Here is a 288,358-nt window from a genome sequence, read left to right on the forward strand (position 1 = left end):
CGATTCATGACTCTATAGTGACACCGCGTGTCCCATCACTAATTAATTAATAACTCGCTACTTATACGACATAATTCATCCAAATCATTAGGCTTCTGGTCCGAGATGATGAATGCACATGCACAATTTGGATCAGATTCAACCACGCCTTCGTGAGATATCGCGTGCATCTAACAGACAGACAAAGAGACAGACAGACAAATACCTATCAACATACTTACCGATCTAAAGACCGATAAGTAATGACTGTGACAAGTCGCGAATGATAAATCGGAAGCCAAGGCCTGAATTTGATCAGAAATTTATCCATAGAATTTCATCCTTGGCAGGACATGCTTGGCAAAAGATAAATAGTTGATAAACTTTTCAATGTAAAATTGCAATCAAATCGAAAAACGTTTGAAATAATTTTATAGCGCGATGTGTCTCAAATGCCGAATCTATAATTCAAATTTGCCAAAACTTGAATGTTGAATTTACAGTGATATCAAACATATTTTTACTAATCAGATCAAAAGATCTCAAGGTTAAAGCCATGCAAAAATATTCTATCGATTCAAAATTGTCGAATGTGTATTGCTATCTGAAGACGAAAAAATACTGTAAATTTTTCTCCTTTCACCACTCTTTTGAAATGTTGTGCTTTATATCAAAAGGAATATCTAACTAACCTAATTCTTCCATCACTGCATGTCTTTGCCACTTTTATTTGACACAAAAAGTCACCATCGGCGCCATTGCAAAGTTCAATATCTATAAAATGAATATAATTCCATATCAGTGTCCAATAATGACTAGTTATCATTTTAACAATTTACAGCTTCTCGTGAGATAATTTTCTTCAAGTCCATGCATCTGGAAACAACTGTCTGACTAATCTCGACATGGACTGGTAACCGAACGGAAGGCCGTGGTTTGCTAAATGAGGGGTTCTATTAGAGATCTTACTGTGGCCAGAATCAACACTTCTTGAACGGTCTAGAGTTTCACAAAGACATCGGTATCCGATATCTTATTTCAAAGAATTCCGTCTTCCGGTGGCTTGGATTTTATTCGGTTTTTGAGTTTGTTCCTCAAATACCTTAACCAAATGATTAATTTCAATAACAAAATATTTGTGGGCAACCACAGGTCTGGGGTTCTTGTTTAACATTAAAGCATTAAATTTAGCTGTTTATCAAGAAAGGACGTTTGATTGGCTGTGCAAGTAGTACATGTAGTACTACGCAAAATTTAGTCGCTTTATCTCGAACCACGTACTTGACGGACATTGCTGACATCTGGTTAATCCCATACTCGTCATGGACTGGTAACAGGACAAGAGGCCATGGTTCGCCATGTGATTTGAGCGTCTTATCGGCTTTCCTCCCCCCAGAATAAATATGTAAATCCTATCTTATTCTGATTTGAGACAAATAATTGCATTCTAATCTAACAGTACCTGCTCTTTCGATATTACATTCAAACCTCCAATATTCTTCTCCATTTTGAAAAGGTATCGCGACGTTGTAAAAGAGGTCTGTAATGCAGCAATGTTCTCTAAATACTGATAATTGTAAATAAAATCAGCTGATTGTCAATGGCAATTAACATTGTAATGTCATACCGAATAGTTTTCGCCGTATCCAGGGTTTTCCCAGTAGAAAAATTTGTTCAGTTTAGCACAGTGGTTCTTAAACTTTTTGAAAAGTCATGCAAGACGGTCCCCTTTCAATTTTTCTGATGACTCGCGGTCCGACCACTAAAGAAATGAAACAAATAACAACGCGGTATATCAAGCATTCATCTATTGAATGGCATTAAAACAGTTCAATGAGATGAGCGCGCCTACTTGGCTTCTTTGATATGATATATCGGCAAACACGCAATATCGGGCCGATATATCGGTTGAGCTCTAATCCTGGGGGTGTGGGACAATGAAGATTCATGCCTCCAGCCTCAACGTGAATCGACATACCAAAGGATACAAGCGTTAGAAAAGGGGTTGAATATCGGGATCCCAACCCCAGTTGGAATAGCTAAAAACACTCAAAAACGTTCCTTCATTAGATACAAATATACGCTAAATTGTTTGTTTGGTGAGCCGCACGGAATGTATCAGCATGACAGAGTTGGGACCACTCTGGTCTACCTTATCAAAAAACTCCCGACTTCGCTGACCACTAGATCGTTGAAATGCGATCGTGGAACCGCCACATAGTGTAAATAGTTCATTGGTCCGATTGTTAGAAAGGAAAGAATTTTTTTTTGAAACAAAAATGCAGCAACAAGGAGAATACTACAATGAAAAAAATAAAAAAATAAAGAAAAAGCCTCATAGGGCCATTTCGTGTCCCCAAAAAAGTTCCAGTGTTTATATTTAATAAAGAAGGTCAATATGATACTTGAAGACGAAAAATAAGCGAACATTTTAAAGTTTGAGTTTTCTGGTGAACTCGAAATATTTAATAAACACCGATAAACTATAAAAAATTCTGCTTTAAAATTTCTGTGGTGCCCCTCTTTGCTCGGTGCCCCAAGCACGTGCTTATATTGTTTAAAGGCTAATCCGGCACTGGATGGGATATTTTATAAATTATAGGCCTGAAACACCAATGATCGGCAATGTTTTCACGATAAAAACGGGAGATAGATGCTAGAATATATATTTAATCGGATATAACTACAACACGGGTCGGCAGACTGCGGCCAATGATGAACGTCCCACGGTTGTTTGCAATTATACGTCAATTTAATTTTGATTTTCAAAATCCAAGAATGTCTGGGAAACAGAGAGAAGTTTAAGACGAGGGTCGAACATTCCAAAGTGCTTGGACGGCAAAATATTTTTCTTTCTTGCGCATTTCAAAACCAGTTTGTTTGATATTCCAAGTCAGCATCGTAGTTTATTTGGGATTCAATGTTAAACGACATTACGAAACATTTCAATACAAATACGAAATTCGATCCCGAAACCCGGGACTGCGCCATCGCTCGTCTGTGCACCAGTGCAAAACGTGTAATGTGAACGTTCGAAAGCACATATCGCTGTGAAGAGTTCATCTAAAATGCATTACTTTTAAAATACATTTTGTACTGGCTTGTCACATTGTCAACTGGAGTGGACGACGTACCGCTGGGCAACCAAGTTGCCATTTAATTTTAGGGGCTTTGGCCATGACACAGAAACAACATCATCCTTTTCATTGATAATGAGTAGATAAAGACAATGTACTGTCCGATAATACATAAAAAAGGCCACATACACGTCTCATTGTGGAAAGCTTGTAACACATCAGCAATAGAAGGTTCAAATGCGCCATATTTGAAGTTTAATGTGGTGGTTATGCCTAGGCGGAAAGAATGCGCCCGCACGCTACCGGAAATGTGTATATCTGGTCCGCAAGTAGGCTACATACATTCGTCGACCACTGCTTTACAGTTTGCAAGTAGCATTTGTACCAATGTGCCACCATGACCAAAGCCTACACATAATGTACCCTCGCCGACAGTTTTATCTTTTCAACTCGTCACCATTGCGATTTGTTTGAATAAATCTGAATGTTAAAACATAATTTTGAACTTCTCAACTCTTTCGACCAGCGAAAAATGTTCGCACATAGCAGCTGCGAATGGACGCATATCAGAGGAGCGTTAATCAAAGTATAGCAGTTATTAAATATAGCAAATGCGAGCTTAAAAAAGAACTGCAGAAGGTGTGAAAGTGTTGTAGTATAAAGCATCTCAGCTCCTTTCACAAATCACAATTCAATAGTTTTCTTCTCTGCAAGCTTCAAGCAGCAAAGAAAGGTAAAGAGCTCTACCATTCATTACGGATTTAATGGACCTCCTGTAGTATGTGCAACAAGATGGCGCACAACCTGAAATCACGTTGAGTATCAGGTTAGGGTTCAGGATGTGCGACATCTTGGTGCGCATACTTCAGGAGTACCAATTCAATTCTACTTAATACGTGTCATTCTAAACGTAGCAACGAATATATAAATGTGCATTAAGCATTTTTATCCAGATAATGATTGCTATCCTATTTATTGACCTTACCAAAATTAATTTTTTTTTGCTAAAATTAACTCACCTATATAAATTAAAGTGACATTTATTCTAGCTAGATGATTCATTTTGCACTCATAATTATTAGCCTATCCATATGCAATTATTTTCAGAAAACTCTACGTATTCAATTTTCCATATTTTCGCTCGACCTCAAAATATGGAACACGCATTTGCGAAAGAGAACGAGGAGGTTCTCGAATTCTTCAATGTTTCCGAAACGACTGGTTTGAAACCAGAACAAGTGAAGGAAAATCGAAAAAAATATGGGCCTAACGAACTTCCAGTCGAAGAAGGAAAAAGCTTGTGGGAACTTCTTGTAGAACAATTTGAAGATCTTCTCGTCCGAATCCTACTGTTGGCTGCAATTATTTCCTTTGTTCTTGCACTTTTTGAAGACGGAGAAGAAACCATCACTGCTTTTGTTGAACCATTCGTCATCTTGTTGATTCTCATCGCTAACGCCGTCGTTGGAATCTGGCAAGAGAGAAATGCGGAAAGTGCCATCGAAGCTTTGAAAGAATATGAACCAGAGATGGGCAAAGTTCTTCGACAAGATCGTGCATCAGTGCAAAGAATTCGAGCAAGTGAGATTGTTCCTGGCGACATCGTCGAAGTGGCAGTTGGAGACAAAGTTCCAGCTGACATTCGACTTATTGCTATCAAGTCCACAACACTTCGGGTCGATCAAGCAATCCTTACTGGTGAAAGCGTCAGCGTTATCAAACACACCGATGCCGTTCCTGATCTCCGAGCGGTCAATCAAGATAAGAAAAATATGCTATTCTCCGGAACCAACATCGCTGCTGGAAAGGCCGTAGGAATTGTAGTCGGCACTGGAAGCAACACCGAAATTGGCAAAATTAGAAATGAGATGGCTGAAACCGAAAATGAGAAGACTCCACTTCAACAAAAACTGGATGAATTCGGAAACCAGCTCTCAAAAATTATCACGATTATCTGCATCGCTGTCTGGGCAATCAACATTGGTCATTTCAACGATCCAATCCACGGTGGATCCGTCATAAAGGGAGCAGTCTACTATTTTAAAATTGCCGTCGCCTTAGCTGTTGCAGCAATCCCAGAAGGACTTCCAGCAGTAATCACAACTTGCTTGGCACTTGGAACTCGACGAATGGCAACCAAGAACGCAATCGTCCGTAGTCTGCCATCGGTAGAAACTTTGGGCTGTACGTCCGTCATCTGCTCCGATAAGACCGGTACCTTGACTACAAACCAAATGTCCGTCTGTCGCATGTTTGTTTTGAAAGCCCTTGAAGCGCAGCATGCAACCTTCAACCAATTCACAATCTCTGGATCAACCTACGAACCTGTTGGGGATGTCATGCTTGATGGAAAGAAAATCAATCCTGGAAGCTACGACTCACTCGTCGAACTCTCTACCATATGTGCACTGTGTAACGACTCATCTTTGGACTACAATGAAGGCAAAGGTATCTATGAAAAAGTCGGAGAAGCTACTGAAACTGCTCTCACCGTTCTTTGCGAAAAGATGAACGTATTCAACACCGACGTGTCTAGTCTAAGCAAAGCTCAACGAGCCAACGCTTGTTGCCAAACCATCAAAAACATGATGAAGAAGGTGTTCACTCTTGAATTCTCTAGAGATCGTAAATCTATGAGTGCATACTGCACACCAGCCAATCAGGAATCTCCAATAGGACCAAAGATGTTTGTCAAGGGAGCACCAGAAGGTATTTTAGATAGATGCACTTACGTTCGAGTAGGAAACCAAAAGATGATGATTACACCCGTCATTCGTGAACAAATCATGTCCGTTGTAAAAGAATACGGAACTGGAAAAGATACTCTTCGATGCATTGCTCTCGGAACCATTGATAATCCAGCATGTCCTTCAAGCATGGATTTGACGGAAGCTACCAAATTTGCCAACTACGAAACAGAAATCACATTTGTCGGAGTTGTGGGCATGCTTGACCCGCCTCGTACCGAAGTCTACCAAGCGATCCAAGAATGCAAAGCTGCAGGAATTCGAGTTATCGTCATCACTGGAGATAACAAAGCAACCGCTGAAGCCATTTGCCGCCGCATTGGTGTATTTGGTGAAGATGAATGTACTGAAGAATTGGCTTACACAGGACGCGAATTCGACGATTTGTCCAAAGACGAACAATTTAAAGCTTGCCTCCGCGCACGACTTTTTGCTCGCGTTGAACCATCACATAAAAGCAAAATTGTCGAATACCTTCAAGCTAATGGAGACGTTACTGCTATGACTGGTGACGGTGTCAACGACGCCCCAGCTCTTAAAAAAGCTGAAATAGGAATTGCAATGGGAAGCGGAACCGCAGTCGCTAAAACCGCCGCAGAAATGGTTCTTGCTGACGACAACTTTACTTCAATCGTAGCAGCTGTTGAAGAAGGACGTGCAATCTACAACAATATGAAACAATTCATCCGTTACCTAATTTCATCCAACATTGGCGAAGTTGTCTGCATTTTCCTAGCAGCCGCTCTCGGCGTTCCCGAAGCTCTTATTCCAGTTCAACTTCTCTGGGTCAACTTGGTCACTGATGGCCTTCCAGCCACTGCTCTCAGCTTCAACCCACCAGATTTAGACATCATGGACAAGAAGCCACGTTCCACTAAAGATACCCTTATCAATGGCTGGTTGTTGTGCAGATATTGTGTTATTGGTGTTTACGTCGGAGCTGCAACTGTAGGAGCATCCACATGGTGGTTCCTCTACTCCGAAACAGGTCCACAAATGTCTTGGTGGCAAGTCACTCACTATATGTCGTGCCACTCAAGCCCAGAATTGTTCGAAGGAATCACTTGCAAGATCTTTGAAGATCCTCATCCAATGACCATGGCTTTGTCCGTCCTCGTCATCATCGAATTGTGCAACGCTCTTAACTCCGTCTCTGAAAACCAATCGCTTCTCGTCATGCCACCTTGGCAAAACCTTTGGCTCATCGGTGCTATCCTTCTCTCACTATCTCTTCATTTCGTTATCCTTTACGTCGACCCTCTTCCAATGGTGTTCCAGATTTGCCCACTAAGCTTCGCAGAATGGATGATGGTTCTCAAGATCTCTCTTCCAGTCATTATCATCGACGAAGGACTAAAATACGTTGCTCGCAACTACGTTGAAGTTGAAAATAAGAAGAAAATTGAATAATCAAGCACCTTGTTTTCTGTTTAGTGGTAATTTAAGATATCATACAATTTTAATTTTGGGCAAAATTTAAGTTTAAAATGAGATAATTTATTTCAAATGCAGTTCAATTATCAAATTTACGCAATAAAATATTCTGTAATATAGTGTTTATCTTGTGGTCAATTTTCTAAAACAGCCAGGATGCAGAACATGTAGACCAACTCAGGTAGTCCAAATGCGCGGAACCGTATTCGATATGGCATATAATCACAAAAGATTTGTTAAACCGTAAATATATACTGGTTAAACAACAAATTACATTTTATTTTTATCTTTTATTTACCTTTATATATATTCACCATATCCGATAGAAATTACTACATGCTGTGTCTAGGTGTTCACAGTCATGTCGTCCTACACAAATTAGTTAGGCTATTAGCCTTCACCTAAGTTAAGCTACTTTGTATTATGGTCTTTTGACAAATTAAAATCAATCCGGAAGAATAGAACGCGAAGGTAATCACAGCTTGAACAGGGAAATGTCGTTCATATATTGTATGTATATGCGGTTGCATCTACGAGTTATATGCAAATTACGGTACATAAAACGAGCAGATTCAAGCAGATATATGGAAGGTCGCAATCTAGTAACATAATACCAGACAACAGCTGGTCGTTCATATAATTAGTGCGTTAAAAAGCTCAAAAAAACTCCGAGTGATCGAAACGGTATTAGCATTCAGGGGTAAGGCTTTACATGTTGATTACACAATATAAGGCATTAAAATACAAGTGTGCGTAGTTCATGATAACTATTACAATAGGTACGCAACAATCTATAATATCATAAAACTCGACAACATCTGATCGTTGATAACACATAACACGAGAAATGTTCTGTTCTTTGGCTATTGGCAATAAACTCTCCGCAAAGTAATCAAATTAACATTTGGTGGAAACTATTATTGCACAACTTGTAGTTTGTTTCAATAGTAGTAGGCTAAAGGTATTTTGTTGGATGAGGCTACTCTCTTTACCCGTACAGAAACTCGAAAACTGCTTTTGAATAAAATATGAGAAATGACTTGTATCAAGCGTAAATTAGATATAATAAAATATCATTATATTACCGTCATTCACTGGTGGTAAGCCTATTCATATTGTGTGCGCAACATAAGACATAAAACTGCCGGTGAGTGTAGTTCTTGACAAATGTACAATGGGTACCAATCTTTGATGTCATAATACCCCACAAAAGCTGATCGTTGATGACACGAGAAATTTGCTGGCTGAAAACCTCTCTTCAGAGAACTATTCTTTGGGTATTGGCAATAAAATGTCCACAAACTAATCAAATTAACGTTTGGTGGAAAATATAAGACATAAAACAGTCGGTGCGCGTGGTTCTTGATAAATGTATAATACCGTGTTTCATCGAAAATAAGACCTAGCCTGAAAATGAGACTTATCCCAAATTTTAAAAATGATTTTAATGTAAACCCTCCTTTAATAAAAGACCCAGTCGATAGCGCAATTTTTTTTTTAAATAAAAACGTGTTATTTATAAGTAAATGGATACCGGTTTTCATATTTCGTATATTTGAAAATCCTTCTGACAATACAAGTCATCCCTCCCAAATAAGCTCTAGTGTTATTTATCGGAAGAAAATAATTTCCCCTGTCTAATTTTGGGGGAAACGCGGTAACAATCTATGATGTTTCTCTGAACTACTATCTGGCTGTTGGCAATAACTATCATTGCACACCTTGCAGTTTGTTTAATTTAAAACGAATCGTCACAATATTTTGTAGGATGAGGTTACTGTTGTTACGCTTACAGAAACTAGAAAACCGACTTTGATTGACATATAGTAACTAATTAAGTGTAAAATAATAATTTTGAATCTAATGTTCAGAAAACTGAAATATTTCAGATCTTTCTTCTTATTGAAGCTTTAAACAAATTTTCCGCATTGGCAACATACAACCACTTTGGAGATATGCGTATCTGAAGAGTCATTATAGAATTACTAGATGAATATTTTAAATTTATGATTAAATCTGGAATAAATTTATTGTTTCACTTTTGGATTATGCCTTACATTTGAAAATGAGTTCTGTAACTTCCATTCTCGACAATGACGTTTTTTGTTATAAAGGACGTAAACAGCAAATACTGGTTTTGGGTGATCAAAAAAACGGAGTATAATATTTTTTCAATCACTGAAAGGTTCACCGTGTTCAATAAAACCACAAAGTTTACATTTATGTATTAACCAGTGAAATGTCCAATTTCGGCATAGCACAAAAATTTGAGAAACACTTCTTTAAGGCATCTAAATTTACGTGTTTTTTTATTTACCAGGATTGCAGTATATATATATAACCTATTTCAGCAGTACTACCGTGTTATTCTCATGTTTATGGCATTTCTGTTACAATAGTCTTTGCATGATAGGCGACACTTTCAGTTGAATCGTTTTTTTATTTATTTAACAAACTGATAGCTTAACAATAATTCCCTTATTAAAATCATTTCTTAACCACGTGCACCGGAAACTGTTTGCCTTATTATGCGCAAGTATAACATGTAAAGGCTAATTGATTGATGCTCATACCATGGCATTTTATTACATCGTCGTCGTTGTCAAAGACACATTACTCATGTTATCACAATCAGCTGTTGTGGGGATTTATCTTATGGCATCATAAATTGCAGCATATTGTGTGGGCATTCCATGCACCACAAGCAACTGACATTGTACGCATCGTTACGCACAAATAACATGTAAAGCAGTGGTTCTCAACCTTTTTGTCTTTGCGGACCCTTCTGGTGCTCTCAAACTGGTCTCAAAAGTTTTTTATTTGAAATCTAGTTTATAGCTTAAACAGCAACCTAATGTTCCATACAGATTTAACAAAGTCAAAATTAACACCAAACTAGTGGACATTTTCATTTATTTTGTCAAATCGAATACACTTAATGGAATTTCTGCTGTTGCATATCAGAAGCAAGTCTTGAAATACGTGGTCGTGTTTTTGATAACGATAGACGCATATCGTCTTCGACGTTTAGTTGGTTACGAGCCTTGGATTTGATATGAACGAGAGCAGAAAATCCACTTTTACAAAGGTAAGTGGAGGCAAATGGAACAATAACACGTAATGCTTCCATCGATACTTTTGGGTCCGACGGCAAAATAGCGCACCAAAACTGAGAAAGTGATTTGTGAGAAAGATGCTGAGGACAGCATAACATAAAACGCATTGCGGTTTTTCCTTGCCACCCTCTGACACTGAGGTAAACCCCATTTCAAGATAACTTTCCGAGTACTTTCTTGATTTAGCCATGCTGGTTAAGTTTTAGAATGCAACACAATATCCTTTGCTGGCTGTAGAACAACTAGCTACTTCGCTTCAAATGAGAACGTGACCAGTGACCACATACCCTTAAAATCACTGTAGCTGCGTTTTCGTATGTATCATTGTGATGTCATAACTCGTATTTGTCACAATAGGTCTACGGGAGATAAATCAAAATAGTTTTTGTAGGCTATTGTCACATTGTCATAGGCAGCAAATGTTCGAGCGTATTACAAATAAAAACGATATTAAACTGCAAATAATTTCCTAAAATCTAAATTAATGGATATGAATTGCATGGATATGAAATGAATTGGCGTTGCTTTTACATCACTTAAATGGCTGTATATGTATATATACGTGCTTATTATGAGTACTTATGACATTGGTTGTATATGTACATGACATGAATGGCTTCATATGTATATTAAGTTGGTAGTATAAGCATATGACATCGCATAAACAATTCTTATGCACATAGTGTTGACCATGTATAATCTGATATTGGCTTATTGTGCACATTACTTGAGTGATCGTATAAGTATATTGTGTGGGACATATGAAAACAATTGCATTGGCTGTGTATGTGTATTACTCGATTGACCGTATTTGTATATTAATTTGGCTGTGTATGTATATCACGTCACCAACCCCACTCAAATATTGCGGAAGAAGATAGCTCGTCCCGAGGATGGGGGTGAATGGTCCAGGTCCCATAAAATTTAGAATAACAACTTAATTCTGTCATCAGTTTTATTTATTTTGTTTTTATCAATCATTTTATCGTTTGTTATGTTGATTATGAATTAAACACCATAAAGGCGACTACCGTATTCTCGATACGCGGAGTCTTTCGTGTACTTCCTGACACCGAACGCATTGCTGAACACAGTATTTATGTCTGTGCGGGAAAGACCCCGTTTTCGTGCGTGAAGTTTCGTGCGCATTTAATGATTATTGTGCCTTTGTTTATTTTAAAATTACGATTTGATTATAATTAGACTGTTCGTTTTTGAATGTTGAAATATAATTATGAAAGTCTGGAGTTACATCGTGCGTTTGTTTACGAATGGTTAGTAAATTTTATAGTTTCGTTGTAGGAGACCCTTATTCGCAGTTGTCCTGTCTGTATGCCTGCCCTGTCAGTCTATATACAGATGTAGCGTCTAAACGGCTGGACCGATTCGAATGAAATTTCCTACATGGGTTATTCTGTCACCCACGTTACGTGTGTTTCATCGAAAGTGATGGTTTGTTTCCATGGTAGCAGGTAAAATATGCAATTTCTACCAATGTATCACTGTCTCGTCAAAAAATTGAAATTTCGATAATACCATACTTTCCACAGAAGAAAATACACTTTCAATCAGTACTCTGCCGTTGGGTCTGCAATTTTGCATGTATGGTTACCAAAGTGTAGGGGTGTGGGCCTCAGTCATCATAGGATCATGGAAGCCTATACCGTCTTGTTTTGTAGTTTTTTTTAATTCATTAACCTGTGTAAGGCGGTTATAACATGCAATTTTGCTCTCAATATTGAATGTAATGGTTATCAAACTTGTAACTTACTGAAAAAATATACCTCGCTATGCATTATGTCTTATTAAAAATGTTATAATTCATTACTTTCTAAATGCCTTTTACCATAGTTAACTTAATATAGTTCGCTCACGCCAAAGTGACTATATAGCGCTATAACTTCGTATTTTCAGAAACCGGGTGTGGTGTAAAGTAAAATTTGATCTAAATTAATCGCAAATAATGTTTCATTTTCCAACTTCGGGTACTCAGCCTTTTCCGGGAAAATTCGAAAAGTCAATTTAATTTAAAATAAAGAATGTTTCACTATTCCAAAAATGAAGATTGTTGCAATCGGAAAATCCTCTGTATGATGGCAGTCGGCACCAATAATAAAACGGGGCAATAACGCTGTCTTCGCGTTCTGAATATTCAAGCTGGGATTACGGATTTACGGTGTTTGATGTCTACCGCAAACGCGTTCGGGCTCTTTGCGAGAAAACGCAAGAATAATCACGCGAGACAGATTTCGTCGCGAGAGAATAACGCTCGTCCCTGATTTAATAAATTCGAAATACAAAAATTGACGCACAGCGCCGAAAAGGCGGAAACCGAGTTCGACTGATGCTTTACCGTTCGACTGTATGCTATACCGTCCATCCCTACCTACGAGTAATTGAATTCTAACGTTTGTGCTATAATCCTGGTATAAACCTTAAATAACTATCCAATAAATGCAATAACAGAACAGCAGAATCACTCTGCCCCTAATCCACTTTGATAACTTATGGTACGGACGCAGAGATGACTGGCAGATGCCACAACCCCCTACTTTATCCTAATGCCTCAGTATATCTTTTCATTTATTACAACCAACAAAACCATTCCAAATAAGCAAATAAAATTAAACGGAAATCCCCTTCTGTAAACTTCAAAATATAGCACACTGATGACGTAGTAACGCATCACTCATGCGTCCGTGGGCGAACTATATTCAGTAAACTATGCTTTTACCTCGGTTCAGAAAGTTGGATTGTTTGTTCAGAGTGTGAATATGAGTTAGATTTTCTGTGGGAAAATCCGTATATTCTCAATATTTAATCAATGTCGCAAATTTATATCAGTGAGTATTTTTATTATTCCCTCTGTTTTCGTAAATACAGAAGGTTACATAGTAACGGTAACTGGCGAATCATAATATAGTCTTTATTAAAACTGGCTTATCATGACAATGGTCATCGGATAATATCGAGCCTCCACTTGTAGACTATATTTACAGTTGTTTCTTAAAATACCAATGCTTTTTGTATCGTCTCTGTGATAAATGAATATCATTTTCAATTTACGTATATTGATATCCAAAGCATGATTATTATTTTTATTCTTTCCGTGCGCGTTCTCAAAAGCAACGAAAATTGATTTCGAACGCAGTTTTTCTTTTACTCCATCAAATTTATCAAACAAGAGTGATTTTCTACCATTGTCACTAACAATAATTCTAAATACCGTCAAATTAAGTCATGAATGTTGTTACCGCTTATTTTTGTATATTTCTTATTATAATAATTTTCTTCTCCCCAATTAAAACTTTGGTTTGTGGTATGAATTGTTCAAGCTGTTTTCAGCAATTGAGAATTTTTCCAAAAATCTGGACAGTACCTTCAGTACAGAATTCCAACGAATACTAGTATCATAATGAAGTTCAGTTACTGGGTAAATTCTTCTTGGCAGTTCTCTATTAAAAAGAGTAATCATAAAAACTTTTTGTTAATAACTTTTTCAATTGCTTCAATATAACAATCCTTGTCATTCATTATTTATGTCCAAGTAATTTCAGCATCATCATCATGGTACCTACAATATACGTCTTGTACAACACATTGTTGGTCATTGGTACCAATATGCTGCTGTGATCCGTGATGTCGAATGAATATTCTACGCAAGTATATTTTTCATATCAAGGTCTAGAAGCACCTATATGATAGTATTCAATTAGTATAGCTATTATTTGAAAAACTAGTTTGATAAAACTTCAAATTGAAAAAAATTCAAATGATCAAATATTTGTTTGTTTGATGACAGCCTTAGCAAAATTCAGTTTTATATCCAGCGAACCAAATCATCGCAATATGCCAATTTCATAGTTGTGATGTTCCTCCGTAGCACCAAGCGTTCGGACAGCGGCGTCGATATTAAAAAATAGGAAATAACATTAAAAAAACGGTTTCGTAGGCCCACTAGTCGAAGTAATAAACATGTATACTTTCATTATCTTACTACCGCTTGAAACGATTGTTCCCTATTCACAATCTTCATATTTCACAAAATTAAAAATTTAATTTATGGTGTGCTATTTTTATTTACAGTGCGGCACACGGAAAAGCTGAAATATAATTCGCGGCCATAGAACGCATTTGGGTTTCGCAACTCTATTCCAGTAACACGCTTTATGGCCTACCTATGCCCCGCGACACCATTTGCGTCACTAGCAGCTGTGAATGTGCAACATGTCGGTGACGCGTTAACTGAAATTTAACAGTTTTTGAATGTAGTAAATGATAGTTCATAATGAAGGACACCCTACGTGAGGTGTGAAAGTGATGTAGTATAAAAGATTCCTGCTTTCATTTCAAAATATCAGTCAAAGGTTTTCTTCTCTGCAAGCATCAAGCAGCAAAGAAAGGTAAGTTATACAACTGGTTTAGTTATTTTGTTTATTACGTACTATTGCAAATACAAGTAATTCGTTTGATCGAAAAAACGCTTATTACCTCACTAGCAATTGGGATTATATGCTACGCTAAACACGAAAGTCATTCTAATAATTCATGCATAGTCATGAATTTTATTTTGACATGAAGAATAGCATTCGCATTATGGCAATATACCTTCTTTTCAGAAAATCTGAACAGTTTAATCCTCCATATTTCCACCGAACTTCACGATGGAACACGCATTTGCGAAAGAGAACAAGGAGGTTCTCGAATTCTTCAACGTTTCCGAAACAACTGGTTTGAAACCAGAACAAGTCAGAGAAAATCGAAGGAAATATGGGCCCAACGAACTTCCAGTTGAAGAAGGAAAAAGCTTGTGGGAACTTCTTGTAGAACAATTTGAAGATCTTCTCGTCCGAATCCTACTGTTGGCGGCCATTATTTCCTTTGTTCTTGCTCTTTTTGAAGACGGAGAAGAAACTATCACTGCTTTTGTGGAACCATTTGTAATCCTGTTGATTCTCATCGCTAACGCCGTCGTTGGAATCTGGCAAGAGAGAAATGCAGAGAGCGCCATTGAGGCTCTAAAAGAATATGAACCAGAAATGGGCAAAGTTCTTCGACAAGATCGTGTATCAGTTCAAAGAATTCGAGCAAGTGAGATTGTTCCTGGTGACATTGTCGAAGTAGCTGTTGGGGACAAAGTTCCAGCTGACATCCGACTTATTGCAATCAAGTCCACAACCCTTCGAGTCGACCAAGCAATTCTTACTGGTGAAAGCGTCAGCATTATCAAACATACCGATGCCGTTCCCGATCTCCGTGCAGTTAACCAAGATAAGAAGAATATGCTTTTCTCCGGAACCAACATTGCTGCTGGGAAGGCCGTAGGAATTGTTGTCGGCACTGGAAGTAACACTGAAATTGGAAAAATTAGGAACGAGATGGCCGAAACTGAAAATGAAAAGACTCCACTCCAGCAAAAACTTGATGAATTCGGAAACCAACTCTCAAAAATAATTACTATCATCTGCATAGCTGTCTGGGCAATCAACATTGGTCATTTCAACGATCCAATTCACGGCGGATCCGTCATAAAAGGAGCAGTCTACTATTTTAAAATTGCCGTTGCCTTGGCCGTTGCAGCAATCCCAGAAGGACTTCCAGCAGTCATCACAACTTGCTTGGCACTTGGAACTCGACGAATGGCAACCAAGAACGCAATCGTCCGTAGTCTGCCATCGGTAGAAACGTTGGGATGCACGTCCGTCATCTGCTCCGATAAAACCGGTACCTTGACTACAAACCAAATGTCCGTCTGTCGCATGTTTGTCTTGAAAGCCCTTGGAGCGCAGCAAGCAACCTTCAACCAATTCACAATCTCTGGATCAACCTACGAGCCTATTGGGGATGTCATGCTTGATGGAAAGAAAATCAATCCTGGAAGCTACGACTCACTCGTTGAACTCTCTACCATATGTGCACTGTGTAACGACTCATCTTTGGATTACAATGAAAGCAAGGGTATCTACGAAAAAGTCGGAGAAGCCACTGAAACTGCTCTCACTGTACTTTGCGAAAAAATGAACGTATTCAACACCGACGTATCCAGCTTGAGCAAAGCTCAACGAGCCAACGCTTGCTGCCAAACCATCAAAAACATGATGAAGAAAGTGTTTACTCTTGAATTCTCTAGAGATCGTAAATCTATGAGTGCTTATTGCACACCTGCCAACCCGGAATCTCCAATTGGACCGAAAATGTTTGTCAAGGGAGCACCAGAAGGTATTTTGGATAGATGCACTTACGTTCGAGTAGGAAACCAAAAGATGATGATGACACCCGCCATTCGTGAACAAATCATGTCCGTTGTAAAAGAATACGGAACCGGAAAAGATACTCTTCGATGTATTGCACTAGGAACCATTGATAATCCAGCCAATCCTTCAAGTATGGATTTGACAGAGTCTACTAAATTTGCCAACTACGAAACAGAAATCACATTTGTCGGAGTTGTAGGCATGCTTGACCCACCTCGTACCGAAGTCTACCAAGCGATCCAAGAATGCAAAGCTGCAGGAATTCGAGTTATCGTCATCACTGGAGATAACAAAGCCACCGCTGAAGCTATTTGCCGCCGCATTGGAGTTTTTGGCGAGGAAGAATGTACTGAAGGATTGGCTTACACGGGACGCGAGTTTGATGATTTGTCTAAAGACGAACAATTTAAAGCTTGCCTCCGCGCACGACTTTTTGCTCGCGTTGAACCATCACATAAAAGCAAAATCGTCGAATACCTTCAAGCTAATGGAGACGTTACTGCTATGACTGGCGACGGTGTCAACGACGCCCCAGCTCTCAAGAAAGCTGAAATCGGAATTGCTATGGGAAGCGGAACTGCAGTCGCCAAAACCGCTGCAGAAATGGTTCTTGCTGACGACAACTTTACTTCAATCGTAGCAGCTGTTGAAGAAGGACGTGCAATCTACAACAATATGAAACAATTCATCCGGTATCTAATTTCATCTAACATTGGCGAAGTTGTCTGCATTTTCCTCGCCGCCGCTCTCGGCGTTCCTGAAGCTCTCATTCCAGTTCAACTTCTCTGGGTCAACTTGGTTACCGATGGTCTTCCAGCCACTGCTCTCAGCTTCAACCCACCAGATTTGGACATCATGGACAAGAAGCCACGATCCACTAAAGACACTCTTATCAACGGCTGGTTGTTGTGCAGATATTGTGTTATTGGTGTTTACGTCGGAGCTGCAACTGTAGGAGCATCCACATGGTGGTTCCTCTACTCCGAAACCGGTCCACAAATGTCTTGGTGGCAAGTAACTCACTATATGTCGTGCCATTCAAGCCCAGAATTGTTCGAAGGAATCACCTGCAAGATCTTTGAAGATCCTCATCCAATGACCATGGCTTTGTCCGTCCTCGTCATCATCGAATTGTGCAACGCTCTTAACTCCGTCTCTGAAAATCAATCGCTTCTCGTCATGCCACCATGGCAAAACCTTTGGCTCATCGGTGCTATCCTTCTCTCACTATCTCTTCATTTCGTTATCCTTTACGTCGACCCTCTCCCAATGGTTTTCCAGATTTGCCCACTAAGCTTCGCGGAATGGATGATGGTTCTCAAGATCTCTCTTCCAGTCATTATCATCGACGAAGGACTGAAATACATCGCTCGCAACTACGTTGAAGTAGAAAATAAGAAGAAAACTGAATAGTTTGATCACAGTTTTCCTGCATCGCTTCTATTTAATGATTTAGGAAAATGATAATTAGACAACGAATAACTTAATATATAAATAATATATTTCGAACACTTTCATTAGTTCATGGAATAAAACAATTTGCAACGAAAACGTTTATATTTCAATAACTCAGTTGTTCGTGTTAGTACTCGGTGTGTGGTAGGGAGCGGGGTTCCTATTTCATTCTAGAAACAAAGAGATATAATAGAAAGAGATATCGTCTGTGGCTGGCGAAACAAAATAGCAGAATGGTCAATTTGAAATGTATTTTCATTCGTGAGTGTTTTTTTAATTAAAACCTTGGACATCCGAAGTCAGAACTCATGTTAATATGGATGGACTTTGCTGGTTTTGGCTGCAACCATCTGTGTTGGCTGCAATGTGCGCACATATTTACAATGTTGTGTAACATAGTTTTGCTGACAGGTACCATGTTTGGTACTCTGCCTTGTACTAGTTCAAATAGTATGTGTAAAAGTGTTTTAAAGACTTCAAAGTTTTTCAAAATGGAAATCCACATGAATTCAATATTTTAAGACTAAAATTGTGATGTCTTACTATATACAGATTCATTTTTAGCTCCACGCTTTGTACTAGTAAATCTAAATTTTCCGGAAAGTTTTATGTTCCGATTGTTGCCTTCTACCTGTAGGCGCGATACAGATGGAATGGCAGTAGGCGTTGTTTCTTTATCAGATAGCTTGACATCAGATGGATCATCTCCCAGGTCTATCGTATCAAAGTTTCTTCCACTATATCGGTATTTTTCCGCGTCATCCAGATCGGATACCTTTGTTTAATGCAAGAAAAAGTACTGGAATTATTGAGTAGCTTAGAATACTCACACTATGAAAATTATTTTCGTTGTTCATGAGGCAAAAACGCCGTGGCAAAATAACTTTCAAAACTAGTTATCAAAATATGTTGTCTGTGCAATTGTCGTCTTCGAATATCGGATTTTACTTTTTATAACTGAATAGCCACACTGAGGGAAATATGTTCAAATCATTGCAGCTATAAATTTACTCACGTCAGCTTCATAGTGTATGCCATTTGAAGATTCTCCACTCGCTGTTTCAGCATTCATTGATTTTGGCTCATTTTCAATTACTTCAATATGAACTTGAGAGTTTTGTGGATCTTTTGGGGTAGAATTGCTAAATTGTGAAAATAAATTAAGGCAAGCTATATGATATTTTTGAGCTGTTACTTTTGTTATTCTATGAACCTGAAAACGCTAACTGCTATCAACATAAGAAAGACAGTATAAGTAGATGCCATCGTATCAACGTTAGATTAAAATTTGGAAAGTAGGCTAGCCTAAATCTAGATGCAGTAACAAAAAGCTGAGAAGACAAATAATAATAAAACGACATAAATGTTTACTACAGGTATATCTGAAATAATGATTTGTTTCAAACGTATATATTGGACATACCAACTTCGCACCAAATGACAATGAGCCTAATACATCAATGACACACATACACAGAATGGCACACCCACTTTGCACCAAATGACAATGAGCCAAATACATTATTGACTCACATACATAGAATGACATGCCCACTTTGCACCCGATGAAAATGAGCCAAATACATTAATGACAATGAACCAAATACAATAATGACACACATACATAGAATGGCACACCCACTTTGCACCGAATGACGATGAGCCAAATACATGGCACACACACATCAATGTCACACCCACTTTGCACCAAATGGCAATGAGCCAAATACATTTATTAGGGCATGATCATGTACATATGCAGACCAAACTGCAAACAAACTCGAATATTTTCTTAAGGCCATGCAAGGGGTAAACATTACAGAGTTCATACGTAATTATTTTAAAAAATTATTAATCAAATTTTAATTTGGTTCTCACCTCGATAAGTTATTTCCATGCTGTGTTCCCGAACAACAGCAGCAACATTTCGTCCATGTGACTTGTACACAGTCATTACATGACATTTCCGACGGGTGTGATGATTGCAATAACGGGACTTGACTGCTGCGAAAATAAATATATATGATAAAGTGTGGGCCGAATATATAGTAATACTGTGGATGGAGCAATATTTATGCGTACAAATCTTACGAGTGAAAAGCTGGTTTGAAGCGTAGCGATTGTGGGTTTAGTGAATAGAAATAGATAAGCGCTTTGAGTTGACGACTAATCCCTGTCAAATTTTGTCGAAACTAATATGACAAATTTGAAAATTTCAATTGATTCCCACCATGTTAGCTACGTTGCGTATTTCTCTGAGCATCAAATGCCTAATCACTCACAATGACCAATAAGCTAATGATGACGTAACAAGCTGAGACATTTTTAACCAGGCAGAATTTCAAGCTTATGTATAAAGGTGCTGACCCAAACGCGATTTCGAACAATACTCGACAAGGAAGGAAGAAATGGATTTGGCGTAGATTCACTTCCCTATCCATTCTCAAGATGTACATTTCGAAAAAGAGCGAAACATTGTTTAAACGTGCCTGTCTCTACTACATTATAAACTGACTGTCAGCAACATATAAGTTGATTTAATGTTACTAATGACTGTGTCAAGAACGGGAAGCACCGGATTTGACTACAAGTTTTGCGTTAGGAGAAATATAAAACTTGGGCTAAATGATTAGGGTAAATTTTGAAAATCCTATTCTTGACAAAATTAATTGTTCGCACATAAGGTTTTCTCGCAAAAGTTACCGATGTATATTTGAAGCCTGAAATGTACCGGGCTCTACTAGTCTTTATGCAACAGATCAACTTATAACTGGTACACTAAATAACCTATTCATACCTATGTTCTTTAGATCGCTTGCCATGGCGCAGGAGCGAACTTTTTTTGCTTTTAATCATTACCGAAAATACCAGTCTCTTATCCAGCGCTGCGTTTTTGTTACCAACGGCCTAACTGAGCTTCTCCTACTCGCGCACTTAATTACGACTGCCAAGCCCAATGTAGCATTTCGGAAACAAATTTGATATTATACCTTTTGCACAATAAATTTAAAAAAAAATTACCATCGATTTAACATTTCTGAAGTATATATCAATGTCTAGCAAATAACTTTAGTTAGAATGATACTACCTTTAGGAACTATATCTGGTAATGAAATGTAACCTAAAACTTCGTTCTTTTCGTAGTCGTATTTTCTTATTGAAGAAATCAAGAAAAATGTAAAATCAAGTACCTGAAAAATCTTAGTAATATTATCAACTAATTTTCAACGTATTCTGTCTATAATCTTGAAGTTGAAGTTACGACCCCACATTTAGGAAAGCATCGATTCGGCATGTGCGCCAGGCTTGAAAAACGGATCGTATCTAAACACCATGTTTGGTTGGGCACTATCAAAATTATAATTGTCTTATCATAATAGGACTTCGCACCTTGCTGCATTTATTTCCTAGACATTATTGCAATTGTTTCCGCTTTAAGGTTTTCAGTAATAGGTTTAATGTACACAATGTATTTTCAACTTATTATATTGTTCGAGGTATTGGTATGGCTACGTCAAGACATACAATCGCTTGAATTTTACCAGAACGACTGCAAGGATAACCAAGATCCATATTATGCACGAAATGCACCTCAGATGCATTTATTTCAAGCGAACTAACTATACACGTAGAAGCAAGAATATACTAACTCCAGTCCCGAAGCTCAATATACTGTTTCTCTACACATGAAGAAGCGCGACCACGAATAACAGAAATCAAATTTTTATAAAAAGAATAAAATGAAAAAACAATGAACAATCATTTAACGAGTAATGTATCTGAATAAATATACACAGCAAGTGTGAGTTTAGTTTTAAGTATTATTTGTATAGCTCGTTAGTTTTTGATGGCGCATTCGCAAAATTCAATCTGGGTCAAACTGCAACACAATTTTGTATACTACCGTTTATGTTCACTTACCAGACATCCACACGTGTAGAGATGTCAATCCTTAACTCTTCTCTGGCGTAAAAATATGTTTGTACTTTTACAATATAAATTAACCATCAACTGAGTTAACTTTGCAAGAAAATTTTCACTGATGAACTACGAAGAACACAACAGTAGAAGTGAAGCCATTACTAACAGCCACAGGGAAATGACTGTTAGGATACTGACTGCTGTTTCGTTGTGCTTCCGGGTATTAAAAGGTTAGCGTTTTAGTGTGCTGTAACGCAGAGACAGTGAGTTGTCATATAATATGGCTATTTATGAGCTAAGAGTATTTTTGAGTCATTTTCCATTGAGTGATGAATGCGTGAAAATGAATGGTTGGTGCGATGCAAAGTAGTACTGAAATATTTGCCGAGATGTTTAATTGACTATTATGGAAGAGTAGACTTTTAAACATTGTTGAGTTTAACCCCAGGTATTCAGGAATTGTAAAACCTTGCTCATTTGCATGCGAAGGTTCAACATTCTTTTTATATCTTGACCTAGTGTTTGGAACACAAGTTTGTATGCCTCGAGGTCAGGGGCGGATTAAGCCCCTTTGGTGCCCTAAGCACTGAAGACTTTGGTGCCCCCTCATGTGTAATTTAATTGTAAAAACAATAAACCACATAAGTGTATTATCCATTAAAACTAATCACAACCAACAGTAAATAAAACAACTTTTACGAACATTTTTAGTTTTTTTAACTGTTATATATAGCCGATATATATATATATCGGTCGTTTACTGTCGATATGATATATCGGCAAACACGCAATAACAAGCCGATATATCGGTTGAGCTCTAATCCTGAGGGAGTGTGACAATAAAGATTCATGCCTCCAGTCTCAACGTGAGTCAAAATACCAAAGTATACAAGTCACAACTATAGTTTGAAATTTTACCGGTACCTAGTAGTCTACCTCAGGGTGGTTCAAGGTTGCTAGGTTGAAGGACCACAAACACTTTTGAGGAGGTCGCTCGTTTAATGTCGCTTCAAATTATATTCTTTCGTGACAGATATTACTTGCAATCAAACCAGACACTGTGTGATGGGCAAGGAAATACGTTTCCACCGTGTTTTTCCTTATGTCACCTTTCTTGCGACACTCATTTTATTACGAATCGTTATATTGAGTAATTTAAAAACTTGCATCGTGAGCAAGCTTAGTGCCATCGTCAAATACCAACCAGGCGCGGCGTTAAGTCGGCTCTGCGTTTCGTCACTACTGTCACATGGCCGACGCTTAAAAACGGAGGAGTGTTTTTACTAAAATAAAGGCACAAAGCGTTAGAAAGAGGGTTTGAATCACGGAATCATCGCGCGGAATGTATTAGCATGACAGGGTTTGGACCACACTGGTCTACCTTATAAAAAAAACGACTTCGCCGACCACTAGATCGTTGAAATGCGATCGTGGAATCGCCACATAGTGTAAATAGTTCATTGGTTCAATTGTTGAAGAGGAAAGAAATTTTTTAAAACAAAAATGCAGCAACAAGGAGAATACTAGAAAGTAAAAACAACAACAATTTAAGAAAACGACTCATAGGCCCATTTCGTGTCCAAAAAAAGTTTCGGTGTTTATTTTTAATAAAGAAGGTTATTAGGTTAATATGATACTTGAAGACGAAAAATACGCGAACATTTTGAAGTTTGAGTCTTCTGCTGAACTCGTATTATTTCAATAAACACCGATAAACTATATATATAAAATTCTGCTCTAAAATTTCTGTGGTGCCCCTCTTTGCTTGGTGCCCTAAGCACGTGCTTATATTGTTACTTATCGATCTTAAGATCGGTAAGTATATTGATAGGTATTTGTCTGTATGTATGTCTGTCTGTCTGTCTGTCTGTCTGTGTGTCTGTGTGTGTGTCTGTTAGATGCACGCGATATCTCACGAAAGCGACATTGAATCTGCTCCAGATTTTGCATGTGCATTCATCTTATCTCGGACCAGAAGCCTATTGATTTTAGGCGAATTATGTCGTATAATTAGCGAGTTATCAATCAATTATTGATATAGTGATCTAGATTTTTGTAAAGCGAGAGAATTTTGAAACCGCCGAGTGTGTGTGTGCGATGCGCAGTGCGCAAGTTACAAGAGCGGATGAATCGAAACTGCAGTTTCTGTTTTGGGGGATCCCCTAACTATCGATCGATAAGTCTTCGGTTTCCAACCGATATTCTCGTTTGATGGTTAATCCGGCACTGCTCGAGGTATATACTTTTGCTATCGGGCGTAGGGTTTTGTTTTTTTATCAATTCTAAAAAAAACATCGTATTTTAAAACAAGGGCTTGTTTTAAATCAATTTTTTTTGGTATTTTTTATTGAAATACCCCCTGCATCGCCGCGAAACTACGCCAAATCGTTGCATTCTGGCAGTTGCACACGCAACCAGAATTATAATTTCAAAAATGTAAGTAAAATTTTTTATTTTGACTTTTACTTCTATTGCGTACAATCATCGCCACGTTTGTATCTCCACCAAAGTCATAAGATTTAACCGGAATGTTTAGCCGAGATATCAGAGAGATGTTTGAGTAAGAAAAATTGACATATTGACATTTTTCCCATAAAATGAAGGCATTATTATGGTTAATACTGTTCGGTTAATTTATGCTTAGCATACTTTGTTTTTAAGGTTGAAGTGATAGAGTTTTTCAAAGTTATACAAACAAATTTATTCAATCGCATTTTAATTTTCGCAAGGTGGTTTCATCGCAGCAGGGTCGTTCACGTAATGCCTTATCGGTTGCGTCTTACTGCGCCAACCACTGAACTACAGCTTGAGAAGGTGTGCATGAGCCTCTATCGATATTTGTGGCGTTTTGAAAGATTTATTGCAAATAAGAAGCGCTTGGCAAGTTTTTACATTCATTTATCTTCAACCTATTTAATACAAGAAAATCAAATAGTACAGCCATTTCGAACAAAACAGGCAAAAATAACTTGATTTAAAACAACTGTTTCAAAACATTTCTTTTTGAACAAATCCCTAATCGGGCGCAAACCATTTGGCAAAAATGAACGCTTGATTCCGTTGTCCAGTCTTGAGTTCCATGTGTGGAAGCACGCTAGTATGGGTAAAAGATAACAATTCATTCAGGCCTACCAGTCAAATACCCTCACGCGTAATCATAGGCTACCTCTAATAACAAAGTTAAACGCTGCAAGAAATTTTCGTAAGCTAATAAAGGTCCGAAATCCTAATTTTAGTGCAGCATCGTAGCCAATGTTGTTGTTGGTATTCTTTTTCCTCGTGTTGTCACAAAATCTACCTTTTCAAAATGCCTGCGTTTTGATTTTGCGAACGCGGTACTCAGACGCATTTGTGTATGAGCCGCAAAGCTGCCGGCACTGCAGCTAGTTATTGGACCTCCAAATATTTAACATTTGCTTTCTTTTTGAACACGAAATGTGCATATGGATGGTTTTGGTATTATGTTGTTGTTGGCGTTTTTTTTTCTTGTTGTTATGTCAGAGCGCTGCTGGACTGCTTTGAACTTTTCAATGATTCGAGATTGTATTTTTTGGTAGAATGCTTTTAATCTTTTTGAAAACTCTGAGGATTCGTTTTCTGGTTTTCCGTGACGTCATCAAAATTAAAAATTGCGCACTTTGTGGCGATTCCGCGTTCGTGATCTGGTGGGCAGGCAAAGTCGTGACGACTGCGGCACCAGTAATCTACTGTGACAATTTGCATTTCCGCACTACTTCGTTTTGTCTTTCGTGTATTTCCATATATTTGAGCATCTCTCTGTCTTGTTAAAAATTTTCTCTTTTTTCTTCTTCTTTTCGTTATTGTTGTTGTGAAAAATCGCTTTTCTCTTTAATTACTGGACATATTGCATGCGAATTTTCGGTTGTTAAAGATTTTTGATGTCGCTAGAGTGCTATTACTTTTATTTGTTCCATAATTTCCTATGAATCCTATGATATCTGATATTTCATCCAGAATTTTATTCATGAGAACACCGTTTTTATTTGGCAAAGCATGACGGCCTACTACTATTTTGCGGAACTCGTGTTACGGTGGGCAACCGGAGGTCTGATGTATTTTAATTCTAGTGGACGTGACGTAACATTTTTTAGTAGTCGTTCCATAGCTCCAGCGTCGTTCAGTATATAAAATATTTCATCTCGACGAGCATTGCTCTCTTGTTTTAACATGATGTGGCGTACCCTGGATCGTGTTGATGATGGTGGTGGGAGAGGAGCTTTCGGTAATGCTCTGTAATGAATTGCAGCAGAAAAATACATCTCATATCAGACAAGTTTCTTTCCGTCCACCACCACGGTATTTTGTATATCATGTTAATTTGAATTGTCGATTTTGCTGCACATTTAAAATACATACTGGTACCTTTTTGTATGACTAATACAGTGTTGCAATAACGAAATGATAGCTCTTTGCGTTTATTATTTGAAAATGTGATAACAAATTATTTTTCTGAATTTCCTTAACTTGTCGCTCCATGGAAAGTGCACACACGCTTGGCTGTGTGCTCGTTAAATTGGCAAACATTGAAGGCGTACCGGTATATTTTTATGATAGGCTGTCGTCCATCCGTCGATTTTGAACTGCGTGTCAGTGCGGGTAATCATTGGAAGAATCAATTGAATCTGTGCATATTTGAGTCTCATATTGCAAAATCCCCATTATTATCTAGAAAAAAAACTAGTACGACAAAAGTTATCAATGTCTTCGTCTACTCTATACTCTATCGATCTATCCAATAGACCTCAATCTAGCGATATAAATATATTTGGACATTTTCTATCAATAAAAATAATCTGTAGAACCGGATTTTGCTCGTTGTATGGACAAGTATAGCAAACATTTATTATCGGAAAGAGAAAAAAAAAGATTTGAAATGTATTTAAATAAACTAGTCATCTTTTTTAGTATATATGCTATTGAATTGTGAATACTTCATATCAATACAAGAATAATTTTTTCGTTGTAAGCGAAAACGTCATGGGTTTTAAAAATACACTAAATGTATTTTGTTTGGAATATTCCGCTTCGTTGCACTCATGTCATGACGTGTTGTTATCAAAATTATCCTACTGCTCTGCGTTCTTGCGGATGTAAGCAAATGCAGAAATGCGGAGATTGGCGAGGGGCATATTTCGGATTTTAAGGCTGTAGCTAGATTACGGCACCACAAGTATTGACTTACAGATTAGTGAAACTTTATTAATACTGTAATACCGGTAGATTACTGTATGTCAGTATGTACAAATAGCGCAAATTTTCATAAGGCTTAATTCACCAACACTCTGAACAAAGCTCTCGACAAGCATCAACTTTCAGACTTTGATTGATAATGTCTGAATGTAGAAAATGCGGCCGCCCATTAGTTTTATGGTATTCCTTTATCCAGGTACTATTACTGGGTCTAGTGTAGTTTCGTACCTCAAGTCCATGCTTCGAAAACGAATAACTGCTGAACTGGCTAACTAATCCCATACCTGACCTGGACTGGTAATCGGACGAGAGGCCGTGGTTCGCCATATGATTAAGCCGTCTTATAGGCTTTTCTCTTCCTCGGGATAAACATGTAAATCCTATCCTCCTACCTAACGTACTTCTAGTGGGCGTAGCATAACAGTTTTTTGACCTAACCACAACCTGACTACGCCATCCAAAAATTACGTCACAATCACGTCACAGAGCTTGCCAAATACACATACGATCGCCCGTAATGGCATCGACGCCGATGATAAAGAACTGACTAACGTCCGCGATCTCTCTCCTATCGGGATCGTTGCGACGAGAGAAATAGCTGTTCGATTTCGGGTTCTCGTCTGCGCGTCTTGGGTGACAGTTTGTATAGTTTGAAGGGCTCCATTACGTCACTGTGACGTCGTAGTGACGTAATTTTTGGATGGCGTAGTCAGGTGGGGGTAAGGATTGATACGTGAAAAAATTGTTATGCTACGCCCTCTAGAAGTACGTTAGGTACGTGAGACCTCTATTACTTTACGGGGGTCTCATGTCAGCATGTAGTTTCGTACCTAACATACTTCTAGAGGGCGTAGCATAACAATTTTTTCATGTGTCAATCCTAACCCCCATCTGACTGAGCCATTCAAAAATTACAGTATGTCACTACAACGCCACAGTGACGTAATAGAGCCCTTCAAACAGGTCTGGTCAGCTGGTACGGTATAGTTTAGTACCACATGTACTTCTACTGTTCTTGTTGGGAGGCGCAGTTCTTACCACTTCATGGCAGCTCCTGCCACGATCGAACCGCGGCAGCTCTTGCCATGGTTTTATAGCGCTATTCAGTAATCAGTATTAACGGTATATTCACAAATTAACGTTTCGGATTTTAATTGATCATACGGAATTATATCTACTCAAACCCTAACACCAAATCCATCAAAACTGTATCCATAAGAAAAACGTTCCAACTTACCCAATATTTGTCACCATAAGGGACAGCCCTGTCTTTACGGCCCACCTGCCGTGGTTACGGCAGCAAATTTTTACCTGCCATTGGTTTTCAATCTGCTGCCGCGGTAACGGCAGCTCATCAATGGTTTGTGGCAGCTGAAAAGTCAGTCGCCATAGGTTTGGCCTTACTGCCTTAGCGGCCATGGTATGGAAATACCGCCATGGTTTTGCGGCAGCTGCAGACGCCACAGAATACTTAAAACTGCACTTGGAAGAGAGGGAAACATTTTTCTTCGCGCTCTATTCAGTAAGTAGTCAGACCGCCGGTACGGTACTGCATTACTAGAATTACTCAATTACTGAATTAGGTATAGCAGTATTGTTTGTAATTGTATTTCATATTGCAGACCTTCTATGTTAATTCTGTGATCTGGTTATTGAACTGTTTTTTGATATTTTGTTAAAGTCATATATTTTTCTACTGCAGTTATCGGGTTATAGACATACATTGAAACTGACTTGGGCCAGTAGGCTATTTGTAATTTCAAATCAGGATTTTGATCTGCTCAAGCATGAAAATGCGTGGTGCGTTGTTAACTGCTGGGAGCTTTGCGCTCACTGGAGCGGTCGTTGCAAATGCATGGATACAAAAGAAACAATTCTTTCCAACTGTTGTATATTTAACAAAGTCTAGCCCTTGCATGGCGGTGAGTAAATCTAAATAACGAAAATATATGTTATGTTAACTTATATGCACTTTTTCAATGTTTGAATTTTTTTATCCAGGTTCTTTATATCCAGGCATTTGTGTTTGTTTTACTTTTGGGAAAACTAATGCGAAAAGTATTTTTTGGACAACTTCGTCCTGCAGAAACAGAGGTAGGTTAAGTAAATATACTCAACTCGTATAGCCTGCGAGTCAATTCATCTGTAATTGTTCATAAAACAAGGCAATATTTTGATAAGTTGTTATTAAAAATATGTCACTTTCATAAACATAACTATGATGATTAGTTTTGCATGTTGTTCATGGCTAATGGGGTGGATCGAAACAAAATTGTATCGATCGTCTTCATTATTGATGAAGTGTCTGTCGATTCAGTGTTCTCACATTAGACAAAAATATCTATCAATTCACATACATTTTCTCTACAGATTTCAAACTGAATGGAATATTCAAAAATATTTTAATTAGCTATATCTTCTTAACCAAGTTACATTTTGAATAATTTTCAAAAAATGTGCAGTGCTTAATTTTAGGATGGCGTAGTCAGATGGGGGTTGGGAATAAAATATGCAAAAATGCTCATGTCACACCCGCTAGAACAGTGGTTCTTAAACTTTTCTGAGCGCGACCCAAATATGAGATTTATGAATACTCGCGAGTCGCGACTCAATTCTTAACATAGCAAAATGTATTAAAGTTTTAGTACTCTCTGACTCAAATACAGATAACAATTCATTAGCAACAGTCTATTGCCACATTCCTTTATTATATCTTTTATACACGGCTGTATTTTACTGAGCGCAATGCGCAAGTCAGCACTAGAATTGAGGCGATTGCGAGTCTTAGATTTAATAACCGTCAGTGCTGAAAATCCTTGCTCGCATACATATGTGGTCGCGAAAGGTAGCAGAAAGTCATTGCTCTCTTGCAAGTTTTCACTAATCACATGTGCACACAGTGCTTCGTTTGCAGTCGATGGGGTTTCGAGCTGAAGCCACATTCTCTCTAGATCTTCAGCTGATGTTGGCAGGCGAGCCTTTTTTTGGCGCTGTTATTCTGCTTGAAAAAGATGACATTTTGCGCGGTCAACACAAGAACGAGCGACTTGTGCATGGTTACTGACACCATGAAACAAGACATGTGACTGGTAATCAATTGTGATGCAAGACAGTTTCTTTCTGTAAATGATATTTGAGATATTTCTTTTTTTTTATGCCAAAGTTAAGATAAATTGAGACATTGGACCAGATCAATTATTCGGCAACATCCTCTTGGATCGCCCTTGCATTCACGACCTTGGTGCGACCCATTTTTAGACCTTCTGCGACCTGTGTTCAGGTCATGACCCATACTTTAAGAACCACTGAACTAGAAGTATTTATGCTACTATACTAGATTGATAATTTAGTATAATTTTTATTATCATTCAAAATGAATAACTATGTTGCAGAGTTTTTCAAGTTTTTTTTCATACCAGACTGTATGTTTTATTTTCTCAGCATCTCATTGAGAGATCTTGGTACGCTGTAACAGACACATGTCTTGCGTTTACAATGTTTCGTGATGACTTCAGTCCAAGATTTGTTGCTTCATTCACTTTCTTACTTTTTTTAAAATGTTTTCATTGGTTAGCAGAAGATCGTGTCGATTATGTAAGTAGATAGAAAACTATTGTTTATTCCAAAATAAATTGCATTAGCAGAGTATTGAGTATTTGTACTCAAATAAACAAATAAAATTAAAACTTTGATATAGTCAAAAAAGATATATTATAAGAAATCAATTTTTATTTGGTCACTATTTTTCTTGGTGTATTCTTTGACAAAGTTTGTTTTGGGCTAAGCCATCATGGTTCCCGCTCAACCAAACTCCTTTAATAAGGTATTGAAAATTATTTTTGAGTAATTTATTTAAATAAATATTGAATTATGCATGCAACAGTAATACAGAAGTTTATTTATTTTAATACTGGTAATAATGTAATGCCTTTGTTTGGTTTACAGATGGAAAGAAGTCCTATCATAACACTCCTTTTTAAATTCAGAGTATTGTGTAAGTATAGCTCGTTTGTGCATATTTTTGTTCTATTTTGTGTCTATTTTAGTGTTAAAAAGGAAGTAGGAAAGGCTGTTAACATTGCCATATGGTACAGTCTCTCATGCAACATGCGGTTCAAATCTGAATTATGTGTAAAATAACAATGACTCTATTTCAATAACATTAAAATGCATAATATTTTTTTCTCTTACAGCTCTACTATCTTTGCTTTCAATACTCGATGCATATTTTGTCAATTCATCTTATGAAACCACATTAAGCAAAGGTGCTTCAGTTCAATTAGTTTTTGGCTTCGAGGTACGTGAAGTTGTGTAATAATCAAGATTTTTCATTTCCTTTTTTTATTACGATAGTGAATATCAAAATATTATAAAATAGAAATCAGGCATAGGAGTCTTTAAGCATAGGCATCTCCAGTCATCTATTAGAAAAGTGTGTTATGATTTTTACCAGCAGTTATTAGGTCAGAATTTCAATGTTTGAATAAAATGAAAATTTTCAGCAACTATCTTGAGAAACTCAATAGGCCTATTGAAATCTTGATTTTGAAATATTTCTTTTGTATTCATTCATCAACCATCGCTTTATTGAACAAAAAATGATTTTCTTTTTCAGTACGCCATTCTTTTAACGGTTTTACTCACAATAACTTTGAAATATATTCTTCATTCGATTGACTTGCAAAGTGAGAATCCCTGGGAAAATAAAGCCGTATATATGCTTTATGTTGAACTAGTAACAGGTAATATTTTTTGTAATTATGACAGTGTTTGCTGAGATCATCAATGTGTAAACAATATATATTTATCTCATGTCACAGGTGTTAATATTTGAAGATTCATTGATTTTCCTATGATTGCAATAGCAGTATCATCCATGATTCTTAATTTTAGAGCTGTATTTTTATTTCATTTACACCGTTTGAATAGTCATCTTTAATATGTATTATAATAATACTAATTAATTGAACAATATTAGTAAAACAGCACAAAAATACTTAGAAATATTTCTGTTTTTCCCCAACAAGAACGTTAAAATTCCTTTCTCAGGAGCTTTCTTTTTCAAAATAATTGAAAAAGGAAAATTGTGCAGCTTATCTCACTCTCTTATACCTCAAACAATTCCTGTTGATTTTTTAAATCTTTTTATTTTCATAAAATAAGTTTCAACACATAACTTGTTTTCAAGGTTTTCTTCGTGTCATATTGTACACATGCTTTACTGCAATCATGATCAAGATTCACACTTTCCCGTTGTTTGCAATACGACCCATGTATCTCACTATGAGGCAATTTAAGAAGGCGGTTTCGGATATCGTCTTGTCAAGAAGAGCCATCAGAAATATGAACACACTGTAAGTCTTGAGTCAAGACTCTTGACTCCCTGTTTAAATTTTTCAGTCCGAGATTTCAAAAACGAATCAAATATTTGAATCCATTCAAAATTAAATTTATGCAATATTTTGAATTCGAGATTTTGTGAATAATTTAGAATGGTTAAATTTGGGCTTTGTCCTTTGCTACTATTTAATAGTGTCATCTCTTGATTATGAATATGTCTTATTTATGTAATATAGGTACCCAGATGCAACTGCGGAAGATTTAGCAGAAGGTGACAGCACCTGTATTATTTGCAGAGAAGAAATGCAACCACCACAACCTGGCGCTCAACCCGGAAATCGGCGAAATACAGCAGGTTGTAGCTGACTACACCCTCACTAACTATAACTCAACTATTTTGTTCATATTCGAATACTTTGATATCCTAGAACATTGGTTCTTTAACTTTCATAAACCATCGCCTTCTTCCAAAGGCTGTCAACACGTGTGGCCCACCGCTTTTCAAAGATACCTAGTTTTGCTTTTAGTGTGTTTTCGTCAATTATTTTATACACCATGTTTAATAATAAAAAAGCCAACAAATGAAAGTAAAAGAATACATTTTTTGCATTGCCATATTCCATGCATTTTATATCATGGCATGCCTTGCTCCAAATTTTTTTTGCATCATATTTAGGAGAGAATACTTTGAAGTGTAGTATACATTTTCTATAACCTTAAGCTTTGCTTTTAGGCATCAACAAAAAACTACCATGCAGTCACATCTTCCACGCTGCTTGCCTACGATCTTGGTTTCAAAGACAACAAACATGCCCAACTTGCCGTCTTGATGTTTTAGTATCAGTGCCCACAACCACACCAGTAAGTAACAAGTTTTTTTTTTTTTTTTCATTTCATCGTATTCTGAATTAGATAAAAATAGACAAAGTGGAAAGATAAATTGGGTCGAATTCATTAGGAATGATTTGTCTGTGTAAGTGTTGTGAAAGAAAATATCTAATAACAAGTCTATTTTTTTTCATCCATTTCCTATACAATGGATCATAATTCGTTAAGAAAGCAAAAATGTTGCTACGCCAAGTAATACAAGATTCTGACAAGATTTTTGAAGTAAGAGAGACTCATCTCTATAGTGACCACTAAAATGCCAAGAGCTACTGAAAACATAAGATGTCGATACATTCAGTGAATGCCAATTGGCGCTAGACTCAAAATCAAGATCATTGTGAACACAGCTACGAGCTGGTGAATTTCACAATGTGGCAATGAACAATGGATGACTATATTATGGGGGAAACAATATTTCATGAAAAAATTACTAATGTATTGTTACATTGTAATCACATCACCTAATCCAAATTATTGAAATAATATGAGTTGAGAATGTAAAAAAATCAGCCATTGTTATAAGATAGTGGGATTGTTTGTCGTACTTTTGTTCGTTATAAAAAAACTGTAGGGATATTCACAGAGTTGAATTAGGGAACTGATACCAATATAAACAAATCTACATTGTCATGAAGCACTATCCTGTAATGTAACATTTTACTCAAGATTGCAACATATGTTATGAGTACGTAGATATTCAATAAGCCTACCATTGCACTATGATGCGACTGTGATTCCGAACCATTTGAAGAAGGTCCTTGTCTATTTCACTGACAGACGTTCATCACACTTTAAGAAAACATTTCTGTAATAACATTGATAGCATGTTTAACTATTTCATATTCTGTTATGAAAATGAATGTTCCCTTTGTACTAATCCTCGCCTATTGAAAGTTTCGACTCCTAAACTCTTATTTGTACTTGGTATTCATATGTTAAAAAAAACAGGTAGATACAGACGCTCCGGAGAGTAAACTTATGGAAGTAAAGTTCTATTAAAACCTCAACAACTCAAATATGCAAGCCTATGAATGACTGAAACAACTTATGAATATTGTTTTTTTCTTGCACTTAACTTTAATTGCTATTTATACATTTATAGGCACCACCACAGGCTGCTCCTCCACCCCAACCTGGTCATCCTAATGTTCCACCAGGAATGGTTCCACCTGTACCTGGTCAAAATCCCTGTGAGTTTCTTTTTTGCAAGTACTCAATAGTACCCAAAATTTGTTATTTTCCTCTGAGCGATGCCATTGTGTATCTTCGTAACAATGTCCAATCACCGATAGCATTACGGTGACGCAACAATTGAATTTTTAGGAGCTGCTCAGACAATTTTTTCACTTCTAAATTAGTCCTGAAAAAGTCTAATCTAAAATTAGCTGCCGGTACTTTCTTATGGTAACAGCTTGAATAGTTTGAAGCAATATTGTCAAAACATATAGGCATTTATATGTTTCAACTCGCTAAAACATTCTCAAAATAAGAATATAAAATTTTACAATGGTGAGTGAAGTACAGGAAAAATATCAATGGGGTCAAGGCTCGAAAACATAATTATTGCTGTTTTCTCGATGCTGGTCATATGTTTTTCAAGAAGAATTACTTCATCTTTATATGCAACTTTGATGAAAAACCCGGATAAAGAAAGGTCACATTAAGTATTTCTGTCATGAGTTGCATGAGGCAACCGCAACGAACTAATTTGAAATAAAAATCCAGCCATTGTCTTATTAAAATATGATCAACCCCGATCTTACTCTAATCTGGGATGTTTTCATTTTTCAGTCATGTTTCCACCCATGTTCCCACCACCAGGAATGTTTCACCATCCACCCCATCAACAACAACCTGTTCCCCCACCTGCTGCTGGTAATGCTCAGCAAGCACCTGGTTCTCCTTCAAGTACGTATAATATATGCTGTAATCAATGGTGGCAAGTTCTTTGAGATGACTGCATTTGTATACGCAATGATGACTTCATTTGTATACGACATAACATGCCGAAAAATTTATTTATATGAAAAATGATTTACAAGAAACTTCATGAGCATATTGGTTACGGATGCTTCTCTGGGCAGTGAGCAGCGACTTGTTTATTTATTTATTTATTTCGACCACCAAATGAGAAATTACAGTCAACATTGACGTAACATGATTAGAATATTCATCTATTTACATCAATTTTACCTCAAACCAATGTATATCATATGTTACGTTCCGATCTCCAGGCACTCAACCTTCCACAAGTTCATCAGTTCCACCACACCCCGCAACTAACATTCCTTCGCCGTTCATGTTTATGCCTCCACTACCTACGATGATGATGCCACCACCACCTATGCCTCCAGGAAACTATAGTGGGATGTCAGATGATCAGTTAAGGGCAATGGAGGGAATGGAAAGACGAGCTGTGGAAAATAGACTGGAATGCTTGAGAAATATTAATTCCTTGCTTGATGCAGCAATGCTCCAAATCACACAGTATGTCACTGTGGTGAGAGGACAAGGACAACAAGGGTATGCTTTTGAATTTTGGGACTTTATCAAGTAGGGTTATTCACATAGGTATCTATTTCATTTGGTATAATAACCAGGTCTCAGCATTTCAAAAACTTTTTTTGTTCATCTTCTATTCTTATCCTATTTTATGAGGGCTCGGACCTTACCCGAAGCGAACTTAATAATAAACAAAAGCATACAGCCCGTATAGACTTTTTATCAAGCAGTATACCATTCCAAAATAAATATGCATGGACCAATTCAACCAGTGAAAGTTCTAATGAAAAATCACTTTTCATTCAAGTATTAGCAGTACACAACAGCTGTCTAAATTTGTAAAATTCAAATAAAAAAATCTCAATTATCAAATCCAGAAAGCTGGAAATGAGTATATGTGGATGTATGATTATCCACTGGATATGTATAGTTAGTTCTTATTCTGTCATCTTTGCATTTATTTCATAGAAATACGCTCAAAGTTGATAAGAGAATATATATATATTGATATTTTAGGTTCCAAATACCGCCGTTCGATCCTAGTCAGCTACCGAAGCAAACCACCCCTGAGGCCATACCCCCAGAAGAAGTGGGATCCTCATCGCAATCTTTCTCAGCAAATATTACTTCAACTACTCAGCCACAAGCACAACCCACAGAGGAATCGGATAATATTCCTGGCACGAGTGGAATTTCAGAGATAATAAGTCAGCAGACAGATATAAAAGAACCATTACAAGTGGCCCACACAGCTAGTAAGTTCATACATATAATTGGGATATTTAAATAATTTGATCTATTCAATATTAATGGTATTTAAAAATAATTCTTAGGAATTCTGGGAATCAGTTAATTAAATTAAACTATATTTCACAAAACTTGAACCTACGTTGGAGATCATTTAGATTCTAGAATATTGATTAAAAAATGGAGTCTGAAACAGCACTTCAGACAGGAATATAACTACTATTCTTTCATGCTATCATTCTAAATGTAATCTAATTCACCGATTATTTGATCGACTCATATGTTGTTATTACCATTTGGTCATCATGCATCTGTTTTTGGGGACCGTACATTTTAACCCATGCGTATATCCACGGGTTCAATCTATATGCGGGTGCTAAAACCCATGGGTTAGGGTTAGTATGGGTTTAACTATCCGTGAAACAAAAAAAATTCCATAGGTGCAATAGCATACAGGTGCAATTGTCATGGGTTCAAATGTAATGGAACCATCTGTTTTCAATACAAAATATCAGATTTTAGATTATGCCTGCCATTGCCCATTACCTTTAAGCAACCAGTTCAATCTGTCTAGTTTTTAAGTCCCCAGCGAGTTATAGGTTATCTTAAATCAGGGTCGGCCAACCTTTTTGGTCGAAGGGCCACATGTAGTTCAGTAATAATTGCACGGGCCACTTAACATGGTAGTTATGTTCTAGTTTTGCTACACTGACTACAGGTTAATGAACAAACAAACAATACCCTCACACCAAAGTTTCACAAATATTAGAATAATGAAACTGTCGTTTCTCAACCATTGATGGGGCACCATCAGTGGTTATTCCCGAAAGTTTCGCCAAAAACAAGCCAAGACGCTTGAAAATTTTTATCACAGCTTCCAGCAAATCAATGCCTCCAGTTGTACCCTTAATAGGGACAATGGCTGCGAGCTTTTTGGTAATTTCAAATCATCATTAACTCCCCGCAAGAAGATCGCCAAGTTGCCAACTGAGCAGTAAACTTGATGTCAGTGCTTTCGCCAAGTGCCAAGGAATACGATGAAAATTTTCCCGCTTTTGCAATTAAAGTTTCCGCTATAGATTTCCCAGGCTCTTCAACACGACGGGTTATGTTCCGTCTCGACAGGCTATTTTTACCTCTTTTATTTCTGGACGTGAAACATTGGCAACCCGAACAATACATATACATTCCTTCGATTGTTTTGCGATAACATCATATAGAGTAGTAAAAGACCAAGTGTGTAAGCGGCTATGGCACCTTTATTTATCGATATATCCTCCCAGTTGGTTTCGATTCAAAATGGCACTCATGGCTTGTTGAAAGGGCTAGCAGAGCGCATTCAGGATAATAAACAAATCGTTTGTATCACATCTTTACTCAATTTTTTTATTCAATTCTGAAAAATACAGCGCGGGCCACTCTAAATGCTTCCGCGGGCCACGGGTTGGACGACCATATCTTAAATTATTTCTTTACATTAACAGCAGAGTCTGGCGAGAATGAAGTTGTTGAACCAGAAGATGCGAACGAACTTCGCAGGCGACGATTGGCAAAACTAGATTCCGCGAAAAACTTGCAAGAAATGAACAATGATACCCCTGGAACTTCCTCATAACGAATGAAGCATTCGACTTATCCTGAACGCACAACAAATATCTAATTCCCCCTGCCATTTTGTACATAATGAATTATATAGTATAATTATTATTTGACAAGATATGTAGGAGTCTAGCAAGGTGAGATGTGGTTTTAAAGACACTTGAATTACCCACAATAGAGTTGGCGGTGAATGAAAATCAGTACTGGCCATTTTACGAAATATGCTTGGAAAGGACGTTTGAAATGTTTAAAGGGAGCTGATATTACTAATTATACTTCTAAAAGCTTTTCTGGTTTATCCTGTGAGAGACAATCACTTGTTGGTCTTGTATTTGCATTCACAGGATCCTTGCAAAACATGTAGGGAATTTGAAGCAAAAAAAAATTTGTTCAGTACTGGTTGAAATTTGTAAGCATGAAATGAATAGCATGCGTCTCGGCAAAAAAATTCTCTTTTGACAAAACTTCAATTCTTATGGAAACAGGGAAAATCGAAGTGGTCTTAAAAGTGTAGCGCAAAATTCTGCTTGTAGCACCTTTGCAATATTCTATTATTATAAATTCTTTGTAAGTTGGTGAATGGTGAAGGGCCTATTTTATCATAAGTTTTGTCTTAGTTATATTTTTTGTTTTAGTCTTTTTGTGCAAAAGAAACTATGTGATTTTGATGTGGTATATAATGGAAGAAATACAATTATACATCGGAAGAATGAAAGCTCTGGGTTTACTTCATTGTGTTGTTTAAATAATATGTCATCAGACCTAAGGTTTTAGTAAATAGTGAGGTGAACCGTGAATGGATGCATGGTAGCGAGTCTACATGTAAAACTGGAGCTCGCATATCAGTCACTTTGAACGCTTCTTGGCCCATTGTGAAAAACCCTTGATTAGGGATGGGCAATATAGTAGTTAAATCGAATCCAGAATACCGAATCCTATTCTATTTTCATACTTATTCAAATAGTGGGAAATTCCACAATTGTAAATGTATTACTATGAATTTATTTTTTATTTGGAAATGTCCTGAACATTTGTTTTCATTTGATATTAAACAGGCATTTCCCAGGACAATACAATTTAGGAATATTACAATATTTTTTGCCTTCAATTGTTCCAAATGTATGTAATCCCTAAATACTGAAATGCTAAATTAAGACACGCTTTACACACTTAATAGTAAGCGGTTAAATACAAAAATAGATATGAAACGGCGTTAAATCATTTTCAATGTTAGTCTGCCGAGTTTACTAAAACATACCCGCTGAGAATTAATTAGAAGAAGGACCAGCGTGTGGCCACTGCAACCTATGCCGCTGTTGTGAAATATTCAATTTGACCACTATATTATATTAAAATCATTTTTTTATTCTGTGCTAGCAAGACTCGTAAAACCAAGTTCCCGTAAACGCGATTTCGTACTTAGTTATTACGTAATAACATCTAAAGACTAATTCCTTTTCTATGATTATCATTACATATCATTACCGGTATCTACCCAGACTTGGCCCTACTTAAACTCAATAAGTCACTATCTTCGCCAGATGCGGCAACTTTTTCTTTAAATTTATCGGCGACTAAAATACTACAGACACTCGATCAAACGTGCGTCTATCTTGAACGATAGGAAATATGTACCGGTAATCATTTGAGAGTGATATTCAAATGTGACAGATTTTCGCGTATTGCGATATAACTTTGTATTTCGGAAAATGGTGTACTTAGTTATTGCGTACCTAGTTATTAGGTGATAACATCTAAAGACGAATTCATTTTCTATGATTATCGTTACAGAATATTATCTACGCCAGATGCGGCAACTTTTTTTTTAATTTATCAGCGACTAAAATACTACAGACAATCGATCAAACGTGCGTCTATCTTGAACGATAGGAAAGGACCGGAAGAAATGTAATGTTTTGAGAGTGGAATTTAAATGTGACAGATTTTCGCGTATTGCGATATTACTTTGTATTTCGGAAATGGTGTAAATAAACGAGAGAGATTTCCACGCGAGAAAAAACGCTCGTCTTTAATTGATAAATTAGAAACCCGAAATACAAGAATTGACGCTTGCCGCCGGAAAGGCGGAAACCGAATCCTGATATCGGATCCCGTTGGATTCGAATCCTCCGGATTCGGTATTCTATATTGCCCATCCCTACCCTTGATCATAATGGGAGAACAGTAAGTTGGATTGATCAAGCCCTACGTACCTGTCAGACTAACTCGTAACCAGTCAAGCTCAAACATTAAAGTTTTGTTTGCTTAGTAGATGTTCTTGTTGTTGTATTATCAGACAATATGAATGGTATACAAAACTGGCATGGAAACTAAATTGTGAAACCCAATCTGGAAGTACAAAACATCCAAGATTTGAAAAACCATGTTAAATTTAGCAGTTTGTACCATGGCTTTATACAAAACTGGCATGGAAACTACATTGTGAAACCCAATCTGGGAGTACAAAACATCCAAGATTCGACAAACCATGTTAAATTTAGCAGTTTGTACCATGGCTTACTGTAAAACAGGCCCATAGGCATTCCCTTACGCTTATGGTATAGAAAGATACCTCAACAAAGAGGCTAATTCCAATTCCGCTTTCATGCTCAATATAAAATAAATATATCACAAGAAAAGCAGTTTTTATCATATTGTATTTCATCAGTCTTCTTCATAATCTAGATAGAAAAATTAATTTTAGATGAACTACAATTCCCCTACATATTCGCCAGTTCCCTCATATATTTATTCATGTAATGTCAGAATATAACATAGAGTTTTGCTTATATTTTTTCAAGCAGTCCCACGGCTCATAAAGCCTTTATTTCATGTTAAGACAATGCGTTTACAACAATATTCCAATACCAAATGGATCCAAAACATTGATCCTAAGCAATCATGGCCTTGAATATGGATGGGACTCTATTTTGACACCCGTAGCCGTTTGCATTTTCCCACCTCCTGGTGGTAGCTGAGTTGGGTTTCGAGACTGTTGTATTGAAATATCACGACCGTACGTTGAAGCTGCAATTAATTGTACAGTGTCATTCTGATTAAATGTTGGTTTTATATTTTTCATTTGCTGTTGATCGTTTTTCCAATTATGTAGAGAAAGTTTTATTCTTTCTAACATTTTATCACAACATTTGTTTAAGTTTTTGACGGCTGCATCATTACATACACTTGCTTCATTATTCATTTGACGTTCCGTTTGTTCGACCTCTGGATCAGGTTTGGTCCTTAGATAATCTGGGACAACGGCATGATTAAGATATAGCAATCTACCTTCCGTTAGATTAGCAAGATATTGGTCGTCATCCTGGCCCAAGCGTAATGGTATAATAGGATAATTTTGAAGAGGTGCTATTTTTTCAGCTTTCAATAAGTTGAAGAGTGAACTCATTTGACCCGATAACAGAGCATAACTATCCAAGACTGATGTCCAAGTAAGAGTTTCATGTTCGTGATCTATTTTTGCAATAAATTGTACCAAAGCATTTTTCAATTCTCGAGAACGATTCATGAGGGCTTCAACTGATTGCTCGAGCACTTTTTCTTCTATTCCTTGAGATTCCATGATATTATTTTTAGAAATAAGTGTTGCAGGCTGATAAATATAAACAGTACTCATTATAAATCTAAGATATCAATTTGCATAACTTCACATCATTTGATAATAAAAACTAGTCAAAAATCAAATACAGCCCTATCAGAAAATTTGAAACTGATTCTTATCACAAGCCACAACACAGTTTGATAAAAACACTAGTACAAGATGGAATACCGGTTTAAATAGACAGGTCTTATATAAAAAAGAAGTCTGTAAATGTTTGAATTAGGTAACTCACAAATCATGCTGAATATCGTTTAATTAAGGTACACAAAAAGATAATTTCAAATTTCATGCATAGAAATGGAGAGAACAAATCTTGATTTCTAAATGAACCGCATTGTAATATTGATAATAATTTGAAGAAATAATCTGCAGAGAAAACTCAATTGCAAAACAAATAAATTAGAAAATACTCAAGTTATAAATAATTTTTCAAAAAAGTCTAGAAGTACAGTATTCCAATACCGATGTGGAGAAATATGAGAATAGAATTTTTGTTAACAATATCAATATTAATAAACATCCATGATATATGGTATATTTGTTAGGTAACAAATAAAGATAAAAAAGTGCTCTGGGAATATATCAAGTACTGACTGACATTGCAAAATTCATATTGATAAAAATAATGCTGCGGTAACATGGTACAGTACAGTAACAATAATACTGTTCATCATTCATAAGGTATTAATAATCAAGTGATTAAAAATTTTACAGAAAAATTAAAAAAAATGATAACAAATTGATTTCGAAGAATCAAGTGCAATTTGCAAGAAGTTGCAATTTGTAAGAAAGAATTAGTTATATAATGATTGAATGAAAAAAGGACTTGTTCAAAACAATTTTAAAGCTTCAGAGTGTTGAATGTAATTTGAAATTTCATCGGAACATTTTAAAAACAGATTAGGCTATAGAGGATAATGGGCACATAACACAATACAGAGGTAAAACGACAAAAATTGTGAGAAAAATAATCAACTATATTTTATTATGAAATCTAACGCAAGGCAATTCTGTAGGTCTTGCGACTGGGAGTAATTTGTACTTTTTTGTATTGTTGACATCACCATCAATTTCCCATGTAAATTTTTCCAGTAACGTTTTTGTCAAACGCTGTAGGATATACTGAATGAGACGATGTCCGATACATACACGTTCCCCACCCCCAAAAGTAAATATAGAATTTGCTGATATAGTATTTCCCTGATTTAACCATCGATCTGGATTGAATTCATCAGGATTTTTAAACACATTCTTATCTCTATGGGCAAAATATGAGACATAAATTACAGCATAACCTTTTGGTATTTTATAGCCACCAATAGTCGTATCTTTATTTGCAATGCGTCGTCCTCCTAAAAACGGAGGCCATAATCTCTGAACTTCTAATAAAATTCTTGAAAGAAGTTGAGAATCTAATGCAGCACTCTCACGTAAATTAGCTCTTTCTTTCGCAGCCATTTCTAATATGAACGAAGTAATAATAGAAGAAAATGCTTTTGGAATAAGAGAGGATATGAAGAGTAAAATATGCTGTTCCATATTTTTATCCCTATTCATAAATGGCGCTTGAAGCATCTGTTGTATAACGTTGGACTTGTTAGGATTGACATAGGCATCGTTTTTGGATACTGATGCATCCAGTTTTGATGAACTATTATTCTTCTCTGCTGCTATCATTTTTCTAATATGAATAAGAAGTTTTTCTTTTGCTTCTATTGCTTTGCTCCAACCAGATTGACCAGCAAAAGGAATTTTAACACTAACAGGAAGGGATATAATGCCATGCCAATGCAATGTTGCCAACTCAGAAATAGATTTTGACCTTTCTGATGATGTATCTGAAAATCCAAGAAAAAATTTAAGACAGAATTTAGTCATCAGAGATTTAAATTCTTCATATACATTGACTAACTCTCCATTCGGTGGGAAATTTTCGAAAAACTTCCCAAAAAATTCCTCGATACTCGATTCATACTGTGTAATATTAGTGAATATAGGAGTGAGACAGTTCCTTAATAACTTTGCTGCTTCTCCATTTTCAAACAAAAGATTGTCTCCATAAGAATTGTAAAGAAATTCTCTATATCCATGATCGAAATCTCTCGATTTTTCATATAGAATTTCAGTTGTTTCTTGATGTGAACAAACAAATATAGTTGGTGTATTAACAAGTCTTGTTAGAAAGACTTTGGATGAGGTCTCAGATATTTTTGTGGTGATAAACAGTTCGGGGTCCCTGTAGAATTCCACCGACTTGTCGCCAAATATTGGGTATCCACATGATCCCGGAAGTTGAGACATGCCTCTATCAACTTACAGCATTTTCGAGTGTCTGTGTTTTGATCAGCTGATGGTAATCCCCGATATTATCGATATCTTTGCATGTTCTAATGTTTACTCTGAATGTTCTGTTAGATAATCAGATAATGAAAATATTGTAATCATACAGTCACGATACTACAGGTAACATTTACCAAATACTTAAATTTGCAAGCGGTCTTACTACTTTATATTCCCGTAAATAATTATTGCGTCTCATGTACTTTCTCACCTGAATAACTTCTAATGGGCGTGGCGTAACAATTTTTAAATATATGATTCCTGACCCCCACCTGATGACGTCATCAAAAAAATTACGTCACTGCGACGTCACAATAACGAAATACAGCTTGCCAAAGTATAGCGACGGTCTCCCGTAATGGCGCCCGCGAGTATGTTTACAAACTCTCAGCGACCTCTCTCGTATCGGGATCGTTGCGCAGAGCTCAAAATAAACAAGGATCACAAGGGACTAAATTGTCGCCATGGAACGTTCACGTTATCCCATTCCGAACAATTTTTTGTCCAGCAATAGCTCATGTATCGTGTTACAATCTGATAGGGCGTTATACGACACCACTCTAAGCAAGACTTTAGACAAGCAGAAAGGGCATATTAATTTACGCGATGGTTGAAGTTGGGTACCACACACATAAACCTTTGTTATTTTACCGTATGTCCAGCAATAGCTCATGTATGCTACAATCTATTAATAGGGTATTATACGATACCGCTCTAGGCAAGGCTTTAGACAAACAGAAAGAACATATTAATTGATGATTGAGGTTGGGTACGGCAAACATAAAGACTTGTTATTTATTATCCGGAGATTGATCATGTATTGTGCCACATTTTAATAGGACGTGGAATGTTTTCACTCTATGCAAGGCTTTATACAAGCAGAAACCGACGTATTAATTTGCTTTAACGATATGGGTGTAGTTTTCATACCTCAGTAACTTCTAGCGGGCTTAGCGTACCGGTAACAATTTTTGCATTTTCATTCATGAATAATTAAATGTAGAAATGCCATATGGCTCGCACGGAAATGCAGTTGGAAATATGTACCTTTTAGTCTTAAACTCAAATTTAGTCTTAAATATGTTGTCTTTCAGATCTTGATTGAAATTGAATAAAAATAGTACTTATATAAAGAATTTACTGTTTGTTTTGACTGGGGCTGTGGTGTGGAGTCGATAAAATTTACAGCAAACTTAGGCTTAGGCCATTTAGAATATGATTCTAACCCAGACTGGATTCCATGGCAGGTGCACGCCCGAGGGCGCTAGCGCTCCGCAAAAATGCACGCGAGCGAAATCAATTTTGCACGCCGAAAATTTGCAATTGCTCACCAATGTAAATCGGTTTAAATGGTTTTAAAATCAATAATCCAGTAATATAAAGATGCCAAAATATTATACCTCCACAATTGTCGACAAATACCAGCTTGCAAGATTTGGTCTGATCGAAATATTGCGAAGCAAAAAGACCATGGACCTTTCCCCAACCTTTGACCCGCGAAAAATTCCTCTCATTGTTACGTCCTTTTTTGCATCTTGCTGATTGGCCAATGTCACGAAGTAAACAAGGAAGTCGATGCTCGGGGAAAGGTCCATATCGTGTTGAATGATAGGAAATAGGAATCCCGTGAGAATAGTTATGGACGAAAAGATCGCCTCCGCACCAATGGCCAAGTACGGCTCTGATTCAGCGTATTTTTCATACAATAATTTTACACGAATGTACTGAACAGTACCGGTATCTAAAGTTGCTCAAACACTCCCAAAATTAGTGACAAAGTATGAAAATAATGTTTGGGGTCAAAGGTCAAACGTCCATTTTGCTCTAATTTGACGTATTTTTTATCCATTAATTCTACGTAAACACACTACCAAAATTAATGACAAAGTATGTCCATTTTGCTCTGGTTCAACGTATTTTTTATCCAATAATTTTACGCGGATGTACTGAACAGTACCGGTATCCAAAGTCGCACAAACACTCTCAAAATTAGCGACAAACTGTAGAAATAATGTTTGGGGTCAAAGGTCAAACGTCCATTTTTTCTCTGATACAACGTATTTTTTATCCGATACCGGTAATTTTACGCGGATGTATTGAGAGGTATCTGATGTCAAAGTCAGTTGCACGCGAGTGCAGTTGTTTTGCACGTCGTGAGCTATAATTGCACGCCAGGAATTCTTATTTGCACGCGGGAATTTCTGATTGCACGCCCGATTTCTCGTTCAAAAAGGCCATGAAATCCAGACTGGATTCTAACTGGTTGAAGAAAATGTTGACAGTTGGCACACATTTCAGAATTCCGAAATTTTGAGCCATTTAAGGAGGAGTAAAATTTTGACACCCATCATGATTGTCAACCGCAAGAAAACTTTGGTGTATGTTCAATTGTCTCTAAAAGTCAACTCGCTTTTTCAGTTTCTCCAATTGCCATCTTCAGAACTCTTAATTCCAACTTCAAAAAATTAGAATTTTTTATTTTTCCTCCTATTCTAGAATTTCGGAAATACGACACTCGACACCACGGCCTTGATTCGGAATACTTCTAGGTGACTATAGTCACTTTGGTCTAGATATAGTACCGGTAATTCATTTTCAAAGGCTCAATATGCAGCTTGCTAATGAACTATCTTTTGAATTAGAAAATAAAATGTAACCGTCTAATTTGTGGTTGGAGATTGGCCATGGTTCATCAGTTCATAAAGTTAGGAACAGGATGTTCATTGCTCAACAACAGATTGAGCCACTCATACGGCTTCATTTATAGAAGATATCATTGGGTTTATAGAAATGGTGAAGAGGGATATGATGAAAATGAAATCGAATCGAGGTTCACTTCGCTGTCGCCAGGTATAGATATGAAAATACTCGTCATATTTCGGGAATGCTAAAATTTATGAGTTGTTCTAGGTCTGGTGAAAGGCTTTTCAACCGTATTTATTAGGCTACATAACTGTTGATTGAAGGACAGTTCACTATTAAAATCAATGGTCCCAAGCTTTTTTGTTGAATTCTTCCTTTCCCTATTTTGGAACCCACTGTGCATAAAAACTACTTTATTTGTTCAATCTTTGAAGGATCCATTGCTAGTACATGTAGTAGTATGCACAAGTCGCACTCCAGTTTTTGTACAGTTCAAATAGTTTTTTATATGTGTGTTCGTGAATGAGTATTATATTTCAATAGAAAAAACTGAAAAATGTTATTAATACAACAGCAAATACAAAGAAGAATTCCTTCCAAAAACTGCGAAATTCCTCCCAATTGGGAAACATTGATATAAATGATATAATACATTGCTGTGGACAAAGCTATACATGGTGCACATCAGAGCACCATGTGTCACGCATGTCATACTTCATCATAGCCCCATTAGCGAATGATCATATTGACATATTTGCTTCTGTACCTTCATCATATTATATCCATATTAAGTTCATGCATCTGAAATAAATAACTGGATATCAAAACCATATTCGACATGGACTGGTAACTGGACAAAAGGCCGTGGTTCAAGTACGGCATACTATACAAATCGGGTGACATTTTCTCGTTTCAGAGAAACCCATTTTACAGATGATCAGACACCCATCCTTTGGGAGATGTCTGGACATTGTTGTCTCTCAATATCGGTAATAATACTGTATAATGAAGCTGCGCAAAATACTAAAAAAAGCGCAATCTAGTAACGTCATCATTGAATTCCTTGGGGAAAAAATAATCCGATTTACCGAAAAAAAAAATTTATCGTAGCATTTGAGAGTTTTTAGCAAAAACGGCAATTTTGGTCATGTGAAGGTCGCGATTAATTTAGATTATTATTGAGACAAGCGTGGCACGATATGAAGCATCTGACGTGGTCCCAGAAGCCCCTCGTTTGTGAGACACATAGAGTATTTGTTTTATTGAGCCAAATGGAGGGAAATTCTTGGAATTTGGATAGTGTGCTGTACTGTGGTTTGCCATATGATCTTATCATCTTTCTTTTTCGCCTGGTTAAATATGTAAATCCTAGTCTTAAATTTAGTTATTTTATTATTCAACAGGTGGAAGCATTGATCTGAAATTAGGAGAAGTTTCTGTTGTGACAATAAATAATCCAGAAAAAAGAAATGCGTTAACAGGTACTTGTGGTTATATACCCTTCATCATTTCATTTGTATTTATAGCTATTAGAGCAATCTTATAATTTACCACGCTCAAGAATATTCTGTGCTTTCATAATCAAGAGTTTTGAATCACCTATAAAATACATGATTTTTAGCTTCGAATTTTTATTTTCTTTTTGCTGCAAAATCTTTCTGTCTATGTTTTAATTATGATGAAGCAAAGGCTTATTTTTTTTTATAGATGAATTCGATAAACATTGTTCAAAATAGGATTTTTTCATTTAAACCACTTTCTTTTAAATATTGATCAGTTCTTTTTTGTAAATAAATTCATGTTATATTGCGAATAACTTTATTGCATTCAAACAAATATATTTTGAGTGTCATAAATTTATTGTTTTAACGCAGAAATTTATGATTTCAGTTATAATTTTTGATTCATTCAGGAAACATGTTGGTGGAGATGAGAAATGTTGTGAAACAATTGTGGAAATCGAAAACTACAAAAGCTGTTTTGTTGTGTGGAAAAGGTGATGCATTTTGTTCAGGACTTGATTTTGGACTTGCTACACAGCTGACAGAACCACAGGTGTGTTTGCTAAATAGACAACACTATGATTTGTTTCAAGTCATGGTTGTTGCTTGGATCAGTGATTTTAAGAGAGAATTGTGTAGCAGTGTTGAGTTTAGGTTGTGGAAGCGAGAGCCAAAATTGGTATGTGCACTTCCCATGCTGCGTGGATTTGAATCCTGTGGCGGATGATTATGAATGAGGAGATTTCTGGACTCCTCGGCGCCGCAGGTTGGTTCATGTAACTCCCATCTTGCATTAAACAAATTTTATTTTTAAAAATATAACTAGAATCTAATGATCATGTTTTGAGACTATTCACTTTGTCAGCAATTGTATTTCTCTAGAATTCGTTTTCTATTCAAGTCACTCAAAATTATCTTCCAGTTTCCAGTCAATGTTTCGTTTGGATAACTCTAGTCTCCTCAAGTCTTTGAAAAATGTGTCTCGAGTAGAGTCAATAACTTGTGTATATGTAAAACGCTATCAATAAGGCTGTTCCGTTGCTTATTAATGTGTTACTTGAATCCGTCTGCAATTACTGACAAAGGATCCGCTTCAGATCCGTAGAACTTGTACTAAATTGGATGAGATGACCTTTTAATGTCTTCTATTATCTTATTCTAATACTAATACTGCCCAGTATCGATATAGTCCAGAGTTTCACACTCACTTTTCAATATTTTATTGTCTTAGGATGGAACAAATATGTGCATGTATATGCAAAATACCATGACACTGTTTCAACTTCTTCCATGTATAACAGTAGCAGCAATCAAAGGAGGAGCTCTTGGAGGCGGGGCTGAAGTAGCCACTGCTGCAGACTACAGGTAGCTTTGAGAAGTTTACATTTATTATAGATTTTTCTTTGTTTTATAATTTTATCTTAGTATTTGATTTGTATGTGGTGTTGAAATGTGTACCATCTGTACCCACAAATATGGTAGATGGTTGTATGGGGACTAGGGGACGACAATAGTCGGGTCATCTGGGCATCGTTAACCAGTTTTCAGCTTTAAATACTGTATTTTACATACTATAATAAGGTCTGGGGATAATCAGTGGTTCTATAGCAAGTGTGTTACTAGCCCTCCAACTGTTAAACCAATATGTGATATTTTTGTATAAACCGCTAATTTTACAGACTGATGTTCCCTGACTCAATGATTCAATTTGTTCACAAGAAGATGGGAATCATACCAGGTATGGAATAACATGAATATTCATTTAACATATTACCAACACAGTTAAACACTGGATTTTACCGGGTTGGTCCGGTTAATACTGAAATTTACCGGTTGAAACTGGAGATTTCTTTTTCGGATATCGTTCGATCCAGTAGTTCGCCAAGACCCGTTGTTCTCCTGAAGTTTATCAGATTGGTCCAATAACTTCATAATGTCGAGGTGATGTGTTGTGCCTTCGAAAAGCTGAATAATATTTCCCCAAATTAGGATCAGTTCGGTAAGTTGATTTCACCTGGTGAAATTTCGGGTCTCTGTTGTGGGGAAAATTTACATGTTTGATGGAAATTTTGACACCAACTTCCAACTCCCAGAAAACCAAATTATTATGGAAGTTTTTTTCTGTTGAGAATACTCAGTGAGCCCAATGCTTTTTAATCTGTCGGAAATTTTTACTTAGATTAATGGCGCCCCAGAAGTATGTGTACCAATATGGAGGTAACTAATTTTGTCCGCCTACTTTACATCATGTTTTGTAGAGGTACTGAAGCCTGTGGGCAGCGGTTATATTCAATTCACTTGGCTAACGCTGACTGGTAATGGAACTAAAATAAGGAAAATCGGAATAAAATTACGACCTAACCATAGGAGTACCAGATTAATCAGTAGTTCATTTCTTACCATACTGAAAACTCACTATTACGGTTATGTATTCCTATCAGTAGTCCTGTAGTCTGATGATAAGACTTTGATAAACCAGTTCAATAGGTTTTGCTATTGCCATATTAGATATTCAAAGCCTATTAAGGCAGGGATGTACAAACAGATTCGAATACATTCCAAGTTCTTTATATAGAAAACAATCAATCCCTTTATGTTTGTGTCGTTTTAGATGTGATCAACATGAAGATAGTGTTTTATAGGTGCTCCCGAAGTATGCGAACCAAGATGGCGGACATCGGAACGTAACAGGTTAGGGTTAGGCGATAATTTTTTTCCAATTTTCCCTATTTTAGTCCCATTATCAGTTCGAAGACTAGCCAAGAGCCTCCCGTAGTATTTATACCTAAAATTATGGCCTAACCCTAACCTAGTACACATATTACATTCCGATGTCCGCCATCTTGGTTCGCATACTTCGGGAGCCCCGTTTTATATGTACCTAATTTTACACACAAACATGCCTCCAATTTAGAATGTATTCAAAAATATTATCTTAAGAATGTATTTGGAATAGTGAAATATTTGGATTTGGCCATCCATGTATTAAGCTTTCTGTCTGTATTCAATGAAAATAATCTCATTACTTTGTTCAATGTTGGAAACTTCAGGTTGGGGAGGAGTTACAAGGTTGCGTGACATTGTTGGTTCCAGAAAAACTATGCATTTGCTTGCATCTTCAATGCGGATTGACTGTAAATTTTCCTTGCTCATTGGACTGGCTGATGCATTGGTTTCAGGTGATTGGTTTAATCTATCATTTATTTAATCCAAATCTTCACTCTGGACAAAAAACAATTGATATGTTGGGAGTTACTGTTTTTTAAGGTATAGCTTACCAATTTATTGCAACCTGAGTAAGGTGACGGACATTGTGTGCTAAGACCTGAAATCTTTACCTTGCGATCAACCTCTACAGCGCTCTTTCCATCAGTGTGTTGGAGATGCTTGAGTCATCGACGCAAGTCACCAATTATTAAGACCTGGAGTGACATGAGGCATCTAATGAAATGACTCAGACTCTATCGCACATGGGCAAACTGCAACCCAAATCCGGCCCGTTGGGTAATTCAATTCAAACCTTGCTGACCCCTGCTCTATCGGCTGACTGCCAGTGAAACCTAACCCTGTGTTCACTCGACTTTACTCGAGACTTCTACCCAACTAGAGGCGGAACCCAAATAAAACATTCCAGAAACATCATTTGAAACTATAAGTGTGTATATTATAAGCAAACCTACCAGATACGAAACAGATATGATTTTTAAAGTGTAGCTAGGAAGTTTAATATGCTGATTATTTTAAGCAATATACATGTATTGATAAAGACTTAAGATTTGAATGTAACCCCTGGAGCAGCTCCATCGTTTGAGAACCACTGCCCTGGACAGTACTGGCCTGAAATGCCTCGCAACCATTGTTGAAAACCACTCCTCTTTGCCATCTTCTCAAGTAAATTTTTGCCATATTCTCAGTGACAACATCAAAAATTATCCCTAATACCATTTGCCTATATCTAGAAACTGACGAAGAAGACCTTTCTACTTCTGACGTAGCAGAAAAATGGTTGGAACACACTTTCAAACTCTGTGAAACAGATGCCAGTGTATTGCGAGCCATAAAAGCAGCTTCTTATGATTCAACTATGGAAAACGACCGCACTTTACCTTTATTTTTCAAACTAAAAAGGGAAAAAGATATCTTAAGCAGTGTGTGGGGAAGAACTGCGAACAAGAAGGCTTTGAATAAAGTCAGAATGAAAAATTCTTAAATATTGTGTGCAATATCTATACCTTAAATTAAATTTATCTTCAGTAATTATTGCTCGGTGTTTAATTATAAGTCTTTCAAATTTAGTTTTGCATATGTCAGGCTAATAACCGAATTGCTTAAGTCATTTGTGGCGATTTGGAGTTTTTTTTATATAAAATAGGTATTTATGTAGTGCTGCGCACCTGTCTGTTAACTCAGATTTTATTTTAAGAATTCCAAAACCACTAAAAATATAGATTTTGTACGACATGCACATAGCGAAATTTTACCTGCCATTGGTTTTCAATTTGCTGCCGCGGTAACGGTAGCTCGTCATCGCTCGTTTGTGGCGGCTAAAAAGTCAGTCGCTATAGGTTTGTCCGTAGCGGCCATGGTATGGAAATACCGCCATGGTTTTGCGGCAGCTGCAGACGCCACGGAATACTTAAAACTGCACTTGAAAAACAGGATGCGCCGTGTTCGCATGTAGTAAGCAAGTAAGCAAACAGTGTTGCTTACTTGCATCACAATTTAGTTGGTCTCGCAGATAGTAGAGACATGAAGTCTTCATTATTATAGTTGCAATGAAGCTTAATCTTCTGTGAAATGAAAACTGTTTGGATGGCGCCAAAGAAAAGATATGAAGAGTCGGATTTAAAATTCAGTTTCGTGAGATTCAAAATCAACTACTTTGCAACTACAGATGTTTTTGTGTTTGTCTCCAACAGCAATATGCCGCCCTTTCCGTGACGTCATTAGCATTTTTGATTTAATGTCATTCAACTGATTCTTTGCAATGGCATTCATTAAAACAAAATATATTGAGTCAAGCTTATAATTGACGATGATACGGAATTCCTAGGTTTGATATCGCAGAAACAGGGACACCCTTCTCACTGAGATTAAATCAAGATGTTGTTCTGGTATTTATGAATTATTATGTTATTGCTGCTATTAAATTTGATAAAATGCATGCTTGGAATTTTATTTTTAATGTTAGGGGAAATAGAGCTTATGGTAATTCAATTTTTGGGGAGCACGTATCCGGAGCTTTTCAGTTTGTGAAAACCAGGGGGTGGCAACATTTAGCTGATTGTGGGCCAAAAATTTACAACGCAGACAGAAATGATTTTCCTCATAGAAACCCTTTCCATTTGACATTTATAGAATGTTGCTACTCGACATATCGTCTTAATTATATTTTAACATACGAACCAACTAACTAGGGATGTGTGGCGTATCTAAAGTGTGGCAAGCATGGCTCGTGCCATAGTCAGGGGCGCAAAAGAAGCGGAAAGTTTTAATCGTAAAATGTTTTAATAGAATAATTTCAAATTGGAAATAACTGAAACTCGTATTTCTACACAAATATTAACGTACATGTATTTCGTTTAAATAACAGTCATTATAAATTGTCAACTAACTATCAAGTGTGGCGCATTTTAAACTTTGCCCTAGATTCGCCCTTGCTAGGAGTAGTAAATTGCATTTTTATCGAATATTTTTAACAAATACGGAATAGTTCTAATTTACAATCGACCGGGACGTGGCGGGTCGATAATAGATCCAGAAATTAAAACTTAATTAAAAGTAACTCAAAGCATATCGTGGGACATCTCTGGATCTTGTTCGAAGCGACAAGTATTGAATAAGCATCATATGAAAAAAATCCTCTGATTTTGTTATAATTGCTGTATGTTTGGTCAGCGTGATTTTCCTGTTGTCCACACCATAACGTCGGTAGTATATCTTTCTGCCAATTATTTTTTTTTCTCAATAATGTAGCATCTTAAATACTGTCTAGAAAAAAATTTATCTAGATTATTATATGGCTGTAGTGATAAAAGGTTAATGTGACAAACAGCATGTTGCATTTTTTTTTTGTTGTTTCGCTATTTTCTTACGTCACCTAGACATATGATTCCTAATAACGAATGAAAAAGCATCTTCATTTTGCGGTCTCCTTCACCCGCTTTGTTTCTTTATTATACCTACACCTTTTTCTGGCCTCGTCAAAATTTGTCTGCGCTCAGCCGGTCTTTTCAAATTTGACGCCGTCAGGTGAGCGCTGATTTTATATTTGTGAATTTTTTAAGTTTAATTGTTTATTTTCATCTTCGTGTCGCTAATCCTCTTATAATCCAACTTTGTATTAACTCACAGATATTTTTTAAGACTTTTGTAGCTATACTAATGCAGTTACGCTAAACCTATGCTTGCAATTATTCATTCAAATATCTACAAAATGGAATTGAGATTACAAGTTCTGAAATTAGCGAGGCGAATCCAAATCGGAATCTGCAATATTTATTAGAGATCAACTCATTTCTTCAGTTAGGCCCAAGAATAGTACTAAATGATTCTTGGCGTGTATTTGTTGAACTAAAGACGACGGCGTAAACAAATAAAGACGATCGAGAACAAGAAAATATTTGAGTTAGAACAAGTAAGATACTATGTATATATTCACATTTACAATTTGGATGAATTCAATAATTACAAATTGCCCGATTACGGCTTTCAGCTTGTGTCAGCGTTTCCAGCCTATATACTGCATGTTAGCTATGTTATATATTTCAGATCGTGTTCATGCAAACCGACTGGATGTAAACAAACTGCGAATGTTGACATCAAAAAACTGCCGGAACGGAACAAAAACTACGGTTAAATTAATATATATTCATTAAATTAGGAATTTCAGTTAGGCCATAATATAGCACTAGATTGATATTGAAGAAGAGAGTATTTGTGCTGAATCGAAGACACCGGGGAAGATATGGCTACGCAAAGATGTTTGGACCATTCCATCGTTTCTGAAATAAGAACCCGACAAGATCCGGTTGTGCAGAGATGTTTCGGATGATACAGGTGATATTATTTGCTTAAATGTTTTTTTCATTCCAACGGGTTCCATGATTTGTTTTTCATGTGTTATGTCTTGTTCTATTATGTTCTAGTATTTGGTTTTTAAAACCGTAAGTGTAGTTAAGGGGAGGTGATCAAGGAATAATAAGGTAACTTAATTTATTTACAACGAGTGCATACACGAGCGCGGTCAATGTAGTTTGCCGAACCAAGTTTTATGATTCCGACAGTGCCATTGTATTGTCTTATATTCTACTTAAGAGAAATGAACATTTGCTGTAAGCGCATTTCAAATTTACATTATGAATAGTCTTACAATTATTCGTCGTTTCGGCAATTTATTAATAAATGACCTGGCTTCCTTTGCAGGCTTCTCGTTCGCTTGTTGGCAATTTAATGTTTACTAATGCAGTTAGATTAATATTAGGCCTACAATTGATTGGCCGTTGAATTGCATCACAGATTCTGGAATTGTTGCCGACGGGATCTGCTGGAGGAAATATTTATTATCGACCACTGAGGTTATTTTTGTTGACGAACATAATGAGTAAGAAAAAAAGAACAAGTCCTAATTCACGATCCTGTAAGAAGTAGACCAGACCCAATTTTATGTCTCAATAGTAAATGGAATTGCGAAATTTTTCCCAACTAAATTACCCTTCCAATTTTATGTTGTATCAATATGCATGTGCAGACGGAAGTGGATCTTCAGCATAACTGGATTCTAAGATACAGAACAATTTAACTGAAGAAGTTTTTATCAACGCAAATCATTGTCTTTTCTGTAAGACTTTTTTGCCGTTGTTCACCACGATATTATAACGATCTTTTTGTTTGTATTTTATAAATTTAAAATTGGCGATTAAATTCATTTAAGGTAAAAATTGCTGTATAAAATGATGTGCTCATGCCTAGCTAGAAATCGATAAACTGGGTCAAACATGAACTTCAGTTACTCATTATTTGTTATTAAAAGATTTTTAAATGCTTGTTCTGAGGAATAACTTAGATCAGTGGTTCCCAAAATTTTTTGGCCCGTTTCCTTGTCTTCTAGCACTCATGGGCACGTTAATCATTTCAGTGGTATTTATAGTGCTATTTTGATTAGGAGATTTCAAATTCCATCATGTGCAAACAAGAACACCCTGTGAAATAACCTATCAAACAATGAAACTAGGAAAAACGGGGAGTTTTCCCTCCCCATCTGTTCTGTGGTCCCCTTTCGGTGGGTCACGTGCCTCGGTTGAGTAAAAGAAATAGCTAGAAGTACCAAATTGATAATTATTTTACCCAACGTGTTAAAAACTTTATTGATTTTTCAACGCAGTTGAATATTTATTGTTGTATCTCACCCCACTTGGTTGATGTCGTGTCCGGTCTTCTCAAACACAAGTATTATGAAATTTTCTTGAACCTGTAAATGGCAATAGAATGATAATTTAATATTTTGAATGCAATCCATTTGTACAAAAAATAAACTTCACTGTTGGTGCATTTTTCTGATCGGTTTCTTGTACTCCCGTGGTATGTGTACCGTGGTGAGGTTAGGTCATAATTTCATTCCGATTTACCTTATTTTAGTTTTATTATGAGTTCGGGGGCTGTCTGTGTTGTGTAACCTTCTGTCAATAGGTTTTAGTCTCTCGACATAACTTGATGTAAAGAAGGCGAACAAAATAGTTATCTCCATATTGGTACACACACTTCATTTTTTTTCATGAGCAGCAATAAGTAATCTGAAACGACATATAGTTTCAATAAATACCTTTTCCACGTTGACGTATTTGAGATCTTCGAGTGAAATGAATATGCGGCAGATGAATTACAAATAAGTTTTTCGCTTAACGTACGAACTGTGGATCTTTCTCGTCTCCTGTGAAACATTTAAGAATTTAGTTATTACTGTAAGTTGTAAAAAAAACACGGGAACACTGGGAATGATATTCGGAAATTTATATATGGTTTCCAGTATAAAAATCTAAGCGAAGAACTGTTGGTGCAAGGAACACAAAACGACAAGCGAAATTATAAGTTCAGTTGGCCCAAGACAAAAAAAAACATGAAGGCTCTGAGTATGATATTCGGAAATTTATATTAGGTTTCCAATGTATAAATACTAAGCGAATAATTATTGGTGCAAGAAACAAAACACGACAAGCGAAATTATAAATTCTGTTGGTCTGGGACGAAAAGGGCCCTGCCTAAAAAGACTACAAAACGAACGAACATGGCCGGTTATGAAATTTAGCGACTCATTAGATGGGTATTTTCAAAATCCTCGTTACGAGAAATAGCCTAGAAGCACCAAATTAAAAATATTGTTCTCACGGTTTAGTAACTTGAAAGAACGATTATTTGACGCAGGTGAAATTATTTATTGTTGTATCTCATCTCACTTGGTTGAGTTCCTGGGCGGTCTTCTCAAACACTCGAATATTATAAAAATTTTCGTGAACCTGTAAATGGCAATAGAATGATAATTTTATTTTTGTTATTTGAATGCAATGCTTTTGTAAAAAAGATATTTTACTCAGATGTTGGAACAATTTTCTAATCAATTTCTGCTACTCCCGTAGTATGGTGTACCAGGTTAGGGTTAGGTTATATTTTATCCGGAAATACCTTTCAATTCAAATTTTAGTTATTTTTCGAGTTCGGGGACTATTATTCCAATTTACCCTATTTTAGTTCTAATACGAGTTCGGGGACTAGCCAAGTGACTCTTGTAGTAATTGTACCTAAAATTATGGCCCAACCCCAACTTGGTACACATACTACGTTGCGGTGTCCGCCATCTTGGTACGCATTCTTCAGGAGTACCGAATTTTTTTTTCGGATTTGCACGTAGGCTAGCAACGAGAAATTCAAATTGTAAATGAATTTCTGCATTTTGCTGATATCTATTGTTTGTAAGCTTTTAATATTTCACCCAAGAACAGTAAAACCAATAATAAGCCCTATATCAGGACCCGAACTACAGAACCCGCTGATGTATGCCAGCACATAAACAAAACAACCATCACCCGCCAGGGCTGCCACTTTAGATGTTTTATAGCTAGATCTAGATGTATAATTTGTGACGGCTGACAAACATAGCTATCCTAAAAACATTATCGGCAGGGCAGAAAGTCAGCTACAAAACTGCAATCTTGTAAAGTCAGAAAGTGGAACAATAACACGGCAACAGCAAGTTACTACGTCATTTAAATACCGATGTTGAAAAAAATTTAGTACAATAAACTGCGAAAAAACAAACTAACAAAGTCAGCTTTGCGCCTAGCATTTTGCTGATCATTTGAATATTTTCTGCGTCATTAAACCATTTGCACTCAGCATCAACTTTTTTACGTTCTATTGCCATTCGTCATATTATAATCAATTATAGGCTCATTAAACGAGTGATTGCGAGTTATATACTTGTTAGGTTACTATATAATTTAACGTCTTAAAACAAATTCTGTCACGTAAAGAATATGATCGTCAATTCAGCTGTTTTGTTAATATAATTCGGTGAAGCGTCGCGGGCCGGATTATATTGCTCACCGGCCCGCCCCTGATACGGCCCGCGGGCCCTAGTTTGCCGACCCCTGGCCTAGAAGTAGCAAATTAATAAATATTTCATCCAACGTGTTAGAAACTATTGCATTGAATGATTATTTAACGCAGTTGGATATTTATTGTTGTATCTCACCTCATTCGGTTCATGTCACGCCGGTCTTTTTGAGCACTCGAATATTGTGAAATTTTCTTTCCTGTAAATGGTAATAGAACAATCATTTTATAATTTTTATTTGAATGCAGTGAATTTGAAAAAAATATATTTAGCTCGGCTGTGGGTCAACTTTACTAATCGATTTTTTAACAAACGATAAGTTCATAAGCAGCACATATGTGAGCAACGTATAGTTACAATATTCATCTTTTCCAAGTTGATGACGTATTTGAGATCTTCGGATCATTCAGTCAGCCCATGATGACGTAAACACGCACCGCAAAAATTACAAATCAGTTCCGAGACTCGCCGTACGAACTGTGGATCTTTTTCGGCTCCTGTGAAACATTCAAGAATTTAATTATTAATATAATTATTGATAATATAAGTTCAGTTGGCCAGAGTTAAAAGAAAACGAGAACATCAAATATGACATTCGGACATTTATATTTGCTTTTCAAGGTAAAAATATAGGATAGGATTTACATATTTATCCCGGGGGAGAGGAAAGCCGATAAGACGGCTTATCCATATGGCGAACCACGGCCTCTCGTCCGGTTATCATTGCAAGTCGGGTATGGGATTAGATTTACTGTATTGTTTGTTTTCGGAAGCATGGACTTGGTGGTGGAGGAAGCCGTAACCGACCAGCGGTTACGTGAACCACCCAACGACGGCGAGGAGTCCAGCAATCCTCTCGCACATAACCATACCTGCATGGGATTCGAACCTGCGAACCCACGCAGAGTAGTAAGAGGTGCGGTGGCGAGCGCATTCCTAACGCTTAGCCCGTTGAGCCACACCGCCGCGGTGACAACTGCTGTGCCCTGCCTAGCAAGACTAGAAAACGAATGAACAAAGCCGTTTATAAACTTTAGCGACTCATTAGATGAGTATTTTTAAAATCCATATTGGTACACACACTTCTGGCGCGCGAATTTTTTTCTCAAACAATATCAGCATGAGCAGAAATAAATAGACTGAAACGACATATAGTATCAATAAATATCTCTTCCAAGTCGTATTTGAAATCTTCGGAACATTCAGTCAGTCAGTCCATGATGACGTAAACATGCACGGCAGGAATCGCAAATCAGTTTTCAAAATCGCCGTACCAAACTGTGATTTTTTTTCGTGTTCTTTAAAACATTTAACAAGTTTGTTACTACTGAGTCATCAATCATTCAATAATCAACTACTTAGCTCGTAGCGCCGAAGATGCCATTAAATTTTTGAAATTCCTGAAGTAAGATGGCGGCACCGGCGGTGTGGCTCAACGGGCTAAGCGTTAGGAATACGCTCGCCACCGCACCTCTAATTACTCTGCGTGGGTTCGCAGGTTCGAATCCCATGCAGGGATGGTTATGTGCGAGAGGATTGCTGGACTCTTCGCCGTCGTTGGGTGGTTCACGTAACCGCTGGTCGGTTACGGCTTCCTCCACCACCAAGTCCATGCTTCCGAAAACAAACAATACAGTAAAACTAATCCCATACCCGACTTGGAATGGTAACCGGACGAGAGGCCGTGGTTCTTATCGGCTTTCCTCTCCCCCGGGATAAATATGTAAATTCTATCCTACCGGAACGTAGTAGCCTATTGCAAAATCTTGAGCGGATTCAATCTCGCTTTCGTGAGATATCGCGTGCATCTAACAGACAGAAAATACCTATCAACATACTTATCGATTAAAAGCGATAAATAATGGATGTTTCCCCGACCTCTGGCCCCAGAAAAAGCGAGATTGAATCTGCTCCAGATTTTGCATTTGCATTCATCATATGTCGTACCAGAAGCCTATTGATTATGAAGTATAATTAGCGAGTTATTAATTAATTAGTGATGGAACACAAGGTGTCATCATGTGCATTTGCATTCATCATATGTCGTACCAGAAGCCTATTGATTATGAAGTATAATTAGCGAGTTATTAATTAATTAGTGATGGAACACAAGGTGTCATCATGGAGTAAGAGCGCTGTTTTGGGATCCCCAACTTTCGATCGATAAGTCTTCGGTCTCTGACCGATATTCTCGTATTGGATGTTTTCGGCTTTCTTACAACAAATTTTCAATTCCTCCGGAATGATATGCGCAGATGATATGCGCAGGTTGCTGTTTTCCACCTGAAAGCGATTCAACAGGCAGTAATATAAGGAATCATACTAACTTTTGCATTGCTATGATAAATTTTATTGCACTTATTAGATTCATAAAAACATACAAATATGAAAAATGAATCATGCTGTGTAGTTTATTAGTACAGTTATTACTAGAAATGATAAAACATACATCCCACAACAGTTGAGATTCAGAACTCGCATTTTGGTAATGTACAGGATGTGTGTATAACAGAGAGGTAAAAATCTTTTTTTGCTGCAGCGCTTCGTGAGAACATCAGATTAAAAATAATATGACTAAAAAGGAAAAATGAAATTGCTATCATTAGCTATTCAGTATTTCAGAGATAAAAGCTATCGTTTTATTGGCGTAACCAGTTAGCGATTGTTTCCATTTCCTGATGTCGTGCCTGAAGAAAAGGAAGAAGAGTCCTATAAAACAGAGTCAATTTACTCAAGCATGCACCCTGTTAGCCCTAGAGATAATAAGCGCTCATAGGTATGCATCAAGATAATTTCACCTAGAGGAGTAGTTTGGTCTTTCTTACAGCTCAATATGCCATTACAAAATCCATCGTATTAAACTTTGTGAAATGAATTTATTTGGAATTACTATTACACACTTTTCACAAACTTACAATTTGAACGGATTTGGGGTCCAAATCATTTTTGTGTCGCAGATCGAGATGATGAGCAGCATTGGCAATTGATAAAATAAGAATTCTTTCATTCTGAGATTCCAGTATTCCGCCAACACTCCATGGATCCAATTTACCATTGCTGTGATACAAGCATTAGTCAATGTGCTAGAAAAATTCACACAATGTACAAATAACAAAACGAATCCAGTCCATATAAGTAATGTGTATGAATGACCGCACTATACTTGATTGATGACAACGGGGCTGTCACTTGATGAAACACCTTTCAACACATCAGATTAAAAGATGGGAAGGAGAGTTAGGAGTATTCAAAAAATTTCATTCGAGTTCAATAAAAGAACAAGTAGATATAGGAATGCAGTTAGGATATAGAGCGGGGAATTCTTTTAAATGACGAATATTGATTTAATATGTTAATCAGATGATATATTTCTCTTGACCCCATGATATATTATTTCAGAATGACTCAATTTTTCGAACCTAGTTTTTCATACAGCCAAGTAGATTTAATGTAAACTAACTTACCTGAATATAATATTACTTTCTTGTGACCAATCTCTACCACCAAATTGCAATATTGGCCATACAGGTCTAGGTGTGGTGCCAAACTTCTTTTGACATTCTAAAAATTATGAAATCATATGTGTATTGATTAGTTTTACCCGTGCCAGCCACCCAAACCAAAGATTCATTTAACGATGATGTCAAAATAACAGTGCAAACATGGAAATGACATAAGCAAACAAATAGAATTGTGAATCATGTGATGTAACTGTATGTACCTTTGGTAAAATCTTCTATTGTCCAATTAGCTGGTTTGAACATGTCATTAAATCCATCAGCACAGAAAGGCATCACCATTTCAGTGCATGTCTGGTAATACCATAGCCTGTAATTGTTTAGTTTTAATGCAAGATTAATCAAGGATAGGTGAGCACCCTTACACCTAAACTAGAAAGATCAACAATAGAAAAGTCACAAGCCACTGCAACTAAATTGTGGAAATCTTCACGCACACAAGTTTACTTACGTGAAATCCCTCAAAAGGCCTCAAAATATGCCCTCTACAGTAAATAGAATTTTACCTGTTTGCAGTCAGACATAGTGTAGGAATGAGAGCCCCAGTCAAATTGCGTGGTAAATTTTATAATAATATAACTATTAAATGAATCATACCCAGCAGATAAACCGGGACTTGCTTCTGTATCGAGAGAAAAACAATCAGATTGACCGGAATAATTATAAAACACTCCAGCAGCTTCTCGAACTTGATTGAGAAGTTCAATGCCTTGAAGTTTTGGCTTTGACAAAGGTTTACAGGTTTCCTTCATTAAAAAGATTTAAAATGAGCTAAAAAATACCGTTAAAAGACCAGAAAAATTTTCTTAAATACAATCAGATTTATTTCAACATGATTTTGAGTTTTTTCATAAACATATGGTAAGTAGTACAATGAAGTGTACTCCCAAAGTACCAGGTTAGGGTTAGGCCATAATTTTATTCCAATTTTCCTTATATCAGTTCAATTACGAGTTCAGGGACTGTCTGTGTTAGCCAAGTAAATATCCCCCTGCCCATAGGTTTCAGTCCGCTTACACTTACACAAAAACACAACTTGATGTAAAATACATTTACCTGTATGGGCCAAGCTGGAAGTGGATTCAAAAAATTTGTTGGATATGGATAATTCACCATTGCTAGTGATGACCAAGCATTTGATAACCAATCTTCAAGGGAGCTTACATCTTTCAATGACTTGCATAAATGAAACACTTTTGTCAGCGTCCTGTAGTATAAAAAAAGAAGAGTATACCAAAATACCGGTAGGTAACTGATCTAAATGCATCAAAACAATGGAATAAAATACAAAACTTTGTATTTATCCTAGGTGGTCAAAAAATCTCAAATTTCACTTAATATATGCATACTAACCAAATTTGGACAAATAATTGACGCATTTATTTGTTATTTGACTTCAGTTACATTCAACTTTAAAAAACCAAGTGATATTCTTCATGAGAATATATAAACCAATATTAGGAAATACTCCATACTCGAATCCATCAGGTTGTTTAGCAACAGATTCGATTGTCTTCCACGAATTCCTGATATTGACAGTGCATTCTCTACCTCCAGGAACATTTTCAAAATCCTGTGTTACCAGTTCATTGTACTCATCACAACCAACTAAACCAGGAAAGTAACGAACAGGTGCTGACGCGGCTAATGATCTATCAACAACAACAACAAAATTGAGTCAACAGAGGACAATCTGATCACATAATCAATATACTCTTGAGTTTTCCATTTCTGGTGACCATATAACCATTTATATAATGGTATTTATAATTTTTCTCTGTCAAAATAGTACATCTGACTAATGTAAGAGACTGATGATCATCTTATTGATCTTCTTCTGTGTATGACACTAAACTTAATAGAAGGGCTCGAAATACATTATTACTGTAATTGTTGCATATTGATAGAATGGACATTTATCAATTGATGCAGTCACATATTGATTTTATAACCATTTTTGTATTTTATCTCTTACTGGTAAGAGATACCGTAGTTATACGTGTTGCCTGTTGCTGTTACAGCAGTATTTATGACAGTACTCCACAACTTATTTTACAACCTCAGCGATGGTGACTCAGCTTGGCAGTGTGGCACATCGTGCTAAGCGTTAGGAATATGCGTTACCCTGCATGGGTTCGCAGGTTCAAATCCTGTGGGAGATAATTATGTGCAAGAGCCAAGAGGATTTCTGGACTCCTTACTGCCATTGGGTGGTTCACGTAACCGCTGGTCAGTTACAGCTTCCTCCACCAACAAGTCCATGCATCTGAAACAAATCACTGGCAAACTAATCCCATACCCGACCGGCAATCGGATGAGAGGCCGTGGTTCGCCATATAATTAAGCTGTCTTAGCAGCTTCCTTTCACATCTATCCTATCCTAACCATCAAAATGATTTCAACATTGACCGGACATATTTAAGTGATTTCATTCGTTTTCCTACCCTGTTACAATGTGAGGATATTTCTGTCGAATCCATGCAGCAAGCATTCCGCCATAAGATCCACCAAATGCAATTACATGGCTGTATTTTGCCCCATCAATAGTTTCTTTCAAATATGTTATCAATCTTGCATAATCAGCTAAAGCTTGTTCCACAGTAAATTGACCAAATTTGTGTACATTGTCCTGATGAGAGAAATATTTAAAGCATTAGTAAGATGGAAATGAAACTATTTTTGAAAATCATGGTTAAGTATATATCAGAGATACCCAAACCAAGTAATCTGTTATTTTAAATAAATCATGGAATAATACTTTTGCATATGGAATATTGAATATATAAACACAGAACTCAGTGTATATTTCAAGAATTTGGAAATGCAGAAAGTCAATACAAACTATGATTGATTGGTATTTGGTTCTCTATATTTATTTTCAAAAATCTAACATCGATCCATATTGGGAGACTTTTGGTCATGCCTGGTAAAAACGATTTATAATGTTCACTGGTTGAACATCACCTAATTCAGCAAAGCAAACTCATGCTTTGAAAGTAGCGTATGTCTGAACGTCGTTAAATAAGTTCTAGCAATGAATCTTTGGTGTGAAAGGTATCATATCGCTTACCTATATACAGTTAGTCACGATAGAGTTTAGTGTGATTGTACATAATATTAATTTTTCATGATTTTATATATTCATCATCATAATAAACCTAACAATCAACTGTTATCAAATATTCAAAAATTATCACTTACTGGATTAGGGGAAAGGTCAGGAAATGGTTTTGATTTTCCATAATATCTGTGCTCAGCAAACACAACCATTGCACCAAACTGTGGAGCAATATCCCATATAAATCCCTGAATCCAAAAGTGAATACAAATATGAAAACAATTGAAGAATATAATGTAAAAAAACACTATCAAATGAATACCACAGAATGCATTTAATAACACGGTGAAGAAATAAGTTTATAAAAAAATCTACATCACTTGAATACTCAATCGAAGCCTGGTAAAGGTAAAAACAAGAAGAATGAGTAATTTTTTTTTCCATTTCCATACAAGTACAGTCACATATTTAGTTATGGTTCCGTATATTCACATACCGTGTTATTAACAAAAAGTGTGATATCTCCTTCGTTTCCAGTGTAAAAAAATATGGGACCACCATCCTTGTTCCAATATTCTTGTGAAATCAAATACCTCTGTTCATAAGTTGAATCAATTGTTGGATTAAAATGATCCATCTGGAACATAAAATAACTGTTAAATTGTGTGCTCCATTCAGCCTTACCGATAATCTTTTACCAGAAGAACCAATGTACTTTGGTAAATTGTGTCACAAATGCAGATATGACTTAAACTTTTTACAAGAAGGCCAGCAATCGAAATATAGGGCTTGTCAAAGTATACGTACGATCACCCGAAATGGCATCTGTGCCGATCATGGGCCATTCCAAGCAAGTGTTGAAATTCCACCAATTTTTTTAAAAGCGTAGTGAAAGTAATTTTTTTGTATTTTTTATATCATAAGACTATGGAATTTTACTGGACTGCATTCATTTCACCGAAAAAGTTAAAATTTCACCCAGGTTTTTGATGGTTCACACAAAATGGCCCGAAATGTGGAAATTTTGGTGTAATTGACATATTTTGTGATGATACAAGACACAAAGTGTTTACGGTAATTGTGTGATACAGTTATTTCAAATAAAATAGACGCACTGGACTTAATTATGTTTAAATGTTTGCAGTGCTGCAGGACATGTCTTTACCTATTTAATGATTTATTATCAGAATTTTAAGAGATGATAGAGGTCGCTGTTCCAAAGTGGAAAAATGTCCTGTAGTGTCACATATAATATGCACATCATTGGCGTGGATCTACAGTGTTACATTAAGTAACTTGAGCAACACATAGAGGGGTCCTTCAGCTACCGCATTAGAAAATAGTATGGGCTCCTGCTGTACCATCGTGACAATTTAAAGCATAACACGATGTAATGTTAATACATGGTGGATTTGCCGTTCCGTAGTGCCAGGCTATATTTTACTATATATTTTATATCCACAAATAAGTCTTGTGTGTAACTTTTGTGCAATTTTGTTCAAACTCCATAAAGCAACTGCAGAACTGATTGGACAATGAAACAAAACATATAGCTGAATATGTAAAAATTTATTGTATTTAACAACAGGCAGACATGCAAAACATCTGGAATTGTCCTGTAGAGTCACTTGGAATAGCCCTGAAAAAGAACCCCTGGCAGCGATCTCTCTTATACCGGGATCGTTGAAACAACTTGCTTGATTCCGGGTGATCGTCTGCGCATCTTGGATCTGTGGATGACAGTTCGTACGGTACCGGTACGGTATAGTTTGAAGGGCTCTATTACTGTATTATGTCACTGTGACGACATAGTGACATAATTTTTGGATGACACAGTCAGGTGGGGGTTAAGGTTAACATATAAAAAAATTGTTATGCTACGCCCATTCTGCCATTAAAAGTACTTTAGGTATGAAACTACATGAGACCCAACGATCATAAAAATAGCACTAACCTTTTGTATGAAATACTTTGTTTGTGGATACGAATAATTCAAATTTGGGCCAACATATTGCATAGAACTTGCACTCTGCCATAAAACACATATAAACATGAAATACAGAATGCTTTTAGCTATTTGCACTCGGGATGCCATCGCTCAGTCGTTGCGAAACAAGATCACAAAACAACAACACAACACCGGAGCAGAACAACCAGTCTTTGGCCACAACCAAGCCCAAAACCCACTCGACTCACAAGCGACCACTAGCGGAAGAAGACAGAGGCAAACAACAATGAACTACAGAGCCCTCAAGCGAATCACAGTCATTTTAGACTTACAATCATTAGAAAAACAAGGAAGCGATGCTCAAATATATAAATATGGAGACCAAAAAAAAAAGCGTAGTCCAGCTTATCTTTTACAGTACCGGTCTCGTCAGAAAACTGCTTTACCCATGCGTTCACATCGGCAAGAGCTGTAAAAGACATTAACCGATTAAGAACTAGTCCAGCTTACCTTTTACAGTACCGGTCCCGTCAGAAAACTACTATACCCATGCGTTCACATCGGCAAAGCTGTAAAACACATTAAAGACTGACTTCAAAATCAAAATAATTTTATCTTTTGCCTTGGCTTTGGTCTTACTTATCACCGCTTGTAAATTCACCGTACCTGTTTGAAGTGAACGGTAATATTATCATCGCACGGGGATACAGATATTTATTAAAACGATAATTTAGGCTCTTATGCTTTTCTATGGTGTTCGTGTTATTTTCGTATTAGATGGATAAACCTCGCAAATCTGCTATTGCGTGAATCCTGAATGTTGATTTAGAATCGCGATTAAATAAATTGGCAATAAAGGCATTTCTATGTGGTCCAAAAGTCTTAGTGCCCAATAAAGGGGCCAGACGCTAATAATAACTAATTCTTTCAAGTTTTAACGTTTTTTTTAAACAAAACAACACCCCGACGGTTATTATAGTCAAAATCGTTACTGAGTAATGTACAATTTCATTTACGGAATTCAATTACGCAAATTCAACACTTCACTTAACGATTTTGATTAAATAAAACTTCCCAAATGCTTCAAAATTCAACAATTTTAATCATTTTCGATGATAATAGGCGCAACAATTTTTAAACGAGCCAGTGTGCATTGTTACAACAAAATTCACGATTGATTCTACGTTCTACTCTTGTTTACAATTTCAACATTCCACCGGCCATGCATGGTCAAGTGAAATGTTGACAATATTAGAAAGTTCATTGGAGGGAGTATGGCCTGTCATTTCAGATAACACTCATTAAGTTGTAACCAAACTTAGGAAGTGTTTTTCATACAAGTAACTCATACCAGCTTTTGAAAAAACTTTGACTGGTCATTTTCAAATCGATGCTATTTATACAACTCGAATTTGCTGACAACCTAAAATCGCCTCGAAAAAGACCGAAAAGTCGTTTTAACTTTTAATTTCTATGCTTTTCTGGGGTGTTCATGTTATTTTTGTATTAGATGGATAAACCTCACAAATCTGCGATTGCGTGAAACCTGAATGTTGATTTAAAATGTTGAATAAATAAATTGGCAACAAAAGAGTTAAAATTTATTGGCAAAAAGTCATTTTACCTTTTAATTTTAATCATTTTATCTGAGGGCCGTGCAAGAAATGAGTAATAACTTGTCACCAAGCATACGGAGTTTAAAATCTGGGACATATTTTGAATAAATAATCTGGTTTAACGTTTCTAAATTTATGTCGGTAAATTTTTTGCAAAATCTAGAATTCAAACGATAGGTTAAGCGCAAAACGAAAGCAAATAACACTTCTCAAATTTGTCCCATTTTTTCTGATAGGGAGCGCCGTGGGTGAATTCTCGCGCAATTGACGATTGATTTAGAGACGCGCGAGTTCGGTGTCCAAACAAAGGGGCGCAGGTCAACTGGTACCGGATATTCGAATAGTAAAATGCCATTCGAATATTTTATTGTTCGATTCGATATTCAAATATTTTGTCCATCCCTAGTTGTTACATGTGTTGCTGTTACGATGTCATGATATTTCGAATACGTGGTTAAGTTTTGTTGCTATTTTAACTTGCGTTAGTAGTGTGCGGCTCTTTACAACTTTGACGTTTGAAATTTGGCTCTGGGACTAAAAAAGTTTGAGAACCCCTGATCAGGGCTGTTCCGAAGAAGACTATGAATTTAAAAAACATTAGGCCTATTCGAAACATATCTACAAAAAATATCTGTTATATAGTTATCTGTTATATGCTTTTTTAATCAAATTTATTAGAAAGTGTCATATTTGTTTATGTTTCAATTTTCTTTCATACTTTTTACTAGCCAGCGAAGAACATTGTTTGGCACCCCATGGATTTCTCGGAGATAGCTTCAATGAAAAAGTCTATAACTTGAATGATAAAATTGAACTTGAATGCCGGAATGTTAAAAATAACATTTTTCCATATCATTTGCACCGGATCGTGCAAGTGGGCTATCCACGATATCGAATGTATGGAACAGACATCAAACAAAGACACTGAATCAGCAACCTTATCGGATCCATTTATCGACGGTTCTGTTCCAATGATAAAACAACCACCAAATAGTGAGCATGTTATGAATGACAAATATTATAATTCGGGGAAGACATTCAACGTTGTGCCTGCGCCATTGCTCAATTCGAGAAAAATTACCTGTCCATACATTCCCATGTATATGAATCGTTCCTATCGACTTCATGTTTTCAACGTAGGACAGAGAATGATCCTTCGTTGCTTCAATTCGGGGGGATATTTTGAAGCTTACTGTGGCACAAATGAGAGATGGACGACGAGAACCAGCGGCTGTAGACACCTGACTTCACATGGAGGACAGCTAGCAGGTATTCATTAAAGGAACCTATTTTGTATCAATAAACGTACTATTTTATATTGAATGATCTATTTTAAGTTTTCCTTGATTAAAAATCAAATCATACAAGTACATATTATCAACATCTAAATTAATACGTGCTTGCGTCAAAAACAGTAAAAAACTCTTTAAACGTTAGTTTTGGCAATTCAGTATATTTACGAACAGGTCCTTTCGATCTTACATGGATTTAGCTTTATAAAGTTAAAATAAAGCGTAATATGTCCTCATTTCGTCGCTAGAGGTGCTGTGCGCACAATTATATCAGTACTGTACAGGATTTTCATAAAGAAGTCGAAGGGTGACAAAACAATTTTTAGCGAACCTTGATATCTTTTGCGCTTAATTAGTCATATCGATCACTGTCAATTTGAGCTATGTAAGCACCCCGATGTTTTAGATACTGAAGACTGACGTAATGAAACTAACAGGAGACTCATGTATCAGTCTATACGACATTCTAATGTTTGGTTTGTATAAACAAATTAGATTGAACGGACGAGATAGCCAAAAATAAGTAGTCACGATACGCCCGTTACATCGAGTTTTGTTTTTATTGACATAGATATAAAAATTTACCGACTTTTGTTGGGTTCTGACCTCTTCTATTTGAAGAAAGGAAAACTGGGCTTTCGTCGTTGATGATGCTAATGACGAGGTAAGGTTTTTTCTGTGACATTACAAACTCAGATAACCCTTTACGAGTTTCACTATTTCAGTCAAATCTGGTTTTTATTTACAACATCACCACGCTGGCCCTTCTGTATTATAATTCTGCACACTGCTGGATTAAGTGATAATTTTATACAGTTATAAACAATTGAGTCAAAGATTATTCCTGGTCGGTATACGATAACTGTTTTGTCATGACCATGTATACATGTGCGCCCGATATTGCATCTTAAATTGTTTATGAATACCCTATTACGTTAAATATACAACATATATTGCATTTACGCGAGCGTATATATAGAAATATACTTACTATTGTGACAGTCTTGTTGCAATCTTTACGTTTTTGACGAATTGTGGGCAAGAATGGGTCAATGATTGTTCCTCGTTCTATAGTTGAAATACAAATGCGCACTGAAACAGATTGAGGAAAACAGTTTAGTTGACGAAATTTTATATGCGTATGTAAAATGCTCGTATCTTCGCGCCGAGGATTACAATTGAAATAGTAGGTATGATTGTGAATAGTACTGAGAAACAGTCACATGAACATGACCATCGCAAAAAAGAAGACAAAATGAAGACAAAGATATAAGACGGTGATGGATAAAAAGTATATTCAATGATATATTCTGGGTTAGGGTAGAACCAAATGCTTAGTTTGTGAGAATTTGTAAAGAATGCTCGATAGAAAGAAACAATTTCCGATCTAAACTGAAATTATTGTTATTTTTTAAATCTCTAATTGGCCAGATTACGGGTGTTAATATCAACGTATTTAAAATACCTTAGTAATATAGTAATGAAGGTTCGGAAATGTCATTTCCACATTCCTTCGCTCTGAAGGGATGACGTAGTAACTCCATAAATACAGTAAAGTGTTAATATTAAAAAAAAACTGAGCGTCTCATTATAAAAAAGGAATTTAAGTGAATTGCAAATAGGTGGTATTTTAAGCATTGAATGTAATATTGCGAGATTTTGGGCTGTATTTGAATCCAGTCCTGGATTTGAATTGAGCACTCCAAGTCTTTATGACCAGACATTGACACCGATTACCAAGGCTATTTAAATGATTTATTATTTCAATTTCCGGGTCTATTTTGATTTTAAATAGAAATTTTTTCGAGTGTCCCGAGTTTGTAGATTCCACTCTTACTGAGAATGCGCATTATATATACGAGCCAGTACAACTATGTAATATATCTATTTCTGGTGACGACATATCTCGATCATATATCTTTCATATTATAATTTCATCGTCACTCCAACCAGATATCTCAATTTGAATTTGCTTGGATATAAATGGTGTTGGAGTGTGTCAAAAAGTTTTGTAATAATATTTTGACAAATTTTTACACAAATTTGACGTTACTTCTTCCTTGCGTTTATATACAATAGTCAATTGTAAATAGTTTCGATCGTAATTTATAGCATCTCGGTGAACTTAAATTTTTGTGAATAATGTGAAATAATTTCATGTAATTATTTATAATGACTGAAAGTTCCCACGAAAAATAAATTCACAAAATAATAGTTTATCTAATGATATAATTGTGAACTCGAATAACCTTAATTATATTAATTATAAAAACAAATATGTTTAAAGAATAATTAAAATTAATTTTACACTTTATCATCATGAATCCTATATATGTCGTTAAAAAAAGTAAAAGAGGATTTTTAATTACATTATTTATTATAGAATTTTGAAGAAATATAGAATGAAATTTGCAGGTGGTGTCCAAACATGATTTCATGATGATGAATGCAATTCGATGGTAGTTTGTAATTGGAGCAACACCGATCGAAGCTCAAATTTAGTTTCAAGGAAGAAACTGATTTACCAAAAGAAAAGTTGTATTTATTGGTTTTCCGTGTTTGCGATCATTAGGGTGTGTTGCGAAACCGATCATTTCAATACGTATAATAATAATTTTATTCTAAGAATAATGGTAAAGATATAAAAAATTTCCCTACTTTATTTAAAGTAATAAATTAGAAAAAGAATTTTGATGGAAATTATTAAATGAGAGCTACTTGCGTTAAGTACTCAATTTTTGGTCCATAATTACATAGTCGCTTACCCAAATTTCCTTCACATCTGGTTATTAAATTGTTCAACTATGTAAGAATAAAAAGCGAAGATAAGAAAATTAAAAATTAAATAATAAATCATTACCCCAAAGCCTAGATTGGATTTAGATCGAGGATCATTTTAATTATTCACAAGTAAACTTCAAATATCAAAATATTGACCATGTTTATTTTGACCTGTTCATATATTAAAAAATTGTACCAATTACGGTAAATAACCGCATTATGAAGTGGAATATCTAACACGTACTACTGAAAATTGAAAACAAAAGCACTGCATTATTTCAATTCTATCTTGAACTTGGCGTCAAAAATAAGGTAAACATATTCTCTGTGCGTTATATTATATAAACATTAGGTTACCCTAATGATGTCTTCAATACATTTTTATAATGAAATATACCGGACTGTGTCAAGAATATGACATTTAGATTATGACAGATCATCAGCCATGTAAATATTTACAAAAAAAAAGAGAAGAGATTGCCGTATAATACAACACTAATAGCCCCGAATAGTGAAATTGAGAGCACAATATTCGCTTACGGCAAATTTAGGCGTATTATTATCTTCAACTTGAATCGTTTCGTTAAAATATTTTGAGTTGGTTCGAGACATCTCCGTTATTCTTGTAGTGCTTCTAACATATTTTATTTGACGTTGCGGTTTTTGGCAACGCATTTTTGTTTTTAGTTCGCGGAAGCAAGATGGTTAAATTTGCATTTGCAATTATTGTTTGCTGGGCTACTTTGCTGCATAGGACATATGCAAGTAAGTACAACAAGCTTACTTCTATTTATATTTGATCTTATTCTTTACTTTTATTGCTCATAGCGAGGTTAAACACACTTAGTCAAAATCCATTGAATCGAATGCAACTTGGGGTCTAATTATGAAAATATTGTGTTCCAAAATAGGTCATTATTTCCCCAACTTTCATAATTTCAAAATTGTCAAATCATATTTTTCATTAATAAAAATTACAGTAATAAACATGATCGTGCGCAATAGTGAAAGTCTACCATGACGTTCAGATCTAGCTTTTATGTAGATCACAAATTGCAGCATAAACAGTAAATTTCATAAGTAATATTTAATTGATTTGCGTTTCAACCACAACTGAATATTATGTTATATTATTATTGTTATCTTATATTAGTTGCGGTGCCACATGTATTCGCGATCGTTTCGATCTTTTGTTATTTAATATTCTAATCCCATTCCGTGTAGTGGACGTCGGTAATGAAATGTCAGGTGATTGATTCTGTGATTTTACGAATAATTATAATAGTAAAGAAAAAGAGTTGAGTGAAAATCGAATTTTCATGTACTTGAATTATATTTATTGATACAATTTACCAGGTTGTCCATCAGTAACCGGTGAAAACAGGCAGTACAATGCAGGCGAGAAAGTGAGGATGCAATGTGGCGAAAGACCAGGTGTATATTACGAGGCGGAATGCGTCTCGAATGGTTTCTGGATCTACCCAACACGTGATGCAATTTGTAAACTTTCGACACCAGTCGCCGCACCAGCTTATCGACCTCCAACGCCTGTCGTCGTGGTTTCGAAGCCAAAAAGATGCCAGTTCATTTCTGGTTATATGCGTGATATAGATGCTGGACGGATGTGGAAGAATGGCGATCGATACTGGATGCGATGCGAAGATAAAATAAGACTGTTTTCAGCCACATGTAGTAATAAAGCTTGGCGTTTCGAGGAAAATGTTTGTCAGGGTCCAGCACCAACCGGTGGAATTCTCTCAAACCTATTTGGACCAATGCAAGTCGGACCGCGGCCGGCATTACCATCAACACACCCTAGCCCAGATGATTATAGTCCAGATAAACATACAGAAAAGCCAATTGACCAAGGTACTGAAGTTTTATAGGCTAATTGAATCTCCTTTTTTCATTCGAAATGAAATAAGTATTGTTAGTTATCAAGAGTAGCACTGCGGTAAAGTGCTACAGCTTGGGCGACATACTGGGCATGAAGAAACGTAATAACCAAATGTGATCCTATTCTATTTTATTTATTTAGGTCTTTTCGACGGTTTCTACAATGCTCTCAATGGTTTGTGGGGACCGAAAGAAGGTGACGGACAAGCTCCAGGAGGTAACTATAGTATCTATTAAAGTAAATGTATAGATATTACTTTCGTACAACAATTTCAATTTTGAAATCGCGATCTCGTACTAACATCACATAATGCCTATAGTATGGATGACGATGTTTTCACAGTACTAAGAATAAACCAGTTTATTATAACTCAGTATGCCAAGAAGGCGAAAATGTTTTTAAACCCTAGTTCAAATAGGATTCAATCTTACTTTACTGTATATATAGAATGTTTCACCAAGGACTCAGTAAAAATTATTTATTTCTCACACCTTGCACATTTATGGACTCACATTTGCATATCAGATGTCGCAACGTATTTTTCATCATATTTAGGTCTCAACTTGCAAGGACTTCTAGATCCAGTGTATGCAATAATAAACCCGAAACCGGACGGCCCCAAGAAATATATTGGTAAGATTTTTAGTTGCAATGAATATATTGTTTAAAATTGGTATTTGCGCTTTCATTCATTGACAAAAGAAGTTATCGTCGAAGAACGATGGACGGGATGTAACAAAACGAATCATAATATAAGCAAAATTTGACTCAAGTTCAAATTGATGTTAATATATAAATTATGGTAACACTAGCATTTGGAGAAAATTGTTTACAAAAATATTTACTCCTAGTAATTAATTTTCCGTCCATTTTTAGAACATTAAAATTTAAATTTCATTTGACATTTAAGAAAATAAAAATTCCCTATTCATACCTAAATTTGGAAGAAATATCACCGCTGCTACTAAGGAGTTTGAATCAATTTATTTCACTAAAATAACCCAGGTACAAAATAGGAAACAATTGATTAATGTCAATGCCTCGTTGATTTTTTGCAAAATCGTTCTTTAACATAATTTAAACTAATCGATGAAATTTTTTTCAAATCCGAGTAAGACAGAATAAGAGTTATGGAACATGAAGTGGACCTATGCATCGTTTTTTCTTTTTGTATTTTTCTTCTTATTGTTGTGAAAAATTGCTCTTCTTTTCAATTGCTATACCAATTATTTAAATTTTTCAGAGGTTTAAGATTGTCGTGTTCTCTGAAAGAGTATGACTTTTATTTATTTTAAAAATTACTGGTGGCTCTATATAGGATCGTTTCACTTCACAAAGTCCTGTGTGATGACGTCATCAAAATTGAAAATTGCGCACCATGAGAGATTTCTCAGTCGTGTTTTTACGATCTGGTGGTCAGACTCCTGGAGCTGTAAAAGATTTGATAACATTTTAGTTTGGCTTTCGTGTCCTTATATTTGAGCATTATTCTCTTGCTACATCTGCTATCAATTATATCAACAGATACCCATGAGCATTGTCCATACAACGAATTCATGGATATAGAGTATCGGCAAAAGGTTTTCTCACATGGTTACAAATACAGGGCTCATTGCAGTAAAGAAGAGTATCACGATAGATATTTTGTCCTAATTTGCGAAAATGGAGTTTGGAAGTACGATGAAAAAGATTGTGAAAGTATCAACAGTTATTTCACTCTAGCCTTCAATGAATGTAAGATATACAAAAAATTATTGTTTATAAACATATGCCGAAAACATATATTCGATCAGCCACCTCATCACCCAAGTACCTAGTTCACTTCTAAAATCAGACTTACATCGTCAGTTGAAAATTTTTTTTTACGTATTAAGTCGCCACCAGTGTTGGCATTTCGTGCATAGAAGGCAAGCAGAATATGGTTCAGTGTTTCCAATTTTGTATCACCTCAAACACTGCAGCTATTGACTGATGTACTGATTAGACTTTAGTTCATCAAACTCTTTGGATTTCTGGCAAATTTCCGAGATTTTTGATGATACTTCAAGTTTAAAGATGAGATATAATATAACATTTTTATTGTTTTTGACAGATCCGTATTGGCTCCTCTCACTTTTGTTTAGGGGTAAGTGTAAATATTAAATAACTTTCTTGTGCAGTTTTGAAACGAAATTTAGGAGTAACCTGACATTTCCGTGTTACCGCATGATATTCGTACCTTCGAAAATGCAAAAAATGGCTTTTATTAAATATATTTTTGACATTCTACTACCTGTATTTTATAGTCCTTGGATAAACGGTCATCTGGTTGAAATAAAACCGGACGACCAAAGCTGTGGAATCGGAGTAATTATTGTTATTCGGTTGTAGTCGTGTCCATAAATTCCCCACCGTCAGAAATCAGATTCAAAATTTAGAACTACCTAGTGTGGGTAATTGTAGAAGTCTAGGGTCTGGAATGAGACATTTATGACTGTGACGAAAAACGTTTGCGAAAGATAAATTTTTGGTATCAAAAAAGTTCAGCCCAAAGTTGGTTGCGGAGTGGATTTTTTATTCGAGAGTCGGAACGGGATGAAACTGATCTTCGTCTCATCAAACTATGAAACGAATTTATTTCAAAGTTATGAAAGATGGATAAAAAGGCAAAATATTATTCTTCACGCTCGTAAGTTGTAGCACATTTGGATCCTAATAAATATCACCAGATGCCTGGCCGATCTTATCGGAACAAATGTCCCGACCTGAGTCCACCCCGAAAGCGGTCATGCTTTGCAATGCTTCTGCATAAATTCAACCTTCTTGCACATTGCAGGTTAAATGCCGTGCGTTCGGAAAGATCTTGGAAGTGTTGGGAAGCAAATTTACAACTGCTCAAATTCACGATTCCTCAATGAAGCTTTGGAAAAATCCGTCTTAACTTGGACATTACAAATAAAATCATTTATATTGTCTCGTTCGGATATTAAGAGTGAACGAATGATTAGAGTTATTGTTAATAAATATTTCATGATGGCAGCTCCCGATTTTCTCTAATTCATTTGTTATGAGTGTTATATTGGTCATTTATGTCGATATAAGCTAAACATTTTTTTACATGATGGTGTCTTTGTTTTGTTTATTTATTGTACTGAACAATGTTTACAATAAATTGAAAATTAGAATTCACTGTGCCGTATTTTGATTAGTCATTAATGCTGACAGAATATCGGCATATAGTGTAAACTGTAAATATTAATATACCGCTACTATAAGTTTCAAAATTCCGCGTCATGATAAATGAACTCAATACTTCGATTTCTGACCTGGCCGAACCTCAAATATACATCCGAATTCAGCCCGTATACCAGTATAGTGGCGAAGTTTATAGCTTGAACATTCTTATAGCACTCAAACAGCAGCGCATTTATGAAATGCAGCTCTGGTCGTTTGCGATCTATTAAGAAACCGATTTGAGGATTCAGGATAATCAAATCAATTATATACACTGATGTCTGTCAAATCTGATTTTAACTTGAGCATCGTTGAACAGTGGACATAATAAATCAAGAGCTGTTAAAGTGCTTTACGTCATATCATGCACGGGTCGTAGTCTATGAATTTATGATATATTGCAGTGATACCAATAGTAAGACTAAATGATGTTATAGAGTCTAATATTTCCTAGCATTCACTTGGGCATTGTATATACAAAATGTCAAATAAGACATACATTAATAGTGAATAAAAAGATGTCATATTCATGATGAAGTCGGGACAAAAACAATATTAGGAGTGAGTACATGAAAAAACTTATACAACCTCCAGGTATTCACGTTTCGTTTAAACCAAGCTATCTGCTGGCATCTGTGTGGCGAGGATATACCAATAAGAAGCTCTTACGACTCTTTCATTGACACTCTTTTTACTTATAGCTGATGCTCGAGACCTTGTTTAGAAAAAATTGTATGTAGCTAACTGTTTTAATTGTATGATGACGTGAAACGATCGCACCTGTGAACAAGTCTTTTAATTACTTTTTAATTAAGGCCGTGATTCCGATTACGTTCATATAAACAAACAATATCGGGATAATGATATCTTGAGGGCTGAGCTTGGCGTGATTTACAATTAGATTTAGGGTGATGGTACCGTAAGACCTACAAAACACATTAAGTTAGATTAGACTGGATTTACAGAAAACAAAAATGTTTTAATCTATGCTTCGCAAATATCAATTTTATCCATTCAGGGAATGCGGGGCAAGGTATAAGTATAATGTAATAAAACTCCTTCATTTGCGACTTAATAATACCATACTCAATTTCGAAAATTCTGACTCAAAAGCGATTAAATTGTAAGACTTCCGTAGCCAAATACTATATCATTTCTATATTTAATTTTAAATGTATTATCCTCGCTATTATCAAGGATTGGGGAAGATATGTATTCCAATTCGTCAATTGAATTTTGGGTTGTCATATCCACATTAGGTTATATTATAGAATACGAGATAGTATACTGCCATAACCACCACCAAGCGTAGGCATTCCCTGTATTTAAAATAATTGCCGAAAACGACGCCACAAGTGAGGGTTTTTGTAATTATTTCAATATTATGCTCAATTTATATTTATATTGGCAAAAAGTGTGTGTTCGAATTAATAAATACAGCCGCTGTAAACACAGTGTTCAAAACGAAGATCTGTAAAGATATGTTGCCCCCTGTATAAGTTTTATAACTCTCAATTCTTACCTTATAAATCTCCCGTTTCGATAAAAAAGGCATTGAATCCAGTTCAAGCCCCAATTATAGTTTTGTGGAGAAAAGGACATGAAAACGGATATTTAAACGGCCGATTAAACGATATCAAAATGAAATCAATACCATAGGCTTCCATATTATATGGTAGCTTCCGGCGAATTAGGATTCATTATCGCTCTTCCCGTTTATAATTAAGGAGATGTATCCAACAAGAGATGTCGCGACAGGTCCCCGGGCTTCATTTTCCTACGTGTCGATCGCGATTTATCCCTCCGCAGCGCTTTGAATTGGCGCATTCTTATCTGTCGCTCGAAGGAGATGGCCATGTTTACTCAGGTTTTAGTTATTTGCTTGGCTAGTCTACTGCACAATGCATTTGCAAGTGAGTTACTTTTAAATATTATTTTTTAATAATGAACCAGTGAAATATGACTGATTTTGAAAATTTGGGGCAATACTTTACTAGTCTTTTAATACGACGATCACATAAGTAGAATTTTGATTACGCCACTTATGACAATGGGGAATAGTCCAGTATGGGTTTGCAATTGCAAATCTCTTATTTCCTCATCAACATAAAATTGCTTTTTCGTTGATATCAGTAAAACAACACCTCGCTGTAGTATAATTGCGTAATTATACACTTTTAAAATATAAATCAAGGGGAAGCGGAGAATTAAACAAAGGCTATTTACAATCGATCAATGTTTTGCACCTCCTCGTGTATAAGATAAGCTTAATTATGCGTTGGTGACAATAAACTCCACGGCAACCATTTGGATAATTGACTTGAGCACCAGTTTGTTGTTCAGTGGTAAAATATTATTCACTTCTGGCTATATTTGTATAAGCCGAGTGATTAGCGATTTTCTACACCAGTTTGATCTGTACGGCTTAGTCGAACAGGTTTACCATCACAACTTAACGGTTTTAATAAAAGTAAGAATCTAAGGTAAACCATATTAGCACAGTAAAAGTGATATTAAGGGCGTTTCCCATGACGCGAATTCGTATCACTTTGTTTATGTTATGGGATGATGTATCAGATAACAAAAGGCCATTAACTGATGTTCACAAGTATATTATGTATACAGTGTGTCGTTTTTCAATCCGCATGATTTACATCGAAATCTCATTCCTGGCGTTCAGGATAAATATAATGGCATATTATTCTAGAATTTGAACAATTTTCACAACAATGAGTTTACCTCGAGTTTGAGAAATATAGTTTGTAATCTTTGTGACCTGTGCCTATTTATAGAATTTATTGGAATCCACGCCTGTAATGTGTGCTCATACTGAAAACTTTGTTGGATATTTGCATTTTACACAATATCAATTCCCGATTAAACTGCGGTTACACTGAATGATCAAAACATTGTCTTATTATTTCCCTTGTTTACACTTCAGATGTCTGCCCATCAATTATTGGAGAGAAAGATAAGTTTTATGAAGCTGAACAAACGTTAATGTTTCGGTGCGACAAAAAACCAAACATGAAGTACACAGCTGTGTGCAAGAATAGTGGCCTCTGGGACCATTCAAGAAGTGATAACGAATGCCAAGGAATTCCGGCTTCACCTGATTCACCAAAATTTGTTCCACCAGCACAAACACCTAACGAACCCGTCCCACCTATTCTTGAGCCCGCTGCTCCAGCACCGGCTGCACCACAAACAGTAATATCTCTACCCCAAACTGTTGTTTCTGCACCCCAACCTGCGGCACCAGCACCACCTGCGGTTGAATCACCGACACCTGCCGTGGCAGCTGTTCCCGCAGTTAAGCCGGAAGGCTGTTCATATCTGCCGGGCTATATGCGAGTTGGCGATGCAGAGATAATTTGGGCGGATAGTCGTCAATACAGAATGCGGTGTGACGATAACACAAGATTGTTCGTTGCAACGTGTAGAATCAAGGCATGGGTATTTGAAGAAAATTCATGTAAAGGCCCACTACCACCAAACGGTTTCTTATCTAACCTTTTCGGTCCGATAGACCAGGTTGGACCACTGAGACCTGGAATCGGACGCCCTCCCTCTGTCGTCCAGCCTAATGTAAACCCGCCAACATCTGTGGGTGGTCCACCTCAAAATACATGTAAATATATTGAAGTTGATTTAATATTTCTATCCTTCTTGTACATTTTTGCCTTCTCTATTTCCATATTATATGTTTTTGTTTTAGTTTCATCCTTCTTTGACAATATTGCCGATGGACTTAATAATCTATTGAAACCATTAACTTCTCCAAGACAAACTGGCGAACAGACTCAAGGAGGAGGTAAAGAAATATTATTATCGGTGTCATGCATATATTAACTATATGTAAATATCTTAACGATTGTTTTAATTTAAAACCTTATATAAACGCCATAGAAGATAATTTTCATTGGTCAGTCCAGTGGTTTCCAAACAGGGTCCCGCGGCACTCCAGGGGTTCCCTTAGTACAATCCAGGGGTTCCGCAATTTCAAATCCAATAAATTTTTATATTAATATATTTATATAAAGAGACAGATATAATCGTCCAACATTTTCCTCGTATTCTAAGAATTCACACGCTGAGTGTGAATATATTTAAATTTTTCAATATCATTAAACTTGCTACAGTTTAAAGACCATTTTGTTTTTCCATTATAAGGGTTGCTTTTGTATATATTTATAATTTATACAATTCAGAAAATAAAAGACAATTAGACTATTGTACTGAAGTTCCCCGAGTCTCTCTCTTTCATTAGGGTTGAAGATTGAAAACTACTGAGTTCGTTGACCGTTCCTATATAATTCTTGTTATGTTATACACAGGTGGTTTGTTTGGTTCCCTTGACCGTGCTTTCAACAATCTTTTCCAACCAATCACGAATCAAAATGTGAATCCAATAACCAATATAGGTGAGTGAGTTTTTCGTCGTACTATAACCAGATTAAAAGTAAATAAATTAAAAAAAAATTGTGGCCCCAAACGATTCAGAATACAGCAAGGAATAATTAACTGACCATTGGCTCACAGTTGCAACAACGACAACTCTCTCTTTCTCTAAATCTAAATATATATATGCCTAGTTGTGACTCGTTGAGTTTAAGTATTATTTTTGTTAAACAGAACCTCTAGATTTTCAGGCGGATCTCAAGCCTTGTGCTTACGATCCTCAACACATCCAACAAGGAGACGAGAAAATACACTTTCATCACGGTTATCGTTACAAAAAAGCATTATGTAACCAAGGTACTAATAGGGTTTATGAAGTATTCTGCAGAGACGGTGGTTGGATATTCGACGAGGAGGCTTGTGTGCGCCCACCAAATAATGGAAATATATTCAATACGAACTTACCCGGCGGAAGTAAGATGATATTTATGAATTGTTAATACTTATTTCACGCAAAATTCCTCGGTTGTTCCATTCATAAAATGTTAACTATAAGAAATATTACCCTGTTACTGTACCGCCACCCAGGGCCGGTTTCAAAGTGTTTGTCGTACCATTCAACGTTTTTTAATTAACACGGAGTGCACCTATGAATCGTTTTACCGAATTGTTGTTGTTACTGTAAAAAAACGCCTTTCACGACCGGGCCAACCTATTTCAGAATATACCTGAATATACAAAAAAGCTATTGAAGGCTAAGCCTTATATTTTAGGACTACGGTGTCGTATATTTCAACTAAGTGTTGCTAGTTTACTTCAATTCATGGACACATGGCTTTGACATTTGCGTACATCTATTTGATTGCTCGCTTTTTATTACATACTGGGTACATTATCTACAAAAAATCTAGTGTTGAGTGATATTGAATCAATTTGAGGCTTCCGTACCTACCATGAAAAAAAGGAACATTTTTGTCGATATTATTATTACATTTTATTTCTATGTAATCCATCAAAAAAAGATCTCCGTTTTTATATGTAGTTTGGAGTGTGAATTTCTCAAATTTAATAGATTTATTCTTGCGACTCTAGTTCTCCATTTCAAAATAAGGTCATCAATAACTTAAATAAGTACCTGATTAGGCATGCATATGCAAGTTTGAAACATGTTTGTTCAAGATTTACATTTATTCTTTTTTTACAGTTCCATTGTGGCTGCTGGCTCTCGGTGGTAAGAATTTTTTTTTTTTTAAATTTAAACGATACCTCACTGATTATTTATTAGAACAATCTAGTCTCTTATCGAACACAAAGGTCGATTCTCAAATTAATGTAAAGATATGTCATTGAATAATACTATATTTTTTAGAACTTGTGACAACCACTAACCACTGGAAAATGAATTCATTTTATGAACAATGCCATCTAAAATGATTTGCAAAATCTTTGCCAATGTTTTAATTTACATCATTCGAAATTTTCAGGTTGAACAAATTCAATGATTTTATTGCAAAGCTGTCCACGATCGTGGTTCGTAAACGTCTGGACTCGGATGGTGTTCTGATGGAGAAACATTATAAGCTTTCTAGATTATTCTACTCATACATTTTATTTGTCGGTTGAATTAATATCTTAATTCAAACAAGTGTTTAATAAAGTTTTACATTTTGAAATATAGATCTAATGTATATGAGGGGATCCGGGCTTCAGTTCAGAACACTTCATAATCCAGGATCTATTTTTACTCCGCTTTTGCTGAAGAAGTTTCGCTTGGAATAGGGAGTACATTTCACCAAAAAAAAAAATTTGCCTCGTTAAATTAGTCCTCTACATTCAACGTGAGATATTGCATAATGTAACGAAGCACTACAGTCCGAGTTAGATAATGAAATAGAATTAGCCTGTCAACCTAACGCGCCAACTATAGCCATTCCACCAATGAGTCAATGACGGGCTATCACAGGGCTGCCATAAGGTGCTTTGTGCTTTGTTGTTATCAGTTGATAGGTCAAATTAGCTCTACTAACCGATTTTAAAGTACTGTTTTATTTCGTGGTTATATTTAGTTCATTACCTTTATAGTTAGTATCAAGTTCAATTGCGTGGAAAAAGCACTTAATGCATGAAATTAAATCAGACTTTGTTTATAATTAAAAATTACACATCACAAAATATTTGCTTACGGCAAATTAGGTACCGTTACCGCTCGTTACGTTTATACTTAAAAGTTCTTAGAGAAAGTAGGCGACATCCCCAGGCTTCGATATCTGCTACGTTGTGGTATTTTTATCCCAGCGTCGTTGTTTGCAAAAATCATTCCTATTTGTCGCCTGACGGAGATGGCCAAAATCACGTTAGCCGTGGTAGTCTACAGTTTTGTTTTGGTGCTTGGGATTTATGCAGATGAGTATGGTAAGAATATCTGTATTATACAAATACCTAGGACAATAATATTTCTCTTTTCGTAGTAAAACGGGGAATTGTGTTTAATTAGAATAATATTCCAATCGGGTGTATCCTGTAAAATATTTTGGATAGGCACTAAATGAAGACTACTAATGAAGTTGATACGCGGGAAAACAAAAATTCAGATTAGCTAGGGTTTCGTTGTTAGGGAATTACTTCAAACCTCCAGGATTCAAGTTTGTCTAGCTTTGCGATATATACTTGAAATAAATAACGAAATAAGAGTAATCCATCGGGAGTGCCAGTCCCAGTTTATTCGTACAGAAGAATTAATCATATGACAGATAACGAAACCAAATGAGTGTTCGAATTTAGTGAAGTTTTTTTTTCGATAAGTCGAAATCCATTCTGTTATATGTTTGGGGCTTAGAACAAACAATTCATTCCAGCAAATCCATCATCCGCTGCCTCGTCCTCAGTTATTCACAAATCAAGGGGATGCATCCATCTCCCACGATACATGCACACCAGGGACGCAGGTCAAGTATGGGGAAATGGTCGACAATATATAATGCATTGCGACGACAAGGAAAGATCATTTACAGCAACATGCCGAAATGATGCGTGGGTTTTTGAAGACAATTTCTGTCAAGGTCCCGTCTCTACAGGCGGATTTCTCTCAGATCGTTTTGGGTCAATACAGATTGGATCCGTTAGATCTGATCCTCCTCCATATCGACCACCCAGTATTATACCGGCAGCAGGTACATAACAGCCTTCTGCTAACGCTGTTGTGCAGTACGTCGGTGGCTTGAAGTTGACAAAATTTAACAATCGGCATTGGCTGAAAATATCATGTTCATTGTCATCAATTAACTCAATAATGTAACACGTTAAGTACTTTCACACTAGCATTTCATCGTTACTTTAAAATGTATCAACTTTAGGGGAATGTTTAGCACATTGAAATTGAAGTTATCGAAATCATTATTATGAGAGTTCATCTCTGAGTTTTTTCAAACGCTGGTCGATAAATTATTTAGTTTTTGAGTTTTATAGCATATTAACTGAGTAAACGAATTCAATACAAAAATAAGGTGAATGTAGCCTTACAAAATTGAGATCCATATTAGAAACAGATGAAGGGAGTAAAACGGAAACCCTATGTTCTCATATTTGAATTCTGAAAAGATTTAACACAACTAAATAAATTAAAATCTATATCTCGCATTATATTAGTGAGATACACCATGTTACTACAGACGGACCAAAAATATATAGGATTGAGCAACATAATTCATTTCTTCTATTGCATTTCATCTTACTAGTAATATCAACATTTATTCTAACCGTTTCAACTAATGCGACTATATAATAACCACTAAATACAGCTACTATCACAATTCTCACTCAACTGATAATAGATTTCAGTTTAATAATTTCTAATAGTGTATATATATAATTTTTCGTATTAATTTCATTAGTTCACGAGAGTTCAGAGGTGAATCAAAACAAAGAGTGACGCTTTTTGAATATAATTTTGAGATAGGGTTTTCAGAATAAATGATGTCTTTCACTCAATGTAAAAAAAAATTACCGTTGCTGCTTCGAAGGCACAGACTTGATTTCTTTCTGTGCTGGAGTGCGAAACATTTTTGGAATTTGAATAAAATTTTACCAGATGTATTGAGTGAACTGAAAGAAATTAAAACTCCAATTTATTCCAGCATATTCCGGACCCGACGATCATGCACAAGTCGTACACAAACCAAAAGGTTGCATACATCTGCCTGGGTATATGGATTCGTCGGATGCAGGAAAAGAATGGGCGGAGAATCGTCAGTACACAATGAAATGCGAAGACGGAATAAGATCATTTGTAGCAACATGTAGAAACCGAGCTTGGGTTTTTGATCAAAACTATTGTAAAGGACCTCTACCGTCAGGTGGACTATTTTCAAAACTATTTGGGCCAAAGCAAATTGGATACGATAGACCTCCACCACGTCCACACCACCAACCCGATGTTAAACCAGTTGATCTTGGTTACCATAACGGCGATAAAATATCGACAGGTATATGATTTAATATACTCTTATATTTTGCCCGTATTATACATGTTCGGCTAGTACCACTTTGTTGACAAGACGACCATTTTTATCCGTATTTCAATAATTTAATTAGACCCTCAGAGCACTTCCAGGAATGATTTATATATAATTAAATTATACATAGCACGTTTTTACGAATTGTCATAAAGTATCGATAATTTTATTTATCTCTATACTAATTAAAGGCCATCGGAGTTACTGTACTGGGGTACATGTAGGAGGAGATTTGTTTCATTACATTGCTGAAGGTCCGATCGTAATCTTTTGTCTTAATTTTTTAGGGTCACCGGTACTCGATGGTCTCGTAGACTCATTGCAAAACCTGTTCAAGCCCTTCACAGCAACAAAAGATTCTCAACAGATTGATGTGGAACACGGTAATTTCGTACCAAGGTTTTATTTCATAATTACGTTAGTTTTTCGTAATATAGGGGCAAAAGACAACATACTCAAAAACAACGAAAGGGTTCATTTAGTAATATTGTGTTCGAAAACATTTACTCATTTGGTCATTCATAGACTGGAAGTAACTATACATAGCTTTTTCTGAAGACAAAGCAGTTTTCAAAAAAATTCTCGCCAAACTCGTATATCTCGTTTTACGGTATTCAGAGAAAAGTTTTCCATTTTCGACTGAAAATTCAAGCGTCGACGACTTTTCATAATTCATCCATTGCTTTATTTTTAGACCTTTATGGTGGATTCAACAATGCATTTAACAATATGTTCAATTTTGGCGGGGATCAGAGAGGTTAAATATTTTATATTTTTCATGATTATCATATTTAATCAAATCTGATATAAGATGAAAAATGGAAAGTGGAAAATTCTTCAGTGCTGATTTTTAATTTTTCCTCTGAATGCATTTATTCATATGCGGTCGTTTTGGCTAACAAGCTTTTTTAAAATAGTAATATTTGGCGCTAAGTGCTATTGGCGTTTGCCTAACAAACGCTTTTCCTCTGTCTGTTTGAACAAGTCAGTTTTATTTTTTATTTTTTTTTTGATAATTTGACAAAATTCAAATCGTCACATGATCGATTTATTCGATCAATGTGAGATTCAAAATAGCCAAATAAATATAATTGAAACATTTATAAAGACTCCAATGAAAAAGTGAAAATGACAGCGTTCCAAAAACAACACAATTATGCAATTACATTCAAATTTGTTTGCAATTGCAATACTTGATGCGCAACATGTAAAACGTAAACGCAAATTGCAGTCATTATTGTATCTCACTTATGCTCTCTTTTAAACATACAGATGATTACACGGCATGTTCATATGACTCAAATCATATCAAACCACAAGACAGTGGAAGGACATACGGACATGGGTATAACTACAAAGCGGTTTGCAAACAACACTACGACCGATATTATTATGCAACGTGTAAGAATGGACAATGGATCTTTGACGAAGGCCCATGCACAAACCAACACTACACCAATAATCCATTCGGCAACATATTCACTTTCGACGCTGACTTCAGTGGTGAGCGATTACATGATTACTATTTAGTTATTAGACATAAAATGGGCATCTAATTGATTTTGTTACTATTGTTTCGATAAAAATGATTTTCTCTTCAAATTTGCAGTCGTCTAATACAAAAGTACATTCTACATTTATTTTTGTATTACATTCCCTCCAGGCTCCCCGGTGCCGTTTAAATTTGAACGAATTGTAAATCTGCGCCTTCGTGTGGCGATTTGCGATTTTGTGTCCATGTCCATGAAGATTGCAATCTTGTTTTCTGAATCGTACACAAGTGCGAGAATTTATTCAACTTTTTTGTACATATAACTATGATATATATATCTTTGTGATAGGATGTATATATTCTGTTAATTTTGAAGTACCTCTTTCCAACCAAAATTGCATTTAATTTATATCGAGCGGTGAAATTTCATGATTTAGAAAAATAATCATATCTGGAAAATTATCACTCTTTAAAATATATGCATATATGCTCGCATATATGATCATTTTTGACAGGTTTATTCAGCGGATTTAATGATTTGTTTGGCAACCTATTCAACAGTGGTCCATCTACAGGCGGGGGTAAGTTATGAAGTAAATTTAGTTTTTCTTCATTTTTACAGAATTATAATAGTTTGGTGACAGTTCTTGATTAAATAAGTATAATTTCTTAGTATAACTTCATGGATTTGATCATTTGTTTGGCAACCTATTCAACAGTGGTCCAGCTACAGGCGGGGAAAAGTTATGGAGTAAATTTAGTTTTTCTTCATTTTTACAAATTTATAATAATTTGGCGACAGTCCTGGATTATATAATTATAACTTATAATTTGCAAAAAATACATATTTTCGAGTATTTGTCACACATAACCTGTCCCATTTTTGTTGTCTGGTTCTTCATATTTTAGTATTTGTGTAATCACAGCTCGCCGGTAGATAATTCTAAGGCATACACAGACATATCTGTATACGTGCATTATATTAGTATCCACGCCAATATCAGCATTGTTACCTATCGATTTTAATCGGTAAGTATGTTGATAGGTATTTGTCTGTCTGTATGTCTGTTTGCCTGTTAGATGCACGCGATATCTCACGAAAGCGAGATTGAATCTGCTCCAGATTTTGCATGTGCATTCATCTTATCTCGGACCAGAAGCCTATTGATTTTGGGCGAATTATGTCGTATAATTAGCGAGTTATTAATTAATTAGTGATGGGACACAAGGTGTCACTATGGGGTAAAGACGCTGTTTTGGGGGATCCCCTAACTTTCGATCTATAAGTCTTCGGTCTCTGACCGATATTCTCGTACCTATACTTTGCAGATTACAATGAGTGCGCCTACGACCCAAGGCACATGAAGGGCGATTACAGCAGTGGAACTTACAACCATGGCTACCAGTACAGAGCAGTCTGTGAGGGGTACACCGATAGATACTTTTACATCATGTGCAATGATGGACAATGGGTGTATGAAGAAACGACTTGCTCATCGCCTGGACCGCATGGTACTATTTACTATTTAAATACAAATACCTTCTTAAAGTAACTGAGTTCATTTTGAAACGTGGGATTCGATTTTTCTTATTTAGACAAAATGCAATGTTTGAATAACAAATTTCTGTTTTTAATTGTTTTCAGGTTCATCGTTTTTCGACAACATGTCTTCTGCCTTGAGAGATCTTTTTGGACCTTTCCTTGGTACAGGAGAGCATCATGGTAACTTTTCAATTCACAATTGTTTAATGAAAATGTATGACTCATGTCTGAGGAACAAATAATCATACTTTCAGTTCGGCATTTGGTGTCTAATCTCAGAAATTCTTTATAATATCTAGAGCAAATAAAATGACATTCGCTTAATTGTCAAAATTGCACAAGTTTTATTTTTATTTTTTACAAAATATACGATTTAGTTCCCAATTTAACACATTGTTTTCCCTGCTTAGGAGACTACAGTAGCTGTACTTATAACCCTGTTCATATCAGGCCTGACGACGGTGGGAAAACGTTTCGTCACGGACATCAATACACCTCTACTTGCGAACAATATCCAGGACGACATTACCATGGCATCTGTAATGATGGTCGATGGGTCTTCGATGATACGCATTGCTCAGAAGATAAATCTTATAGCGAGGGTTGGAGAATTGAATATCTTAAAATTAAATGTTACATAAACACATATAGGGTTTATAAACACACACTTGTTTAACTATATCTATACGCATGAACGACTATTTTTAATGTATTGTTATATATTAGAAGGAATTTATTCATTTTATTCACTTTATATTTATAGAGGACGCACTTTTAATATATGTGCACAGACGCATACATGTTCATAAGCTAGCTAGATTTATTCATATTCAATATACAGGTGAGTTATCGCATATGTGTGATCAAAGTATAAATAAAGAATGTGTAAAATACTTTATAATATTTTTTTTGATATCATGTATATGATGTATTGCATTCACACAGGTGGGTCGTTTATGGAAGACTTTGCATCAAGTTTTAATAATATATTCAAGCCATTAACAGGAGGTTATCATAATACACAACGAGGTGAGAATGTTGATTGATAATTCGAAATGTAAGATTGAATACTTTTTCGGTTTTCGACGATCGAGCAAAAGGCGAGCAAAATTGGAATAGGTCTATATGAACTTCTATAATGTATCCTCTTAAGAACTAGTATTGTTGTTGTTGTTTTTTTGCAAATATTAGCAAGACAAATAGAAGGTCCCGAGAATACACTCAAAATTGAAATCCAGTAACTACTGCAGTGCCACAACTTATGATATTAGAAAATCAACAAATATCGATTCCAGCGACTCGTGCTCAATACTATATGTATTCTAAGTGCTCAAACTTTACCATCTCAGATAAGAAAAAATCTTTATTATCATGCAGGTAGCTACTCAAATTGCCAATACAAGCCTACTCACTTTGCACCCGAGGATCAAGTGAAAACATTTTATCACGGATTCAGCTACCGAGCAGTATGCAAGGGATACACTGACCGATATTACTATGGAAAATGTGAAAGTGGTCAATGGACTTTCGATGAAGCAGCATGCTCATCCCCACAGCCACAAACAGGGAACGGTAAGCGCAAGTTTTATGCAAAGAATGAGAACTACTAATACGGTATGAAAAGCAATACACTTTAGTCGAATGAATATTTGTAGAAGGCGTTGTACGGGCGCTATAACTGGATCGTGACCCTATTAGGCTACAAAAATTGACAATACAGTATTGTAAAAAAATCTGTCTTATAGATATATATATATATATATGATAAAATGAAAATGGTAACTAATAACATCTTGACCGTTATTGCTTACTTGAAAACAACCAATTCCTCAAAACCCCAAAGACAAGTTCGCATTCTAATGTGTACTCGTTTTTTAAACCAACACTCAATCAAAAAATGATATTGTCATCAATTATTCTAACTTTATTTTCAGGTCTGTCAGGTTTATTTGACAATTTTGCTTCAACCTTTGATAACTTGTTCAGCCCCCTCACTGGCTCACAAGGTAAATATTATATATCATGTTTTATTACTTTTTGAAACTACTGTGTTTGTTAGCAAGTGATTGTAACGAAGACGAATATCTTTATGTTGAATGTTAGACTTTAAATTTATTGAATTGCGAGTTTAGTTGGTATTTAGGCCTACACTTGGTTGCAATATGATGTTCACCAAATAAACATCTAGAGACCAAACAATTTGAAAAGCCATTTCCAAACTGTCTCGTCGTGTTCATACGCATATAGTTGATATCTTAGCCAAAAAGGCCACATAAGAGTATAAGAAAACTGCTTATGTCGTAAAAATTACTGGTATTTTACTACTCAGGAACTCTCAGTAAACACCTATTACCCACTCTAAGAAAGCATTTTCAATGTGTTGAAATTGATAGTTTGTAAATAACTTGTAAACAACATGCTCAAGTTACAAATTTTCATAATATCTGCGTACTAGCCCAAAGCAAATTCAACTTTCTACGCACTGACTGTATTTTGTTTGGATACATTACAACTGACGAAAAGATGTTCCCCAATTTGTTACGTCACAATGACTATCCCCAATGATTCGGCCGACAGCTTACGTTTCCATATATTCAACAGTCTTTAATGTATCATTTCGGTAGTCCATGCAAGTTTGGTATTCTGCCTGACTTTTGAAAAAAGCGAATGCAATAGTTATATTGTAGCGAATGTGCATTGTGTAACTATGAATTATAATGTATTTAACCCTTTCATATTAATAGCATGTAATATTTCACAAAATAGGCCGCATTATGTTTCGCAACAGCGATAATGCATTCGCTCCATGTATTGCCTTTCTCGTTTCGACCAATTTGATGACGTATCGTTTCCGGTTTGCCGAGATTGCTCCATAATATTGTGCTTTTTGTTTCACTTGTGATCTGACCGTAATCTTACTGCATTAAGAATTAAGTGTGTACAATTTTATCTGTATTTGGAATTTGGATCGTGCATCTTTTCAATAATATACAACAATTCGACAATCAACATCGTGTGCTTATTATCGTCTGAGGGAATCCAGATTGGAGTCACATTCCATAACACGTCCAAAAATATAGGGAGAAGAGATGCGGTCTTAGGGATAAAGACTGTTAACCATAATATTCAAAGTTCGATTCCCACGTTATTAATTTCACGTGTTATGGAATGTGACTCCAATCTGGATTCCCTCAGACGATAATAAGCACACGATGTTGATTGTCGAATTGTTGTATATTATTGAATAGATGCATGATTTAAATTCCAAATACAGATAAAATTGTACACACTTAATTCTTAATGCAGTAAGATTACGGTCAGATCACAAGTGAAACAAAAAGCACAATATTATAGAGCAATCTCGGCAAACCGGAAACGATACGTCATCAAATTGGTCGAAACGAGAAAGGCAATACATGGAGCGAATGCATTATCGCTGTTGCGAAACATAATGCGGCCTATATTGTGAAATATTACATGCTATTAATATGAAAGGGTTAAATACATTATAATCCATAGTTACACAATGCACATTCGCCACAACATACGTCAATGCTTGTACCTTTTTGTATCCAGGTAATAGATGTGCTTACAGTCCTATGCACCACGGATCTGGAGATAGCGGAAAAACATTTTCTCATGGATATAGTTTCAATGCGATGTGCAAAGGATATACAAACCGATATTACAATGTACGATGTAACGACGGGCAATGGATGTATGATGAAAGGCACTGTTCAACATCAGTTGTCCATCCTCTGTAAAATGTGCTCAAAAATCACTCAAAACAGCAGCATGACAACAGCATTACATTTTTGTTGAAATGTTGTAGACAATACTTTGTATATGTATGATGGCCATGGGTAAACTTTATGTACATTTACCAATGTCATCTTTTATTCTTCGATAAATAAGATGCCTCAGCATTTTATAAGGGTTTTATTGTACTAATAATATCGTTGTCATTTATCATTTTATGCTTGTTACTGGCTATTATTAAATTCAAATATAAGTTAAATAATGAACCACAAAACTTATGTGTACGTATTTTTACAATTGCTGCAAGACAGGGGCGTGGTTTTACAGCTTCTAATTTTATACTTTCATATTATGGTAGTAATTTCATGTTCTGTACCAGGTTGCACGTCATTTTTACATCAAATCAGCCCTCAATTTGCCTCTGATCTTATGAAAATTGCTTAATTGTAGAATTCTCCTTGTTTATGAAATTTAAATGTCGTGTTATCTACGTACAACCAATTTTTATTACTCTGGTAAAAGTGGAGAGATCGCTCCCTTATACTGGTAACAGTCGGTGGTTGACTTTTAGATTATCTTGATTTGCCGACGTTTCAAATCCTGTCAACATATACACAACATATCTGATCGAAAGCGATAATGATTTACGCAGAGTAATGATAAAGACAATCTATTTATACGCACTGTAACAGTTCTGGAACAGATTCTAAAAAATACGCAAATTTCCATGACTTTTCAAGATTAATGATTACCAAGTAGATTAGCTTTGGAAACAATAGCTGGCTGGGAAATTATAACTGTTATATTGTTGGTCTTTCAAGCCTGACATAAGAAAGGATCGATGGTTCAGGACGATATCTATCTTTGATCGTAATTCACCAGTAATTCTTTGACCAGACAACTTAACTGAATATGCAGCCAGGCCAAGCGAATACGCGAATCGGTCATGTTCATCTTAACTTATATTCTATTCACCGGAAGCATAAATAAGTGTAGGTGCTGAAATGGTGTAACTAATTAATGTGTAACTTTTACGTAGTGTAAAATAAGTGTCCATCTCATAATGATACGATTGTACAATAAGTTAACGATTTTTCAATTTAATTTGATTATGTAATTGTACCCGGAGTAAATTTTCATTAATAATGTTATTGAATCATCCAAAATTAAATTTATATTCATTAGACCAAAATACAAATAGGCTGTTGATTGTCTTAGATTGGATAGTTGAATAGCAGTATAACGTACTGTAAAGCACATCTAAACCTACCGCTGTAAGAGCAAAACAACATGAACAAATTGGTGTTTGTTAGGCAGTTTGCGATCACGTATCAGTACGATAAAGAAGATAAATATATAAAAACAAGCGCGTATAACACGTCACAGGTGATATTGAATTATATGCAATTTACGTATTATTGTACTTATTGTTACACACCCAGAGGGTCATGACGATAGCAAAGTCGTTATTTGATATTTTCGCTTTCAGTAATCCATTATATATTATGTTCGTAAATTTTGGCGAGTTAATAATTTGTGAAGATATTAAACTTTTCGTGAGTGCGCCCACAATTTAAAATTATTTCATTCGAAGCAGCATACGAATCGAGCAGCTCCAACAACTTAATAAATAGCAAGGAGAGGGAACAATGCCCAAAGGCAGTACCAAAGTTACAGTACAATACGTAAACATGAAAAAATTATCTATATTGTATTAGTATAAAAGAAAAATTCCACCAATTGAACAGTCATATCACACTGAGTAATCGTGTTCTATAATTTCACACACATAGTAGAAATAAAAGAAGAAAATTGAAAATAAAAATTATTAATATGTACAAAATTAGAACAATAAAAAGAATTTCATACTTCAATGGATAGATAAAAACCAATAGTATTGCCTATGCATTACTTTTAATTTGTGGAAGATGGCGGCTAATCAGCACCAAAGATTTATGTCCTGTTTTATAGAATCTTCATTTAAGATCGTGGTTATGCGAAGCGTCCAAAAAGAAAAGACCTTTTAATAAAAGGCAATATATATACAAAATTCAACTATTCTATTTCCTCTTTTTCTCAGGTATTGCAATACAAGTATGAAAATACCGTCTAACAATGTATAATTGTCTTTGCCAAGTAGAAAAAATAGTTAGAACTTTTGATTATCATTGAAGTTCGATTCGAGTTTTTTGGCAATTTTCAACCTACTACATATTCGATTCGTTTGTAGAGTTACTTGCTCCCTTTGAGTTTCTGTTTACGGCACCATAAACATCAGCTGGTTCGTGGGATCCATTCAAATTACCGTTTGTACTGCAATAATCAGAAAGTTTTTACTCCAGTTTAATTAGATTAGCAAAATGTAGTCTATGTAACTTCAAATTCTACAATTGAAAATTCTATGTTTTTTTGAATTAAGCTAGTTTTTAAACATATTTTTCTTTGTAGCAGTGCGTAGTTGTAAAACTTGTTTACATTTTAATTGGAACTACCGAAGGCCACCACCCGACTTAACACGTTAGAATTGTTCCTTTACCGCCACCTACTGTGAGTTAACTTACCTATGATGCCCATTTTGATAAACGTTATCATTAGTTGTACTTGAATTAATAAGAACTGGAGTTTCCAATCTTTCTCTTCTCTGAAAATAAGTGAACCAACTATCACACTGCTGAAGCTTTTTGACAGATAGAATTCAATAATTGATCGTCATATTTAAAGCATATTTAAGAACAGAAGATCTATGCTCAAATATATGGACACGTGGCGCCACATAGTGGCAACTTTTGATGACGTCTAGCACAAATAAAACGAATGCCATGCAGCTCACCGGAATATTTGAAATAAAAAAAGCAATAGCCTTCTAGCGAAAAACCTAATCTTCAATCAATGAAAATTTTGAAGCAATTGTCAGGCTTGTTCATGGGACATATTTTTTGTCCCATTCCCATTCCATAGCAATTATGCCTGTCCCATCCCATCCCATGGGATTCCTATTGGAATAAAATTCAATAAAAATTGTTACATTTGGGTTTAGCGTCTACTAAATAGGACTAACAAAACAACAAATTTCATGGACTTTGTTAACTTTATATTCATACCTATAATAAATGTGTCCATCAGCCCCTTCACGAAGTATATTGCTAATGCTGAATATATTTGGCTCTTTATAATTAACAGAAGAGATATTCTCAAATATATGGACACGAAGTTCATCACAAAATGTTTTACCATCATTTTCCCGAAAATCATACGGTTTTCGTGTCCCATGGGATATACAAATGTGTGCTGTCCCATCCCATCCCATGGGGCGTTTCCCATGGACAAGCATGACAATTGGTCCAGTAATCGAAGCGAAAAGCATTTTTTTTCATAACGATACCAAGAAGAATACAAATAAAAACAACAAGAAGAAGAGTTCCAGCATAAAATGCAAAACGATCGTTATGTCCATTAACGTGTCCAATAATTAAACTTACCCTGCGTCTTCGTCGATGATGCAGACTACAAATCAATATGATCAGCAGAACCAAGAATATCAGGAAAAATGATGCAGCAACCACAATAAGCACAATGACGAGGTCAACTATATAAAATGAAAAATGAAATTTGTTATTTTGTGAAACTCCGTAGATTGAAGACACTTACTGTAATAGAACTGGTGTTTTGTCGGTGAAAATAAACACAAATGCAACAGACACAGACACACGAACGTTTGGTTGACTTTACTAAAATTAAGTGTTTAGTATTCACAAGACTTCTAGTTACTGACTTTTCATTTCAAAATAGCGATTGATTCATATGTATATATATGCAATTGAACCTTTATTCTGAATGAAGGGAAGTTTTTATTGATAATATTAACTCCATGGCGCCATAAAACAATCTAATTTTGTATCTCCAACTTTTAGGAGGCTGTCGATGTCGTCAGACTTTAAATACAAGAGAGCTAAGCTCAAATATATGGACACGTCACAAGGTGTCGCTATTTTTCATTCTGACACATAAAAAACGAATCTCTTGAAGTCCACAGAAATTTTTGAAATAAGTAAAAGTGATAGCCTTCTGGCGATGAAATTAATCTTTAACCACTGAAAATTTCAAAGCAATCAGTCAAGTATTCGAAGAGAAAAGCGATTTTATCATGACCAAGGAAAAGAATAATAATAATAACAAGAGAGCTATGCTCAAATATAGGACCACGTAGCGCCACCTAATAGCAATAATTTTGATGACGTCATAGCAAAAAAAAGCAATAGCTTTTTGAAGAAAATTTTTATCTTTAACCACTGGAAATTCAAAGCAATTGGTCCAGTAATCAAAGAGTAAAGCGACTTTTTAAAAACGTGTCAAAGAACAAGAACAACAACATAATATTGAAACGATCGCTATGTCCACTACGTGTCCAATAATAATTAGCAGGTAGTGAAATAAACAGATTATTTAGGAATACAACTTAAGCCCCGGTAAAAGTACAAATATGTTACCTCTAGTTTCCGTCGTTCCTTGTGCTGTTGTGTTAGTAACACTAGCTGAATCTAATATCTTTGCCGAAGTTACAATATACTGATCCCGGGGCTGATTGCAAATCTACGAAAAAGTTGCTGTTTGTATTTACCATCAATCACATAAACTACCTAAGTTGCTACATTCTTTTTATGTACGAATAACGAGTATATTTTAAATGGAAGCTTTGAGTCGAAACGATTTCTACGATAAAATTTTATTTGTTTAGTGGTTCATACATCTGTGTTATCAAACCGACTGTTGTTTTCAAAAAGAACATTTGCCACAGTTGAGAGCCAATTTTATTGAGTCTTAGAGCAACGTATGAATTTTGAAAATCTATTTTTAATTTCTTTCTCTTTTTCTCTATAACTAAAAACCATTAAAAATATAAATCTTACCAAAAGACATCCAATTATTCCAGGACATTTTGTTGAGATATCACACTGCAGATAGTAACTATTCACACTTTCTGGTGGCGGAAGGAGAAATTTTCCGTATAATTTGTGAACTCCTCGTGCGTAGTCAAATTCGGTGTAGTAAGCAATTTCTTGAGGGCATCTGTCCAACATATTTGATATAGTGAATTAGTTAAATTCTAATTCCACATTAATATTTTGCTCAAAAAAGGTGTCTATTTTGTATAGTCGTCTCCAGCCAAATAGCACCATAATATCATTGGGGATTCGATATTTAAAGCGATCGGGGGAATAATTTTCAAAACAAAATGCTGAAGTATTTTTGCAACACTTGAGGGACGATTTATTGTTTGAAAATTTTATAATTTAAAATTTAAGCTTTCCAAGTTTTGGTGCAGTTCCAGTCAAATTTCATTTCCAATGACGGAATCGAGAGCAAAATATAGATTTATTTGCATCAAATCTAACAATAATGTTGCCTTTACGTGGTTGAACACCCTGTAAAATTAACTGATATATATTCGGCGACAAGTATCAATATTTCATTCTGAACACCTTCTTAGTTTTAAGTGTTTTTTTTAAATAATTTTCAAAAAATATTATGTTTATAGCCAAACCTACCCTTTCTTGAGTATGTGAAATTTTTCACCGCTGCTAGGGTCTGTAGTTAACCAACAATCATACATTGCCAAAGATACACCTTGATTTGTTACAATGGCAGCAAACACCCATGAATCGCGATTTAATTCGGGATTGAGCAGTCGTTGTGAATATGTTTGGTCCTAAATGTAATTAGTTATAATGCACGTGATATCAGTGAGGTATCATTAAATTATGAAATATTGTAGTAAACATTTTTTAGTGTTAATAAGTAATTAAAAATCATTTCAATCGTTGTCTTTCTAAAATATATATTCAATCCGGGAAATACAAGCATTCAATAAAATTTTCAAGTGAAATTAAGTCATGGACAAGAAGATAGATCGAATAATCTTTGTTTTGACTGCTAGACAACTAAATCATATGACAAGAATATTTTATAAGAAGTCCTAACATCCAGTTATACCCTGTATATATGAAGTGAAGCACAAATACTGGTTAACGGACTCGTTGTTGAATTTACGATTGAGCACTGAGCATTGGCGAAGTTGAGGTAGATCATGAAAATGAATCCTGCTAAAGATAACATTTATATGAATTAGCAATAGGTGAAAACACACTAATTTATCTACATGCATGTATAAGAGATATAATTGAGATATATGGGGTGGCAGAAGCGATGATACATTGAAAAACTTCAAAAACACACCACCAATACGCATTAGTGCCAAAAATGATAGACCTCACACAAAGAATAAAGAGCACGTAATGTTATCCTTTGGGGGCTTAACCATAATGCTAGGGCAAAGATGATTCCATTATTACTTATATCTAGCTATATATTATATATTAGTTAATATTATCACTACTAAAATTACAAAGAAAATTACCTATTGAAAGATGCTGTAGTTGTTGACTCATACTGCTATATTCAGTACTCCGCTGTTTCAATATTATTTACAAAAAATCTGCAGTATATATATCTTGGGCAATGAACGTTAAACAAACATTTACCGATTCTTACAGCATAAAATGTGATAAAACTGTAAATATATCTATAGTTTTAGTTGGGAAACAAAAATAGAGGGAGAGGTCTCGTACTTTGTACTAAAAATCAATTGATGAATCACTTCACTAAACTTGGATAGTTCGTATTCTTTGTTCTCGTCTAAGCATAAGCTTTTATCATAACAAGAGTCTATATCTTTATTGCTCGATTTGCCCTTATCAATTTGACTTTCCTATGAAATATGCTATAGATATTATACGACAAACAGTCTAACCGATATTTTCATTTTTCTCGTAATAAAGCTTCTTTTTAAAATGTGTAACGTTCATAACGCGAATCTTGAATAAGGGTTGGGTAAGGAAATTGAGCGTTACATTATTAAATGGGAGAAGTACTCATGTTGGGGTTGGGTCGCTGACGTCACTGAAATGACTGGTCGCTTGTAAACCCCATCGCTCATAAACCTTATCGCGAGAAATGATTCGTTTCAGATGAATAACTGTCGATAATAAACCGCATTTGTCAAATGAATATTTGGTTAAGCTTATATTAATATACCATAAATGACCTTAGTAAACTTTACTATTGAATGCTTAATTTAGAACAATTCTGCTTTAAGTTGAATAAAATCTGAATGGATTTTAAGAGCAAGACACATATGATTAAAAATAAAACTAGGAGAAACTTTGTATATGAGCTTCAATATTTTTCTTCGTGTTTTGACTTTTTGCAGGGGCCGAATTACCGCCAAACTTCCTGTAAGGGCCTCTTAATATGTAATATCGAGTGTATAAAGAAATATATTTGGTAAAATGTTTTCGAGTTCTTACTCTTGTCAGGTGTACAAGTGTAGGTGAAATTTAAACATAAAGGATCGTTTTTTTAAAAATAAAAATAAATCGGCTCGGTTTTAGAAAATATACTAAACGTCCACAAAGGTTCAAACTGAAAAATTATGATACCAGCCAAACAACCAAATTTCTCATTTTTTAATATTATGATGAAAGTAACGTCGCATCGCTCCCCCTTATTCCCTTGATTGTGTCATCACACCTAACCCGAAACTACCTAAGTTATCAGAAGGCGTGTCGTGTAAATTTAGTAACCACGTCTTTTTTTAAATTAGGAATGTCGAGTTAAAGTAAAAAAAAAACTAAAGATTTTTTTTTGTTCATGATAATATAAGCCAGGCTACACCGGGTCGTATCTTCAACGTCTACGCCAACAACATATAACGCATATATGATGGGATTCACAATTTTAAGAAGGGTTATCTTTTGTATGAAAATCACAACAACAGGTTCCCTAATTTCAGAAATCATGCTGAACCTATATCTTCAAAACTGTACTTTATATTTACTAATTTATGTGACTACGTAAGCTACAATAAGACGAGACGCTATACATAAATCTTATACATAACTCACGAAACGCCTAATATAACATCAGTCGGTCAGCTCAAAATCGGGTTCGCTGCCCATCACGACATTCCAATAACGGGTTCGCTTGAACTCATGTCAACCCTCCCAATTCCACCTCTGCGCGTAAGTATTATTGCACGTAGCTGCACAAAAGAAACCTTTCTTTTCTGTCCATATATATATATGTCATACCTCAAGTTTAAAAATTTCTTTTCGTGTAACGTAGTTGCTAAAATATCAACATTTTCTAAATTACCATAGTCGAAGACAACTTTCACTGTCCGTCCGCTCACTGATCTTAGTTGAGTACGGATAATGCTGTCAGTCCCTTTCTTTTAAAAATTATCCTATTACAACACAAAACGATCATTAATTTATAGTAAAAGAACCGTAGCGCCCATGTGACATTACCTGAAATAATTCTCCATATTCACTGACCAATTTAAGTTTTATATGGAAAGGAATTACTGGTTGCCACACCTTTAGTGTTACGCTTTCTTACTCTGAATTAGCCGACACGACAAGGTAAAAATTTTACCATATGCCACGATGTGTTTACCAGCCTGCATCTTTACAAGATTGCGTGTTTAGCAAAATCTTAACGCTCAATAATGATAAGAAATACGATTGAGAATAAAATAGACAATAAAATTATTGCTGAAACAAAATATACATCAAGTTCCTTTACGGTCGAGTACAAGTTCGATCTTTTCTCGTCAAATTTTCTTTAAAAAGGTAGATAGATTACCTTGTAACTATCATAACATTTTCTGATATTTTTTAGAGTACTTATTAGCTCTTTGAAGTGAAGTTTAAAAACATGGAGTTGACTTTGTTGTTTGCAATTAGGTGTGAATGAGCGGTTATGACTTGTTTAAAATCATAAACATCCAATGAGTTTAATAAAAAAATGACTTATGGCGCGAAAATTTTTGTCCGAGATATCTAAATAAAAAGTCAAAGATGAAAGAAAAATGAAACGAAATATTTATTGTTATCGATGAGCAACAAACAAAATTGATAACCATTGTCAACGGCAGAAACTGGATGACGATCAAAAAATTTACCCTGTGGTTAATGTTGAATCATGTCAAATAATTAAATACGCAATATTTTTTGTTTGATGTTTTTATCGTTCCTTGTTCACCGTTACATTGTTTGTGTGGTTATTTCAAAATTCTCCAAAATCCAAGACAAACAAAAAAACAATACAACACTTTGAGAGTATTTTAGGACGAACATTGTTTGAACATATAGTCCATTTTCTCAGGGTCGTTAAAATATATCATACAGTATAGTTATTTAATTATGGATAGGATAGTTTAAGCGCACTGGATAATCAACTCGATATAAAATAAATTCATAATGTGTATTGAACTCTATCTTTTTGTGACAGTCTGTAAAGAACTCCACTATCCATGACCACATTTGAAAAGTTTGCTTCAAAACCGTGATTCCGGTGCGCTAAACTGTATTCACTAAACGTGCCAAACAAGGTTTATTGGTGTATTATCTTCCCATTAGAACTAATAGCATATTAATATCACAATTATGTAATGCATGTATATGATACACGATTCACAAGATGGACAAATCAATACACAAAGCAGAAATTTGATAATATAGCATCTGAGTGTTATTTTACAATCCGTATTCATTTGCCATGAGACGACAGGAAATCCGTTACCCATAAATTGTTGTGTTCAAGATTTCAAAAGTCATTAGATCACATTTATATCAAAATGTAACTTAACTATGATTACTGAAATTCTGATACCGCCCGATACGGAATCTTGCAAATGAATAAATTTTATATTTTTCCGAAGACACTCGCGCGCAATGACTTTAATGGGTAGATGTATGTACACTGTTAGTCATTTGATATAATGAATGCCAGCTGTTATGATATGAGGCAAATCACCCAGCAACTTGCGCGCAATCACCCGAAACAGTTTTTCTAAGACTACAACCATTTTCTATAACGGGTTCATGCGCACTATAGAAAAATATATAAAGCCTAGTGATAATACCACATTTTTGAATATATTTTCCAGAATTACAACATTTGACGAAGCGGCCACTTACAAATTACTGCATTGTATTGGTGCACATATATGGCTTACGGATTACGAGCTACCATCGCGAAGTATAAAGCCAACACTTTACAGTATCACGGAAATTCAAGTCAATAAATTCAAAATGTTGATAGTATATATATTTCCATCGCAATCAATTGAATGAGAGATTCAATTATTATGGTTTATTGTGAAACAATAAGACGACATTTTAAATAGGCGGTTCGGTTTGTTTGTACATTCGTTTCATGTTTCTTCCTTCTATTGTTACTGCCTTTTAAATTCACAGTCTTTTTGTTAGATATGTTGGATCAACTGAGCCTGTATAGAGATATTATAGGAGACTAGATGTTGTTAGTACCAACAGGAATATTGTAGACTTGAAATAAATTAGTAATGAAATAACTTGTGTAATCATATGATCTAAAATTATTCAAATTGGGCAAAATAAGATAAAGAAATTTTATGTCGAATCCTATACCTTGAGGGTTTAATTTCGAAATATGCGATTTTTTAATATCACTTATAAATAATATGTTTAGTCATAAAAGGTAAGTTTATAACGACAAATAGGCAATCGTTTCACTCGGTTTCCTGTAAATTCTATGCTACGTGACATGATTGTACTCACAAATGGAATTTGCGGATAAAATTTATTTATGTAACAAAGTATAATTAAATGTTCTGTAGAATACTGTAGCGATGATGTCATATGATTATTTTCAGAAATATGTGGTGTTTGAGTAATTCAAGTAGTAAGTTATATATTGTAGCCTCAGTTTTAGAGAAAAGCTCGCGATTGATCTCAATAATTGCAAGGGTTAAAATAACAAACTAATGGTCATGGAACCTTCAAAATATATATCATTTTAAGAAACGACGTTTGAATTTGGAGAAGAGATCACCATCGACAAGTCCCAATACCAAAATATAATGGACACCAGACAGTTTTTTTATTATTTTACAGATCAACGCCGAAATGTAATACTGCCATAGATTTACGTTTGCAATTTTGATTCAGTTCAAAACCTAAACAAGATGTTGCCTCTCATAGCAGCAAACGATAATTGGAACGTACGACGTCAGGTGAGTTTGACATGAGTTGCGCGAGAGCAGTTGATTTAAAGCCGAGGTTGAAGTTAACAAATATTATTGCCCCGAACCTGACTCAAACTAAGAAACGTCCAACTTCAAGCCTGCATTTGCTCAATCCATAACCCGAACAATTATATCAAACCGGACAGGGACGGAACTCTGATTTGTTGACTCATAATTTATACAAAAAGCCGTGAATGGCTCAAAGCATGTACAGGGCAGTTGTTGTTAACGTCCAAACGAACGCCCTGCTATTGCACGATTTTTGTCATTCATACTTGGTTACGTTATTTGATTTGTTATATTAGTCATATAATATTTTTGCATCATGTGATGTTTTTGCATTGTATTCCCGTTTCGCCAGTAGGTTTTACTGCCTATAAAACTATGCTTTCAGCAATCAAGATCCCAAGCTCTATCTGGATTGCCAGCTTTCACTACGTCCATGTACACCGGATTTGCTCCTTTTGAAAGGACATCGAGTCCGTGGAAGCATCATATTCCGTATGTACACGTTATATATTTGACGACTAAGATAAAAATATAAAATCAAAATATAAGCAATTTCATCTCGAAAATTAGAAACTTGTTCCCGGCGATCAATGGAACAAAGGTGAAAAAATCACCGATATAACACAAAATGAAATTCCAATAATTGTTTAGGATTTTGTAACAAGTTTCTATCGTATGAATACTCTTAACAATTTATGTCGGCACTCCTAAATCTAAATTCACCCGTGTTTCAAATTTATAGCGATTCGGAACATCAAAATTAAATGTTTGGTGCATTTTTATAAACTTAGCTATGAACTTGTATTATATTTCATCAACTTCAGAAACAGAAATTCTGCAGCAAAAAATTATGATAAACTATCAGAAGACGATGAAACCAAAATGTCAACTAAACAGGTAGTTCTGTTTACCATGTTGATAAGGGTTCCACAAAATATTCAATAGTTCATGATTGACTAAAATCAATCGAGTAGCCTACAACAAAGCAATTAACCGATGATAAAAAATCAAAAGTTTTGGATATATTGTTCATGCACTGATAATAATCAAAACCTAAGTGATGCTAAAACTTTACTTATTCAAACGAATTATATCATTTATTACTATACTTTTAGTTTGCAAAACCTGCGACAGTAGTTGCGGCAAGATCATTCCGTTCATCCACGGTTTTAAGACAAGTTCCAATAATGCGACGACATCTGGATACTTTTGGTGGCCGAATATTTTCAATTCCTGTCAAAACAAAGCCTGTACCTGTACATACTGGTCGATTTTTGGTAAGTTCTCATTGAACTAGAAATGTGTTGGTGGGTTTAACCAGGGGCGGATTAACCAGTAAACAATATAAGCACGTGCTTAGGGCACCAAGCAAAGGGGGGCACCACAGAAATTTTTATATCAGAATTTTCAATAGTTCATCGGTGTTTAATAAAATATTACGAGTTGAACAGACAACTCAGACTTGTTCGTATTTTCTTTTCCTCAAGCATCATATTAAGCTTCTCGATCAATCTTTGGAGGTTTGCGAACTACCTTTAAAAAATCGTGTACATCAATGGACCTTTCCCCGACCTTTGACCCCCGAAAAATTCTTCCTATACTTTACAATTGCAAAATTCTCGGGGCTTATTTTAAGAGTGGTTTCGCGAGTTGGCCCCTGTAAAATGGGGCATTTATTGAGACCATCATTATGTTTCATGGCGTACAATAATCACTTTTTTATAAGTACCGGTAAGGAATTTTAGCCTAGTTACACCAATTTTTCATTTACTGCAATTGAATTAAAACTTATAAAAAGGGTGACCGTACATTTGAACCCATGTACATTTGAACCCATGCGTATATCCACGGGTTCAATCTATATGCAGGTGCTAAAACCCATGGGTTAGGGTTAGTATGGGTTTAACTATCCGTGAAACAAAACAAAATTCCATAGGTGCAATAGCATACTGTGCAATAGCAATTGTCATGGGTTCAAATGTACGTGGGTTCAAATGTAATGGAACCTATAAAAAGACATGGTGATCATTTAATTATCTGATTTATACTCAAATTTCCGAAACACAACTGAAAACTAACGAATAGAGATAAAAAACGCGAAAACGAGGTAATGTTTACAACCATGCCTGAAAATCTGTCTGAGTGAGAAAAGTGTCTGAGCGGATGCAAAAAGGGTGCATTGTTACGTCACTTTTTTGCATCTTGCTGATTGGCCAATCACTCGAAGTCAACAAGGAGGTTGATGCTCGGGGAAGGTACATTAGTGATGAACACTGAAACTTACTTGTCGAAAGTTTGGTGTAGCGACAACATCAAAATTAAAAATGGCGCACTATGTGGCGGTTCCGCGATCGCATTTCAGCGATCTAGAGGTCAGCGAAGTTGGGGAGTTTTCTGGTAAGGTAGACTAGACTAATAAGTACTGGTAAAATTTTAAACTGCAGTTTGTACTCGATTCATCTGGTATTTCGATTCACGTTGAGACTTGACGCGTGATTCTTTATCGTGACAATTCCCAGAATATATGGAAATCATATTTTGCTAAGCCAGTTGATGCAAACCTAGGCAGCTAGACTACTTATATTGCAGATAAAATGCAAGAGCTGTAATTCGTTTTATGTTATTGTTTTGGAATGAAATTTTACAGAATTTTCACAGAGTAAGTCAAGTTCTGCAAAGTGAGAATGTAGACTTACAAACATGCGCGCATCTGTATGCATCATTACGAGGCCAGCTGCGCATTCCACGAGATGAATTTGAACGCTATGAAGCGCTCACGCTACCACTGCAACCAAATGTCTCTTCATCTGCTGAGAAGGAGAAGGTATTCGCAGGGTTGTCAAAAGCTTATTGATGCTTACCCAGAAGATTTCAACAGTAATTTCTCAGCTGAGCTTCAGCAGTTTCATTTATATGTGCTCCATAAATTCAATGACACAGGAAAAAAAATCAAGATTCAGTCATGCTGAACTTTACAAAATTCTTGTAGAATATAACATTGAGTGCGCCTTTTCAAATGTAGACAGCAGCTTTCAAATATTTTTAACATTAATGATCACAAATTGTTCAGCAGAACGTTTATTTTCTCAGCTGAAGTATATTAAAAACCCCTACAGAACAACTATGAAACAAGACAGACTAGAATACTAGATGCTTTATCTCTGTTGAGTATAGAGGCAGATGTGGTACATAAGCTTAGTTTTTAGGATCTAATCAAAGACTTTGCAGCTAAAAAAATTAGAAAAAAACTTTTCAAAAGTAAGTGAAAGACTTCTGTCTTTTCAAATGTTAGTGGTGCCTTTGTAATGTCAGTGGCGTAGTATCTAGTATGGAGAGAGACTTGTTTTGATAATATGAGAAAATTTATCAGAATCAAATTCAAGTAAATGTACCGAAAAACATCGTTTGCTTCCTTACTGTTGGTATTGTTTTATTTCAATTTCATCTTTTACAAAATTTTGTGTTGTTCATTATTTAATGTAAAAGATGTATTATGTAAGAATAAGATTAGTTTTGGGAATATGAGCAAAATTTCACAGTCAAAAAAATGTAAGAAAACCTAAAAATGTTCGTAGAAGTTGTATTTTTTTACTGTTGGTTGTGAGTATTTTTGATGAATAATACTTAATTATATGTATTTTAAAAGACACATATGGGGGCACCAAAGCCTCCAGTGCTTAGGGCACCAAAGGGGCTTAGTCCGCCCCTGGGTTTAACCAAGTATTTATATGGAATCTTGAAGTAAGAGAATATATATATACATTCATATTCTTTTTACAGTATGATCCGGTTTGTCCACCAACCTATGCTGGGAAATTGTCACAAAATGAAAGATTGAAAGCAGAGGCGGAAATGATACAAAAAGTTCGAGGACAAAAAAGAAAAAGAGAAGCGATAGAACACAGGCAACGTTATTCAATTTTGAAGCCTCATTTTTGACCCTATATATATTCAGTCATGATGATCAAACATTTCGACCAGCATGGGATGGCCAACATATATTTTGGCCATAAAATCATGTTTTCGTCCTAGAATGTATAAATGTCTAGTCTGATTTCAATTTTCACTCTCTTGATTTATTCATCAGGTGGGGCTGGAGAAATTTTGATCTGTCTGGAATGGAAGTTGCTAGGAATGCTCGTTACAGCATACATGCTGAAATACAAAAACTAAAAGAACTTGCACTACCACCTGCAGCAAGAGAAATATATACTGGTCGCGGAATTCGACTGCCAAGGTAATTTGGAGAAAAGTCTAGACTAGACTATATACCTTAGCGTATATTTTCTCAGTAGTAGACTTGTAATATTAATTGACTTGTATGTTTACAGTACACATCATAGCATCAATCCTCCGAGAGCTCGTCCAGCCACCGAAGGACCCATTGCGCCTCCAGTAACCAGACGAGGTGGTACATTTCCAACACTTAGATCATCTGCAGCTCCCAGCTTTGCAGGACCTAGTGCGCCAGTCAAGGTACAAAGTCACTGGGAAGCTTCAGCCCATCTTCAGTCAGAGCAGCAATCGAGAGCTTCAACAAAATTGCAAATTCAGTCAGTTCCTGCACCAGGTATTACTTTCAATCTGAAAGTTCTAATATAAAATTCGTAATTCTTGTACCGGGACGTTATGAGCATTTACTTACGATGATATGATACAAAACTCCCTCTAAACTGCTTTATCACGTCACTGTCTCTTGAATTACATTTACCAGAGTTCGATAAACAAAGTTATCTTTCTGGCAATACTCGAGATTAGTATTATCATGTATTAGTAAACTGTACTCCATCCGCTGACATGGAACTACTTGTGTATAACCTTTGCGAAAACATTGCAAATAAAAACATGGGGGCAGTTAAATGTAACATTATCGTAACAGGCATTCACCCAAGTACTACACCAGTTCGTCCAGAAACCGTTGAAACGGATCCAGACAAAACAATAGTTTCCGAGATTCCCGAAGACGTTAAAGACAGCAGCGGCCCGACACCGGTACGAGAGTAATATCTTTCCCGTTATATTCAGTTTTTGTACGCATGACTGAGTTCAGTCACATGGCTGTAATCATTGAAGTTGAAATCCCACTTGCAGTCTCACCAATGGCTGACACATGAGTCAAAGCTTTCAATTTCGTGGGCATGGACCTTTCCCCGAGCACCGACTTCCTTGTTTACTTCATGACATTGGCAAATCAGCAAGATGCAAAAAGTGACGTAACAATGCTTCCAGATTTTGAGGCGTGGTCTTAAACATTACCTCGTTTTCGCGTTTTTGAACTCTATTCGTTAGTTTTCAGTTGTGTTTCGGGGATTTAAATGTAAATCAGATAATTCAATGATCACTCTGTCTTCTTGGGAGTTTTAATTTAATTGTAGTAATAAAAAATTAGTGTAGAAATAGCTGTAATAGAATGGGCTAAAATTCTTTACCTGTAAAAAAACAAATTGTTGTATGCGATGAATCATGATGATGGTTTGAAACACATACTCCATTTTACAGGCGCCAACTCGCTAAACTACTCTTAATATAAGCCCCAAAAAGTTTGCAATGATAAAGTATAGGAAGAATTTTTCAGTGGTGAAAGATCGGGGAAAGGTCCATTTATATGCCAAACTATTATTTGCTGCTTGTTGTGTCAGAATGAGAAGATAACAACTGGCCGGTTAAAACTGCAGTTCTCAACTCCATCTAAGTAACGAAATAAATCATGAAGATCATTTCTACCATGGCTGGCAACCGGATCAGAAGACAGGTTGTCTGTATTATGAAGTCGTATTTCGCCTTTTTCCAAATTTGCGGATAAATATGAAACTTTATATCGTTTGTCTCATGACTTTTAAAATTACTGTCTTTGTTTTAATCCTGCAGATTGAATATCCACAGACTCCAAAACCTTCTGAACCGGTTGAAAAAATTGAAGTTATTGATCCAGACGTGGAAGACGAAGAATTGTGAGTTACATAAAATGTTTGAAATATATATGCATTTACATACATCTAAGTTCGAAACCTATCATCTAATCCCAAATTTGTTGTCGATACGTGCGCTAGGCAGAAATACATCTAATACAGCATTGGGGGTGCGGGATTAAGTTGAGTAAATCTTTATTCGCATAAACGATCAATTTCACCTTTCATACCTAAAGACTGTGGTAAGCAAATGTAGTTATATAGTTGACAATGCCAAACGTAATTATATGACTGACTTCAATTGAGATCAACACACAAGTATATATGATTTGATTGAAGGCACATTTGATATTAAATTTAAATCAATTTTAACGATAATTATGTCAATGAATTAACCTCAAGAAAATTGTTCGTTCGTATTGTATTTTAGTCATAAGTCTGCAATTTTCTGGATGTTTTCACACTTTTATATCTATACAATTTTATATGATTCAGGAGAGCGAAATCAGATTTAGCTATCATTCCTGAAACACCGATCGAACGTCCTCGTTCGTTAGCGGCTCCTAGCGCTAGTCCGGAAACAAGCGCTCCGAACCCGATATTGCCAGTTTCGAAAACCCAAACAGAACCCCTTATATCCGAAGCGGTACGAAAACTTTTGTCAGAACAATTTGGACAATTACAAAAACGAGGGTGAGTACAATCTAATTATTTCATTAGCCTTTCGTTTAAATTGTTTTAATCGTTGATCATCAGTTTTTTAAAACCCGAAATCAGTAGATGTGAGTACATAGACTCCCCGACACAGACATTATCTATTGAAATAAGTTGTGTAAAATGTAAAAACATTATAAAATATTATAAGAGCCACCTCAAATGATATAGCTGAGTATTCATTTTCGGCTAGGCACTGACCTTACTGCAGCAGTGATATTTTCGCACATGGACTAATACATTTATGATTATTCATAATATTTTCAGTAACATCACAATGGACGATATTCTTGCTCTATCATCGGAAAATTTGACAGAAAATCAGAAGAAATATTTAACATGCCTTCATGATGTTAGTTCGCATAGTGCATCGTTTGTGTTTCAAGAATTAATTGCATACACTTGTCTATCTCGGATCATTCAAAATTTGAGGTATCTATATGTTAAATAAACTCATGTTTATGACCAATTTTTATCTTCATGTAATATTAATTGATGTTTGATGTTAACAGTCCATCAACAGCTGAAATGTTTGAACAATGCAACTTTGCAACACTCCCGGAATCCGTTGTGCAATATACGGTATGTTTTCTTTTAGGATATCTAGTATCTGAATAATGTAACTGGTATGAGAAGATTAGGTATATAAAAAAATTAAATTTGGGCTTTTGCCAATAAATAAATAAAAAATCAGAAAAAGGGGACTACCAGCCATGGGCTGTTACGACGTGCGCTATTGGAACTGTGTGCATCCAACATAAGAGGAACTTTGATTAGGTCATCAATGCAATCCATCATCTTCGAATGTTATCATTGAGGTACAAGGAACAAAGAAAATATAGCGCTTGTTTTGGAATTTTTGAAAATCGCCGTGAATATATCATTTTTTTAGTAGTTTAATTGTAGTATCAGCTCAAACCCTCGGAAGCTTCAGCATGAGACTCTTTTCAAGCATCTATTTAGTTGAAAAAATTCCGAGAAAAGGCAAGAAAAAGGGCGCTGAATAGCGGTAACATAACCTGTGCCATCAAGTAGTAACTGACTTATTATTATATCTTCTTAAATTATAAAATAATCTAATAACAACTTAACTATTATCTGGCTCAAGCTTTGAGTCGTCGGCGTATTTCACTAACCGTTTGTCACTTTTGTTTGAACTTTGAATTGAATAGTTATAGCGCTAAGTTTAATGAATATATGCCATGTCTTTAGGCCTTCATAGATGCTTTTTGCATCAGTCAATTTCTCCAATGTTCTGTTAATTTATGCAGTATTAGCAATTTTTCATGCACCAACTCCATCGACTGAATTTAGGAATTATTCAACTCCGTAGACCGTACCGCAAGAGGTCAGATCGGAGTGACAGCTTTGTTGGAAATTCTGAATACAGCCATGCAAAGACAAATCACAAGCGATGAAAAACTTCTGAAACAAGTGCTCCAAACTATAGAAAAGGTAACCACGCAGTTGTCGCTGTTTTACGTCAATTGCTGTGCACGAAAAGAGGAATCAATATACCGAAACCTAAGTAATTGTTCATGCGGATAGTTATTGACACATACAACCAAAATTGTCAGGGGCATGGAAATGTTTAACTGGATTTGATGTAAAATGTGAAAGTATAATTACGATATATGACTACTGGTAAAAAATATGAATTTTAATCGGGTACCTTGTTTTGGTTATAAATATATATCTATAGCACCTATGGTCTCGAGTCTCAATTGTGACGGTTCGTTGAAAACATGGTATGTAGAATAACTGATAAGCCTATTTCAGCAGGGCAATAATTTCTCACACGCACTCACTCACACCGGTGTTACAGTTTTTACGTGAACTTTTCAATCACTTAAACAAATATATAGTAGCAGTAGTCTATTCGTAAAATTATTTAAATGTGAGGTATGGATTAAATGATTCGACTTTTGCACTTAGTTACACTAATCCCTCAACTTATTTGTACGACAGTTTTTTTAGTGAGCAATTGTTATGATCTCATATATTTAATCGCAACGGTTTTTTTTTTCAGGAAAAAGATGATGAAATTTCTAAACTTGAATTTCTTGCTTACATTCCATATTTTACTCACATAGAAGAAATGTCTTGAATGTTCTTTGCACTTTCATGCCAACACCATTACGTCATCACCAGCATAGTTTCTTCTATACAATTGACCACGTGGTGGCTTATGTGTTTCCGCTCATGGAACGTTTTATTACTTTAAATGGAGTAAATAAATAATAAAATACGTCGCATTTACTATTGTCCTGTCAGACTAAAAAGTCATAGGAAAATATTTTTTGACGTCGTCATTACCATAACTACTCGTACCTTGCCAAATAAATTTTTACATTTTTGTTGAAATATCGAAATCAGAAAGGGTTACCATAAAATAAATGATTGGGAACAAGTGTGTCGTCTTTTCTGCCTTTATTCGCTTCCTTTAGTAAATGTTTGGTAAAATGCAACACCGTTTTGCAAAAACGCAAGTAAGGGTGCCGTAGGATGATGGGTGACTATGGATGCCGTAATTTAGCAATCGCGTTTATTTGTCAAGAAAACACAAGACACTTGAAATCATATATATGTAGGCAAGTAGTTAGTTGTACTACCAGTAACATAACGTTAAAACAGTCGGCTGACTGTTTAAATTTACGGGTTGTTCAAACGTTGGTGTGCAGTAAAAGTTCACTGCAGCTATGTAAAGTAAGCAAAAGAGATCAACCATACCGCTACATTAATCGAGGATATGCTCATGAAAAATCGAGTGCAGCCACTGACACTTGACGATGAAATAATGAACGGACAACCATACCTCAATAAATGTCTCATGCATAGTTATATGCCTGCAAAACACAAAATTTATATATATTATATATATGAAAAAAAAAAATATGACAGCATTTTTTTCATAGAGCGAGAATGAAATTGTGGACTATTTTAGCTCATTGATGAAACTACCTGAAATAACGGCATAAATGAATATTTAAATCTCACGAAGCATTGTCTTTCGTAAATATAATACTTGTCTGTTATAACCGTCCTACTGTGTCACCGCATTGCTCTATGTTCTGTTGTAATTTCATTATGGAATTCCAAAATTTTAAATTACAGTTTGAATGTGTATTGCGTAAGTGCGTTCAATTGAAACCCAATATACAGCGTAATGTCAACGTGAACACGAATACTCAATTAATACATGACGTCACCTAAATGTAAACTTGCAAGGTCTCATGTAAACTGCAACAGAACAACAAACAACAGCCGTTATCGCAGAACAGAAACAAACTCACTTTCAGGCGAATGAAATGTTTTTGGAAACAATCATTCTTTTAATGATTGCTACAATATTGTCAATGGAAGCCGTTGTTGAACAGATGATAGAAATATGTGATTTAGAAAAAATTCGTATCGACTACAATATTGACTAGAATGAGGTAAGAATATATTATAAACGATGCCCACGAGCAGAATTTAGTAACAAAATTGACTAGTATTAGATCTTAAATGATCAAACGATTCTTTCAGTGGAGACGAAATTGAGGGGGTAGGTAGGTAAACACAATTTCTATCAACGATCTCAACTCAGTGTTGATTGTGAATCTCTCAAGTATAAATAAGATGAATATTTTTATTCAATAATTTTAACTGATTAATTATTTCAGATGTCCGGTTTTCGGTGCCAAACTGCTACAAAAGTCAAAATGGCACCTGGAATTCCTAATTGTACTACGTCGGAAATCTATCCAAACAATCAAGGATTGCAAACATATCACATCATTATGAAAAGTAAAATATCATGTTTGATTCTTATACGTATTTTATATTCAGGTTTATTAGAAATATGATTACCCATGTTTAGAAATAATCTTACCAATATAATCGGGCCTTTTTATTTATTTAAGGCATACCTATATATGGGAAATTGTAAAATTGATAGCCATACTGTGTATAAAAACTATGGCTTTCCATATAAATATTGTCGTACTATACCGCTACATATTATTTATGTAAAATGCTGCACTGTGTTTATGGAACACAAGTTTGACACCCGAACGATACCCTTTCTTGTCTTTGTCTTTTTTATTTGGAATTTATGTTTGTGTGTTGAATGTGGGTAAACTGGCTCATGTATATTTACATGTAAACCTAAGGTAAAGGTTTTGCCAGTTTATACGATTTTCCCAATCCCCTGTGTGTTCATTGGATGTGTTTTGTGTATGATTTCATTGTGGGAAAATCAAAATATACTTATTATTATTATAAAGTAGCACAGAAGTTTATCGGGTTCTATTCAATGATATCTTACACTCTGATTCACTTATGTTATGTGTAGTAGTTCTACAAATTCATTCCTGATCAACGAACGTGAAATATCTTATATACACTACACAGATGAAACAGTTGGTAAGTTGAAACATTTGCTTTTTTCAAATTAGTTCCAAGCGCGATATGCTTTTTCATAAAATAAGTAAAACATGCCCAGACATCATGCAATGTTCGATTCACAGATAAACGCAGTAAGGAAACTTCAGACACCCCATCTCAGACAACGCACGCTACCATATGTATACGTCAATTGCTCAGACACAGGTGAGAAATATCTCTATATTGTCTGCAAAAAATGGTAGATTTAGGTATATATTACAGTCCGAAATTTTTATGGCACACAAGGTGGCGTATGGATCGCCCTGCAAAATTGTTGTTGTAGGTGCTGTTGTTATATTTATAAATATGGATTATTTTATTTTTCATTTTTTATTGTGCATGTGTCTTATAAAACGCAGTATTTCATCCCAATTTTACAAGTACATTTTCTGAAGATAACTAGAATAACTTTATATCAGTTGAAACAAATCATTGTATATGGGACAAGATGGTACCCAAAAATTATTTTTCTTTATGAATCTTCATTGATTGAAGGTTGGATTGTGCGGATGCACATTTGTGAACCACAGCTTTCGACAGACAGTTTGATGCATGTTCGCAATGAACTAATTTCATACAGCATGGTGCTCAAATTCTACCTTGAGAAGTGCCAGAATCTAGTGCTGGGAAAATAGGAATTGAGACATGCTGATGACTGTTTATTGCAAATAACATTTCAATGTTAAATATATGTGTGAAACGCAGTAAATGTTATTTTCTTTTTGACAAATCAATTGAGATATATATATATATATATGTTAGGCTGTATATCATATGACGGAAAGCTATGAAATTACCAATACGATATGTATGTGAGACTGCTATAGTACTATTGTTTGTTTTATTGAATTTTGCTTTCTAATGCAAAATCAATATATACTGATGTATCTTTTGTTTCACTCGCCCCTTCTGCATTTGTTCTATTTTTCAACAGAAAAGACAAAAATTGTCTCCGCGAAGTGTTGTCTTCCGTTATATTTTGCTAAGGAATTGAAAGGGTGAAGGGTTTTAGCATGTCAGATGTTGCTCATACTCTTTTTTTTGGATGAGTAAAAATTAAATAGACACCGGGAAAAGACTGAATTATGTATATTATCGTAATAACATATTTATACATATTTAAATAGATGTTAAAGAATAACTAATACGACAATACGTAAATATTCATCAAATAAAGTAGAATTGCACAAATAAAGTCTGTATATATTTTTCTGGGCGTGAAAAACAGCTAGTCTTTGAATCTTTCGTTGTTCCGAATATGACAGCAATATCATTACATAACAGAAACGTGTGTGCATAGATTACAAGTCAAAAACATACAGTAGTCATTCGAAAAATTTTTCAACGGTCACATAATGAAAAATGCAATATGTGTGATAGTTTTCTCAATAGTTTCTTCTGAAGTAATTTCAAATCATGTAAATTACATTACAGAAATTAAGAGCAATAAGATATTCAAATAAATGAAAAAAATTACGACTGCAGCAACAACTATGACCATGTTGCATGTTAAACTCGTTCCAATCTACAGTAAAAATAGTTAAACCTACTCGAATCTGGGTGATATGTGTAATTGAGTATAGTGGAAAAATTATGCCTTCTGATTAGAATTATTATAATCTGATTTCGTGCTATTGAAAAACTGGGATTTAGCCTACTTATGATATTACGAATGCCGCATATTTATCAAACAGTCATAGTATAAATAAAATTTAACTTTCTTCCTCTTCCTCCTCCTCCTCTTCTTCTTCATATTCAACGATATTTCCATCCGCATCAACATAATTACCATCTTCATCCATATAGATAACTTCTTCATCAGAACCGATCTCCTCATCATCTTCTTCTTGACTGTCGTAGTCTACTGGATTTCCATCTGCATCCACGTAATTGCCATCCTCATCTTGATAAATTACTTCCTCGTCTGATCCAAGTTCCTCATCGTCTTCATCAACATAAACAATTTCATTTCCATCTTCATCAACTTCTACGACTTCGACGTCACTTCCATCAGATATTTCATTTCCATCTGAATCAACGTAGATATATTCGACTTCTTCATCACTTCCGTACTCTTCCTCATCGTCTTGTTCTTCATCTTTTGGTTTTTCTGCATCGGTAATGATGGATTTTGTCTCTTCGTCAAGAGGATCTTGATTGGCGCTAATATTTAATTTCTCTTTCTGTTCATCTTCATTTACAAGATTTTCGCCCCCCTTGTCTTCTGAACTTTGTCCGGTCTCTTGAAGCTTTTGTTCAGCTTCCTCAGTAACTTTTCGTTCAGCTTCTTTGTTTTCAAGACATTCTCGTCCTGCCTCTTTCTCTTCTAGCCGTTTCCGTTCGGCCCTTTCCTCTTCTAGACGTTTTCGTTCGGCCTCTTCATCGTCTAGCCGTTTTCGTTTGGCCTCTTCTTCTTCTTGCCGTTTTTGTTCAACTTCTTCCATTAGTTTTTGTTCGGCCTCTTCGTCTTCTATCCGTTTTCGTTCGGCCTCTTCTTCTTCCAGTCGTTTTTGTTCAGCTTCTTCCTCTAGCCGTTTACGTTCGGCTTCTTCTTCTTCTAACCGTTTTCGTTCGGCTTCTTCTTCTTTTAGCCGATTTTGTTCGGCTTCCTCTTCGAGTCTTTTTCGTTCGGCTTCTTCCGCTTCTAACCGCTTCCGTTCGGCCTCTTCATTTTCTAACCGCTTCCGTTCGGCCTCTTCTTCCTCTAGCTGTTTTCGTTCAGCATCTTCCTCCTCTTGCCGCTTTCGTTCGGCCTCTTCTTCTTCTAGCCGTTTTTGTTCAGCTTCTTCCTCTTCTAGCCGTTTTTGTTTGGCCTCTTCATCCTCTAGCCGTTTTCGTTCCGCCTCCTCAACTTCTAGCCGTTTTCGTTCGGCCACTTCTTCTTCCAGCCGTTTTCGTTCGGCTTCTTCTTCTTCTAGCCGTTTTCGTTCGGATTCTTCTTCTTCAAGCCGTTTTCGTTCGGCTTCTTCTTCTAGCCGTTTTCGTTCGGCTTCTTCTTCTTCAAGCCGTTTTCGTTCGGCCACCTCTTCTTCCAGCCGTTTTCGTTCGGCCTCTTCTTCTTCAAGCCGTTTTCGTTCGGCTTCTTCTTCTTCTAGCCGTTTTCGTTCGGCTTCTTCTTCTTCTAGCCGTTTTCGTTCAGCTTCTTCTTCTTCAAGCCGTTTTCGTTCGGCTTCTTCTTCTTCTAGCCGTTTCCTTTCGGCCTCTTCTTCATCTAGCCGTTTTCGTTCGGCCTCTTCTTCTTCTAGTCGTTTTCGTTCGGCCTCTTCTTCTTCTAGACGTTTTTGTTCGGCCGCTTCTTCTTCTAGCCGTTTTTGTTCAGCCTCTTCTTCTTCTAGCCGTTTTCGTTCGGCCGCTTCTTCTTCCAGTCGTTTTTGTTCGGCCGCTTCTTCTTCCAGTCGTTTTCGTTCGACCTCTTCTTCTTCTAGCCGTTTTTGTTCGGCTTCTTCTTCTTCTAGCCGTTTCCGTTCAGCCTCTTCTTCTTCTAGCCGTTTTTGTTCGGCATCCTCCTCTTCTAGGCGTTTTCGTTCGGCCTCTTGCTCTTCTAGCTGTTTTCGTTCGGCTTCCTCTTCTGGTCGATTACGTTCAGATTCTTCTTCTAGACGTTTTCGTTCGGCCACTTCTTCTTCTAGTCGTTTTTGTTCGCCTTCTTCTCTAATTATTTTTCGTTCAGCTTCCTCTTTAAGTCGATTACGTTCAGCTTCTTCATTTTCAAGGCGCTTTCGTTCAGTTTCTTCTTCGATTCGTTTTTGTTCAGCTTCCTCCGCTTCGAGTCGTTTTTTCTCAGCTTCTTCTTCTTCATATTGTTTTTGTTTAGTTTCTTCTGGAAGGAAGTTTTGACAAGCTTTGTCCAAATGTTTCATGACTTCTTCTTTTGCCATTCTTTGTTCTTCGCTGTCTTTGTCATCTTCATCTTCGGCAGATATTACTTTACCATCTTTCAGTCTCTTATACTCCTCGCCCGTATCGATATAAATTCTTCCACCAAATCCTTCTATTTGTCTTTCTTGTACAGTTTCTGGTTTGTTTCTTGGGCAGGGTTTTGGTGCGTTCTCTTCCTTGCTTTCTGTAACTACATTGTCGTTGGCAGATTCCTCCGAGCCAACGTTCTTTTTCTTCCTAGGTTTTCGTGGTGATGGAGATGCGCTTCTTTCTGATATATTTTCGTTTGTATTTTTGCTTGAAGCTTCAAGTCCCTCTTCCAGATATGAATCTTTGTATTCGGTTTCAGTGATTTCTTCCTCTTCTCCTTGCTTTATATGAGCTTTTATCATTCCAATTGTCGGCATAGCACTTGTGCCTGAAAACGCAAGGCCTTTCAAAAGCTTTTTCTCTAGATTTTTAGAAACCAACTGTTCTCTTTTTTCACTGACGTCACCAGCAGATATTTCTGTGTCAGACTGTTTGTCTAATGTATGCTGTGCTTCTACCGATTTCTGGAGATCTTGAGTTCTGGCCGCTAGAGGTTTAATATTCATCATCGATGCACGTACGACACGCTGTCGACCAGGTGGGCGGTCTCCAATTAAGTGAGCTGGAGAAAAAGGTATAGATATGATCATTTTAAAAATGTGACTCTAATGACATTCCGTGAAGACATCATTTTGTGCAAGAGATTGAGGATAGTGCAAAGTGCAAACGTACCGGTAAATAATGGAACAGAAATATGAACAAACCTGTGTTAACGTTTTCCGTTCCACCTAGTTCCTTATACTCTTCGAGATATTTTTCTTTGTATTTTTCGTTCACAGCAATTCTTCTCGAATTGCGTTCTCGGCTGATAGATCCATCTGAATGTTCACTTTCTTCGTCTTCTAAGTTGCCTAATCCCAGTTTTAACCTAGGTCCTTTTCGTCTTGCTGAAGCTTTAATTTTTCGACCTCCAGTGCCGTCACTGAAACAAGAGTTTTCGATGGGCTAATAAATCAGTTTGATAACTCATTTATTTTTGTTTTCTCGTGAACTGTGAGCAGGCTACGAGCAAAACAAATGTAAATATGACTATTGGTGCAATATGAATCCATAATACAAACATGAATTCCTAAACAATGAGTTTGATCTTGCCAGCTTGTAGCCCTTTAAATTTATCGTCAACAAGGAAAATTCTGTTTGAGCTGGAATATCATAATGGTACATATATGGTACATATCATAATAGAGCATATGGTGTGTTGTAGTATAAAAGGAGAAATCACTTATTATCGAGACGAATACTTACCCTTCAAATTTTACAAATTTCGACATTCGCAGCTTTCTAGGCGTAAGTTTGGGGGCATCTTCTCCCTCGGTCTTGTTTTCATTTTCTAAAATTACAAGATATATCTAATATATGAATGTAGTTTTAAATATACAAGTTTTACAGTTCTTCAGTTAAAAATTTTAAAGAAAAAACAGAGTTACTTTTACATACCTGCATCAACCCCAGGTTCAGAAGCAACAACAGGAACTCTACGTACTGATCGACGTGACACGCGAAGTTTTCGGATTGGTTTTGGTTCTTCTTGGTCTTCGTTGGTTGGTTTATCTTTGTCATCTTAATTGAAATCATGATTTACGTTATTGCAAAATATATATTTCTTTATTCGCACAATACGCGTTTAACTATAACAAGAGGTTAATAATCGCTTCTTCAACCACAGTATCGTCCTCGTTTTGATACGTAATTATATAGTCAACGTGAATATTGCCTGGGTTTTTGAATCCTCTCACGTCATAAAAACGTCGGTAGCATAGATATTAATTCCAATAATAACAGAGAGCTTGCCTTCTGATTCCTTTATAGGTTTTATTTTCACCGATCTTCTTATTCTTCTGGATCCAACTCTGATAGGTTTACCCTCCTCTTGTGTTCCCTCGTCTCCTTCCCCGCCTGGTTAGAAGAAAAAAAAGTTTGAAAACATGGCATACCTAATATATATGATAGGAGTTCTGTAAATAGTGAAAATGTGAAGTTTTTATAAATTAACAGTTTTGTGATATTACTTGAACCAGGAATGTGAGTAATAACAACACAAACAACTAAGATATTTCAAATTATCCTTGTAATAGTAAACACTTTCTTATATATCTTGGTCTATCTATGAGATATTTTCGCTTATCTATTGCAGAAACCAAATATCTGTCAAGTATTTATAAGAGTATGAGAGTTCTTAACAAAGAGTCCGAAATTTCAATACTTTCAATGAAACAATGGTTTCGCATGGCTATAAATGATAGCAATCGAAAATATAACACTATGCATGCTCTTTCGAAATTTGGCTGGATATTTAACTCCTCTGTTAGTTTCACATATAATAACATGGTGTCGTGGGGTATATATGTGATTTAAAGCAAGATATTGAACTCAGATATTACACGTCAAAAGCAAAAATTTCAAATTAAACGAAATCGACTAAAAACTCCTACCGAATCGTATAAACTTTGAAGCCCGTAGTTTTCGAGGGCGTGCTTGTAATCCTGCTGGCTGTCCTTCTACTTGTTCGCCGGTTTTATTTTCATCCTCCGGTTTTGTGAATTTCATGATTCGTGATACTCGAAGTCTTCTTGGTCTCACAGCAAGTGAATTATTATCACCTGTTTGATCGCCACCCTCTAAACGTACAAGCTTGTATTTACCATAAGTTTTGGAGAAAAGAATAGAAATTAATAAATTATTAAATACTCGTTGATGTTAGTGTTCTCATCAGAAAAAAATAAACTGTCCGAGACTGCGACGACAATATATGATCGTGCATTTTCGATTGGAACAGAGTCACAAGAAGTTGGCGAGTAAAAACTTTGTTTGTGATTTCAACAATTCCGCGAGTATCACAATATTTACCTGGATTTTGATCGGGTGGTTTCAATACTCGTCGAACTGAGACTCGCTTTCTTATCGGAAGTGGAGGCGTGGCATCGGATGAAGCTGTATCTGGAGAGATGTAAATTATATAATAATTAGAATTTGACATTATTCATGAATTTTTTATACATATATTTATATTGTCATTATGTGTCTACATGCGGTATTTATCGTCGACAGAGAATATTTTTCAGTAAGTTTCAAATAGCCCATTACATAGACCTAAGAATAGCCCTAGCTTTTCCATCACTCAAATAAAACTCACAGGGACCGATTTACGCAATTTTTGCACTTTGTAATCGTAATGCCATAATATGTACTTAAGTATGGTCAAAAATATTTATACAATCCCTATGGATCGAGATTGTCAAATACATATAGTTGTCTAAATATATTCACTCCGTACGCTAATGCTCTTTGTTTGCTGTTATAGATATAATTTATTATGAGTCGCATTGCTCTAGAAATATAAATTGATATTATCACGACCGTTACCTCCTCCTTCAGCAACTGTCCCGAGTGTGAGAAAATTCTTTCTTTGTTGTAGTGATGGACCACCACGAGTTGATTTTCTAACAGTGCGTCGAACACGCAAGTTAGGTTGAGATGGATCCAGAGTCGCTTGTTCGCCTGATAACATTTTCGTACGCATATGGACTGGAACACCATGTCTCATTGATGCATGTTCGCGTCGTCGCTTCTAAGTGTCAAATAGAGAAGATCAGTATGAAACCTCATTTAGCATAACGTATTTCTGATTTATTAGTAGGAGTTCAGGATGCAATAATGAATCAAGCAACTATATTAGTTGGTTCCATTACAATTGAACCCACGTACATTTGAACCCATGACAATTGCACCTGCATACTATTGCACCTATGGAAATTTTTTTTTGTTTTACGGATATTTGAATCTATACTCACCCTAACCCATGGGTTCTAGCACCCGCATTTAGATTGAACCCGCGAATATACGCATAGGTTCAAATGTACGGTCACCGTATTTGGTATTTGTGGGTGTGAAATTTTGCGGTGTCTGCACTTCCTTAGTATGTGATATGTGTTGTATGCTAGACGTTAATTTTGAAACATTTCCTTTTACTCTTAATTGAAGCAGTAACATGTATCACGGTATTACAAAAAAAATATTGAGTCATGATTCAATATAGGCTGTATATGTCAGTACGATATACGAAACTATCTCAGAGGCAACAAACTTATAAGTCATCGACTCATGATAATTAAATTACTATGATTACTATTACGACTCTTTCAAATTTTGTTCAATAAATGCTGCATCGCGTGCTACATCAAGTACTTTAAAGTTGCCAGTCCACTTTATTATATAAATTGAATATATATCCACTATATTAAAAAAAATGTGATGCTGCTACCGACATTTATTGAAAAGCTGGACATTGCTAAACATGCCTGTTATGTTATCTATCCGCATAGCAATGACGTTTACAATTCATTATGAGTTATTTTTTTTATAAAAATAGTATTTCGAACACTGGTTGACTCAAGAAGCGGGAGGCATATGTCCGGAAAGTGTAGCAATTGCTATACATACAGTACTTTGATGTGTATTTCTAAGAACTTCAATGCGTTTGCAATGAATCGACATAAAATGCACGACTGGATTCAGAGACAAAACAATAGCGTATATAACACAAGATTGACCTTTGCATGAATACGCCTCCGAACCATGTCAGCTGTTGATCATATCTGTAATCAGTATTCATCCACTCCAATAATTACAAAAAAATACGAATTTTCATGGACCAGTAATATAGCCTATACCTGTAACTCGATGGCTTTTTTCCTTTCTTCTTCATCCTCGATTTCCTCTGGGTTAATATTGACAAGAGGTTTGACGGCCACCACTTTTACCCTTCTAGAAAACTGGCGGGCATGCACATTGACTGCTTTTTTAGGGCGACAAGATTTTCCACGTTCTCTTTTGATTCTGGCTAATTCCTTTTCTTTCTCTGTTTCGTCGTATGAATCATATCCTAAAAGCAAGATATGAAGTCCGAAATGTTTAAATATATTGGATATATAATTTACACTTACTCAGTTATTTCGATCACTTGACCACACAAGTTATTGAAACTGTGATAAGAAATTTTTTCGAATTTAAATAACTGAAATACTTAGTCTTATATCTGCAAACATGAGTAATTTTGAAATGAGGGATATGGCTCCCTATTTGTTATTTTTGAATCATATGAATGCATTTGACTACGAAAATCATGTTTATTTTGACGTAGGCTTCATTGTTCACCTAATTACCTCTATACGTTTCAAAAACATTTATTTTATGATGATATATATTTATATTATATGACATATATATATTATGGAAAATAAATGGAAATTCCTTGTCATTTAAGAATTTCTATTACCAAACAAGCCTGTTAAACGAACAAGTTTGTTCTCAGGCTCGTAACCGACGCGCAAATAGATTTTTTAAATGTGGTTCAGCATATTCAGCACAGCTCATGCTCGCAATGTCACAGTATCTGATTAATCGAATTGAATACTATTGGTTATGTACTCAAAGCTTACATATGAATCGTTTTGCTCAATTGTTGTTGTGAAACAAATCGCTTTTACTCGTAACTAATGGAACACTCGAATTTTAAGCACTCAAAGATTGTTGAAGCCACTAGACGACAATAACTAGTCCTATTTCTTCCAAGGTTTTGCTGTTTTATTTTAATTTGTGGAAACCTTATACAATTTTGATCGTCCTATCCGTATATTCGACCATTACTTTCTTATTCAATATATATATATATATAATTAGTTAAAATCGAGTAGTTACACTTGAAACATTATTACTATTAATACAAACCTTCGTAATCTGGGTTGTCTTCTTTATTTTTCTTCTTTTTTTCTTTTGCTGCTTTTATAAAATCACGTTTCACTTCACCGACCATTTTTACGTAGTCGTCAGTTATATTCATGTCTTTAGGAAGTGTGCTCACATCCATGACTATAAGGGACTATATATTTTATCTAGATATAAATGTGGTTCGATAATACACCTTTATAATATAAAGAAAATATTAAATAGAAAAGATTAATTGTAAGTCATTTTCAAATTATATGGATACTCAAAAAACATTCACTTGTAATCGGACACCCGAAGACGCTTTGGCGGATAATTAATTATATTTATAGGCACTTTGGATATTCCCATTTTAATATCTAAACAATAGACCTCATAAAAGAGATATCTAAGACCTAATTCCCACCTAACCACATCCTATACATTATGATATTCGCCATTTCGGGTTTACGATAAAGCATGTATTGTATAAACAGCCCTTTTCATGCTCTCAAGCAAATTTCTATATTATTCCACTTGTTGTGATTTGTTGTTGGATGTTGTGTTATTGCAGTTGAAAATAAGATCCGAATTTTTTTAATTTTTTGTGTGCAGCAAATTGTTTCATCCACATAGAATTTACACGTAGAATTTAATTGATTTTTTTTTTTTTCAGGAAACTGATGCCACGGCAAATATGTACTAAACGCTAATTGTTTTCACTGATATTAATCGCTAATCGGGTGTTAACTTCTTTTTTCTTTTTAGCAAGGTTCAAAATCTATTCATTATTAAGAAGTATTCGATATCCACTGACCATTCTGTTAATTTTCCGTGGTTTAGTTACTGTTTAATAGGTTAAATTTATATACTGACCTACTAATTCGACTTCGAAAGAGTAAATGATATAGCCCAGCTGTGGAAATTCATGATATATATTTAGCCTATGATAATTTCATACTTCTTTCAAAATTGCCTATTTCTTCATCCATTTGTAAATAGATGATTCGTAAAAACAAAATGCTCAACAAGCAGTATTCCCTTATCACAATGTCGTGGACATCATTTCATTATAAGATGACTAACTGAACAAATATCCGGCTTTTTATACATACAACGCAAATAATTGGCTGTACATATATACTGTATAGAACGTGTGAAGACTTAATGGCGTGTTTTCAACTAACTATATATCGAATTTCTTTTCTAGTTATAAAAAAAAATTATAGTTTCAAGTTCATTCTATTGTTAATCACTCGGAACGAGGCTCAGGGCAAATTTATCTAGAAATATTTAAATACTTTTTAATTTTTTATATTATGTCTATTAAGTTTCTTGAACGAGTATTGGTTATGATCGTAGTGAACAATGTCGATCGCAAAAGTCCTGGCCAAATTATTGCACTGCATATATATTCCAAAATGTCGCTTAGCTTGGCAAACTATGCTTGTCACATTATATTAGTCGCTAAGAATAATCTATCAATGAAAATGCTACGCCATCAAATTGTAGTCCAATTGTCGTAAAACAACCGCTCGCTGCAGAAACACGAAACAGATAAAACACAGAACATAGGGCTTGTCTCTCCTAACCTAGAACCATAGTGACTTCCTTCTTCGATATACCATACAGGATGACGTCACAACGCATCCTGCTTCGCTCCCTGACTCATATTTTAGTTTCCACATTAGTAATAATTGAAGGCAAATTACTTTTGTTCGGGCTGTGGTCCTGTGATAATTTGTACCAATAAATTGCGCTGCATGTATGGTGTGACTATTGCTCCTCTAACATGTCCAAATATATTGCAATTTGCTCGTATTGGCATATATTCCAAATTGGTGATTCAAAAGGGGACGGTGATTATAGATTTGGTTGAAACTATATACTATTTCCTACGCAAAGTTAATGTGAATGTTCATAGAATTTAGCTTGAACGAAATTATATGAATTTGAAAAAAGCTTCATTTCAAAAATATAGATGATCAAACTGTCATTTTCTTCGGGTGATCAAAATTAAAATCAACCTTCTACAATCGAACAACTTGACCTTGTATATCGGCATCCCAAATCATTATTTTATGTTCACCATCACTGCAATGCCATAATAATTTAGCTATAGCTCCCAATCGATTTGAAAATTTATATTCATTTCGTGTTATATAGAACTCAGCCTGAATATATTTACTGATCTCTCATCTTTGTACATCACAAATTTCCATACTCCATATATATATTTGTCCGCTTCTGAGAAATCATTTATTCTGAATGCGCGATAAAAAAAAGCGTTCACCCGTCATGTTATATATAATGCACGAAATAATTGTTTCCGCTGTTGAAGGTGCAATATAGTGTAGTGTGGTCATACGACACAATGACGATTCGTCATATCCGATATCATAAGACGTGTTATTGTGGCTGAATTGTCATTTGTGGTTTATGATATCTATGAGCCGAGGCTGTGGCTATGTTTGACTGCATGTCAGTGACAAAAGAAGTAATTGTGAGTCCGGTCATTTTTTACAAATGCTTGCTTCGAGTTTCTACTGGGAAGCAGATCATAATTGCTAGGCTCCCATGTTTTAGTAGTCCAGTGATTCCCAAGTTTATATGGCTCGTGGCCCCTTTTTGGTGGCTGTTAGCACACATGGCCTTCCTGTTCACCTTTACAAAAACAATTACGAGCAATGCAAGCGCACATTCTAGACCATCGCAATTCCCTTTGCTAATACCGAAGGCAATCCATTTCCGTTTCTTACGAATATTAGGAATTTAAATATATTTTTCGCGTCTACAGTACTTTTACGATGGTTATCTCAGTTTTGTGAAACTGTAGTTAGAAAGAGACTAGATTAGACCGTTATCTACAGATCACATTGCTTGTCAAACAACAACAAATGTTAGACTTCGCTGCGCCCACGGGTATTTGTAGTAGGATATATCGGGCGATTCCAAATTCTATTGTGATTAAACGATTCATGCCCCATACTTTCATTCATTTGTTGACAAATCAATCCATAAAGTGAAAACACCCTGTGAAATAATCTTATCAAATAATGAAACTGCAGGAAATTTTCTATTTTGTGCCCCACTCAGCATAATTATACTATATCACGCAAAGGCACATATATATAATATATATATACATATAGAAGTTTGTTGAAAAAATTGTTCAACAACGCGACTATCCCAAACAAAATACCAGTAAAAGTATCAATTACGTCAAACCTTAAGAAGCTAATGAATCCAGAATCATCTACCTGAACCATGGTAGTTCTGATTTGTCTTATCAGAAAAAAAACGAAAGTATGAGGCGCATTGGTAGATTTTGTACTACGCCTGCCGCACAACCGTCTTGAGGTTAACCAGGAGATTTTTAATGAGAATCGCGACGTATTTGAAAATTTACAACAGAATCGAGATTTTACAACACATATCCCTAATGAAACCAAATTTCCTGAAAATCGCACTGCGAAAATGGCACGTGCCAAGAAATCGAAACATACACTTAAGATTGCTGAGGGAAATCCTGAACCTTGACTTTGAAACGTACATTGAAAAAATATTACACCTTTTAATGAACGGAACAATGAAAAGACAGAAGCAAGAAGAGGTGGAACATAACGGTAGTCAGAACATAACCAAAAAAATTAACAAGATATAAATATATACCAACACAATCATTAACTCCCAGAGCATGACAAAACAATGTATCGGCAGAACATGTTACAGCATTGCACAAATGAGACAGTCTTGGGCTAAAACCATTTCATGGACATAGAAACTTGAAACAGTAGAAGTTCAGTCTAGAATTCCGACACAATATTCAACCCATTTACAGTTTGAGATGGGCTAGAAAACCATGATATCTTAGGGTACGCTCAAGTCAAGTTTTATATTATAGACAAAAAATTCTTGTGCAATAAAGTCCAAATGAAGATGGTCTATGAATATATTACTCAGGACTTAATTCGTTTCAATCAATTGCATCAATTTATAACAAATGAAAATAAACAAAAAATCTCCCATTGCTTGCTTATTTGATTAACCTGTAACCTTGGTGTAATAACATACAAAGCGTTAGGAAATTGTCTATGAGATCAAATATTCTCTAAGCAGGAGATATCATTTTTCACACAGTTCAGATATATTCTCATAGATTCAATCAAAATTTCCACATGAACATAATTTCAATTACACAAATTTCTAAGACTTGGTAATCGAATTAGGGCCATCACATGATTTTGAAACTGTCTCATCCTTGCTTCAGGATTAAAATCTAGAACTGTAGCCTGCTTAAAAAAGAAATGAGAGAGGTCTTTGTATTGCAATATTTAAAAATATACTATATATACTGTAATGGTATGAAAAAGTAATTTCAAAATACCGAGACCCACTGCACTGAATTGCTAATGTAATTTGATTATTTGCTGTTATGAGATTGATCAGGTGAGTTCCAATGATCCTTATTATTGGAGAAGTCAGGTAGTATTTAAGTGGACTTGAACCAAAAAACATACAGACACATTAATCACACAATTCAAATGGGATCATTAAAAGCAGGAATATTTGTGGAATAAATCCAGAATACACAATGCTTATTTGTTCAAATCATAATATAGTGATGCCCATTATCCACGAAACAAGTTTCAAACTTCAGGTATCTTAGCATTGCATTCCTCATCGGTCTCGATTCCAACTTCTTCAATAAAAACTTTTTTAGACTTTGGATATCCTTCCAACACAGCTTCCATTAGATCGGTTGTCATCCTCTTTCGCTTTTTCCAATGTGAAACAAATTGTTTATGATTTTTATAAATATTTTTTTTATCTTCTTCGCTTATATCTTTTGTGGATTGTTTCGCTTTAGTTAAACGTTCTTTGAGTTGCTCTACTTCTTTTTGCAATTGATTTACTTTTGACTTTGCACCTTCTGTTGTTAGACTGCTAAGATGTGTCCGCAGAGATGCTTTTATAAGTTTCAGTTCAGATTGTGATGTCTCACATTTTTCAGTCCATAATTTGATATCCTCTTCTAGTTTAGTAATTTCTAAATCGGAAACTTCTGGAAATTCGTTTTGATTAATAACATATATTTTTGATTTACCGTAAGCTTTTTCAATTAATTTTTTATCAACTGCAAGTGTCTCCATTGCTTTTACTACAGCTGTTTTTCCATGAACTTTATGTAGATTAGAAAAAACATCTGCAGCACTGTATGGTCTATTTTGTATTTTCATATACTCATAGACATCAGTCTCAACTTTATCTTCCTTACCCATGACACACGGTTAATGATTAGGCTATATTTTTCGTATGTTACTCGATATGCCCATTTGCATCTGTACATGGATATTAAGATATTGGAAAATGAAATTTACTTGTGAGTTTTGGATACTGTAACAAAGTGATTACTATAAACAAACTTACAATGCAGCAGTCAAAATTATTTACTCCATTTAGATACTACAGTACCGGTACTGGTTTATGTGTTTAGTGTCGGTGTGTCATTCGCCACAAAAAGGCTTGCATACTGGCCTCAGATTTCTAAATCTGTAGATCGCTAAAACATTTCAGCATTCGATGAACGATATTTTGCACTGATTAACTGGAATTGCGGTACCGTACTTCCGATGGGCGTAGCATACCGGTACGGTACCGAATTTAGTATATTTTATTCCTAACCCCCACCTGACTATGTTATACAAAATTACGTCACTACGACGTCACAATCCCATCATAGAGCTTGCCAAGTATAGATACCATCGTCCGAAATGGCACCTGCGCAGACAATCCCGAACTCACTAGCCAGCGGTCTCTCGCATATCGGGATCGTTGCGACGAGAAATAGCTTGCTCGATTCCGCAAGTGCAGTTTTAAGTATTCTGTGGCATCTGCAGCTGCCGCAAAACCATGGCGGTATTTCCATACCATGGCCGCTACGGCCAAACTCATGGCAACTGACTTTTTAGCTGCCACAAACCAATGTCGAGCTGCCGTTACCGCGGCAGCAAATTGAAAACCAATGGCAGGTAAAATTTTGCTGCCGTAACCGCGGCAGGTGGGCCGTAAAGACAGGGCTGTCTATTATGGTGACAAATATTGGGTAAGTTGGAACGTTTTTCTTATGGATACAGTTTTGATTGATTTGGGGTTAGGGTTAGGGTTTAAGTAGATATAATTCCACATGATCAATTAAAATCTGGTACATTAATTTGTGAATATACCGTTAATACTGATTACTGAATAGCGCTATAAAACCATGGCAAGAGCTGCCGCGGTTCGTTTGTGGCAGGAGCTGCCATGATTCAGATTCAGATTCAGATTCAGATAATTTATTTCTATCATGCAAGAATTAACACAAAATTTAAAGCACGAAAAATTGACAAACGTGCATAATGACAATCGTAAAAAATTAAATATACACATCAGAATTCATACAAGTGAGAAATTCATAGCAATAGATAAGGAGTCGCGAAAGACTGTGACAGTCATCGAGTCAGCGACACCTATGGGCTGGAGATTTAGAGGGAATGACAAAAAAAAATTATACAAATTTAATCAATCATAATTAACAGAGAAACAAAATACCACCAGAGTAATAATACACGCGACAGCGCCCTCGTGGGGTTAAACTGTGCGTTCATGCACCGTAACAAGAAATGAATGAAGCTCGTTGCTAGCAGCGATCAAAAGCTGGTTGTTGTAGCCTACTGAGGCATATTGGATACGAAACGTAAGGACCATTTTATTAGTGGAGTAGGATCACACAAAAAATAACTGTATATGGTAACAGCAAGAATTCAAGTAAATCGGAATTTGTACGGAACAATATCCCATCACAGTACCGGTAACAGGGCGAGGCATCAAGACCGGAAAGGTGCCGTACGTTACGGAGACTATATGAACGTCTATATACTGATATATACAATACGCCAGTAAAGGAAATCATATTATTTGAAAAGCAGACGGATCAAGTATATAGCCGCCTAGGTATACCTTTTTCAATGCTTGTTTGTATGCATCGTAATTCATGTTTCGAATACTATCAGCCAAAGAGTTCCATAATTTAACACCTAAATATTTTATTGAATTTTGTGTTAGTTTGGTGGTGAAACGATGCACATAGTAAGAACCAAGGGTAGAAGACCGTGTACTATGTGAATGAATATTACTTTGCTTATAGAAATAATGAGTAAATGTGACAGGGAGTTTATTGTTATGATGTTGATGCATCAGTTTCAGTACCTCTATTTTATGAATATCTGTCAGTTTTATAATTTGAAGTTCATGGTAGATTGGATTGAGTTGTTCGCGACGTCCACTACCAGAAAGAGCACGGATGGCTCTATTTTGGATAATCTCGATTTGATGTAATAGAGTTCTATTGGCTGAACCCCATGCAATAATGCCATATTGAATGTGGGTTTGGAATAGAGAATGGTAAATCATACGGAGAGTTGTTACAGGTACAAAGTGCCTAAGTTTGTACAGTATTCCAACCGATCTAGATAGTTTAGCAGCCAAGTTCATTATGTGAATATCCCATTTCAATTGGCTATCCAAAAATATGCCCAAATATTTGTAAGAACTTACATTTTCTAATCTAGTGTTGCCAATATCAATCGAAAATTTGGTGTGAGTTTTATGTTTATTTGGTGAAATAAGCATAGTTTTGGATTTGTCAACGTTTATAGATAATTTATTAGCCTTCATCCAATTAGCTACTTTTACTATTTCAGAGTTGACTCTTGAATGAAGAGCAGGGAGAGATTTGTCGCTGTCGAGGAGATTGGTGTCATCCGCGAATAATTTTGAGAAGAATGATGAACAATGGGCGAGATCGTTGATGTAGATCAAAAATAATAAAGGCCCCAAATTAGATCCTTGTGGGACCCCGTGTGTCACAGGTAAGATGCACGAGTGGTAAGAAGTGGTAAGAAGTGGTAAGAACTGCGCCTCCGATTCCGGGTGATCGTCTGCGCGTTTTGGGCGACCATCCTTACACTTTGGAGGTATTCATTACGCAACTGTGGCGTCGTAGTGACGTAATCAGGTGGGGATGATAAATAACATATACAAAAAATTTTGAACCAGGCCAACTAGAAGTGCATGTGATACTAAACTATACCGTAGTAAAAATTTGAAAGATTTTTTTCGCGCCGAACTGTTGGAGTTGGAGTTCCTGATTTGAACCGCATAATCGTCAAAGTTTGAATGGAGGTAATCACCAAAACTCTATTTTGGTGAATTCGATTCTATATATATTTTCACAATTTTTGACGACCGCTCCAACAAAAATCGACCGCAGTTTGGAAATGGCCTTCGATGACGTAGTACTTAGAACTCATTCCAGAATTTGCCTTCATTGCGCGTTCGCGAGTAGAGTGTTTAACCGTAGTATAATAATAATAAACATCTTCAAGGCAATTAACAGTTTTGCAATACCAGTAGTTTTGTACAGTTTCAATATCATCAAGTGGACTAAGCAAGAAATCAAACAATTTGATACCAAAACGAGAAAACTAATGACGATAAATAAGATACATCATCCTCGAGCAGACACTGAACGTTTGTACTTATCGCGAAGCAAGGGTGGACGAAGTCTGATTCAAATTGAGGAAAGTTACAAAGCATCTACTGTAGGACTGAAAATATATTTGACCGAAACAGAAGATCCACTAATGCGCATCGTGCGAGATTTCGATAAAAATAAAAATAGGCGTTTCGACTCAATCTTCAATAAAACTGATGAATTTATGAAGGAAACTGGTGTTACTAATTTCTTAACTGAGAAAAAAGGTGCAAACAAGATGGCAAAAGATGTCAAGCTCAAGTATAAGAAAGAAATTGAAAAGCAGAGACTAAAAATTTGGCATGATAAACCATTGCATGGAAAATATCTCACTAGAACATGTGCACTGGATGTAAATGAACAACAAACGCATAATGGCTAAAAAGTTCAGGTCTGAAACCCACAACGGAAGGATTTATAATTGCTGCTCAGGACCAAAGTCTCCCGACCAACGCTCACAAGAATAAAATTATGAAACTAAACATTGATCCAAAATGCAGAATATGCCAATCGTTTGATGAAACCATTGACCACATTGTATCCGGGTGTAAAGTTTTGGCACCGACAGAATATACAGAAAGGCATAACAAAATCGGATCCTATTTGCACTGGAAAATTTGCAAACACTACCATATACCTACAGAAGACAGGTGGTACAATCACAAGCCTGAACCGGTAGCAGAAAATGAAACAATTTTGTGGGATTTTACTGTTCACACTGACAAAACTATAGGAGCAAATCGACCTGATATTATAGTAAAAGATTTCACAAAAAAATCCTGTCTGCTAATTGATGTAGCTATACCATCCGAAAGGAACACCTCTAAAAAAATATTTGAAAAACTCTCAAAATACAAAGATCTAGAAATCGAGATACAAAAGATGTGGGGACTCAAAACTTCAACAATACCAGTTGTGGTGGGGGCGCTTGGACTTATCGGAAAATAATTTGAAAAATATGTCCAACATATTCCAGGAAATATAAATGCAGAACAGCTTCAAAAAACCGTTTTTCTTGGAACAGCTCACATCTTACGTAAAGTACTTTCTATCAACTGATGACCTTGGCATGACCTCAAGAACTTGGAAAGTTTCCGGTCGCCAGAAGGTTAAAATAATAACATAAAAAAAGAAACTAAGAAATAATAATAATAATCTTTAGGGCCAGTAGTATATATTCACGGTTTAACTTCTGTTTTTGCCATTTAATCCTAGTTCCATATCACGTAGTTTTGTGAAGATTAAAACAATAATGTAAAACCGTAAATATATACTACCGCGGTAAAACAGAAATGCTTATGCATAGGAAACTCCGACTGTGAGGGGTTACGCAGTTGGGGTTCGTTTTATGTAATGAACGTACCGGTACTGATGGTCCGTCGAAAGGCTTTGAAGAACTGATTCTATCAATCAATCATTTATTTCGTTACTCTGACATAAAAACAACACAAAAACTGGACAAACAAACAAAATGCAGAGATACCTGGAAGGCGAGCATAACTTAAAATAAAGTTAAAAAACGTAAAAGTACGCGCCCGCCCACCAAAAAAAATAAAAAATATTATTACACAGTGGCGGCGCGTCGATAGGGCCAACCGGGGCAATGCCCCGGTTGTTTTTTCGGTACAATAAAAAATATTCGAAAAATACCTCAATATCGGTTGCACAGACTGTCTACACTAGCCATATTCTCCCGACATGGTTCATTTTTCGCTCGCAAAGCCTTCGCCGAACGTCGACGGGGCGACGCCGATTTTGCCCCGGTTGCTCATTGTATATCGTATTCTCTCTTTTATCTTCCACTCGCCGCGTTCGTCTCGTTTGTTTTCTGTTTCTTTTACTAAATCATCGGGGCTAGCCCCGAAATTATGACGACACAATGCCGACGTTTCTTCCAACAACGTGTTGACATATTCACGCATTCCTTCTCGTTCGTTGGTTGCTTGAAGAGTTGATAGTTTCCTCGCCTTCGTTTTTGTCGCTTGTTTCGCTATTTGAATCAGTTAGAGACCTTTAGTCCATTTGCTTTCGATTTTCCACATTCCTTTTGAGCTCCTCACTTCTTTCCGGCTTCGCATTTCTTAGCCTTAGACCTCATAATGAATAAGGTTGCTGCACTACTTCGCACTCTGTTTTTGCAGCTGCCGCTGGAACAAAAATTAGAGGTACAACGTCTTGGGCCTTATCAACCAAAAAATTGTTCACTGGAACAATCCCATGACGGAGGAAAGCGTCGGCGTACATTCTGCGCAGAAACTTGGTATAAAAAACACGAATGGTTGTGTTACAGCGAGGACAAAAATGCACTTTTTTGTTTTTATTGCCTACTTTTTGCTACCGCCCGTGACTCACGTTGGTGTAAATTTGGTTTTAGAGATCTTAAACATCTTTCCGAGCGTGCCAGGGATCATCAATCTTCTATGGAGCATCTGGACAATGCAGTAAAATACCGAACATTCGGAAATGTTAATATTGCAGCACAGTTGAATGAAGGACGCGCGGTTTCTATTTGTCGGCACAACCAAAACGTCGAGAAAAACCGCCATGTTCTCGGTCGATTGATAGATGTTTTGAAGTTCATTGGTTGTCACGAGCTGTCCCTCCGTGGGCACGATGAACGGGCTGGCTCTTCTAATAGAGGGGTATTTTTGGATATGGTGGAATACACCGCATCCCTAGATACAGTATTGAGAGATCATCTTGATGCCGCAACTGTTTCGAAAGGGACATCTAAGGATATCCAAAATGATTTGCTCGACTCAATGTATAAAATTTATTCACAACATTTGGCTCTGGAAATTGAGAATTGCCAGTTCCTTTCGATTCAGTCTGACGAGACAACTGACATCACGTGCGTTTCCCAACTGGCTGTGATTTTTCGGTTTGTGAAAGATGGTAAACCTACCGAGAGATTTCACAGCTTTGTACCAATCGTTGATCGCACGGCTTGCGGGATATCGGCTGTACTGAAAGAAGTGTTACAGCCTTACAACGCGAAGTCAAAATTGATAGCTCAAACTTATGACGGCGCGGCAGTCATGAGTGGGTCGAAACATGGTGTTCAAGTTTATATAAAAGAAGATTTTCCTCATGCGCATTTTTTTACATTGTTATGCACACCAATTTATTCTCGTTATTAAAAATATGTGTCTTGATACCCCTCTCGTCCGTATATTTTTTGCAAATGTTTCGGGGTTTTCTTCATTTTTTTCCGTTTCGCCGAAGCGCTCTGACCTCCTTCGCCAGATATGTAGCCGCCGTCTCCCAGCTTGTGCACCAACACGTTGGAACTTCCAATCACGCGTGGTGCAGGGCGTGTCCGAAATTAGGTCTGAGCTCATTGAGTGTTTCAATGGCATTCAGAGCTCTCCGGTTTGTGACGAACGCTCTGTGAGGGAGGCGGCAGGTCTAAAGCGTCTGCGAGAAGATGGTGAGTTTTCATTTTTTCTCGCTTTTTTCTCCACAATATTCTATCACGTGGATGTATTATACGGCGCATTGCAGTCAAGGCTAATGGATGGAGCGTCTGTGCAGTCGTGTATTTCAGACTTCTGCGATGCTGTATCTCGTATCCGGGAAACAATAAAATACGACGACACATGGAGTGCTTCTTTACGCCGCGGGCAAACAACGCAGCGTTTGATTTTGTCTGCAAAGGAGTGCTGTGACATTCTGGTGAATCAAATAGGCGATCGTTTGCGCACTGAACACCTTGCCGCGTTCTCTATGATGAACCCCAAAAATTTTTCAAAATTTGCACGTCAATTTCCCATCCATTTGTTGGCTACTGTCTCCAAATTTTACCCCATGATAAACGTGGGTAAATTGGAAAATGAATTGCGATGTATATACACCAATCAAACTTTTTTGTACATCACATCAACTTGCGCGCTCTATGGGTTCCTCATAGATAACACTCTAGTAGCTACCTTTGCGGCGTCTGCAAAATTTCTGGACATCATTTTGACGACGCCTATTTCTTCCGCCGACGCAGAGCGAACATTCAGCACGCTGAAGCGTATTAAAACGTATCTCAGAAACACAATGAAGCAAGATAGATTAAATTCCTTGGCTGTTTTATCTATTCACAGAGACGTTATTTCTGGGATGCATGACTTTAATCAGCGCGTTATTGAGCATTTTGCTTCCAAGAAACCGCGGCGTGTTGCATATATGTTCAAGCAGTAGAAGTCTAGCAGCATATATATCTATGAGTGAGCGACGCATGTCCTTATCTTTGCATTAACTTTTCTTTCTTCATAGTAACGTTTTAAACCTTATTTTAGGTTTTGTCTGCTTTCCTGAAGTTCCTGTTAATATGTCATTGTATTTATCTGGGTAAATATTGCCTTTCCTTTTGAAAGAGGTTTCAAAATAAACTATGTCTATATTTATTAATCCATTGACTTGGACCGGTTTTAAAGACACTTTCTTATCGTTAAAAATTGTCGCTTTTGCCGATTGGTTGTTACCGATGGAATGGTTTTTATACTCATAAAATGATGGGAGAACTTACAGCGCTCATCCTGTCCCCGTAGATGGGGGTGACTTGGTCCCGCAGTAGCTTGCCCCGGTTGTCAAAATGACCACGCGAAATGTAATAGACTTCTGACGACCTCTTCCGTCCAATTATGGTAATCACCAGAATTTACCCCACATATCATATATATTATATATAAATGAAGTTGATTTTAAATATTTGAATGCAGCAAACTCTGGGTCTGGAATTCTAGATTGTGTATTGCTAAATGAGCTAAATAGCTGTAGGAAACATCTTGCTTTCAAATACATAAAAGAATCACCAATATTTTATCAAATGTACAAACCAGATAAAAATGTACCAGATTCTAGAGTATGTTTTGACCACTTTATCTCGTTTTTCGTCTGTTCGATGAAATGTTCAGTCGAAGTATGATGCTATCAAGTAAAACTTATATATAAAGTTTATAAACCAACTTTTCACATGGTTTAGGTTTCAACTTGACCGTCTGGGCATACCGGTCAGAGTTGGATCAATTGTAATTTGTAATTGATGTAATTAGTAATTACAGTTTTTCATGTAATTGTAATGTAATTGAGGCATTTTCGGTTAGTATAATTGAGAATGTAAATGTAATTTGCTGAAATTTTGGCTCAATTACACCAGGGCTCACCAAACTACGGCGTCCCTTCATCTGACCCGCAATAACACGAAAAAGGGCGAAATATTTTTCCATAGGGCGTTTTCCGAAAATCGCCTTCTTTTTTATTTCGTAACATTAGTCAATCAACAAGATGCGAAAAAGGGACGTAACAATATGCTTTTTCGCATCCGTTAAGACACTCATATCAGACAGATTTTTAGTCGTGGTTGCCAAACCTTTTTTGGCACGGAACACTTATGATTTTTATCTCGCCTCGCGGAACACCAAAAAATAAAAAGGTAAAATTGATAAAAAAAAATGATGCGGTGCATCGATTCCCAAAGGGGTGGCGAGTTGCCAAATGCGCCGCGGAAACTAACAGAACTAAAATATGATTGAATATTTTACATATTGCATTTATTATATTGTTCCTTATTTTAAATGCTGTGTATACGAATCAACAAATTCATTTCACATTTTTATACTCACGGTTAACGAAAATGCCACTACCCTCAAAAAGTTAGTCCGCTTTAGGTCGACGGTGACGCGATATTGAACGGTCACCAGTTAGTCTTCACCAAAGTGACTATAGTCTTATAGTCACTTTGGTCTTCACGATCCCGACCAATTAAGTTGTAATTTCGACCTCTTTTCCACCTAACAAACGGAAGACGCTTGTGAAACACTATCGTTCCGCGGAACACAGTTTGAGAAACGCTGGACTAGAGAGAAGATGAGATTCCCAGTTCAACCTTGTGTAATTTTTAAAATAAGAGAAACGTTTGGCTCGATTCAGAAATAAAATTGGCCGTGGATATCAATGAATATATTCATACAGAGGCTTGTTTGGAATGAAATGCCTGGAATGACAAAGCACACCTTTCGAGGTCAACGCAATATTCATAACACGCGGCTTCAAATAATGGATATTCGTGAGAAAACATTTATTGACATGAATGAATTACATATGATGAAAACTTGTGATCGCTTGCTGAAATGAGAATTCCAGAGCTTGGGCCCAGTAGTGCATTCTGGCTCACAGATTTACTCATAAAAGGTATGAACAAATTGGAACTACTTCTTTGATTGGGAGTAGTTTTGGTTAGTATGTCGTCGAAGCAGTTTGGCCGGGAATTGTTATGGAAATCATAGACTAAGGATAACACTTTAAATTTCATTATATCTTCAACTTTGAGTATATCTAGCATTTTATAGTGATGGTTTACACTTTCACGTTTACTTTTCCTAAACACAAACCCTCCCCAGCCGGTCGTTCTGGTGCCATTTTACTTGGTTTTTTTTTTTGTAAACCATTAGGCCCTGAAGCTTCACTCATGGCCTTTTATTAGCGTGTGATAGAGCTCTTTTCAGCAATATATGTACAACGCACTCATCTAAAAAAACATTTTTTTACGCCAAAATTTCTATTGAACTTGCGAGATTTTGTGCCGAGTAGAGGGTTAACAATTATTCCTAATTAATTAATGTTTATTTCAACGTTTTCTTGTGTTAAACAACACCAAAATCACTATTATAGGAAGAATGGTTAGTCTAAAATTCACGATTGTATTTACAGAATTTTTAAGTTCAAGGCTTCAATTGACAATTTTGATGACGTCACACCTCTGATTATTACTGCACACGCCCCCCTCAATGCAAAAAAAATGTTACTTTTTTCGACGGAAATGCGCGTAGAAAGACGTAAACATTCTAATGCGCGCCGCTACGCGTGAAAATTACCATTAATTTTACGTTTTTTCACGTTTAAAAAATCTCGATACCTCTGCCAAGTATGGTGCAGTCGAAATCATATTTATCAAAACATCACAGTCCCAGGGATGATATGTATGACTGAAAATACATGCTAAACGAATAATAAGTCATTATAAAGGAATGATAATGATTGATTTTCTGTCTGAGTCGCGTTAACAATTTCACACATGTGACTGGCAATTTTGAAATCCACGGTATTTATACGATTCTCACCTTGCGTCAAGGCTGAATTCTCTTTTTTCCTGAAATATACGACTCTACTATAGAACATTAACTGTAAAACACCATTTAGAAAGAGAGAGAGAGAGTTATTTTTTCGTCAACCAAAAATAACAGTCATCGTGATAATAACAAAAATAACAATAAGAAATAAATTAGTTTGGTATAGACAGGAGGAAGTGATACGACCAGACCGTCATCAAAGTCAACTCCCCCCCTTCAAGCTATTATGTTTAAGATCCACAGTTTCAGATGACTAAAATATTGGGGAGGAACATTCTAGAATTTAAAATTATATTCTCAAAATGGAAGAATAAAATTGGGGAGGGGAATGCTAGAGTAAATCATTTTTATTTATTTATGTGGAGCGGGATTACAAAATCTGAAGAGATTCCAAAGGTTACTGAATGAATTTAAATAATTTATTCGCATATGTGATGAATTAGCAGAAATGCTTCATTTCATGGCATAGGTACGCATTGAAGATGTAACGAACATGATCTGCTTTGATTTGTCTAGTTAGGAGGGGAAAAATAGTTAATAGGACCTAACAAGCATTATTTCAGCATAATATTCAACATATCTCTCTCTCTCTCTCTCTCTCTCTGCTTCGGAAATCAAACAACGTCATCAACGGGATATACTAATTTGCGTTCGATTCCAGCAAGGTCGAGTTTTAACAATTTCTTGCAAACCAAGTCCATTTTATGCAAACGGTGAACGCAAAAAAACTCGAAAGGTAATATTATATAGAATAAAATTTGCCACAAAAATGTTTGCGTGATTACCCACGTTTAAGCTGTGCACTAGCGCCCTCGTGCGTACAGTGTAAACTTAGATGGAATGCAATCTGGCATTATTTCAGTGACTTACTGCTGTTATGCGCGCTGTGTTGTTTCCATTTTTCCATTGCAGTAACGGGTTCAGAGTTTGTGGTTTCAGTTTTCATAGACTGTAGATTAGCTATCAAAGCGCATACTGTATACTACACCGGTAGCCTAGATTGTATAATATTGCACTATTTTCCAATCAAATACATTTATTGAAATGTACCATGTGAAACGCCTGAGTAAGGACTGCCGTCAATATTCATGTTTGTGTTTGTGACTCGTTTTCTTTCGTCTTTGATAAGTGAACGCGTTTAATACGTTTTAAACCTATTTTATTAGGTTTTGTTCACTTTCCAGATTCTTCGCCTTAATCTTTTGTGTATATGATATATGTTTATTTTGTTTTTGCGAATGAATCGAAATAAAATTTTATCTTATCCCAAATAACTGAACTAGTATATATTGTTATTAAGGGTCTAGTGTAGATTAAATTCTGAAATTTTGGAAAATAATTGTTAATGTTATCTAGCGCAAGTCGATACCGTATTTCCCGGCGAATAAATCTACTCGACAAATAAGACGAGGTCAGTTTTGACGCCTGAAAAACAGGTTTTTGCTTACAACCTGCCAATAAGAGGTACCGGTACCGGTAGTAAAATCACATCAACATCGGAATCTCAAATTACCGTACCATATAAAGGCTTTTGAGCGGTCGCCGCCTTTGTGCATTGGTTGAAATAGACCATAACGACTTTTTTGTATAGCGTAATATTCAATTCATAACAACTACTGGAATTCAAACTGTCTTTCTATTTCAATCTAATTGTTTTCAACGTAACTCGCTACCGGTATGGGATGCTATCGTCGAAGGTATTTTATGGTCCGAATTGAATAATAAGGCGACACCGAATAAAAAAAGGAAATTATCATATTCGCCTAAAAAGACGACCCCCCCCAAAATCAGGCCAAAAATTTGGATGAAGAAAAGCGACTTATTCGTCGGTAAATACGGTAATTAAAAATTTTCAAGTTGTAAATTGTAATATTGATAAATGCGACTTTTTGCATTGCGTCTGTTGAAATTTCCATGCACTGATGCACTCTCGAAAATAAATTGATTGTTTCAAATTTAATTCAACTATAAATTGCACCATAACCCTGCTATATACAGTAGATACTGATATACTGTAAGGCATTAAAAGCTGAATATGGGAATATGTGCAAAATAATAAACACTCTTTTATCATTTTTTCTGCTAGTGGCTTTTTACTGTATTATTCCAGTATTCTCTGGTAGCCTATATGTTGCCTTTTTCTTGTGATCTTGGGTATAAAAATGCAATATCTCGACTTACTAACACAAAAATGAGTCTATTCGGGCAATTGAACTTTTGATTATGCCAGTATGTCCGTACGTAGTATTTGATTTAAAGAATCCCAGCCAAGATTGTTCAATTCACCATAAAGATTCATTGAATTGTAACTAGTCGGATAAATTTCACTTGATGCCCTAATGATGATAATTGTTTATAATTATGATATGATTTCTAATTTAGCGACATGACATCTGTATTTAGAAAATAAACCCAAAGCATTAAAGGGAGTCGATAATACAGTAATATCTGACCACTTGAATGCAAGACATAACTGTATAATAGCCTACATCTTTTTACTGATTTATTAAAATTAAATTATATTCATCAAATTATAGATGTCTCATATCACTTAATACATATTTAGCATATATGTGAACAACAAAGCTATAAAAGAGTGAAGATTTTGAACAAATTGAAAAAAATGTCTGGAAAGTGGAGTTATTTCGCGTTTTATTACACTTTGTTTTATTACTTTATTCCTATTTTTTGTTCCCTTTCTGCTCCATCAACAAGTTCTCTGCCGATGACAGATTCATCTAACAATATAGGTGAGTGTATTGCATGTTAAAAACATATTTCAATTTCAATAATAATTAGATCGTTGCTACTTTTAATTGGATTTTAATAATTCAAGTTGATTTATTCTGTAATAAAAATGTTAATCCGAAAAGCAGTAATTTTTGCTATCTTGTTTCAAGGCAATTTTTTTGTTCTATCATAGAAATAAATTTTTGGTCATTTCTAGAGTGAGTGGCATGTTTTTTAACTTTGTAATTGTCAACAATTTGTATTATTGGAGAGTTTGGAGAAAATTTTGTTCCAGAGATAGATAGAGATGACTGAAATATAATATTGTGAAATATCTGCTTCATCTTTTGAAATGATTGGCAGCATTTTTTATTGTTATTTTGCTTTTTATCACCAAAGAATTACAGTTCCGTCATGGGCCCATTGAAGCTGCAAAAGAGCCATTGATCTTTGATATCCATGACACAATTCGTATAAACTGTGGGGTAAAGGGATTCCCAAAGCCTACTGTGCTTTTCTACAAGGGAGATAAACTATTACGTGAACCAAAGCCAGAGGACCTTAATCCTTCTCGTGTTCGAATTGAGCGTACTACTCTTCGCATCTTTCCTGCTTATATTGAGGATTCTGGGACATATCGTTGTTTCGCTGAAAATGGGTTTTCCAACATATCTCTGATGTTCCAAGTTAATGTAGTAGAAGGTGATTTTTCATGAAAAGCCATGTAGTTTGGTGATCATTGGGTGACGCTGGTTTGATCCGCAAGGGCTTGAAGTTGTTGCGACTAGAATCTCATTGGTGTTAGTTTATCATAATCCAATCATTATTCATCAGAATTGCATGTAGTGGTGCCCCTTTTCATTCCAATTGCTTGCCTGTTGTTCATGTTTAAAATAGGGATATCTATCTTTCTAAAGGCATTTTCTTGTATAATATGTGTTTGATATAGCAGTTTCAAAATATTGTACAGTATGAAGAATTACCTAGATGACTTCAAATAATATCATTTTATGAATAGCTTGCCATTCTGAAATTCTCCTTTTTAATAAAAGTCTGCGGTTTTAATTTAAATTGATCTATCACCTTGAAAACGAAGATTCAACTTCATTCAGCTCAGCAGTCAGCGCTTTTCTTCAATCTAATTAACGGTGGTTGAAGATAAATGCACACAATCGAGTTTCAATAAAAAATAAAATATCTGTTCTTAAATTTGCTACAGTTTCACTGAAAAAATTGACAAATTCTCAAATAATGATAATACTTTTTTGAAGTTATGCGCGAGTGAAAGTTTATAAATTTTTAATATACCTTTGAAAAACCTCCCATGAGAAATTTCCCGCATGATCATGCTTGTATTTGGTGATAACTGAATTTAATTTTGTTGTGAGTTGGGAATTTTTTCATCAAATAAATGAGTTTCAACTAATAAAGTTAATCTGAAAGAGAACTGAGCAGTGTAAAAGTAATGTAGAATTGGAAATTAGTTTTGTTATAATCTCACATTGACTTCCTTTATTGGTTCACATTTGTCATATGATTGAATATTACATCCTGTTACTATAAGTCTGGCAGGCAATTCATGATTTAATTCAGGAATCAGTAATATATTTCTTTACTATACTGATAGCGATAATACAAAGTATACATTCACAAATTCAAAGAAAATTAATTATCTCGATTCAGGTGAAAGAAAACATCCAAATTCTGTGCTTTCGTCACATTATGAATATATAAATAAGTATAACAAAAATCCAATTATCTGTTAAGCTACTTGGCTGAGTTTTTACAGCAGACATTGCATGCCCATTTATATATCTATATTTGGATGACAATCAAAATTTGAGAATATGATCATTCTCAGTTACCTAACATACAGTGTCTGTATTTTAAGCATGTTGCATTATTGAAATAATGGTGAATTTTTAGTCTCACAGTTATTTCCTTATCACAAGAAATATACATGATGTACTGAATATAATCATGGGCCAAAATTGTTCGTGAATTGGTGAAAATAATGTATATATAAACAAATTATAAATGATTTTACTCTTCAAGATTGTACTATTGTTTTCATGAGTCTGTTTCATGAGGTTTTCTGTATGGAAAATATTAGAAATTTAACATATTTCTCTTACTTCTGGTGCTCTTTTTTCATGTTTGGTGTTTTGTTGTGATTATCATTGTAAAGTATCTGTATTCAAGTTTCATTTATTTTATCAGATGACAATACAGATAACAGCAGTCCTGTTACAGAGCTGACACCCTTAACAGAATCAGGTTTTTGAATATTTTTATTTGTCTAGGATAGGAGGATAGGATTTACATATTTATACATAATCGAACTATATTTTTGATACTGAATATCTGGCAACTTAGAGGCAAAATGTATACGGTACCTCTCAATAAATGCCAACATCATATTTCATATTCGATTACGGTATGTGTGGAATTTTTTGTCGTTTTATGAAATGTCCATAATTTGCTGTAGTTGAAAACAATATAAATTATATTTGAATACTTTATATACCAGTGTATAGTTTCTCATGTTCTGAAATTTGTTGATTTATAATTTAATGATAACATCTTCAATTATGATTCCTTTTCAGCTTACCCAGGACAAGGACGTGAGTATTTTATTTTTTATCGTAGTTAACTAGAGATCTGCGAGTAAATAAAAGATATAAATATTTATAAACAATACTGGAATATTGTAACATACCTTAGCTTAATATCTTTATATTAGTAAGGACAGCAAATCCTATTCTTCAGCTTTAGGAAAGACTGCATTAATCAAATCTCAGTGGAACACTTCGGAAAGTTCTGAACTCTCTCTCATGACTATACTCTCAATTTAAACTTCCTATAGTGAATTTAATTCCAGATTTAATTTCAAACCAGAGATAATTTGACCATTTCATATTGAATAAAATAGGACCCAAATTATTTTATGATATACAACTTCATTATCATATTGCTGCAGCTGCATCATATTTTATTATTTATTCATATCATGAGCTGTAAAGAATTTCATAGCCATGTATTAAACCCACTTTTTTATATGATTCGAATTTCAGTAAAACCATATTGGACAAAAATAGACCGAATGCAGAAGAGACTTCATGCTGAACCGGCAGGAAACACTGTGAGGTTTCGTTGTCCAGTTGATGGGAATCCTGTACCGAGAGTGGATTGGTTTAAAGATGGAAAAATTATTAAGAAAGATAGTAGAATTGGAGGTGTCAAGGTATGAAGATAATCAGCCTATAGTGTAATAATTCATTAGTACTTTTTAAATTGACTGTATCATATGAAATATACCGTAATTCTTTTGGTGCCTAGTAGATCAGACGGAATTTGAATTAGTCGAATATTTTAGTGGGATATGCATAAATACTACTAGTTTAATAATAGAGCGATATCTATCGGCATCAGTTCATGATTTAAAATCGCAAGCAAATTTAAAATTTTTGGATATAAGGGGAATGGTGAACTACAATATCATGATATGTTACCATTTATAAGTGTATTTATTGCTTTTCATATATTTACTGTCCTACATTATTTGCCAAACCTGTTATTATTTTTTGTCTTTCATGTTTCATTTTACAGTATCGTAACAATGGACAAATGATAATATTGGAAACAGTTGTTCCACCTGATCAAGGCATGTACATGTGTAAAGCCAGCAATAAATATGGATCTATTAATCATACTTATGAATTGGATGTGCAAGGTACATTAGTAATTTTAATTATACTGTTTCAATGAGGCAATAGCCCATATTCTTCCTTAACTTCAGAAAATGTTAGTTAGATAATAGTTAGTTTAATGTATGAAACACATAGGCATATATCAAGAATATGTAATTTACTAAGTATTTATCATAAGTTAGTTATATATATTGAACCCGTATGGTATGTTAAAATGTAGTCTTAGTTTTCTTAATAATCTTGTCGGTGAGTTGTTTGTACAGGCAAAATATGAGACAGCTTATTCATATATGAACCATATTAATGGTCTGGGTGAGGTATGAGTTTTGATTCTACTCACAGTAGAATTTTTGTTAGCATAGAAGATCCCAAAACATGTTAATCAAGGATGCTTGAATAATATTGTAACAGTGAGTTTTAGTAGAAGAGAGTTAATATTCAGTATTTGATTTGAAGAAAACAATTTAAAAATTTAGGTGTTTACTAGAAAATAGTGTATTGTGCTAATTTAATGAAGAGCTTTTAGCAACCATGGAACTTGGGGTTAATATTATTGAGTTTGGAACAAGCTGTTTCTGTCATGAAGGCACTTGACAATTAATATGGTTTAATTTCGAATTGTTGATGAATTTTTTAAGGGTGGATAGTTTGTTTTGTTATAGAAAGACTGAAGTTAGAATAAAAATTAACTTTATTAATAAATTAAGGAAAAATTTTTTCTCTCCCACACTTTTGCTAACAGTAACACTGTTGGATAATTAGGATGAGATTAAAAAATGGAGGAAAACTTTATTCTTTTTATAAATGGGCATATCGTGGCCATGCTAGCCACATTGTTTGCCGAGGTGTAGTAGTGCCTGTTGATAATCATTCAAAATTAAATTTTCTTAATGATCATCACAGAGCGTGCAGCTAGTCGACCTATTCTCAAGTATGGTCTGCCGGCAAATAAAACTGTAAAAATTGGATCTGATGTTGAATTCAAGTGTAGAGTGTATAGTGACCCCCATCCCCATGTCAAATGGGTGAGATACGTACCGATCGGCAGCGGGGCTAACGCATCTGAAAAAGTTGTCATTTTAAAGGTATTGAAGTGTCATTGGTGTCGTTCGCGTATATATTTTCTGTTCTTTTTTCGTGTACTTCTGGGGGCCTGTTGCATGTGAGGCATATTTAGTTTCCTCACGCAGCAAAGTTTCTGTTTTCCCTCATAACGACTAACAGTACATGCCAATATCTGCTCCAAAACAAACTTTAGTTGCCATATGCCGGAACATCGCGCTTTTCGTAGGTGTTGTAACTTGCTTGCACTAATCGTCATGGTAATAAAAACAGGTTAATTTTATCATGATTCATTCTTGATTTGATAAACAGATTTTTGTCATCTTCGTGAGTTATTAATTTTTTCTGTTTCTTTTTTATTATATGCATTTCTGCTCTTCTTGTGGTGACCTGTCGTGTTCTACAACGTGTTCGGTGTCTGATGTTCTGATGGTGATTTCACTTCTGCCAATATTTTCCACCCTTTTTGTTTATTTCTTCTTCAAATATTAATTTCATCATATTATGCAATAATGTTATCACCCAACGCATTTTCATTTTATGCGTCATTCTAACCCTAACCCCATTTATTTCATCCCTTCAATAACTTTTCAAATCCTTGTCCCTTTACCCCTCTCTTCTTCATGGTTTGAAATTGGATGCCCCGTAGAACGCACTGCTGCTGCTCCTTTGATTCCTGATGGTATCCTGGTTAATCAGACCGTTTTTCTTGGTGATGACGTCACTTTCAAATGTAAAGTGTTTAGCGATGCCCACCCTCACATTGAATGGATCAAGTCATGGAATGTTGGAAACGATACTAGAGTTGAAGTCCTGAAGGTAAAAAGATCGTCAATGAATATAAGGTTATGGAAAATGGTACTATGCAATGCATAGCTTCAAATATTTCTATGTGATAAGTGTGCAAGTGTCATCTGTTGGTACCAAAATCTAGATGTCACATTACTAAATATGACTATTCGAACCCTTAATCTGATTGCATGATGTGCACTCTGAAGGCACTAGCCTATTCGGCCTATTTTGACTTTTCTTTTTCTAAAAAAAAAATTGAAGTCTGTCTTTGTGCGACATGCATGCCACTTATGCACTTATCTCGTGAGGAATATTACACCCTTTTGACTTGTTTCTTACCTGTTCATTCATCCTATGGCCATTGCATTTTGTTGTTTTATCATTTATCCATCACCTTAACGTTTTATTATAAATATTGTTCCGCTTTTAACAATGGCATTCTGTTTATCATCTTTAGCATTCATCATTATTGTCCACATTTTAATGTAGTTTTAACTTCATATTCATTATTGACATTTATTCTTTGCTTTGACGAACTGTTCTCTTTTCTTTTTATATTATTATATAATATGTTTGCCACATATGGCGCACCTCTTGTCTAGAAATAATTATTTCAGTATCTGAGTATAATTATTATCAGTGTATCTGAGTAGAATATATATCAAATGGATATCGCCATTTTTGGGCGGTAACAAAAAATGACAAAAACAAAAAATGGCAATTTTCAATTTTTATAACTTAGAATAGATATAAGAATAGAATCTTCCCGGCCAAGGATATTTATCCTGGGATATTTTTTTTATTTGGCTCCTTTGATCCTATTACGTAAATGTAGATTTATTTTCAGTCAGATTATGGTGTATGACAATCATATCCTGTTTTGCATTTTTTTTCCACACTCCAAACCAATTGCAATTTTTTTTTGTATTGCAGTCATATCCTGTTTGTAGCATTTCTTGTAAGACTAATTATTTGTCTTCTATATAAATTTCCCATCCGGTCCCACTATTGCTATTAAGGAGTTTCGTTTTTAATCACCAGATTGAGATGTATCACTTATCCTGTTTGTGTTTTTTTTTATAAGAAACAAAATGAGAAACAATTATTTGTCTTTTAGATTTGAGAGGATTGTGGCTTTGTTTTCCACAAATCAGTTTATTTTGTATCACAGTCATATCCTGTTTGCATATTTTTTATTCCCAGAATTCAAAAATTCTAAACCAATTGTCTATTTTACGGATAAACCTTCTCATCCGGTACCACTGTTCCTATTATGATGTACTTGTTGTGGTTTCATGTTTAAACGCTCGGATTATGATGTATTGCAGTAATATCCTGTTTGCGTTTATATTTGTGAGATGCAAAAAAATGTGGAACAATTATCTGCTTACTGTAATTTCCTGTGTTATAACGTATTGTTTGTATTGTTCCTGTACTTGCATTTTATCACCGGATATTTCATTTGTTATGATTTCTTTGGAATGTGACATTTTGCTTTATATTTGCGTAAATTTGCTGAGCAAACACAGGCCAGGGGCAACGCTTTGTTTATAGTCATATGAGTGATTTACCAAATATCATCCGCTCTACGGAAGTGTATTTATAACAGAATGATATACGGTACCATTTTCATGTGGCCATGCATAAATACGCTTGAGCTTAAGTATGTGATACAATAAGCATCACTTCCAAAGTTGATGCTTTCTACGCTCTATCGCACCATTTGTAACAAACAATGTGGTTTTGCAAACATTCTTAAGTCTTTGGCTTTTTCTCCAATCGACCGTGTCTACCCACAAACCCGCTTTTGAAGAGACTCTTCATTCCGCATGACTAACACAATGATGGCAATTTTCCGATTTGATCCAATTTCAATAAGCCATGAATCCTTTCACAGTCCATTTGTCCTGGTAATAACTTCAAATTGTTTTCATATTATCAGCAAAACTGCCTTTTTTTTATTTTTTATTGGTGATATCTGTCTGTATAGCTGAGTTTAAAACCAATGATAACTGTAATTATAAGCAGTGAAATCTATATCATGATAGCATGGCAAATTTGTAATTTTCTTTCAGACGTAAATAATCTTCTCTGGTTGAAAATATTTATAAGTCTGAATTGACCCTGAACTGCCCCCCTTTTGGGGTTATAACCGCCCATTATGCCGTGAAAAGTAATAACCTTTATGTTACATTTATTTGAGATATCGTTCCAAATATTATTTCAGAATCCATAAAAGAATGGTTTTGTATACATAAATTATAGAGATTTCTGCTGGTCATAATCACCCTTGTATCCATTTTAAATTTAATAAAGGCATTTTATAAAGGAATCAATGCCTATCAATGAATATCTTTGTTGTACATCAGTCATGAATGGCAATACTGTTATGGTATTTAGAAACACATGAGACATGACGATATTTGCCTGAATTGATTTTTAATTTTTATAGTTCAAACCATGTTTCACACTTTTTTTATGGGATGCTAAAATCCAAGTAAAATGATATTTCTCTCTACTTTTGTAATTTTTATTTTAGTTGTATATTGGGAATTGATACATTATTGCACATGACTGCTTTTCAAATACCATATAATGTACATTTTGTATCTGACTCTTGAGTTTACAATTTATTCATTGAATATATTTTTCTATGGTGTGCATGCTTTCATTCGCTTGCGGGTGTAAAAACTTGTGATTGGTGACTTTTCTTCCATTTCGAATTATTTATAAAATTATTGGTGACTTTTCTTCAATTTTGAATTTTTTATATTGATGGATGAGTACTGATCTAGTTTTGTGTTTAGCAATCTGGTATTAACGAATTACAAGCTGAAAGTTTATTCATATTCAACGTAACGGAAGAGGACAGCGGAAAATACACTTGCATTGCTGAAAACTATATTGGAACAGAGAATAGTTCTGCGTGGTTAACAATATCGGGAGGTACCATTAGTAATATAAAACCATGGTGCCTAATCTGGAACTGAAAATTTGGGTGCAGTTGGGTGATGATCTACATCTGGTGCTAAATCAAAATTATTACAAACACTAAACATCTCATTATATACATATGATGACAACAACTATGCATGATGGTGCGCAAGATTATTGTTGAGTATTTAATTTTCATTGTTCGTATCTGTTTCCTGTGTTTAGTTGTAATAATCTGTGTCATGTTTACATTGTTATTTTGTTTTTGATGACGTCTGGTGATAGTAATGTGCGGCCTTAAGAATGCTATGATCATTGTAATATTGCCTCAAGGCTATTGGTGTTGTGCTATTATGTTTAATTGTGGTGATTTTATTGCTTCTTTTTTTAAGATGTAATTATTATCTTTCAATCAAATAACTTTTGAATCATACATGGCTCTTTCTTGTGGAAAGATTTTATTAACTGTTGCCCATGTATGATTGAAAAGTCATTATACTCCTTGATTACAGCTTACTCTGATTTTAGCTTTTTACTGCTGTGTTTTATTGCTTTGCATATCAAGTTGAAGTAATTTTTTAGATCATTGGTTTATTTTGTCATTCCACTCGAGTGATCAACTATCATGTGTTGATTTAACCAGAATATATTACATTAAATCAATGGCTATTGGTTGCCTTCCCCACAATGTTTTCCTTTATAATGACCCCTATTCAACACTGTTTGCTCAGGCCCATTGAACACTCGAAGTTTCATTGTATTTGCCCACAACTACCATTACGGAATCATAATATAGGAATCTGTGTTTAATCCAGGGATGGCCAAAACTGAATAATCTTTTATCATGAATGATTTCTGAAATAATATTCAAAATCGTGGAATATAATATGTATTTATTCTAAATTGGATAATATATACAAGTATTCAATGAGGCTGACTCGATTCGTTTTCCATTTTTATTACAATTTCCAGACAATAATTGAAGATCTTTTTCGTTATACCGATTACTCCATTGATAATAATAATTTTTTTCTCCAATAAAACTATTCTAAATAAAGAGTCCTATATTTGAAGCATGAAATACCAAATACAATAAGTTTTATTTGGACATCCCTGAACTATCCCTTGACATTCCACATTATTATTCCCTCTAATTGAAAATATGAAGACATGTCAATGATTGAAATGAGAATTAAATCACTAAATTTGCAAAAAACGCACCAGATTACAGTTCAATTGGAAACTAGAAGGAATTCATAATAATCCAGTATAATTTCATACAGTGGTGCACTTAAAAATTACATTGCATGTTATGGTGACATCTCATAAACAGTTTACTTTGGATGAATTAGAAATATTTAGAAAGAAATTTGTCATCATTAAAGGAATTCTCAAATTGATGTATCTGATATCTCCATTTCATTATTTTTATTTTAAATTTAACCTTGTTGCCGTGGCGTTACTCAAATTTGGTATATTTTAAGAAGGCTTGTTTTATTTGATATACTAAGTTGCAACCATTTTTCATACATGGTGTTTATCATCATTTCATTAAATTTATGCATATTGTATCGAAATATACCACATGCATAAATTTCAAACTGCTGGTACTTTTTTTTTTACGCTGCCTGCAATCAACTTTTTTATGCATGGGTGAATTCATTCTCTTACTATATTTATTCATTGACTGACAGGCTGCTGGTTCAAACACAACCAGTCGCGATATGGAGGTGTTGCAGCTCAAAAATGTAACATTTGCTGATGTCGGCGAGTATACTTGCCTTGCTGGTAACTCTATTGGAATTTCTTATCAGAGTGCTTGGCTCCAAGTGCTACCAGGTGTGAATGAGCTTGCTGACTTGTATTCAAATATGTGGGGATTAATTGTTAATCATTTCCTGGTGTTTTGGTGCTAATTGAATATACTAATGACAGATTGTTAAATTATGCATTTTCTTTTATTGATTTTGTTTATCATGAAGAGACACATTGGCTTGTCAGTTTTTTCTTAGGATTCCCCAGCCAATTCAATTCTCAACTCGATAACGATTATCAAACGTTTCGCATGTCCATCAGTATGTATATTTCTTTAAATCATGTTGTTAGATGTGTTCCTATTCAAGTTTTATATTTTTAATGGAAGAAATTGTTTGGCCTCGATACTCAAAATAAAAGGATTTTTCAACAGTGAAATTACAGATTTTCTGTTACATGTAAACGGAATTAAAATATATTCCCATCGAACAATTCGCACTTCCAAATATGTAAAACAAAAATTTGGGCATATTGATGACTTGATGAAATAGAATGTACCAACCAGGTAACTGACAAGTGACTACTACTTATGTGCCTTCATTTATTTGATGGTTAAACAATATCCCAAGTGATCACGACATCTGCATTATCTTATGACTTCTGTTTGTTTTTAATTGATCCTGACTATTCTGGTTTTTACAAAATTATACATATCAAACATGCCCCATTGTTCGTTAGGCATAATGTGTTATTGAACATTGAGTTGGCAGCAAACCTGGTTTTGGAATTGAATTTTTCTTGGCTTCCAGGCTAATATAAATAAATGATAAGCCAATGTGTCTATTGTTAAATATTGAATTGGATAATAGGCTATATATAATTTTTTATACCATTAGCGTTATAACTGTGTACTTTGCATATCACAGACACTCCAAAATGACAATCTTTAAATTTCAAATTAAGGGTATCAATTGTCTATAAGACTGTAATCAAGTTATGCTTGTTACTTTATGATACCATTGATATTAATATGGGAGAGTGCTTCAATGCTTATTTTATAAGAAGGGATTTGAATCTATGGTGTCTTTATGAAGTTATTTACTCATACTTCGAAACATGTACACTTTTTTGACAAATGTTCTTTTTCTCAAATTAATTTTTTCCAGAGCCACCACCAACAGAACCTACAGCTCTTTCTCAAGAGATGAATTTGATAATTTATGGAATATGTGGAGTGCTTGGTCTTCTGGTCATTTCTGGAATCATATTGTTCTTCTATTACAACTATTATAGTGGGAAAGGTTGTGAATCTATTTTTTTTTAAAAGTAAAAAATAACTGATTATAGTCTGACTTTTCAGATGTAGAATGGATTTTGTGAATAATGAACAAGTAATGTAATCACACATACACTCACTCACACATATCACAAATATATGGGATCGATTTTCTTATTAAACCTATGGAAGAGCAAATAAGATGGCTTAACCATAAGGTGAACCAAATCCTGTTATTCGTCCTTCCTGTTATTCGTCCAGAGTCCTGATCATGTAACCAAATAAGCATTCCAGGTGCATTAAATTGGGCCTGAGAAATACTCATTTTTGAAACAATTTGTCCTGAAATTGACTAACAAATCATGGGTGGTATAGCTTAGCCCTTATTTGGCGTCTTGAATTTCAACATAATTTTTTTCAGAATACTTGTCACTGAGATATTTTGTAACTTTTGAATCGGCAAATTTTATGCCTTCGGGGCCTTGAATATTTAATGATTCGGTATCCTCTAGTTTGAAAGTTCATATAAGTTTATCAAGCGTTATACTGTTAGTATAAAATATCCACTTTATGGAGCAAAAACAGAAAATGTATGGCATTATTTGCCATGCATAAAATTTCATCTTAAAATAATAAAAACACTAAATATTTCTCCGGGTTTAATTTGACAAGGTTTTCATAAAGTCTTCATACTTTTTAAATTACAAAGGGTGATTTCAATATATATTTCGATAAAATAAAACAAACCAGGTTAAGATATATATATTGAGAACTGACTTTATAACATAATTCGGAATATACTTGGAATTTATTAAAACCCTTTCTTCGACGGAAATATTAATTCATAATTCAGATAGATCTGAAACCCCATCTACCTAAAATTTTCAACCTGACCTGTAAAATGGCAACACTATTTTAAGTATAATGCGGTACAGATCATCATGTAAAATTCATAATTGTAAAATGTCATTTTTTTCATCTTACCTATGTGGAATAGTTTTATTGCAGATCTAATACTTATAGGATATTTGTTTCAAGTTATTTTTACATGATTTGAATCATATTCTAAGCTTTTAAAGTGCTTTTGGGTTGGTGTAATCCTTATCGACATTTCCCGGTCTGCCCACATACAGGAGAATTTCATTTCGGACTCGTTAAATTCCAAGTGCTTTCAAGTTCCAACCATGTTTTTCTTAAATAATTAAATATTAGAAATGGGAATCAAAACAAGGTTCATAATCATGTGTCTGTGTTGTTGTTGATGCACAGGTTGAACTATGTGGCTGCCAACTCACCCTGGGTGCAATAAGTTGGCAATGGACAAATTATGGAAACAACATATAAATTTTAATAAAATATTCATAATTCCTTCCACCCACTTTCACAGTTGTAGCTAAAATATTTATTTTTTATCTTTTTCATACTGGCCAAAGTGGCCATTGAAACAGTATGGTTGCGAGGGCTTCGAAAGATAAATGTGTTATATGCATTTATCATGGAAAGTTTTAGTAATTATATTTTTCAGGCATATCCCTATAAATGTAGGAAATGATATCCCTTTTTTTGCTAAAGAAAGTGTTTCTGAAACCTAATTTTTATGATTTAGTCATTCTATTTTCAGTTACAATTCTCTAATTTTTTGTGCTAATCACTCATTTTCAGATCCACCCATGCTATTTCGGATCGAAAACGCTGATAATTTACCCCCAATGACGAAGATTGAAGTCCCAACAATGATGTACGGCAATGAACAGGCATGGAGGCGCATGTGTTTGCCAATGCAAGAACAATTTGACTTCAACATTCAACCAGACCTGCAGTGGGAACTTCGCATAGAGGAGTAAGATAGAATTATAACTTAATATTTTTCTGTTATCTAATCACTGAGTAAAATTTCTGACCACTTTATTATTATTTCTGTTTGAGTGTCTTTTTTCAAGAATAATTGTATTGAAATGTCTCGTTGAATCAAATTGTATTGCTATATATCTATCTATATATCAATTCCACATCTATTTAAAATATGGTATTTGAAAGTAATGGTTATTGAGTTATATTAATATGCTGATAAACTTCTGGTGTTATTTTATACAAAAAAGTTTTGAATCTATAATTGGCCTCATTTACTCATTACTCATGTGTAAATTATAAAATAGGAAATAAAAATTCTTGAAAAATAAATATTCGAATTTAATTTTTTGTACAATTTTAATCACTCTCGCTCTGAACAAACTTTTAGTTGGTCATGTGATGTAGGAATGCTCATAGGTTTAGGTAAATACTTCTGAATTTCTGCGTAAGCATATACTCTTTCAAATTTATTACTTCCTAAGTGGTGGAAATGGGGTACTGAAGCCAAATTCTTCAGTCTGTGTTGCTAGAATGGTTGTTAAGGCCAACTACAATAAGCTCTGGGCCATTGTGCTCTCAAATCCTGATTTTATGAAACAAGTTATTTTATTTTTGCTGCTTATTTTCAGTATCACATTAACAGAACGACTTGATGAAGGATTCTTCGGTCAAGTATTCAAAGCTGATCTTGCAACATCATCTACTGGTCATAACAGTTCAATGGTTTGTGCCGTAAAAATGCTGAAAGGTAAAGTTTAATAAATTGCTTATACGGCAATTTTGTTGAAATATTTAGTTGGAAATATTTTATTATACTCAATTTCAGTATGTATATATTTTGGAAAACGGTGAATTGTACCTCTTTTTTATTGTAATGGAGATGAATATCAACTTTCATCCTTCCTTCCTCTCACTGCACTGCAATTTATATGTGATATAAATATTTAAATGTGTAGAATTGAAAAGAGAAAAAAAAAAGTTTGAAGTTTTTAAATCAACAACCTAGGTTTATTAGCAAAACCTTAAAATGTAAAAAGAAGAATAATTGAATTCGGGTATTTTCATAAAATCCGTCTTCGTGTCAGATAATGTCAACATCAACAAAACAATGCCTCCCTAGTGTCTAATCATAGTTTAAACCAATTTTCACTGAAGAATTTAAATAAAGAGGAGTGTAAAAATCAAAAATACAATTTCGCTATTTTGTCAAACAGATTTTGCAAATCTTATTATTCTGTGTTTAATTAAAAGCATTCGAATTATTATATGCTTTTTAAAATGGTAACTCTCATTCTCTCAATTTAACTCTCATTTACAGCATTCTTAATATAAAAAGAAAAGCAAATGTTTTGGGAAGTGTAATTTTCTTTAAAAATGTATTGTAAAATTATTTTGTAACAAAAAAATAGAAAATTTGTTCGCTTAGTTTATCAATGACAATATATTCGAGCACTCAAATTCAATATTTATCTCTTTAGCTTCTCGAACAGAAAAAGATGTTTACGATCTCCTCACTGAAATGGATCAGATGAAACGAATTGGAAAACACAAAAATATAATTAATTTATTGGGTGTTTGTACACAGAATGGGCCGCTAATGCTTGTAATTGAATATGCTGCTGAAGGAAATTTAAGGTTACTTTTAAATAATATTATCATAAGTTTGAATAAAGTAACATGTAAACAGAGAGAGAGAGATTTATTGTTCTGTTAACCAGAAAACAAGCAATGCTACAATAAATTATATACATAATACAGACTGTTGGGAGTGATACAGCCATATGGTCACCAGAGTCAGCTCTCCCCAAATTCAAAATGACTGCGGCTCCCTTTCTCTGCCTTCGTCCTGGTTGATTCCATAGTTATTTTTGTATCATCGAAGATGTCTCACTCAGATGAAATGCAAAAATATAAAAATTTGTGAGAGTGGGATGCAAACCATTCAAACCAATTGTTATATTATATCTCAATTTTTCCGACCGTTAGCATATTTTGATAGATATTAATATGAATTATAATAAAAACTAAATTTCAAGCCATTTTAAAAGTTAAATAGACTATTGAATTGTTTTTATGAACTCAATAAATTGTATTGATCAAAATTTTTATTCTCAACATAGCCATCAATATAGTATGGTACACTTTAGGTAGGGTATTAACTTTGATTCAGATGTTTACTAGACAGGCATCTGGTTTCCTTTGCTAATATAATTAAAACGACACTAACCAACATTAAGTTATAAATGGTCACTTATACGTCGTCATATTTTTAAAACTACAGAGAATTTTTGAGACGCAACCGACCCCAAAATATGGCTTTCAATTTGGTGTTACCAACGGACTTAAATAATCCACAACCAGATCAATATCCACCACAAGATAGACTTTTATCACAGAAGGATCTTGTCTCATTCGCACTTCAAGTTTCACGGGGAATGGACTATTTGGCACAGAAAAAGGTATCTAGGGACGTTTAAAAAGCCATTAGTACTTGGAATGAATCATTTGATGCTGTAATAGGTTTTTAAGGGAACTGTCAAAATATCATTAATACTTGTCATAAAGACTTGAAGGATTACTACGCAGTTGATATTATTTATTGTCTGCATAAAAGGCATTGAAGCCTAATAGTAAAAATTAATGGCTTAAAAATTTTTTGTTATCTGATTTAGTATTGTGTATTAGCCTCCAAATGATCTTTATTATCATTCTCATCTGAATTTAATACTTAGGACTAGTATAACTTTTCAAACTGATGCTACCTTCGGCATGTCTACAGAAATTAATGTCAACAAATATCAAAATCATTGCCATCAATGATAATGAAAGATAATCAGTATATTGTAAATTACCATTTTTTGTACAATACTTTTTCATTACAATGATTTCACTGTATAGTAAATCCATTCAGATTTTTCAAAATCAAAGTACCGGTAAATAAAAATTGAAAATTTCAGAATAACATATCATTTTTTAATTTACGGAAATTGGTAATAGAGAGGTCACATTGATGGGTGAATCGTTTTCGCTAAATAGAGTTAAATTTTATGTGTCAACTATAACAGATGCCATTTATATTAGCTTCCAAAATATATTTCTACTTAAATAAATAAATCTATATGGTTAATATTCAACTTTTATGGCGTATTTCCATTATAAATTGGCTTGTTATTATTTGTTCGTAATATTATGACAGTCATTTATCATGTAATAATCAATTTACAACGAGAGGTGTTTTCCAAAATGTATTATGCTTCTCATTAATTGATTGAATTGTCAGTATGTGGTATTTTTATTGTTTATTGTATTCCTTTCATTATATGATATTTTTTGTTTCATTTTGCTATATGAGTACATTTAGATTTGAAACATGCTCCAAATAAGCAAATACTTATTCAAGGCAATTTTTTTATGATTGTAAGGAAAAAGGAAGCCATGTATGAATATTTTAGCAACCGCCCTTTTTTATGTTATAGTTTTTTCTTAAGTTGATTTTTAATCTACATACTTTATTTGTTCGTTTCAGTGTATTCATCGAGATTTGGCTGCAAGAAATGTTTTAGTTACTGATGAACGAATGATGAAGATTGCTGATTTTGGACTTGCCAGAGATATTAGAACGTGCGATTATTACAGAAAACATACTCGAGTAAGTAATTGGCCCTAAATTTAATGAATGTAAACAATAAATTTTGGGGAGAATATCCCCTTTATTGAACTAAAACCCTTCTACACTATCACAATACCTTTACCAGTCAGATGAAGACTTAACTGAGTTGGCATCTTAAATCACATTTTATATCTAATGCTCAAGTTCCGGATATCAGCGGATACTTGTAAAGTGGGGGAAATAGGAATAGTGTAGTAAGACATGAAATTTTTCACGGTTATTATTGGTCTCAAACGTGGAAAAGGGAAATATTAATTTTTTTAGACCTTAGCAATTTCTTTAGGATTGAGGCCATGGGCTTATAACAGGACACTAATTTGATTTTCACTTTTAATCAAATTTGGTACATGTGTGTGATGTGTGAAAACCAATTTTATTCCACATACTATTACATCATTTTGAGTTTTTCCGCTTTCCGGAAGAAAATGACGTGTTTTCCAAACTTTCAACCCTTTTCTCTCATGCTAATGAGGTTCAAGTATCTCGAACAACTCTACCTGATATGCGTAATTCCTGGATTAAGTATGCTTACTTGGCTTTAATAGCAAATCTTACTTTTAAGGGTCACTTGCCCTACAAATGGATGGCACTCGAGGCAATGGCTGACAATGTTTTCACACATGCTACAGATGTGTAAGTATTACTGGTCTTCATATTGTTTGGAATTGTTTGAATGCGCAAGAATTCTAGGTATTGGATGTGAAATTTTGTATTTTTGAGTATATTTCAGAATGTGCCAAGAGTGTGATTTCAAATTAACATTGTCCCTGGCAATATCAATTTATTTATTTTCCCATATTACTGCAAAGTGAATATTGACCATTCATGTATGAAATTGGCCATTTTTAACATTTTCAGAAGGTAAAGTTTTTCAGATAAGATTGGGCGATACTGCTCATTTACACTTTCGCTCCATCAATTTGATTATAGTTCATTTCCATTGCAAGGATAAACACAGATATTGCTCTTAGTTGCCTCATTCATCATTATCCATTGCAACTATTTCATCCATACTCTTGAAATTTATGTTTTGTTGTGAATGGTGATTTGTAGTGTACCAGGTTATGCGACATCTGGTGCGCATACTTCAGGAGCACCGGTGATTTTCATCTTCATAATGTCTGGAAGCAATAATTCGAATCATGTAATGTTGATTGTTGACTCTATAAAAGCACACATTTAAAAACGTTCTTCCTCGCACTAATCTTTTTTTCTGTTTTGTGAATTCAATTGTGAGCTAATTTGTCATTTTATTCTGTGGAATTTGTTATACTTGATGACTTTGATATGCAGAAATCTGAAAAGTATCAACTTGAATTGCTGTCTTATTGAATATTTTACCCACAATTTCCCATACTGCATAACTCTTAGCTTTCGACTGGTTTCTGATTCATCTTTAATCTTTTACTATCAATTAATTTTCAATTTTATAACATTTAGGATCAGATACCATTCCATGCTCGAGAAATAGTCTTATTGAATCCTAGACATTACTTGTTTGAGACAAATATTGACACATCTGTTTTTAAATTTGCACTTGTTGAATCTATTTGGAGATCAAGCGTTAGGCTTTTGATGTCTTGCTTGGATGTTTGCTATTCACTTCCGATTGTTTGTCACCGAGTAAACTAGACCAATTCTTGTTATCTAGTGTAATTTATATTCCATGTGGAGATTTTTTGACATGTCAAGAAAGGATGTTTATCAAACAAATGATATTTAATAGAATATAAAATCAAATCATTGTTATCAAGAATATTTTTACAGAATTGTTTTTATGCCTCTGACTGTGAACAAGACCCAATATTTAATAATGCTCTCATTATGCCACAGCATATTTTCAAATTCATTGAAAAATAGTCATGTATGCCACAAAATCATATTTGTGATACATTTCTTGGTAATCACTGCCTGAAATAATTGTTGACTTTAACTGTTTCGAATCTGCATCAATCAATATGCATCAGGGCATAGTGTGATGAATATATATGGCATGGTAGCTCCAGGCATTTCATTGGTTACATGTAACTTCACTCAGAGATCAGTCTCCTTTACTTATGAGCGAGTGTGTGTGGCCTTGTTCTCAGCAAATTTTTTTATAAAAAAAATTACATTTATAAATTGGTGAACACTGAGCATACTGAATTGGCCGCAAGATTTTATAAGCAATATTCGGTGCTTCAGAAGTGTGTGTACCAACATGCAGGTAACAAATTTTTGTCGCCTACTTTACATTAAGTTGTGTAAAGGGACGGAAGCCTATGGGTAGGGGTTATATTCACTTGGCTAACACAGACAGTCCCGAACTCATAATATAACTAAACTATGGAAAATCAGAATAAAATTATGGGCTATTCCTAACCTGGTACACATACCAAGGGAGTACTTAATTTTCAATTTAGTTTCTATTCTTTTCAGTTGGTCATTTGGAGTTTTACTTTGGGAAATATTTTCTCTTGCTGGAACTCCATATCCTGGTATCAAGACAGGGGAATTGGTCAAATTCCTTCGATCTGGGGAAAGATTAGAAAATCCGCAGTTTGCTACATCTGAAATGTATATGTTGATGAGAGATTGTTGGGAAGAAGATCCAAGAAGAAGACCAATATTCAGAAGTCTTGTTGAAGATTTAGAAAGAATGCTTGCAGAAGCTTCTAATGATGTAAGTACATGCAGAAGTTGCTTGGCTTTTTTTTTTTTAGAAGAAGAAACATACAGTTGCAATTTGGGATGGCCATTTTCGAATACTGTGATAGTATTTTATCCTGCAATAACTTTTAAATCACAATATTCTAAATGGATCAATTACCCATCATGAATCATGATAAAGAATTCTGTGTATGTTATTTTAAAACTAGTGGAAAGCTAGCTCATTATGGGCTTCCTAATTAAAACTAAAGCATTTGAATTATGTTCTGTCAGATCTTGCCATTTCTCCATTGGTTTACGTAGCACTGTGGTTCTCAAGCTTTTACTGAGTGCGTACCACTTTCGTGTCTTTTACTCTGGCTCTGGCTGTTTACCACCGACAAAAACCCCTTGGCACAAGAAACGCGCTTTGGGAGTGTTTTATGTTCGATTCGACTACATCCATTTTTGTACCTTCGTGCAAAGTTTCAACGTATTAATTATATGCAGTAACAACATACTCATTGCGTGCAAAATTATAACTAGTGGTTCGCGTATCACAGGTTGAGAACCACTAACGTGGCATGAGTTACTTTAATTAAGGAGCCTATGTTTTTACACGTTCACTCATTCAAGTTTTTAGACAAGCAACTACTGGTATACAAGGAGATCCTGTTTTTGAAATAACCAACAACTAACTCTTTTGTTCTGTGTTGTCAACCTAATTCACCATACTTCCATTAGTGCAAACTGGTGAACATGGAGATTGGACCACAAATCTTTAATCTGTAATACAAACACAGTGCAGTGTAGTCTATCACATTGGAGATGAAAAAAAATGTAAAATGAATTTCAAACGACTATTTTCTTATTATTTTCAAGTGTCTATATTACTGTTGATAGAAATAGGAAATGCTCTGGTAATGAATATTGATGAATTAAACTTACAGCACTCTACTGACCACAAACTTGATAAGCGTCAAATCATTTTTTATATTTCTTGTCCAGGAATACATAAATTCAGCGACTGCTGATTACATGGATAGTAGTGAATCGGATGAAGAAAGTGAAGAAGGTGACGATGATGTGGAAGACGACGATGTTTTTGTACAAACGGAAAATTCTGATTCTGTTTCTGATGGAAATATCCCATTCAATGATGAACATGGTATGTTGATACAATGAAAAAAATATTTGTTAGCCAGAAAATAAAATGGTGTTATTCCAATTATCTGCCATTTAGGATGCCAGAATTAGGGCACACCCATGTGCGATTGAATTTCAACCAAATAAAAGTTCCTAAATGCTATTTCAAATGAAATTGATAACTGTCATTGCCAAGTATTATTTCCACCTCTCACCAGTTTTTACGAGCCCAGTCTATGCACACCAGGGGCCCATGTGCCAAGTTCAGCTTGTACGTGCACAGCACATAGCCCAGAAGGTAAATTTGGCCCATTGAGAGTACACAACATTTTATGGCATAACCGGCTATAAGTGTAACAATGATATATATATTATACAAGTCAACTTTGAATACGCGAAATGTCGCAAGACATGACACACTATCTTTAATGCACCACATTTATGTCGAATACTCCTTCGTTTCTGGTAATCTAGCGCTTATAACACAATTACAAAATTCCTGCGACTTCTCATATCTAAGCAGTTGATCATTCTTAAATCTGATACTGCACATCATGTAGTTGTTTTGTTAAATCGACTTAGTGAGTTTCATTATGCGCTTTGTCACAATACAGCCTTTGACCCCATTCAACAATGGTTTTTGTTTTTAGATCCGTTCAATGGTGATCCATATTCTACTCCTTTACTTGGACACGCCGTGGAGGAAAACATAATGCATAATCATCATGCGAGACTTCAGTCAGATGTATGATTTTTCTGTAAATCAATTTATGTTTTATTTTGTATATGAAAAGAATTCTAAACAAAGAGTGTTACTGCCTTTCCTATCCTATTCAACAAATTTAATTGCATCAGTATGGACTGTACAAATAAGGGATATCGTACGATGAACTGAATTTTATCAAATTGATGAAAACTTTCAATAAAATGAAACCTATACCTATACAATTTCTAGTTTTTTTAGAGTAATATACATCCTTTGATGAAATGCGCGCTAAATTTTTACATAAGATAAATCATGGTAATTTTCTGTTATTTCTTGATATTGTCCACTATTTCAAGAACCGTGGAAATCGAATCTAATTCATATCACATGCATCGATAGTTTCAACTTACTCGTGTAAATTGGATAAAACGAATTGATCGAATCGGTAGAAACAAAAGTGTTGCAAATATAGTTGTAGTTTGCATCAGAATTTGTTAATATATTGAGATAGTTGCAACATGTTATCAACCTTTTTTTATAAAAATATTTTTCTTGATTCTAGTAATGGTGAATTTGATTACTTCTGATTTGTGCCCTCCATGAATTTATTTTCTCTAGCCTACAATTAAACAAGCGTGCTCTTATTTTTGTGTACCATTATGTGTGCTGAGTTTGGTATTACTTATACATATTCATACCTCGTTTTTATATTTTATTTTCCTGATTGTTACAATTAGATCTAGTACATCATGGTAATCTTCTGGAAAACTTTTCAGGCATTATTTTATTTATCCCTGTTGGTCAGTCGAGCATTATCAAATCTCATACTAGTTACTGATCAAGTTTCAAAGTATGTTATTGACCCAATTTTAATTAAAGACAGAAGTGTTTTTGGTGTCAGTAGGTTCACCTTCAGAACTGTGCTGAAAGGAATAGTTCACAAACAATATTGAATGAAATGAAAGATTGACTGACTATTCATGAATCAAATTTTTTCTTTGCCGGATGACCGATCCATGAGATGATCTATGAGTTCTACTTTTACACAATAATTATGTTCTTTCTGAAACAGTGTCATATATTTCTTATTTCTTGTACTTTCATTACTGTATGGTTATTGTTGCTGAATTTCTGTAACTATTTCACATGCATTATGTTTTTATCTTTTACTGATAAGTGCTGCGTTTCTGCCTTACAATTATTAAGTGACAATTTTCTATCTGCCATGTTAGTTACTTATGGTGAAAAAGTGATTTCCGTTCTCTGCCAAATATGAATTCCATCAATACATCTAATTAAAAAATATAATCTTATACTACGTACCGTATATCTGACAGCATAAAACTTCGTGATAAATTTGAGCTGCTTTTTGAGATAATTTAAAAACAAGTTGAATAATAAATGACATCTCATCAAACAGATAATTTTATTGAGCAGGAAACAATTTTAGATACTTAATGGGCTGATATTCAAAATCATATTTATTCCTGTGGATAAAGTCCTGTTTTTATACCTAAATTGAACGACATTTGCTATTATATTAATATTCACAGACATTGGAATTCTGAAGGGTGGCGAAGTAATGTTATATTATCCGTTGCTGCTGGTTATATTACTACTATTCTTTATCTGTTATATTTTGCTACTTTACTGATTTTTAATTTTTTCCTTTCTATCAACCGCGTGTGTCAAAATTATGAACAGTTACAATTTATTTGATAATTTTTTTTTCTTGTGTGCTACCAATGATTTTATTTTTCTGATGATAAAGTGTTTGCCAGAAACTATCTAAGTTGCTTGAAGTCTATTTGTCATAAATTGGTCTTTCTCGGTGATAGGACTTATGGTTTACATTTGCTATTCTGGCCATTTTTAAATTGCAAATCACTGGCAGGAGGTGCTCTGATTTTATATCATTGATACGAAAATTAGAATTTTGGCATTGTTTTCAAAATTCAATAAAATTGCCCTACAAGTTTCAGACTTCAGAAATTTTATGTCCAAACCATTCAAAATTAATTATTTAATGGTTAAGTTTTGTTTTCCTGGGAGACGCACAGCCAATTTAATTCAAACCAATGATCAATATAAGCTTGTTTTGCAGTGTGATGTATTATATTTGCACAATTGAAGTGGAAACGATCATGATTTTTCTTTTTCAAATTGTCTATGCAGAACAGGGATGAATTGAAGCATATTAGGCTCGACAGCAGGATGTGAGACCAATATGATCTTGCATTTTAGACAACGCTGGACACAAGTGCCTGAACCTCTAGTCGCGAGTTTAGTCGAGTTTTTAGCCGCCATAGCCATATTAAAGTTTTCATTGACATCAAGACGTAATGTTTTTGGCTGGCAATAATTTAATATTATTTCAAAATTGCAATAGGCAATTCGGTTTTGACAACATTCACTACAACTACACAAATCTTTCTCGCTTTTCCAGGAGTAAGCCATTTCTTTCCGACGACTCGCTGAAAATCGTAACGCAAGTCTCCCAAATACCTTGGGTGAGCCACACGGGCTAGTGTGCGGACTAATAATGAGAAAATACCATCATAATTTTTCAAATAATTGAGACACAGTTTTTGCTATTTATTCCGTCAGGGAAAAATTGAAAGTGTGATCATGCTGAGAATTTCCTCGTGACTGGCGGTTTAGTTTGCGCGTGCTTTTTTGAATACTTGACTTAAAAGGATTGAATTAAGCAGGAGAGCGCCAATAGCCGTATAATCCTGCTGAAATAAACATGTTAGTAGATGGCGGCTGATCAGGGAAATAAGGTGAAAGGAATCGCCACAAGGCGGAAATTTTAGGAAAAGACTTTACCATGAAATTTGTAGTGTATGATTTAAAACTACAAGCTAAGTGAGGTACGATTTTCAAGAGAATTGTAGGCTAGGCCTACCTCGCATATATGTCCCGGGGATTCGAAAGAACATAACCTTTATTCTCAAACCCCATGTCGCTAGTTTCTTTGCTCTCATCGTTCACGTCCAGATTTCGTCGCTCATTATATTATGCAAATAATTTCATTAACGAAGTAACTCGTTCAGCGATTTGGACAAAAAGCCATCTTTTGGCATGTATTTACCCCAAAAGATATCATGCTCCAGGTGGCCCAGTTTGTAGACCAATGAACTATGATGTCATCTGGCGATACATTCAAAATCCGCAATATTATTTACAATAATGAGTTCCATAATAAGCACTCCAACATCGATTCAGTTTTTCAAGCATTATATAGGCCTACTGTATATGCATATACCGTGTTTCCTCGAAAATAAGACCTACCCTGAAAATAGGATCTAATCAATAACGCGAAATTTTTCGATCGATAGCAAGAAATATCCTCTACGCGTTTTAAATGAGTGATATAATCTGTGTTTTGCAGTTATTTCGAATAAAAACGTGTTATCTACCAGTAAATGGATATCGGTTTTCATATTCTGTATATTTGAAAATCACGTATTTCTCTACTTTGTAATTTTGTTTTTGATAAATGAAAATATCGTCACGCTAATAACCGAATTGCGTAAGTCATTTTTGGCGATTTTGAGTTTTTTTTTTTATAAAATAGGTATTTATGTAATGCTGCGCCCTGTCTGTTAACTCAGGTTTTATATTAGGAATTCCGAAATCCATAAAAATGAAGATTTAATATGACTTGCACATTTGTGCAATTGTTTCGTCATAATAAATTATTATTGTACCGCTGGACTACTGTGACGTCACAAAGGCAAAATAACCTAGGCGAAGTATTTTCGAGTTTTTGCATCTCGGATTCTAACTTAGCGCGTATTAATTTGAATTTATACTACAGTATAGGAAGGCGTTACTGTCCGAGTCCAATTCACCTTGGTTGGCTTTTATATTGGATGCATTGCTGTTTTATTCTTTATATTTAATCTTAATCTTATTTCGGTGGATGTGCAGAACGTGTTATATTGATGAAATATATATTTTTAATCATAAAAAATTATGTAATTGAAACTGATTAGCTATTTTGAGGATTAGACATTGTAGATACTGAGAATTACATTCGTTTTTGGAATGATTAGTTTTCAGGTTTAAGTTTCAGTTCTCTTAGAAACTCGCGTTTTGCGGCCTCCGGCCAGACCACCTGTTGCTGTCAAACTTGGCAATTACAAATTTCGGCGCTACGAAAGTATTCGTACCAAGATGACGCACAACCTGAACCCTAACCTGGCACACATACTATTTTCAGGTTGTGCGACATTTTGCACACACCTAAATTTCAGAACGCCCCTCCTTTGAAAATTCCTGGCTACGCCCCTGATCCCAGGGGCTCCCAAAGTGAGCGAAAACGCTCCCTTATAGGCGTTTGCGACAACTGTGGGGGCGCTGACTGCAAATTGGGCAATTGGGTGGCGCTGGCAACAAATCGGGCACTTACAAGAAGTGTAATAGTATTTGACATTTTCATTTATTCCAGTTTCATATTTGTGTTTGATCTAGTTTACTCAAACATCTCGGTGTTTGGAGTTGCTCGTTTAACGATAAATAGTATGACTTTTATCAGTCTATTCTTTTATATTGTTTCGTTATAATTCAAGTCTAGCGCATGGCCTACGTTTATTGACACTTCATTCGCCACAGCCCTTCTATGTTGTCTGGCATGTCTCGTTGTCCAAAGTCAAAAATTTACACATTGACGTGGAAATTTGATTCTATGATGTATTTAATTTAAGTTTCCGGAGTGAGAAATTGACCCATTCGGCAATATTTACTAACATGGAATTCTTATTAAGATCACATTGCAAAGCGATTTTGAACCCAAACCAAAGTCCATTGTTTCATATTATACCTTCTGAAGGGCAGAAAAAAGTTTGGGAAACACTGGTCTATGGTCTATCCTATTCCCTGGGATAAATATAAATCTCCTATCCTAATGGGGAGTCGGATTCGATCCGATTTTTTATGCATTCATTATGCCGTTGAAATCATATTTTGTGAATGAATATAAATGCCACAGATTTATTTTCCAAAAAGAGTTCGAAGTGGCGCTGTCACACGCAGGAAAATAGAGTAAGTTTCAATGGTGAGAATGCGCTTGTCATCTCCTTCATTGACAACGTTGAATTCACAAGCTAAAACTCTATCATATGTTTTTTAGTTGCTATTTCAACATATTTTTATTGTTTTCTATTCGTTTCCTTCTTAATTGAAAATAAACTGGTTCGTAAAAATTTGATCCAAGCCAAATAACGAAAGTTGTGGGTGGGGCAGGCCTGTACATTACTGACATTACGAGCATTTTTCCAAATTGAGATAATTAGAAAACTATTTCTTAACAGGGTCGTATAAAAACAAACTTTTATGTTTAATTACCGGGTTCATAGTTTGAATTCACACCCCGCCGTCAGGGATCTCCCGCAAATGCCGACGGCGACGCGTCAGTACGCTTTCGTTTGAATATAGCGTAGCCGGAGGCTTTGCTCCATTTCTTTGTTTGTTTCTTATATGACGTTGCAGTGTGCTCTGGCGTGAGACCGACATATGTGTCGACGTGTAGAGAAGTCACGTGACCACCGGCCTCTTTTTCGTGCCATGTTGGAGGTTTTAGTGTCGATTTGAAAGTTGTTCCGGGGTTGTGTTCAGAGTATTGTGCATTAGTTACGTATTGTACAACGAGAAAGCGACTGTGCGGAATACTATAATTTTCATTATAAGATCAAGATGGGATGTAAGTTTTTTTTTAAATTTTAATAGAAAAATCATATTAGTAATAATAGTAAAATGAGGCAACGTTAACTAGAAGGGCAGTTTGGATTTACAGTTTTATCAATATGTTGCCTGTTTATGAAATTGCGTCATTGTATACCGGTACATGACTTAAATATGAAATATATTATACTTATACTTAGCTAATAAGTTCAATGTTGCACATAGACATGTTTCATTATTGGTATATTCAGACATTCTGAATATTGTTTAAACTCCAAAACGTTAACTAGATACTGAAATCTCAAAAATGAGATGAAACTATTATCAGATGTTTAGCTATATATGCTTGTCATTTTAATTGAAAATGGCTGTGTTTGTGTATCACTTTTATTCCAGTATTCTAATATTATATTTTCTATTGCCTAACCAATTTTTCAATTATTTCAGTCAAATTTCTTGAAGTTATAAAGCCGTTTTGTATTGTGCTGCCAGAGATTGAAAAACCGCAAAGAAAGGTAAATTGAACTTATTCTTCAATATTTTATTTTAGTAGGGAATGGCTTTTCTATGCTAAATCTTTGAATTGTTCATTTGTTTTATATATTTTTTATTGTAAATAACGCCTTCCAGACTAATTTTCTGATGTAATTACTGCAAGGCCTCACTATGAAGTGAACAAAACTCACTAATATGTGAATTTAAAAGCATGTATTGCTTTTCTATCTCAAGTTCTATAATCTCATTTTTGTAGTTTTGATGACAACTTCGAGATTTTATGTCCTGTGTTTTCGTCTTGCATATTGTATTTTTTGTACCATGATCACCGTGGTTGAGTTTAAAATGAATTACTTTGTCTATCAACTGCTGAATTGAAATGATAGATTTCAGTAGCGTAGTAGCGTTCAGTAGTTGAATAAACCAGTCAACTTATTTGATTAATTTGAGAACACTAAGCATTTCGAAATGTCCACACTCAAATTGACATAGCTGTGATTGTGTTAGTATTATACTGACCCAACGAATAGAAATGAGTTCAATATTGAATCGCCGCGCAACCTGACGAACACTGTAATAAAGAGATTTTAGTTTAATCTATTGTCATTTTCAAGTTTTCTTAAAATTTAATTTTTTCATGACAGAACTGCAGAAGGGTTATATATTTAGGATCAATCTTTAGGACGTTTGTCGTAAGCACAACACGCAATTTCATCTATTCCTTTTTGTGTTACAGATTCAGTTCAGAGAAAAAGTATTATGGACAGCAATCACATTATTTATTTTCCTGGTCTGTTGCCAGGTATGAACATATCCATTTTCAGTTCGTTGCGAATCCCACTTTCTTTATTTATGATCATCAATTGCCAGAAATTTATTGTGTTTTTCCTTATTCTGCTCATTAGATTGATATTTCATTTATTAAACTACGTATAAGAAATTGAACTGAAAAGAATTTGCATATATATTGACTGATATGAAGCTAATACAGTAGATGTTATACCTGTTTGGTTTTTGAATTCATAAATCAGTTATTGTAATCAGTAGCCTATTACAATATGATAAGATTAAATATTTGTGTTATAATATTTAAATTGATTTTAGATTCCTCTTTTCGGCATCATGTCTTCTGATTCAGCTGATCCTTTTTATTGGCTGAGAGTTATTATGGCATCCAACAGAGGTACATTGATGGAACTTGGTATTACTCCTATTGTCACATCTGGTCTCATCATGCAGCTTCTCGCTGGTGCAAAACTTATTGAAGTTGGTGACACACCCAAAGACAGGTTTGTTTATGATAGTTCCATCATGGATTCATTATTTTCTCTAAGTTGAGCTGATAAAAAAAATCATGTTGTTGTTATGGTAATTTGGAACAATTCAGGTATTTGTCCTTGTGGTCTCTTCTTTTCTGGTGGTCTCTAAATTACAGATTCGAGTTGGTTGCTCCCCTTTCATAAGGGCCATGTTTTAACCTCTGGCATACAAATTCATTCAAGACTCCACAAAGCTTTGGCGGTGTGGCGATCACACTTGGCATGAGATAATTTGAGGGGAAATACTGTTGACTAATAGCATGCTATGACACTGCGCTGTAATACTGCAGTTCATATATCGTATTAAACGGAAGTTACTAAGAAAACTGAGTAATTAGTTTTTAAAGTCTTGCTGGGAACTTGAAATATACATCTTTCTGTAACATCCTCGTATCCAAAGTAATTTTGATGTTTTATTGTTGTTCCTTTTCTATCAATCATGTTTGGTCCTGTTTTAGTTGCTTTTGCTTTAGTTGCATTTTTTGAAAATTTCATTCCATAAATTTAAGACAGTTTACGCTAGTGTGTCTTTCAATTAATTTACATGAGAGTACTACAAAGCGCTCTCCGTCACTCAAAACAGTCATCTTTAATATAACTGCTACATCTTCGTTATATGAATTGATAACTTACGTCCAAAAACTTTGAATGTTAAATTTTTTATTACAGAGCTCTTTTCAATGGGGCACAAAAACTTTTTGGCATGATAATTACAATCGGACAAGCTGTCGTTTATGTAATGACTGGAATGTATGGTGATCCTTCAGCAATGGGACCTGGTATATGTTCCCTGATTATTATTCAGGTAAGAATGAAATAGAACTTTCAATATTGATGAAGTGCTGAATCTTGAAGGCTGGATACACATATTACTTGAATGAAGTGCCTTTTTAAATATTGCCTTTATATGTTGTATATTTAGAAATTTTAAAAATTGGGAGTAAATTCATTACGTCTAGCTAGACTAAATGATCATGAATTGAGAATTGCATATTTTGGAAATATGAGCAATAAATTTTCACATTGGAAACACTTAATTCTGTATTTATATGATTGTTTTGATTTCCAGTTGTTTGTCGCATCACTTATTGTACTTCTGCTGGATGAATTGCTTCAAAAAGGATATGGTTTGGGTTCTGGTATCTCTCTCTTCATTGCTACAAACATTTGTGAAACTATCGTATGGAAGTCTTTCAGTCCTGCAACTGTCAATACTGGAAGAGGTAAGTTAGCTGTCAAGTTAGTTATCTGATTGGAGGATGATTGGTACTCCTGAAGTATGCGCACCAAGATGTCACACCACCTGAATCCTAACCTGGTACACAACCTGAGTTCAGGTTGTGCGCTATCTTGGTGCGCATACTTCAGGAGGTCCGGATGAAAATTAATATCAATGGGATTTCCCATTAGATTTTCTTGAAATTTAATTGGCTGTTATTGGCATTTTCAAGCATTAAATAAAAGGTGTTCTTTTGATCATTGGGTTTCTATTCCCAGTTGACACCATATATTTGCAGGTGTGGTATTGCTAGTAATTTTAGTCATGTTCTAAATCCTGTGTAATTGGTATTCTTGTCATTATTTTGACAATCGCTAGGGACTTTTTAGGGAATCGCTAGGGGTGGTTCACATAACCACTGGTGGGTTACCGCTTCGCGTTAAATGGCTTGCTTTTTTCGTGTTTTTTATCTCCAAGAATCGTCCAGAGTAGATATTTCTGCCATTCTGCTTTCGATTTTTTTTATCATATGTACTGAATAACTTAAATTTTGTTTCGTCTTCAGGCACTGAATTTGAAGGAGCAGTAATTGCTTTGTTCCATCTACTGGCAACTCGTACCGATAAAGTTCGTGCACTCAGAGAAGCTTTCTACAGACAAAATCTTCCAAACTTAATGAACTTGCTTGCAACTATCATGGTCTTCGGAATTGTCATATACTTCCAGGTTAGTGGTTTTTACTACGGTAGTTATTACTTTAAAGCGTCAATGTAGTATTTTGAAATATTTTATCAGTCACTCGAGTCATGTTAAGATTCATCACTTTGCTTTGGGCATAAATACAGAGATACAAATAATTATGGGCTAGATTTAGGCCTGACTGTTGATTTGTGACAGAATATAATTTTTAGTATTCAAGATTTTTAAAGATGGCTTCTGCTGCACATTTGTTAGGCGTTTTTTAAACTTAATCTCCTTTTCTCACCTTAGGGATTCAGGGTGGATCTTCCCATTAAATCTGCACGTTATCGTGGTCAATACAGCAGTTATCCAATCAAGCTATTCTACACATCCAACATCCCGATCATCCTGCAATCAGCTCTTGTATCCAATTTGTACGTTATTTCACAAATGTTGGCCGTCAGATTCAGAGGAAATTTCTTCATCAGTTTACTCGGTGTTTGGGATGTAAGTACATTTTTAATCTTTATGAACGCCTCAAAATATAAAAATCGCACTCCAGCCAGATTGCTTATTTATGGCAAGATTTTTGATTCGGGTTGAAATCAATTCGATTTTTTCTTTACGCTGTTATTTTCTTTCAGACTGTTGAAGGTGGTGGCCCAGCTCGTTCTTACCCTGTTGGTGGTCTCTGCTACTACCTCTCACCACCGGAGTCATTTCTACAGATGTTGATGGATCCTCTGCATGGATTCTTATATATTGTTTTCATGCTTGGATCATGTGCATTCTTCTCCAAGGTATGAGTGAACCTAATTTCATGTGCTTTGTGAATACATATTTTAATCACATTATAATATTTGTTTTTCACTTACTATCCTTAATATTGAGCAACATATTTGGTTCTCAGCTGATTGAGAGAGTATATTAATACCTGCACTCATTTGTAATCATCCTTCCATAACTGCTTATTATAGCTTGCTGCATAAACCATGTCCGTTAAACGAGACTAAATAAGTATGTACCTTATCTGATTACCATATAGATGTCCATGTTTGCAATACGAGTTAAAGACTTTGCTTACAATTAAATTAACTACATTGCTGTATTTTAAACTAATTTAGACATGGATTGAAGTATCTGGATCTGCTGCCAAAGATGTTGCGAAACAATTGAAGGAACAACAAATGGTTATGAGAGGTCACAGGGAGAAATCAATGATCCACGAGTTGAATAGGTATGTAAATTAAAATAATGTCTCCAGGATACACCATGAAAGCAGGTCAGCGACACTTGAGAATGTGTCATAGAAAAAATAGAATTCAACTATACAAGCGTTTAGGTCATTAATAGGTGAACTTGAACAAATGGTTGATTTTAGTCCTAATAATCATATTTACTAATATACTCATATTTGCTTCCTAATAACCTATATAAACTATATTTTTTTTAGATATATTCCAACTGCAGCTGCTTTTGGTGGTTTATGTATTGGTGCTTTATCTGTTATGGCCGATTTCATTGGAGCTATTGGCTCAGGGACAGGTATATTGCTGGCTGTCACCATCATCTATCAATACTTCGAAATCTTTGTTAAAGAGCAAGCAGAAGTTGGAGGAATGAGCACTCTGCTTTTCTAATGTTTATCCCTTATGAACTAATACAGATGTTAAATTATGAAAATGTTCTGTGGTCATATTCTATGTATTTTGAGAACCAATTTTTTAAAATTTTGGTGACTGGTGAGCTGGAAAGATAGCCTCTATTTATTACGCTTTCTTTACAGAATTTAATAAAACTGGGTGGAATTCAAACGTGATTTATCCACTTTGCAATGCAATCAAAGAACTGTACTGAGTTTTTCTAAGTGTGCCTTTATGAAAAGGAGAAATAAATTTAATGGCTATTTGAAGTTGGTAGTAATTATCAATGATGCTCGGTGACAGGGAACAGCTGGAGGCGTTTAAAAGCAGAAATGTAATTCAGGGGTTTTTGAATTATGATAACCAATGGCCTCTGTTTCTAGAAATTCGCATCGAAACAGTTCAGGAGTTGGCAGATATATAGGTCATGGAATTGAAATCTAGCGTCCGGTGCTGTTCGTGCAGAAATTCAAATTATACTGTTTTTTATAATACTTATACTAATTATATCTTTGTCAAAGACGTTGGAATATTGATATACGAATATGTAGGAGAACGCACCGCTGTGTATCTATGTCCTTGACCTCCGCCGCACATTTATGCTTTGCGTACATACCAGAAGTCTTGAGAATAAAATAAACCTTGACGTTATTGTGGATGGACCAAATTAGATCTTGCTCTTAACCGACACCTTACTTCTTTGGGCTTGACTGGACAAAACATTTCCGTGAATTACAATGAAGCGGCTAAATTTTGGGCGATCAGTATTTACAAGTGCTTTATTTGATATCAGTTTGTCCATTAGTCCCGTCACTAACTTCTATTTGACAAAACGATCAGTGTGGACATTTCGTGTTTGATAAAACAGGAAGTTGATTCTCGGGGAACCTCCTATTTCTATTCTCCCCAACAACGCTTTTATGAATAAGTTTATCCGACTTTGGGCGCAGATAGAAATCGTTTCGTCATTGCGAAATTATTTGTGCTTAGTTTGCCAGCATTTTCGCAATTTAGCGCTTACAAACTGTTACACCATTTTGGTTCAAAATATTTAGTCGCTTGCAATGGAAAAATACCGCCGAACTGAAGCCGACTTTAGCCTAGTCCAGTGGTTCCCACACTATGGGTCGCCTGAAAAGTTTTCGGGATCGCTCAAATTCTGTTGAACATGTGCACACGAGTTACTAGGATTTGAACGTGAAGATTGTTCTAGCTCGGTATTAATAAATGCAATTGAGTGATAGTGTTACGGTTGTTAATAATACTTTCTTGTTTATAGCTTTTTTGATCACGTTATATTCGAGCAGACAAACCAATACCGGTAGTTCCTACCGCTGGTCCTCAAACCTGATCTTGTTCGTCTGCCATAAATCATGTTGTCTTGATATTTCGCTACCGGTATAACCTTTTAGTTAGCGAATACACAAAGTAACGTTGCCTCATTACGTTATTGGGCCTTTGACAGGTATCATATGAATTGCCCGGTGGTGGTTGGGCCGAGTGATTATGGTACACTTTTCATCCGTAACAAAGGCGATCGATGTTAATTCTCATACGCACGTAAAATCTATACTTGCGTGTTTTTGTCGCTGACCGTACATTTGAACCCATGTTCATTTGAACCCATGCGTATATCCACGGGTTCAATCTATATGCGGGTGCTAAAACCCATGGGTTAGGGTTGGTATCGGTTTAACTATCCGTGAAACAAAAAAAATTCCATAGGTGCAACAGCATACAGGTGCAATTGTCATGGGTTCAAATGTACGTGGGTTCAAATGTAATGGAACCGTTTTTGTCCACATCGCCTCTCTATAAATGTTAACAATTTTAGCATTGCAATCTTATCGTAATCACACGTAATAATCTTTCTAAAACTAAAAGTATGAAGCGTGTTGTATTCCATACGTAATTTTGAAACGCTTCACACAGTCAAAAAAAAGGACAACAAATCAGGCAAAATAAAAGTACTTGATAAGATAGGCCTACACGTTTTTACAAACTATTTTATTTTCATGTTCTGTTTTGCTTTCGAATTAATTTTGGAGCAATCTGTAATATTTTTAACGTTGGAATATACAGAGCAAGATTGCGAATTTATCGATATTTAGAGGCAATCTTACTATTTCCAAAGTATCGTACGCTTCCTCACAAGTCACAACTTCAACTCAACCAATATTTTGTTACCGATCGACGAGCCAATTTTTTTTTATTTAATTGACGTTGCTGGATCGCCCGGACAAACAGGTTGGGCACCACTGAACAGCTACGTAGCTCTGCAACAACGCCCCCCCCTCCCCGAAATCCTGCCTCAATGGATGCGCTACAGCCAAGACCGACCGACTACTGGAATACTAATATTCCAATTGTGACGTCACGATTAAGTGTACGAAATAAACAAGGAAGTCGCCACTTGGCGAAGCATGAACAGAAAAAATAATTCGCGTTGCCGATAAATATAAATAAATTGAAAAAAGTTTATTTTTTTTCATGCTCGCTCTCGGTCGACCTCGCGCTATTCACGCGCACATGCTTCTATGAAGAACACAAGCGCGACCCCCACTTTGCCTTTGCATTGTTTGTAAGCGCGGTTATTCTAATGAAACTGGGATTGTGACTGAACGAGGTTGTAGATTCATGCTGGAAGTGCGTTGTTTCTTATGTCTGTGTGATGCCTAGACTGACAGCGTTAGTTCTGTAGTTCTAATTGGTAGTTTTAGTGTTGCAGGTGCAGGAGTAAGCAACCACGACAGCTCTGCGTTAGGCCTGAAGTCTGCAAGTGCAGAACGAACTGACCGTCAATATAGACTAATCATTCCAGCATTTGCAATTTTATAGCGTTAGCCTGTTGGCCAGGGGTCTCATGTACTTTCTTACCTGAATAACTTCTAGTGGGCGTGGCGTAACAATTTTTGGATATATGATTCCTGACCCCTATCTGATGACGTCATCCAAAAATTACGTCACTGCGACGTCACAATAACGAAATACAGCTTGCCAAAGTATAGCGACGGTCACCCGTAATGGCGCCTACGAGTATGTCAACAAACTCAATACGTCAGCGACCTCTCTCTTATCGGGGTCGTTGTACAGAGCTCAAAATAAACACAAGAATCACAAGCGACTAAATTGTCGCCGAGGAACGTTCACGATATCCCATTCTGACCAATTTCTGTCCATCAATAGCTCATGTATCGTGCTACAATCTAAAATAGAGCGTTATACAATACAACTCTAACCAAGGCTTTAGACAAGCAGAAAATACATGTTATTTTACGCGATGGTTGAAGTTGGGTACCACACACATAAAGACTTATTATTTTATGTCCAGCAATAGCTCATGTATTGTGCTACGATCTATTAATAGGGTGATATACGATACCGCTCTGAGCTAGGCTTTAGACAAACAGAAAGAACATTTAATTCACGCAATGATTGAGGTTAGGTGCCGCAGACATAAAGACTTGTTATTTAATATCCAGAGACTGATCATGTATTGGGCCACATTTTATTAATAGGACGTGGAACGCTTTCACTCTATGCAAGGCTTTAGACAAGCAGAAACCGACATATTAATTTGCCTTAGCGCAATGAATGTAGTTTCTTACCTCGATAACTTATACTTATCTTAGCGTAACAATTTTTGCATATATCATTCCTGACCCTCACCTGACTTCGTCATCCAAAAATTACGTCAATGCGATGTCACAATAACGAAATCGAGCTTGCCCAATAATAGCGACCATAATGCAATCGTGATAAATACGCCTGTGTGTCCGCTATGGATGTAGTTTCTTACCTCAATAACTTATACTTATCTTAGCGTAACAATTATTGCATATAATAGTCCTGACCCTCACCTGACTTCATGTTCCAAAAATTACGTCAATGCGACTTCACAATAACGAAATAGTGCTTGCCTAATAATAGCGACCATAATGCAATCGTGATAAATACGCCTGTGTGTCCGCTATGGATGTAGTTTCTTATCTCAATAACTTCTAGTTAACTTAGCGAAACAATTTTTGCATATATCATTCCTGACCCTCACCTGACTTTGTCATCCAAAAATTACGTCACTGCAACGTCACAATAACGAAATAACGCTTGCCCAATATTAGCGACGATTACGAGCAATGCCACCTATGGATGTAGTTTTTTACCTCAATAACTTATACTTATCTTAGCGTAACAATTTTTGCATATATCATACCTGACCTTGCCCTGACTTCGTCATCTAAAAATTACGTCAATGCGAATTCACAATAACGAAATAGAGCTTGCCTAATAATAGCGACCATAATGCAATCGTGATAAATACGTCTGTGTGTCCGCTATGGATGTAGTTTCTTACCTCAATAACTTCTAGTTATCTTAGCGTAACAATTTTTGCATATAATATTCATGACCTTCACCTGACTTCGTCATCCAAAAATTACGTCACGGCAACGTCACAATAACGAAATAGAGCTTGCTCAATAATAGCGACGATTACTATTAATGCCACCTATGGATGTAGTTTCTTACCTCAATAACTTATACTTATCTTAGCGTAACAATTATTGCATATATTATTCCTGACCCTCACCTAACTTCATGTTCCAAAAATTACGTCAATGCGACTTCACAATAACGAAATAGAGCTTGCCTAATAATAGCGACCATAATGCAATCGTGATAAATACGTCTGTGTGTCCGCTATGGATGTAGTTTCTTACCTCAATAACTTCTAGTTAACTTAGCGTAACAATTTTTGCATATAATATTCATGACCTTCACCTGACTTCGTCATCCAAAAATTACGTCACTGCAACGTCACAATAACGAAATAGAGCTTGCTCAATAATAGCGACGATTACTATTAATGCCACCTATGGATGTAGTTTCTTACCTCAATAACTTATACTTATCTTAGCGTAACAATTATTGCATATATTATTCCTGACCCTCACCTGACTTCATGTTCCAAAAATTACGTCAATGCGACTTCACAATAACGAAATAGAGCTTGCCTAATAATAGCGACCATAATGCAATCGTGATAAATACATCTGTGTGTCCGCTATGGATGTAGTTTCTTACCTTAATAACTTCTAGTTAACTTAGCGTAACAATTTTTGCATATAATATTCATGACCTTCACCTGACTTCGTCATCCAAAAATTACGTCACTGCAACGTCACAATAACGAAATAGAGCTTGCTCAATAATAGCGACGATTACTATTAATGCCACCTATGGATGTAGTTTCTTACCTCAATAACTTCTAGTTAACTTAGCGTAACAATTTTCGCATATAATAATCCTGACCCTCACCTGATTTCATGTTCCAAAAATTACGTCAATGCGACTTCACAATAATGAAATAGAGCTTGCCTAATAATAGCGACCATAATGCAATCGTGATAAATACGTCTGTGTGTCCGCTATGGATGTAGTTTCTTACCTCAATAACTTCTAGTTAACTTAGCGTAACAATTTTTGCATATAATATTCATGACCTTCACCTGACTTCGTCATCCAAAAATTACGTCACTGCAACGTCACAATAACGAAATAGAGCTTGCTCAATAATAGCGACGTTATTCGTAATGGCACCTATGGATGTAGTTTCCTACCTCAATAACTTCTAGTTAACTTAGCGTAACAATTTTTGCATATATCATTCCTGACCCTCACCTGACTTCGTCATCCAAAAATTACGTCACTGCAACGTCACAATCACGAAATAACGCTTGCCCAATAATAGCGACGATCACTAGTAATGACACCTATGGATGTAGTTTCGTACCTCAATAACTTCTAGTTAACTTAGCGTAACAGTTTTCGCATATAATAATCCTGACCCTCACCTGATTGCGTCATCAAAAAATTACGTCAATGCAAATTCACAATAACGAAATAGAGCTTGCCCAATAATAGCGACGATATTCGTAATGACACCTATGGATGTAGTTTCTTACCTCAATAACTTCTAGTTATCTTAGCGTAACAATTTTTGCATATAATATTCATGACCTTCACCTGCCTTCGTCATCCAAAAATTACGCCAATGCGACGTCACAGTAACAAAATAGAGCTGATCACCCGTAATGGCGTCTGCGACTACGTTAACAAACTCAGTGAGGGCAGCGGCCTCCCTACCACACACACATAAGGAGGGACTTGTTAAACTCAGTGAGGGCAGCGGCCTCCCTACCACACACACATAAGGAGGGACTTGTTATTTTATGTCCAGCCATAGATCATGTATTGGGCTACAATATATTAATATGACGTTACGCGATATCACTCTAAGCAGGGCTTTAGACAAGCAGAAACGGACATATTAATTTACGTGCACATTATATGGGTGTATTTTGTATTTTGCCACCATTTATCAGTGAGGTTTATATTTTAATTTGTTTTTTGTAAACTATACATTTTGGATAAGATAGTCCGGCAGAATCGGGCCTTAACATTGTTTTGGGACATAAAGTTTTTTTTTATTGTTTAGATATAATGTATATGACATATATAATGATACCCAGGTGGGTGTGGAGTAATCTTGAGCAATTTTTTTTTATAGGTGGATTTAAAGTATCCGGTCCAAGATGACGCACATTCTGAACCCTAACCTGGTAACCATACAGTGTTCAGGTTGTGCGCCATCTTGGTACGAATACTTCAAGAGCGCCTTTTTGTTAAAAACAATTATTTCATAACTACATGGTTTAGGTTTGCATACATAGTAACATTGAATCTCCTTACAATGTCAGAAATTCAATTTTAGTAGAATAAATGGTAGTTTATTTCACTAATACAAACCAAGATCCATCGACAGCATCTAGCCACTTTCTATTGCGCTCTTCAAACTACATCTGGCATTTCGTTTTCCTAGTTTAACTGGGACTTGGGAAATATTTTATTAGTTGAATTGGATTGGAATATTTGACCTCGTCTTTCACTCCGAACAAGGCCATGTAATACCATCCACTGGTATCTAAAGATGTGTAACGTGTTTTCTTTTGGAAGAACCGCAACCTTTCAGTGCTGCATTGACTTTGGCAAAATTAATATATCCTTGTGGAGATAGAAGGTATGCGTATGCGAAACCGAGATGTGCACCTGTTATGCCAACATAGTGGAGTCAAACGTTTTGAATACTAGTACATCACACGCATATTCCTGCGTGCTTCGGTTATACGTGGTAACGCGCACATTTTTGCGCACATGCATCAAATTCCATTTGATTATTGAGCTATAGGTTTTTGACGAGCTTTTGTGTATGATTTCATTCCATAGAATTTGTATGCTGTTCTAAAGAATACTAGTTTCAGCTTTTTCATTCATTCAAACCGCGTGTTGAAAGTAAGTTTTGTAATATTGCGGGTTGGTTTCCAACATCCTTAAATCGGTGATGCCAGTAAATCTTTAATACAAAAAGATCAGTAACATCTGCAATAAAAACAGCAGTACCCACTCAAATGACAGCTGGGGGATGGATACTCTTAGTATCTGCTCCATCGCGTGCCTCTTACAGTCTTACCAGTTTACATGAGTGCCAATTGGTATCTAAGCTCAGCCAGAGACAAAAAGTTTCGGACTGCAGTTGGCGTGACGAAATGTTTTTAAATATATATTCTACAATAAGATTATTTGATTGCATAGTGCATACTACTGAAAGTTCCGCCTTATATGTCTTTTCCCTTTGCACTATTCCTTTACTGATATTCGATAATATGACGCTCATCTGACATAGTTCTTAAAGTGTGTAGATGGGTACAATCTTTTTCACGCTGTTCAGCTGGGAATGCGCGAATATATATAAGAATTGCTAATATTGGTTTATAATGCGATGAAATCCCATCTTAGCATTTCTGCCTCTCGCAATTGCTGCGTATACTTATCGGGGAAGTTCTGTGGCGTGGTTATCAAATAAAAAAAAACATGGAAGTATTTTTTCTACTTCTCTACTACTATCAAACCTTGACATTTTGTGAAAACTTTTTTCCATGCAACCTTTTTTAAAACATCCCCAACAACCACAATTACTTCTGTTATTAAACTTCCGAAACAAACACATAAAATCATCAACAGATGAATATCACCAAGTAGATATTGCTGAATTGATCTTTATTTTACCATTTTGCATGTAATTCTTTTTGGTAAACCTGTTATCTATCGTAAATACAGCACATTTGACAATGTTGTAGTGTGACTATTTTAGCCTCACATTTTTGATATTTGTAGTTAGAGCTCTTGGGGCTCTGTCAAACAAAGTTACATACAAAATATTGGTTGTAAATTGCAAAACATGATCATGTTGTTGGAATAACTTGGCATTTTACCACCCGTATATCATTCATTGTTGAGAATATTATTAAAATCATAAAATTTAAAAATCCGTTTTCGTGAAATTTTTGTTGTAGCTGAATTCCAGGGACAGCATGACAACAGGCAAGAGAAGCACGATCGCCTCTTTTAGTTTATGACAGGGTTTCATGAAAGGGGACCCCGTCCTCCTTGGAGGCGCTGATCGGTTATCTGGGAGCACGAACAAACAGATGGAAATGCGAATATATAATAACAATGTATTTTTATAGAAGAGAAGAAGCAAAAGTGTTGAGAGTCTTTGGTAGTTTGAAAAGCATTGGCATGGAACATAAGAATGAACTACATTCTTTCCCAGGGATATACTATAAAATGTAGCAATTTTCTCATTCTTGTTCTCGTGATATCATTATCTTTCACTGCGTCGTCGTGATCATCCCGCTGCATAACAATTCTCGCCAACAAATAATTGACTGTTCTCCACCGGGTGTATATCCACTTGAACCACTGGCGACTACATTAGCAGGCTTGTACTGTTAATTGCAACAAAAAACGGGTATTTTGAAATAGTACTCTTTATTTTACGCGTATGTTTCGACAGTATTTCCATATACTGTATATGGGTCGCGACCCAAAGCTGGGCTCAACAAATACCTAGAAGGTATCGATTTTATTTCCTAGTAAATTTGGTGCTTGCGTAGTTTGTGCACCAAGATTGCGCACAACCTGAACATAGTATTGTAACAGGTTATGGTTCAGGTTGTGCGTCATTATGATGCACAGGTTTGACAAAAAACACTAATACAAATATCGAGCCGTAAAAAAAGTGCTCAAGGCTGCAAACTCCACACCCATGTAGAAATGATGGGCAATGACCCCAAGATGAATACTCACAAATAAAAAAAAATTTATGTCTGAAATCAAACTTGGGCCAAAAAGGTCCCCTTATCTGCCGGACTAAGACTTTGGATGGACTTTGGATAATGAGAAACAGGCATATTAATTTACGGTCCCCCAATGAGTGTAGTGCCACATATACAAAGGCAAATATTTTACGAATCTTGACATTCTATCCCTATAGTCGGATTCGGAAGACTTTTGACACAGGGTACTCAGATTCTCAAAAAGGACAATGAAAATATTTGAGACAGACGTGTGAATAATTATGCACTACTTTAATGTGTGCTGTATTTGTGATTTCCATTTTACTCCCCTTTCTCTGCGCGACTATGACATAGGCATTTTACTTGTTCTGATTAAAATTTGGCTTTGTTTGGTGCCTATTTCAATTTTGAAAAGCGCTATAATTTTATAGAACACCCACGTTCTACCGAAAGACAAACGTTTAGACATATTGGGTTCCTATACATAGCCGTTGCTATCATTGTATTTAAAGTTTTCTTTTTTCGGAAGTTTGTCAGAAGATGCTTCTGTGCTGAGGAAATTGAATAGATCATTTCATAAACATTAAAAACGAAATTGACAATTACTCATATAATTTACCTATTGAGCTCATTGCTCATTACAATCATCCAATATGATTATAAGTTCTATTTAAAACGTAACGACAGATAGATGAGAGATGCATCCTGGAAATTAACTCAGGATTGTGAACGAATGCTTAATTATCGATTGCGCTTGAAGTCGAATCCATTCCAAATTTCAACAGTTAGAAAATTGAAGAGCCTATAAATATGGTCTTCTTTCATCCTTTTTCACATTTCCCCTGAATTACTTGGAGATCAAATACTATACCACTTCCTCCACTATGTCAAATTTCTGTTAACCAATTTTAGCGAGCGAGTGTTCAAAGATCGGTATGAGAACAGAAAACATTTTTCTTAATATTTCGCTGTTAGTGAACCGCAAGATGAAAAAGGTCTGGAAACATTGTAGTGGTATTAACATTTGAAGGATCTTAACATTGTTTCACGTCTTATGAATAAAGGTAGGACGAATACATGACGTACGGAAGGACATCAAATAACAAGGCTTTAGTTGTGTGGTAAAAAAATACACTCATAGCGTACTCGCAAGCGCCATTATTACGGCTTTATTATCGTCGCTATTATTAGGCAAGCTCTAGTTCGTGATTGGGAGGATGCAGTGACGTAATTTTTGGATGACGAAGTCAGGTGAGGGTCAGGAATCATATATACAAAAATTGTTACGCTAAGCCTAATAGAAGGTATTGAGGTATGAAACTACACCCATAGCGGACAGACAGGCGTATTTAACACGATTGCATTATGGTCGCTATTATTAGGCAAGCTCTATTTCGTTATTGTGAATTCGCATTGACGTAATTTTTAGATGACGAAGTCAGGGCAAGGTCAGGAATGATATATTCAAAAATTGTTACGCTAAGATAAGTATAAGTTATTGAGGTAAAAAACTACATCCATAGGTGGCATTAATAGTAATCGTCGCTATTATTGAGCAAGCTCTATTTCGTTATTGTGACGTTGCAGTGACGTAATTTTTGGATGACGAAGTCAGGTGAAGGTCATGAATATTATATGCAAAAATTGTTACGCTAAGTTAACTAGAAGTTATTAAGGTAAGAAACTACATCCATAGCGGACACACAGATGTATTTATCACGATTGCATTATGGTCGCTATTATTAGGCAAGCTCTATTTCGTTATTGTGAAGTCGCATTGACGTAATTTATGGAACATGAAGTCAGGTGAGGGTCAGGAATAATATATGCAATAATTGTTACGCTAAGATAAGTATAAGTTATTGAGGTAAGAAACTACATCCATAGGTGGCATTAATAGTAATCGTCGCTATTATTGAGCAAGCTCTATTTCGTTATTGTGACGTTGCAGTGACGTAATTTTTGGATGACGAAGTCAGGTGAAGGTCATGAATATTATATGCAAAAATTGTTACGCTAAGTTAACTAGAAGTTATTGAGGTAAGAAACTACATCCATAGCGGACACACAGACGTATTTATCACGATTGCATTATGGTCGCTATTATTAGGCAAGCTCTATTTCGTTATTGTGAAGTCGCATTGACGTAATTTTTGGAACATGAAGTTAGGTGAGGGTCAGGAATAATATATGCAATAATTGTTACGCTAAGATAAGTATAAGTTATTGAGGTAAGAAACTACATCCATAGGTGGCATTAATAGTAATCGTCGCTATTATTGAGCAAGCTCTATTTCGTTATTGTGACGTTGCCGTGACGTAATTTTTGGATGACGAAGTCAGGTGAAGGTCATGAATATTATATGCAAAAATTGTTACGCTAAGATAACTAGAAGTTATTGAGGTAAGAAACTACATCCATAGCGGACACACAGACGTATTTATCACGATTGCATTATGGTCGCTATTATTAGGCAAGCTCTATTTCGTTATTGTGAATTCGCATTGACGTAATTTTTAGATGACGAAGTCAGGGCAAGGTCAGGTATGATATATGCAAAAATTGTTACGCTAAGATAAGTATAAGTTATTGAGGTAAAAAACTACATCCATAGGTGGCATTGCTCGTAATCGTCGCTAATATTGGGCAAGCGTTATTTCGTTATTGTGACGTTGCAGTGACGTAATTTTTGGATGACAAAGTCAGGTGAGGGTCAGGAATGATATATGCAAAAATTGTTTCGCTAAGTTAACTAGAAGTTATTGAGATAAGAAACTACATCCATAGCGGACACACAGGCGTATTTATCACGATTGCATTATGGTCGCTATTATTAGGCAAGCACTATTTCGTTATTGTGAAGTCGCATTGACGTAATTTTTGGAACATGAAGTCAGGTGAGGGTCAGGACTATTATATGCAATAATTGTTACGCTAAGATAAGTATAAGTTATTGAGGTAAGAAACTACATCCATAGCGGACACACAGGCGTATTTATCACGATTGCATTATGGTCGCTATTATTGGGCAAGCTCGATTTCGTTATTGTGACATCGCATTGACGTAATTTTTGGATGACGAAGTCAGGTGAGGGTCAGGAATGATATATGCAAAAATTGTTACGCTAAGATAAGTATAAGTTATCGAGGTAAGAAACTACATTCATTGCGCTAAGGCAAATTAATATGTCGGTTTCTGCTTGTCTAAAGCCTTGCATAGAGTGAAAGCGTTCCACGTCCTATTAATAAAATGTGGCCCAATACATGATCAGTCTCTGGATATTAAATAACAAGTCTTTATGTCTGCGGCACCTAACCTCAATCATTGCGTGAATTAAATGTTCTTTCTGTTTGTCTAAAGCCTAGCTCAGAGCGGTATCGTATATCACCCTATTAATAGATCGTAGCACAATACATGAGCTATTGCTGGACATAAAATAATAAGTCTTTATGTGTGTGGTACCCAACTTCAACCATCGCGTAAAATAACATGTATTTTCTGCTTGTCTAAAGCCTTGGTTAGAGTTGTATTGTATAACGCTCTATTTTAGATTGTAGCACGATACATGAGCTATTGATGGACAGAAATTGGTCAGAATGGGATATCGTGAACGTTCCTCGGCGACAATTTAGTCGCTTGTGATTCTTGTGTTTATTTTGAGCTCTGTACAACGACCCCGATAAGAGAGAGGTCGCTGACGTATTGAGTTTGTTGACATACTCGTAGGCGCCATTACGGGTGACCGTCGCTATACTTTGGCAAGCTGTATTTCGTTATTGTGACGTCGCAGTGACGTAATTTTTGGATGACGTCATCAGATAGGGGTCAGGAGTCATATATCCAAAAATTGTTACGCCACGCCCACTAGAAGTTATTCAGGTAAGAAAGTACATGAGACCCGTTGGCCAGTACATCAGTACGGTAGCTAGTAATCCAGTAGAACTCTGAAATGTACTAATTTTTAGTCTAGTTTTAATATGTAATAGTCCAATACCTAGGCTACTGCGATAAGGCAGATCTCCAGATCGGTGCTGTATTGATTTTATTTTTCGCGTTTGCTGGTTTCATGGTTTACGGTATTTGTCTATAATGTAAAGGCAGGAATGTATCGTAAAGTATTACTGTATCTTGTCATCTGTCAGTCCAGCAGTCTGCAGGTCTGTGTTTGCTGACATAGATTTGTAACTGACTGTCTAAATACGAAAGGTTTCTTAGCTTCAGAGCTCAGAATCTCATTGTTTTAGTAATTTCAGAATTCAAAAACTGAGAAAGGCAAAGCAGCAAAGTGACTTCTCTACATGTCACAAACAGACAGACTGTCATGCATCTGTCAGTCTGTACATTAATAATACAGTAATCCAGCAGTCAGGTAATACCTGAATAGTGAACGTAAATAACTGAATGAGCCAATGCCAGACAGACTGATAGACCAACAGAGGTGCCTACTGATGTAAGTTGAAACAGAAAAAAGGAAGTCAAGAAGTATAGAGGAACAGTCTTCTAATGCAATGCAACAATATTATTTCAGCAAAGTGTTTTTATGAAACTGCGTTTCACAAAATCGTTGATAAATACAGGCGAGACATATCATATCAAACATCCGTGAAGTTATTTATTGATATTGAGAACACAAAAGACAGCAAGAATAAATCTGCAATGAGTCGATCGCCACCACCACAATGGCACAAATATCCACCACAAGGTAATACATATATTTGTTGAACGTCTCCTAATTTAATATATAAATATTACTATGTAAAAATTTAATGTATATTTATATTAGGATCAGCTGTTGGACCTCCACCTATGCCGAATAAGCACGCACGAAGTCCTGAGAGAGAGAGGAGATCACCTGGTTTGTAATTTTTATGTATTTTGTTATGTATTGAGTATTATGTTCGCCATCTCTAAAGTCTGGGTCAAAATTTTGAACTATTGGTTCGAAATTCCAGGACTAAAGTGTCGAGTCAAAATTTCTTCGAATCTCACGAGTCTGATAATATGATACAGCCCACTACCAATGCTTCGTTTTAGATTGCGTGGCGCATCGTGCTAAGCATTAGGAGTACGGCCGCCACCACACCCCTGATTATTTTGTGTGGGTTCGCAGTGGTTCGCCATATGATTAAGCCGTCTTATCTCCCCCAGGATAAATATGTAAATCCTATCCTACTCAAATATTTCGCAGGTTATGACAGAGAGGCAGAATGGCGACGATTCCAGGAATGGGAAAAACATAATAGAAAATCTCCACCTCGCTCTAGTCCAAAACGAAGTCCTCCGAGACCTCAGCACAGGCCGATAAGTCCTAGGAAAGAACGAAGTCCAGTAAAAGCTCCACCTCCAGAATGGGGTCGAAGATCTCCACCGAGGTCTTATCGACCCCCTGAGTGGGGCAGGAGAAGTAGGAGTCCACCACCCTCATGGGGTAGGAGAAGTCCTCCAAGATATGGCCCTCCACGTGGTAGAAGCCCTCCTCGAGCTCATAGTCCCCATCGATGGGGTCCGGGTCCACCACCCCATGACTGGGATCGATACAGAGGCCACCCAGCTCCACGACGATCACCACCGAGATGGGGACCCGCACCCCCGCACTGGGAACCCAGAAGAGAGAGATATCCTCCACCAGGTCATCATATACAAGACCGTGAGTTCACATATCCTATATTTTAAAAATATAATATTGAATATTCTTCAAATGAATTACCGGTATTTGCATTCAGGTGGAAGATGGCCTGCACAACCCGCAGACAGACCTCCATTTCGACCCAATGGTGCTCCAGGTAAATAGATGAATAAATATTTTATAGACTTAGTAATAGCTTCAATTTTCACGCATACTAGATGTGTGTTTCATTTGCCATTTTGTACCATTGTATAGTCTTCTTCGCTCATTTCACGATCTGCTTTTCAAATACTGCTTTTATAAAAAATAATGTTATGCTATGTTGTGAAAATGTAACACAATATTTTTGTGTTTATTTATTTTGGGCTTCTTATTTGATATAGTTGTTCTCTAGAAGTGATATATATGTACCCGGTACATACATCCATTATTTTTACAGCTACACAACCTATTGCTCAGCCGGCAGCTAGTGACAGTGGAAAATCTGCAGAAGGAATGAAGGTATTTTTATGTTGTTTTTGTGCAAGCGATCGCTTTTTAAAATGTCAGAATTTGCTATGCAAATTGGTGTTGTTCGTCCTGGCGTTTGAACTTTCATAAGGCAGGCTTCTGTACACTGAAGATCCGTAAATTACTAGCAATCACAAGAAGTACAAAAATTCACAAGTTTAGGTGTTCACAAGGTCCAATGTCCAAACTGAAATGCCTATGAACCTACGAAAAATAACGTAATTAAACATGATATAATATATTAAGGCCTTATTATCATATCGATAAGTCATGAATATGGACATATATTCATATTTTATTTGACAAACTTTCACATAGATGGATGAAGGGTCAGCAGAAGAAGAAACTTTAGAAAATTATGATTTACCGGAATATGATGCTGAAGTGCCTTTAGGTAAATTAAATAATAACCTAATATAATATGTATTTATCTTCAATGCCGATTTCAATTTTAAAAATATCATGAATTATCAAAATTTACTTTTTAAATACGATCCCATTGCATTTGGAGTTTTGGTTTGCTGTTATTTCTAGTTGTTGTGGAATAGTCTAATGATAAATTTTGGTATAGGTTATGCTTACCGGTAATGATTTTTGTGTGTTGTATTTGACTATATTAGTGTTGCAGACTAAGGATTCCATGTTCAAACCCCATTTCTATGACTCCATCCAGGTAATTAGGCCATGCTACTTAACCGTATCGCCTATACAAACTAATACCATTATAAACAGGTCAAAAGTATGTCATTGCTGTTTCTGGATTCTTTTGCAAGATCTGTCACAAATTTTACAATTCGGAATCTTCAGCCAAGATTACACACTGCAAGTCAAAGACTCATTATGAAAAGTTTTCGGTAAATTTTATGTAGAATGGGATCATCTCAATGAATACATATTAATTATTACTATTTATTATTTCCATGACCTTCACTTCGATATTTTTTTCAGAAGCATTTTTACAAATTCATTGAGTTTGTGTTACTAGTTGGTTAGTAAGCCCCTCAGTTATTGCACCTAACAACGAATGTGTCAGGTTATTTACTAAAAAGAATGTAAAACTAATTACTTGAAAAGCATGTTTCCATAGCACATATTTTGAAATTTTTTGGTTAAGATTTTAAAAATAAATCATAAATCAAATTTTATATTACACTAGCTTAACTTTAAGATAAGACATCATCAGTCATTACAATAATACATGTTTAAAAGTAAAATGCTTTATGTGGGAGAAATTTACAACATTTTTGTATTCTCTCGTTCACATCAATAGCTCAAACTTCACAATTATCTATTTGTTCTAATCAGCTGCTTTCCAGGAACATCTTTTAGTTTGGAACGCCATTTATCTTTATACTAATACATGCTTGTAAGTAGAGAAAAGACAGTGGTTCACTATCCCTTTTTCTAGAACAAATTTGAAATTCTGCCGCAAGATCTTAATAGCCTGTTCAAAATAAATGAAGCATTTCAGCTATTCTTATCACTTTAAAAATATTTTTATTTTCCGAATTCCATTTTAGAAATGGGTGGTTACAAAAAAAGAAGAGACAGCAGCTCAGAAACGTGCAGCTCCAGTTGAAACACCTGCCAGTGAGCCGGCACCAGTTCCTCCCGTACCTCCTACTGATACAAAAATTGATGAAGTTTCAAAAAAGGATGAGCCTGATGAATCACCACCTGCTAAAGTACCTAAGATGGAATCACCAATTGAAGAAACTAATAAAGATGATAGTCAAGAGGATTGGGCAGGAGGTGTGTATTTATATGTTATTGTTATTGTGTAATATCTTGTTTCGCTTTGATTCGGGTGTGCGCGTCTATAATTGCGTAAAAAAAATTCCTGATAGTTTAGGCTTCTTTTTTCAGCTCTGTTAATAAAAGAAGAACTGACCGAAGAAAGTGATAATGAACAGAATGATGTTAATAAATACGATCCTTCTCAACCAACAGACGAGAGTAGTATGCTTGTGACACCACTTAAAGAGGTAATATTTTACACATACGTAATATACAGAACGTTTATTGAAGTGTTCCAGTGATACTTTTTATTCTTTTAGAAATAATTTAAAATATTTTACATATAAGGAATTAGTATTTTGAGCATTTTGCATTTGATTCTTCCATGTAGATATCATATAGTCTACTAAAATTTAAAGATTTATTATCAATTCTTTACCAACATGTCTATATTGCATATTCTTAGACTGATTGTTTAGTGTTATTACTTATCGATTTTAATCGGTAAGTATGTTGATAGGTATTTGTCTGTCTGTCTGTTAGATGCACGCAGTATCTCACGAAAGCGAGATTGAATCTGCTCCCGATTTTGCATGTGCATTCATCATATGTCGTACCAGAAGTCTATTGATTTTGGATGAATTATGTCGTTAGGGATGGGCAATATAGAATACCGAATCCGGAGGATTCGAATCCCAAAGTATTCGAATCCAACAGGATCCGATAACAGGATTCGGTTTCCGCCTCTCCGGCGCCATGCGTCGATTTTTGCATTTCAGTTTTCAAATATCAATTGAAGACGAGCGTTTTTCTCGCGTGGAAATCTCTCTCGTTTAAATAGACTTGCGTCTGCTCGGAAAGAACCCGTAAAGTTGGTAAACTTCAAACACTGTAATCTTAATCGGCGCATTCTGGACAGGAAGTCGGCGAAGTACATCTCGAGGCGAAGACTCGTTATTGCACCATTTTGGCATTTTCGCCGTGCGTCAATTTTTGTATTTCGGGTTTCCAATTTATCAATTGAAGGAGCGTTCTTTCTCGCGTGGAAATTTCTCTCGTTTAATTAAACTTGCCCAATCGCAAAGAACCCGTAAAATCGATAAACTTCAAACACTGTAATCTCAATCGGCGTATTCTGGACAAGAAGTCGTGAAGTACACCTTACGACGAAGACTCGGTATTGCACCATTTTTTGCGTTTTCCTGCTTTGCTATCTAGAAAGGGTCTAATAATAATATTTATTTGTGCCGACTTACTGGCGATATTCCGATAATGTGATTGCAACAATCTTCAATTGTTTACAGGCGTGCCTCGCTTCATTTTACATTACTGTAAATGATTTTCCGCGACCGGCGAGTTTTCCCCAGAAAATGATGCATGTAAACCAAAAGCCAGGCGTGGAATGTTATGACATTACTTGCGATTAATTTAAATCCAATATTATTTAGGAATAACTTTATTACTTTTATTACACCAGTTTCCGAAATACAAAGTTATATCGAAAAACACGACGATCTGTCGCATTTAAATTTCACTATCAAAAGATTACATATTTTCCGGTCCGTTTCTACCGTTCAAGATAGACGCACGTTTGATCGAGTGTCTGTAGTAATTTTATTCGCCGATAAATTTAAAAAAAGATGCCACATCTGGCGAAAATAGTTACGTATTGAGTTTGAGTAGGGCCAAATCTGGGTAGATAATGATATGTAACAATAATAATACTAAATGAATTCATCTTTAGATAATAGGGAGCCTTGTTTTGCACGTCTTGATCGCACAGAATAAAAAGTTGATTTTAATTGATGGTGGTTAAATTTAATATTTTACACTGGTCGCATAGGTTGCAGCGGCCACACGCTGGTCCTGTATCTACCGTAATTAATTCTCAGCGGGAGTGTTTTAGCACACTCGGCACTCTAACATTAATAATGATTTAATGCCGTTTCATATCTATTTTTGTATTTACCCGCTTACTATTAAAGTGTTTGAAGCGTGTCTTAATTTAGCATATCAGTATTTAGAGATTACATACATTTGGAACAATTGAAAGCAAAAATATTGTAATATTCTTAGATTTCATTGTCCTGGGAAATGCCTGTTTAGTATCAAATCAAATCCAATGTCGAGGACATTTCCAAATAAATAATACATTTATAGTAATTCTTTTATAATTTTTTGACGTCTAAATCCAGAAATCAGGAAAATTCCCACTATTTGAATAAGTATGAAAATAGAATAGGATTCGGTATTCTAGATTCGATTTAACTATTCTAGAATATTCCAAATAAATAATACATTTATAGTAATTCTTTTATAATTTTTTGACGTCTAAATCCAGAAATCAGGAAAATTCCCACTATTTGAATAAGTATGAAAATAGAATAGGATTCGGTATTCTAGATTCGATTTAACTGTTCTAGAATAGTAAATTATTCTACATTGCCCATCCCTATATGTCGTATAATTAGCGAGTTATTAATTAATTAGTGATGGGACACGAGGTGTCACTATGGAGTAAGAGCACTGTTTTGGGGGATCCCCTAACTTTCGATCCTTCGGTCTCTGACCGATATTCTCGTTTAATAGTCTGCAGCATTATAACTAAACAGCATGATAAACTTTTTTCGTTTGGACAATGTATAATATTTACTCTTTTTTATATATCATTTAGGAAAAAAAGAGCTCTGGATATATATCTGAAACATCTGCATCTGATACTGATAGAACGCCAAGCACTGATGGTTTGTTCATAATGAATTTGATTGAAATTCAAATTATTTTGCTGTTAAATAATTCAATTTTCAACCATTTGTAATCAATATATTACGCTTTATTAATTATACAGGATAGCGCCTGGAAATTATCTTCCAGGTTTTTTCATTCGTTCGAATATATTATAAATCTTGAATTATTTAACTTCTAGCTAGATTGTTTTACAGATTTCTTTGCGTTCTTTTGATTAACTCTAATCCTAGACCAGGGATATGGAGTTGGTTGTGAAGCTTTCATAATTTCAAGTTATAGCAATTGCGTTCATTACTTTTTTGATGAATGATTTTTAGGCATGTTTCTAGAAAATTAATTGTCTCTTTGAGACTTTGTTTGTGGCACTCATGTAAAAATTTTCGATTTTTATTAGACTTCTTAGAAGCAACTTTGTACAACTTCAGAAAGATGAGAGTACAACAGTTAAAGGAAAATTTGAAGAAGCGGGATCTACCATTGCATGGTCTAAAACCATTGTTGTTAAAACGCCTCGAAAAGGTTTGAAAAAATAAGTTTTTGGTAGTTTTTTTATGTTCTAATTTAAATTTATTTCTTAGTTAAGATAAATAGTTAGGTTTTCGGAAAAAGAGGCAGCCTATCAGTGACTGCTTTCTCTCGATGCAGCAATGTAGTTATTTGGTGAGTCGTGTCTTCTTAAAAATTCATATTTGTAGCATTACTTGAAAATTATTTCTGATAACAGGCGCTCCTGGCAGAAGCAGCTGAGGCTGCGACTGTTGAGAGTCAGCAGGAGGAAGAGGAAACGAAACATCAAGAACAGACTTCAAAAGATGACACACCAGTCAAAACAGAGGTGGAAGAACAGCAGGCTGGGGAAGAGACGTCAGCAAATATTCCACAGACACAAGACAATAGTGGTATCGAAGGTGGTGGGTAGACAATTGTAAAATTATCAGAGAAAGTGTAGATTTTCGAGGACAGTTTCATATAATCTTGCAGTATAATCGTCAGAAATCAGTAAGATAGTATTGTGGTAAGAAATACCTACATCCATGATTTTATTGTTGTCTCTGCAAAACATCTTTATCTTCCAATCCAGTGCAGTTTTTATCCAGCGAAAATAAATATCAGTTTGATACAAAAGGCAATTAATTACGGTATATTCATATTGAGCGGTTTTACTGAAGCTTTGGATAAATTAGGTTGACTTGAAGATTAATATTTAAGATGAATCAGAATCTCTTAACTCAAAACTTTCTAGCTGTTATTATAAGAAATTCGAGATTTTATGAAGTGTAAATCATTTAGAGTTATTAATCAGACTTTTATCCTGGCTTTTCTTGTTGTTCCTATAATTGTACTGTTTGAGTGAAAGGTCCAGGTCTTCAAGTTTTCAATGGTGGTTGGTTGGTCAGCTGGTTTTTTGTTTGGCGACAATATATCATGGATGTTGGTATTTCTCATTTTTTTATTACTTTAGCATAAGAGGATCAGTACGGGTCTGTTTTTCATTAGGAGGATTGAGAGCTTGCGCAAAAATCAGATTTAGAAGTAGTTGGTTTTTTAGAAGAAAATAGAAAAAATTTATGAGTTGATGTGTCCATTGAAGGCTCTCATTTACGATTGAGAATCTTATAAAATTTTTGTTTGCAGATGACTTAAAATTTGAAAAATTGAGGGGGAAAAGGCAGACAACGTTCGTTTAACCAAGTTTACGCTAATAAAGTCTACTTACAAGCTTTGGTTTGATCGGTTGGCACATAGTGCTATCATTAAGAACACACTCGCCATCGCGTCTTACTAACTAACTCAACAAGTGCTGGTAACTGGAAGAGAGACCGTGTTTCATCATATCATCAAGCTATCTTATCACTTCTCCCTCAAGATAGATACGAAAATCATATCTTTTATTTGATCTGTTCTTGAATGTTCGTCTTTCGTTAAATAAATTTATTGACATTGAAGTGTTCTATTATTTAAGTGTAGATTCAGCTACGGTATTTATATTATCCTGTTTGCTGATGCATATTTGTCGTCGTGTTGTTGATGCACATTTTTTCGTTTATGCAGAGCTATCGAAGGCGCTGAAACTGACTTTGCATGAGTCTGACATAGAAGTGTCAAATTGCAAATCACAGTGGATTACAAAGAGAGAACTAGAACGAGAACTTCTTCAGGTATTTATGAGTATGATTCCTTTAATCTTCAAACTTGATTAGGATTTTCAATACCAAGAGTTTCTTCGATTCCAATATCTGGGTTAATTTGTGAATGAAGATATGATAAAAAAAGGTTTTTGTTCATCTTGACATAAGTAAAACTATAGTTTTGCACAGCAGGCATCTGCGAATTATAGTCCACGGGCTATCGCTGTAAGCAAAAATTTTGTTCTCAAAATCATTTTTTTTAGCTCTTTTGGGGTTACCCAGTCTAACATAAGTTCAAAATATTTGTGCCCCCAGATCTGAAAGATCTCTGAATGAGAACTAACTCTTTACATCGATATTTTGCAGTTGTGGTTTCCAATGTTTTACCCTACAGCTACCAGTAAGGCTCGAACAAAATTATTACTGGTATGGTGTAAGAAATGGTATAGAAAGAGCTATTGATGGCCAGTATCTATATTCTAAGATGAAAGGATATATCAATGTTATAGTTAACTATGTGTATAATATAATATTGTGAATTTGTATGGATTACAAAAATAATTGTCGAGTGAACAATGTTATATTGATATATAATTCAGCTGGAGGGTGTCGAAACTGTAATAAGCATGGAAAAGGAACAAACTAAGATGGGGAAGAAGACAATCGTAGAATGGACAATCGAGCTCAATTTCAGAGGTGAATTTCCTAAAGACGGACTTAACTTCTGGATGGAATCACATCAACAACTGCCATTCCGTGCATCTTTGTCAGAAGAAGAATAATGAAAACAACTTGAAAAGTGTTTTCATCATGTTTGTAATCAGTCAAGAAGAGAGCCATCGTGGATTTCCAATTGCTGGACATTGCTGGTTTCACTTATTTTGATCAATAATTAATTGAGCTTGGTATTTTGTATTCTTTACTTTTATGATCTTCAAACACTCGATTCTGTCGAATTATGGAGTTTCTTCCTGATATAGTGAAAGCCAATTCAGATGACTGGCTATTTAGCTTCGGCAAGCAATCTTAATTTCTATTTCCTGGCATAAATATGAAATCTTGAATGAAATCTGCAGCAAAATGATGAATGTGCCATTTCTGTATCTTTCGTTAAAATGATAATCACAAATATTGGATTTCGCAAGGTGCCCCAATCGCAAAAATTATCGCTCAAAGCCTGTAGTTATTTTTCAATAAATGACAGAATTGTTCTGTCAAGTGCTGAAAGCCTGAAACTTTGGTTCATATGCCTGTTGGGTGTGGTGTGAAACTAATAGTCAAGGCAGGAAAAAGGCCTGAGAGAGTTGCTTAGCTGTATGTCTAATATCTATTACCCATTAAGTCTTTGTTGCACCTATATGCTAAGCAGTCTTGGTAGCTTTTGCCATTTCTATAATCAGCCTTTTGCTCAGAATTGAATATATGTGCGCGTGACCTTGCTTTGTTAGAATTGGAAGAAGTGTGTGAGAAGATTGTTTGGCTCCTTGCTGTGGCAACACTCAATGGCTGCTTTATCGCCAGTCAAGCCTTCCCATAAACTTTTCTTACATATGCAATTGTCATAAAAAATATCCCAATAGGGATTTTTGCAGCTTAACCCTGATGTCAGGTTTCAGTATTTACAGGATTCTTACGAAGGTAATAAACGAGAATATCGGTCGGAGACCGAAGACTTAACGATCGAAACTGCGGTTTCGATTCATGACTCTATAGTGACACCGCGTGTCCCATCACTGATTATTTGATAACTCGCTAATTATATGATATAATTCATCCAAAATATGATGAATGCACATGCAAAATTTGGAGCAGATTCAACCTCGATTTCGTGAGATATTGTGTGCATCTAACAGACAAATACCTTATCAAAATCGATAAGTAATAATAGTAGAGATCGATTGTAGATTAACATACAAATATAATAAGCCTCGACCCCATTGGTTTCGGGTTAAGATTATTCTATTTTCTGACAGGTGGTTCTTAGGGATTTTAACAATAGCAAATGTGGTTCGATATGAAGCCATCCTTAAACAATCAGCTTGTTGCTTTGAAATCCTGAACAATTCACAACAATGTATTTATGCGAATGTAATATATTTATGATAATACGAAGAAAGACTAGACTATAACGAGTAAATGATAATTGTTCTATAAACAGTGCTCATAGTCATTGCAACTAATGAAGAAAATCAAACAATTTAAAGCTGAATATATCAAGTGGATTTATGTTTCATCAAATATAGTTCTTTTGTTGAAACACAATAGTGAATAATAAGAGCCATGCCAACAAAGGAGTAATTTAGAATGCTGCCTTTGTTATATTTAATATCGAAATACGTGACTGGGAACTGTCACATTTGCTACTGAATCACATCTTAAACTAAGGGCGGGGACATGAATTTTATGACCAACGCTAAATCACAAACATCAATGATTTATAGCAGTAATATTTAACTACAACCAGTAAGTTGGTGAATAAATGCAAATGTTATTTTACATTTTAGCAAACTGGGTATTGTTAATATTAGATTTTGACTAATGTTAATGGCTTGGTTTGCCTACATCTTTAATGACAAAACATTATGTATTGACAAGTCATGACATATTTATTCATCATAAGCCTATCAAATATGGTTATGTGACTGAGCGGTTACAAAGTTGAAAATCATATTATACAGAACAGCTATGTATCATAACTTTGCTACAGACAAAGTTCAAATAAAAGAAACACTACAAGCAATAAAATCTCTAATGCGTCTAAAATATATTAATAAGATTAAAAGCTGAGTGTCAATATATAAAAAGAGCCGTTTGAAATATAGGCAAAGTATTTAATTGATGAATCTTATATTTGTGCTGGGTATATTGTATTAGGCAGTATATGACATTTTTTGAAATATTAAAAACAAGTTCAGACACTTGCAACAACAAAAAAAATCAAAACAATAATTTGAGTACGTCTTGTGATATTAATAACAAGCTAATGCAACATAATTAAGTATTTAAAATTGCAAAAGAAAGAAAATGACCACAGCTGGAGCAAATATTAAATAATCAGCAAATGTAAATAACCAGCAAATATAAACCTGTTCAATCTGAGAAATTTTTTTTAATTGGTAGTTTTATACATTATGTCTGAGTTACATTCAGATTGCAAAACTGTGTAGATTTGAGGGTTAAAAAAACATATTTTGAACTTATTGTTAGATTACCCATAAATTTACATTTAAAACTAGCACAGCGTATAATAATCTCATTGCCGTATATGTAAAAGTGTACATTTGAAGAAAACGCTAAAAATCCTCATAAAACAATAAAAAAAACTTCAGACACAAATAAACAAATTATTCAGAACGGCAAGGATTGGTTACAAGGTGAGGAAATATTTCTTTGTAAACATTTCGATAAAATATATATCGTTAGCATTAGAGATTACAGTTTTACTTCACCTTCTATTCTGCAGGTCAACCACAAGGTTTTTTAAACAGTTTACGATTACGAAACACATTTCTCTAACTAGTATCAACATTTTCAAACATGATTCTAATGCATTTATTGATTATATTAAAAGCACCTGATAGTATATATATATATATACTGGATCAATAAACCCTTGATATCAAGAAGTGATCTGTGATATATTGTGTATGCTTAGGAATGAAAATCAATTATTGTGCAAGAGTGACAGACACAAATCAAAAATATTCTGAGAATAAATTTGTATATATTATAAGACATCATTTTCTGAGATATAATCACCTTTTTTGTTAATTAAGGAAGCACCCAGGGCTATGAATATAAATTCTTGTGGTGGGTGCTTCTGGTTACAGATGGTGGATAGATTAATCAACCTATAAATATACTATTTAGTGAATAAAATAGAAGTATGGGCCAAATGAATTTTGCAACAGCTATTTGGCTATGGGATTGTTTTTGCATGAAAATTGCCATTTCCATTTATAGCCAGGTCAAATACAACTTCTGTCATATATAACAGGTGATAAACCAGGACAAACATTGAAATTAACTAAGGGGAAACTTCAGTCTCACCAATCTTGTTAGAAACACCTTGACTGGATATACTACTCTGTGCATTTTCTGAAGAATTCTTTTTTACCTCTACTCGTCTCGTGGATGAGTAACGTTTTGCATCGTGAGCATTAACGGCATCAGGGATACTCAAACCAGAGAGAGAAACAATGTTTGACAGCTCTTTCAAAGAACTGACCAATTTCAACTTGCGACTAAATTTTGTGCTAATGAAAGGTCTAAAAAATGTAATAAGAGCACGCATATACCATGAAGGATGAACTAAAAGCAATTGTTTTAAACTTTTACGCAATCGCCGATGGATCATTTTGTAGCAACGTTTAAGCCAAGCAAACCTCGGTACATTTCTTCGTTTACAACCGCTATTAAAGAAAACGATCATGTATTCCTCCGCTACAAGCAAGTCAAGGGTACTCACTACATATAAAAATAAATTGTCCATGATATAGTCATAGTCAGTTTGATTGCAATCTGGTAAATAACAAGCTGAAAATACCACAATAGCATTGAGGCCTTCACCATAATACCCTCCGTGAGACAACACTTGTTTATAAGGAATGATAGCAGTAAGATCCATTTTAAATTCTTCGTCGCCTATAATCACAGTGCGATATACTTCAGCATCAACAGCTCCCATTTGTTCTGATACAGCTAATTTATTAGAAATAGAATTGTCTGAAAATATAGGTGTGTCATTATCCCATTCTAAGTCAACTCCAACAAGTCGTCTTGGGGAATCAGAGGGTGAAGACTCCATATCATCGGGCGTTGTAAGTTCATCAGGAGTTGGTAATCCATCGATGGACAACTCTTCAGAATCAAAAGTCTGAGATAAATCCTGATCAGGAGATAATTGAACACTGATTTTCTTTTTCGTCAATGATTTATCACCAAATTGTAGTGAATCAGGTTTAGCGGGAATACCAAATTTAAGACCATCATTTTTCATATTAGCTCCGCCACTTGAACATAATAAATCATCGTCTTGCCATTCGTCATTCAACTCTATCGCATTATTAAAATCTTCTTCTGTATATGGAGAATTGAAATTTCTTACATTTTCCTCTCTCTCATCATCTGCAACCTCTTCTTGCATCGTTGAATCAACTCCTTCGGCCATTTTTCAAGTTATCCAAAAACGATAGAGATTCTAATCAGTGAATAGTCCCAGTCTTCATTACAGCATTATGGTTATAACTGCTGAACTGCAAAATACAAAAATACCGTAATGATATTGCTATGGAGACGAATGGTACCGGTACCGCAGCCAGGAAGTGCATGACCAGCTGAGAGAGAGAGATTTATTTCCACAAACAATGAACTGACCAAACGGTCAAACCCATACGGTACCGGTACCGGTACCGTACCGGTATCCAGGTCTGCAGGTATTCAGTTTTGACCTAAGACCGTGCAAATACAGTTAGTCTATATTTGGAATCACCATGTTCAGATGTTACAGTGAACAACACAGTTATATGTGTTTAACCGGGTGACCGCAAGGTTAGTGTGGCTTACTACAGTCTACTACAGTACGGTACTAACTCGTCTGATTGCTGACAGTGCTGAGCTGACGAAAATCAGCTGACATTTTTTTAATTCGACACAGGTTTGCCAGATAGCCTATGCAGGTTATAAAACATGAATTTAATCGCCCTGTCGCTCTAGTGAAAAATTTCACGATCTATTTTGTTTTCAATACCCATAATAAAAAATGTCACGCATATATGCAGGCTATATTCAATTTTTTACCATAATCAAAGACAATCTAAGAAAGTGATCGCCTACAGATAAAATGCTTCAGTGGAGAGTGGATTTCAGTTAGATTTTGAAGTTTTTATACGATAGTTTTTTTATTCATTACTTATCGATCTCGATCGGTAAGTATGTTGATAGGTAGAATCTGCTCCAAATTTTGTATGCGCATTCATCATATCTCGGACCAGAAGCCTATTGATTTTGGATAAATTATGTTGTATAACTAGCGAGTTATTAATTAATTGAAGATGCGGAAGATCGATGAGTCGGCGGTCTCTGATCGCTATCTCGTTTTTCAATTAGACACTTTCGTATGTTACGCGATATCTCACGAAAACGAGGTTGAATCTGCTCCAAATTTTGCATATGCATCCATCATATCTCGGACCAGAAGCCTATTGATTTTGGATGAATTATGTCGTATAATCATTTAATAATTAATTAGTGATTAGACACGCGGTGTCGCTATTGAGTCAGAGCGAAAAAATCGAGACCTGAGTTTCTGTTTTGGGGGATCCCTCATGCAGAAGATCGATAATTCAGCGGTCGCCGATCGCTATATAGTTTTTAGCATTACCAGATATTTTCACCGTGTTCCCCCGAAAATAAGACTGGGTCTTAGTTCAATTGTCCTCTAAAAATAACACTAGCGTTTATTTTTTGGGGGGGAGGGGGGGGTGTCTTATATTTTTAATTTATCAAAAACAAAATTACAACATGAAGAATTACGAGATTTTCAAATATACAAAATATGAAAACCCTTACCATTAACTCATAAATAATAAGTTTTTGTCTAAAATAACTGCAAAACATAGAATAGAGTATCAATCATTTAAAACGTGTAGGAAAGATTTTTTGTATCGACAGAATACTTTAGACTTTAGAGCAGCGGTTCCCAAATGTGGGTCGCCCAGGGAATCTTAGTGGGTCGTGAAAAGATGTAGAGGGCTTTGGTTAATTATACTGATTATTAGGATCGGTGGCGATTCGAATACGTAAATCTTCATAAAAAAATAAGATTAAATTGAATTCAAATCCTAATCTGTGAAAGTTTCCTTTTAACGATCTTCTCAAGGCAACAAAAATTTGCTACACAAAGAATGGCCATGTGGCTTTTTTACGCATAGCAGTTTTGTACACTGTGCAGCACTTCTTACCGTGTTTCCCCGAAATTTAGACAGGATTTAGATTTATTTTCTTTTGAAGAATAACACTATGATTGGTCAATTTATCAAAAATAAAATTACATTGTAGAAAATCACAAGATTTTTTACTAAACATATATAAACATACATCCATTGTTTTTATTTGTATTTCATATACAAAAATCAAGTGACAAATATCATAATTGTGATATCACACAATCTTGAATAGTGGTGGCCAATGAACCTTTCCTCTCCCACACATTTTAAATTTATTTTAAGGGTAGGGTTTAATTAAAATCATTTTGAAAATTCAAAATATTATATTATTTTCAGGCCAGGTCTTCATTTCTAGAAAAAACCTTTTGCGATGATTAGCCATTGCTGTGTTGTGTCATAAAAATAACAAAAAGAAAATTAAAGTTAAGTAAGTTGCCATAAGCTGTGGTAATAAATAGTCGGTCCCAAGTCCCAACTCTGAAAAGTTTGGGGGACCACTGCTTTAGACGATACTAGGATACTATAGAGACCCTTATGCCTGGAATCGTTTTGCCACTTAATTCATACCACTTGCACTGTTTAGGTAATAAAAATCAATAGATCGAAAAAAATTGAACATCATTCATCATTATCCTGGTCTTGCTAATTAGGCATGTATGAATTTGTTAATTTGCTGGATTTATGAAAATAGGATTCGTGTAAGGCCTAATGGCGTGTCCCATGAACGCAAGATCGCATTTGTTGCCTCGACAGTTCAGGAGAAACGAACGGTGAATTGAGTTTCTGCGTCTTTGAGTAACAGATGGTATGTACCTCATTATGCATAATTTGCACCTTTGCATGGTAAATAAAGATCTATTGAAACGGCTCAGTGAAGCATTTGCGAGGTGGAGTCTACTATGGAAGTGTCAGCTTACGATTTGTATTTGTTGATGAGCATTGTTGTTCCATCAATAGCGTGGAACGCCTTGTCGCTGAAAGTTCAGATACACAAATTGAAAAAACTTGCAAATTGGTTCATGTGCTTCATTATTATCACCGATTTTTTTGTTATATTTGTGAGCCTGTTTCACGTCGCATATTCTTTGACTTGTCGTAAAACCGGTTCATGCTTGAAAATACCAAAGCAAGCGACGAGAAATTTCAATTACACGTCATGGCAGGAGGATACCGTAAATATTGCTGATTACCAAGCTTGCGGCATGAGAGTTATATTAGAATTTATTTACGACTTCACTAGTACAATCATGCCGTCCATTGGAGCCAGTCAACTTTGGACATTGATCTACCTAATGGCAAAACCGAGGACCTCAAGCAATTCAAAGTATCGATGTTTCGCTGGACAAAAGCGAAGTCTTTTTCTTGTGGTTCCTTTTTTAGCAAATACGGTTGAATACGTTGCAACAATTTATTTGAGTCGATCGAATTATATCACCCTGGATACGATGTGGTTGATACAATTTTCTTTACGTGTTTCATTAGGATTCATGTTCTCACTTCTTCCAGCTATGTTTCTCATAGGAATTGTATGCATGAGGTAATATTTGCATCATAATCTAAATCAAATAGGAAATTTAATCTAATTTGAGAAAGTAACAAAATGGCATAATTTAGAAAAATTTGAGCTCAAAACAAGTTACACATGCAATTAAATACATTATTATTGGCGGGAGTTTGAATTTTTTGACACCTAAAATAAGCACCTTATTTTGTATGCCAGCCTGGAATAGTTATACGGATGCCTATTTCAAAATCTAGAGGTTTATAAATCACAGGCGTGTGGAATCGACACAAATTTACCTTGCTTGTATTTCACGTTAACAATTCCTAAAATTCCACATATTGACAGGTTTTACCTATCCAACTTTTTATTTTTAAGGTGGATACATTCTCCCGTTGTTCCTAAAACTCTCACCACAACGAAAATTAAAAGAAGTGTTTCGATGCGTCAATCCAGCTCACCGGTACCACTTTCTATGAAAAAGCGACTCAGAATCAAATTCTACAGAAAGACTTCTGTTGTTTGGTCGGAAAATACCTTTTCAATTCTTTACACAATAGCAGGTGATTTAAATAAACTCCTAACATCTGAATGCTCAATAATTTGAATGTTTCCATGGATTGACAAAATCAGTTAACGAGGAGATGCATTCTGTTCCTAGTTAACTTTTATTGCATGGATTCGAGGAGTATGATTATTTCTTGTTTTTATATCAAATTCACATTAATAACTTTTATGAAAACGTTGTAAAATACTATTTTACATGAAGTTCATCCTCATTTTCGATCAGAGATATAATATGCTGAAATTTAAAAAAACTTGAAGGTTTTTTCGAATGCCCATCTTACTAATTTCTTGCATCTCAGGAGAGATCACCAACTCGGCTAAAAGCGTCTTCATACGAATCTAGATCCACAAACGTTTGTCTGTGGTTTGGCTTTGGTTTGGTTAAATATGTCAAATGGCGTTGATTCATTGATATATCTAGAATATTCTACCAAAACTGACCTTCCAAACATCTCATCCCTGATGTATATGTTACCTTCTTTGAATTCATTTCTTTTCTGAATTGCCAAAATAATTCTAATTATATTATTAGTTCGATCGTTTTCAACAATTAAAAAATATATACCGTAAGTTTAAATATAATTTAGACAGCCGCTGCTTTTATATTTCCTCGGATTTTCTCATAAGTCCATGCATCGTCTTATTTTACTCTGAACTTTGCTGTTTTGGAAAAAATTACGACATCGCGCCCAATTTTAATCAATCGTTTTGTCATGGCGATGCTCGACGAAAAATGTATTTTTACCGGTATCGCAGTCTGGACTTCTGTTCACTGTTGCCTTTTAAAAGTCGTTTCATATTTTTAGCATTGTCGATTATATTCTGGGTGCCCGTTCATATACACTCCGTTATCGACATGGGAGTAAATATACCTTTTAACGTCATTGTGAGTATCAACCTATGCACTTTGCTGCGCCCGATGACAATTTATTGCATGAGCAACAAATGGAGAAAAGACCTGAAACAAGCAGCAATGCCTGTCATAAAATTTCGAAACATTGTACATCGACGAGTCAGGTATAAAAAAATAATTAATACGCTATAAATATATGAACTTTTTTATACAATTTTATTATAACTGGAATTTTCTTGGAAATTAATATATATATGTACTACTGCTCAATTCAGAGATTGTGCATTTTGAATAATTCATTAATTCTTTTGTTTATGTAATTAGGAAAAAATACATTAGAGTCAATAAATTTCAAACAGCAATGTTATAATTTATATTTTAGCAAAGAAACACAAGAACCTTCACACTATCACGTGACACCACTACCTATCATCCCAATAAAATTGGTGCCAAGAGAACCCTTGGTAGATCAAGGTGAGTAAGATTTGGACAATTCTTTTAAAAATTCAATTTGACCCGAAAGTCGTGCGTCCTTGCCGCCGGTGGTGGTAAGATATATTGCATAAAACGCTTTCAATCTTCTCTATTGAGGCGGAATTAAAATACTTTAGGGCATAAAGTTTATGCAACTAAACTCTCTCAGATTATTTTATAACTTACGTTATTAGAACAATAATTGAATATCGCCTTTTTTAAGACTGTACGGTTTTTGAACGACGCCGATCGTGTTTTGGGAGCATTGTTTCTACAGAAAAATCATTTCTTGTCCGACCAAACAACAAAATTGCTCCATGTATTGAAGAGTGATACAAACTACAAACTTGCGATATCTTGTCTTATTTTACTATACTGCACATTGTATGTATAATTTGTCTTTAAGTATGTATTGTTGTGATTTGCACTTGAAACACACGTCAATGCACTACACTGTGGGATCTTATAGCACATTTGACCATATTGAACTATCCACTTTGAGTTCCTACAGCAAAATCATGGTGTACTGCTTTTCATTGCTTATTTATTCAATCGTATTAATATAATTACCAATATTAGTATTTATTCTACATCTATTCTCTCACAGATTTGCATGTACTTTTAGCCACGCATCGTGGGTTGATGGTGTTGACTAAGTTTATAACAGAAAATATGTTTAAAAATGCAACCAATTTATCATAATATTTTAGAGTGATTTACTTTAGTAAACGTAAAAGAGTTACATGGAGTCATTAACCAAAACTAGCCAGTCGTTTTTGCTTGTTTGTACACTCTTCACACTTATAAATTATTTTAGCAAACGTATTTTTCACTTCCGTCACCCTCGTGAAACAATTCAACGTCATTTTTTATTCTTTTTCGTTTTTTAGCTTCGGTGCTATTTGTACATTGTTCTAACAGATTGACGTCAAAGAATAAACAACATTTGCTTTTTGGTCTTTGTCGAATCCGTGATCCACTCTAAACTGCTATTATTCAAGTGTATCCAATTTGGATACTAATTTTATACTTTTTATCTATTATAATTTCTCTTTATATATATGTATATATGAATATTCATTCTTATCTTAATTTGTGCATAAATTAATATACACAACCGTGGTTGACAGAAATGGTAGTGACTCAGAAATTTGTACACAAAATTCGTTTTAAAACTGTTTTGTTTGAATAGCTGTTTTTTTGTTTAGCAAAACCGCCTTGTGTCGCACGCCATCGTAACTCACACACCATCCCCACCTTATTTGCATATATATATATTCAAGAATATGATTTTTCGAAAAACACTATATTTTCTTTCTGATATTTGTGAAAAGAAGTAACTTAAAATAATTCATCGAAACCAAATAAGCCAAACTGAGTGGATTAGCTTTCTTCGATTGTTTTGCTTGTTTCGATAAATTACCTATGAATTGTATCTGAAAAGAAATATAAACACTCCGAATATTTTTTTTTATTATGCTCACTCTTTTTTGCAAATGCGTTTTTGCATATCGCGGTGAAAAATGCACACCTATGTTATTTTGAAGTTTATTTGAGTTTGCTATAACCAAGCGAAACAAATATCCGAATTATAGAATTTAGAATATTTTGGTTAAATCAAGTATGAAATATTTACGAAATTACACAATCCTTTTACGATTTCAAATATTTAGATTGAAAAATGTCCTCAGATTCACGATACTTTTGTTGTTTTCAAACTCTCTCTAAGTAACGGGTTCCATGAAATTTTGCTCTTTTGCCTAAATTTGCTGACCACGTTTTGGTATGCATGGGAACGCTTTATTCTCTCAAGCTTCTCTGCCGATCTTCATGACAATTGTGTTTCATAATATTGTGATGTGTTGTATTTTTTAATAATTGTTATGACCTATTTCACTCGCATGCAAAGCTCAATTCTCAACGTAAACACACAAATGACATAGAAACTGAACGAAATATCCTGTAAGGTTAGTGATCAGATGTCTATTGAGTGTATTGCGAATATATAAGATTTTTATAAATGGAATGCAATTGACTTAGATATGATATTTGAAAGTAATCTTATTCTTAAAAGCATTATATACTTTTTAACAATAATGTAATATCGCCTTAGTTCAACTAGCACGCTAAAATATCAAATAAAATGTATGTGACTCAGTTTTTTAATAATATTGAATTACACATATACATAATTATTGCCATTATCGGTGTGTTTTCCTATTCTGATAATCATTTCAATAAAACATATACACATCTTTCACCTATTTATTCAACTTATTTGTACATTTATAATTGTTGTTTCTGATGCTTTGTTAAGCTGTTTATTACAATCGTCTGAGTATATAAATGAATATAACAAATTCTACACACGACAGCAAGGATATAGTTGCGATAAACTTTGTCATATTTTAATATTGAGGCATATGTACTGTATAAAATACAGTTTGACAAAGACACCTGTGTAAAAAGATTTAGTATAGTAATGCTACTCCCAACGACTAACATAGCGCCTAGTCCATATCAAATGTTCAATCGTGGTAATCATCTTAGTGTTACGAAAAATTTCCTTCTCTTGTATCGTCAATTACTTTGCGTTGGGTGTCAAGTTCATATCTCAGGTCGGATTATTATATGTGAAATGGCTGCTGAACTAATTATCATCCTCTTCTTTTTCCTGTTCCTCTTCTTTTTGATTTTGGAAAAATGTATGAAAATCCTGTCGAAGTTCGCTAACCCATTCATGGTCATGCCGCGGTTGAATCTGGGACCGAGTCGCATAAAACAACCCCCTGGTATGAGGGTTATAGTCAGCAGCATTATAACCCCGTTGAATTTTCTCCTCGTTCACACCAAATAGGTCCAAGCATTTTGATTGGCATTCAAGCTTATCTGTTGAATCAACGTATTTTTTGACTTCTTCGTTTTCAGGGCCCCATTTTTTTCTCAGTTCATTTATTTCTGCTTTCTGTGTTTTCAATGCCCGTTTGATCGCGGAAATCCATTTTTCCATAGTATTTAAGCTGGGATCAAATTGTTTTATACCTTGACAATAACAAACCAAGGTATAGTGACGCTGAAATACTTTTCCAGCAGCTCTCTTTGCCCTACGTGGAACTTCATTTTTTGGTCGAAAAAAGCCATAAATCATATACGCGGAAATTTCCGCACGTGCCATATCTAATGCTATCTCGTATAAGAAGGGTTCTCCTACCATCTGATGTCGAATATCTTTTAGATGCTTTTTCAATAGCCCAATGTTTTCTGAACGCAAAATATTGCATAGAACATCTTCAACGTGATCTCTACAGTTGCAACCTGATAAGTCATACCATTTGACTTTTCCTTCATCATCATGATTAGGATATTTATTGAATAAAAATGTTGTTAATTTATTAAATAAATCAATAACGCCGTCTTTAGCTACGGACTGCAAGCATTCTTCGCTACTAAATTTTATTTGAGATGCATCCTCGAAAACAAGTTGACCTTCGACTTCCGTGAATACAATCTTTGCATTCTTCACTCCATCCTTTGGCGTCCAATTGTATGTATATTTAAGGTCATCGTTCAAATATAGCATAATCGCGGTGTGTCGCACTCCTTTTTTTTTCACGCACCATCCCCAACCCAATGTTTCACATTTGCGAATATTAGAAAGTACTTTTTCTTCGGGAACGCGAAATTCTGCTTGGTATGTCCATGATTCCGCCATTGTCCATCAAAAGCTAAGCAACCGATGGATAACAGGTGCATCACGTTATCATTGATTATATATATTTGTTATGAACGTGGGAGGTAAAGAGAACGACAAAAGCAGTTTTTCTTGCCATATCGACTTTATTTGGAATCGGTCCAACTTTGCCGATGCCAAATATTATTATGTATCATCTATGTCGCAACCTTCATCAATCGATAGCATACTGACTTATGATACTGACTGATATTTGTGGTAGAGGAAGTGAGTAATTCATCGAAATGAAATATGCATATGTGAGTGGGTTAGCTTCCTCCGATTGTTTTGCGTGGTTATAATAAAGAGCGTATGAATTGAGTCCAAAACAAAAACGTGAAGAAGACTCTTTTAAATCTCCAATTATTTTTGATTTTTTTATCGTGTTGTCTCTTATCGCGGTACAAAATACACGCCTCTGTTATTATGAGTTTTCTATGACCAAGAGGAACAATTATCGTTTCTATAGAGTTTTTAAGAAGCTATCCTAAAGAATGGGAAACATAGCAACTTCTACTACATCTTTTACAATTGAAAAAAAAAAAGTTGCCGGATGTTCATTATTTTAATTTTTTTTCAAATTCTCCCCGAGTCCGAGTAAAATTTGGATGTTTTTAGTCAATTTGCTAAACCACTTTTTTCTGCCAAGCCTGTCCGCCGATCATGTCGGTGTATTCAGTTAAGGTTTGCCGTTACCGATGTGCGACCCATGTATTTAGAAATTGCTGTCTTATTTACAAACAGTTGCGACTCTTTCATTTAGATAAAAATTCAAAACCAGGACAAATCAAAACGATGCGTTTCATGATTATATATATACATACTCATTCATTATTTTAATTTGTGTATACAAAACAACAACATACAACAGACGATGACAGCAATGGTAGTGACCTAGAGATTTTTTGAACAGTTTTGTTTACTTAAAATGATTGTTTTATTTGTTTATTAGCACAATTGCCATATGTCGCACGTTATTGTGTTTAACACGCCATCCCCGACACATTGATTCGCGTTTGCATATATTCGAGAATATGATTTCTTGAGAAACAATATATCGTCACGCTAATAACCGAATTGCGTAAGTCATTTTTAGCAGTTTTGAGAAAAACGTAAAAAACTTCCTAATGATATTGTTATGCCATTGAGAGTCAACAATTTGCCATGGTTCAATTATTTGATCGTAGCCGGATTTAAGTTAATTTGTATGACGCAGTTAAGTGACGTCATAATGGCACACTGTGACTTAGGCAGAAATGTGTCTATGACTTGGGGACATACGCAATTTTGCAACTTTACTATATGCACCAGTCCTGAAAACTAAACATTCCAAAAACGAATGTAATATTCAGTATCTACAATGTCTAATCCCCAAAATAGCTAATCAGTTTCAATTACTATATTTTTATGTTTAAAAATATATATTTCATCACTATAACACATTCTGTACACCCACCGAAATAAGACTAAGATTAAATATAAAGAATAAAACAGCAATGCACCCAATATAAAAGCCAACCAAGGTGTATTGGACTCGGACAGTGAATATCACAAGTGCACGCCTCCTTATACTGTGGTATAAATTCAAAATAATACGCGCTAAGCTAGAATCCGAGATGCAAAAACTCGAAAATACTTCGCAAAGGTTATTTTGCCTTTGTGACGTCACAATAGTCCTGCGGGAACAATGATAATTCATTATGACGAAACAATTGCACAAATGTGCATGTCATACTAAATCTTCATTTTTATGGGTTTCGGAATTCTTAAAATAAAATCTGAGTTAACAGACAAGTGCGCAGCATCACATAAATACCTATTTTATAAAAAACTCAAAATCGCCAAAAATGACTTACGCAATTCGGTTATTAGCGTGACGATATTTTCTTTCTGTTATTTAGTAAAAGAAGTGACTTAGAATGATTCTTCGAAACCAAGTAGGCAAATGTGAGTGGGTTAGCTTCCTTCTATTGTGTTGCTTGTTTCAATAAATTACCTATGAAATGTGTCCAAAACAAAAATATAGAGACTCCCAATACTATTTTTGTTACTGTGTTTACTCTTTCTACTAAATTGGTTTTTGTGCTTTTGGCGGTGCAAAATACACATCTGAAGTTTTTTAAAGGTCATTTGAGTATACTATGACTAAGCAAAACAAATACTCCTTTTTATAGAATCTTAAACAAATTTAATAATTTCCAATGAATCTTTTACGATTTAAAAATTTTAGAATATTAAAATTCAATAATTTTGACAGACCTCTAATAATTAAATTTTTTTCAAATTTCCTCTGAGCCCTGAAAATATTGCTGTTTTATTCAATTCGATGACCATTTTTTGTGATCTATGGGATCAAAGGATTTCGTCGCGCTTGTCCGCCGACCTTCATGTCTGTATTCAGTTAAAGGCTATACCGTTACAGATGCGCGAGCTTTGTGTCCATATATTCTGGCATGTCTTTTTGTTTACAAAGATGAGAATCATTTTGTTAGATAGTTAGTCATATGGGGTCTTCGAAGCCTGTCCGCTGGTTTTCATGTCGGTATCCAGTTACGGTTTGCCGTTACCCTTGTGCCCATATATTTGAGCAATACTCTCTTGTTTAAACAGTTGGGACTCTTTCATTTAGATAGCGATGTTTTGAAAAATATATACCAGGACAAATCAAAACGATGTGTTTCACGATTATATACATATATAACTGCCCTACTTGCACAAAAAACACATAAAATTCTCAATTTCTTCTACGCAAAATGAAGAGAAAAAAATTTCGTTAACACTAAAACATTTGAACTTCTGTTTGTGTAAGATTATACCCACGAGTTTCAGCATTCTAGCACGCTTAACACAAAAGTTGTGTCCTCTAAAATATGTTTTAAATGACCTGGATTCTGTTCTCGATAAATTTTATGTCAACAAAATACAAAAGTTAAATCACGAATTAAAGATTTTAAAATAGAAGAAGAGGTGTGTCAGTTCTTGAAAATCACCAATATTGACAATTTTATGTTTTAGTCAACTAACTTATCCTCATCTTCAAAACTATGCGATTTGGACTATATGGTTCACCAATCTTAGATTGCTGTATATAGAAATGGTGAATTTTAATCACTAGTACACAGTGGTACACAGTAATTGAAAGTCGTTCATAAATTTTGCAATTTCATTTCCTAGTCCAGGCGTCGCAAACATTTTTCACGTTTGGTTCAAAAATTTACCCATCATGTTTCTCGGCTAGCCGTTAGTATTTATAGCAATTACATATTATACAAACTGATTATTATGAAATACTGTTTGTTTTCACGAAACCGCAATAAATTCAAGATATGGGCAGATAAGATTTATCGCGGTCTCATGCTCAAATACATGTAAGTTTGTGTGAAATATATATATATATTAGTACCGTAAATATAATGACGTTTAGAATCGTTGACGCCCAAAACAAGCCCAAACCAAGTTTTCGAACGGTACGTTATTCTCGGCCAGCACCAGCTCAATGTGTATCGTGAGTCGTGACCCGCACGCGCGCATGTGTGATTAATTGCATGATTAGTCAGGAATGGCAGATGCGAAATCCGGTTTTATTCTGCATAATTTACTGATTGTGCGAGTAATAAACAAAACAAATGCTTCACTTGAGTCCGGGTCTGAATATCCTATTTGCAGTCTTACTAAGAACATAGATAAAACATGATTACATGGATGAGATTTATTGATTTAGTGGGTTTTGCATTCAAAGATTGAAGTGATATATTGGAACCAATAGTTACTTTTTATTCCATGCACTCGTTATTGCAGCGATAAGGTTAGGTCTTGGTGATTATTTAAAACATTATTGGGGTTTTCAACAAGATTTCCATTGTTCACAGCTACTCATTGGAAACCAAAGAGAAATAAACTCATTGTACATAGTCTCGAACAATCACCGAAATATCAAAACACACTGAATCCATACGGACTCATGACGGTGTGTAACGCGCTCTACTAAATACCGGTTTGAAGAGCGACTAGTCAATATAAACATGAAAACGGCTAAGTAGTCGCAAGGACTACCTGAAAGAAGTTCCTAAAACAATTGGGCACAAAAATTCCTTTCGTCTGACGTTGAATGGCTGACTTCTGGATCAGAAAGGTTTCAAGAGAACAGTATCCGTTATAATATTTGTGAAATAAACACGAGACAACACTTTGTCGGTAGAGCAGGTTTAGCAGCCCAGTCACCAATTCTATAAAATTTTTCAATTCATTCTATCATATTTATAAACTACCAAGGTCAAAATTTGTCAAGATGCTGAAAGGAACAGGATCACAGCACCATCCAACTAGGTATATCCTATGAAGATAGCACAATACAACTAAGGTTCGATAGGAGTAAATCTGGAAAAACCCAACCCTGAAACCATTAAAACTGAAAAATGTCTGAATTAGGCCGCGAGACGAGGCCATTTATCTTTCAGTTTCGTAGCGCACATAAGGTAACTAAAATGATTGTTTTATTTGTTTGTTAGCACAATTGCCATATGTCGCACGTTATTGTGTTTAACACGCCATCCCCGACACATTGATTTGCATTTGCATATATTCGAGAATGTGATTTCTTGAGAAACAATATATTTTCTTTCTGTTATTTAGTAGAAGAAGTGACTTAGAATGATTCTTCGAAACCAAGTAGGCAAATGTGAGAGGGTTAGCTTCCTTCTATTGTGTTGCTTGTTTCAATAAATTACCTATGAAATGTGTCCAAAACAAAAATACAGAGACTCCCAATACTATTTTTTTTACTGTGTTTACTCTTTCTACTAAATTGGTTTTTGTGCTTTTGGCGGTGCAAAATACACATCTGAAGTTTTTTAAAGCTCATTTGAGTTTACTATGACTAAGCGAAACAAATACTCCTTTTTATAGAATCTTAAACAAATTTAATAATTTCCAATGAATCTTTTACGATTTAAAAATTTTAGAATATTAAAATTCAATAATTTTGACAGACCTCTAATAATTAAATTTTTTTCAAATTTCCTCTGAGCCCTGAAAATATTGCTGTTTTATTCAATTCGATGACCATTTTTTGTGATCTATGGGATCAAAGGATTTCGTCGCGCTTGTCCGCCGACCTTCATGTCTGTATTCAGTTAAAGGCTATACCGTTACAGATGCGCGAGCTTTGTGTCCATATATTCTGGCATGTCTTTTTGTTCACAAAGATGAGAATCATTTTGTTAGATAGTTAGTCATATGGTGTCTTTGAAGCCTGTCCGCTGGTTTTCATGTCGGTATCCAGTTACGGTTTGCCGTTACCCTTGTGCCCGTATATTTGAGCAATACTCTCTTGTTTAAACAGTTGGGACTCTTTCATTTAGATAGCGATGCTTTGAAAAATATATACCAGGACAAATCAAAACGATGTGTTTCACGATCATATACATATATAACTGCCCTACTTGCACAAAAAACACATAAAATTCTCAATTTCTTCTACGCAAAATGAAGAGAAAAAATTTCGTTAACACTAAAACATTTGAACTTCTGTTTGTGTAAGATTATACCCACGAGTTTCAGCATTCTAGCACGCTTAACACAAAAGTTGTGTCCTCTAAAATATGTTTTAAATGACCTGGATTCTGTTCTCGATAAATTTTATGTCAACAAAATACAAAAGTCAAATCACGAATTAAAGATTTTAAAATAGAAGAAGAGGTGTGTCAGTTCTTGAAAATCACCAATATTGATAATTTTATGTTTTTGTCAACTAACTTATCCTCATCTTCAAAACTATGCAATTTGGACTATATAGTTCACCAATCTTAGATTGCTGTATATAGAAATGGTGAATTTTAATCACTAGTACACAGTGGTACACAGTAATTGAAAGTCGTTCGTAAATTTTGCAATTTCATTTCCTAGTCCAGGCGTCGCAAACATTTTTCACGTTTGGTTCAAAAATTTACCCATTATGTTTCTCGGCTAGCCGTTAGTATTTATAGCAATTACATATTATACAAACTGATTATTATGGAAATACTGTTTGTTTTCACGAAACCGCATTAAATTCAAGATATGGGCAGATAAGATTTATCGCGGTCTCATGCTCAAATACATGTAAGTTCGTGTGAAATATATATATATTGATACCGTAAATATAATGACGTTTAGAATCGTTGACGCCCAAAACAAGCCCAAACCAAGTTTTCGAACGGTACGTTATTCTCGGCCAGCACCAGCTCAATGTGTATCGTGAGTCGTGACCCTCACGCGCGCATGTGTGATTAATTGCATCATTAGTCAGGAATGGCAGATGCGAAATCCGGTTTTATTCTGCATAATTTACTGATTGTGCGAGTAATAAACAAAACAAATGCTTCACTTGAGTCCGGGTCTGAATATCCTATTTGCAGTCTTACTAAGAACATAGATAAAACATGATTACATGGATGAGATTTATTGATTTAGTGGGTTTTGCATTCAAAGATTGAAGTGATATATATCGGAACCAATAATTACTTTTTATTCCATGCACTCGTTATTGCAGCGATAAGGTTAGGTCTTGGTGATTATTTAAAACATTATTGGCGTTTTCAACAAGATTTCCATTGTTCACAGCTACTCATTAGAAACCAAAGAGAAATAAACTCATTGTACATAGTCTCGAACAATCACCGAAATATCAAAACACACTGAATCCATACGGACTCATGACGGTGTGTAACGCGCTCTACTAAATACCGGTTTGAAGAGCGACTAGTCAATATAAACATGAAAACGGCTAAGTAGTCGCAAGGACTACCTGAAAGAAGTTCCTAAAACAATTGGGCACAAAAATTCTTTTCGTCTGACGTTGAATGGCTGACTTCTGGATCAGAAAGGTTTCAAGAGAACAGTATCCGTTATAATATTTGTGAAATAAACACGAGACAACACTTTGTCGGTAGAGCAGGTTTAGCAGCCCAGTCACTAATTCTATAAAATTTTTCAATTCATTCTATCATATTTATAAACTACCAAGGTCAAAATTTGTCAGGATGCTGAAAGGAACAGGATCACAGCACCATCCAACTAGGTATATCCTATGAAGATAGCACAATACAAATCAGGTTCGATAGGAGTAAATCTGGAAAAACCTAACCCTGAAACCATTAAAACTGAAAAATGTCTGAATTAGGCCGCGAGACGAGGCCATTTATCTTTCAGTTTCGTAGCGCACATAAGGTAACTAAAATGATTGTTTTATTTGTTTGTTAGCACAATTGCCATATGTCGCACGTTATTGTGTTTAACACGCCATCCCCGACACATTGATTTGCATTTGCATATATTCGAGAATGTGATTTCTTGAGAAACAATATATTTTCTTTCTGTTATTTAGTAGAAGAAGTGACTTAGAATGATTCTTCGAAACCAAGTAGGCAAATGTGAGAGGGTTAGCTTCCTTCTATTGTGTTGCTTGTTTCAATAAATTACCTATGAAATGTGTCCAAAACAAAAATACAGAGACTCCCAATACTATTTTTTTTACTGTGTTTACTCTTTCTACTAAATTGGTTTTTGTGCTTTTGGCGGTGCAAAATACACATCTGAAGTTTTTTAAAGCTCATTTGAGTTTACTCTGACTAAGCGAAACAAATACTCCTTTTTATAGAATCTTAAACAAATTTAATAATTTCCAATGAATCTTTTACGATTTAAAAATTTTAGAATATTAAAATTCAATAATTTTGACAGACCTCTAATAATTAAATTTTTTTCAAATTTCCTCTGAGCCCTGAAAATATTGCTGTTTTATTCAATTCGATGACCATTTTTTGTGATCCATGGGATCAAAGGATTTCGTCGCGCTTGTCCGCCGACCTTCATGTCTGTATTCAGTTAAAGACAGGGGTGCAGAACCTTTTTGCTATTGGCGGCCACATTGCATTCATTTTTATACAATACGGCCGCCAGGGGGTTAATAGCGCGCCGAAGGCGCGCGAAATTTTTGGCGTAATGACGTCATAACCGCGTATTTGACCCGTGCGAGGTGCACTCTGCCCAATTATGAAGTATGTAGGACTACTTGGAAGTATAATATTTGCATTTCAAAAGGATTTTTTCTCTCGGTGGACCTATTCTAGAGCAGCTATATTCTGCAAGTTGCATAATGGTTGCACAATTTTGAAAAAAATCGAGGGGCGGTCGCCCCCATTTTCTTGTCCGCGAAAGTAAAATAAAATGTCAAATATTTTTATGAATTTATTCTATAAAAATTCGCAAAGAATTGTAGCAATTAAATGACTCCTTTGGTCTTGCATGTGGGCAGATAAACTTGCAAAGTCAGGTACATGGCAGCAAATACACCATCTAGATTGTGACGCATCGTGTCGTCTGACTTACTGCAGTGGTTCTGCTTTGCTTCAATATACGCCAGCATAGCCGCCAAATCGCATATTTTAAACTTTTTTTTCATAGGATTTTGCATGTGGACGGCTGCATTTTTTTTCGCGACGCCCGCAGGTTGTGCACCGTTGAGTTAAAGGCTATACCGTTACAGATGCGCGAGCTTTGTGTCCATATATTCTGGCATGTCTTTTTGTTTACAAAGATGAGAATCATTTTGTTAGATAGTTAGTCATATGGGGTCTTCGAAGCCTGTCCGCTGGTTTTCATGTCGGTATCCAGTTACGGTTTGCCGTTACCCTTGTGCCCATATATTTGAGCAATACTCTCTTGTTTAAACAGTTGGGACTCTTTCATTTAGATAGCGATGTTTTGAAAAATATATACCAGGACAAATCAAAACGATGTGTTTCACAATCATATACATATATAACTGGTGTCCTACTTGCACAAAAACACATAAAATTCTCAATTTCTCCTACGCAAAATGAAGAGAAAAAAATTTCGTTAACACTAAAACATTTGAACTTCTGTTTGTGTAAGATTATACCCACGAGTTCCAGCATTCTAGCAAGCTTAACACAAAAGTTGTGCTTTCTCTAAAATATGTTTTAAATGACCTGGATTTTGTTCTCGATAAATTTTTTGTCAACAAAATACAAAAGTTAAATCACGAATTAAAGATTTTGAAATAGAAGAAGAGGTGTGTCAGTTCTTGAAAATCACCAATATTGACAATTTTATGTTTTTGTCAACTAACTTATCCTCATCTTCAAAACTATGCGATTTGGACTATATAGTTCACCAATCTTAGATTGCTTTATATAGAAATGGGGAATTTTAATCACTAGTACACAGTGGTACACAGTAATTGAAAGTTGTCGTAAATTTTGCAATTTCATTTCCTAGTCTAGGCGTCGCAAACATTTTTCACGTTTGGTTCAAAAATTAACTCATCATGTTTCTTGGCTAGCCGTTAGTATTTATAGCAATTACATATTATACAAACTGATTATTGTGGAAATACTGTTTGTTTTCACGAAACCGCATTAAATTCAAGATATGGGCAGATAAGATTTATCGCGGTCTCATGCTCAAATACATGTAAGTTCGTGTGAAATATATATATATATTAATACCGTAAATATGATGACATTTAAAATCGTTGACGCCCAAAACAAGCCCAAACCAAGTTTTCGACGGTACGTTATTCTCGGCCAGCACCAGCCCAATGTGTATCGTGACCCGCACGCGCGCATGTGTGATTAATTGCATCATTAGTCAGGAATGGCAGATGCGAAATCCGGTTTTATTCTGCATAATTTACTGATTGTGCGGGTAATAAACAAAACAAATGCTTCACTTGAGTCCGGGTCTGAATATCTTATTTGCAGTCTTACTAAGAACATAGATAAAACATGATTACATGGATGAGATTTATTGATTTAGTGGGTTTTGCATTCAAAGATTGAAGTGATATATTGGAACCAATTACTTTTTATTCCATGCACTCGTTATTGCAGCGATAAGGTTAGGTCTTGGTGATTATTTGAAACATTATTGGCGTTTTCAACAAGATTTCCATTGTTCACAGCTACTCATTAGAAACCAATGAGAAATAAACTCATTGTACATAGTCTCGAACAATCACCGAAATATCAAAACACACTGAATCCATACGGACTCATGACGGTGTGTAACGCGCTATACTAAATACCGGTTTGAAGAGAGACTAGTCAATATAAACATGAAAACGGCTAAAAAGTCGCAAGGACTACCTGAAAGAAGTTCCTAAAACAATTGGGCACAAAAAATCCTTTCGTCTGACGTTGAATGGCTGACTTCTGGATCAGAAAGGTTTCAAGAGAACAGAATCCGTTATAATATTTGTGAAATAAACACTAGACAACACTTTGTCGGTAGAGCAGGTTTAGCAGCCCAGTCCCCAATTCTAAAAAATTTTTCAATTCATTCTATCATATTTATAAACTACCAAGGTCAAAATTTGTCAGGATGCTGAAAGGAACAGGATCACAGCACCATCCAACTAGGTATATCCTATGAAGATAGCACAATACAACTAGGGTTCGATAGGAGTAAATTTGGAAAAAGCTAACCCTGAAACCATTAAAACTGAAAAATGTCTGAATTAGGCCGCGAGCCGAGGCCATTTATCTTTCAGTTTCGTAGCGCACATAAGGTAACTAAAATGATTGTTTTATTTGTTTGTTAGCACAATTGCCATATGTCGCACGTTGTTGTGTTTAACACGCCATCCCCGACACATTGATTTGCGTTTGCATATATTCGAGAATATGATTTCTTGAGAAACAATATATTTTCTTTCTGTTATTTAGTAAAAGAAGTGACTTAGAATGATTCTTCGAAACCAAGTAGGAAAATGTGAGTGGGTTAGCTTCCTTCTATTGTGTTGCTTGTTTCAATAAATTACCTATGAAATGTGTCCAAAACAAAAATATAGAGACTCCCAATACTATTTTTTTTACTGTGTTTACTCTTTCTACTAAATTGGTTTTTGTGCTTTTGGCGGTGCAAAATACACATCTGATGTTTTTTAAAGCTCATTTGAGTTTACTATGACTAAGCGAAACAAATACTCCTTTTTATAGAATCTTAAACAAATTTAATAATTTCCAATGAATCTTTTACGATTTAAAAATTTTAGAATATTAAAATTCAATAATTTTGACAGACCTCTAATAATTAAATTTTTTTCAAATTTCTTCTGAGCCCTGAAAATATTGCTGTTTTATTCAATTCGATGACCATTTTTTGTGATCTATGGGATCAAAGGATTTCGTCGCGCTTGTCCGCCGACCTTCATGTCTGTATTCAGTTAGAGGCTATACCGTTACAGATGCGCGAGCTTTGTGTCCATATATTCTGGCATGTCTTTTTGATTACAAAGATGAGAATCATTTTGTTAGATAGTTAGTCATATGGGGTCTTCGAAGCCTGTCCGCTGGTTTTCATGTAGGTATCCAGTTACGGTTTGCCGTTACCCTTGTGCCCATATATTTGAGCAATACTCTCTTGTTTAAACAGTTGGGACTCTTTCATTTAGATAGCGATGTTTTGAAAAATATATACCAGGACAAATCAAAACGATGTGTTTCACGATTATATACATATATAACTGCCCTACTTGCACAAAAAACACATAAAATTCTCAATTTCTTCTACGCAAAATGAAGAGAAAAAAATTTCGTTAACACTAAAACATTTGAACTTCTGTTTGTGTAAGATTATACCCACGAGTTTCAGCATTCTAGCACGCTTAACACAAAAGTTGTGTCCTCTAAAATATGTTTTAAATGACCTGGATTCTGTTCTCGATAAATTTTATGTCAACAAAATACAAAAGTTAAATCACGAATTAAAGATTTTAAAATAGAAGAAGAGGTGTGTCAGTTCTTGAAAATCACCAATATTGACAATTTTATGTTTTTGTCAACTAACTTATCCTCATTTTCAAAACTATGCGATTTGGACTATATAGTTCACCAATCTTAGATTGCTGTATATAGAAATGGTGAATTTTAATCACTAGTACACAGTGGTACACAGTAATTGAAAGTCGTTCATAAATTTTGCAATTTCATTTCCTAGTCCAGGCGTCGCAAACATTTTTCACGTTTGGTTCAAAAATTTACCCATCATGTTTCTCGGCTAGCCGTTAGTATTTATAGCAATTACATATTATACAAACTGATTATTATGGAAATACTGTTTGTTTTCACGAAACCGCAATAAATTCAAGATATGGGCAGATAAGATTTATCGCGGTCTCATGCTCAAATACATGTAAGTTTGTGTGAAATATATATATATATTGATACCGTAAATATAATGACGTTTAGAATCGTTGACGCCCAAAACAAGCCCAAACCAAGTTTTCGAACGGTACGTTATTCTCGGCCAGCACCAGCTCAATGTGTATCGTGAGTCGTGACCCGCACGCGCGCATGTGTGATTAATTGCATGATTAGTCAGGAATGGCAGATGCGAAATCCGGTTTTATTCTGCATAATTTACTGATTGTGCGAGTAATAAACAAAACAAATGCTTCACTTGAGTCCGGGTCTGAATATCCTATTTGCAGTCTTACTAAGAACATAGATAAAACATGATTACATGGATGAGATTTATTGATTTAGTGGGTTTTGCATTCAAAGATTGAAGTGATATATTGGAACCAATAGTTACTTTTTATTCCATGCACTCGTTATTGCAGCGATAAGGTTAGGTCTTGGTGATTATTTAAAACATTATTGGCGTTTCAAACAAGATTTCCATTGTTCACAGCTACTCATTAGAAACCAAAGAGAAATAAACTCATTGTACATAGTCTCGAACAATCACCGAAATATCAAAACACACTGAATCCATACGGACTCATGACGGTGTGTAACGCGCTCTACTAAATACCGGTTTGAAGAGCGACTAGTCAATATAAACATGAAAACGGCTAAGTAGTCGCAAGGACTACCTGAAAGAAGTTCCTAAAACAATTGGGCACAAAAATTCCTTTCGTCTGACGTTGAATGGCTGACTTCTGGATCAGAAAGGTTTCAAGAGAACAGTATCCGTTATAATATTTGTGAAATAAACACGAGACAACACTTTGTCGGTAGAGCAGGTTTAGCAGCCCAGTCACCAATTCTATAAAATTTTTCAATTCATTCTATCATATTTATAAACTACCAAGGTCAAAATTTGTCAGGATGCTGAAAGGAACAGGATCACAGCACCATCCAACTAGGTATATCCTATGAAAATAGCACAATACAACTAAGGTTCGATAGGAGTAAATCTGGAAAAACCTAACCCTGAAACCATTAAAACTGAAAAATGTCTGAATTAGGCCGCGAGACGAGGCCATTTATCTTTCAGTTTCGTAGCGCACATAAGGTAACTAAAATGATTGTTTTATTTGTTTGTTAGCACAATTGCCATATGTCGCACGTTATTGTGTTTAACACGCCTTCCCCGACACATTGATTTGCATTTGCATATATTCGAGAATGTGATTTCTTGAGAAACAATATATTTTCTTTCTGTTATTTAGTAGAAGAAGTGACTTAGAATGATTCTTCGAAACCAAGTAGGCAAATGTGAGAGGGTTAGCTTCCTTCTATTGTGTTGCTTGTTTCAATAAATTACCTATGAAATGTGTCCAAAACAAAAATACAGAGACTCCCAATACTATTTTTTTACTGTGTTTACTCTTTCTACTAAATTGGTTTTTGTGCTTTTGGCGGTGCAAAATACACATCTGAAGTTTTTTAAAGCTCATTTGAGTTTACTATGACTAAGCGAAACAAATACTCCTTTTTATAGAATCTTAAACAAATTTAATAATTTCCAATGAATCTTTTACGATTTAAAAATTTTAGAATATTAAAATTCAATAATTTTGACAGACCTCTAATAATTAAATTTTTTTCAAATTTCCTCTGAGCCCTGAAAATATTGCTGTTTTATTCAATTCGATGACCATTTTTTGTGATCCATGGGATCAAAGGATTTCGTCGCGCTTGTCCGCCGACCTTCATGTCTGTATTCAGTTAAAGAAAGGGGTGCAGAACCTTTTTGCTATTGGCGGCCACATTGCATTCATTTTTATACAATACGGCCGCCAGGGGGTTAATAGCGCGCCGAAGGCGCGCGAAATTTTTGGCGTAATGACGTCATAACCGCGTATTTGACCCGTGCGAGGTGCACTCTGCCCAATTATGAAGTATGTAGGACTACTTGGAAGTATAATATTTGCATTTTAAAAGGATTTTTTCTCTCGGTGGACCTATTCTAGAGCAGCTATATTCTGCAAGTTGCATAATGGTTGCACAATTTTGAAAAAAATCGAGGGGCGGTCGCCCCCATTTTCTTGTCCGCGAAAGAAAAATAAAATGTCAAATATTTTTATGAATTTATTCTATAAAAATTCGCAAAGAATTGTAGCAATTAAATGACTCCTTTGGTCTTGCATGTGGGCAGATAAACTTGCAAAGTCAGGTACATGGCAGCAAATACACCATCTAGATTGTGACGCATCGTGTCGTCTGACTTACTGCAGTGGTTCTGCTTTGCTTCAATATACGCCAGCATAGCCGCCAAATCGCATATTTTAAACTTTTTTTTCATAGGATTTTGCATGTGGACGGCCGCATTTTTTTTCGCGACCGCCGCAGGCTGTGCACCGTTGAGTTAAAGGCTATACCGTTACAGATGCGCGAGCTTTGTGTCCATATATTCTGGCATGTCTTTTTGTTTACAAAGATGAGAATCATTTTGTTAGATAGTTAGTCATATGGGGTCTTCGAAGCCTGTCCGCTGGTTTTCATGTCGGTATCCAGTTACGGTTTGCCGTTACCCTTGTGCCCATATATTTGAGCAATACTCTCTTGTTTAAACAGTTGGGACTCTTTCATTTAGATAGCGATGTTTTGAAAAATATATACCAGGACAAATCAAAACGATGTGTTCCACAATCATATACATATATAACTGGTGTCCTACTTGCACAAAAACACATAAAATTCCCAATTTCTCCTACGCAAAATGAAGAGAAAAAAATTTCGTTAACACTAAAACATTTGAACTTCTGTTTGTGTAAGATTATACCCACGAGTTCCAGCATTCTAGCAAGCTTAACACAAAAGTTGTGCTTTCTCTAAAATATGTTTTAAATGACCTGGATTTTGTTCTCGATAAATTTTTTGTCAACAAAATACAAAAGTTAAATCACGAATTAAAGATTTTGAAATAGAAGAAGAGGTGTGTCAGTTCTTGAAAATCACCAATATTGACAATTTTAGGTTTTGTCAACTAACTTATCCTCATCTTCAAAACTATGCGATTTGGACTATATAGTTCACCAATCTTAGATTGCTTTATATAGAAATGGGGAATTTTAATCACTAGTACACAGTGGTACACAGTAATTGAAAGTTGTCGTAAATTTTGCAATTTCATTTCCTAGTCTAAGCGTCGCAAACATTTTTCACGTTTGGTTCAAAAATTAACTCATCATGTTTCTTGGCTAGCCGTTAGTATTTATAGCAATTACATATTATACAAACGGATTATTGTGGAAATACTGTTTGTTTTCACGAAACCGCATTAAATTCAAGATATGGGCAGATAAGATTTATCGCGGTCTCATGCTCAAATACATGTAAGTTCGTGTGAAATATATATATATATTAATACCGTAAATATGATGACATTTAAAATCGTTGACGCCCAAAACAAGCCCAAACCAAGTTTTCGACGGTACGTTATTCTCGGCCAGCACCAGCCCAATGTGTATCGTGACCCGCACGCGCGCATGTGTGATTAATTGCATCATTAGTCAGGAATGGCAGATGCGAAATCCGGTTTTATTCTGCATAATTTACTGATTGTGCGGGTAATAAACAAAACAAATGCTTCACTTGAGTCCGGGTCTGAATATCTTATTTGCAGTCTTACTAAGAACATAGATAAAACATGATTACATGGATGAGATTTATTGATTTAGTGGGTTTTGCATTCAAAGATTGAAGTGATATATATATTGGAACCAATTACTTTTTATTCCATGCACTCGTTATTGCAGCGATAAGGTTAGGTCTTGGTGATTATTTGAAACATTATTGGCGTTTTCAACAAGATTTCCATTGTTCACAGCTACTCATTAGAAACCAAAGAGAAATAAACTCATTGTACATAGTCTCGAACAATCACCGAAATATCAAAACACACTGAATCCATACGGACTCATGACGGTGTGTAACGCGCTATACTAAATACCGGTTTGAAGAGAGACTAGTCAATATAAACATGAAAACGGCTAAAAAGTCATAAGGACTACCTGAAAGAAGTTCCTAAAACAATTGGGCACAAAAAATCCTTTCGTCTGACGTTGAATGGCTGACTTCTGGATCAGAAAGGTTTCAAGAGAACAGAATCCGTTATAATATTTGTGAAATAAACACTAGACAACACTTTGTCGGTAGAGCAGGTTTAGCAGCCCAGTCCCCAATTCTATAAAATTTTTCAATTCATTCTATCATATTTATAAACTACCAAGGTCAAAATTTGTCAGGATGCTGAAAGGAACAGGATCACAGCACCATCCAACTAGGTATATCCTATGAAAATAGCACAATACAACTAAGGTTCGATAGGAGTAAATCTGGAAAAACCTAACCCTGAAACCATTAAAACTGAAAAATGTCTGAATTAGGCCGCGAGCCGAGGCCATTTATCTTTCAGTTTCGTAGCGCACATAAGGTAACTAAAATGATTGTTTTATTTGTTTGTTAGCACAATTGCCATATGTCGCACGTTATTGTGTTTAACACGCCATCCCCGACACATTGATTTGCGTTTGCATATATTCGAGAATATGATTTCTTGAGAAACAATATATTTTCTTTCTGTTATTTAGTAAAAGAAGTGACTTAGAATGATTCTTCGAAACCAAGTAGGCAAATGTGAGTGGGTTAGCTTCCTTCTATTGCGTTGCTTGTTTCAATAAATTACCTATGAAATGTGTCCAAAACAAAAATATAGAGACTCCCAATACTATTTTTTTTACTGTGTTTACTCTTTCTACTAAATTGGTTTTTGTGCTTTTGGCGGTGCAAAATACACATCTGAAGTTTTTTAAAGCTCATTTGAGTTTACTATGACTAAGCGAAACAAATACTCCTTTTCATAGAATCTTAAACAAATTTAATAATTTCCAAGGAATCTTTTACGATTTAAAAAATTTTAGAATATTAAAATTCAATAATTTTGACAGACCTCTAATAATTAAATTTTTTTCAAATTTCCTCTGAGCCCTGAAAATATTGCTGTTTTATTCAATTCGATGACCATTTTTTGTGATCTATGGGATCAAAGGATTTCGTCGCGCTTGTCCGCCGACCTTCATGTCTGTATTCAGTTAAAGGCTATACCGTTACAGATGCGCGAGCTTTGTGTCCATATATTCTGGCATGTCTTTTTGTTTACAAAGATGAGAATCATTTTGTTAGATAGTTAGTCATATGGGGTCTTCGAAGCCTGTCCGCTGGTTTTCATGTCGGTATCCAGTTACGGTTTGCCGTTACCCTTGTGCCCATATATTTGAGCAATACTCTCTTGTTTAAACAGTTGGGACTCTTTCATTTAGATAGCGATGTTTTGAAAAATATATACCAGGACAAATCAAAACGATGTGTTTCACGATTATATACATATATAACTGCCCTACTTGCACAAAAAACACATAAAATTCTCAATTTCTTCTACGCATAATGAAGAGAAAAAATTTCGTTGACACTAAAACATTTGAACTTCTGTTTGTGTAAGATTATACCCACGAGTTTCAGCATTCTAGCACGCTTAACACAAAAGTTGTGCTTTCTCTAAAATATGTTTTAAATGACCTGGATTTTGTTCTCGATAAATTTTATGTCAACAAAATACAAAAGTTAAATCACGAATTAAAGATTTTAAAATAGAAGAAGAGGTGTGTCAGTTCTTGAAAATCACCAATATTGACAATTTTATGTTTTTGTCAACTAACTTATCCTCATCTTCAAAACTTACGATTTGGACTATATAGTTCACCAATCTTAGATTGCTGTATATAGAAATGGTGAATTTTAATCACTAGTACACAGTGGTACACAGTAATTGAAAGTTGTCGTAAATTTTGCAATTTCATTTCCTAGTCTAGGCGTCGCAAACATTTTTCACGTTTGGTTCAAAAATTAACTCATCATGTTTCTCGGCTAGCCGTTAGTATTTATAGCAATTACATATTATACAAACTGATTATTGTGGAAATACTGTTTGTTTTCACGAAACCGCATTAAATTCAAGATATGGGCAGGTAAGATTTATCGCGGTCTCATGCTCAAATACATGTAAGTTCGTGTGAAATATATATATATATTAATACCGTAAATATGATGACATTTAAAATCGTTGACGCCCAAAACAAGCCCAAACCAAGTTTTCGACGGTACGTTATTCTCGGCCAGCACCAGCCCAATGTGTATCGTGACCCGCACGCGCGCATGTGTGATTAATTGCATCATTAGTCAGGAATGGCAGATGCGAAATCCGGTTTTATTCTGCATAATTTACTGATTGTGCGGGTAATAAACAAAACAAATGCTTCACTTGAGTCCGGGTCTGAATATCTTATTTGCAGTCTTACTAAAAACATAGATAAAACATGATTACATGGATGAGATTTATTGGTTTAGTGGGTTTTGCATTCAAAGATTGAAGTGATATATTGAAACCAATTACTTTTTATTTCATGCACTCGTTATTGCAGCGATAAGGTTAGGTCTTGGTGATTATTTAAAACATTATTGGCGTTTTCAACAAGATTTCCATTGTTCACAGCTACTCATTAGAAACCAAAGAGAAATAAACTCATTGTACATAGTCTCGAACAATCACCGAAATATCAAAACACACTGAATCCATACGGACTCATGACAGTGTGTAACGCGCTATACTAAATACCGGTTTGAAGAGAGACTAGTTAATATAAACATGAAAACGGCTAAGTAGTCGCAAGGACTACCTGAAAGAAGTTCCTAAAACAATTGGGCACAAAAAATCCTTTCGTCTGACGTTGAATGGCTGACTTCTGGATCAGAAAGGTTTCAAGAGAACAGAATCCGTTATAATATTTGTAAAATAAACACGAGACAACACTTTGTCGGTAGAGCAGGTTTAGCAGCCCAGTCCCCAATTCTATAAAATTTTTCAATTCATTCTATCATATTTATAAACTACCAAGGTCCAAATTTGTCAGGATGCTGAAAGGAACAGGATCACAGCACCATCCTAACTAGGTATATCCTATGAAGATAGCACAATACAACTAAGGTTCGATAGGAGTAAATCTGGAAAAACCTAACCCTGAAACCATTAAAACTGAAAAATGTCTGAATTAAGCCGCGAGCCGAGGCCATTTATCTTTCAGTTTCGTAGCGCACATAAGGTAACTAAGATGATCGTGTTATTTGTTTGTTAGCACAATTGCCATATGTCGCACGTTATTGTGTTTAACACGCCATCCCCGACACATTGATTTGCATTTGCATATATTCGAGAATATGATTTCTTGAGAAACAATATATTTTCTTTCTGTTATTTAGTAAAAGAAGTGACTTAGAATGATTCTTCGAAACCAAGTAGGCAAATGTGAGTGGGTTAGCTTCCTTCTATTGTGTTGTTTGTTTCGATAAATACCTATGAAATGTGTCCAAAACAAAAATATAGAGACTCCCAATACTATTTTTTTTACTGTGTTTACTCTTTCTACTAAATTGGTTTTTGTGCTTTTGGCGGTGCAAAATACACATCTGAAGTTTTTTAAAGCTCATTTGAGTTTACTATGACTAAGCGAAACAAATACTCCTTTTTATGGAATCTTAAACAAATTTAATAATTTCCAATGAATCTTTTACGATTTAAAAATTTTAGAATATTAAAATTCAATAATTTTGACAGACCTCTAATAATTAAATTTTTTTCAAATTTCCTCTGAGTCCTGAAAATATTGCTGTTTTATTCAATTCGATGACCATTTTTTGTGATCTATGGGATCAAAGGATTTCGTCGCGCTTGTCCGCCGACCTTCATGTCTGTATTCAGTTAAAGGCTATACCGTTACAGATGCGCGAGCTTTGTGTCCATATATTCTGGCATGTCCTTTTTGTTTACAAAGATGAGAATCATTTTGTTAGATAGTTAGTCAAATGGGGTCTTTGAAGCCTGTCCGCTGGTTTTCATGTCGGTATCCAGTTACGGTTTGCCGTTACCCTTGTGCCCATATATTTGAGCAATACTCTCTTGTTTAAACAGTTGGGACTCTTTCATTTAGATAGCGATGCTTTGAAAAATATATATATACCAGGACAAATCAAAACGATGTGTTTCACGAGTATATACATATATAACTGCCCTACTTGCACAAAAAACACATAAAATCCTCAATTTCTTCTACGCAAAATGAAGAGAAAAAAATTTCGTTAACACTAAAACATTTGAACTTCTGTTTGTGTAAGATTATACCCACGAGTTTCAGCATTCTAGCACGCTTAACACAAAAGTTGTGCTTTCTCTAAAATATGTTTTAAATGACCTGGATTCTGTTCTCGATAAATTTTATGTCAACAAAATACAAAAGTTAAATCACGAATTAAAGATTTTGAAATAGAAGAAGGGGTGTGTCAGTTCTTGAAAATCACCAATATTGACAATTTTATGTTTTTGTCAACTAACTTATTTTCATCTTCAAAACTATGCAATTTGGACTATATAGTTCACCAATCTTAGATTGCTGTATATAGAAATGGTGAATTTTAATCACTAGTACACAGTGGTACACAGTAATTGAAAGTCGTTCGTAAATTTTGCAATTCATTTCCTAGTCCAGGCGTCGCAAACATTTTTCACGTTTGGTTCAAAAATTTACCCATCATGTTTCTCGGCTAGCCGTTAGTATTTATAGCAATTACATATTATATAAACTGATTATTGTGGAAATACTGTTTGTTTTCACGAAACCGCATTAAATTCAAGATATGGGCACATAAGATTTATCGCGGTCTCATGCTCAAATACATGTAAGTTCGTGTGAAATATATATATATATATATTAATACCGTAAATATGATGACGTTTAGAATCGTTGACGCCCAAAACAAGCCCAAACCAAGATTTCGACGGTACGTTATTCTCGGCCAGCACCAGCCCAATGTGTATCGTGACCCGCACGCGCGCATGTGTGATTAATTGCATCATTAGTCAGGAATGGCAGATGCGAAATCCGGTTTTATTCTGCATAATTTACTGATTGTGCGAGTAATAAACAAAACAAATGCTTCACTTGAGTCCGGGTCTGAATATCTCATTTGCAGTCTTACTAAGAACATAGATAAAACATGATTACATGGATGAGATTTATTGATTTAGTGGGTTTTGCATTCAAAGATTGAAGTGATATATTGGAACCAATAGTTACTTTTTATTCCATGCACTCGTTATTGCAGCGATAAGGTTAGGTCTTGGTGATTATTTAAAACATTATTGGCGTTTCCAACAAGATTTCCATTGTTCACAGCTACTCATTAGAAACCAAAGAGAAATAAACTCATTGTACATAGTCTCGAACAATCACCGAAATATCAAAACACACTGAATCCATACGGACTCATGACGGTATGTAACGCGTTATACTAAATACCGGTTTGAAGAGAGACTAGTCAATATAAACATGGAAACGGCTAAGTAGTCGCAAGGACTACCTGAATGAAGTTCTTAAAACAATTGGGCACAAAAAAATCCCTTTCGTCCGACGTTGAATGGCTGACTCCTTGATCAGAAGGTTTCAAGATAACAGAATCCGTTATAATATTTGTGATTAAAACACGAGACAACACTTCGTCGGTAGAACAGGTTTAGCAGCCCGGTCCCCAATTCTATAATAATTTTCAATTCATTCTATCATATTTATAAACTACCAAGGTCCAAATTTGTCAAGATGCTGAAAGGAACATGATCACAGCACCATCCTAACTAGGTATATCCTATGAAGATAGCACAATACGGCTAAGGTTCGATAAGAGTAAATCTGAAAAAACCTAACTCTGAAACCATTAAAACTGAAATATGCCTGAATCCAATGATAAAAATACCCAACATTTTAACCGACTTATTTTAAATAATCACTATCAGCCACTGGGTCCCATTACCGTAAACTGCCAGGCACAATTTAGCACCACGCAAGATACAGTGATGATGTTAATTAATTCTACCATATTCAGTCAAGTTACATTTTAGTCAGAATAAAAAAAGAAACAATAGATGTTCAAATAACACATTATTATCAAAAATTTGATAATAATCATTATCCAAGTTAATTCAATAAAAAGTCAAGCTTAAAATTTTCAAATACTTTTTTCAATCAGATGAGAAAATTAAAGAGTTTAAATTAAACACGTGATTATATTTCACCCAAAACATAAATTCGTGTAAACATGTTTAGATATTCAAATTAGATACTCATTGACTCCTTTGTACTTCTTGTTTTGAAATCAAAAACGATTAGTAATTGAATTTAAACAACGTTTTAGTTTGTTTTTTAGTTTGAAACTGATTAATTTCGGATATTTCTGGTTTACTTATTTACCTCTGTCTTTTTTTAAATTTGGCACAGAGAGGAAATGATTTTTATCAAATATATACGAAAGAAATTTTTTACTCTTATTGCTATTAACGTGATAGAAAAAAAAATTCACAATGAACTTGTTAGGAAGGAAACAGAAATCGCTACTCATGACATTCCAGACTTCAAAACACATGGTGTTATAAATTGATCAATCAGATTTAAGAACATTTTCAACATTTGTCATATCCAGTGAGACATTTTTGAGCAGAAATACGAAACCATTTTAAAAGAATAAAAATTGTGTTGCACACGTGAATAAAAAGTAACTATGTCAGCAAACTTCTTGATTGGTCAAAAACCAAAATAAAAATGCAATTTATTTTGCAACAATAGTTCAATGTGAACCGATATATAGTTGAGCTGGTTAGCATTTTTAGACGCGAACTAGTCTCGAACATAGAATGGTCGCGAACTAAAATACACTCAATACATTGCCAAATGGATATCAATTTGTGCGTTCCACAACGTGGATAGATCTCTCAATCGATTTATTAGAAATTTTTTCTTTTCTTTTTAAACTCAAGCCGAACTCGAATTATCACCCAACTTTTGATTCTACGCGTGTTATTCTGGAGGATTCATCGGCTCGAGTTCTGTCATGTTTCGAAGATCTTCTTGAGCGTCTTTCTTCTTTTGTGCGTATCTGCTCTCGAAAAATCCAGCCTGTAGAGAATGAATTGAAATTTAAAATTTCGTTGCTTACAATATCACATATTATATCTCTAGTTTTGTAATTTGGATAAAAGACTTTCATGTTAAGCGTATAACTATGGTGAATATATATGCCAGGCTTCATTAGCGTAGTTGTTGGCACAAATCAACCATGTGCCACGGAAGGTCATACTTCTCGGACTCACTAACAACAGGTTCCGTGATTTCACAAAATATAGGCATATCACTACATAAGCTGCATTAACATGTCACGTTTTACAATTTACATAAATATAATGCATAACTGTCAAAGCGCCAAATCAAACGCTAGTTGTCAACTGCGGTCTTCCAACTCCCAATACCAAAAATAGGAACGGGTTCGCTGATAACCCGATATTTTAAGAACAGGCTCGCAAATTCCCGAATCCAACCACTGGTCGAATGTATTTTACTTTGAACTATGCATAATGAACATTTATTTTACTCTACGCAAACGTAATGCGTTAAACCTTGGGAGAATGTGGCCTCTGATAAAAAAATATTGACGATGAAACGCCATGCCACAGAAATGAAATGCCGTGGCCAGTGCAGCATGGGTGACGAATCTGGATGTAGCGTGGTTCTCGTGGTTTGGCGACAAAAATATGAATCATACAATCATTCTTTCTATTTAAACTTTAACACTTCCAAAATCATGGGTGTCTAAAGCCTGTTCATGTAACAATGAATGTTTCTCTCGCATTTCTCATAACTCTATTGACCCACGTTGCACATCGAAAGACTTGTGCCCCGCCTTTTATCAAAGATTCACCTTGTTATGAAACATATAACTCACCCATCTACAAATTAAAAGAATTATCAATAATAATAGAAGTCCGGCCAGGATACTGAGTATGTAAGCCCAGAATGGTATAGAAAAAAATGTCTTGACTTCGGTAACTGTATCTTGCACGCGCGGTGGGTAGATTATTGTCGCAATCTAAAATGAAATGTTTTGTAGTAGTAAAGTAGTAATATTGTAAAACAAAACGAGAATCTATAAATTTCTATAAATTTTTTTTATTTATATAGCAGTCGAAATCGCAAAATAAGAACTGCACTGAATTATTTCTAGAAGTGATGGGCGAATCGTTTTTAGCACATGGAGTATATAGATAATAAGAATAATCTAGATTTTAAATGAAATTTCAATGTCAATATGGATTAAATTTACTTAACATTCTTTTCTCCAAACGATTAATTGATCCTTGGCTACATAATTTCCGGCTTATCGAGGAAATTTTATGTTGAAAGTTTTTTCTCCAAGTCTCCTCGTTGTGGAATTCGTTTCCTATTCCTCTTTCCTGATATTACTAACTAGTACCAATACTATCTCGTATTAATCTCTAACTACTGGCAACTCTATTGCAGGTAGAAGCTCGCATATACAAGAAAAAGTATAAGTTTAATTGCGAAGGCTCGGGTTTTTCTATGAGATCTTTTTCAGTTTTAGAGGAGGACACTAGAGCTGATTTGAACAGATTTTTGTGTAATAAACACTGACTTATACGCGTCAGAAGGTAAAGTAAGATACAACTTACAGAACGTTCATATATTTGTTCTTTTGAAAACTTAAACCGGCTTTTGTGATCCATTGTTATGCTGAGTACTGTTGTTAATGAAAGTTGGTTCTGGCAATGAAAACAATAAAAAAATAAACAAGGCTGTGCGACATTAAAGACACATATCGGATCAGCTTATCAAAAAAAATTAAACTCACTTTCAAGTTTTTGAATTGTTTTAAATCAACAACTCCATCCATCGTCAGATATACTAATTTATTTGCCGGAATGTTGCCAATATGTATATCTATAGTTGGACATATTACCGCTGAACTTGATTTGCATGACTGAAACATTAGGATATTTTTTATAAGGTATTATTTAGCAATAAGATGCACACACGAACGCATTGTCGTTACTCCACTCTTTGCTATAGGGGGACACAGTTAGATGTATAAATAGTGTTGTCCCTAATGGGCATGTACACTCCATATAGATGAAATAAAATAAAGACAATTTTTGTAACTTGAGATAGATTTCTGTGTATGTCTTCCGGGCACAGTTCTACGATAGAATTTCAAGTATGAAAATATATCTCGCAATGATAGGATGACGAAAAGATGACGTAATCTAAAAAAGAGTCACGGAGTTCTGTGCGTTAACCACCTGGTGACCGACATAGGAGTAGGTATCTGGTTTAATGCTACTAATGCATATACATAAATATGTGAGTGGAAGGTTAACGGTTAAGAATAACAAGCGCTATAGAATCTGAGTTTGGCCATATTTTGGTGTCTGTTACGACGTGTTTGGGCGGAATCGGAGTCTTACGTTCAGAAATTCGGTTTCGAAAAATCAAAACGCTAGTAAAAACCATAGTTTTAAAGCGAGTTTGAAAATCCAATCCCTAACTTTCAAGCACCCGTGATTGGTATGCACACACACTGACGTTTAGTGCAAATTGTCATTGATCCATGTCATTGAATACCGGTTTTGAACACTGAAGGTAATGTAATACATACGTTATTTTGCGGGTTATTGCAAATTCCTGAATCGTTTCTTAGTAATAAAATATTACTTGTTGTCTGTGTCACGCACTGGACTTGTTTCTGTCAATAAAATAGATTTGTTATAACATGATTAGTATTATTAACCTAGTTTGAGCAGTTTCGGAAATATGGTTTTAGTATTTCACTATAACTTTACTTTACTTTACCACAGCTGGTACAGATGTTTTCTGATCAAATAATAGAATTAAACTAAAACGCTACTTACTTGGTCTTCACAAATTTTGTGATTGAGATATTTTGTAAAATATGGAAATCCATTCTGCGTTGCACAAGTTTCCCACTCAATCATTATCCTGACATTATGAAATGCAAATGCACCTGTATTCACAATCTAAAAAGTAGGAAAGTTGGTTTTTAATTCTAAATTAAATCTCTATCAATTTAATTGTCTTCAGTTATTTTTTTTTAAAGTGTGTATTTTTTCCTGACATAAAAATTAATTAACTCGTACTAAATAATATTACAAAGTCATAAATTGAAAACAAAATCAGTGGAACCGAGGAGAAGAAGGGTTTGTTTTAATAGAATTGCTGTTGTTGTCATAGCTGTGTTGTTGTCATAGCTTAAAATAACCCTAAAATTATTACCAAATAGAGATGGAAGTGTTCTCTTGACGGTTATTCAATATCCAACCGTCATATTTTAATTTAAATAAACAGAGTGCTAACAGCAAGTTGATATAGTCGGCACAAGATTGTCGAAGAAGGATAGGTCTCAAATTCGAGTTATTGATGTGTTAGTAGGGGCTGCGTGCGTTCCATAAGTATTTTTTTTTTCACTTGCGACTTTGTAAAACTGAGTTTGATGCTTTCGTGTGTTTGCATAATATTATTTGGATTCTTTGTTTCGTCATAACCTGAACAAAACAAAGCTTGGTGTCGATAACCCGTACTATTCCATGAGTTAGAAGTCTACCATTTCTTCAAGAGATCTTGTTAGATACCACTAAACTACAACGTAACTGAATAGTATTTTATTGATCCATTCCATTATTGGCTAGTAATAATAGAATATTTTACTCGACGAAAATGATGCTAACGGGTGCCAATGATTAATAAAAATTATTATTATGCAAATATTCAAATGAGGCTGGTTTAATCAATAATAGTTAATCTTAGCATCTGGAGATTTTAGATCATGGAAGAAATGAATATTTGAAAGATTATACGTACCGAATATACATGTTGAAAATTGGAAAAAATTCCATTTGACGAATTTGTAGAATTATAGATGAAACCTGATATTGATGGTGGATAACTTGCTCTGAAAATTATTAGTTGAGTTATTTGAAGTAAATTCAACACAAGAATGATCATGAAAGCAGTAGAGATATATTACATTCCCCAACAACCAAAAAAATGCCAGTTCACTCCCAATATCATTTTATACTTCTAGATTCTGTTTCTTACTTCTACGCAAAGAAATGTTAATGCTAAAGCTAATTGTGACTACTGAAACATAACTATATTCCTATTCATCACATGGATGCTTTCTTCTAAAATAACTTGCCATCTGTCTGGGAATTTATTGTATACTCTGTATTTAAATTTTATCTAAAAAATCTATCAGTCGAGAAGTTACAGAAACAAAATGTTGGATTGAAAAAAAAAATTAAGTTTCGAAAGCCTGTTAATTAATTAAGTTCTTTATTGAAAAATTGCTCATTCAATTATCAGTTTATTTTAAATACCCATTAAGATTGAAAGAAGATTTATATTTAATCGGTATTTTCAATTTCTTCACATTGTCATTGTTGTTGATGTCTTTACTAACTGTTGATGCGTTGATGGAAAAACTAATTGATTTTGTTGTTGTTGGTTGCACGCTAGGTGTCGCTAGAAATATGATCATCCCTCTGCAATTTTGGTTCTGTTGGGAAGAGTTGAACGGTTGATAAATAAAATAGTGAAGCAGAAACGCAAAATTATGATGAGACGAATTATGAACATTGAATAAAGATGATGCCGAACAAATTTATGGTATTTTTAATATTTTTATGAAACTATTTAAAAGGTAAAGGTAAAGGTAAGAAACTATTTAAAAGGTTTTTTAAGTAAGGATAGATTTTAATTTAAAATCGGCTTTATATATGCGATTAAGCTTTCGTGTACAGCCTGTTTTTGGAGGCTTGGGAGGAGTGGGAACATCCCAGGAAATTAATACGAGGAAATATATCTCTGAGGCCGGATATTTGCTACATTTGCGAAGAACACGATCTTTAGTGAATATGTTGTATACAGATTTCAGTATCTCAATTTTCTATTCTACATTAAAAAATTCTACAATCTACATTCTGCTTATTTTGGGTATGTATACAGCCTTAGACAACGGCGGTCTCTGTTACTTGCAATAACATGCTGTTGCTTATATTACTTTTGCTCTTTATTTTTATTTGTGGTAGGTTTAAAATATAGAATATATATTCTTGCAACTTACTGAGCTAATGAAAGTCTTCGACAATACAAAAAATAACTTGCTAAATGTTTCATTCATGTTAGATTCTTCCAAGTATTCAAAACATTGGGTCTGCAATAAAAACAAAACAACTTGGGTTATTCGATAAATTGATCATAAATGTTGATCATTATTGCATCACATAATACCACATTACGCTGATCTTTCTAAAACCTCATATTAATGAAACAACTAGGGTTGCCTAAGCTTTTAAAAAAATTTGCAAACTCAACAATTTAACATGGAATTTTGCTATATAATGCTGACAAGACACTTACAAATGACGGAAATGAACCACAGGGTTGGCTCATTGTCAATTTCAAAAGCAATCATTGGTTTGTATGATATTGCCCTGCATTTTGAATATACCATTGACGTAAAGAAATATACATGAACCTCCATACATACCTCCGTTATTGAACTGTATATAAAAGACGATGGATATTCCACTGTAACAATTACTGAGTGTGCATCTTCTGGACCTCTGTTTTCTAATTCCAATTTTAGTTTCAGCAATTTTATTATTGACAATTCGTACTCATTTATTTTTAATCTGTTAACATGAATTGTAGAAATATTAGTTGTATCTTCACGTATTAATTCGTTTTGTTTTTACAAATATCTGGTTACTGGTAACATTGTGGTTTCAGTAGTAATCTACCAAATTCGGTGATATTTTGCGTAAACGTTAGTGAGTTATATTTGAACAAAACATTGTATGCTTCAATGTTTTTGTTGAAGTTCTCCTCCATTTACATGGGCTCTGATCAACTAAAATCCTACTCAATTCTGCGTGGAGAAAGTTTTAGTATCATGTTAACTGTCACCATTTTGTTATGAAAGTTAACCTTAGGAATTTATCATCCAAAGAAGTATTTTAAATTATTTTTTTTCCCAGGTTTTAATTCAGGTACATCACTTCCCTTCATCTTACATCCTATAATAATTCTGCGAGACTTCGAAATTTCAATTTCACATCACTTTTTATTTACACCTCATCATTAGCAAGCTTTCAACATGGAAGATGAATGTTAACGTACATCCCAGTGCAAATATAGTGTAGTGGCCGTGAATGTAATTGTCGTACAACATGTAAAAATATATTCCATGTTTCATCTGTGTACTTATTATTATAATTTACTTACCCGTCTTCATCGACTGGGTCTGACTGTGCGATTGAAATATCTGCAACACATGAGGACGTGTCTTCGCAGTATGTTTTGAAGAATGCTGCAGCTGGTACTGTTTTTATCGCTGAACTGGAATTATTATGAATTTAGTTACCATCGATATTCTGGAATCTAGATTATATGGTTTTATAGTGAACTGAAAAGTCACACCCAGAGCAACGGTTTGAATGGATATTGCGGATAGGTGGGTCTAGTGAGTGCAATGGCCCAGTATGGGGTAATCCCAAAGTAAGTGCACCAAGATGGCGCACAACCTGAATATAGTATGGGTACCAGGTTGAGGTTCAGGTTGTGCGTCATCTTGGTGCACATAGTTCCGGAGCACCCAGTCTAGTAGTTGAAGAGTATGACTATGTTAGTATAGCGTGTTAAAAATCTCGGACTCAAATTTCATGCAAACACTTTCATTTAGAGTGCAATAAATTAAGTCAAATGAATTGGAGTGGAAGGACTACATATATCACGCCTTTGGAATTAGTCGATTGGTGTGATTATAAAACATACCGGTACACGGACTTCCTGAAGTATGCGCATGGTGCATGAATCTGGTTATGCATCTTGGTGCCCATACTTCAGGAGCACCACAGGAACACCACTTATTACCACCACCACTCACATGAAAATTATGTAAATGCTAGATACTTACAAATCTAAAACCGGCGTTAGTTTGCTTCCATGGTATATATCATCAGTTTCGTTGAATTTGAATTCATCCATGTCAAATTGCAGTTCAAAAGTTAGGTTTGTCATCATGTCTCTGATATGTTCCTATTAAGTTAAAAACAGTAATTCAATTATTGCACGATAATAACTTAACTATGACTGTGAAAATCAGTAAAAATAGAAGAAGATGAAAAGGTGTATTTCAGAAGAGTACGTGCGTCTAGCATAAAACACGGCCGTTCAGCTAATAGTTCATAATAAAAAAAAATTGATGATATCGAGTGTGGCAATCTCGTTTCTGTCATAAATATATATATACATATGTTAAAAAACCTGTTTTATTGTTATGTTTGTCTTGTGTAAAATTGTATTATTACGATTGTGCATTCAACATATTTATATATTCGATGTTGAATATACAGGCTTGTCCATGGAAAACGTCCCATAGGACGGGATGGGACAGCACACCTTTGTATTTCCCACGGGACACGTGGGACACGAAAATCGTATGATTTTCGAGGAAAATATGGTAAAACATTTTGTTATGTATTTTGTGTCCATATATTTGAGCATAGCTGTCTTGTTAGTTATAAAGAGCAAAATATATTCAGCCTTAACAATATACTTTGTGAAGGGGCTGATGGACACATGTATATATAATAGGTATAGATATGAAGTTAACAAAGTCCGTAAATTTTGTTTTTTTTGCATGTCTCTTCGTGCATGTAGTCCTATTTAGTAGACGCTGAACCTAAATTTACAAATTTTTATTGAATTTTATTCCAATGGGAATCCCATGGTATGGGATGGGGATGAGACAGAAAAATATCGTCACGCTAATAACCGAATTGCGTCATTTTTAGCAGTTTTGAAGAAAAACGTAAAAAACTTCCTAATGATATTGTTATGCCATTGAGAGTCAATAATTTGCCATAGTTCAATTTTTTGATCGTAGCCGGATTTAAGTTAATTTGTATGACGCAGTTAAGTGACGTCATAATGGCGCACTGTGACTTAGGCAGAAATGTGTCTATGACTTGGGGACATACGCAATTTTGCAACTTTACTATATGCACCAGTCCTGAAGACTAAACATTCCAAAAACGAATGTAATTCTCAGTATCTACAATGTATAATCCCCAAAATAGCTAATCAGTTTCAATTACAATATTTTTTATGTTTAAAAATATATAGTTGATCAATATAACACGTTCTGCACACCCACCGAAATAAGACTAAGATTAAATATAAAGAATAAAACAGCAATGCACCCATTCTAAAAGCCAACCAAGATGAACTGGACTCGGACAGTGAATATCACAAGTGCACGCCTTCCTATACTGTAGTATAAATTCAAATTAATACGCGCTAAGCTAGAATCCGAGATGCAAAAACTCAAAATTGCTTCGCAGAGGTTATTTTGCCCTTGTGGCGTCACAATAGTCCCGCGGTAACAATAATAATTCCTTATGACGAAACAATTGCACAAATGTGCATGTCATACTAACTCTCTATTTTTATGGGTTTCGGAATTCTAAAAATAAAATCTGAGTTAACAGACAGGTGCGCAGCATTACATAAATACCTATTTCATAAAAATCTCAAAATCGCCAAAAATGACTTACGCAATTCGGTTATTAGCGTGACGATATGTCCCATGGACAAGCATGTGGATATAGTATAAACTGTTTTCGATATCAACATTTTAAACAATTCAGAAGAAAATAAAGTTCAGTTTATACTTTCCGTATTTAAAAAATAAATACCTTCAAGTACATTGAATGATTCACACAGTTTTTCAAATTAGCCTTCCATAAAGTGATAGAGCCTTGCTTCAGGTTGGGATTGTCTTCTTCTTTGCCATAAAATCCTACTCTAGAGTTAGCCACATTGACATCGGGTGATATAGAATAATGGATTCCTAAAACAAAGAAACGACCTCCATTATCTACGCATTGGCAAAGCACAGAAGCTTAACAAACTTTTGATTCTGCCTTTTTCCTGCTTTTGTCTTGCGATCAATGTTAAAAAATAGCTATTCATTCAGGGCGGGGGAAAAGAGAAGCATAACAGATGGCTCTCAAATGGCGCGAGTCCACAAACAACATACAAACTGTTATTAATAATAAAAACTCCTTCAAATACATATAAACATGTATATTGGTCTCAAATGGTTCACGATTTACGTTAGTGTAATTCTATGTGTCCCGCGGGATAATCTGTTATACGGTATGATGAAAGTTTTCCCATAAATTACAAAAAAAAGATTTGTTTCGTATTTAAGTCTCGTATGAAACCTGGAACATATTTTTCTACCATTGTCCTAAAGACATCCAAGTTTCACAAAAGTGACATGTATAACAAATAAATAACAAACTTTAAATAATGGAATGGCAGAATGGTATTTAACATTGTTTTAATTAAATAAACGCCGTTCTTACCGATTCCAGGGGGTACTGAAAGTCCATGAAACGAGAAGCAAACCGTACATGCAATACAGGCAGAATTGCTGTATTTATCAATCGTTGTATTTTGTCTCCAACAGTTATCATTTTTTCTGTCTATCATAGGGGTTGTGATAGCAAATGTTGAATCAATTTTAACAACTGGCCGTGTCTTTAGTATGACGATTTCATCTGAACCAGGACTTCCAACTAATATATCTGCAATATTGAAAGAAACATGAATAATTCATATTTAATTGTAATCAATTTGTACATTGATTAAATAAATCAATGAATATGTTAATAATTCCTATTTGTGGCTATTATTTGTAATAATTTGCATAATAAATATTTAAAGTAATTATTTTCTGTTATTATAATTTGCATTTCTATTACTCCAGTAAGAGCCGTTCGACCTAACCACTTTATCATGACATTTTCTCTTGGATTGAGATCCCGTGCCCCCAACTCACCCAGGAAGCAATTTGGGTAATTCAATTTTATATTAATCGGATATATAAACGTTTCATGTATATTTCAATTAATTAGAAAATGGCACTTAGAAAATTTCAGCTTAACGTGAACCAAAAATGAATTAGAATTTATTTTGAATCATGACATAAAGGGAAGAGTAATTAAAATCGTTCATCATCTCTGGTATTGTGTAATATATGTTATACAGAAATCGACCAAATTTAAAACTCCGGTGCGCGTTTTAGTTCTGAATTTATTACTTTCACGCACACGTTTGTAACCAAACTAATAAAAGAGTTTTATGCACAACCATTTCAAAGTGTCTAGCTAACCCGGGTAGCCATTTTCATCAACGTCAACGCCTCCAGCAACACTTTGACCAAACAAACCGAAACCTGGTTTATTTTTGAAAGAAGATGCACTGATCCTTTGAGTGTATTTACTATCAATACCATACTTTGTCCCACTGAATAAATATACGGCTCCATATCCTTCCTCATACGTTGCAGATATTACAATATCTGAGAAATATCATTGACATTTTTATTTAGGAGCAAACGCAAATTCTCATATTCGAAATTTTTGTGTAAACTTGATATGTTTATGAAAATTTCTAATTGTACCAAATAAAATTAAAGTTATATCCATTCTGCTTTGGATATATATATTTTTAAATATAAATCTAAATACAACCTTTTTGAGATTTGGAGACGCGAACCCATGGAATTTGCGAATATAAACAACTGGTTGTCTACTGTTCGCGAAACGTAGAATATTGTTTTTAGTTTTGGTGTATATGATGCACAGAACAATACAGAATATGACTATTTTGCACTATCATTTTATCTGTATTACGATTAAATAAGTCAAAGAAACGCCCCAAATATTGCGATAATTTTAAATTTCGGGACTACCTGGAAACATATCCAATGTAATGTCTCCAACAGAAGTAATAACGATTCCAAATCGTGAGAATGGAAGATTTGATCCTCCAAGTATGTAATCTGGCTTCAAGGACTAAAATGTAGATTAAAAATTAAAACCTTTAAACATACTTCAGATTCATTCATGTTTTGATATCACGTCATTCAGTTTCATTGAGAAATGACGTAAATCAAAGATATTCGACTCCTCTTGTGTTTTTACAGTAATGGTGTGCTGAATTACTTACTCCTAGTATATTTTGTTAAATTTGTGATCTACTATAATAAATGTTTGAGTTTAAGTTAATTTGAATGAAAAACAAAACAGTAACCCTATCCTAAGTCACCGAATGTAGAAGTTCATCAAATGATACCTTATCATTTTAAAGTTAGACAATAAGCTAATTTTGTCTAAAGAATGCAGCATTCCAAATTATTTAAACAACATATCACCATATTTTTAGCTCCCATGTAAACATAAACCCTGCCTTCGTCAGAAGTTTGATCAGTGTATAATGGAGCGCCAACTAGAAGATCGTCGTATCCATCATTATTCAGATCTACAGCACAGAGTGTGGCACCAAAATATTCGCCAAGCTGTTATTAAAGCGTAAACTACGTCAATGGTGGATTTTAAAATACGTATTATATACATGTGAATATATTACGGGAAAACCAAAGTCGATGACACAGATAATGGTAAGGAATGACTGTTCTTTGGCATGTTACTATTTCCAAATTAGTGATTGGAACTGGTAAACAGTTAAAGATTGATTTTAGATGCATAGATATATATGATCACGAAAGTTGCCTGCAAACGAGAGAAGTTTTGTAATTCTCTCACACGTGATCATAGCTTCAAAATTTGAATCTGTAAACCCATATAGTTCGATGTTGAACGCATAGAGGAGCCTTGTGTGCGTGTGCAACAAGGACGAAATGAATACAGTTTAGGTGCACAGAAATAATATTATTCGAAAACAAGCAACAAGTGAAATCCTAGCATGAAAACATGATACAAGCGGCGGAGGTACGACTGAATATTCACGATAGGCCTACAAGGCGCAGGAAGGCGATGACAATATCTCAATGCTAGACGGCATAGAATACAAACGATAAGCTGTAGAGTTGATTTCCAAGTAAGCACGAGATGGACGAACGTATGCTGACAAAATCGCAAGACACCAAAAGGCATATCAGTAGAAAAATATAGACTTATCGTATTCGAAAACGTATACAAAAAATTAAGACGATACGAATGGTATGGGAATTTAAAAATGGGGACCTGTTCTCCTTGTAAAACTTGATCCTTTGTAATATGTCGAGGATGATCAGATTTATATATTACAACAACACCAGTTCTTGCATAACGAGGTGCGCTTGCTGCGATATACCTTCCTTGTGAAGTACCGTAAAAGTTACCCGATGTTACCGCATATCCTGACAAGAAATATTCAATATCAATCCCATTGAGTAATTTTTATGTATCAAAATAAATCAAAGATTCACATAACAAAATTTTTGAATTAAGCTAATATTCAGAAAATGTAAATTCATAAAATTGCTTATCAACGACTGAACCAACAATTTATTTAGTTTTCACGAATGAATGAAAAGTTATTAAGATTGGCGTAAACAGGTTTCATACCGAAATAGGAGTCATCCATGCTTCCACCTAAAACTTCCTCCAGTTCCTCTCTAGTTGGTATTGAAAATCCGCTAGATGTTTTCAATTTTTCTGATTCTTCTATAGGAATTTTTTTTCAAATTACCAAAAAATATCAAAAGTTGTTTTCTAGTTGTAAAAATTAGTAATATTCTTTTGGCATTTTATTATTTAAAGTTAGTCTGTCAGTAGGTCATTTTTAACCATATCAAAAATAGGCTACACTTTGTACGAACAATAAATAGAAAATAAATACAAAATACTTTAAAAACAATATTTTGTATACAATAAGATACAATTGATATTTTTTTGGAAGAGAGATATGAATATATATTTAGATTCTAAAACATGTTACAGTGTTATCTTCACTACCTTATTTGAGTAATATTATTAACAAACAATTACAGAAATTAAACCAGCATTCATCTTTAAAACTTTATCTAGGGCCTAGTTTCTAGGCATATTCGACTTTTATTTTACATTACGTAGAAATTACCGAAAGAACTCGTTCTTAATTTTCAATACCTGAATTATTCGTCAAATTTGACGGTATGTTTTTCTTCGACCACATATTTGAAGTTGTTGCATTCTGAAACAGATATAATATCCATTACTCACTATCAGCGATTTGTGGTCAACATAACACATTTTACAATCATTGTCATTTGGTAGGTTATGCCTGAATAAGATCTTAACTCAAAATAATCAAGTCTGGACTCCTTAGGCATACATGGTTAATTTTTTAGAACCATGCTCGTACAGGGAGGATCTAGTACATGTTCCATCATTTTTCTTACAAATCATATGGCCATCTGGGCGACGAATTTATGTTGCAATGTACTTACAAGTTGAAGATCTTCTATGTCTTCGCCTTTCAATTCTTCATGTTTGATAACGTTTCCTGCCCTGTTATAACATCCAGGTGATCCCATAACAAGAAAGTCCTGTAAGTGTATATATTCAAATCATTTCATGAAAAGTTCGGCAATATAATTTCGATTGCTATTAAAATATTTAAAACTTTCGACATTTTGTCGCATTTAATATAGGTAATTCTATTAAATTTCTTCAGAAGTGACAAACAGAGTTTGATTTCAACAATTATACCTCAGGATGTTGACAGCGAGATGGTTCATTTTGTTATTTTAAAGGTGAAGCTATTTTTGGTTGCGGCAACAAGTCCAATTTATATATATATATATAAACTATAACCAGTAGACTAATGTAGTACTAATTTATTCACTGGCAACAAAACTTCGAAAATTACCTTGTTGCGATGCAATGAAAATCCCATTTGACAATTTTGCATAGAATCTGACCCTTTCGAACCTTGGTTGACAACAAAAATACATTAATTTGCTAACTAGAATTACACAGTTTATTTGTCATGTTTTATACTAAAATGATCGCTTTCTACCGAAGTAATGAAAAAAAAATTAAATCAATCTAACACCACATGCTTTTTCGTCGAGGAGTTCACGAAAGACTCATTATAGGAGGATAAAGTGAAATAAACGAATTTTTGTATAAGCAAAATTCATTATACCTTCTAAATTTGAATAAGAAACGCTTTGTCTTAAAGTATCCCGTACTTGCTCCAATTGTGAGAAGTCCTTGACCGGAAAAAAGTTTTGTGAAGTCCCACTGATGCTTATAAGTTCTGAAGCATTGAATTTTGCGACCCCAACTGCTAGAATAGTTGCATTTCCGGAGCGTGTTATGTTGACTTGAGTGCTGAATTTAAGACATGTACAATATATATTAGTTCTATTTTCTGTGAAATAGTTTTATTTAATAGTACTGGCACACCAAATATTCTGGTTAACTTAACTGGTGTAAAGAAATAATGCAGCTATTAGTTATACTGGGTGTCCGGTTCCTGGTATCGTATGTGAACTAATGTATAAAATAATATTTTTTTCGTACAAGAAACGAACAAACTAACATCAATTGAGATTTGTCTTCGACAGAAGTTTCTCCGTCAGTCAGTAAAATAACCATTTTCTTCGCGTCGGGTCTGGCGGACGGTCCCCATAAAAGTTCGTTCGCAAATTTGAACGCAAGTCCTTGAAAATAACAGAGTATAATTGTTTGAAAACTGAAAATAGGTCCAAATATTAAACTATTCAGGTCACCGTTTGTCTTGTATTGTTTAACTTTATAATTGTTTACCTGTATATGTTTTCCCAGCCTCATACGGTAGTTTCCGCAAACCTTCCAGCATTTTCCATCTTTTTTCTGTCCCGCTATTTCCGTATTTTTCAAATCCTAGTTCGAATGTAGCACTCGTATACTCTGTAAAAAATTGTACAGTTTTAGGATAAAAGTCAATCAATATATTATTACCACTGCCAAATTTTAACACTGGGTACAGTCTAAGAGCACCAGGTTCGCTGGAAATATTTGCAGAGAACCAATACCTAATCCGCCGAGAAAGCGGAATATAACAAAATTTGACTCATTTCAAATGAATTAGTCCTGTAGTTCAAGGAAAAGGCTGTTTTCCACAACAGCAACAAGACTACTGACAACAACAACTATGTAACCAAACGATCCATAAGTCCACTTCGGGAATAAAAAGTGAGAATAAGTCTTGCTCTGCAAAATAATAACAAAAACATATCACCTTCACTGCTGTAGATCACAATACCAATGTCTTGATCATTTGGACCAATGGTAAAACCTCTTACGATATTTCTCAGCCAACGTTTTACTTTTTGAAAATTACATTGATTGACACTGCCAGATTGATCAATAAGAAGGACAATGTCGATTTTACCTCGGATGCATCCTAAAAGAAACAATACAAGCTGGAACACAAATTTGCCTCATCCTTGTTGCCATTTGAAGATGGTTTGAAAAAAAAATCATGTGCTGTGGGCAATCTATTAGGAATACAGAACGGAGCAAGAAAAGCGTGGTGTTCAAGTTATTATTGAAAAACAGCTTTTTACCTATATATAATGTCCGTAAAAAAAAAAAAATTTACACTATTTATATTACACAAGGATTGATTTATTCCTGTTTTGTTTATTTCTATTTAGACACCAACGTTGTTGATCTGGTTCATTTTAGAAAACCTTTACATGATTGGAAGCAAACCTAATAACAAAAAATTATTATTGTTTACCTGTTGATCCAGGATTTTTTATAGCTCTAGGTTGCGAAGTATTACTAGTAATCTCGTAACATATTCCAGTAGCTTCTTTTGAATAACCGCAGTTTTGTTGCCAAAGTGAGCCGCACGCCTGGAAAAATATTGAAAATAAAACAATACACGGAAATATCAAGCAAGTTGACTGATTTGCATCAATACTTGTATAATAACAGAGTCTGTGTGTGATATAAATTCAGAAGAACGCCTATTGTTGGATATCAATATTCATTAAAATAAACAACTGAATCTGATGAGTCAACTCGTAAGTTGTATTGATGTAGTCAATTCCACGCAACAACCACAAAACTAGCTCACAGCTGTTTCAATTGTAATTAACTTTTACATCTAGTTATGCTTGTGAATTAGCTTTTAAACTTTCATAAAAGTTATGTTCAGGTTTTTATCAAATTTCTGTCGAAAATGCCTACAAGTAGCAATTTAGGCGTTACTTGATATTGCTCACCGTAAGGGTTTTATTGTTCTCATCGTGAAGTTGTATATTCATACTCATTCCGATAGACTGCTCACCTTCAAGTACATCAACATCAACAGGTTCGTCTGAATTTTTGATTTTGAAACGTAAGTTAGAAAGTTTAGAAAGAAAGTGCGTTCAAGCCGACAATTAAAGCGTTATATGTAGATTTAATCCTAACCAAGTTGGGTAGTGAATACAATTAAGAAACTATTTGAAGTGAAAAATATAAATATACCTTCGCATGCAGAATTTGCCACCGTTATGTCCGATAGAACAATATCAGCTGCGGCTGAGCAAACCTTTGGACATCTCTGTAAGCACATATAATATTAATACAAACCAGAAAATATTTTTGTGTTTTACTGCAAATGACAGCTTTTCTAAAATAAATAAATCGGTAATGCTGGATATGATTGTATAGTCTCTGTTTACCGTTAATATCGTTTTCAGTACATGATTCCAATTCACACGAATCGCATTTGCGAAATATATTGCAAAAGTTAACTTAAAAGTGTTGTTATTATTGTATATATATGATTCAAAAGAAACAACGTCATAAGTTGATAGAAAATACTCAATCGAATATCATTAGGATGCTAAATATCAGTTATCAACAAAAGCTTGATCTGGTTCAAACAACTATAGAATCTATCGAGTAATGTTGAAAGTTTATTCTTCACCCATCCAATTTTGTTTGTTATGATAATGCAGGAAAATGTACTCACCCTGGGATCTGATTTACAGTTTGGTTTGACCAGTTGGTTTACAACCGAAGCCTTAAAAATAATCTGAAAATATGTGGACGCATTACCAAAATTTCAATAAACATTACTTTTTGTAGCAAGTGGAATTTTTATGTTAAATTTGATATCATAGGCGGGATGAAATATTACCAAAAAAGTACATAATGCTAGGAAAAACAATGGATTATCATTAATAAATCCAGAACAGAATATAGAATAGCAAGGGCATCATCGTTTTTCAAAATCGAGCGGGATTGGGCATATACGAGTAGGCTTGCACATGACTTTATTAGCAGAGTATTAATGAAACAATCCATAAAAATATGTTAGTGCATAAATTATATTTTTTTGTGAAGTGGAAATAAAATGAAATTCCACATGTTTGTTTTTAGGCAATATGAAACTGCTTTGGGATCAACAAATTAAATCTATATTTGATTACACTATATATAAGTATGGCCTTGTTTATATTGGCCAAGCCGAGATGCAACGGCAACATAGCAAATTGATTCCAAGTCTGTGAAATGGGTAAATAAGGAATTATTCAAAAATACCAATAATGGTTTTAAATCCGTAATATACTCATAAATACCCAAAAATACTGACAGCAAAACTTGAAGTCAAGTAACCATCAGGATGTTTAATTCATTTTCAAATAAGAGCGTTCAAGTAATCTGCGATTTTATTTTTTATATTCTGATCACACACACGCTAAAATACTACGAGGTGATGACTATTGTAAAGTTAAGGAATTAACAGCTTACTTCGAATGGTTCATCGATTTCATGTCCCATATTTATTTCTGTAAAATTCCAATATTTGCTCGCAATATCTTTTGGTCCTCGGTAGTCAAACAACTTTTTTATTTTTCCTGAGTTTTTATATTTCATCATCACTTGCAACGATCTCGTAGGTTTTTTTGATGCCACGGGTCTGAAAATAAAAACATAATACTAAGTGAGTATATACTAACTGAGTGTATACTGAGAGAGTACACAAGGAATCACAAAATTCCGTTTTTAACAAAGTTGATATTGAAATATAATGTTTGAAATGACTTTTAAAAACAACTTTTTTAAATATTTACCGTGGTTTTCCAGTGTACCAAGTTTCGTTTTGTATTGCTTCGTCGTTATCACTGTATATAATAAAAAAAGCATCTAATGGCGTCAAAGTGTGAATAAGAGTTTTGCTATGACTTTTTCACACAACAAAATTCATAATGGTGTCGAGATCGTGTCACTTGGTAATTTTGTATATATAGGAGAATTTGGAAATGGCAACACAACATTCTTTTTTTTCAAACTTTGACTTAATATTTTGGATAATTTGCAAATATAATTGCCGGTATCTTTGGGTCACCCTTGATCATCGTGTAGCATAACGAGGATGATCCAAAGATATCAGCATAATTTTACTTTATCTACATCGCTTCACGTAAAAACTGATTAAATGCTGTGATTTTGAAATCTACATTTCAACATTTTCCTACATTATACCAAAAAATGCTTTCAGATCGGGATTCATAATTGGTGTAATAGTTGATGTCCGCCACAGAGGTATAAATTTGAAAAGTGTGAAAAATCGAGAGTATGATAAGTAAAACGGAAATTTAAAAAAAAAATGGTAATTTGGGTAAAATTTTCACCAAAACTCAACGGAATGTTCTATTGTTTAAATGTAGCGGGAATTGGATTTTAAAGAAAGACTTAAAATATCTCACAAATATGTGTTTGTTTCATATTAAAATATTCGTCGAATATTAATTAAAAATAATCTTAATAATAACTTAAAATAAAATAACTTAACGAAGCTTTTTTCTCACTTCGTCATGTTGCTACTCACTTATAGTCAAGAATTGAAAAGGCGTTGAAACAAAACCGTAAACATTGGGTTATTCCTGCTTTCGCTGCAATTGGTTGAGACTTCAGTTCAGATATTGCTACTTTTCTGCGGCCAGACGCAATTAGGGCAGCATCCGAGTTGAATGCTAACATACCCTCTGAAGAAAAATCACGTGAGAAATTGTTCAATTTGCATTATTGATTGTGACATAATAATTACGACTCTATCAAGTATTTGGTAAAATCAGATGCGTTCTTCAGTTATATCCTAAAGCTGGGAGGACGTCGGAATACGTCGAAAAGCCCTCAAAGCTGGGAGACGTCGGAATACTTGAGAAATTTGTAATTTTAAATACAGTGATATCTAGGTAGTCGAAAATAATTCGTTCAGGATTGATGTTTGATAACCGATTTGTTCGAGTATCGAAACTTTTTTGCTATAAGAAACAATGGTAATTATTTTTATTCGTTCTCACGCATTCCAAAATACCAGAAATATTAACAAAACGTGTACCTAAACAACACTAATTATTACTTATCGATTTTAATCGGTAAGTATGTTGATAGGTATTTGTCTGTCTGTCTGTCTGTCTGTTTGTTTGTCTGTCTGTCTGTCTGTCTGTTTGTCTGTCTGTTAGATGCACGCGATATCTCACGAAAGCGAGGTTGAATCTGCTCCAAATTGTGCATGTGCATTCATCATCAGGAGCCTATTGATTTTCGATGAATATATGTCGTATAATTAGCGAGTTATTAATTAATTAGTGATAGGACACACGGTGTCACTATGGAGTAAGAGCGCTGTTTTGGGATCCCCTAACCTTCGATCGATAAGTCTTCGGTCTCCGACCGATATTCTCGTTTAATGTTTACATAATAAAGATTAACCATAGTAAAGTAAAAAAAATAAAAAAAATTGTATTAGTTACTGTGCGTTTGATCGAATTTTTGTGGGCTATGTAAGATTCGTTTTTTTTTGTGCACGTTGACGTCAAGTTGTGGCCGTTTCGCTTTTGCGTTTGTCGTGAAGATTGCCGTACCGGTCGTCTACTGTGACATATTGCATACCCGTACTACTCCGCATAGCTTTCGTGTCCATATATTTGAGCACCGCTCTCTTGTTGAATGGACAAAAGGCAGCCTGAATGCGCGGTTCGGGTGACGTCATCTTATCCGGCGCGCTGGAATGTTCGATCACCGCAGCGTTTGCAACTAAAATTTTTGAACTACCGAAATGTTCGAGTATCGAGTCGTTTGACTACCAAAGTTATCAATGTGCAGGAAAACAAACAGATGACTATTGACTGCATCATTGTTGCGCCACAATCCCCGTTTACAATATGAAAATGGATCGTGTGTATAGGAAGCCATTGCCACTGTGTGATTTGGGGGAAAACACCAGATTCTAACTACTGCAGATTGCGCTTGCCACGTTAGCGGTGACGGGGGTTTTCTATAGAAGATCCTATATGAAATTAGCACCAAATAATTTAACTTTAACTGAAATCCAGGATGGTGCGGGAAGTATTTATAAAATAGAAAGTTGCTCAACAATGCTACCTGTATTACCAATTAGGCTTTCACAAATCCACATAACCGACTACTGGGTATTGAGTGTGCAAAAATAAGACAAACAAACAAAGTCAAAAAATTATGTTCACTCGATAAAAATATTACTCACCGTGGACAGTATAGTCTGGTGGACCAGTTAATCTGACCCCTACATTAATATCTTCATGACAATACTTCTGTTTGTTTGGTATGTTGTACTTCAGATAATTGACGTTTTTCCTTAAATAGGTATGAAAGTGAAAAATTGAACATTTGATTAATAATGAATCTCATATTGCAATCTTCATATTGCAACTACACACATTTGATAATTGCATATAACATGAATGTTCTGTGCATCAGTGTTGGTTCTTGAACAGCGAATAAGGTCGAGACACTGTGTTTAGGATTGGGTAGGGCAGTGCTTGTCAATCTATTTGAAAGTGGTACACCTTTTTATCCCAATTCAAAATCTGGTACACCCCACCCATTCCACATTTTTAATCGACCAGAAACACAATGTTTAGAAGATATACGTGCCTATACCGCAACAACAGTTCTTTTCGAAGCGATAAATTGAAATAACCAACCTTCTGTACTGTTTTCTTAGTAACCATAAATTCGGTGTATCGCTTGAATATCCACATGTCGAAACATTGAATGCGCATTTTTCGAGAGCATATTCAGGTAGGAGAGGATCACTTGTAATGTCATCTACATGAATTGGAAATAAACGTACATAAAGATTAGTTAGTATTACCAGGTGTATGATTAGATAACCATCTTATTGTTAAGTCGAATTTGAGATCTGAGGAATTGGCATTTAATTTATACAATTTGCAGAAGTTAGTGTTATTACAGGGTGCCGCCAAAAAATAAAAACAATAACAAATAAATAAATAAAACAGGACCAATACATTCGTTAATTACTGCTGCTGAAGAATGTAATAAATTTTGTTTTTAATTCAACTTCTGTTTATGTATGATAGTTTCAATATTCTCCAACACGCTGGAGGCCATTTTAGAACTTATACTAGAGAAAATGAACTTTTGTACGAAGTGTCCTAGATATCTGGAACTTTTGGTACGATCACAATTATTTTTTTTTCTATTTTCATAGAAGTAATTAAGAAATTCATGAATTCTGTCTATATTGAATCCTCATAATAGGATAGCAAACAGGCAATGTATAGTTAAAAAGATTATATTAGTCTATTTATTATCTGTTATTTGTCAGATGTTCCAATATTTTAAATTAATAATGGTCCAATTCCTAAGATATTACAGTTCTAAAAAATGTGATTGCTTCAGAAGAGCCGGCTGTAATTTGCCTCACTTTTTAGGACATGAGCCCGAGCTGGGCGCAAAGATCAAAGTGTGAAATAAAGATTCAAAGATGAAGTAATTTATTAAAGTCGATAGTCTTAACCTTCAATAACGGCTAAAATTGTTTATTTGAACGTTTATTTTATGTTTTATCAACTTTATCTCAGCCACAAACTTCTGACCAATATACGACTAATCTCATCTATATCAACCTTGTTTGCTAGATTGGTTTTTCGATTCAATATTTTCCTGGTTGAAATCTAGTTTTTCGCAGTTTTGCTGCAGGCTGCCATTGAATGACTTAGATAAACTACAACTGAAGATGGCTCCTGCTTTTGCAGACGAGTTGGTGATTTCATCTTCTTCATATTTTGGCGATCCGCTCCAAATTCTGCAAGTAATAAATAAACATAGTGACAAATACATTCCCTCCAATGCAAATGCTGATATATTTGAAATTTATTGAAGAAATGCCCATAAAGCTTGAGCTTCGAGGGTGGAGTAAAATTTTATGTTTGTCATATTAGTGCGAATTGTGCAAATCTTAAATGTAAGACTTCAGGTTCGTTTTTCAATAAAATTTCTATGCCAAAAATTTATTTTCAAGAAAATTTATCTTTGTGCAATTCAAGGCTTGTCCATGGGACATATTTGACTGTCCCATTCCCATCCCATAGCAATTATGCCTGTCCCATCCCATCCCGTGGGTAGTTGTCATCCCAGCATGGACAAGCCTGTGGAATTCCCTTTTATCAATATCCTTTTATTGATAATGTTAAATTGAATTGTATTCTGCAAACTGTATATACTGAATATCTTTTGATACGCTAGTGGTCGCTTTCCAATTTCCCATCAATACTTTTTATATTTCTAGTTGAGAGCTCATGGTCGCACTTTAGGGAAACTTATAAACAAAGCAGAGGTCATACCAAAGCAAATGCGCTAATTATTGTACAGTTAGAATCATGAATTCAATTAATGTGATGTTATAATATGATGCTCTGTTTATTAGAAGTTCAGTATAAGACTACATTTATATACCAAATATTATACATAGACTCCAATTATATCCGTTTTTGGCATGAAATTATTCTGGTAATTTACATTTCATATTTGCAGACAAGTGGCATCTCATTTGTATTCCATCACAATTCCACTGTGGTAAGCAATCATGACACCCTCTCAGCGTCATGGCGATCACGTGGAACATCGTTGAGCATGTCATAACAACGGAAGGGGTGGGCCGGTGCTCGTAGCGTATTATCAATCTAGTTATATTCTGACTCATGAAATATAAAAATCAAACGTTTATTTTAAACCAAACCGCAAAACTTTTCAAAACTAATACTCGGGAATAAATCCGCATATCGGCACCACGCTCTGGCCAATGTCAAATTAGTAAACCGTTTGTAACAATGACACCTTTTGAAAAAGGATTAGCAAATTTACAATAACATATCCTTCCAAACGCTCGTGAAAAGTTAAAAGCTATTGTATTTACCTATATGTTGTATAAAACTTTGATAATTAGTTTTGGAATTCGTAGATACGTTGTTTTCCACGACTTACGCACTGCGCGTTTTTCACACTTACTTATCAATTTCTAGTTTCTAGCCGAGCCAATTGCGCGTCAAACTTGGTATATACACTGTGAAATGCGATACAAGTATCAGATTTTGATACTGTTTCCTGATGGTGCCTGTGTTGATATTTTGCAATGCAAACGACTGTGCTACTATGTCTTTGAAGCTACCAGCTTTTTAGAATAGCGTTACGGATACACTTACGTCACGTTCCCATTCACACGGGCTGCTGCTATTGAATATCCAAAATATGAATTTTTCTTAGGACTTCCCAGTACTTCGTAGGATGTTGTGTCAACATTATACGGTTTGCCGGGTGATATATTGAAGAAAACGATTATAGTGAATAAGATACATCCATTTAACAATTCCCAAGCCAACATCACATTTTATATTAGATTCCTATGTTTTAAGAATACCTGTTAAATAAATGCTTGTAAACATTGAATTTTGCTCTGACGATTTATTTTAAAATACCCCGAAGAAGTTTCGCCAATTGTACTCAACTATTACCAAATTATTTAGTATGTACACAATTACAGATTTCATTCGTGTGTCGTTGAGTCAGATTTTGATGGTATCACGCAAACACAAAGGGGTATTCCGGGTATCCGTTCAACAATTATTATCATTTTACTGTTCGAATCTGAACCCAACTTGGACCCACGAATGCAATTCCGAGCCGGCTTTTAAAATAGGCTTTTAGAAATCTTGAATTAAGTCCAATATTCGAAAAATTGAATAATTTATTAGTGTTATCTTTGTGATGTATTCTTTTTAGATTCTAATTGTTAAGCCCAGCTCTGTTCAAATTCAGTCGGATCCCAAACCAATCAGCCAGACTCAAACCAGTGCACTATATGCAATAAGGTGGTAGGTACAAATTATGCAGGCCTTTAATGAACATCAGAAGAAACATGTGGCAGCTATTTTCATAAATTGCGCTATAATATTGCACCACAACTATCGTACCTGCAGCCAAATCACTCATTTTGTCGTACAATAACATTACACCTTTTGTTTGACCATCTTAAATTTAGAGTCTAGAAATAAATATACTAAGACAGACGGGTTCATTTGGTATTATTTGCATAAACATCATTCTTTGCTACTTTGCACTGGTCCTTGTTTAAACTTCCCTGTGGATGACGATTTGCGTGAAAGTCAGTTCGAATTTATATAGTAGACTTATTATTACATCCATCCCCAAACCATAACCGATTTTCATCCAAGAACATAAAAGCTGATTATGATACATATTTGAAACAAATATTTTCAATTTATTCCACACATGTTACTTATGCCATGCTTTCTCAACTCACTCGCAAGACTGGTTTCATGATGCAAATATGATGACGACCTCACACAATTGGCAGGAAATGACGACGAAACGTGAGAGGCGTTCGCCTGAGCTCGACATTTGATAAATTACAACGAGGGCTTCTGGCATTAAATTTGAACACTTTGTGCTCTGTTAATCAATGTAGCGGATATGAATCGGATTTCATATTATAAAGAATGTTGAACTAGGAATATGGAAGAGTTATTTTCTGTTTGGCTGCATAATCACTCAGTATTTCATTTCTTCTGCTTGCTGAGTTACAGTGTATACCTTGCGATTTTACTCTATTTTTATATATCAATCGGAGGTGTATTCCACTCTAAGCGTTAGTCAAAGTCGTTATTACGCTAAAGTTAGTCATTTAACTGTGACTAACATCACAATGCAAGCATATTTTGTTTAGCCATACCAGATTTTATACTCTAAAGAGCATAGATGTCGGAAGTTGATTGAGATTTACTCACCTTTTAAGCACATGCGGGATTCGCTTTTCCTGATAATTTCTCACGACCAAGCTGAAGATCATTTTGCTTTTTTTACGAATACGAATGTGTAACAAAACCATTTGTCACATCCTTGAAAAAAAATATTCAGCGTACAGTCTCTCCCTATTTAAATTACATTTCGTTTGTGCATATATATAGGGGGCACCGACCGAGAATTCGTCTCTTGTATGAGGATTTTATATTGAAGACATTCGGTGAAACATACCTCAATGAAGTATGTACCTCTTGAACACTGAAAAACAACTTGACATACGCTTGGAAAATTTGTTTTGACAACGTTCCATACTACGACTACCAACCAACACCTTATTAAATTAAAATTTTATTTAAAGTAGTGTTAAAATTTGTTAAAATTCAAGTCATTTTATCCCATCCATTATTTTCTCATAAAATTAAACTCGTAAATATGTCAAATATGAAACGTTTCACGGTGGTATCTTCTTCAACACAAAAGTCCAAGGACAAATGGTGTCGTTGAAGATACTGGGTTGAGGTTAATACTAGAAGCGATATTTAGTTGCAACGTAGGAGTCGAGTACTTGCCCTAAAACATTTTTTCTAGAGTAATTTGTTGATAATAATGATCTTTCAAATACAGGACCTTTCTGATTAGGTTGTTATTTATCGATTTTAATCGGTAAGTATGTTGATAGGTATTTTTCTGTCTGTCTGTGTGTATGTCTGTTAGATGCACGCGATATCTCACGAACGCAAGATTGAATCTGCTCCAGATTGTGCATGTGCATTCATTTTATCTCGAACCAGAAGTCTATTGATTTTGGGCAAATTATATCGTATTATTAGCGAGTTATTAACTAATTAGTGATGGGACACAAGGTGTAACTATGGAGTGAAGGCGCAGTTTTGGGGGATCCCCTAACTTTCGATCGATAAGTCCTCGGTCTTTGACCGATATTCTCGTTATCATATAAAAAGCTATTTTTTTTAGCAAAGTAACATCTCATCGCCAAGTAAGCTCAAAACTTCTTTTGGTTCAATTCAAGATGAATTTTCGTTTTCCTTAAAATGTCAGCTGTATTTACACCGCTCTTATAATCAGTGTAGACTGAAATCTTTCAAATCCACCCCATGCTAGAAAGGGCTGGTCATTTCCGAATATCTGTTGATTTCAAAATCGAATTAATGATTTTTTTCGAATTAGATCGAATCTCGAATACTTTTCAAGAAGATATTCTATTTTATGTGATCTTCCCTTTTTTATGATGAGTCTTCCAGGCATATTAATTACTGAAAGCATAGAATTCATCACTCTGTCAGTCATGTTTCATCAAACACTCACTAGAAAGAAAATAACTGCATTGTAAAAATATGACATCAATAAAAAAAATTGAGGAATTTAGCTTGATCTTTTGGCGGCCAAATAAAAATAAAGATGACGGCGATTCGAAATTTTTGTCTGAGCCGATTCGAATAATTTACAATTCGATTAGAAATGCCCGTCCCTAATGCTACGTCATACATGTATTAGTGGGCTAGTAATTTAATATTAAGTTTTGGCAATTTGGTGAACATTATTTTATTACCCATTATTCAGGATTCAAGCACAAAGGACATCTCATATTTTATTGCTATTAATTATTCATGATGCTAACTATCACCTAAAAAGTTAGGAAATAAATGTTCTGATCGCCATATGACAAACCAGTACACTTAAGCTAGTTACAACGTACGCAACATGAATTTGAACAAAGGTTAACAATGGAAAATTTACGGCGAAACTCAAAAAGTGTTGCTGACGCCAATAAGATGTTATGTGGCAGTAATTTAGTGTTTTGATTAATTTATTTATTATTGTTTGTTCGATGAAACATGTTACACAACTAAATACTATTAGGCTATTAGGTATGATTTGTATATTTTAAGACGAGACGATATTGTAACGTGGTACCAAATTGCAATATAGGTTTGATGCGAGGTTGTTGTCTATTTCTAGGCGCTAACCTAAAAATACAAGACCGAAAATCTGCTTTTAATCTTAAGAATGGTAGCTTACTTAATAATTGCAAAATTAGGTCACAACTGTAAAAATACCACCATTACTCTACAAAGCAAAATTATTTCAAAAAAGATTTGGCTTTTATCTGGTATGTTATTAGTCAGATAAATTAATGTTCCTTTACTGAACTGAAGGTCTCCGAGCAAACGAAAAGTGCACCGAATATCTTGACCAATTTACAATTCTTTTGTTCATATATACATTTATTTTATTTGGAGATGTAAATATTTGAACAGTTATAACTTTAGGCATCATGAACGAAACTTTGTTGCTATGTATACTTGCTTTCATAAATCTTGGCAGTGGTTTGAACTTGATGGATCAAGAATGCAAACCGACAGGTACACATAATTGCAAAGGAGTATTTGCGATCTTTTTCCAGTGTTTTTCTATGCAATCCACTCTAAAATAAATATATATATATATTTATGATGTTTAAGTACCGTTGATCGGAGGACTGATAAACAAGCATTACAAACTAAGTTAAAACAGTGCAGTACTGAACGAAATATTTAAGGGTTTTCTTCATACATTAGTTAAACTTATTAAAATTCTATCATATCTATACTACCTATCACTTTTTAGACGATTTTGAAGTTTTTTCGTTTGAAAGTAGAAGACGATTGATAGTTAAAGACAAATTGGCTTTCATGAGCCCAGATGTTTCAGGTAGGTCTGTTATGTGAAACGATATTTGAGACAACAAGTATGTTGCTCCATTATAAGACAAAAGTATACATTTTGAAAATAAAATATCTGGAAAAAAATTAAAACATAAATTGAAGTTCTATTTGACGCAAGAGTCTTATTGTACACTAACGCAGACGATATAGAAATACGCCTATGTTAGTGTGCGCCAAGACTTTTGAATTACATAAAATCTACGGCATCCTTGTAATTGGCGGATCCACTTGCGCAAAGGCACAGAGCGTGGGAGGGTAGTTAGTCTCGAGTAACCTCAACTGAGGAAAGTAATAAAAAAATTAAATATACTTAAATAAAGCATAATCGAACCATGCTCTCCTATAAATCGAAAATATATTCATCACATTTCATTATCTTCAAAAACATATTATAGGTGGAGAACATTTGCTACTCAATCCATGTATTGAAGATATCACAGCAAACGCAGTTTCCTTCAAAATATCGAAAAGCTTTTGGAATGAATCGGATTCGCCAGCAACGAATGAGGAATTCGTCTGCTATTCGACAGTAATTGAACCAAAAATGTTCATCACTCTTCACGTTGTCGCTGTAGACAAAACTACTTATTCGTCAGCCAAGAACAGATCTTGCTGCTTCCGTATGACTCAGAATCAATGGTTTGCAGGAACTTTCACTCTGCAAGCAATGGATATGAACGATGTGTATTTGCACAGGTGAAGTTCCTTCGCTAATTCAAAGAAATTTTCTTAGAACTTTGGTCCCCTAAAAACTAGTTTTATGTTTCATATTGTCAGAATCCCACTGATCACTCAATTGATTATTTTTGCATTCACATCTGAGATTTAATAGTAATGTGTATCCACTGAGTACCCGTGACTTATTCGAGGTGCTTTTCTCAGTTTTTAAGCTGAACTAAAACTCTAATGTGCAGTTTATTAGTAGATGATAGCACTCTGTACATTATGAAGATATATATTATTTCTTTTATCTTGCAGCAAAAAACGTGAAAATAATTGGGAGTTTGTTTTTGACTCCGTCAGCAACATAAAAGATGAATTCACAACTTCGTTTATTCGGAAACCGTTGACGAACAAAGATGTTTTATTGCGTAAGCAAGATTTTAACAAATAAAGAACGTGGAAAATTTTGACGAACGTGCATAATATTTTTCTATTTTAGAATGGACACCAATGCATGACTTTTATATTCGTCTTGTACCGGGATCTTCGGGATATTTAAGCACATTTATTGAAGCAAAACAAACATGTGAATCTATGAAAAGCCGTTTAATTGAAACTGATAACATAAATCAAGTTACCGCATTGAAAGACTATATGAAAATGATGAAAAGTAAGTTAATTTTCAACATTTAAATCTTTTTTAAAATTGTTTGACATGCCATACTCAAGTCTCTTTTAAACCAACGGGTCGATCGGGTGTTTAGATGCACCCTTGTTCGTCTGCTAGAGGTGGGCAAGGTTTTTGAACCAGAGGTCAGAAAATTGGCCCACATAGACTGGCGGGCCATGTAATGTTGGCGTAAAAAGTTATATTTTAAAAACAATATTTACAGTGTTACTAAAGCAAAAGTGGAAAACAATAAGACTCGTGCCAAAACTAAATTTAATCACTATCCAACAAATTTCTTGAGCTATTTTTAGCTAAAACATCAAAATTTGGTTTTAGTTTGGTTGTGGCAGCATCAGGCGGGCCGGATTGAATTACCCAACGGGCCGGATTTGGCCCGCGTCCATTGTTCGCCCATGTCAGGTCTAGTCTGACTGAACCATGAAGTTAGGGTTTGCGCTGAGAGTAATTAGCACTGTCTAAACCTATATCCTCAAATGTGTGCTGCCAATATTGTCAGGCCAGCAACAATCCACTCATTTTTTTAAATTATCATTCAAATTTGTATAAATGACCTCATTATAGTAAACTTATAACATTCTACATAGTCTTCCCTTCCGACTTTTACAGCCTTCTGATAACTATTTCCTCTATTTTTCAGTTGATATAATCTGGCTGGGTGGAAGAGGAAATCCGGTTATTCTTGACAGTTGGGTTCGAGTTTCAAATACGCTTTCTAAGTTAGCTTACACTTCAGCAACTCTCACGTATATTCCCGCTTACAACCAATCATGCATTCGGATGGATGATGACGCAACATGGTTGAAAAGTTCATGTTCTGCAGATAAAGCCCTGACTATTTGTCAAACTATTGGTAATTCTTTTATTATATATTATTCAGTGCCAGTCATATGGAAAATATTGTAATGAAAATGTAATGAAACTTCTCATATCTAAGCAGGTGAGCAATGCTAAAGATATATTGACACGAAGGCTTAAGATAAATAAAAAATAATAGCTTTCAAATTGACAAGGATCTTAACCACTAAAAATTTCAAAGCCATTGGTGCGCAGTATAGGTGAAAATCAATTTGTTTACAACAACGACAACCAGAAAAGAATACTAACAACAACAAGAACAGCAACAAGAAGAACAACAACAATTTAACAAAACGATTCATATGTACACTACGTGTCCAATAATCTAACAAATAGTTTAACTATGTTGTATGTCTTGATATGTTAATTATAAATAGTCTGATTTCAGGCAAGCTTTACTGAATCCACCAAATCCCATGAGTTATGGAAAATCACAAAATTAGGAAATTAGCGTTTGTTGTAATTGAATATTACAATCTAATTTTTACTTTTTTAGTTGGAACATTCCCGTCATCTACTGTTCCTAATTTCAAAGAAGTGAGATCAAATTTCTATTTAAGCGATGGAAGTACCAAGCGACGTCTTAATCACATAGAGGAAGATGAAGATTATATACTCAGGCTAAACTACGAACGTCCAGATTTGTTGGTCAACATTCATCAGTCACTGAATGTTCAAATCGCCTTCCATACATCTTCTTGTTCTAGTTTGGTAGGTTTAAATTTCGTCGACGTTCTAACAAAATTGTCAATCGTCATTGCTCAAGTCGATACTGTCATTTGTGTTTTGATCATAGCTGTAAACGTGCAAAACGTGATAGTCAAATATTTTACTTAATTTATAACCATGATTTAGCATTCGCTACTCGTGCGGTAAACTGTTTAATCAAATTATTTGAATTCTGTGTTTAACATGCAAATGGTATCATTTTTCAAATTTATGCTTCAACTTACGTTCAAAAACGAACCTGTATCACGTAGTGAGACAATTAAATTTGCGTTTTTTTTGTGTAGGAACAAAGCAGTTTGATTTCAAGACTTTGTCCAGCTAAAGCAAACACTGCAATTTTTGTAAAAGGATCGTTTAAAGGTACTATGACCAATAAAAAATGTTGTGGGGTGGGTCATTTTCGTACAACAATAGGAGACAGAGAAAGCTCGGCTTTTCAGGTAAGTTTGGTAGACGGGAAATTTAAACTTTAAAGTATATAATGACTTCTATACATTGGAATATTATTTTTAGATTAGTCCAAAATTCAATATAGAGCTGCGACAAATAAATTCGGTACCAATGCGAGAATGGACAATGTGTTTCAATTTGAACGTCTTATCATGCGTGGGAGAGTACAATTTGATAACGGATTCCTCAAATTTCTTTCGCGTGAAAGTAGCAAGTTACCAATCAGAGGTAAAGTTACGCAGTTAAAGAGATGAGTTTACAAATATTTATAATGAGATTTATTTCGATCTAAATTAAAAATTTTTTTTCTATTTTCAGGTATACTCGTTCACATTTGAGAGCAGGTCCACAAAGATGCAACTAACACTATCGATCATTTTCAACTCATGGCAACCAATTTGTTTGGTGTATAGTAACGGTGAACTGCGATTGTATGTCAATAAAGTTTATATAAAGTCAATTCTACATGGAAGATTTGAATGGCCAGGTAATTTTATTGCAAGAAACGTAATTAATTATTCCTCGAGTAATGAATTAGGAAAGATTTACTAATCGTGTTCCACCGTTAACGAACGATAACTCATACAATATGTAAGTGTCATAATATCATATATACCAAAAATTGGTATTCTTCATCGATTCAAAATTTGAATATTTTTGCAACAGCAAATGGGTATATAAGATTCGATGCACATGAAAATTGTGAATGGAAAATTTCTGATCTCAACATTTGGGGAACTGCAATTGAAGTTGGTGAATTATACTCCTATGGAGCACAAGGGGTTTGCTTATTTCCTGCATTCAGTCCAAACGTTGTTATGTGGAGAAGAGAGTATTTGCGGTGGTCTCAGGATTTCGATAATATTATCACAGATGGCACTGTATGTTCCAAGCAAACTGAATCATTCGAGCCCAAGATCGATGTTTATCAGAAGGGAGTTATGTTTTGCAATGGTGGTTAGTATACAGAAATATCTGTCATAATTCATTGAAAACGAAAGTAGTTCATTCCAATTGCAAATTTTTTTTTTAATTTTTTTTCTGAAAATTTGCATCTGACTAAAAAGTCTCAGTACGACACTTAATATGTATTTCAAAAGTCCTGCTGCACACTAACACTAATGTATTTTTGTAACGTTTCGTCTGACCAAAACCAGACTTCCTCAGTCAAACATAATAACAGAGTATGCTATCATTATTCGATCACGATAAATTATTCACGACATATTTTTTTGAAATAGGTACAAGGTATTGTTCTGAAATCTACACAATAAAACTAATATGTAATATATTCTATTACTCATGTGGAGTATTATAATTCACTGTCTTGTTTTGACAACAAAGTGGTTCGCAAGAAATGATCCAAAACAACTTAATTTGGTACATACTTATCTCAATTCCTCTTTTAAGCACCATAACCACCTCTGACATCAATTCGTATATAAGGCAATTTTCTCGGGTTTCAGTAAACGCTTACTACTGTGTCCTATTAAAAACACAAACTGAACGAAGTAGATGACTTGCAACTCATCAACGTTTTGTTTATAAATACTTTTATCAAGATTATGTAGCATAAATTACTCTGCGGAAAAGAAATCTCCATGTGAATATTGGCGTAATACGAACTAAACTTATAAACGAGAATATCGGTCAGAGACCGAAGACTTATCGATCGAAGGTTAGGGGATCCCCAAAACAGCGCTCTTACTCCATAGTGACACCTTGTGTCCCATCACTAATTAATTAATAATTCGCTGATTGTACGACATAATTCGCCCAAAATCAATAGGCTTCTGGTCCGAGATAAGATGAATGCACATGCAAAATCTGGAGCAGATTCAATCTTGCTTTCGTGAGATATCGCGTGCATCTAACAGACAAACAAACAGACATACAGACAAATACCTATCAACATACTTACCGAATAAAATCGATAAGTAATAAGGCCCATTATTTTTATATCGGACTAATATACTTTTAGCAAAATAACGGTATGCTTAAATTATATACCAAATGTCAATCATATACAAAATGTTTGGTATATTTTTCTGATGGTACTACATTTACAAACAAAAAAAACTTTTTAAATATTTTTCATTTTTTGCAGATTATTTTGGTATCTCAAATGCATCTATACAATATCCACAACATCAAGGAAAGTCTGCAATTTATAATCTTAAAAATATAGATACACATCTGTATTTGAATTTTACCATCGTCAATTTGAGTCCAGGTCCTTTGGTTCAAATATCTTCTTCATTGAAATTTATGGTAAGATATGAAAGGGTCTGAAAAGACATGTTTCAATTGATTAAATTGAACTAGGCTAGGATTTTCCAAAAAAATTAATGCAAACAAATATACCTTTCTTGCTCGCTCTTGTTATTGCATTGTTCTGAAATTTGTGAAATTTCGGACGCAAATTACACCGTTATATTTAGCATAATAATTTTTGGACCTCCAGAAGTATTTGTACCAAAATGGCGCACAACCTGAACCTGAACATCTTTTGTGTAAATAGGTTATTCTTGTAATATTATAAGTGAAACAGTGAACACACAAGAAGAATTTTACCGAATAATATATTTGACGGAGTTTAATATTTTGTGAAAGATAAAATCAACTGAATCTAATACAAAAGAATGAATAACTTTTCGAAGCTCTTTCGAGTATATAGTTAACAAAAAGTTATTTTTCATGTTTGTAATAGACTAATGTGTCACTCAAATTGTTGTCAAGGCTATGCTGTCTTCAAGCAATCAACTTCCTACTGATGAAGAGATCGATCTGATTGTCGATTATCGAATACCACCCTGGATCGATGAAATTATTTTACATCGTGGAGATCAAATTTATATCAAAATGATTGAAGTTGTTCTTGACGGTTCTAAGTTAAGTGATTCAGAGGTATATAGAGAGTGATTGTAATCTCAAATTTATTTTAACGCAGAATATATCCGTGAAATGTGAGCCGTTCTGAATTATTTAACGCTCTATTAAAAACATGGATTTAAAACGAATATAATAGTGCACCAGTATATTAATTTGTGTAATGTAAACTAAAGAAAACGTTGCTCTGACATTACATTAGGGGTAAGGTTAAGATAGGGTGAAACAGGCAAAATTTCGGATTTTTGCACGAGTAACGTACACAACAACAGTTTCGCCAAAAGCGCGCACTACGAGCGTACGAATGCATCCTTCGCAGAAAACGTTGCGTATACCGGTAGAGAATATTTTATTTTATCACAGCTGTTTCTAGACAATTTTTGATTACTGCAATCAAACTACAACTCCTAAGAAGGCAAAATGGTGATTGACTTCTTTGATTCGTACTTAAATTTCGGAATCACGACCAAAAACCAACGAATAGCATTCAATATTGTGAAAACGAGGTATTGTTTGAAACCACGACTGAAAATCTGTGACAAAAGTGTCTAAACGGATGCGAAAGGGTCTATTGCTACGTCACTTTTTGCATCTTGCTTATTGGCCAAGATTACGAAATGAACAAGGAAGTTGATGCTTGAGGAAACATCATTTGGAAAACAAATTCGCCCTTTTTCATGTTATTGCGGTCCAGATGAAAGGACGCCACGGGCCGTAGTTTGGTGATCCCTGATTTACAATATGAGAGCGGCCATCAGATACAGGATTACCAACAATTTTGTTCAAGGTTATAGTCGAGAAATTTGGGACTCTAAGTCCATAATTTTGTTTGAGCATCATATGAAATCTAATTTAATTGTCGTTCTTCAGGAAAACTTGGAAGGCCAAAGAAGATTCCTTCATCTTGAAGTTATTCCAACTGAAAAGTTTGCAGTAGATGAAATTTCTTCAAATAATTACATGTCATTTGAAATTACGGATATTTTACTTAAAGAGTCTAACATTGGTGAGTGATGTATTCATACATTCATATATATCCAGAGTAATTCTGCCGTCTTATGAGTTTATAAAACATAACTGCATGTAATATTTCCTCTTACCGGCATTTATATATGTAGTTGAAATTGATAAATATTCATAATGTTGAACATCGGATGTTATGCGGAGTAATCGATATGATGATAATGAAAATCTGGTAATAAAAATTTACAAGTATAACTTAAAATTTAAATGAGTTGAACATAAATGCAATGTGATTTAGTAACTGATTTTGTTTAAAGATTGAATTGCCACCATACAAATTCAAAAAAAAAAACGAGGGATTAAATAAATACTATTTAGATAAAACATTTCAATGTTTTAATGAGTTGATCAAACTTCAAACCGTGTGATCACTGTGGTCAAATTTTCTGTTAAAAATTGCAATTCGGAAATAATAACAAAAAACTCTTTAACGCAATGCAATATTTATAAGCCTAATAGAGATGACAAAAATACCGGTTTTATTTTGTAAACCATTTGCATAAAATTAGATAACTTATATAATGATATTTACCAATACTTCGTTTGTCCACTTTTCCAACGTCTTAAAAGCCAAAACTAACTAATTATGAATTGATTTTTTCTTTTCAGTCGCAGACCTCTCTGTCATCGAGTTTTCCTCAAGTCCCACTCTGAATGAATACGTTGACATTCAAGCAAAAATTTTCATCCAAGCTAATCAGCAAGAAATAACGACATCATCTTATATGTACGTACGCCTTAACATGATAACGTCTGATGGTCAAACGACGATTTCATCATATCTTTTATTTAATATCTTAGAATAAACCTTTGGTATTCCACCGATGACGCGCTGAGTGACATCAAAGAAACTTCCATACTTCCATCTGCGACTGGATTGACTGTTAAACAAGGACATAGTGGATATCATATTGTCTCCGACACATACGAAATTCCTCAATTTCCTCTTCCTGAAAAGTTTTGCGGGAACATCTATCTGATAATTCAAGTCGAGGTCAGAGAATTACTTATATTTTTACCACATTTTTTTTTGTGTATTATGTCAAAGCTTTGTACTCAAAAATGTTACTTAATTACTCAATAGGGTGATACTCAAAATTATTGTACAATATTAGGTAGGAATTAGAATATTGTATTATGATGTATAGATTTATTCTGAAAATACATATTTTATGATGAAACAAAGAAAAATTTAAAAAACCGCGAAACATAAAATCTTTCTAACACTCGTACACATTCAAGTTCTCTATTCCTAAAACATTTCGCAACAACCATAAATAGACACGTATATCTAACGTTAGTTGCAATATGAATTTGAACAATCGAGTAAATTTTGCCAAATTAAAAAGCACATTTTATTCAGATTGAATAAAATTTCAGAGATAAGACAATTGAATCCTAAACGTTTCGTATTTTATGAATATTTCAGCTTGTTACAAACGGAAATCTAGAGTCGAACCATCTTGATAATTACAAAAGTCAAAAAGTATTCAAGCCCTGTCTGAATGGTAAATATGAATCAGGAATATATTATAATCTCACGAATGTCTCTATAACCATATATATATGTCGTAGCATCGTCCGAATTGGCCCTAAATATTTTTTATCGTTGTTTATCCACCAAAGGGGTTACATTATTTTTTCTTGTTAATGCGTATTTACTGTTCACTATTGAAGAGAAATTAAAACATGTAACTAACCATTTTGATCATAAGGAGAAAATTACATGCACTGAAACTTCATTTGTGCTTGTATTTACCCAACATAAGAACATAAATATTGTATACACACAAATGTGATTTATATGAGTAAAACTAGATTGTTTTTATTTTTTCAGATCTCTTCTCTCTAACTGAGTTTTCTTATCATTCTCGTCATGAAATATTTCCCGATGTGGAAACAACAGTTGTCTTATCGTTTTCTCTATCCTGCACTTATGCTCCATACTGTAATATAACAAGACCAATTAATGACAAACTCATCAACTATTACGGTAAGTATACATGTATTGTTATATATGAGAGATTTGTCTAATTATATTTCACATTCGATATATATGAGTAATATCGTGTATTTAAATTAAATACTCCCTTTGTCGTAGTCATTGTCATATCGTATTAGAACAAAATTATTAATAACATTCTTGCAATAACTAATTCATTAAAAATTAAATGATTATAAAATAAAACAACTCATTTCAAACTTTTTGTGAGATAATTGAATTGTCTGCCATTGATAAGCATCGCATAAGAATTCTGCCATTGTCTCCGAACATATATACCCGGGCGTCCAATCACTGAGACGGTTAGAGGAAGCTTATACATTCGGCAAGAAAAATTAGTATGTTTTCCTTTACGGTCTGATTTATCTCATTTTAGAGTTGCGGTGGGTTGAACAGTAAAATTTACAACATACTTCACTGTACTATCCTTGCAATAGCAGTTTTATTTTTATTTTGGGCTAGAACATACACTTTCAATAAGTTTGACATTTTAATTTAATTCAATTTAGTCTTTTTACGAGGTTTCTTATTATGTTTGTATGTTGTCAACGAATGTCTCTTCCTAAGATTTTTATGATTTTCGAAATGATTATTTTAGTGTATTCAAAACTGCGTTATGAAAAATATGGTCGCAAATATTACTATTATCTTCCTACAATTAATGAAGAGAATAGTGAATTGGTATATCCGTCATTAAGGTAAGTACAACTATCTTTTTTTTAGGTATTTTGTGTTAGTTGTTTCGATTCCATAATCAGATCAACAAACAGGCAATATAATATTTGATAACAAATTCAAAACTGAGTAAAGAATTAGCAGAGAAAACATGCAACTCCTGAAAAGTTATTTTGTCGTTACTTACAGGTTTACTCAATGTCTAAATCAATTTTAATTTTCCTATTTAAGGGAAGCGTTCGGGTCGCGATTAAATGAAACTACAGTTAGGATGTACATGAGGCTACCTATATCTTTACCTAAATCAAAACTTTGTGACAATACACCAGTCACGAATATGGAACTTGAGGTAAGATATATGCAACCTAATAATAAAATAATAAAAAAAAATGATAAAAATAAATGATGCCATTACAAACTAAAAATGCTCAACAATTAATAAGTGTACCTGTAAAACCCATTCCTCCTTATGATATCACTCAAAACTCAAAGAACATGCGAATGATTTTTTTCATACAGTTTTAACTGACGTAACATCAGTTTATTTTATCAATGGTAAGAGAATATAATCCTTTTTAGCCGACAACAACTAATGTATTGACTGGGATATCGATTGGTAATTTTTTTACAGGTTACAGTGAAACCAGGATCAAACGTACAAGTAGAAGATTCTAAACATGATAACAATATTGGTCTTGTAAAATTCGATGACAAAGTCATAGGATTCTCCTGTATTCATAGTGAGTGTCAATATTCAAATAGCATTAACATGCATGTTGAAAGGCTGATTTGATATACTGCCATTTCCTTTTTCAGATAAATTCGTTTACGAAGTTAACAGACTTACGATAAAGCATGGAAATGAAGTTATAGCTGGTTCACGTATTCCATTTTCAGCAATCGTAGAAGCTAAATCTTTTTCGGGTTCAGTTTTCTCTGACCCGGTAACAAGACTCGGATTGAGATTATTTATAGCTGATATTGTTAATCCTTTCGTGTTTTCAAGGTAAATAAAATCGAGTAAATGATGATCAAAAGCACAAAAAAACATAAGTAATAATTCTGGTGAAAGGTTCATTCTATAATATAGATTATGCATGAGTGATGCGAGTTCTATTCATTTACTATCAAATGCGTTTCAAAATATCATCTCAAAACTTGTGCTCTGATACTTTTAACTCATTTTGTTTCTTGAATTAAAATTTGTTTCAAGTACAAGTTTGAATGAACTAAAATGATTATGTGCCAAGTCAAATAATGCATAAAACCACATATGTATCTGAAATTTGCATCATTTGAAAGAAATTGTTCAAAAATATACCCAATCAAGAATTTGCCGTTTTTGGAACTAGTTTTTATTTTATAGCTGTATAAAGTCTGTATATTTTATTTCTACAAATTTTAAAATGCACAAGAAAATGATTTGCAATCTACATAACCACAATATACATGTAGCTATTACATCATTCAATAAATCAGTAGTAGAATTTGTGTATACTAAAGAACCTTTCGACATTTTTTATTCGTAATTGAAGTCAGACATTTTGCCACTAAACTAATCGCGTATATTTCAAACAGCAAAAGACTGAAGTATTTAGGATACACGGCTATCAACGCTGATCGTAAATACAGTTTTATATCGGATGGAGATAAATGGGTTATCACTGTTGATGATAACGATGGAGTGATGCTGGATCGTGATAATGTTCGTGAATACTGTGGAGACGAGATTTACATATGTGTAGCCGCAGGAGAATTGTATTTATTTGAAAACGATACACATTTTGTTGACTCGAGTGAAACTGAAATCGCAACGGGAGGACCTATAAAGTATGTATATATCTTTGCATTTCTGACTTACATCCATTTGCGGGATTCAATATTTTTTAATTATTCATTTTTATTTTTTGGAACGGTTTCTCTTTCGTATCTAACTCACCAAAAACAGGTTACGTAAACTACATTAACATGGCGCGCTTTACATATTTTAATACATAACTTTCGAAACGCCAAATATAACGATGTTCCTCAGCTGTGGTTCACGCTACCCATTTTCGTCAGACATCTAAAACAAAAATCAGAATGCAATCGCTGATTATCAAGAGCTTCTAAGACCGAATTCGCGCAAAACCCTTGAAGACCACCCATCACTGCTCATATCTATCAATTTTCCCATTCTACGAACTATAAATTTCGTTCATCGCATATTTTGATTTGCGCATCTAGAATACGTTTTATATCATTTCAAACCGTTACCAGAATAAAAAGACAAATTCTGTTATAATAAATCTAATTCACATACGTGATATTCGTTCTAAATCTCCTACAATACAAAGTTCAGCAACTAACTATTGCTCACTGATAGAGCTGGCAAGAATTCATTCTGACCTCCAATCATAATTATATTTATCCAATCTCATCTGATTTCCAGTCTGAGACACGAAATAACATGTGATAAAACATATTCATTTTCTACATTATTGTTACTCTGTGATGTTAATTTATCTGTTCACGTGAAACTTTTGCTCAATTTGCAGTTGCCAGGAAGTCACGATATCTTGTCCACAAAATGTATTCGCTCTTAAAAGCATGCATCTGTTACAAAATGATGATATACTTGTATCTCGTGATACTCAACTTTGGGTAAGTGTATTCAACACTGTAACCGTACTCATCAACTTTGTTTTATAATAATATTTGAAAACAGAGAAAAATAGAAAATAAATTGAGACTTTAAGGCAATTGTCATGTTTAGGAATTAGACAAGAAACACTGGTATGTAAACTACTAATGGTTTCGTAAACGTAAACTTCTATATCACGGGGACTGATGGCGACATATGTATGTAAAAATGCAACTAGAACCGAATTCATGATTCAATTTAAAAGTTTCGAACGGTAAATCACCTAAATGTTGAAACGTAAAAACTGATTTTCCAATGTAACAAAAGCACGTATACCATACGAAAAACTTGGAAAAACAGTCTTCGGTTGAGTGCTTAATTCCATGCTCTTTATACTCAATCGGCTGAACCTACAAATGACTCGATTTTTTGTAATTTATTTTATGAAAAGATCACAGCTGCCATTAAAAATGTTATGGATCAAACAGCAGAAGTCAAGGATGGATTTCGGTACAACTTTTATTTGTCTTACGATGATACAATCGACGATAAAGACACGTTGATACCTGCCTGTAAGAATTCATTCATAAGGTTTTTTTCCTAATTTCTATTTTTAAAACCCTATAATATTACATTCAATTATATATTTTAAAAGCTTTCAACATAAGTGACGAAGATGCGCTGTCACTGGGAAGAAATATTCCTCCATATCAAACGCTGTTTGTTAATGGTGCGTTAGTTACCATTAAAATTCCAAAGCATCTTTGCTCGGAACGGATGTATCTTGCATTTGAAGTATTACACATCAGTGATATTGATCGAACGGATAATATATTAACGTATCCTATAATGGTAAGTATCAATTTTTGTAATTTATTTTGCAATGGGGTTAATTTTAAAAAGATATTCAAAGGCGATGCAGCTTATACTTTTGAGAAAATCACCTTAACATCGATCTATAATCCAAACATAGAGACTCCACATATTTACGAACGCTATATAGACTGTGTCAGTGGTGACAAGTATATGCACAAATGCTACATGTATGAATGCTTTTTGAAGAATTACACTTTGAAATAATAACGTAAATGTTACTTTCGTTAGATACGTAATCTTAGCATATAATAATTATTGATTCGATATGTATATGGACCCGTTATTGCGATTTCGATTATTAGTAAATTGTAGGAGTCACCATCGATAATTATTAGTAGACCGATACTCACTAAAAGTATGATTTATTTAATAAAAGCTAAGCACAATCCAGTTCATTCATTACTTTGAAAACAGAAAAATATTTAGGGCGCCCCATAGGCTCCGAGAGGCAACTTACTTTTGAAAGGGTAGTACTGGTAGTAATTTAATTACTAGGGATATATATTTGATCACAGTCTTTATATTTTACTATTTCAATTTTAAATACACCATCACAGGTTGATTGTTCATACAAAGAACTTCCACTTGCTTCTATAATAAGCATATCGACTTCGGGAAGTATTTCTGTTGACAAGGAAAGTTTGGATAGTATCCCTGTTGTTCGAAGTGAACAATTCTCAATCACGGTTTCAACTAAAATAAGTGGAAAAGTAAGTTTAATATTAATTTATGTGATCAATTCTATTTGTCTAACAAATGTACTTTTCATTTACACAGATTAATCTACAAAATCTCCACAAAATAGCATTTTCCCTTTATTTCTCAAGAGATGAGGTTTTAGATGACAATGATGAACATGCCTTGATTGTTTCTTTAAATGGGAGTGTACTCTGGATGTCGTCAAATTTCATGCTCGTAGGAGATATAAAAAATGTAGTGAATTCTAATACAATTATTAACACCCTGCATCTGGAAGTACTACAAATGGATCTCAAGTATTGTGGTTTTGCTACGATTCTATCAACTCTGTCGCAAGTAGGCAAAGAGAAAGAGTTTCAAATAATCAATTCAAACGCTGCATCAGTTGTAAGGGAATTTTTTTTTTGGCATAAATGAATGAATTTATTTTTTTTTCCTAAACAAATTCTTTTAAATTATATCAGCAGGCTAATATAACTTGCTCGTACGACATTTTCAAACTTGTTGATGGCAATTTCAAATTCACTCCTTTTGCGAGTCCAGTCTTGGCAGGAGTTGGTACAATGGCAAAGTTTGATATTACTCTTGATTGCTTTTCAAAATATGTTTGTGACTTACTAAAAGACAGCTCCAAAGAGCCAAACGCAGCAGTTAATATCAAATTCAGAATATGGTCTTCAAGTGATAAAAATGGGATTCGAGATGTACTACAGATTACCGTGAGTGTGATATTTTTGTGATGACTACTAACTAAACTTGATATTCTGTAGTAACGCAGATTGTTAAAATATATATTCAATTTCAGACAATTGATAACTCATGGTCTGTTACTCCACCATTGTCATCTGGATTCGACAATGGCAACGAAAAACGGCAATATGTAGCCCTGGGATTTGTTCTAATTCCCTACTCTAGTTCGTGTACTATTCAGGTAAATATAGAAGTTCTTGGGTTTAGAATGACTAATACTCATGCGCTGTACATACATTATTCAAATCACCTTGATTAGAACACCCAGTTTTTTCAGTTGATCGATGTTCCGAAATGAATATAATCTAACAAGTTTGAATATAAACACATATGAATATCATTTTCATCAAACTTGTTATCAGAATTAAAAAATAGAGAGATCCATATAAATCGACTAACCACGCTCGTGTGTACTATAATTCATTTATATATATCAGATAATCTTGGCCGTGGCTTTTGAATGTGACTTTTTGAATTCTTTTTTATAGAGATACATTCACGTTGAGCTTCTACCAGGAACATCACAATCAACGTCTACTTTGGATTTAATTGTTGTTGAAAATAATGTTGCCACCGATGAATATGAGCTGGAATGCGATATTTTGGAATATATTGACCTAGTGCCGTCATTTAACGTATTGTACTCATATTATCCTACAGAAGTATTACAAGACAAAAATATAAGTATAACTTACGACCTTGTTGTCACTGCATTTTTCAATTCTGACAGGTTAGTAACTTTTTAGATTGCTCATATTCTTGGAGCATTTTCATCATTTTAGTATTATTCTCATTAAAAAAAACAATATTTCTTCATAGGTTTGCTTTACCAAAACTTCCTGCTGACAAGAAAGATCTTCTTCACTTCGATTTTAATTTTTTTCTATCAAACTCTAAAACATTTGATCTCCAAACTAACATGCTATTACCACACGAAAAGTCTAAAGACCAGATACTGCAACTGCAATATGATGTTTCTAGTAGCGGCCACACATTTTATTTATCAGGAAACCTATTGATTCAAGTTAAAGACGCTTTGAACATGTGCTGCTCAGGTAAGCTATTCCAATTTTTATGAATGATATTTGCGTTTGAATAATATATTTCGATATGACTTTATATAGTTCCATTTTTTCATATGAAGATCATTACATATAAACATGTATATTCATTGGCCTTGTTCCTGTTCTGAGTTCTGAGCGTAACAAATCTAATTTTCTATTATACTTATTACTGAAGGGCTCAGTTCCGACACATGTTATTTAACTGTCTGGGTTGACAGCGCAGATACCGATTCCTCAGACGGATTTAGAGGACAGGTATATTTTTTTTACATCAAATCACTTTACCATGCTCTAATGGATTTTAAATATGATTGTACTGTTCAAATTCTTTTCAGATTGAAGAAAGAAGTGAATCAAATAATATTCTCCAAGTTACACTTCCTATTAAAAGCAAAATTTGCTTTCACTTCAATCCAGTCATCACAATTAACAAAATTGTAATAAAAGGAAAAGATCAAAATTCATTACAAATTATTCTTCCAAGCTCTGAAATTATTGAAACTGTTGTATTATATTCAATAAAGATGAGAGTACCGGATTCCGTTGTCGGACTTCCTCTGGAAGAAGTGAAACAACGTATTCTGTCATGCGAAATCAAATTCAACAATCAAAAATGCTTAGAAAAAGTAATCATACAATTTGTTGCAGTGATATTTGACGAAAAAACGTCATATACAGAAAATATTAAACAATTACAAACAGTCACTGCAAAAAATCTATTTACCAACTTTGAAACAGTTGCAAACGGAAATACAGTTCTGGCAGAGGGGAGTACAAAATTTCAAATCAGATTTACAACTAGTGCTTGCAACAAACTGGCCCAGTTCAAAGTTGAAACAACAACAGGAATAGAGGGAAGTTCAACCTTCAGTGAAATGAAAAATCGAGTCATTTGTAGATTCAGCCGATTGAGGATAAAAAGCATGGAATTAAACACTCAACCAAAGACTGTTTTTCCAAGTTTTTCGTACGGTATACGTGCTTTTGTTACATTGGAAAATCAAGCGCCCGAAAAAGTTCACCCATCCGAATTCACAATGTGCATTTGTATGATGTTGGGTTCGGCATGTTTTAAAGAGTTGACCGCAATTACCCTAGATTCCAATGGGTATGCATACGATATTCAACACTATATGAATTTGGGTCTCTCTTTGTGGTTCGAGTTTATAATACCAGAAGAAGTTTGTACTGAAGAAAAGTTTGGAAAAATATTTGAATCATATCTGAATTTCACAATAAAGCATACCGCATTGGAATCATTTTACGACATACATTCATTTACAAAACAATTTTACATCAATTGTTCTATGACGCCTCTACTGATATATTCCATCTTTGGTGCAAAATTTATTGATGTTGAAATTTTGAACGTGTGTTTTGAGGACGCATGTGATTTGAACTATTTCATTTGGAACGTTAGCAACGTCGTGAATATATCGGTGTTATCTCAGAAACGAGAGAAAGTGGAGCTGGAATCGTTCGGCCTAAAGCCAGTATATTTTAATCCAAATAACATCCTTATGGAATTTGAGCTTCGATATAAAGAAGGAAGAACAAAGATTTCGACTGAATTTCAGCAGTATTCACGGAAAAATGATTCATATAGGTAAAACGGGGTGTCTCAAAAGAGTCCTGTCCCACAATTGTTCGACTCCTCCTACACTATTTGCACGTGTCCCAATTGTATGGATATCATTAAATTAGAATACTCAAATTTTCTACTAAGGTATTAATTATTTTTATCATAAACCATAACATAGCACGAATTGCACTTTATATGCTTACTTTGTATCTACCATAACTCATAACAAATGCGAGGCAAGTGTGGAACTAGTGGCACAAGATATATTTCAGAAATCTGTTAAAATTTAGAATACATTTGACATAACACTTTATGTCAGTAACCATTGAAATATTTTTTAACAGTGTACTACTTGGATACAAAGTTGATGCTTTACATCAGCGCGAATATTGTGGAAAAATTGTAGATTTCGTTACTCGAATAAAATATAAGACGAGCGGAGAAATTGTGACCGACATAAACGACATGAATGATTACACAATAAGGAAGTCATACATACAATGCCCCGAAGAATATTTTTCAGTAACAGATTTTGACTATTCACTAATTCCGGAGAGAAGGATTGTAGAAATTTTATTTTTCTTGGGATTTCCGATTCATGCTGATCCAAATGAATTAAGCAAGCTTGCAGCGATAGTGAAACTGAGAATTGATAATAAAATTATTGATTTGACACAAATTCATGTTTTAAATCAAAAAGATATTGAAGGTGAGGGATCTGCTATAGTTCTTTTTTAGAAGGAAACTACCCGAATTTAAATATTTCCACGTCTTTGTATTTTAGAGACAATACAAGCCAATGTTGTCAGAATCAAATTTACCGAAAGTTTAATCGAATATTTCAATTCGTTTTGCTGTGATGAAGCGTTTGTTATTTTGGAAATAAGCCCAACTTTAGCTTGGCTCAACACACAAACCTACAAATATTCTCACATAAAACCAAGTGTTTTTCAAACACCGCTGAATTGTACATGTTCAAACTTGGATATAACAGGCGATATCATCATAAATAAGGAAACTCAGTTTACAATCATGTCATCCACAGAGTTTGAATTTGAGGTCAGTATTCAAATTTGTTTCGTTGTAAAACCCCTTATGCAAATTGTATTGCTCAAGAAAAATGTATTTTTTAGGCTATTTTGGACACGGAAATACCTTTTGAAAGTATAATTACGATGAACAAACATTTTGACATCAAGTTTTGTGTGTCGAATACTGAATATGTTAACAACAATTCTATATGCACCGAACATGTAGTTAAATTCAATGAACTAAATAAGCCAACTACAACAAACGATCAGGATTCGCAGCTTCCCGAGGAACTCATACCGATGAAATACTTTAAAAAGATAACAATAAATGACAGGTAAGAAGTTGCCACTAATCTAGTTTTGTTTGTTGAATCTCTCTAAATACTGGTACCACTAAATACTTACACAACTTGCAGAATGAATTATGCATCTGACTTTTGTGGATTTGTTTACTTAAATCTCATATTGGATTGCTTCAACAATGTTGAAGAAATAGATGAGCAGAATAATCAAGTAAACAAAATGGTAAATAATTTAGATGCAAGTTTCATAAATTGTTTACCAATTTCAAAGATATTTCCAATTTTTAACGCGATCCGATTATAACAGATACACATCAAATGCCCGCATGATGTTTACTATGCCAAGTTACATGCATTCACCGTCGATCAAACCATAGAATCAACAGAATTATTCATCAATGCACAAGTAGAAGTGATTAACGTTATGGAGGAATCACAATTGATGCCAGAATTGGTTGTCATCACCGTTTTGCATTCCCAAAAATCTTTGGACATGATTGACTCAATTGATTTTTCTCCTACGTCCTTTAGGTAATATATCAGAAACTAAATTCTTGAAAATATTAGAATGTTGGACATTTTATAGCAGAATTTTTTTATAAAGCATTTTCTTATAGGTTACTAGCCCACACCTATAGAAAAAATGTCAATGCGGAAATTGCAGACAACACTGGCTCGCTACAAATACTTTTAGGTTTGCAACGCCGTTAAATATTGTTTATATCGAAACATCACAACGTAAAGATAGTCGGAATCAAATTCTTTAATGGAAAAAGTTTGGGGGGAAATTTTCGTTTCAGAAATATATTGTGACTATAATGTACTCGGAAATATTGAGAATAGTTACTGATGCAATTATTTCAATAATTTTATATCAGATATATAATAGATAAATAGCGGATCGACTTTGAAGCTTCGAAAAATATTGTAGGTAATAAGCGGTGCTATCACCTAACTATGATGTGGAGTGATATCGTGTGATCCAATGTGCGAGTAACACCAGAAATACTTAAAAAGCCCGATCCCAAATAGTTCATCCAACATTTGTTGCTTTGACTTTATTGCGTTATAGCGGTAGTAATGAACAACGATGAGTCAGTTTATTCCAGTAATTACACACAATTTAATCTAATTTATGATCATCACTCCAAATATTAGCTAAATAAATAAAACAAACATGAAAAATACGACTTACAAATTGACAAATTCCGGAGCTTAAGAAACAGAGGTGCGCTCACTAAAAACTCAGAAAGAAGAGAGTGGCGTGCGGGAGAATTTACAGATGCCAGATTATTGGTCAGAATATAAAGCCAAGTTGGCTCAATAAAATATCTATTTGGGACTCCTCATGTATTAACCATGGGAATGATACATGGAATTAATTATTAGTATCAAATTTAGGATAATAATCACTCCATTTAACTGAATACGAATGTACTACGCTTATAAGATTGAATGATTATCGCGGAACTGGCATGATTACGAAAATAGATATTACGAAACACTTTTCTGGAACACAACCTAGTGCCCATAATTAAAATGAGGGAAGATTTCTTACAAATATATTAATAAAAGTTTTGTTTTTTAAGTGATATGATCATGTCAATCCGGAATAACAACGTACTGATTGTCAAGTTGATAGAAGAGCAATTACCTCTATCAGGCAACGTTTTTAATTGGACAGCAAAGGTATCATGCAAGCTAAAAAAAATTCATATATTATATGTTTCTTGTTACGAAGTCTTATTTATCTATTCAGGTTGATTTTACTTCACAAGTTTGCCTATCGATACCGAACTACATATCATTTCTTATGTTTGATGATTCAAGCACTTCAGAAAAAATCATGAAAAACAATATCATAACTATAGATTTACCACAATACTTGTGCATCTGCGAATGTAAGAACGAATCTGGTTCAAATATCGAATCGCCAGCTTTACATGGAGAAGTTTATAACATCGAAACCCAATTATTAAATGGTACAAACTCTTATTTTGTCTAATACCGACGCATTTCTAGCTCGTGAATTCAGTATAAATAAATAGTAGTGTATACGTATTTAAATTTCAATCCAAGTCATCGTTGTGATATCATTTGTCCAAATGTGAATCTTTTTATACGACAACAAAATGTAGCTTCACACTGTCTGTTTTATGGATATTGCGCCTAACTTTACTTGTCTGAGATTTTACCAGGATAGTTTTAGCTGATCTGCTAGGTTAGTTTACATACTCAGTAACATGGTTTAGGGTGTCGATGTTATTTATATAACAAAAATTCAATTCCAAAAACCTAACTTTCACGTTGTAAATCTTTTTCTGTTGAGTGAAACTGTATATTGTTAATTTGAAGTGATTCAAGTGCACGGGTCAACCTGTATTTACTGACATTTCTTATAGGCTGATAAATTTATGTTTTGAAAAATTTAAATCTTACTGCACTGATATATCAGTTTTATAATTGAAACAACAATATTGATTTCCATCCGTGTTATTTTCATTTAGATGAAATCACAGTCGACGTAGATGTGAAACTCGTTCATCGAGATTATACTACAAAAGTTGACATGAATGACATATTAGGCAAGCTGAACATCGTACTTCTAGGAGAAAACGATCAAAATACCGTATTGGAAAATTTTAAAGTCAAATATTCATCGTTGAAATCAAGTATGAATTTTTAGATGAAGTTGTTTTGAGTTGTCATAAAAAAAAAATTTTTTTATTACATTTTCATGGAATAACTATACGTTCTTGGAAGAAGAATAATTCGCTGTATTTTCTTTTTATTCTCAGATGAAAATGAATATCACCAATCTTATTTTGGCTCTTACTATTACAAGTATTTTCACACTAGATTGTCACACCAAGAAGCTAGGGATGCCTGCGCGTAAGTGATTTGTTTCTATGGTTCTATTCCTGTATATATACTGTTTCTTTCTCCAACTATCGCTTTCCAGGTCAATTGGTTATCAGCTTGCCGTAGTTAAAGACAGAAGCACGTTGACACACGTTACTCTTGAGTTACAAGAAGCAATGAACTATTGGATAGGTATGGAATCTAAATAGTTGAAAAATGTAGAGAAAGTACAAAACTATAAACGAATAATGAATGCTTGTTTCCAGGAATGTCGCCAATTTCCAATGACGAACATTATATTTGGGAAGATGGAAGTAAAGTGCAGAGTAATGGAGGTTAGGCTCGATTATTAAATGCTGTACATTAGTTTTATTCTCAATTTTAGCTAAAATATTGTTTTGTTTTTAAGATGATGAAGATTTTTGGTATAGCTCATCAGCAAATTTTAACGGGGAGTATTGTGGATCGGTTTATCTATATCATATGGCGTGGTATAAAGGAACTTGCAATTATAAGAGATACTATGTGTGCCAGGGCCCAATTAAAGGTTGGTTATTTCAATTTTATTTTCAATACATATTGTTTCATATCGAAGTACAAACTTATCAATAAAACGTATTTGACTCATATGATACATAATGTTATTTCTGACATTAGGAAAGATATCCTTCAAGCTTCCTTTGGATTTCTGGACCTTATACCATGCATGCAACGGAGACAATGTAGCAATTAAAGCATCTATGGTTTTTAAATATGTTGATGACACACTTGTTCAAAATTACACTCAGACTGTGAAACAAATGGAAGCGATCGGAGACGTTGCAGCCCACAAATGTACAACAAGTAAGTTTAAATGCAGTTAAGTAGAAAGTAGGGGAATTTTTATATAAATAGTTAAAAAACGTGATCAAATATATACAAAATATTTATATTTTCAAACTATTTTTCACAGATTTTAAACATGTTCAAGTAAACAGTTTGAAGACTTCTACCGAAGTGATTGCGGTGTCGAATATTGTTCAGATGGACGTGGTCGTGACTGCCAGAACCTTTTTTTATATTAAGGCACATGCACCCTTTAAAATATTACAACTAATTGTATATATATATATCAGTCTAATTCCTAAAAATATCAAATGATCTGTTCCGTTGCAGGATAATTCAACCATAAACGAAAGCACCAGTCTTCAAGTATTTATGTTGAACTCCTCAAAAAATATCACTGACTTGGACAGTGAAACAGGCAGCCGAAATGAAACAAAACTAGATACCAATATGATACTGCTTAAATTCCCACAAAGTCTACTTCTTCACTATCTCGTGTCATACAATGAGAGCAAAACGTCGTTTTCAGAACTGACGACATTTTTTGGAACTGTCTCTATTCAGGTGAATTTAAACTCGGCTTATCGTTATTAATATGACTGATACTATTGTAACTTGATTCAAATCAAGAATAAACTCGATAATATTGAACAGTAATTAGAACTAATTGTCTTAATTGTAAGAAATTGGGATCCACTCATAAAAGAGTTAGACGAACATGATTTAGTTAGTGAACGATCTAAATATTGTTTCCTCCAATGCTTGTCATTATTTAAATGAGTGAATTCGAGGTAAGGAACATGAACCAATAGAGCATTGATGAAGTTGCTTTGATGTCTTGAAACCTTCCGCAGTATGCATACATGTGATGTGTTATCAGTATGAATAACATTATATGTTCATTCAAAATTCTCAAAAATTGACGCCATTTTGTGATTGGTGTGCATTTTATTTCATCACAGAGGGAGCAATTTGAAGAAAGTCGTACATGCGATAAGTCTGCCTATATTGAGGCAAGTTTCCGTATCATTGACTCTAGTGTAAACTTGAGAGATAACAAAATAAAGAGGGAAAATGTGGGATTTACTTGTTCGTCGGATGATATAGAAATTGTGGAGATTGAAACAACAAAAGAAATTGCACTGAGCAACAAAATTGAAGTGAACATTTATATTTAGTTTTTAATATTCCTGTTTTTTTTTTCAATTTTATGAGTCCCTATCAATACACATCTTCTTAAAAAGGACTAAGTTTATCTGCCACATAGTTACAGATGTTCATTATGATTGAATTGCACAAATATAAAAGTCAGTTAAAACTTCAAATTTTCTCAGCCCATTACTGAGTTTGTATAGTTTTGTACATGACAAAGATAATATCCCATGTTTTAACTGGAATCCGTCACCCCTTACGTTATTGTTATGCGTCTGATGAACCTAAGATTTCATTGGATGATGTGCATGTATATCGAAGCTTACATGACAAATATTTCACTCAGGTATATAGGAATGTTGAACTCAGAATCACTTTAATATTCAAAGATGACAAAAGAGCCCTTGGTGGTACTTTTCATCCGTTTCAGTTATCACAAATTACTCTCCTGTGGATCGTGGATGAAGCAGACAAGTATGATTTGAAATTGATTGATATGTTGAACAAATAAACATTTGCAGCAGCAGTTGCAAATATTCTTATAACATTCTAGATATTCTGAAGCTGTCCCGTTAATGCAGAACGAGTATTTTGGGGAAAACTTGTATGCAACAAAAGTCGAATTCAATGGGGATATTTCAGATAAGTACTTACAACAAGACTTCGGAAAGTTTGAAATTTCGTTGTTCATAAATGAAATTAATTTGACAAAATGTAATAATATACTGCAACTATGTGCGATTCCGAATCATCAGTTCATAAAACACAAGAATAATTCTGTACCTATTTATATAAAA

At 34.9% G+C, this 288,358-nt stretch overlaps 19 protein-coding genes and 2 pseudogenes across 35 annotated transcripts; 12 read left to right on the forward strand and 9 right to left on the reverse strand.

The window, feature by feature from the left end:
* Nucleotides 1–3,661: 3,661 nt before the first annotated feature.
* LOC120339188 (sarcoplasmic/endoplasmic reticulum calcium ATPase 1 pseudogene) lies at nucleotides 3,662–7,359 on the forward strand (annotated as a pseudogene). Its single transcript, XR_013477810.1, has 2 exons — nucleotides 3,662–3,789; nucleotides 4,164–7,359. The product of XR_013477810.1 is annotated as a sarcoplasmic/endoplasmic reticulum calcium ATPase 1 pseudogene (transcript).
* Nucleotides 7,360–14,646: 7,287 nt separating this feature from the next.
* On the forward strand, nucleotides 14,647–18,158 carry LOC120339733 (sarcoplasmic/endoplasmic reticulum calcium ATPase 1 pseudogene; annotated as a pseudogene). The gene is made up of 2 exons (XR_013477809.1): nucleotides 14,647–14,756; nucleotides 14,973–18,158. The product of XR_013477809.1 is annotated as a sarcoplasmic/endoplasmic reticulum calcium ATPase 1 pseudogene (transcript).
* On the reverse strand, nucleotides 18,087–22,188 carry LOC120339764 (uncharacterized). 6 transcript variants are annotated; one of them, XM_039407961.2, is made up of 4 exons: nucleotides 21,984–22,188; nucleotides 19,941–20,063; nucleotides 19,078–19,204; nucleotides 18,087–18,837 (listed from the first exon to the last, which is right to left on the reverse strand). In XM_039407961.2, the coding sequence occupies exons 2-4, from the start codon at nucleotides 20,024–20,026 to the stop codon at nucleotides 18,586–18,588; spliced, it is 465 nt and encodes a 154-aa protein (XP_039263895.2). In that variant the 5' UTR covers nucleotides 20,027–20,063; nucleotides 21,984–22,188; the 3' UTR covers nucleotides 18,087–18,585. The 6 variants fall into 6 exon arrangements, with proteins under 6 accessions (XP_039263895.2, XP_039263894.2, XP_039263897.2 ...); XM_039407960.2 differs by having other exon boundaries at nucleotides 19,941–20,066; XM_039407963.2 differs by lacking the exon at nucleotides 21,984–22,188 and adding an exon at nucleotides 21,254–21,925.
* Nucleotides 22,189–28,876: 6,688 nt separating this feature from the next.
* LOC120339741 (E3 ubiquitin-protein ligase synoviolin B-like) lies at nucleotides 28,877–38,985 on the forward strand. The gene is made up of 14 exons (XM_039407931.2): nucleotides 28,877–29,116; nucleotides 29,196–29,288; nucleotides 30,636–30,788; nucleotides 31,140–31,188; nucleotides 31,388–31,491; nucleotides 31,810–31,936; nucleotides 32,383–32,548; nucleotides 32,771–32,889; nucleotides 33,268–33,395; nucleotides 34,525–34,612; nucleotides 35,214–35,330; nucleotides 35,657–35,945; nucleotides 36,441–36,679; nucleotides 38,156–38,985. The coding sequence occupies exons 1-14, from the start codon at nucleotides 28,982–28,984 to the stop codon at nucleotides 38,284–38,286; spliced, it is 1,938 nt and encodes a 645-aa protein (XP_039263865.2). The 5' UTR covers nucleotides 28,877–28,981; the 3' UTR covers nucleotides 38,287–38,985.
* Nucleotides 38,986–40,910: 1,925 nt separating this feature from the next.
* LOC120339761 (mediator of RNA polymerase II transcription subunit 8-like) lies at nucleotides 40,911–41,906 on the reverse strand. The gene has a single exon (XM_039407954.2). The coding sequence runs from the start codon at nucleotides 41,902–41,904 to the stop codon at nucleotides 41,170–41,172; it is 735 nt and encodes a 244-aa protein (XP_039263888.2). The 5' UTR covers nucleotides 41,905–41,906; the 3' UTR covers nucleotides 40,911–41,169.
* On the reverse strand, nucleotides 41,881–180,195 carry LOC120339746 (cytochrome P450 26B1-like). The gene is made up of 2 exons (XM_078116017.1): nucleotides 179,748–180,195; nucleotides 41,881–44,297 (listed from the first exon to the last, which is right to left on the reverse strand). The coding sequence occupies exon 2, from the start codon at nucleotides 44,188–44,190 to the stop codon at nucleotides 42,865–42,867; it is 1,326 nt and encodes a 441-aa protein (XP_077972143.1). The 5' UTR covers nucleotides 44,191–44,297; nucleotides 179,748–180,195; the 3' UTR covers nucleotides 41,881–42,864.
* LOC120339995 (ethylmalonyl-CoA decarboxylase-like) lies at nucleotides 46,817–52,612 on the forward strand. The gene is made up of 7 exons (XM_078116024.1): nucleotides 46,817–47,079; nucleotides 48,276–48,353; nucleotides 48,785–48,927; nucleotides 49,606–49,739; nucleotides 50,054–50,112; nucleotides 51,425–51,553; nucleotides 52,334–52,612. The coding sequence occupies exons 1-7, from the start codon at nucleotides 46,914–46,916 to the stop codon at nucleotides 52,582–52,584; spliced, it is 960 nt and encodes a 319-aa protein (XP_077972150.1). The 5' UTR covers nucleotides 46,817–46,913; the 3' UTR covers nucleotides 52,585–52,612.
* Nucleotides 61,311–67,742, reverse strand: LOC120339744 (lysosomal Pro-X carboxypeptidase-like). Its single transcript, XM_039407935.2, has 11 exons — nucleotides 67,514–67,742; nucleotides 66,056–66,196; nucleotides 65,703–65,807; nucleotides 64,946–65,130; nucleotides 63,977–64,153; nucleotides 63,558–63,708; nucleotides 63,099–63,247; nucleotides 62,705–62,811; nucleotides 62,448–62,544; nucleotides 61,899–62,040; nucleotides 61,311–61,670 (listed from the first exon to the last, which is right to left on the reverse strand). Exons 1-11 carry the CDS (start codon nucleotides 67,652–67,654, stop codon nucleotides 61,623–61,625), a joined length of 1,443 nt encoding a protein of 480 aa, XP_039263869.2. The 5' UTR covers nucleotides 67,655–67,742; the 3' UTR covers nucleotides 61,311–61,622.
* LOC120339754 (uncharacterized) lies at nucleotides 70,234–78,259 on the forward strand. Its single transcript, XM_078116020.1, has 8 exons — nucleotides 70,234–70,392; nucleotides 73,884–73,961; nucleotides 74,553–75,065; nucleotides 75,235–75,309; nucleotides 75,649–75,726; nucleotides 76,618–76,827; nucleotides 77,186–77,218; nucleotides 77,909–78,259. The coding sequence occupies exons 1-8, from the start codon at nucleotides 70,272–70,274 to the stop codon at nucleotides 77,911–77,913; spliced, it is 1,113 nt and encodes a 370-aa protein (XP_077972146.1). The 5' UTR covers nucleotides 70,234–70,271; the 3' UTR covers nucleotides 77,914–78,259.
* On the forward strand, nucleotides 80,059–84,380 carry LOC120339750 (uncharacterized). 2 transcript variants are annotated; one of them, XM_039407942.2, is made up of 7 exons: nucleotides 80,059–80,219; nucleotides 81,248–81,937; nucleotides 82,025–82,120; nucleotides 82,644–82,730; nucleotides 82,942–83,181; nucleotides 83,912–83,938; nucleotides 84,192–84,380. In XM_039407942.2, the coding sequence occupies exons 1-7, from the start codon at nucleotides 80,156–80,158 to the stop codon at nucleotides 84,194–84,196; spliced, it is 1,209 nt and encodes a 402-aa protein (XP_039263876.2). In that variant the 5' UTR covers nucleotides 80,059–80,155; the 3' UTR covers nucleotides 84,197–84,380. The 2 variants fall into 2 exon arrangements, with proteins under 2 accessions (XP_039263876.2, XP_039263877.2); XM_039407943.2 differs by having other exon boundaries at nucleotides 82,951–83,181.
* LOC120339742 (uncharacterized) lies at nucleotides 84,959–95,023 on the forward strand. The gene is made up of 13 exons (XM_039407932.2): nucleotides 84,959–85,119; nucleotides 86,841–87,188; nucleotides 87,506–87,601; nucleotides 87,913–87,975; nucleotides 88,491–88,721; nucleotides 89,226–89,291; nucleotides 90,040–90,222; nucleotides 90,356–90,433; nucleotides 90,664–90,855; nucleotides 91,199–91,282; nucleotides 91,631–91,825; nucleotides 92,188–92,259; nucleotides 93,830–95,023. Exons 1-13 carry the CDS (start codon nucleotides 85,047–85,049, stop codon nucleotides 94,015–94,017), a joined length of 1,869 nt encoding a protein of 622 aa, XP_039263866.2. The 5' UTR covers nucleotides 84,959–85,046; the 3' UTR covers nucleotides 94,018–95,023.
* Nucleotides 95,160–100,576, reverse strand: LOC120339758 (uncharacterized). Of its 2 annotated transcripts, none has more exons than XM_039407952.2 (8): nucleotides 100,428–100,576; nucleotides 100,004–100,110; nucleotides 99,559–99,719; nucleotides 98,920–99,079; nucleotides 98,500–98,602; nucleotides 97,492–97,598; nucleotides 96,574–96,653; nucleotides 95,160–96,325 (listed from the first exon to the last, which is right to left on the reverse strand). In XM_039407952.2, exons 1-8 carry the CDS (start codon nucleotides 100,456–100,458, stop codon nucleotides 96,220–96,222), a joined length of 855 nt encoding a protein of 284 aa, XP_039263886.2. In that variant the 5' UTR covers nucleotides 100,459–100,576; the 3' UTR covers nucleotides 95,160–96,219. The 2 variants fall into 2 exon arrangements, with proteins under 2 accessions (XP_039263886.2, XP_039263885.2); XM_039407951.2 differs by having other exon boundaries at nucleotides 100,004–100,113.
* LOC120339994 (uncharacterized) lies at nucleotides 105,008–114,171 on the forward strand. The gene is made up of 14 exons (XM_039408245.2): nucleotides 105,008–105,128; nucleotides 105,535–105,641; nucleotides 105,974–106,046; nucleotides 106,265–106,426; nucleotides 108,930–109,054; nucleotides 109,237–109,386; nucleotides 109,481–109,719; nucleotides 110,029–110,141; nucleotides 111,018–111,100; nucleotides 111,554–111,751; nucleotides 112,040–112,204; nucleotides 112,285–112,354; nucleotides 113,087–113,227; nucleotides 113,802–114,171. Exons 1-14 carry the CDS (start codon nucleotides 105,081–105,083, stop codon nucleotides 113,877–113,879), a joined length of 1,752 nt encoding a protein of 583 aa, XP_039264179.2. The 5' UTR covers nucleotides 105,008–105,080; the 3' UTR covers nucleotides 113,880–114,171.
* Nucleotides 117,275–126,090, reverse strand: LOC120339999 (uncharacterized). The gene is made up of 10 exons (XM_078116012.1): nucleotides 125,897–126,090; nucleotides 124,840–125,051; nucleotides 123,533–123,737; nucleotides 123,017–123,106; nucleotides 122,602–122,787; nucleotides 121,961–122,065; nucleotides 121,607–121,729; nucleotides 121,415–121,499; nucleotides 120,874–121,091; nucleotides 117,275–120,731 (listed from the first exon to the last, which is right to left on the reverse strand). The coding sequence occupies exons 1-10, from the start codon at nucleotides 126,033–126,035 to the stop codon at nucleotides 117,913–117,915; spliced, it is 4,182 nt and encodes a 1,393-aa protein (XP_077972138.1). The 5' UTR covers nucleotides 126,036–126,090; the 3' UTR covers nucleotides 117,275–117,912.
* Nucleotides 129,427–132,161, reverse strand: LOC120339763 (homologous-pairing protein 2 homolog). Its single transcript, XM_039407956.2, has one exon. It carries the CDS (start codon nucleotides 131,152–131,154, stop codon nucleotides 130,522–130,524), a length of 633 nt encoding a protein of 210 aa, XP_039263890.2. The 5' UTR covers nucleotides 131,155–132,161; the 3' UTR covers nucleotides 129,427–130,521.
* On the forward strand, nucleotides 144,085–167,973 carry LOC120339945 (fibroblast growth factor receptor-like). Of its 4 annotated transcripts, none has more exons than XM_078115900.1 (18): nucleotides 144,085–144,315; nucleotides 144,695–144,997; nucleotides 146,516–146,572; nucleotides 146,902–146,919; nucleotides 147,370–147,539; nucleotides 147,905–148,028; nucleotides 148,909–149,090; nucleotides 152,667–152,805; nucleotides 155,715–155,849; nucleotides 157,487–157,664; nucleotides 158,305–158,423; nucleotides 159,154–159,310; nucleotides 159,957–160,134; nucleotides 161,202–161,324; nucleotides 161,908–161,978; nucleotides 163,764–164,007; nucleotides 164,982–165,141; nucleotides 165,770–167,973. In XM_078115900.1, exons 1-18 carry the CDS (start codon nucleotides 144,189–144,191, stop codon nucleotides 165,868–165,870), a joined length of 2,586 nt encoding a protein of 861 aa, XP_077972026.1. In that variant the 5' UTR covers nucleotides 144,085–144,188; the 3' UTR covers nucleotides 165,871–167,973. The 4 variants fall into 4 exon arrangements, with proteins under 4 accessions (XP_077972026.1, XP_077972025.1, XP_077972027.1 ...); XM_078115899.1 differs by lacking the exon at nucleotides 152,667–152,805 and adding an exon at nucleotides 154,488–154,632; XM_078115901.1 differs by lacking the exons at nucleotides 148,909–149,090; nucleotides 152,667–152,805 and adding exons at nucleotides 149,717–149,886; nucleotides 154,488–154,632.
* On the forward strand, nucleotides 171,325–177,139 carry LOC120339550 (protein transport protein Sec61 subunit alpha). Its single transcript, XM_039407698.2, has 11 exons — nucleotides 171,325–171,532; nucleotides 171,961–172,028; nucleotides 172,745–172,810; nucleotides 173,113–173,297; nucleotides 173,997–174,132; nucleotides 174,397–174,550; nucleotides 175,112–175,272; nucleotides 175,537–175,734; nucleotides 175,872–176,027; nucleotides 176,352–176,464; nucleotides 176,681–177,139. The coding sequence occupies exons 1-11, from the start codon at nucleotides 171,526–171,528 to the stop codon at nucleotides 176,865–176,867; spliced, it is 1,431 nt and encodes a 476-aa protein (XP_039263632.1). The 5' UTR covers nucleotides 171,325–171,525; the 3' UTR covers nucleotides 176,868–177,139.
* A 10,002-nt stretch (nucleotides 180,196–190,197) lies between the features above and the next one.
* Nucleotides 190,198–200,054, forward strand: LOC120339587 (uncharacterized). Of its 2 annotated transcripts, XM_078116015.1 has the most exons (15): nucleotides 190,199–190,519; nucleotides 190,598–190,771; nucleotides 190,853–190,924; nucleotides 191,258–191,716; nucleotides 191,793–191,852; nucleotides 192,135–192,196; nucleotides 192,524–192,599; nucleotides 192,938–193,059; nucleotides 193,726–193,957; nucleotides 194,072–194,190; nucleotides 196,617–196,686; nucleotides 197,085–197,209; nucleotides 197,415–197,601; nucleotides 198,743–198,849; nucleotides 199,419–200,054. In XM_078116015.1, the coding sequence occupies exons 2-15, from the start codon at nucleotides 190,726–190,728 to the stop codon at nucleotides 199,599–199,601; spliced, it is 1,920 nt and encodes a 639-aa protein (XP_077972141.1). In that variant the 5' UTR covers nucleotides 190,199–190,519; nucleotides 190,598–190,725; the 3' UTR covers nucleotides 199,602–200,054. The 2 variants fall into 2 exon arrangements, with proteins under 2 accessions (XP_039263681.2, XP_077972141.1); XM_039407747.2 differs by having other exon boundaries at nucleotides 190,198–190,771.
* Nucleotides 200,055–200,896: 842 nt separating this feature from the next.
* LOC120339752 (protein prune homolog 2-like) lies at nucleotides 200,897–204,094 on the reverse strand. Its single transcript, XM_039407944.2, has one exon. It carries the CDS (start codon nucleotides 203,987–203,989, stop codon nucleotides 202,847–202,849), a length of 1,143 nt encoding a protein of 380 aa, XP_039263878.2. The 5' UTR covers nucleotides 203,990–204,094; the 3' UTR covers nucleotides 200,897–202,846.
* A 2,512-nt stretch (nucleotides 204,095–206,606) lies between these two features.
* LOC120339749 (uncharacterized) lies at nucleotides 206,607–210,253 on the forward strand. The gene is made up of 5 exons (XM_039407941.2): nucleotides 206,607–207,303; nucleotides 207,646–207,830; nucleotides 208,641–208,851; nucleotides 209,070–209,161; nucleotides 209,385–210,253. Exons 1-5 carry the CDS (start codon nucleotides 206,666–206,668, stop codon nucleotides 209,492–209,494), a joined length of 1,236 nt encoding a protein of 411 aa, XP_039263875.2. The 5' UTR covers nucleotides 206,607–206,665; the 3' UTR covers nucleotides 209,495–210,253.
* A 23,981-nt stretch (nucleotides 210,254–234,234) lies between these two features.
* On the reverse strand, nucleotides 234,235–259,685 carry LOC120339993 (integrin alpha-11-like). Of its 4 annotated transcripts, none has more exons than XM_078116375.1 (37): nucleotides 259,475–259,685; nucleotides 257,900–258,078; nucleotides 256,952–257,075; nucleotides 256,492–256,601; nucleotides 254,812–254,968; nucleotides 254,054–254,104; nucleotides 253,731–253,899; nucleotides 252,949–253,011; nucleotides 252,459–252,534; nucleotides 252,212–252,306; nucleotides 251,722–251,839; nucleotides 251,218–251,382; nucleotides 250,764–250,886; nucleotides 250,537–250,657; nucleotides 250,138–250,325; nucleotides 249,859–249,920; nucleotides 249,437–249,535; nucleotides 249,117–249,180; nucleotides 248,574–248,681; nucleotides 248,211–248,365; nucleotides 247,379–247,522; nucleotides 246,917–247,019; nucleotides 246,335–246,523; nucleotides 245,526–245,720; nucleotides 244,851–245,005; nucleotides 243,068–243,189; nucleotides 242,377–242,490; nucleotides 241,640–241,784; nucleotides 241,214–241,303; nucleotides 240,468–240,646; nucleotides 239,950–240,040; nucleotides 238,983–239,108; nucleotides 238,730–238,816; nucleotides 237,926–238,054; nucleotides 237,747–237,836; nucleotides 237,002–237,145; nucleotides 234,235–236,178 (listed from the first exon to the last, which is right to left on the reverse strand). In XM_078116375.1, exons 1-37 carry the CDS (start codon nucleotides 259,651–259,653, stop codon nucleotides 236,080–236,082), a joined length of 4,608 nt encoding a protein of 1,535 aa, XP_077972501.1. In that variant the 5' UTR covers nucleotides 259,654–259,685; the 3' UTR covers nucleotides 234,235–236,079. The 4 variants fall into 4 exon arrangements, with proteins under 4 accessions (XP_077972501.1, XP_039264178.2, XP_077972500.1 ...); XM_039408244.2 differs by having other exon boundaries at nucleotides 234,236–236,178; nucleotides 245,526–245,747; nucleotides 248,574–248,672; XM_078116374.1 differs by having other exon boundaries at nucleotides 234,236–236,178; nucleotides 245,526–245,747.
* Nucleotides 259,686–288,358: the final 28,673 nt, after the last annotated feature.

The sequence above is a fragment of the Styela clava genome, chromosome 9 (genome assembly GCF_964204865.1).
Source record: "Styela clava chromosome 9, kaStyClav1.hap1.2, whole genome shotgun sequence".
Classification (NCBI taxonomy): Eukaryota; Metazoa; Chordata; class Ascidiacea; order Stolidobranchia; family Styelidae; genus Styela; species Styela clava.

Bases quoted from the DNA above. Each gene is read 5' to 3' on its own strand.
- LOC120339750 (XM_039407942.2), top strand. From the start codon at position 80,156: ATGGCCATGTTTACTCAGGTTTTAGTTATTTGCTTGGCTAGTCTACTG. The intron at 82,121-82,643 runs GTAAAGAAATAT...TGTTATACACAG, and splicing joins CGAACAGACTCAAGGAGGAG to GTGGTTTGTTTGGTTCCCTT. The intron at 83,182-83,911 runs GTAAGATGATAT...CTTTTTTTACAG, and splicing joins TACGAACTTACCCGGCGGAA to TTCCATTGTGGCTGCTGGCT.
- LOC120339550 (XM_039407698.2), top strand. The intron at 172,029-172,744 runs GTAAATTGAACT...TTTGTGTTACAG, and splicing joins TTGAAAAACCGCAAAGAAAG to ATTCAGTTCAGAGAAAAAGT. The intron at 175,273-175,536 runs GTTAGTGGTTTT...TTCTCACCTTAG, and splicing joins GAATTGTCATATACTTCCAG to GGATTCAGGGTGGATCTTCC.
- LOC120339764 (XM_039407958.2), bottom strand. From the start codon at position 20,918: ATGATTAAAAGCAAAAAAAGTTCGCTCCTGCGCCATGGCAAGCGATCT. The intron at 20,067-20,859 runs GTATGAATAGGT...TTATTTTCGCAG, and splicing joins AAGCGATCTAAAGAACATAG to CAGTCAAGTCCCGTTATTGC. The intron at 18,838-19,077 runs GTGAGTAAATTT...CATTAAACAAAG, and splicing joins GCATACACTATGAAGCTGAC to GTATCCGATCTGGATGACGC.
- LOC120339754 (XM_078116020.1), top strand. From the start codon at position 70,272: ATGATCCTTCGTTGCTTCAATTCGGGGGGATATTTTGAAGCTTACTGT. The intron at 75,727-76,617 runs GTAAGATTTTTA...TTATATCAACAG, and splicing joins CGGCCCCAAGAAATATATTG to ATACCCATGAGCATTGTCCA. The intron at 76,828-77,185 runs GTAAGATATACA...TGTTTTTGACAG, and splicing joins CACTCTAGCCTTCAATGAAT to ATCCGTATTGGCTCCTCTCA.
- LOC120339995 (XM_078116024.1), top strand. From the start codon at position 46,914: ATGGTTCATCAGTTCATAAAGTTAGGAACAGGATGTTCATTGCTCAAC. The intron at 50,113-51,424 runs GTATGGAATAAC...TGGAAACTTCAG, and splicing joins GAAGATGGGAATCATACCAG to GTTGGGGAGGAGTTACAAGG. The intron at 51,554-52,333 runs GTGATTGGTTTA...GCCTATATCTAG, and splicing joins GGCTGATGCATTGGTTTCAG to AAACTGACGAAGAAGACCTT.
- LOC120339945 (XM_078115899.1), top strand. From the start codon at position 144,189: ATGTCTGGAAAGTGGAGTTATTTCGCGTTTTATTACACTTTGTTTTAT. The intron at 147,540-147,904 runs GTATGAAGATAA...TTCATTTTACAG, and splicing joins GTAGAATTGGAGGTGTCAAG to TATCGTAACAATGGACAAAT. The intron at 165,142-165,769 runs GTATGTTGATAC...TTTTGTTTTTAG, and splicing joins CCCATTCAATGATGAACATG to ATCCGTTCAATGGTGATCCA.
- LOC120339994 (XM_039408245.2), top strand. From the start codon at position 105,081: ATGTTGCCTCTCATAGCAGCAAACGATAATTGGAACGTACGACGTCAG. The intron at 109,055-109,236 runs GCAACGTTATTC...TTTATTCATCAG, and splicing joins AGAGAAGCGATAGAACACAG to GTGGGGCTGGAGAAATTTTG. The intron at 111,101-111,553 runs GTGAGTTACATA...TATATGATTCAG, and splicing joins GACGTGGAAGACGAAGAATT to GAGAGCGAAATCAGATTTAG.
- LOC120339742 (XM_039407932.2), top strand. From the start codon at position 85,047: ATGGCCAAAATCACGTTAGCCGTGGTAGTCTACAGTTTTGTTTTGGTG. The intron at 87,189-87,505 runs GTATATGATTTA...TTAATTTTTTAG, and splicing joins CGGCGATAAAATATCGACAG to GGTCACCGGTACTCGATGGT. The intron at 91,826-92,187 runs GTAAGCGCAAGT...CTTTATTTTCAG, and splicing joins ACAGCCACAAACAGGGAACG to GTCTGTCAGGTTTATTTGAC.
- LOC120339749 (XM_039407941.2), top strand. From the start codon at position 206,666: ATGGAAGTGTCAGCTTACGATTTGTATTTGTTGATGAGCATTGTTGTT. The intron at 207,304-207,645 runs GTAATATTTGCA...TTTATTTTTAAG, and splicing joins ATAGGAATTGTATGCATGAG to GTGGATACATTCTCCCGTTG. The intron at 207,831-208,640 runs GTGATTTAAATA...TCATATTTTTAG, and splicing joins AATTCTTTACACAATAGCAG to CATTGTCGATTATATTCTGG.
- LOC120339993 (XM_078116374.1), bottom strand. From the start codon at position 259,653: ATGTTGGCTTGGGAATTGTTAAATGGATGTATCTTATTCACTATAATC. The intron at 256,602-256,951 runs GTTGGTTATTTC...TACCTATTTAAG, and splicing joins CTAAGAAAACAGTACAGAAG to GAAAAACGTCAATTATCTGA. The intron at 238,055-238,729 runs GTATGTATTACA...CTAATGTTTCAG, and splicing joins GCAATAACCCGCAAAATAAC to TCATGCAAATCAAGTTCAGC.
- LOC120339741 (XM_039407931.2), top strand. From the start codon at position 28,982: ATGAAAATGCGTGGTGCGTTGTTAACTGCTGGGAGCTTTGCGCTCACT. The intron at 29,289-30,635 runs GTAGGTTAAGTA...TTATTTTCTCAG, and splicing joins TTCGTCCTGCAGAAACAGAG to CATCTCATTGAGAGATCTTG. The intron at 31,492-31,809 runs GTACGTGAAGTT...TTTCTTTTTCAG, and splicing joins AATTAGTTTTTGGCTTCGAG to TACGCCATTCTTTTAACGGT.
- LOC120339752 (XM_039407944.2), bottom strand. From the start codon at position 203,989: ATGGCCGAAGGAGTTGATTCAACGATGCAAGAAGAGGTTGCAGATGAT.
- LOC120339744 (XM_039407935.2), bottom strand. From the start codon at position 67,654: ATGGCATCCCGAGTGCAAATAGCTAAAAGCATTCTGTATTTCATGTTT. The intron at 66,197-67,513 runs GTTAGTGCTATT...TTTATGTTCCAG, and splicing joins CAAAGTATTTCATACAAAAG to ATGGATCATTTTAATCCAAC. The intron at 62,545-62,704 runs GTACATACAGTT...CATAATTTTTAG, and splicing joins AATAGAAGATTTTACCAAAG to AATGTCAAAAGAAGTTTGGC.
- LOC120339761 (XM_039407954.2), bottom strand. From the start codon at position 41,904: ATGAGTACTGTTTATATTTATCAGCCTGCAACACTTATTTCTAAAAAT.
- LOC120339999 (XM_078116012.1), bottom strand. From the start codon at position 126,035: ATGGATGTGAGCACACTTCCTAAAGACATGAATATAACTGACGACTAC. The intron at 123,107-123,532 runs GTAACGGTCGTG...ACATCTCTCCAG, and splicing joins GACAGTTGCTGAAGGAGGAG to ATACAGCTTCATCCGATGCC. The intron at 122,066-122,601 runs GTAGGAGTTTTT...TCTTCTAACCAG, and splicing joins TTCAAAGTTTATACGATTCG to GCGGGGAAGGAGACGAGGGA.
- LOC120339587 (XM_039407747.2), top strand. From the start codon at position 190,573: ATGCAATGCAACAATATTATTTCAGCAAAGTGTTTTTATGAAACTGCG. The intron at 192,600-192,937 runs GTAAATTAAATA...CATTATAAACAG, and splicing joins TGATGCTGAAGTGCCTTTAG to GTCAAAAGTATGTCATTGCT. The intron at 193,958-194,071 runs GTGTGTATTTAT...TTCTTTTTTCAG, and splicing joins TCAAGAGGATTGGGCAGGAG to CTCTGTTAATAAAAGAAGAA.
- LOC120339758 (XM_039407951.2), bottom strand. From the start codon at position 100,458: ATGAGTCAACAACTACAGCATCTTTCAATAG. The intron at 100,114-100,427 runs GTAATTTTCTTT...TGTTATCTTTAG, and splicing joins ACTACAGCATCTTTCAATAG to CAGGATTCATTTTCATGATC. The intron at 96,326-96,573 runs GTAAGTTAACTC...TGATTATTGCAG, and splicing joins TATCAAAATGGGCATCATAG to TACAAACGGTAATTTGAATG.
- LOC120339746 (XM_078116017.1), bottom strand. From the start codon at position 44,190: ATGTCTCAACTTCCGGGATCATGTGGATACCCAATATTTGGCGACAAG.
- LOC120339763 (XM_039407956.2), bottom strand. From the start codon at position 131,154: ATGGGTAAGGAAGATAAAGTTGAGACTGATGTCTATGAGTATATGAAA.